The 288,358-nt window shown below is 38.0% G+C and overlaps 1 protein-coding gene across 2 annotated transcripts; it reads left to right on the plus strand.

Moving 5' to 3' along the window:
* The first annotated feature begins 14,819 nt into the window (after nucleotides 1-14,819).
* Nucleotides 14,820-226,301, plus strand: CDH18 (cadherin 18). 2 transcript variants are annotated; one of them, XM_088525032.1, is made up of 12 exons: nucleotides 14,820-15,015; nucleotides 86,458-86,938; nucleotides 118,346-118,640; nucleotides 126,284-126,403; nucleotides 166,120-166,287; nucleotides 179,521-179,708; nucleotides 185,743-185,996; nucleotides 197,756-197,892; nucleotides 208,088-208,209; nucleotides 213,527-213,644; nucleotides 223,742-223,993; nucleotides 225,511-226,301. In XM_088525032.1, the coding sequence occupies exons 2-12, from the start codon at nucleotides 86,711-86,713 to the stop codon at nucleotides 226,011-226,013; spliced, it is 2,385 nt and encodes a 794-aa protein (XP_088381158.1). In that variant the 5' UTR covers nucleotides 14,820-15,015; nucleotides 86,458-86,710; the 3' UTR covers nucleotides 226,014-226,301. The 2 variants fall into 2 exon arrangements, with proteins under 2 accessions (XP_088381158.1, XP_088381159.1); XM_088525033.1 differs by lacking the exon at nucleotides 14,820-15,015 and having other exon boundaries at nucleotides 86,365-86,938; nucleotides 225,523-226,301.
* The last annotated feature ends 62,057 nt before the right edge of the window (nucleotides 226,302-288,358 follow it).

Below are 288,358 nucleotides of genomic sequence, written 5' to 3' on the forward strand. Positions count from 1 at the left end.
TTTCTGTGATGTTTTATTACTTCTAGGTCTTTTCCTTGGTAGAAAGACCACTGATATGGTGAGTCACTTACATCAGATTGTGCTGCAGTGTCAAAATACATAGATTCTTGTACTCTCCTTGTCATATTTTACCTTTAAATTCTTTAGGACCAATTGGTAATTGCACTCACTGAAGCGTTTCTTATATGATAGTTTCTAGAGACCTATCATAGTAGCTCATATACATGCTTTTGCAAAAAATCACTTTGCACATGTTAATATTTGTGAAATATTTGTTAGTATCTCTATGTGGATAAAAGAATGTTTATGAAATAAAAAATGAAATAGTAATGGGAAGAAGCATTATTGTTCTCAGACATATTGCTGTGGCTGGCTCTTAGGCACTGCAGATGAGAACAAAAATAATGACTAAATGTAATTAAGCCTTTATCTTAAAAAAAAAGAAAAAAAAAGAAAAAAACACAGTTACTTGTTTTTAGGGACGGCAGTATTATTTCTCTTTATGCATTAGGAAATTGATGGCATGCAATGGAAGCATCTTATTGTTATTTTCTCACTTTAGGAAGGAAATACTAATTTGCAACCAGATTTGCGAGACTGGAAAGTTTCTGCTGGAGGAGAGAGGTACCTGATGCTGTTAGCAAGAACATGAGTAATGTTGGTAGCAACTGGTGAGATTCTTCTTGGGGTGTGAACAGAAATTCCTGGCAGCAACTGTGCTAACTTTTGACTGCACCTGTTTAGGTACATAGGCTTAAGAAAAAGGAAGAGTCAGGCTGAACTGACATCGTCCTTGGGCATCATTTTTATCCCAATAGAGTCTTAACCTTTTCTAATGTCTAAGGGTACAGAGAATTTGTAATCTATAAATGACCTGGATTTTCTCATTACTTTAGGACTAGTTGAATATTAGCTGAATGATCAGCTCTCTAGCAGTTATCTGCAAGATGATCAATATATGTTTAGCATATTAAGAATCAACAGAGAGAGAGACCACTTTTGTAGGCATATTCTATGAATGATCAACTGTAGCTTTTAGATAACAAGGAGAAATTCAACAGCAGCAAAAGATCACCATTTTTCAAAATCTGTAGATACTCAGTTGGCTTTATGGTAAAGCTGTATGTTCTACTTCATAACTAGTCCATCCAGTATTGTTGTTAAATGTGTAGGAAAACCATAAGTTAGAAGACAAAGGAAAAAAAAAACTGTAATCATTGTCATGATCTCTTAAGTCCAGGGAAGGAATTTTTTGAATGTAAACTGGGAAATGTTGTGCTTTGAGATAGTGTTAAAATCCGCAGAGTCTACGGGCCTCCTGCGGTAAACCCTGCTTGCAGAAGCACTTCATGCGCTATGCCCAAATTTCTCTGGTGTTCCCTTGACAATGCTGCTACTGTCCCAGAAAATAATTTTATTTTGCGATTCTTTTCACTGAGGTTTTTTGGGGTTTTTTTTTTTGGTTTTTTGTTTTGTTCCTGTGACAAGTTTAAATTCTTTAGACAGTCAAAGTACTGAAAGGATCAGCCTAACATCAATAACTCCAAATCTCAGTGTTTAGTCTTAAGATACAGACTTAAAAGAAAAGACAGGGTGCATCGAGGCTATTCTTTTCAAGCTGTCACCTTCTTCCTTGAAATGGTCTAATATTTTGAAATGTTCAGAATATCTTTAAGCATTTTATTCCAGTTCAGCCCACAGTACTGCTCATGAACTCTCTACATGCTTTTTGCATTAGAGAAATCTCTGTAGTATACACGTATGCATATACGTATGTGTGTGCTTATAACTATATAGATAATGTAAGATGCTTTTCTGGGACATTAAGACTTCCCTCTGCTTGTTGTTGCACTGTACTACTTATTGCAGAAGCAAAAGAGTGATGACTTTGGCTCTGAATATCTGGTGAATATGCATTGTTCTGCCTTCTACAGTGAAAATCACTGAAGAAGACCTAAAATTAAGTGGTTTCTTGTTTGGGTATGCCTCTGGGTTGGTCTGTAGTGCTTCTTTAGAGGATGGTTGAGAGTGAATTTTTTATTCCACGTGGAATTGTATGGACCTTTCCACAGTGAAAGCGGATGCTGCTTTCCTTCCTTTCCTCTTTCACATTCCTCCGTACTACTAACATCACTGCCTCGCCAATGAGAGTTGAAAGTTACTTGTGCGGTAGCAAAGCAGAACAGGTAAAAGCACCTGGATAAGAGCAGCCCATTCCCCAGGCCTGGAGCTCTGCGAAGGCAGCAGAGGCTGCGGGAGCGAGACGGCGCCGAGGGCCCTTTCCTGGAGCACCGATTCCTGCGGGCGGCACTTGCCAGCCAGGGGACGTACAAGCAGCAAGGGAAACCGCTCTTTGCGGCTTGGTTCGAAAAGTTCCCAGGAAATTATCCTATTCATGATTTAAGTGAGCTCAGGGAAGAGTTTTGTTCCCGCTGCCTAATCCTCCGTAACAGCTTCCCTTCCCATTATTTTAAATGGCGGGATGTCCCTGCTCCTCTCCCCCTCCCCAGGCTGCGCCGCCGCTCGCAGCCCGCCCCGTCCCGCCGCGTCCCGCGCAGGCAGCGCCCGTCCCGCCGCTCCGCCCCGCCGACTGCCCGCGCAGGCGGCGGCCGCTCCGGACACGCTGCGCCCGCGGGCGGCGCAACGCGGAGCGCGGCCGGGAGCGCGGCGGCCCGCGCGGCTCCAGGTAGGGGCCGGGGCCGGGGCCGGGGCCGGGGCGGCGCCACGCGCGGTGGCGGCTCCCGCAGCGCGGGGCGGTCCCGGCGCCGCGGGGGGGACGGGCGGGAGCGGCGGCGCTGCCGGCGCACGGTGCCCCCCGCGCCGCCCGCTACCCGGTGCCGCGGCGGCGGGGCGGCCACGGGCCAGGTAAGGGCGGGGGGCGGCCCGGGGGGCAGAGGGGGCGGCCCGGGGGGCAGAGCGGGGCGGCCTGCGCTGCTGCTGCCGCCGGTGCGCGGGGGCGCCGCGGCAGGTGCGCGGCTGCGGGCAGCCGGCCCCGGCCTATGGCGGGTTTCGTGTTGGCGCGTTCTGGGTTCAGTATTCAGACAACATTGTGTGGTGACGGAGGGCTGAAATTGCAGAAAATGAAGAAAAAAAGGGGGGGGGGAGAGGGAGGGGAACCGCCGCGCGCGGACGTGCCCCCCTCTGCTTCAGCAGTGACCTAACTTTGCTTGGGGTGCTGTAGATGCCGCGCGTCCAGAAACGCGTCCCCGCCGCGGTTCCTCGCAGCCCCCGCGGCGCCGCGTCCCCCCTGAGGAGCAGCTGCCCGGGCGCGACGGGTCTGCCCTGCGCTGCCCTGCGCTGCTCTGCGCTGCGCGCCCCGCTCCCGCGGCAGGCGCCGGCCCTGTGTGCGCGGCGGTCCGCGGTCCGCGCTCCGCGCTCCGCGGGGGCGGCGGGCGGGCGGGGAGGCCGCCGACACGCGCACGCGGAGCGCGCGCTCCTCCGGGCGCGCTGTGCACGGCGCGCTGAGCGCTCCTTGCGCCTTCCTGTGCTTCGCAGCTCGAGTTAGCTTGGGGATAAATGCCGCTTCCCGAGCATCCGTGCCCCGTTAGGTTTTTTCATGCTCAGGAGAAATACTGAAATAAAATTATGCCCTCGGTTAGCTCAGGTGATAAAAATCACTGCCTCCACTCCAGGGACGGATTTGTGTGCTCATTCCGAGGCACTGAGCAGCTCTCGGTGCCTTCCGAGCTTTGCTTCCACCCTGGCAGCGGAGAAAACAGGGAGCCTTCCTTCTCCAACAGCGCTCCCTCCCCAGGGCGAGAGTAAACCTGTGTCTTCAGGGGGAATAGGAAGTTAATGTAGAAGTTCGGCGTGTGCTTGGCATTTTGCCCAGCTATGAAAGGTGAAGGACTGATCTGAAAACATAACCCAAAGGCTTCCCTATCCTACCCAGCCGCCTTGGACAGAATACTTCTGGAAAAGATACAGTACATGGTAGTTACTTAAGGCAAGGTGAGGTGTGCTTCTTTTTCCTTGCAGTTGATGTACCTATGGAAACAGCATAGTAGTTTTCCCTTACAGCTATTTAAAATCACCAGTTGCCCTACTGAGGGGTTCTGAGGGATAACTTTGTTTCATTTCCTACCCCCCAAAAAAAAAATAAATAGAAAGAAAAGAGAAAAAAAAGAAAAGAAAAAGAAAAATCACATTGTCTGCCCCCAGTGAAAGAAAAACGAAGAGTCAGACAGCTCGTTTTCCTTGAAGCAGCAGCAGATCCAGTACATAAGCATGGCTTAGGGGGGCACTGTGTTGCTGACTGAACGTTTATAGATGAGATTCAAACTTCACTCCTTGACCGCTTACAGATGCTGAGGATCCTATAAGGCTTCATCCAGACAGGAGTGCTGTCCCTCGATTTAGGATAAAATGCCAATCCGGGCACTGAATGCAGGTTCGCACCTTACCCTGCTTAAACCCCCCAAGCAGTTTGATTTGAAAATAGAGCTTTTTATTTGCTGAGCTCACGGTGCTGTTGTAGAGAGCTTCTGTCCTGCAATGCAGAGCCTCTGGCTCAGCCCCTTTAGTGCTGCAGGCTGTACTGGCTGGTAGTAGTTAGTTTTGGTGAACATGTGCAGTGTTATAAAACATCTGGGGCTAAATATCTCCAGCTTTTGCAACTGCGTATGTGTGCACGACCGTACACGTGTTTGTGCATGTTGGGGAGATGCGATGGGTAAACCTTACTAACATCTCTGTGATGTGTAGGATGTAATTTCCTTCAGGGAACACCGATAGCATTCACTCAGAGTGATTATTAAAAAAAAAAAAAAAAAGAAAATAATTATTTTCTCTCTGATCTGCTCTTAACTGTAAACACTGTTTTTAATGGGACTGGGAGTTTACTAAATAAATGTATTTGCAAATTCAAGTAGTTGAGTTAACAGACATGGTTGCGTGGAGGACTTCAGCCTACATCTCAATGTGATAAATTAAATTTGAAGGGTGTGATAGGTCCTACTGCCTGTCTGGAAGCTCCCGCTCTGGTGCGGGACTGTAGTTCTGCTGATACAAGCTGTGCTGAGAACCAGCAGTGTTGGGAGCTCGAACCAGAGCAGCTAACGACCAGTGAGTCATGTTCTCCCTGCAGATGAGCGTGAGCCCGCGCGGCGCAGACCGTTAGCAGCAAGCTCGCGTTGGCAGGCCTGCCCGATGAAGAGGCCTACGCTGAATTAGCTACCGTGACACGCCGTGGCACGGTTTGCTTGCAGTCACGGTGGCAACTGATGGGTAAAGGTGGCAACTGATGTGACAGGAAGAGGAGGAGATAACGAATCAGAAGAAGTCAGTATAAATAGGTTCTCTTCATAGTGTTGGACACCCACTTTGGAGAAGGGAAATGAATGTGCAAAGGTCATAAGCAAAAATAACCAGAAAAAAGAAACAGAATTGCCTACAGAGGTTTATATAATCCAACATCACTCACTCACATATATCTCACTGGTGAATGAGATTGATGTAGAAAATGTATTTTCTTTGGTCAACAGTGACATAGCTTGAAGAGAGTGCAGTCCCTGGTAAAGCAGGACATGCACGCTGCTTTAATTTCACCACTTATTTGAAATGTGTCCTTAGACAAGCCATTAAAACACTGCGTGACTTCATGTATGAAATGAATATTGCACAGTAACTACAGAATGATTACTCCACCATATTGTTTTAAAGGAATATCCCAAAGCCTAATACTGAAATGCTAGTGTCCCTGTTACTCTGCAAATGAATTTCTATGATAAATATTATTTTGCAGTCCATTTCCAACGAAAAAAAGTTACATGGAATTTGAAAATTCAATCCAAGGTTTGTAGCAGAACTCTTAAGAAGTCCCTGAACAGGTGGCCATAAAATCATGGCTCCCAGAGGGGCGAATGAAGATTGTCGCTGTCAGGATGAGGTTTTTGAGCCTCCGAAGGTGGTCTTTGGCCCTTTGATATTGCAGTGCTTTAAACAGCGCACTGCATTCCTGGCCTAATCTTAAGGCATGAACAGAGGGTGGTCTGTTTCGACATAAAAGGTAATGTGTTGTTTAAAAAATAGAAATTCCCCAGCCTGTTAGTAAGCAGTTTGCTTCTTTTAAGCAAATATTCTTGCAAGGTGTCATTCACTTAGATCACAGACATTTGCTTCTGTCTTGCCTAAGGTTTAACGTAACTCACTGAGGGCTGGCATGGCCACATCTGAAAGCACGTTTGTGCACATTGTGTGGAAATGCCAGAGCTAGACGGGCTTCTGGGGACGCGGTTCCTGCCTCCAGACCGCGGCAGTCCAGGGGCAAGGCTCTAGCAGCTTGCAATTTTGGAGCTTAAAAGCACTTTATTACTTGGTAGCAGGAGCCCATCATTTTGACTCCCTTTTTTGGTACTCCCAGGTTCATCCTACACTGTATTATTTCATAAATATTAGTCTTTAGTGTGCAATATGTGGATATGTACGCAGATACACACTCACAGATGTTCTTTGGATGGAAAGCAGCTTCAGAAAAGAATAACATTAAAAGCTCATTAAGAATGATGTTGTTATAAAGAGCATGTAAAAGTTACTGAGCCCTCTGGGTAACTGTAGAGTGAATTTTGTTTCACTGGACCCAAGCACATTTAAACAATATTTTTTTCAGTAAGCTCAGTCTGTTTATTTTCTCAGATACATGCACTTTCATGATTATATCAAAGGATTCATTTTAAGTAAGATTTTTTTTTATTAGACCAAATGATCCAAAAATTAGAAAATTGAGTTCTGTTTAAGTTACATATTACTGCTATCGGATGCAAGAAAGAAAATTTTGCGGTCCAAAAGACTATGAAATGTCCCTCATTAGCAGCAAGTATGCCATGCCCAGATGAAGTAATTTTGTGTTTTTTTTTTTTTTAGTAAATATGGTATCTGTGTAGGGCTCTTTTGAAAATGAGACTAAGCTGGCATTTGGAGCTGGGGTGGGCATGTGAGATTTCTCAGTTGTGGGCTTCTGGATCGCATTTGGTCAAACTTTCTTTCTTATTCTGCTGGTAGTGATAGAATAAATAGCACGATAAATTTTAAAGCACAGACAGACCATCCCTGTAGTGTGGCCTGCATCTGGGATATCAGGGCCAGCTTTGGGACCCATCCCGGTGAATCCTTGCACTGTTTAAGAAGAGCTGGTGCTCCTTTAGGAGACTCCGTGCAGAGCTTTCCTGTAGTTAGGAACAATTTTGGCAGTTCAGTAACGGTGGACGCGCGAGAAGAGCAATGCTATTGATTTTGAGGGTGGAGGAGCCTTTGTGTGTGTTTGTGGAAAAACAGGTACTTGCTAGAAGGGAGGTGGGATACTCCTTTAGTTTGTCCACTACTGTGAAAGATTTCTTTGACCATAAGAAGGTATTTTTAACACTGATATATAGCATTAGCACCAGGGAACTGCTGACTCTTCTAAGTGTAAAATCTTGGCTTTCAGGAGAGGTGAAATAAAACTAGGGCATATGAGCAGTACTGCAGCATGGCAGCTATTAGTGGCCTATGGGAACTACCAACATTTAAAAGTAAAGAGGAAACTCATTTACAGCTAGATGAGGGTCCTCAATTACTATTTCTTATACATTTTACATTTTGTTCTTTCTAATAAATATAATAAATAGTAAACTGTCTTACTGGAGTTCTTAAAAAAAGCTACATATTTATTATAAGCAATTTATACACAGTTTGATGATGAATATTGTGTATTTGCTGTTCATTAAAGCACAATTTCTTGAATTCATATTTGGGAATTGCATCTCAGAGTTTTAGTTTTCCTGTTCAGCCTAGAGAGATCTTAAATATATTTGTATATTTGCGTGGCAGAAGGTGTAAAATAATCAGTTCATTAGTCTTGTGCATTCAGCATTGAAATCAGTTAAGCTTTCCTGTGTTTGCTTTTAATTTCAAACCAGCTGAAACTTCTTTCAGAAAGGTGCCAAGGAAATGTAGGGTTCATCCTCATTCTCATCCTAATGCCGTGGAACTGAGGGGCCAGAAGGCTAGAATGGAAGGGGAAGAAAAACAGGGCGCCTTTTTCTAGATGATCTCTGTCTAGCCATAGGGCATGTGAGTGGAGAAGATGACCGCCCCCTTAGATGCCTGCAGAAAGTAGCCGTCCCCATGGAAGGAGCATTGTAATTCCCTCCTGAGCAGTCAGAGCCGCAAGAGCTTTGCAGATTCGTAAGCCTTGCTGTGGCTTGAAGGCTAGTGACTGAACCCTGGCTGTTTCAGACTGTGTAAAATACACGAGAACTGGTTTCCAAAACCTGTTAATACCACTGGCTGTTGCTACTGGTGTCTGTTTGGCTTGTACTGTTGGTTACACTGGTGTGGTTGGTCATGATCATAGTCACGATCAGTACGCCATGTCATATGAACACACGTATATGTTTCCCAGTTCTGAATCGAGGCAGGGGAGGCACTTATTTATGTTTAAGAAAAAACCCTATATGAATATAATATTCTTGGAATGCAATGACTTTTGCTCCGCAGGGCTGTTGGGTGATAATTATTACTCATTACATTATAATGAGCACTTGCTCTATTCATTGTGGAGCTTATTATATTTTAATGAGTGTTGTGACTCCCCTGCAGAGCAAAACTGAAGAATGTCCCTGTGCGTGTGGCTCATTTAAATAGATAGTGCTAAATGCTGTGTGTTTGGTGTGTACAGGCTTATTTGCAACGTATAGCTGCGATTTTACTTTTAAAAACAAGGTGCTGCTTTTCTTTGCTTTGCAAAAATCCATTCACATGGATGATTCCAACAGTTAGGCAGCACTTGTGTTTCCTACAGGTGAAAGATGAGTGGCATTATTAAGGGACTCCACCTGCAGATACTTTGTTCTGTTTTTCAGTATGTTCATTGAAATTAATGCTCAGGAATTAATGTGGCATAAGATGGAATTCACATCTACAACTTTTAAATTGGGATTTATGCCCTTTGGAAATATTAATATACATTGAAGTTATTTTATGACACCTGTGGAGTAAACAGACTCTTAACTAGAACTGCTCTTGTCGGCTGAGGGTCATCGACATTCTGGCATTGCTGCAGAGGGGAAAAGAAGGATTGGAAACTGAATGCTGTACAAATTGATCTGCAGACAGGGTCTTAAGCCTGTCAGTCTGTCTAGTCAATCTTTGTTGATTGTTGGTGATCCCACTGTGACACCAGAGCTTTTGATAATGACGTTCCTGCAATGTCCACAGGCGGTATGAGCTGAACCTTGATTAGCGTGCTCTTCTCTATCCTCCCTTAGTATTGCCACCCAAGCAGCTTCAAAACAAGGTAGGCTATTGGAAAAATAATGTTTGTTAATACCAAAACTTAAAATTAAGAAGTGATTTTTCTGTGTTGCAAAGTTGACTGGTTTTAATTAAACCTGAAGACCAGGTTCATTTTCCTGTTTTAGCACCTACAGTATTTGTACATCCAAACTGATAAAGAGCTCTTTAATCAAGTTATATTTTTACTTGCGGTAACCCTTCCTCCCCTGTGTCACTTTTATTTGAACATCTTTTACCATCCAAATAGACTTGCAAGAAGGATTTTACAGCATTTATTAGCATATAGCAGTTATTTATTGGCCAATAATAAGACAGGCAAGACAACCATGCTGCTAAGGTAAACGTTAATACAGAGCTCACCAGCTTCAGTGTGGGTATCTGCTGCAGCTCTGCATGCTGGACCCTCACGGCTCCACTGCTCCCTAGGATGAGCTCATCCTTGACCTTGCTGAGTTTTCCTCTTCCCTCCTCCTTCAGCTCTTCGCTTCTCTTCTCAGGTTCTTACACATTTTTGTAACCAGGCATTAAGTCCTTTCCCCCCAGCATTTTCATTTCTGTCTCTGTTTTAATTCTGGCTGCACAAGAGGTCCAAGTTCTTGCTCTGTTTTAGTGTTTTGAGGCCTTCAACATACGTGGCATTAGAAAATAATGTATTTGGAGGCAAGATGGGTAGGATGCTTAATTATTTGTGGAACAAAGCCTTTTCAATGGGTGGTGTAAATCCAAATTTTGTCATCTCTGCTGTAACTAAGATAACATACTTTGTTAGGAGAAAAAGCTAGCTTAAGGATTGCATATATTGATGGGTCTTTTAGCTCATATCTCCTAGGCAATTTTGTATACCTGATGTGCAGTTTTGCTACGCAGTTTTAGGAGTGGGTTTTAAAAAAAAGGCAGAAAAGGAAGGAATCAAGATGCAAAATAAAAAATTCAATAGGGTAATAAAAGGGAGTCTTTTAGGAAGGGGATCGATTTTTTTTTTTATATAGAACACAAGGATACTTTTTCTGTTCATTTTGTGATATTATAAAAGGATGTTATAGTAAAGGTGACCATTAGAATCAGCTTTTTATGTATCCTTCTCTTCTTTTTGCAATAGCATGCATTTCTACATGCTCACCATATATGAGGTTGATTCCAGTTTTTTTTGTTTGTTTGTTTATTTTATTATTTTTTATTTTTTTTAAGTTAACTGAACTTAATTCAGAGCTTAAAGGGTATGTAGTCTTATATTGGCTTTCTGTGCATGTTTAATCAGTGAATAATATTGTAAGCCTTTTTTTTTTCTTTTTTTTTCTTGGATTCAAGAAGCTATTTATGAAGTGGCATCTTACTCCCAAAGAGGATTATAGGCTTAGACCCAACAATAACCCGTGCTTACAAATTATTTTTGGGGTATTATATGTAATATACTAAATCTTGAAAATTATATGTACCGTATGCTTACCAAGCCAAAATATAGTCACACACCAACTCAGATCTCAGCTTTGAGATCTGTTGGGATTAGATCAGTTGTCTCAGTTTTTTATTGGCTTAACACCATGGCAGGAACTTTTGCAATGGAGATGGAGTCTGTTGGCATTAACTTGCCCTTCATACTGACCGAGGGGCTACTCCACAAGCAGAGCCTGCTCTGCCTCTCTGCTTCAGCTTGCCCTGAATAAAATGCACAGAAAAACAGTATTTAGGAAGTGTGGGTCTTTGCAGGTCCTTACAGAAAAGGTCTTTGTCAGATGTATAAATGTCACTTTTGGATGTTGGGTACGACCCTCATCCATTCTGCAGCAGCCATGATGATAGCGCTGGAATTGTCTTTGCAGATTTAGGAAACCATTCTTCCACATAGTTACTTGCCTCTGCCTTTACATGATAAGGAGACTTCTTCCTGCTGTGAGGACTAAATGAATCTTGCATTTCAAGTCTTTGCATAAATTGAGAGAAGGAGCCCTGGTAACTATTTTTTGAACATTTGAAAGATGCTAAGTAGAAAACATTGATCTTTGTTGTTGTACGATCCACTTGAAAGAATTATCTGAACTTTCATTTTTTTATTTTCAGGTATCATTAAAGTGACCGAACTGTTCAACCCTGTTTTGTGTTCTCCTGCAAATGCTTCCTTTGTGTCCATCCCTGTTCCTTAATGCATAAACACCACCTTTTGTTTTTATTAGCTTCCTCTGTGAGGTGTAAATAACTATAACAAATGAACAGTCCTGCATGAGCCATCTCAGAAATATGGTTACTGAGTGGATTGTGTACCAACGGCCTTGTGAGACTGGCATCTTAACATTTATTCAGTCTGATCCTCTACAGTTTGCACTTCTTCAGTTTGAAAGACCACATAATTCTTGACTGCCTAAAGGCATGAGAGATTCATTTTTCTCACAAGCAAAATGAACAGGTATTTTCAACTGCCTCCATTTTGTTTAAAGTTTGCCTTTGAAAGTCTGGCATGATGAATTTGAGATTACCTTTCAGGCACATCCCTATTTCTTTCCATTACCTGTATTTTAAGGTTATACATCTCACTTGTCGCTGCTTGAGTGCAGTGGAATATTACTGAACTCTTCTTTGGCAGGTAGCTCAGACAGTGCAGGACGACTTTTCATTCGAAGACCTTTTTTAGACTTAAAAAGGCTTGTCGCATCTTAGACGTTGCCTAATTGAAATCTCAGAAGTGAAAAAAATGAGTGAAGAGGTGAGCTGCATGCCTAAAATTGTACATAATCTTATTTTGTTCCAATCTGTCTTCAGTTCTTACTCCTTGTAGCCAGGCAATCCTCTCTTGCAGCATTTGTCACTCGTCTCTGGATTTGTGCTGTTCAATTACCTGCCTCCCAAGCTCGACCAGGAGTTCCTGAATTCCTATTTATCTCATGCTCCTTTCAAATCCTGCCCCAAACTAACTTCCTACTGCCCTCTCTTCAGTCATTTTTTTTTTCTTTTAATAGCTTACTTTTTTTGAACAGTTATTTTTCATCTTACCTCTGCCTGTCTCATCTATTCAAGGCTGACGTTTCTTAGAGCAGGACTGTCTGTCTTCACACGTTCCTTAGATGCCCTGTAGACGCACAGCTCAGCAAGGCCCTGCACCCGGCCTGGCCTTACTCGGTTGCGCGGGGACGAACCTCCCTCCTTGGAGGTTTTCACAACTCCAGCAGAGGGTGAGCGGCCCAGTGTAACCTGGCAGCTCGCTCTGCTCGCGGGGAGGAGGAGTTTGGGCTAGGTGATCTCCACACCTACAGCAAGGTGGCTGCAGGGCGGTAGTGGTATCACGGGTAGCAAATCTGGTTATTCCAAATCTTGGGCAATACACCCCTCTGATGGTCTTGGCGCGAGAAAGAACTATAGTTGTTGACTGTTCCTTTTTGTCATATTTGAAGGCTGCATGTATACAGTAAGGCCATTTTTGTAAGAATATTTCTGTAATTGTATGAGGAAGTTATAAAGTGAAATTCCACTCCTCCAAAAAAAAATAAAATAAAATAAAATAAAATAAAGAAAAAACCCTAAATTCTACTCTGAAGTAGGTAAGGTGTAAAGAGAAGCAGGTCAGGAATAATCCTGAATGAAACGTGAGTAAATTGGACAGGGAGACTTCGAGGCGATTAGTTGGGGGAAAATAATCACAGTAGTTTTAGGCTGTTCAATTATTTGTCACATAATAATAATAAAGCACAAAATACCTGGTGTACCCATGTAGTATGGGTTTTACTCATTTCCAATTACCTGGTACGCTAACGTCCTCCACTGACTTCTGTAATCCGAGGTCCAGGTTAGAGAGTTGCATTAAGAAGAGCATCTCTAGCAGGTCGAGGGAGGTGATCCTGCCCCTCTACTCAGCCCTGGTGAGGCCGCATCTGGAGTACTGTGTCCAGTTCTGGGCTCCACAGTACAAGAGGGGTGTGGAGCTGCTGGAGAGAGTCCAGCGCAGGGCTACAAGGATGATCAGGGGCCTGGAACATCTGCCCTATGAGGAGAGGCTGAGGGAGCTGGGCCTGTTCAGCCTGGAGAAGAGAAGGCTGAGAGGGGATCTAATCAGTGTATATAAATACCTCAAGGGAGGGAGTGCAGAGGACGGTGATGGTCTCTTTTCAGTGGTGGCCACTGATAGGACTAGAGGAAATGGCCGGAAACTGAAACATCAAAAATTCCATAGGAACTTAAGGAAAAATTTCTTAACAGTGAGGGTGACAGAGCACTGGAACAGGCTGCCCAGAGAGGTTGTAGAGTCTCCTTCTCTGGAGATCTTCAAAACCCGCTTGGATGCAGCCCTGTGCCACGTGCTTTAGGTGTCCCTGCATATGCAGGGGGGTTGGACTAGATGATCTCTAGAGGTCCCTTCCAAGCCTAAGCATTCTATGATTCTATGATTCTATGATATTAAATGTTAGCTGTTAATGTAGAGGGAGAGCTTGGTTGAGTTTAGGATTTTTCCCCTTCCACCTATGTGCTAGTACTGTTGAGAATAATAATTTGCAGACTCGTCTGCCAGAAAACCCTCCTTGGTTGTATTTTCCTTGATGTGTTGGGCTATCTGGCCCCAGCCACCCTTAAGGCCTGAGCCTGCTACTTGCCTTCTCCCTGTGTTGGACATTTTCCTAACTTCTGAGACAGCTGCGTTAGATCATGCCAAGCAAATGCTACACTTGTGGAGCATTGCACAGCCTTTGGAGAAAACTCCAACAACTTTATTATTATCTCCCCTTGGCATATGCTAAATACTGTGAAAAAAGATAGGTCTCTTACATACAGATACTGAAAACAATGTGGACGTTGCCTTAACCGAGATGATACCATCTTTTTCATTACTTGTGATCCTTTTCAGGCAGGATAATGCCATGTTATAAGGTTGTCTACTTCAAGCTATAGCACAGTATGTTTGTAATAGAAAAATATTTTTCAATGACTTCTCTAAGATGATTCCATCATTGAAATTTAATGTTTTAAATTTTCTTTATCTGGAGTGTGGGATGTGCTCTCACCCAAGGAGAGACTCTGCATCACCTTAGTGAGATTATTTCCTTTTCATATGGAATATTTTATTTCATCTTCTCCCAAGCACTTCTGAAGATACCAGATGGCACTTGGTGGAATCGTAATTGCGTTCAACAACCAGCTCTGGTGGCTGCTTCAAAATAAGGAAATGTTTCTATTTCTTAGAGGACTGGGTCATTTTTTGCTGATGCAGTATCTTCTAGAAGGCCACAATTTATTTCTGCATTTCTGAATGAGAAAAAAAGAATCCTGTTTTTTTTGCAGCCTAGAAATCAAACTAGAGTGTGTTCCACTCAGAAATTTTGAAAGTAAATACTTCAGTCGTTCGTTTTCTTTCTTTTCTATGGAAGATGCGTGCCGTGTGTTTGAACTATTTACAGTGGAGAAAGAAAAGATGGGATAGCTGTGGTGTTTATTGGTGATTACCTGCCTTGTTTGTTTGTTTGAAGGATTAAAGATGCAGAATTAGCACTGCAGTGACATTATTCTGCATATGTTTTGATATTCCCTTCTGGAATTTATGATCTTCCTATGCAGAAACAGGCTTATAAACACCTCCTTATCAAGTTTCTTAAACGGGACCAAATTGATTTTTTTTTTTTATTTCCTATACCATCCCAGTAAAATCCTGTTTTTCATTTCCAGGTGTTGTGAAATGAGCAGAGATGAATTTTATTTGAAGTAACCTGAAAGGAGAAGGAAAGTCATCCGACTAGAACCCAGGTCTGGAGCTCAAGAAACAAGGTGAATTCAGTATTTCCTTACTCTCTGCAGCAGCACCAACTCTAGCTATCATTTGATTGAACTGAATCATCAGCCTTGGTTAGATAAGCATTCAAAGGGCTAAACTTATGTTCATTTTTCCACACGGGGTCTGTGAGACATGGCAACAGCTGCACTCTTGGATTTTAGATGCACCCAACTGTGGTTGCCTAAAGTGTCATGGAAGGGAAGGAATTAGCAGTTCCAAGGGAAACCCTCCAGGCTGTCTCCTTAAGGGACTGTTCTTGTAATTGTTAAATGCTGCTACATTAATTAAGAGCTTGAGATCAGCTACTCCATGGCAGAAATGGGGGAGATCCCAGAATCAATCTATCTTCTCACATACATGTACAAGCTTTGTTAAATGTACCCATTTTCTGTGTGTAAGAATTTTGGCTTAGTATTTTATTTAGCTATTTTATTAATATAACATAGTATAGGAAAACACAGTGTCATTATTTCTTTATTTACTCACAACAGATCTTTTTTAGAGCCATAACTAATCTCTAAAAGTGTTTACTATTGTATCTGTGATGTTTTTCCATTCATCTATCTTGCAAAACTTTAAGGCAGTGATCCGAAACCCAGTGTTGGTTGCAGCTGAGCTTTGTGAAAAAACTTCAACTCCAAACCTGCCTCAGCTGCTCTTCACGTCCTGCTAGAGGTTATTGCATGTCAGCCTGACAGCAGAATGGCATTTGTAGCTTCTCCTTTGGTTGGCTCCATCAAACAGCCTGCATTTTAAAAAAGATTAAGCTGATTCTGAACATTTTGGTTGGCACCAGGAGCTGCTGCATGCAGCTCTGAGGAAGCAGCATCCTGCAGAGAAAGAAGACGGTAGCAAGCAGTTGGGGCAAGTTGTGAACGGCAACCGTTTCACTTAACTTGCTGTCAGCAAGAACAGTATCTAGTAACAGCTGGGCGGTTTTTGAAATAGTGTGAAAAGATGAGTGGAGGACCAGCAAAATATACCATAGATCTGACTAAAGAAGTATTTTTTAGATTTTTTTTTTCTCTTGGACCCAAATGCAAGTTTTTCCTACTAGTAAGCATTTATGTTTATCTTGTGAGCAAGTGGGCAGCGGTCCCTCAGTGTGGGATGAGATTTTATTTTAATCATTCAGTTTCAACTTTGGGAATGAGGGAAGGAACAGAGCTTGCTAAAATTAACTTTGAAGATAATGAACCAGAAATTGTGCTGATTAATATCTGATGCTGCATCAGTGAAGTCAAGACTAATGCACAGTGTGCAACTCAGAAATAGCTTGGGCACACGAGCAGAAATCTCTCTTCTGGAAATTTCTGGAATTCTTTCAAGTATTTTCTAGTACCTGGAGGCCTGTGTCATTGCCATCAAAGGTCATGATTAGATTTGCAGCTCACACACTGTAGTGGCCGTGTGGCCACTACATATTCTTTACCATACCTCTCAGCAACGTTAGCTTATACAGGACAGGAAAGGAGGGGTGTAAATCTAGCTGCATGTAAGTTTGTATGAGTTTGTGCAGTTACATGTGGTTCTATGAAGTCTTAATATCTGGTAAATACCTGTATATAACACATGTGTGGAAAGACAGTAGCAGTTACTGAATTCTTGATCTCTCACTAGATATTTCTTTTTATGACTCCTAAGAGCCCTTTTTATTTACATTCTGCATTTATCTAACAGTCTTCTGCAAATCTATAGAGGCGTGCTAAGTTCTAATAGGTAGCTTTAATATTTTAATATGTAGGCTTAGAGTCAACCTGTTAAGCAATCTTATATGAGATAGAGCCTTTATTATTTAGCTTCAAAAAGCTAAATGAACCAGTCTAGAATTAAAGAAAGGCTATGGTCTCCGTATTGGACTGCTTTGCAAAGCTGCTTCACTTTCATGTGTGTTTTCAGCTGTTGGGAACAGCTTGATGCGAGCTGATGCAATCCTAGGAGAGGTCTTCCCTGGATTAAACTGGTTTTGTTCCTTAGCTACAGCATTAGCTTGGCTTTTGCTTCGCAGCTGTTCCTAATACCAGTATGTGGCACTCATTGTAATCACAGGAAGTGTAATATATGCGTCAAATTAAGTTTCCTAGCAGGCATATTTTAATGACAAAAATCTCGAAGTAGATACTGTGCATGCCTCTCTTGTGTTAATAGCCCCCCTGAAAATACAGCAGGGAGGAAGATGTAGAATTTGAGCAGTGCTTTCACAGGCACTTAACTTGCGATACTGAGAATCCCTCATTTCAGTGGAGGCATCACTCGTCCTGCAACGCTGGGTAGCCAAAGGAGCTTGCAGAGGAACAGGACTGAACCCGAGGAATCCGCCAGCAAGTGGGGGACAGCGACTGGAGCAGAATTCAGGAGTCCCTGTTTTAGCTTCTTTCTTTACAGTGTGTGTGACACGCTTGGCGTGATATAGGAAGGTTCCATTGTTAAATCTGTAAATTGTCCACAAGGCATGACCAAGATAAAAGGCTTACTAAATACTTGCTTTTCAGAAGCATGATTCTGGGGCAGTAGGTGGTTTAGCTAAATTAAAAAAAAAATGTGCAAAATATTTCTGGGGAAAATCTTCATTTCTTTTTTCTTTTGTTCTTTTTTTTTTATCTTTTCCCAGAGAGTTATTTTGATCATTAAATCTTTAGAAGACTTTTTTCCCCATTCTATCATCCCAAGCCCTGAAGTATCTGTTTACTACACAACTCTAACCTGTTTTAAGAAAATAATATCTGAGGAAGTGAAACAATGCAGAAGGCAATGCCAAAAGAGTGAAGAATGTCAAGTTGTCAAAAATGTCTTCTGGGTAGGTTGGAAGTTATTTGCAAGAGTGCAGAAGTGAGAGGAAGAGAAATGAGGTCTGTCAGAGCCTACTCCGAGATACATCTTGGCTGTGAAAACTAGAGGTGCTCCCCAACGATGGGGTCTTGTCTGGAGAATGCTGCCGAATACGTAGCGAGAGCTTAAACAGCACTGCAGCCTATAGAGCGTTCTGCAGATTTAGCCTCGGGTTAAACAGGCTGAACATTTCTTGCTTCTACAAGTGTAGCATTAATAATATTTGGGAATTGTGTACTGTATTTCTTTTTTTAATATATGCCAAAAAAAAAGACAAGCTCGATTCGCAGAGGATGTTGACTTGTGTTAGGAGTTACCACAAGTTGGGATCTCCAGTAGGTTCTCCAGAGTTTCCAAGGGAAAAGGCTTTACGTTGACTGCTTGAAAACCTGTATGAAAGCTTTAGCAGAGGAAAAGATGTCTTGCAAACATGTCATTAAGTTGGCAGCAGCGTGCTGGGCAGATGCCTGAGTGTTGCGAGGCCCTAGAGAATGTTTCGCTTTTCAGTGGATGTTCTGAATATTCGAGAAAATATTCAATTCCTCAGTCCTTATTTTTTGGGCCATAAGGAGGACTGTAACTCATTCTACTAGCACAGAAACTGGGACTAAATTTGTTCTTGGTGTATTCTGATGTTCTTGGGATGCAGGGTTTTTCAAAGAAAAACGAAAGTACGTTGATTAAGGGTGTCATTGTGGGAAATTAAAATTCCCCACTCCCCAGTACTGATGCTGTGTGAGGAGCAAAAACAAGAAGTGCCTTTGTCTCAAGAGATGAAACTAACTAATGATATGGCAAATATTTGCTGACTATTTGTGCCACTAATTTAATATATATTGCAGTGTATGAGTACCAAAAACTAGGCAAATGAGATGGGAAAGAGAAAAAACTGAAGCATTTTCTGTGTATACTGTCACCGCTGCAGAGCAGCAGTTTAATAGAGACCCAGGAGGATTTTTGTGGTAGCACTTTAAACCGAGTAATTATCTCAGGAATTAGCTGCAATGTGTATCTTTTGTGTTGTTTTAATCATAACTGCAATTTCAGTTTGTTTATGCCCCTCTCCCAAGGGATTCTCCCTGGCGCAGCTTTCTAGCGTTTCAGTTGGAATGAGAGGAGGCCTGAGGAAGCCGCGCGGAGCTTTCCCAGAGGGAAGATCAATGCGCAGCGAATTCCCTGGTGACTCTGTGGAAAATGTAACTAAACTGAAGAAGAACTTGGGGGCTTCAGAGGAATGAAAAGGAATTAGTATATTTTAATTAACAATAAATCATCGGTTGTCTATAATTACTATAATGATAACTTTTGCATTAAAATCTTTCTCCTTTATTTCACGAGTTAGTCAAAGATCAGCAAGTGCTGGCAAGTGTAAGGAGGCAAATGTAAAACTGGGAGGTTTAGCCCAGCAACGTGTGCATATATATATATACACACATATATAATTTTTTTTCCGAATTTTTGGAAGTTCTCATGTGGATACCAAGAAAGGGAGAGCTTTCCAGGATCCGTGCTTGTATCAGTTTTCCCTGTCTCAGTATGGTCATACTTTCAAATATCTTAATATGCTAGTGGCTTAGGTATAATGAAGATCTTTACAACTTTTTGATGCTATATGGGAGTTTTTCGACGTGCAGCTCTTCTGAATTTTCTTGCTAAATTATCAACCTCTGGTTGTGTTTGCTTAGAATACGAAAATTAAAAGGGGTTTCAAACCAAGAAACATTTCTAATCCTAATGGAAATAGTTAATTGTTGAAGCGTTATGACTAAGCACAAGTCTTCTTAAGGAAATGTACTTACAAAATTGAAAATCTGTACTCTTTGTTAGTTAATAACAAATAGAGGGCATATAATTTCAGGAGGCAAGTTGTTTTATCACGGTCTCATTAGATGCTGCAAGTTGCATATGTTTAGTGAAATAGAAAGAGATGTTGTCCAAGACTTTTCTCAGTCAGGAATTTGTTGGTATCTTTATTTGGACCACTAAATAGTACTTCACTTCAAAGTTAATGACCTGCTTAACTAAATTAGGATTCCCAAACTCTTAAATGTGAGACTCTAAGTTGATTGAAGAAAAGAGGCACTAAACATAATGTCAGGTGTGTTTACTCTTGTGTCTGCCTACAAGTTTTTGTCACAGTGACTGTGTCTCTTTTTGTGATATCTTTATATCGTCGGTGTAAAGTGCAACATTTAGAAAATCAAGTCTTATTAACAAGCAAAGCAAAAAGATCATTTCTATTCTAAATCGGTTAGATATTTCTAAATAAGAATTTTTTCCCCAGCACGTAACACCTTGATTTGCAAGTTAGGGGCATATTTCTATTTCGTAATCATGATGTTGAGGAGAAAAATATTCATTGCGCAGTGCCATTAAAACAAGATTTTACATTGCTTGATTATGTATCACTTCAGTTTGCATGGCTGGCACTATTCAAAATGTCTTCTGATGTAGGAGAAAAAGTGGGTATAGTGCCTGTCTGGCCAGTCGCTGCTCTGAAATGTTGCTGTTTTGAATGGAGATTGGCAGCGGCTTCACATCTGAACTGGAAATACAAGATCCATGGACAGAAAACCCTTGCATGGCTTCAACCACCTTTAGGTATAAAAAATCTAAAGCCAGGCTGCTGTAGGTGAAAATGTATTTGACCAAATGTGATTATGTATAGATTATTTTCAAATTGCTATAGTGAAACAATCCTCTTTGAGCAGATCCTTATTTCCTTGTACTTTTATCTTGTAAGTGGTAGCTCTTGGCTTGTGCTTTAATAAGATTTGCTTACGAAAGATTGTTGGCTGTGGATGTATTGGTTGTTTTCATCCTGCAAAAGGAAGGAAAGAGCTGATGGGACTGGAGGGGACTGTGCGGTTGAGGCGAGCCCTCGTGATTGGCAGCAGGCACCTCGCTCAGCACGTCGGCTCTGCGTTTGGTAGCGCCGAAGGGGCATTTGGGTGCGCGTGCCACCACGTCTGCCGTCTCGTGCCCGTTGTACTGATTTACTCTGTCAGGTAAATGAACCTAAATAGGCAAAGAAAAACAATCAACGTTTATATAATGAAGTCATTCGGGTGTTTGATGTGTGTTACTGTAAATTGCCGGAGTTTATGATGTTTCCTACCTTTCTGCCTGACTACAAGTCATAAATATAGTTCATATGGATTATAGCAATCTAGCTTATATTGTACAGCCAAAGAGAGACATTTCAAATTACAGCTTTTGCTCGGTTTTGAAGAGTAGGAAGCATTTTGGATTATTAGATGATTTACTAGGTGAAGTTTGAATTTAAGTAGGTCTCTTTTTTTTTTCTGTGTTGCCTTTAAACCAGTTACGATTCCTCTATCTTAGATAAATCGCAGTTGTGGGCCTGTTCAGCCTAGAGAAGAGAAGATTGAGAGGGGAACTTATCAACACATACAAATATCTGAGGGGAGAAGGTAAAGATGCAGGGGCCAAACTCTTCTCGGTGGTGATCAGTGACAGGACATGGGGTAGTGGGAACAAATTGAAACACAGGAAGTTCCGTCTCCATGTGAGGAAGAACTTCTTTCTTGTGAGGGTGACAGAGCCCTGGAACAGGCTGCCCAGAGAGACTGTGGAGTCTCCTTCTCTGGAGATCTTCCAAACCCGCCTGGATGCCACCCTGTGCCACGTGCTCTGGGTGTCCCTGCTGGAGCAGGGGGGTTGGACTGGATGATCTCTGGGGGTCCCTTCCAACCCCAACCGTTCTGTGATTCTGTTGCTAGTGTGTTGCTTTTTTTGTATGTGTGCTGCTTTTTAACCCAACCTGTAGAGCTCATACTCTATGTATGTCAATTTTGGTGTCACAATTGACTACATTTTCTCAAAAGAGCAACTCTGTCTTCATATCTTCAAAGCATGCACTTTTTGCAAGGTTGCAAAGAATATATTGTTTTCTATTTAGTGTGCATCTAAGCTGCTAGATATTGTACACTGTTGTTCATCTTAGAATAAAAATAGCATATACTGTAGCATATAGCATATCCTGTAGCTTCTCAATCTCATAGGTATCATGCCTAAAAATCTGCCTTGCATCTTTCCTTTAGTGATGCATAGTTTTACTTCATTCTCTAGTCATTTTAGAGTTCATCAGCAAGGTCTCCTAGTGATGATGTTGGCAGACTTTTGTAAACTATGTCGTTTTCTGCAGCCCCACTGATTGCTAGTGCTGAAGAGCAGTGTTTTCCATGTATACGTCATACATTTTTCCATATATATAAAGTACAGCTTTTTCAGGCAAACAGCATATGGAAAGGTGTTGACATCCTATATCATCTTCTATCTGTTCTTACTGCAAAATGATGTCTGTGTACATGGAAGGACAGAAAATAAGTGCTTAACTTGTGCCACGCTGATACTTAGATTTTCACTTATGAGCGTACTTGCACAGATTGACAACTGCTGAAGCAAGTTGTCTGTTTTGCTTAATTATTTTTCCCTAAGAGGGAAAACTAGTCTGCTTTGAAGTGACTTTATAATAAAAATATAACAACACAAGCTTTTCTTTTTGATATACATGCTTAAAAATGTTCATCATGGGAATGATGTGGAATTTTCTTGTCCCTCCTAACTAGTAAAACTGTAATTAAGAAAAAGTATGTTCTTGATCAGAACTGTTTTAGATGTGTGGATTTATCTGGTTCAACGCCATTAAATTTGCATGGAGTCTTAAATCAACTCCTGGCAACTCCTGTTTTCACTTGGTCTAGTATAAGAGGTAGTGTTAGGTTATGTCAAAAACTGCATAGAATTTCATAAATGCAAATGTTGATTTATACAGACCTATTTATACCAGGAAGAATGTTTGTTTAATTCTGGAAAATCTCTGTCAAGTCCCTGCACAGTTCTAACTATCTTCATTGCTGACCCACTTTATTTGTCGTAACGTCGTCGTCTATTTTTTCACTTGCCCTTGCTGCCCAAACAACAGATCAGCCTTGGCGTTCGTTCGATGAAAACGTGGTGTGGGCGATGCTATGGAGAACTAGGAGTGCAGCTACAAGTGTTCATCCACTGACATCCATTGCAAGGACTTGCAATAAGGGAGGTGTAAGGTATGAGGAGACTTCGTAAACCAGCTTACTGAATGCGCGGTTTCCTTGAGGCTCTGGCTTTTGGTTTTCCTCACAGCTGGTGTCCCTTTAGTAGCCAGGCTGATCAGAGCGAGCAGTTCTTTCCTGTTAGGCTGAGAAGGCATTTCTCAGTGTGGGGGCTCTGTAATATCCAGCTGGCTCCTCGCAGTGAAGCCACGAGCTAATGGCAGAGCTCCCTGCGCGGGGCTGCTGCTCACGTTTGCTTTAGCCGAGAGGTGAGCGCTGGAGAAGTGCGCGTCTAAAAGCTCCGGTGTGAAACTGGAGATTGTTTTGCCACACTGGCAAAGCTCAGAGCAGGCTCACCTGGATTCACATAGCCCTGGAGAAGCTTTTAGGATTTGCTTTGCTCTTTGTCTATATTGCCTATCTTGCATTTTCCTAAACATCATCTCATTCCCTGGAACCACGTAGAGGTGTAGTAGGGACAGAAGAAATCTCAAATACAGTATAAAAGCATAAAAATCTGCACACTGTTTTGTCTGTATCCTTGAATGGGACAGGGGATTAAAAATAGAAGGATATTTTAAGAAATATTTTGCTTTATAGCCCTTATAATTATTATCCCTTAAATATTATTTGCATTATGATACCACCTAGAGGCCATAGATAGGATAATTCATGGTGGATTGCACTGGTAGAATTAAAGAATCTTTTTTGGGGGGCAGATTTGCTGTGACTCGTTATTCATTGTGGTCTAATATTAAGAGAGTTTGGTAGTTAAATATAATCATGTGTGTGCTATTGCGTATCTGCCTGCCTGGAAGTACCTTGATTTACATGTTGCAGAAGACGGATGCAAAAATTCAGTTAATGAAGAATATGAAAGTACTTACACAGGCAGAATGGGTCAAAATATTTTCCTTATTTGGATATTGGATGAATTGATTACAGCTGTTGAGGCTCACTGGCATGTGCCTGTGACGCCTCTGTGGTGCTCTTGGGGTCCCTTGTGTCAGGTGAGTGCGTGTGGCGAGCTGGGGCAAGCACAGTGTCATCAGGGAGGCTGCCAGGAGCGAGCCAGGCAGCTCGGAGGGGAGAAAACGCTGGGGTGTGTTAGCAGGTGCCATACGTACCTTTTGGCGTCTTTTAACCTGAACTGCGTTCTGATAATTGGAATAAAGATCAAACTGCTGACTTCGCCCAGTACTTGAAGTCCTTAAGGAAAAAAGAAAAAAAAGAAAACACCAACACAGTTTAGTCCTTTGGCTCGGTAGAAACAAATTAGACGTGTCTTCCAAGGACCCTGTTAGTACCTTTGTGCTGTGCTTTCATATAGCAGCAATAGGGATATGGCACTAGAGATTTTTATTTTTCCTTGAACGGTAGACAAAAGTTACAAATCCTGGAAATTTCAGCATACACATGTTACTGTGTTTCCAAAGCTCAACAGAAATCAATATTTAGCAATTTGAACTCTATGAAACAGTTAAGATTTTTGGTGCTGTGGAGCATACTGTGCAGTGAATGTGCTTTGAGTGAGTTAAGAAAGAAGATACTTGATTTTATGAAGATACTTGATTTTATGTGAAAGGCACAGCTTAGAATAAATAGTTAGAAAATCACTAGCAGATTTTTCTGGTCTGCAAAAATTTTATGACAGCTTTGGTCTCACACCTTTTTACCAATGCAGCTAATGAATGGCTTATGGACTTGCTCTTCATAAACAGTCATGTTACTACTACTAAGGTATCTGAAAACTTGCAGCAGGTCCTTTGTGAAACACTAATGGAAAGCTGTGCAGCAGCACCTTGATGATTTCAGTTCCTTGTGCTACACTGTCTCATTCAGAAGCCTTTGTTAGCAACGACAATAACGCGCAGTCTGAAACTGAAAATCTCGGGCACTTTCATTTTGATTGTCACGTGCAAGGACACGTGTCAAAAAAGCCCAAACCCATATTGTGCTGGATTTGAAAGCAAGCTTGTGACTGAGACCAAATCATCAACAAAGCAGATGTGGACAAGGGATTGCTGACAGAATCACGAATAATAGAAAGTAAATCGTACTATGTATCACGTTGACAAAGTATTCCACGTTTACGTTATTTTTAATATAGCAGTAAAGGAGAGATTAAGATTGGAGAATAAAGTAATTTTGTACAAGCTTATAAAAAGCTTTGGAGTGTGTGTGATATGTGTGTATGACAAGTGTGACATGAAAGAAAGTTCAGAGATACTTATTTGGGAAACAACAAGTAGGTGGTGGAGGTTACTTGAAGTCAATACCAAGGTGAAAATTGGATATAATGCTGCTCAGTGGAAGAGAAGGAATAGGAGGGAAGGAAATTGTAAGTGAAAAGAGAGGAAGAGGAAAATCCAAGTATGTTTCTCTGATCTAACAAGGGTAGGTACCATGAAAGAAACATCCTGTAAAAGGTAGCATCTTCAGACAGAAGAACGCAGATCTTTGTAATACTCAGGAGAGAGAATCAGTTGAGAAGATAATGGAGTGTTGTTTTTTAATTGATTGAAAGGAAAAGGAGCAGAATGGAGTACATTTTAATTAAATCACTTTGCTTAATTTACTTTCAAAGTTGCTTTTCTCCATTTTCTTTGGGAAAAGAGAACAGCTTTGCACTGTGTCTGATGAGTCATCAAATCTAGGAAGGAGAGATTTTCAAACATCAATTTTCTTTTTTTTCACATTAAATATCCTGTTATTTTTCACATAAACTGTGGAGATTTCATCTGAAAAACTTATGGCCATGACAAATGCTGTTGTACGAGAAGATTCAGCCAGTTTCTCTGACAGATGGGGTTTGCAAGTCATGTCAGTTTTCAGAGGTGGAAAATGAGAGCATAAACTTGAAATCATTTACAGTGTGAGAATTATTCTGTTTATTAAGTGGCCTTGGCAGTACTGGCTATTTCTGCATGTTTTTAAGATATGCCCCGGTACAGAGTTTATTCCAAATGACATAATCTCACTGACAGCAGATGGAAAATACGGCTGGCTTGATAGGGAAGAGCTGAATCTCCTTTCAAAAAACTAATTGTAGCTGGGAGTGCTAACAGTAGTGCTACCTAAATTTCTAAAAAATCTGGGCATCCAACATGTCTTTAGATTGAGAAATTTTAAAGGCTGGCATGTGCCAGCACTCTTAAAATATATATATATATATATATATATATATATCTCGTCTATGGTACTGTTTTCCTTTTTCCATACCTCATAGAAATGCTATTAGGCTAAAGCAGTTTGGGAAAAGGCGATTTGTAGTGATATACTGGAACTGTTGATCTCTGACTTGTGAACCTATGTGGTATTAGTTAATACTTCTACTCTTTTTCTTTCCCTCTGAATGCTTCTCTGTATTAGGGGTGTGAAGTTACTCAATGCACCTCTTGACATGTATTTGAATTATCATGAATATCTTCAATATGTAAGTCGTAACATTTATAATGATTCCATTCCTCTTATGTTTGCTCTGTCAGTGTGAAGACAAGTGTTGTCGATAATATGGTGTCACGTACATACGATATGTGTCTTTATTCTCAAGGAACAGGAAAGCAGTAGTCCCTTTTTCACTAAGATCTTAAAACATTTGTGCTGGCAGTTAAAGAACAGCAGAGTTGGTTTTAACGTATTGTGATGAATTTTGGGTGGTTCCTCACTATGAAAAGAGATGGCACTGTTCAACAGATTGAAGTGCATGGAATGGAGAAGCTTCTAATATTTAGTGGATAATTATAACCTGAATTAGTATGAACTATTTGCTCACATAGCTGCATCGAATTGTGGGGTCTGTTATGGCTAATGAACAAAGTGATGGAGATAATACAGTATATGTTGTTTAACTCTTCTGCAGTATTTGAAGTATTGAAAAACAATTTTGGATAGCAGTTCTTCCAAACACTATAATATGTATTAATGGAAAGCACTTGAATATGTATTTTTTAAATGTCCCAGTTCCAAATGTTGCTTATTTAGAAGCAGCTTTTGCGTAATGAAGATGATGATGAGACCTTTCACTGGCTCAGTTACAGACTGTTTGATGCCAGTCATCCCTGCTTCGTAGTGAGCATTGCCATGGTTAGGGGTATTCACATTGCTTTGTTTGCACATACAGTAATGCTCATCAGGTAGTGTTTATTAGGCTGCAGACAGCAAGGCTGTTCTATCGATAAAGGGAATGAATCCAAAAGACACGATCCCAGTTCTGATTCAGCCGGTGTGATAATGAGCATCTTATTTGTGGTAAAATTCATTGTGATTTCTTATATCTATTTTGTTGATACCTGAGATAAGTATGGATTCATATCATTAAATTCCCTTTTTGCCCTTTTTTGAGCTGCCTCTATGAGGAAAGGACAGCACATGTGAGTTAGCATGTTTTAGGCAGTAATTTTGTTTCTTGAAACTTTTGCATTTTGTCTGTTAACCTTTTTTAATGACATAGAGGTAATCACGTTTTAACTGCAGTATAGGCAGTAACTTTTGCATTTTTCCCATTGCCATTGCATGTGTGTTTCTAGCCTTGTTTTAGAAAGAGTAGATGAATCTTCACATGAATTTGGATATTTTCCCATTTTAAATAAGCAGATTTTAAATTTCTGAAGTACTTTAATTATGCCTGAAATATTTCTGAGTACAGACTGACTTTACTTAGGTCTTCAGAAGTCTGTGTGTGTAAGTCTAAAATCTATTTTTATGTTTGCTATTCATGCATGATAGATGTAATGTAATATTACTATTACCCATCCTAATTAACCGTAAAATTGCAGATTTTAGAGTCACACAGAACCAAAGAATGGTTGAGGTTGAAAGGGACCTCTAGAGATCATCTAGTCCAGCCCCTCTGCTCCAGCAGGGACACCCAGAGCACCTGGCACGGAGTCGCATCCTGGTGGGTTTTGAAGATCTCCAGATCACACATTAAAACAAGAAGAATCAAACAGCATTACATTGGAGTGGGCCTACCCTCTTTGTTGCCTTTCTGAGATAAACTGATGGAAATTTATAAACTGATGGAATTTTATAAACTGATGGAATGAGAGAGTTGGATTGAGAAAAATTCACTAAAAAGCAGTGGGAGGAGAACAAGAGGGAATAAAGAGGGAGGTGAAGGCACCAGGGTGGGGCCCTGCTCACAGGGAAAACCATGTTTAGACAGACCCTGAGGACACACATCGGGATGGTAGCGACAGAAATGACCTTGCAACCAAGCAGGGACAGCAACAGCTCTCCGATACTGCAGGAGATGTCCTAAATGAGGACCATGGTTACCTTCTGATTGCATAACTCACAATAATTCTACCTCCTTTCAATAATATTTCCCAGAAGTATTGAAAACGTATTGGGGAAATGTAAAGCAAATGACGGGCATTTCTTTGTAACCTCTAAGACTTTCAATAAGCTATAAGATTCTGATAATCTTATCACTCCTAACCTGCCTTTTAAACCTCCCTTTGCCCTCATTCCTACTCCCCTTCTTTATCCTCGGTCCTACTCCCCCTCTTTACCCTCAGTCCTACTCTCTCTCTTTAACCTCAGTTCTGTTCCCTCTACCCTCGGTCCTACTGCCCCTGTTAACCCTCGGCCCTTCTCCCTTACCCTTGGTCATATTCCCTCTGTTTATCCTCAGGTCTACTCCTCCTGTTTAATCCCACTTCTACTCCCCCTCTTAACTCTTTACTTTGTCTAAAGACAGAAGTAAAGATACTCTAGTATGTCTGCTTAAATACTCTGACATTAATACACTGCTGCAGCATATATAGAAAAAGGATAATATATACGCAATAATATATACGGTCTGTGCATGTATGTGTATCTACTTTCCTGCCCTCCTCCCTTGTAAATAACTTTTTAAAGTCTTAGACAGTTCTTGCCAAGGTCTACAGATGGTTAGAAATCTCAGAGATATAAAATTTCTATTTACTTTTGCAAAATTTATATGTTTTCTGGAGGGAAAGCCTGCCATGCAGTAATACTTCTTACTAAATATTTCACAGTAACTACCTGAGGTGTTTTGATTTTTGTTTTCACTTGTGGACTCTATGCTATTCAGTGTTACACCAGTGTACAAAGGGTGGTGCTTCAGCAACTGTTGTTGTTCAGAACGGTCAGCTACAAGACTTTTATACAGGCAAGAGTCACTTCATGGTGTTTTGGTAGCAAGCACAGCAGAGAGAGCAGAGCTTGCTATAACTAGAAGGCATTAACAAAAGATCTCCCATAGTCACTTATTTCAGACCAAATGTGAGTGACCCAAAGCTTAAACATAGTTTAGTTTAAAGAGATTTTTTGTCCTCATTTGCTCAACACTGAAGCAAGGGATTGTGTTAGAGCAAAGGCTGGAGGACTGTGAGCTGGAGGGAGCTGCAGCGTGAAAGACTATGCGAAGATCTATGAACAAACCAGTTCCCTTTATAGGGTGAAATGTAAACTAATGCAAAACATTTTGTGTGTGTGTTCATGTGTGTGTGGAATAGATTAATATATTTTTTAACATCCCTTTGCAAGTATTGGTGAAAATGAGGAAAAGCACGTCTCAAAGAGCTGAAACTTTCTAACAGACACTAATTCAAGGATTCTGTCGGTGAATATACTTTTATTTGCTCTTGATGTTTTGCAAGGTGATCATGTGATGTGGCTTTTTTATAGTTAGAAGCTATTAGGCTTTGTAAGTTAAAACTCTTTGGAGTGTCAAGTAATGATTTTCAAGAGATTGAGATCTTGCTCAGTCTCACTCTTGCCTATTGAACACAGGGCTTCATGTTCCAGATCACACAGACACTGTTAAAAAATGCTGTATTGCTCATGCCACGTCATTTCATTTGCATGGCCTGCCCAACACTAACTGTTTTTTTCTCTCTTCCTCACTAGTAGATGAGTTTGGAAGTTTGCCATTCAATATAAACTTCATGATTGTTGGTTCATTTTGTATATAAAATGATAGTAAAATTGCGTAACCAGGAAGTTTTCTATGATTTAAAGGGTTTTTGTGTGTGTTTGAGTGGGTTTTTAATTAATAGTTCATTGGAGGTAATACTACTGTAACTACTTTCAGAATAAGCTAGTACTTGGTATAAGCAAGAAGGTGAGCAAGAAGGGGCCTTTTCCTCAAATAGATGTCTTTAGATGACCTATTTTGGATTTTACTGTACTTTGCAACAGTTAGTTATTTGGTCATAAATGATCTATGCTCTCATGGGATGAGATACATGGGCACGAGGATATTCTCTATTCAAGGTATTTTGTTTCTTCATTTTGTGGATTATTTTCCATGTGGATGTTAATGGAATAGACCCAACCGTAGCTCAGCAGACGTTTTTGTATCGCTTCAGTCTCAATGCAAATGGAACAGCTCTCTCTCTGCCCTCTCTTCTATCCCTGAACTGTGTGTGCTGAATAATACACAGTTCAAATCTTTGGGCCATCACAGCTGCGTGGTAAAACATTTAAGCATTTGAGAATGCTGCTTCAATACCTCTTGTTGACCGATCAGCGATCTATTATAACAAAGCTTAAATAAAAAAAGAAAATATTATCTCTACAGCCAACAGCTTAAAAGGTGCCTTTGACTGATCAGCTGCACCCTATCACCGATGTAAACCGGCAAAGGAATAAAGGGATAATGAACTGTGTATTTATCAAGGAGCCACCGTAATAGTGTTGATTTCAATACCTTGTTTAGCTGATGAACTGATTTTTCTCCGTTGCCTCTGGAGTGCAATTTATATAAACCAATAAGCTGCTTTGCAGGCGCCCTGCTAAAGGCACTGCTGGGATGTGTTTCAGCATCCTTGTGTTACTTAATACTCAAAATGTCCATGAGTTATTCAGCTCAGCGCTAGAATACTTTGTTCTGACAGACTCCTGATAACAAAGCTAATGCGTTGTAAATGGATGGGTGTACCTCGAACAAGTGTAGATAAAGCATAATATATCTTGCAAATTTAATTTGACCTCTCATGTGCCATTATTTTGTTATTGTCTAAAACTGAGCACCTTAAAAAAGGAACAATTGCAAACTTTTATTTTCAGTCCTGAGTTGGGAGGTGGGGCTCGGGTGTATTAAAGGTTAAAGGCCTTTTTTCAGCATAGGTTTGGGTGTGCTGCTTGTCAGCGTTTAGAAAAATACATGTTTCTTAATAACCACTTTTAATGTTCAGAGGTGCGTGCTATGCCTGCTCTTTGCACCACTGGTCGCTACAAAAACGAAACAAAAAAAAGTCCACTTCTATTTATGAAATATAATTGTATTTTATTTCTTTATAATGGAAGGATATTGCCACATAAAAATACCTTGCTTCCCTCTCAGGTGGAGTTATGGTCTTTTAAAAAGTATTTAGTGAAAAATGGTATTTGGAAAAAATGCTAAGGTCTTGATGATATGCATGTGCGTCAACAACAGTCGGTATGCATTTTGTAGCAGGGAGTATTGAGGTTTTAGAGCCATTATAGTTAGTTAGGATAGTCTTAGTTTCATTTCTATTAAATGTATTAGGACATCTCCATAAGAGTTTCAAAAAAGGCTTGGCAGGTGGCTGGCTACCACGCTGTGTTTTCTCTTTCATCTCTGGCAGCACTTTGTGGTTTGCAGGGCACCGAGAACATCTAGTAGCATCAAAACTATGTTTTATAGTGGCTTCAGTATGTGACTGAAATAAATACGGATCGAATTTAATGGTGAGAGGTTCTTCAAGCAGTCCTTGTTTCCTCCTGCCGAGGAAACGGTGCGTTGTTGGGAGGTGCCAGGCTCCTGCTGTAAACCTCAGGGAACAGGTGAAACGAGGGTTAATGTTGCTGTCGGAGACTACTTTAAATCGTGTTATGTTAAGCTCATACTGTTCACAGTGTAAATACTTCACTCTTTGTAACTCCAGCCAGGTTTTAAAAGACAAAATGATTCAGGGTAGCTTTTGAACATCTTTGTTCTTCTTAAGGTAGAAAAAGGAAAGTATTTGCTTTAACCTACTGCTGCAAAGATCTTTAAAAAAATATGCAGTATATTGGTAAGCAGGAGAAGCAGCTAGTAAACTGTTTCATAGTTGAGCATGTTTGCAGTGCAAACTTTAATTCATTTCTTAAGATGCAGTTATCACAAACATATCCTGCATGGGAGCTGGCTTAATTTCATCCATATTTTGAATACCTGTGTACTTACAAAGGAGACATTATTTTTATATAACTATCTTGGAAAAAGCACTCTTTATTTTTTGGGGAATTGAGAGGAGGCAATTTAATTTAAAATTCATGTAATAAGCATATTAAATCGGTCTGTGCAAGTTCTGTTTGATGAGACTATTACTATCACTAAAACCTCAAAGTTGAGAGGACTCCTTGCCAAGATAAGCAGTATTTATAGCAGTGAGGATTTGTAGTCATGGTCTTCTAGGCCATCAACAGTGGAAGCTGGAGCCACATGCACAGTCAAGTAAAATAAACTTTGTGCAGGAGTGCAGTTAGCAACTTCTCACGTGGTTTTAGGAAGTAAAAGGAAAAATGATAGATTAGTGGCAAGTATGTTAATGCAAAAGATCAAAACTTGTTTGTTGTGCAAGCAGAGGGTTATATGGGCATATAAACAGGATGACACTTTCCAGCTCTTTATGAAATAAATGATGGGGTAAAGCCTTTTTAGTTCATAATTTGTCAGTATAATTGCCCATTGTTGATGTTACTTGTTTTGCACAGGGTGTTTACTGCACTGTACGAGAAGGAATAGCCTCTGCAATTGGGATCCTCTGCTCTGTGTGGAATAAGAAGTTTTCTGTAGCAGGTATCGGGCAGAATTTACTCCTTTTCAGTTAGGTTTGCCTTAATAACTTGGTTTTCCACATGCTTGTTTGTTATACAAATATCTGTAGCACTTTACATTTTCCTCCTTGACAAAAAAAAGTAGCAGTAATGAGATTTTGAAATCCCATTTTTAAGCTTCTTATTATGACTTGCTATAAAAATAGTGAGCTGGTAGCTGTGTAACTGTTGTTGTCCATATAGATTTATATTGGTTGTGGATCTGGCTCCTGAGGAGCTGATTTAAATTAAGTAGCCTTGACAAACATGATACAAGCATTTAGAGAATGTAACGTAAATGGAGTTCTTGGTAATAGGTACATTACAACTGAAACCTTCAAGGTGGCCTGGGAGAGCCCAGTGCACACAGCTCTGCTCTGAAAGGAGTGCCTGCCCTTCTTTTGATACACACAGCAAGCAATTTATTCTAGCTCAGATAATAACAATTCCGCTTATTTTCGCTGCTCTTCTCTGTATGTTTTCTTGCTGATACACCAAGCAGAGCAGGAACCACGTGGTTATTCACCCCGCAGTCACGCAGCCGCCTTGAGGATGCTCTACCAAGTGGAGGCCCCAAGTAAACTAATGGAGCTAGAGAGTCCCTGGCCCAACAGCTACTCCAGGGTTGTGATAATGGATCCCCCCAAAATAACCAAGATAAAATGTTTTCTGCAGCGGAGGGGAAAGGGCAGTGCAGGGACGAGCTTCTCAGTGTGGGGCCTCTGCAGGGATGGGCCCCTGCTCAAGTGCAGAAACTTGCCCCAAATCTCAGCTCAACTGACGCCTTCCCTTACATTCCTACAGTCCAGGTTTTGTTAGGATTTCCCCATAGGAACGGGGACTCCATTCTCACAAGTCTAGGCTTGTGCCCAAAGGTGCAACATGAGCATAAATGCTGTATTAATACTCAACTGATGCACATAGTGTATTCATTTCAGAATGGGTGAAATATAGCTGACACATTTTCAATCTTATTCTGTGATTTAGTTAGGAAAGAACACCAGTTCATGTAACTCGTGTTTTCAGATTTGCTTTGTAAAAGGCTCTGAAGCACAAATTTGTATGACTCTGAATTTCAAGTGTATACCTTTTACAGCATTTTAGGTTGTTTTTTGTTGGTTTTGTTTTCATGATTACCAGTATTTCTAAGAAATATCTAGCTTTCATTAGTCAAAATATTCTTTCTTTTTAATCTGTATGTATACATATATATATATATATATATATATATAAAAACTATCAGTGCAGAATTTACCACCTCAAGGTCTTACCTCCTTTTATTTGAAATATTGTCTTGTGTGTCCTGCATATTTGCAATAGACTACCAGGAATAATATTTTAAGCAAGCTCTTCTCAGTTCAAGAAGTCATTTTTGTGGGGTCACTCATCAAGCCTGCTATGAGAAAGAAAGACTGTTCCTTTGTCTTCAGAAAACATACCTGCTTCTGCAATTCTTGGTTTTTATTTTTTTTTCCCAGTATTCTGGAAAAAATTATGAACGCCCCATTTTTTTCTCTTTGCCTTTCTTAAGGGATCTATAGATATAGTTGGCCAGGTTGACTAGTAGCTGTTGCTTCCCAGGTACCGTGCAGGGTGAGTGTAAGAATGGCAAGCAGACTGATGCTTCTGTCCCAGTTAAATTTTCAGGATATAAGAAATGAGGAAAGAATTAGTACTGTTTTGCACTTGTAGACTTTCTTAAAGGCAGATGGTTGCGAACTGCTGATAAGTTTCAGTGTCGAGGAAAGAGGAGATGAACTTCTGAACAAGGAAATTTAGTAGGAGGACTTGTGTGATTGTTAGTCTGGTTTACATTTTTATAACTGGGACATGAGAATAATATTCTGAATATTCTTAAATTACATTTAAGAGTCATCCTAGGAATGTCATATGTGTTGTCCAAGTCAAGATAAGTAGATGAGACATCAAAAGGGAAAGTCCCTCACTGCCAGTCCCTCACTCTAACCATCTCTAAGAAAAATACCTCACCGAATGGTTGTGATAACCTTTTTTTATTATTATTTTTCTATTAAAGTAGGAAGGACAGAACAAACAGAAAGGACTGTGGAAGGAATCTGCCACTTAATTCCCATAGCAACCAGTGCAAACAAACGTTTGACTGCAGTATGTCCTGTTCCAGGCAGGGAAATGCAGCTCCTGGGGTTTAATTTGAAGGAAAGGTCAAACTCGGCCCTTTTGCTTTAGGGAAAGAAGATAATATTGAGAGAAGTACTGAGATTCTAATTACTAGTTGTGCCCACCTCTTGATAGGCAATGTGTGAAATGTTGTGTAGATAAAATATAAAAGCTATTTTATTTGTGTTCCAAAGTAGTTATATTTGTTTTCAGAATGCTTCCCATGTTATTGTGGATTGCAGAAACAGAAAATGTCTGCTAGCGTGAGGAATTCTCATTCTTAATTCTGAAGGTGAGAGTCAAGATGATTCAAGTGAGCATTTGAGGGACTGGGTCTGCCTTGCATGAAATTTGGCTGCAAACCTGCAACAAGGAGAATGAAAAACAGTGCCAGAGTTTTTGTTGTTTTTTGTAAGATCATCAGAGGCTCTGCTTGAGGATGTAAGATTTAACCAGGTTTTGAAGAGACCGTCATCGACTTCCTCTTGTCCTGTGGAAAGAAAGAGTAACCAAGCTAGCACAAAGGCAAAATATGAAATGATCCGCAAGTAGTATCCTGTCCCGTCCTGGACACTTGCAGGTTAAGGACAGGGTTTTTTGCTTGTTTCAACGTCCCTCATCACACTCTGTGTGGAGCATCAAGCAAATCCTGCATCGTGTGATATAAAGCCTTTTTGGTCTGTAGCCGATTTGATGATAAAATCGAGTGAGTGGGACAGTATCATAGGAAGGGCCAGCTTTGGTATGAACATGTCTCTTTACATCGGAGTGGATGACTCTTCTGTCATGATTTTAGAAAACACAATATGCTCTGCAGTAGTAAAATGAACCGGCCCCCCTCAATGAGTGCCCTGCAGGAGCTGTTCTATTCTGGGGAGTGGTGTGGGGTGGTTGTTTTGTTTTGTATTTTCTCTCCTCCAATTAACTGAGTACCTTGATCCAAGTGCCTTGTTAGGTAGGCTGAGCTGGAGCTCGTGCCAGGTCACAAACTCTACTCTGCCAGCCAGGAAGATATTTCTGGAGGATAATGTTTGCCTACTAAGAACCCAGTCAAAGAGCATGTTTACTCCTTCAGGTGTTCAGTTCATGCCTTGCCACTAATTACGAAGATGGGAAGCAGATACCATGAGCACCTGATGTTTTTCCATCTTAGCCGTGTGGGTGCTGGTACGGCACTCTAAAGGCTTTTCTTAGGAATATGAGCTGTACAACAGATGTCTCATGTCTTGCATTTTAATACTGAGCATTTCTGTGCACCAATAACATTTTGCTAAAAATAAGTATCTTTGCCACTTTGTATTGCTAGACACATTTTGCCTTTGTTCATTTATCTGACATTCATGGATCTAATAGAATGTTTATTTTGCAAAAATACTGCAGCTTTTCATGCATTACTGAATGTTGTTTTTATAAATTCAGATAGTCAAAACTGGGGGGAAAATGAGGAAACTTCTAGAAAATGTCGTTGTGAAGTTAGGAATCTTTGGAATTTTTTTTCTTGAAAAATACCTGTAATATATTTTCAAGAATGTTGAAAAAACTGTAATTTGTAAATAAGATAATAGCTTTTCTATTAGAAGAGTAGCCCAGTTGTTTCCAGAATGCTTCTGGAAGAAGCATTTCCTATCAGAAAAATCATCTATTAGATCATCTCCAGAGGTCCCTTCTAACCTCTGTGACTCTGATTCTGTGAAAAGCGAGTTCTGTGCAACCTGAGCGTTATGCAATGAAAATGTACTAAGCTGTTTCAACTATAGCAATATGTATATTGTATATGTCTGTGCTGAGAAGAAAATAGAAAGAATTTTGAGATGAGTTCTGTATTTTTCTTCTGCTGATAGTAGAAATTACTCTTTTCCTTGGCAAAGAGCACAGGAACCTCCTTACTAATTTCTTCTGTGGCCGTGACTCACTTTGTGGTTATTTTAGCAGTTTGTACTCAGTAGTCTCAATTACAAAAGGGGACCAAGCTTTTTGAAGCCCAGAAATTCATCGGCTCATCTGAAACAGAATTCATCTGTTATATTAACAATCTCTGGGTTATTTAAATGGAAAACTCTTCAGGTTGGTGGAATTCCTTGTGAACATTTAATAATTAAATTAAAAAAAAAAAGTTAAGATCATATAATTAGGAACCAAGGCCTAAGTTAGAGGAAATTAAAATCTCTCATGGAAGGTGAATTATCTTAAACTCTGCTTTCATAGAGAAATTACCCTAAAAATGTATTTCAATCATTAGTAGTAAACCAGATATTTGCACTATGGCATCTTTTTTTCTGTCATGGTTTTAAGTGTACATTTGTCCGATGAAATTGTGCTCTTCTTTCATGTTTTGGAAATTGAAGGTTTATATATTTAAAAAAAAAAAAAATTAGTGCTGTGTTCCACTCTTCACAGTGTTCTAGAATGGACCAAGTCCTTTTGGTGTGATTCTGTTTTTAAGCCAAGAATGGTACTTACCAGGAAAACAACAAACAAAAAATTCCTTAGCATTTGTTTTCATAATGTGTTTTTTGCTCTGCGGAGTGTGATAAGAATCTACAGTCATGAAATAATTAAAGAGTTCCAGGACTGTGTGTTTTTGTTGTGGTTGTTTGATTTTGTTTTTTTAATAATAGAAACTTTATTGTAGATACATAATGAAGAATGAATATGTGATTCATAAAGTATTACTTCAAGGTCAGAATTATTGCTTTTTGTAATACCTTAATATTTGCTTGCAACTTTTGGTTGGGTTTACAAGGAACAGCATACAGGGAAGATAATACAAATTCCATGAATGTGCCAGTTTCTAATTATCTTTCCTTTTCACTTCTAGAACATATTTATGTTTTAATTTCAGAGAAGTCTTTAAGTGCAACTAGGGAGTGTTTTGAAGGGGTAGTTAAGAAAATTGAAACATTTGATTATCTTGTTGAGTCTGTATGTATGTTTTCTGTTTTAAAGTTGAAACAGAAGTAATTTGGGCTTTTTTTCTGCAAGTTCTGTGACCTTATAGTGCAAATTGAATTAGAAATATTTGTAGGGCAAGTAAAAACAAGAAAAATTATTTGAAAAAAAGTAGCTATAAAGCAAACAAATAAAAAACTTAGGAAATCCTGGTAGAGTATGTGTGTATAAATGCACAACAAAATTGCAGCTGTACTAGGGAGGTGTCTTTTAAAGTTGCATCCTTTGCAGTTCAGGGGATAAAATCAGTCAATGGTAGGGACTGGTAAGGCAGGCAGTCACAGGGGGGTTGGATTCCAGTGTCATCTTCAGCTAGGAACTGAAATTCTGTCTCTTCAGTTCCATTTCATTCAAACACACAGACTTCATTTGGATTGGCTTGATTGGATTTTCTTTTTTCAGGTCAGGCATAATGTAGTAAAGCACTTGTAGGGCCTCTTTTAGAATAGAAATATCTAGGCAGGAGATCTGCTTAGTCAGTAGTCAGAAATGTTTGATTATAGTATTTATTGAGCTTTACCTGTAGAGTTTCTCCCTTTTCTTTCATAGAGAGTAATTTGCAAATTTACTGGGCAGTTGGCTGAGTCTTGCTTCACAAGCACAGCTGCATTTAATCTAGAATCTCGTGGAGACATTTATATGATAACTTTTTTTTTTCCTTTTTTTAAAAATAATTTTCCCCCTTTGCTTTCCTCGTTCACATGCCTACACCCTCAGTCCCTTGGGCTGAACTGACAAAATGGAGTGACTGATAAAGCACATGGGGATTTTGTCTGTGTTGATGCTCAGAAATTATCACTGTCATAGGCAAGAAATTTGTAGAAATTCAATTGCTGCCTGCAGTCATAGTATATTTTCCTAGTTTCATTGAAATATCTTATTTCACAGTATATGGAAAGTAGGCTGTGATTCTCACTGTATGCCTCTCTCTGAAAAATCAAGTAGTTCATGAACTGAATCATATAACCTAAAAGCTAAATTGATGAAGACTGATATAGACAAAGAGTGTGTGCATATGGATAGATAGCATATTTAGATATAAATATATAGCTTATTAAAACACATAAGGCCTTCATTTTCTTGTGAGATATTCACAGTACCTCGTCTTTTGCAATGGATGCAGTTGTTCGCAAAGTTTCCAATTTTAGTTTGACCTAATTTTCCAGTTAAATTTTTATTCTACATAGGCAAATCTGAAGAATACTTTTGGCCTTTTCAGATAACATCAAGCAAATGCAGTTGTGTATATGTATGTGTTGTAACTTTGGTGAAAGCTTGCAGGACAAGATACCTTGCTTTGTCTAAATAAAAGAGCCCAAAAACCCCCTCCTCTCTCATGAGTTGCATCACTTTCGAAGGTTTTTCTGTAATAAACTTAGTTCACAGCAACTACAAAACGAACTACAGGCGTACATACAGAATGCATGCAAGAAAAGCCATAGAGATTTTCTGATAGAGAGTGGATTTTCTCTTGAGTTAAATTTTGTGAGCCAAGCTTAGTAGGAGAGCAGAATTCATGTGTGCAATCATGTTTTTAGGAATTGCTTTGGAGCACGATTGTTTGTCTTGCCATTGTTTAGACTTAGATAAACGATAAGGGGGTATCCAGGTGTTGGAACTGCGTGGTCTGTCCGTACTGCGGGGCAAGGCAAAATTGTCACCCGAGGCAAAATATAAACACATAGCAAAGGCAGGAGCGATATGTTGCGGCCTGCACAGATGGATGAACAGCAAATGACGTGTGGTGCCACTGTGAGAAGCAAGTGGGGGAAATGATGTGATACCTTCACATAAGCTTTTTCCCCTGTTTAACAGCCTTTACCATACTGTCACTCAGTTTCTTTTACTATTTTTTCCAAAACCTTTTTTTGAAGAAGCATTTGGCCTGTAGGCTAGTCATGTCCTCCTAAGAGTACGTGCAAGAACAGCTTTCCATCAATGCCTTTTTCTCCTTTTATACGTGCTTTCTTAAGCAGCAGTTTCCAGACGCAGTCAGTTTATTTTAGAATTCCAGTTTTAATTTGAAGAGTATATTGTCAGGATTCTGCTGCTTTTGACATTTAAGAAAGATGTAAAGCATTAGCGAACTGTATGCCCCAGGCTCAGAAAGTAAAATAAATCAAAATTCATTATATTAAAAGGTTATTATTTTTGGAAACTGTGGTAATTTAATATTTGGGATTGCTGGTATCAAGCTTCTTCATAAGAATTTCTAAAATTTTAGAAGCCAAAACAAAAGTTACTGTTTCAATAAGCCTTGCTTCTTTTGTAAGGCAGCAATAATTTTTAGTTAATGTACGAAGTCAAATAAAAGTGTAGCTAGAAAGAATTTTATGTAGGAGAGTACAAATCTAAACATGAATTGTACGAGGCAGTATAAAAAAAGTGGTGCATTTATTTATTATAACTGATTTTCATTTATTTCTTCCTTTATCAAAACTCAGACCTGCTTTCCTGATTGTATACTGATTGTATTATATATATATATATATATATAATGCTTTCTGAAATAAAGCTAGTCTTTTCCATTTCTATAGCTGACCCTCTGTATGCCACTTAAAGGGAGAAAGTGGATGGATTTAACTTGAAATGCAGGCAATGGTGTTGCCCTACAGGTAAAACAAAGTGTTACAAAACCTTTAAAAAACAGTTCACTGAGATGAATGATGTACCTGCTAGGATCTAGTAAACCAGTTCAGATGAAATGAGTTGGTTCTTCTAAATACAGATCTTTTAGCGATACATGGAAGGAAACATAAATGTTGTCAGTTGTGTGCAACTCTCTATTACAGCTGAGAATAAAATCCTAGCTGTTGCATCCTGTGTGGAGTGCACTTAAATGTTTTTTTTTTCTTTTAGGTCTACTGAAAAGAGAAAGTAATAGTGGGTGGTTACAAGGTGTACGTATTTTGTGGATCTCAAAAAACTGACGTTACTGTGCGGCCAAAAGGGCCAGGACAGCTGGTTGACCTTCAAGAACTACCTCTTCAAAGGCTTCTCTAAGTGAAGACATTGGACCCCCTGCTCAAGGGGGCAGAGGATCTTGTGACAAAGGATGAAGTCTTCAGTGTCCAGTGTTATTACCAGGGTCCGTTCTTAGATTTCCCTGGTCCCTTGGTGTCAGGCGTTACCCCACCATAGGAAAAGACAGAGTTATGTAATACTTAACTCAGCTGAGTGTACACAAGTCCATGCGACCAGGTGGGATCTGTGTGAGCACGCAGGTGGAGCTGGCTCCTGTTGTCAGGAGACTCTGTGTGCTCATCTGCAGGAGTTTGGGGTGTTCAGAGGAGATTCCTGATGGCTGGAGGAGGGCAAATGTCACCCCCAGCTTCAAGAAGGAAAAGAGGATCCAGATAATTTCAGGCTGGTCAGCCTAACCTCAGGTCCTGGGAAGGTTATGGAGCAAATCCTCTTAGAAACCATTTCTAGCCATATGAAGGAGAAGACGGAGATTAGGATCAATCAGCATGGATTTACAAAGAGCAAATCAGGGTTTGCCTAACCTGACTGCCTTCTGTGATAAGAGGACAGGCTCTGTGGACAGTGGGGATGACTATCATTTGCTTTGATCTTTAACAAGGCATTCAGTGCTCTCTCCCATATGATGTGTGTTGTTACAGATACATATTGTGATCAGTGTTGCAAAATCCAGTTGACAGCCAGGGACTAGTCATGTCCCTCAAGGATTTCAGCTAGAGCAAATACTGTTTTGATGTCTTTGTTAATGATCACCTGGAAAAAGAGGTGAACTGCACTCTCAGGGAGTTTGCTGTTGATTGGGGTTAGCAGTCAATCTGGTGGCAAACAGGGCTGCTATTTAGAGGAATTGTGACTAATGAGCTGATGAAAACTTCATGAAGCTCAATGAGGGCAGATGCAAAGTCTTGCTTCTGGGATAAATAACCCCATGGAGTGTTGCAGTTCAAACGGCTGCAGCGACCTGGTTCAGGGACGGCACTGCGACCACCCCCAAGCCACTCGGGCCATCAGCTAGTTGACACCAATGTGGTGGACGGCAAATGGCGTTTATTGATGGGTAACAAGGTGTTATATAGCCAGGTTTACAACGTCACATCCGTCTGCTTACACCATAGACTAAACACTATTGGCTATTAGGGGCCCTATCTTTCCGTACAGCACGATATCTTCCGGCCGCCGTTCCCTAACTATCTGCAACAACTTCCCCCCTCCCTATGCATAACAAAACTAGCTAAAATACAACTATCTTTTCTTATTACTATCTTATTCTATTCTTATAGTTATACCAATCTTAAAATTACATATCATAAACTTGACATAAAACATAAGGCACAAAGAAGGCGGCGCGTAGAAGGTAGGGGATGACAGGTAATACCAGGGTGTAGGAATAGGGTGTACCTTGGGATAACTTGGGGGTAATACTGAGTGGATATATTCTTAAAGCAGTTGTCGGTGTTCTACTAACATGATGTTAACCTTCTCTAGCCGATTCTTGACAAATGGCATGAGCTTATTCAATATACAGGGTCCAAAGATTAGCGTCATCATGATCATTGTGATCGGCCCTATCAAGGTGGATATCAGGGTGGTTAACCACAGCGAACCGGTGAACAAATTTTTGTACCGGCTGCGTTTGGAACAGGGTTCAATGGGTGCTAGTTGGCAAGGCATGGCACTGAAAACTGGTGGCCCTGTAGTTATTTTTGTACTAATTGCTCGAGATTGTTCGATCTGTTCAAGTACCCCATTTAAAGGGCTGGTGTGACTCTACCTGTCCTATAGTGACAAGCTGCAAAATTAAGATAACGCAAAGGCATCGCGGCCCCCTCTTGCGGAGGCTGTTTTGTTGTTTTCTGGATTCGGTCAGCGTGGAACTCGCAGGCTCGGGCGGGACGCTTGTCACCGGGGTGTACGGGTTACGGGGGTGTCCGATGATCCGGTCCTGTGAACAGAAACTCACAATTTTCATTAGTTTTATTTTGAAGGTAACAGCCACCTGAATTGGGGTCAGATGCTCTTCCTTTGCAACATGCTTAATCATGAATGCTCCCGCCGGTTTTTCTTTAATTCGGATGTTTACCTTCTTTTTCTCCTTCCTTAAGTGTGAATCAGTTGTGAGCCACTCGTCCTGACTAGTGTCTGATCCAGAGTCGGAACTCGACTGACTGGTCACTTCCGGGCTCCGGTACTTTTTTGTTGGGCTTCGGCGTTTTTTGAAATGTCCGCTCTGATCGGTTCTCGGCCCCTCACTCGGACTTCTTCTCGACCCCTCCCTCGGGTCTTCTCTCCGCCCCTCACTCGGACTTGCTCTCGACCCCTCCCTCGGGTCTTCTCTTCGCCCCTCCCTCGGGCTCGCTCCCGGCCCCTCCCTCGGGCCGCCCTCAGCTGTCCGGTCACTCCCATTGGTTCTCGGCGCCTCACTCGCGCCGGGGGCACCCTCGCCCCACCCTACCCCCTGTGGCTCGGCGCCATTTTGAGGGGCATAGGGTGGTGGCCTGGCCCAGACGTCACCATGCTCTGACTTCTTTTCAATGTTCCTAGCTTCCTCGGCTAGCTCGCTCCAAACAGATTTCGGCTGTTTCTGCTCCTCTGTAAGCGGGGCGGGGCTCGGGGATGGAGGGGATGTTTCACCCTCTTGCTGACCTTTAGGCTCAGCAGAATTGCCATCATCTGGGGGGTCCAAAGTCTGCGCAGTTGTCCCGATTCCCACTTTGGACGTGGCCAATAAACAGTCTTTTACTGCTACCCAAGTCTCCTGCTCTTTCATAGCTTTCTGTAAGGCTTGTACAACTTTTCCCCAAGCCTTAAGGTTTTTCCCACAACCTGAGAACATTGTCTCCTCAGCTAATGCCTTAGTACATTTGTCCCACAGTTCAGGGTGGAGAATATCCACCGGCTGGTCTATAGCCTTAATTTTCAAAAGCCTTGTAACTGCAAGAGTAAAATCTTTTGGCTTACAATCAATCCCCCAGTACTTATGCAATTGTGATACGACCTTTATGAGGGCTTCCATCCTCCTTGTTGATTCGGTAGTGTCCCCTTCGCCGGGGTGGTCCACTTGCTCTGGCTGCTGCTCACGCTGCTCGCTCATCCAGGCGATGACGTTCCCGGGTTTCGGCACCACTTGTTGCAGTACAAACGGCTGCAGCGACCTGGTTCAGGGACGGCACGGCGACCACCCCCAAACCACTCGGGCCATCAGCTAGTTGACACCAATGTGGTGGACGGCAAATGGCCTTTATTGATGGGTAACAAGGTGTTATATAGCCAGGTTTACAACGTCACATCCGTCTGCTTATACCATAGACTAAACACTATTGGCTATTAGGGGCCCTATCTTTCCGTACAGCACGATATCTTCCGGCCGCCGTTCCCTAACTATCTGCAACAATGGAGTAGCAGAGGCTTTGGTACCAACAGGAGGGAGAGCAAAAGACAGTGGAGAATGAGCCAGAGCTCCTGGTAGGCAGCAAACTGCATGTAAAGTCAGTGCATGCAAAGCAAGTCAACTGTCCTCTGGACGGTATTGGCAGGAAAGCAGCTAGCAGGGTGAAGGGAGTAATTTTTCCCCTCTCTTCAGCCCTATGAGTACTGTGCCAAGTTTGAGCATCCGGGTAAGGACGATGCCCTGGAGCGAGTTCGGTGCAAGAGCTCCTGCGATGGTGAGAGGGTCGCAGTGCATGATGTACGACGTGGAGCTGGGTCTGTTCGGCTCTAGGAAGAGAAGGCTAAGGGGAGACCTTCCCGTTATCTTCATCTATGTAATGGGAGAGTATGAGAAGGGGGAGCTGCGTTCTTGCCACAGGTGCATAGCAGGAGCACCGAAAGCAACGGACACCTGAGTAATTTTGGTCAGGCAGAAGAAAAAAATTATTTTTAGCCAAGCAAACCCTAGAATAGATTTCTCGAAGTGGTGTGGAATATCTACCCTTCAGGATGGACTGAACTTGACAGGACTCCCTGAGCAATGTGATATAGTTTTCCCTGCTTGCAGCAGAGATCTCACCCAGCACAAGTATTCAAGTATTTCCTAACTCTATAATCAGTGCTTAAAATAAGTTTTTTTTTTTTTTTTTTAAAAAGAAGTGTGAGTATTAACTACTTAAAGTACCTAAATTTTAACTTTAAAATGGCTTGAATGTTTACATTCATTGTCTTCCCGGGCAAGTAGGAACTCTGAAACACAGTTTTGCCAGTCTGCTTGTGGCAGCGAGCAAAACAGCCCTGGAAAGCTCTTGTTAGCAACTCCCAAGATTCCCCTTCTGGCATCCTGAAATCAGCTGCATTCAAGTATGCCATGGATCAGCACTAAAGGTGTTTTCCAAATTGAACTCCATTGTCAAAAATGTTGAGATTTATTTCTTGCTTGTGGTGAGGCTGCAAATGAACAGAAGCCAGACAAGTAAACCAAGCATTTCTGGACTGGGGACAGCGTTTTTTGTCTTGTTGTTAACATAGTTGCTAGAAAATGAGCAGAGCTTTTCATACAGAAGATTTTTTTTTTAACATAAAGGGCTTTGTTCAGTGAAAATGATGTTCTGCATTTTGCTCTTATTGGGAACAGAGCCAGGAACTTAACATTGCCTTGGTATTTCACTGCACTTCTGAGAAAAAAACAAACAAACCAAAAAACAGGTTAACCTGAAAATAAGCCCGCACTAAACATGTTCAGTCGTAAATATTTCTAGCAGTAGGAACATATTAATCCGTGCCAATTAAAACTGACTTGAATCTTAAAGGAGGCTTTTTTCCCCTCTCCCCTTTTTTACCCCCTACAAAATCCATTCAGCTTACACGCTCTTGTCTGTATAGAGCGCTGTTAATTTGCCATGAATTCTGAGCTCCAAGGAAGTTACAGAAATTCAAAACAGAGGTTTATAGCTTTATGTAGAGCAAAATGCTTAAAGTTATTCAAGGCTTGTGAATTTAAAGTTGTTTATTTACTGCAGTGATTAAATGTCTCTGTTTTTCACACAACTACTCAGATCAGAACAAAAAATTTTGTTGTTCTAATAAATACAATCTTGTTCAGGAAAAAAATATTCTCAAGTTAAACAGTATGAGCATCGATACATTTTTACATTGTGTCAGTAAATAAATATAAATATTATTCATGCCATCTCAGCAAAGAAAGTTTATTTATAGAACTTTATTGCTATATCTTGATGCTAAGATGATAAGGACTTGATTTTTTATGAAGTTGTTAACTGCAGCATCAGCAACATCCAGATATACCTTTTGGAGCTTGACTGTCAAAATTATGGTCAGGGACATTTGGATAGTTGTGGTGGTGGTGGTGGTGGTTGTCTTGAGATGGACTGAAGGAGATGACCCTTCTGTGGGATTTATTGTAAGACTGTGCTGCAGGACAGAGGATCAAACTGCAGCTATAATTTTACTTCCCATTAGCTGTCCGTTGGAAATCTGTTGGGAGGATGTGCTATTCACAGATTTCTTTATAAAAGGACCTGAAATTACATATTTGAGCATATTCACTTGACAGCCTATGCTTTATTTCACGTGGAAGTAATGACATGTTGGTGAGGAAATAAATACTTTGGAGCCCATGGAACTTACTTACAATATGAGTGAATTGATTTTTCATAGAAGGTGTTCTCTGTGGGGAGAATATGATTTAAACATAGATGAAATGAGAAATACTCTGATAATTACATATGTTAAAGGGCTATGCATTTTTATTTTTCAGTCTTCTGTATTTTTTAGTTCTGAGAATTTCATTTAAAGCATTTTCAATTGACAGACTTTTAAGCGTGACAGTCAGTGGTGTAGGGGTAAATCCGCCAATAACTTCTTACACAGTGGTCATCTTGCAAATGCTAAAAGCAAGCGTTTGACCTACTGCTTTTCAGTAATTGTCTGGGGATGTTGGTCGGTTGTCACAGTTTTTTTGCACTTGATGGGCAATACTTTTACCACGCTAAATCCGTAAGTTTGTGTAGTGGTACCTCTCAGGCCTTTGCAAAAAGTGAACTGCTTTTGCTGGGCAGTTCTAGCTGCAGATGCCAAAATTCTGCTCTCTAGGTTCATGGCTGTTACCTTTCAGTGGGAGCGAGACGGGGGCACAGCTGGCTCTGCCATGGGTGTAATATGAGGGAATGAAATGTCTTTCTAGATCAGAGGGAATTACAGTTCAGATGGAAAAGAAGGAAGCCGTTAGAATCTGCCAAGTGTGGGAAATTTAGATTTAGAAGTTTATTTCATTGAGCTATAAAGTGAAACCCTTAGACTTGACAGGGAGTATGTGTTGATTTTCGGTGATCTTAGTGGAAGGACTTGCTTGGACTTCAGAAGAAATTGGATTAAGCTCTATGTGTTTCATTTGCTTCAGACTTAGGAGTAAAAGATTCACAGAGTTTAAAGACTCTGAAGATAAGTGCCACTTGCTACTGTAAATTACAAATCATCAAACCAGTTTTACAGTGCTGCATACTATAAAGATTTAAATCAGTGGATTCTGTATTTTCTCTAATTCTTTTTTTTCCCCCACGATGTACGTTCACTGTTGGGGTACCTACATAATTATCACTCTTCTAAGCACTGGAAAAGTTACACTGAGAAAAATAACTTTTGTTTTGTTCTGTTTTTCCCCGGAACATCTCCTTACGACCTGTTGAGGTCTGTCTTTTTCATCATTTTGCCCTTCTTGGTCATAAATGATACATGTTACTATTTAAGATCCCTATGCAGGAAGTGGTCTCAGGAAAAAGTGTGCTCATGCACCCTTTCTGGACTGCGAGATGGAGTTCGAATTAAAACATAAGAGTGAGGAGGGATAAGGTAATTTTGAAGGTGTAGGTCTGACTGAGGAGCCGTTTGTATCCCAGTTGCAACTGTGTGTTCAAGTAGAAAGAAAACACCTTGAGAGGTGTGAGGAGACCTGTCATGGTTCCTTCTAGACGTGCACACTGCCCAAATGGGGACAGGATCTGACATGTCCAACACACACGCAAAAAAAGAAAACAATAATGTGAATAGAAGTGGGGTGTCCTCTGTGTCTTCAAATAGTAGATCAGTAATTCTAAAATGACAGCTTCTACATTTTCAAATCAGAGGGATTAGCATGTTAACAGTCTTTGAAGAATGCCATGTGAAGTCACTGAAGCAGCTTGTCTTGCTTATCCCTATTTTTCATATAAATGACTTCAGCACAAAAAAACCCATGGAATTAAGGATGGAAATCCCAGTTTTCTGAAAAAATAGACAAAAGTCTAAAATAAGAAAACAAAAGAAAACAGCACACAGAGGACTTGATCTTTTTAATGGCAAATTTGGCTGATTTGCCAGCTAAAAGGTTCCAGCAGAAGTTCTTTTCTGGGAAAACATTTGAGCACAATTAGCTTTAGCATATGAAAATATATTCAGTGATTGGTTAAGTCATGTTTGTTAATATAGGCTGAAATTACTCCAGATCTGGTCCCATTATTTATAGCATTATTATGGCATAGCGAGAGGAACTTCTTTGAAAGCTACCAAAAACAGAGGAATCTTTCTAAAAGTTTTTTTTTCTTCCTACATAAACAAAAGTGAGAATATTTCATTTTTGTTTATCATATCGTTTTCCTGCAAAATATTTCTTTCAATGGAATGTATGTGAATTTGAGATCAGAGGAAATCTAAAAATATATCTGAGTTCTTTTAAGTAAGGTAGAGCTTGTTTTAAGGAAAGTAGAAATCCAAGTAAAATAATAACCTAGAGAGCTTAGTCAAATCTCTGCTTCTACTCACACAAGTGGCGATTATGATTAATTTATTAGGCCAGTGCTGCTCAGAATGCCACCTTGCACCCTTCCATAGGCCAAGCTTGCTCGTGTTATGTCAGTGGCTTCGTGTTTGCGCTTGGAAAGGCATTGAATACAACTGCTCCAGCTTGATTTTCCTCTCTGCTCAAAAGCTGCCAAAACAAAACGTTGTGTTGCAGCTATGGTTTTCCAGTTGGGGAGTGATTCGGAAAAAAAAATGGCCAAATGGGACAAGTATATTTAACACATCGCTGAAAGAAGTTTAGTTTATGAGTAGTTTTCTTGCATCTAAATTGTTACCTTCAACCTCAGTGTTCGAATAATCTAACCTCATGTTCTTTGTTGCACCTTTGTGTTATATTCTAGTCATTGGTCTTCTCTTCACCCTCCGCTCTTCCAGTCGTTCACTCTACTTATTTCGTATGGTTCTTGGTGTGCAGAAGGATCTTTCAGAAGTATTAGCAAGTCCTAACTGATTGATCGTGCAGAGCATCCCAGTATCTTTCATGCCTCAGCAAGAATCTCTGTACAGTGAATAAACTGATTTTAGGATAAGAGAGCTATTTAGTCACTTAGCTCTGTTCTTTGCTATTTTTTTCTTGTGAGTTCAGTGGGGACTTGAATTTATGCAAAGATTATATTTGCAAAGTAGCATTTGGCACCTTCTCCGTGAAACTGTAAGTGGAGGGATTCCTTTGTCAGAATAGCATTTGAAGGCACAGTACATCTCTAAACTTTATTTTTGGTAGCATCCTTTTGGGAATGTTTGTTTAGAAAAGTCTTGCTGACATGGTGATTCTTTTCTATTTCAGTAGGGTTTGTAATTATTGATCAAAGAGGCTTTCTGGACAACATAAAAGGGAAAATATGCTTATCCATTTAATAATATGTAGCATTAGATGTTAGTCAAAGTATTATACCAGAATAAATTAGTTTAATTTGTAAAGAATAAGCATAGGAATCAGCATCATAAAAATCCTCTTACCATGGAAATAGATTAGTGGAGATACTTAAATGTAGATTTTTTTTTGAAGTAGTTGTTAGTAATACTGCCATAAGTCACATCATTCAAAAATATATATACGTAAGGGCAAACATCATAGCTTAGAAAAACAAATCCCAAAGAGTATGTATTTACTTACTTCTTACATTGTCTGATACAAAGTGTTATATTTCCTCTTGGCAAGGAAATACCGTAAAGGATTTGTGAGAGTTTCGTTGCTCACACTTTCAGCCTTCACTTGCAAAAGCTAAGCGTGTTAGGTAGCCCACTCGTGAACAATCTGCTGAGCCTGCTGTTAACACCTAAGCTGTACAACATCAAAGTTAACACGCTTTCAAGTGAAGATCTACGTTTTCACTTGAGATTTTCACTTGAGATTTTGACTTAGATGTGCTCAGAACCAATCAAAATATTCATATGTACATATGAGAAGCAAAACTTCTGCGCTTCTAAGCACAACCTTTCCTTAGGTTCTGGGAGGTGTTCGAACGGATCTGAATGACAGGACATCTTGCTGAAAGAACGTTGAATATTTCTTACAGAAACATGTAGATGTTACCTCACTGAGAAACAGAAAATACACCACAAATAGAAGGTAAACACCATTGAGAATTGTTCACACATTGTATACATTCAAGGAAACATAAATTGTGTTCTGTCAAAATATTGCTGAGATGTGTTGATTCTTACTGCTATATACTATAAAATATCTGAATGCCAAACCTGTATATTGAATGAAAAATCATTCATGTTTACATTGTTATGCCCTAATAGGTGTGTATAAGTGCATAGCCAAAAATCTTGCTGTGTCCCAGAGATTCTTGGCGGGCACCAACAGTACCTGGAAGATGATTCTCTTTCCATTAACCCTGTGGAACAGTTTTCTGTGCCCTTTATCCACTGTTGCTGATTCTGCTACATTTTGATAGCTTGGAGGATGAGTGGATTTAGGATTCTTGATAGGCTGTTCTAGAATTTAATTTACAGATTTTAGGCGCCTTTAAAGAAGGCATCTTCATTACCTAGTTGGCAGTATTGAAACTCAAGCAAAGCTTTTTTTTTTTTTTTTTTTTTTTTTTTTTTACATTCAAAACAGCCAAATTACAAATATTTATAACCTAAATAACTGAATAAGTGAAAAAGTTGTTAATTTTCATGCAAAAAAAGGTTGTTTCAGAAATACCTCTTCTTTATCAATTGGACTTTATGTCCTTGCTATCAAGGTGGCAGTCAGGTTTTTGATCTTTTTGCTTGCCTTATACCTTAGATTGCAGCTGCTCAGGAGAACTTGTGAAGTGCCTTTGGTGGCGTTTTGCATTCCATGGTAGAATGTCTTTCATTATTCTAAAACTATGTATGATTCGAATACCTTTATAGGATAACTTTACATGACTTAATGATACAACTTCTGATTGAGACCAGACATACATCACACCGACATGACTAATTTTTAGATTTTCCTACAGGATGAGAAAATACGTTAATTGGAACACACAGGCACGCACACGTAAAACAGTAGCGAGTGCTCATGATATGTTTTTCTTGCGGAAAAAAATACCAGTATGTGTATCGTTGTTGACACGCTGGGGCTTGTTTAGCTTTTTTAATTATTATTAATTCTTTTTTTTTTTTTTTTTTGAAGAACTTTCCCTGAATTCAGGTTGGGATGTTGTAGACCAGAGATTTTTCAGATCTTAAGGACTCTGTAGCCATAGAGTAGGGAGTCTGAATGCATCAGTGCTGTAGCAGCAAGCACTAAAGTAGCAGTAAGTTCCAGGATTTTTGAACTGAGAAATACTGATGTTGCCAAACAGGAGCTGGGTCATGTTATTGAGATTATTTAGGTTTCTCTGTTTTAGTGAGGAATAGAAGCAGCTGCAAAGAGAGTTAAACATGTTTATTTTCTCTACTTCTTGAACTTTCCAGATTGTATGATGTGGTATAAGTATTTAGCTAACATTGATTACATGTTAAAGCATTATGCTTTTTTAAAAACTATTATATATTTGCTCTGTAAATAGATTCCCTGGAATGATTTATTTTAGTTCTTTTATGCTTTAAATGTGCTTTCTTTCTGCCCAGATTGTGTGGCTACTTGAAAAGTTGAAACACTAAAAGCCCAATTTCTTTCTGCTCTTGCACATGGCAATCCATTTGCACAGTGGGATTCCAGCTAAGTATAGAAACAAGAGCAGCACCCCGGGGAATGCGTGCACCTAGCAGAGACCTGAAAGCTTCCATCCTTGAGCTTTGATAATGGTATAATGATCATAGTGGTCATACTGTGCTGCATCTCAGGCAAGATAAATTAGGGAAAAGCAAAAAAGTTCCTTGCTTGCTTTATTAATAATGCCTGCATTTCATTTTAAAATGCTACTTGTATATGATCTGCTTGAAGACACAGAGAACGTTGCTGAACTTAACTGCTTTTCTTAATTTGCCATGAGCTTTTCTGTTGTCACACTTGACAGATGAGTTAAAATGTAACTGCTGGCTCTGGTCAGGAATGTGTTGCACTTTATAAGTTCCGCTGGCTTTGCTGAGCTTTAGGTCATTTCAGCTGTAAGCCCACTGAAGAAGTTACTAGAGCCACGCAAGAGGTGAAGCCTTGCCCAATTCAAGCAAAGACTTTGATTCTACGCTCTCCATTTAGGCTAGTGCTTCGTCAAAAGATGTACGAGATTGTTAGAATTTTTTAGAAAAAAACGAATAATGACAAATGGTTGTTGTTCAACCCTAGTAATATTGGTTACTGAGCAAAGACAGGAATGATTTTAAAAATAAATTAAATAGTCATTTCAGAATCAGCATTTTCAGGACTTCAATTTGGTTTCCAGAAGTGTTCTCCTCTGTTGGTTACTGTCAGGACTGATGAATATAAAAGTGGCACTTCCTAAGCAATTATAGAAAATACTACTGTTAATGAAAACCTCTTCTATTTTACTGTGCTTACATCTGTAAATGTTTCAGATTTCCAGAGGATCATCTAGGGTCATTCTGTTACCAGAGATGATGATAGTGTGTAGTATAATTGAATGTGTGATGCTATGCCATGATTTTCTACAGAACAATTGAGAAAATTATTAATGCTATACAAAGAAGATGGTTAGCTTATACTATATTATTCATTAAGAATTACCCAAAGTTCAAGCATTAGGAAGGACATCTGCAGGAAATTTGGAGCATTCAGCCGCTTCTGAGAGATAATATACATCAATGGTTTGAAATAAGGAAAGTAATTGATTTTCCAAATTACTTAACAGGTCTTTTATTTCTCAATGAGAATAAAATTGACACTTGTAAAGCTAAACCACCTTCTGTAGCTGAATTTTCTGCTATTAATTATAATAATATCAATAAAGCACTTTATTGAACAAAGAAAGCATGCAGGGTGAGGAAGGGAGGCTGGAGAACGGGCAGAAATAAGCACTCTTTACTGGGTTAGCATGATAAATAGATACACTGCCACCACAGTGTCTTCTAGAAACTGTGGAAAATATTTTTCTCCTAGAGAGAATAGATATATCCTAGGCCTCAACCAAAACCAAAACATTGCAAGACTTATACTAGCTTCAATAAGCATAAGTTATGATCCTTTATTTCTTCCTAATGCTGTTAGTAGTTGAACAATCTTGTATTTGATTTAAGCGGGGGTAGTTTCAGTAACTGATGAAACTTGTCATACGTCATTTTAATAAAGCTGAAGAGCATAAGTACATTTTCTCTTTTTTCAGTGATTCCAGATCAGCTGCTGAAAAAGAATTTTCCATGGCCACCTATGCTGTGTTGAAATGTTGTACTGAACTGCAGAAGGAAGAGCAGGTTACTTAGTTGGAAAAAGTTTAGAAAGTATTCATTCAGGCTCTTTTAAATACAAAAAATACACAACACTGTTTACAATATAGTCAGGACAACTGAAGCTGACCCATTACAGAGCAATCTTAAGAGCCCAGTGCTTTCTAGCACTCTGTTTTCATTGTTCAGGGATAAAAAGAAAGCAGGAAATACCAAAATGCCTAGGAGAGCCTTTCCAGGTTATCCTACCACATTTCAGCTAATACATCTTGGGTTCCTAAACTCATTGAGCTCCTTGATAAGTCATTTCTTTGGTTCCCTGACCAGTTCCCCATTTCCTGAGGCTAAGCAGTTGCTCCAACAGTGATTGTCCCAGTGAGTCACCAACACTCATTTCTTCTCTAGAAAGATTTTATTCAGTATTGTTCAAGCCCAGTTTGTTAAATACATATGTATGAGGTTTTATGTGCTATAACTGCATTGCTTCGAGCTATAGGTATTTTGGAGATTTCAAAACCTTTACTGTGGTTTGCATAGGTCTGCTATTGTTGCTCTAAAACCTCCGTAGGATGTCACTAAGAAAATAGACCTTTATGGCATTTATCCCATCTGTAGTTCAGGGAGAAATCATATAAAAACAATATTAATACCCTGTCTTGTTTTTCTTTAAAAAAATTGTCTGATACATTGTTATAGATAGATATATCATTATATCTAAAATAGAAGCTGGTGATAGAAGTATTAAATCTAGAGAGGAGGGAAATCATGTATTTTATTAAGCATTTTCAAATGTACTCACATCCCCTCTTTATTGCATCTTTAGAAAAAATTAATTGGTATAATGGACTTGTCAGATTCAAAGAAAAAAAATAAGGCACAGCCACTTTTTCGTCTTCAAATAAGTGTCTCATAACTCTTTCCAAAGGCATAGGAGGAATCAACAGGATTTCTCCTGAAAGCAACAGGAGAAATGCTTATTTTCGATACAGAAAGAAAGCTCTTGTTAACTTTATATACTGTAGTAAGTAAAATAAGTTTTGACATGCTTTCTGTCAGGAAAAACACGAGGATGGCGAGGGGTCTTTGTGGTTTCTAATTAATGCACTTATTGATGGGAACTCTGCTTTGGCGGTTCCCTGTGATCAAGTGGAAAATGGGTAGGTTGCCCCAAGGCCTCACTGAGCCTTTTCTGCTTTGCTCTTGGTGGTTTTGTGATCTTTCCCCTCTATCTATCCCCCACGAGCTCTAAAAAAGATGGTGGGAAAGTGCGCTGCCCTTCCTGTTTCCGAGCCCTTTTTCCCCAGCGCCTCCTGTGAAGCTTGTCGTGGTGGCGGCTGCTTTCTCATGGGTTAGTGAAGGCCTCACTGGTCACAGCGCCTGGCCCTGTGACCTTCTCTCCATCCAAAGCATATTAATGGCTGTTACAGGGGTCAGCGTCTCCTTCAAGTGTCCTGCCCCACACGTGCTGCGAGGATGTGAAGTGGGGGGCAGCTTGTCTGAACCTTCAGGGTGGTCAGAGCTGGTTCCAGCATGTGGACCACACAGATCAGAGCTGGTTCTTGTGTGTGCTGGAACCTTCCATGTGATCGGAGCTCGACAGCCCCAGTCCCAGCTTCCTCACTCTGCCCGAACTGAGCTTCCCAGTGGGTTTTCCCCACAGCATGTGGTGTGCCTCGCTTTGCCTCGCTTTTGGTGGCGGTAACAGCCATTTCCTCACAGAGAATACTTCCCTGTGCAAATATTTCCTTAATGCCTTTTCACCGCCATGGGGCCAGCTCTCAGCTGTGCCTAAGTACTGGGCATAGGTAGCACAACGGGGCTCTTAATGCTGTGTCTCCATGTTACCCACTGTGTGCTGCTATGAACGGAAAGAAATGCTGTGGCCAGGACGGTCACGGAAAAGCAGCTTCTTGCTGCCTGTGGCGTTGGAGAGAAGCGCAAGATGCCGCAGGCTTCTTGACAAAGCAAACTCCTGCTTCGCTTTTCAGTCACTGTGAGATTTATGTACTTAGTGAAAAACTCAGGACAGTTGGTGTAAAACATGAGGAACTGTGTCGCTGGTACCTTCAGGGAAGGTTATGTCATCAGCAGCTGTGGTGTATACCAGAAAATTTAGGTTTCTTCCTTCTTCTGTTAGGTTTTTTACTACTTTTTTTTTCAGTTGCATTTTCTCCAAAGGAGGTTTGCAGCTTCTGTGTTTGAAAGAAAATAAGGTCAGGTTTGAAGCAGTTTAATTTCATATTGAGGTGGCATCCTATTTGGATGTGCAAATCAGTAAAAGGAATATGATAGTGATGGGCACAAAATCAGATGAGCACAAGCCCTGTCTGATCCTTTAGTGCAGTAGCCCAATAAGAAAGGCATTAGAAAAAAAAGTCTGCTTTGAAATTTTCATAGTTCATAGTGTAAAGGGGCAAAAAATTGAGGTGATACGAAGGTGATGGATTTGCTTTTCATGTATCTGTATAAATGCATGTGTATGTATATTTGTAATCTGATGATTTCTTCTTGTTTCTTGTTACCTAAAAGTCTTAATTGCTTGTCCTACTACAACGCTTGTGGAGGAGTTGTAGGCTCACTGATTCTTCTTGTAAGAGGAAAAGGTTCAAGTGAATCAAAAATCCAAAGTACCTTAGCTGTACTGCTTTTTACCTCTGCTGAAAAGTCTTTTTTTGTTCTCTCTCTTTTTTTTTCTTAAATAAAATACCCTCTCCCTCTGCTCCTTGAATTCTGACACATGTGGGAGGTTTTTTGTTTTTCCCCGCAGCTAAAGAGGCAGTAGGTTTGCTTTGGCAAGTTCTTTGGAAAAAAGAGACGTGCAGAAGTGCCCTTTTACCACTGAGCACTAAGTGCCCGGTTTGCCTGCTATTTTAGCTGCAGAAATAAGTAGGATATGCAAATGAATCGATGTGAACATTTTATAAGTGTGAGGAGCATATAAAAATGATGCTGCCTTTTCATGCTGTGCAACTTGCGCACATTTAAGTCAGTTTTGAAAATAAAACGCTTTAAAACAAAGGCAAAGAGATCTGTTTGGAAGTAATTAAGGATCAAGTCATAAGCATGGTTGAGATATACGGAGTAAATTGTTGCAAGCTGAAGTTGAGAAGTACAATAAGTGACATTCAGAGAAGAAGTAGTTTTAAATATGCAATCTAGACAGTCTCTAAAATTACAGGGAGCTGAGTGGATGTGTATGCAGAACTCTGCCCTTAGAAATAGGAACTAATTAAATAAAGACTTGCCTGTCAGTTGTATTTGCATGTTACTAAAAATACCACCCTGCTTTATATTACAAATGGCTCTCTGCTTTATCTGCAATATGTTTCCTTGTTAATTTTAAATTTTTTTTGAATCTTGTTAGATTAAAACTATCTCTGCAGAATATTACATAAAAGTAGCAATATATATAAATAATATATAATATCTAATAATATAAGTATAGTATATGATAATGAATCTTACAGGGTAGATTTGGTAACATGATGTGAGAGACTAAACTGGAACATGATTGTATGCAGCTTGGATTCAGAAATGTTTAGAAATATTTGCAAATGTATTAAGCACTTAAGCTACTGAGAATACAAGAAAAATGTTTAAACATTGCATGCACCTAATTTACCTTATCTTAAAACCTCCAGTACTTCAGATTATTAGCTTAAGAATAAAGTTTTTAGTTTTCTTAGAGCTGAAAGCATGAAAGCAGCTGAGGCAGAAGTTTAACATACTAGCCTGTAGGAGTTACCTTAACTTAGGAACTATGGATGTTGCTTTAATGTATTTAATGTATTGTCTTTCATTTCTACATACACACAGGGAAAAATAATGCAGCAAGATCTCCCTCACTCTGGGCCAAGCTGCTCTCTGCCGTTGTACCCCCAGATTTGTGAATACATAGACTCTTTATCCCAATCTCCTTCCCTTAGAGCAACAAACACCAGGCTTGGGAAGCAAAGGGGCAGTGTTGTGTGTTAGTGGTGTTGGGCTAACTCGAAGGAGCTTGGAGTTTATTTTGTGAGAGTGCAACCAGGAAGCAGACCAGAATGGGGCAAACCAATCTGCTAGCTCTTTGCTACCAGATGCACAGCTCTTAGCTGTGTCCCTCTCCTTTCCTGTACCGTGACTGATGCTCATGCAGATTGGGAAGCCAGTTCAGTTCAATAACCAGAGGCAAAATAACTCAGCCAAAAAGCTGAAGGGTTTTCTATCCACCCAGTGAGCTAATTTGAAGTGAGATGGCAACGAATGATAATTAAATCTGAGGAAGTAGATTCTGTATTTTGATAGTTCCAGGCTGTTGAATCTAATCATCTCTCTTGTCTAGGCACGAGCTTCATCTATGCAGCTTAAAATCATTATCTCCATCTCTGAGGGTCTGTGCACCTCGTGGCCATCTTCTCCTTGGACTTTGGGTGGAAGCTATCTTTCACTGAACATGACATGAACATTGTCTTCAAAACAAAACAAAATGTTGGGAAGAATAGATTATGATGTGTCTTGCCTGGATTTTGGGGGCAACGAGATGACTTAGAAGCTCACTGCCAGAGACTGTGATTACTGATACTAATCCTGTTAGGCTAGTGGGATCCAAACTCTTGCTGCCTATTGATTTTTCTACATGCTTGGCACTAATTATTCTCTTGTTAGGGGTTTTAACAAAAGAAATAGAGGGAGTCCCCACATTATGTGTCTGTAGCTTGCCTTCTCCTGAATTCCCAGAAGTGTGTTCCAGATAGAGTCCCAGCGTGTTTGAATGAACATGTGTCAGGGATAAAGGGAGATTATTCTGAAGCTGGCTGATCAGTGCCTTGTCCATGCAATTGTTAAAATTTGTGGGTCTTAATACAATGGAATACGTGCAGTCCTAATACACAGCAAGGAGCTACAGTTGTTGTGTGTAGTTGGTGTTTGCTGTTGTTCTGGCATGTGCATTTTTGTCAAATTAGATTTTATGGTTGAGTGTAGGATTAGATAGGAGTATATCTGTGTCATGGACTGTTTGCTTTCAGTCATTTATATTGGTAGGTATCAAAAAGTTTGATACCTTGTGGGCTGCTTCATGCTGCTAGGGTATCTAGTCAGCTCTGGAGTCCCATTCCTTCACTCCCTGCAATGGGAAATGCAGTAGGAAAAAAACAAAACAAAGTGTCGCAGCTGGTGCATGTTCCTCTCGAAATGCTGTTGGTAAAGCAGCTCTGGTAGATGAGAGGGACTCTGCCTGTCTTGGACTTTTGTATTTTAAGTTACTAGATCTGACCCCATTTACAAAGAACTGATTTTTACCTATGCTATCACTAGAAAATAAACAGCAAGTAGAAAGTGGATTTTAGAAATAAAGAAATTCCTTGTATTTAGAAGAATTATTCTATTTAAAATAAGCTAGAATATTTACCCTAATTCTATAAAAGAGTAAGCTTTTAATTAATTACAGTTTACATAAGAAATAACAGTGAAAGGTAAAGAATGAAATAAGATTTCCATAAGATTTTACTGCCTAGCTGTGTAATCAGTTTTGGCCAAACAGAACCTTAATGGCAGATGTGGATTAGTTTTCTCTTACCTGTGTGTGGCAAAAGACCTAAAAGGCGTAAATAAAGTGAATAGAATAGGATGGTATGCTAAAAAAAATAAAAAGGTGTATTTAGACAATGTTATGGATGTTATGGATTTAGTACTGTTGAGATGGATCAGTGCTTTGCAAGTGTTTTTATCTAATATCTTAAGTGAATGAGTTGCTCCTTGTAGGATACCCAGAATGGTATTTGAATGATTTACTGTCCAGAGGTATGTGGAATTGGTGTCACAGTTTAAATTACTGTTTAACAACCAAGGAATTTTAAATTGGAAGATAACATAGTAAATGCCCTTGTTCATGCCTTAAAAATCCTGTATCCTCCTGTCAGACTGTATTTCTCAGGAATTTGTTCAAATGTGTTGTGAAATAGAGGGTTGATCTCTGTGTCATTCAATAATATACATATATATACTACATATATATTCCCAATTTATAGACAGAAGAACTTAAGCAAATGCACACATTAAAGAAGCTGCTAGCTTAGAAAAATTTGGGGTTCCTCTTTATTTTTTCACTTTTCACCTTTAAAAAAAATTATACTTACCCTATTCCATTAAACTGATTCCATTAAACTGATCATTTTCACAGTAAATGTGACACATTTTAGTATTTGAAAGTTTGGATTCCAAAGTAGTCAGCATAGGTACCGGATGAAAGCAGTTGTATAAATTAACATTACAATACAGTGAGTAATTCTCCCTTATGTCATCTCCCCAGTGCTTTCCTAGGTTAAAGGTAACAGCTACGCTATTGTTTGTAATGTAATCTAATACTGAACTCTTCTTTCTTTTCATATTATTTTCTCTCTGCTGATTTAATTAATTGAGTTGCAGAATACCTGAATGCATAAAATGCTATCAAAATGATACATTGATAGTTACTAATGTTAGTGTAATGATATAAAACTTAAAATACGTTATCTTTTTTAAATTTCATGCCTAATGTTCGAAGGCTCTTGGTGGTGAGAAAATTTAAGACTTTTTGGAAAATTGGAACAGGTGTTTGTCACTGTTTACTCACATTTATTTAAGGAAAATAAGATATTACTATTTGATTAAGCCGTCAGGTTTGATTTAGAACTGTGTTAGCTCTACAAGAGTCTTGTTCATTAGTTTTAGATTAGGCACTGAATGAGAGACTCTTTACTGGTTATTTACATCTGTATGTGAACATATATTTGTTTATGTGGATATGCTCTTCCCATATATAAAATCTTTGCATTACACTAATCATGTAATCACCCTCATGCAAAGGGCATGCACAAGACTTTAATGCCAGTCAGACTTGTTCCAGTCCAACATTAGTATCCTTTACATAGCTTGTTCAATCTCAAGACATTTGTAATTCCAGAAATGTCAGCACTTCACCCTTCCGAGGTTTAGAGACGAAGCCAATATTCAAGTTTAAACATAAAGGCCTGCATAATGATGTTTAGAAAATGACTTTATCATCATGAAAAAAAAAATTGTTCTGTAGCTTTAACAGGGAGCCCGTTAGGCCTAACCTAATGACTCTCATAACCATTTTGCGGTGGAGCATTTGGAGTCCCACATCCGGAGTAGTGTGTCCAGTTCTGGGCCCCACAGTACAAGAGGGATGTGGAGCTGCTGGAGAGAGTCCAGCGCAGGGCTACAAGGATGATCAGGGGCCTGGAACATCTGCCCTATGAGGAGAGGCTGAGGGAGCTGGGCCTGTTCAGCCTGGAGAAGAGAAGGCTGAGAGGGGATCTAATCAGTGTTTATAAGTACCTCAAGGGAGGCAGTGAGGAGGATGGTGCTGGCCTCTTTTCACTGGTAGCCACCGACAGAACTAGAGGTAATGGCCACAAACTGAAACACCAAAAGTTCCACAGGAACTTAAGGAAAAATTTCTTAACAGTGAGGGTGACAGAGCACTGGAACAGACTGTCCGGAGAGGTTGTGGAGTCTCCTTCTCTGGAGATCTTCCAAACCCACTTGGATGCAGTCCTGTGCCACGTGCTTTAGGTGACCCGGCGTGTGCGGGGGGGTTGGACTAGATGACCTCTAGAAGTCCCTTCCAACCTTAAGCATTCTATGATTCTTTGACTCCTGTCCTCCTCAATCCCCAGATCCTTTTGGACAGAGAAGCCTCCTAGCAGCCTGTAGGGTATCCCACCTCAAATACAAGACTCAGCCATTCCCTTGGTTGAGCTTCATGAGGTCCCTCTCAGCCCGTTTCTCCAGCCTGCACAGCTCCCTCTGAACATCAGCCACTGTCCTCCACACTGTTCCCTCTCAGCTTGCTGACATCTGCAAACCTGCCCACTCAGCCCTCCACCCTACCTTCCAGGCCTTTAAAGACAACCTTCAACTGGGAACTGCTCCCTGCCTTGATCCCCAAGAGACACTCCCACTTACTGGCTGCCACGGGGACTTTGCAGCACTCCTCACAACTCCAAGCACAGCAGTGCAGCTAGGTTTCCACCTCTCTTAGAGTCTACTCAGGCAGCTGAAATCTCACTAATTTGGCAATAAGGAGCATCAGCTGCAAGGCCTTGCTAAAGGCAAGATATACTAACTGCATCCACTGTCTTCCCCGGTCCACAGGGCCTGTCACTTCATCAGAGAAAGTAAGGAAGTAGCTCAAACATGACTTGCCCTTGCTAAATCCATGCTTGCTCCTCCAAACCACCATCTTATCCTCCACGTGTTCAGAAATGGCTTCCGAGAATCTTTGCTTCTGTGATTCTGCGCTTCCGATTCTGTGATTTGCTCGTTTATTTTGGAGCTGCACAACGCTGGGTGCACCGTCCCAACGCACCCTCCCAACCTTCCAATTTCCTCTTTTCATATTCGATATCTTTCCAAGTACATCCCTCTTGCACTGCTTGGTTAGTAGTTTACATGCAGTTCTCACACTTCTTACTCAACATAGCCACTGTTACACACGCTCAGGGGAAGAGTCTTTACCTGGGTGAGGGTCTTTTTGACCTAGAGATGCGATTTTTAGTATTAAAACAGAGTTCACTTAAGGATTCATGGGCTTTGGTTTTCCTGCCAAGTTTGCAACATGTAAAAAATGTATCCAATAATGTCTCCTTATGGCCTTGCAGTTCCAGGGTATCCTTGGTTAAGGAATGACAACCTTCCATCATACCAAAATACGCAGGACCCCAGTTCAGACAAAGTAAGTCATCCTTCAACATTACGACAGGTTGAGAGAATATCTTATCCAAATGCAGGTGTTTAAAATCTTCTTAACATTATTATTTTTTTTAATCGTCTACTAATCTGAAGAGATAGGAATAAATGAAAAGCTGTTTCAAATACTGCTTTTACAAGCTGCTTTAACATAAATATCCTTTCTATAGCTCTTGAACACAAACTAAACAAAATAATACAGTTTCTAGGTTGCTTGGTCCAAAAGATCTGACATCAAAAAAACTGGGTGCAAGTTTGGGCTCCCCAGTACGGGAAAGACAGGGTGCTCCTGGAGCAAGGCCAGAGAAAGGCCACCACGATGAGTAAGGGACTGGAGCATCTCTCATACAAGGAGAGAAAGAGAGAGCGGGGCCCATTCAGCCTGCACAAGAGAAGGCTCAGGGGCAATCTTACCCCTGTGTTTAAATACCTGCTGATGGGAGGCAGCAAAGACAACAGAGCCAGACACTTCTCAGTGGTGCTCAGTGACAGGGCAGAAAGGCCCTGGGCACAAACTGAAACACAGGAAGGTCCGCCTGAATGTGGGAAAACTTCTTCACGAAGAGGGGGACTGAGGGCCGGACCAGCTTGCCCAGACAGCTTGTGGATTCTCCCTCCTGGCAGCTATTCCAAACTGGACTGGTCACAGGCATGGACTGCCTGCTCTAGCAGACCCTGCTTTATCTTGGGAGTTGGGTGAGATGAACTCCAAAGAGGCCTTCCAACACGTTGTTTAGGCAGGAAGGTCCAAGAGACTCTCTGCAAAACTGGTCACCACTAGCCCTTTGCCACTAGACGCAGTGGCTGCCAACCTGACTTGCTAAGAAGAGAAGGGAGAAGGGCAGCAGAGGTGAATTATACAATACCATGGAACCGCACTGTCGTGGCTTACTACAACAACAAGCATCCCTTTCTGAATACCAAATTGCCTTTGTTCTAAGCTGAATACTAAACGCACCCAATAAAAGTAAAGAACTGCTTCAGGAATGACTGGGTATATTATAGACAACCAACTGCTCATGCTTGCAGCCCCTAGCACAAGCTAAATATTAGAGGTATAGAAACTGGATAAATAGCAATGAGTTCTGCTCATGCTTCTCTAATTATTTTACCAGCCCAAGCAGTAGATTTTGCTGACTTTCCAAACCAGTTTAAGACCTACAAGGTGTCAGGTTTCTGGGAAGCTTATATGGGACAGGATTGACATTTGGACTGCTGCGCCTTCTTGCTAAATGGTGCTCTCAGTGCCCCAATTCCTCTGCTCTGCATGCCTCCACAAAGCTGAGGGCAATCGTTCAGCATTTGCGCAATGTGCGGCTCTCTTGACCACTCTTCCACGGACTTACCCTGACAGGTGCTCGTGTACAGAAGAGAGCTGCTTCAATCCACATTGCCCATGTGTGGGCATACACAACCAGGCCTCAGAAGGAGACCAGGGAAGTGTGCTTTATGAAACTATCCAGCTCAGATAGGAGACTTATGCCACACTGTCCGTCTGATTGGTATCAACCACTGCAAATAAGACACTAAGGAGGTGGCAGATTAGGTTCTTGGAGATTTACAGCTGTGGTCTGGTCTGACAAAAACAAACATTGAAACAGAAGGGTGGGCTGCATGAAAAAGACACTATTTCCCACACAAAAATGTTTACCGCAAAGAGCAAAGAACGCAAAGAGGTCCTTCCAGAAGAGGCAATCATTCAGAAAAGAATTAAATAGCAATCACGCACATTTTAAGCTTTCCTTTTCCAAGGCTATAAACTAGACTATTGTGTACAAGAAAGTGAACACACACAAGTCTCAGTGAAGCCTTATAACTTCTCAGATCTCACCGCCAGCCGCAGTAATAGAGGTAATAGTGCCAGAGACGAGGCAAAGATAAAGTTCATGACTTGATGGATCTGCGCGCGCACCCAGCTGTGCACTCATGCGCGTGTCTCTCCATATACATGCAACTTTCTATGTGTGCAAGGACATCTGGTAACTGCAAGCAACGCAACGCTGGTGTTGCTCTCAGTGACAAATGAAAAGGGACAGTAAAGAAAAGAATTATTTTGCTCTTCTGCGGTCTTATTAACCAGAAATCTTTAAAGCATTTTAATTTTAATTTGAAAGCAATTTTCCATGTGTCAGAGAGAAAAGGATTGCTTACATTGTTGGTAGGTCTAATGACAGCCAATAGCTTTAAGGTAGCTGTGACAAAGGTAGAGGTCACAACTTGATGGATTTGCGCGCACACCCTAGTAGCTCTAATCTTTAGATCAGTATCTTTGTGAGACTGCCATTTCCCCCGGTTGATATTCCACTTTTTTAAAAAAATTACTGCTTCCCCTGATCTCTCCTAGTCTATCTTCAAGCAAAGCAGTGACCAGACAGGCAGTACTCGCAGCACTGGCAACACCATCAAGGCACTTGATGTCATCCATCCTTCTCTGTAGCTGTGACACTGTAAAATGCAACACAAAGGGGTAAAAGAGAAGGCTCTGTGGATCATCTGAAAGCAAGCCGCCTCTTGGGAATGCTGAATGAGCCCAGGTCCCTCCACATCCCCTCCTGTGCCACAAAGGTGCTGCAGCACCTGAGCACCTCTGTGGCCCTGTGCTGGACTCCGCCAGTCTGTCAGGCATCTTGGTGGCGGGGAAAGCCCAAAGCCGACACTGCAATCCAGAGAAACTCTGCCAGGTGCCAAAGAGGGAGGCAAATAAAAATCTTAGCCGTTTGAGCAAGCTAGCCCTAAGGAAGCCGTTAGGCAGGAAGGCACTCCCTGCCGGAGGCCAGCACATCTTCCTGCTGGAATGGAAGCCCTTTGCTTCTCCAGGGGAGCACAGCTCCTTCGATCGATACGGTGCTCTTATCTGTGCACCTCCAAGGAGGGCCTTGCACCATGTTCAGCCCGGCGTTAGGTAGCTGAAGAGCGAAGGAGCTGGAGACAGCTACTGCCATCCACCTTCTTGACCACCGACCGAAAACGCCCCCTCCGGGCGCTCAGAGACCTCGGCACCCCCCGCCACACTGCCCCGTCCCCGCGGCGCAGCAGCCCCAAGGGAGCCAGGGCCTCTCATCGCCTCTCCCTCGGGGCTCAGGGCTGAAGACAGGCCACGTCTTCAGGTCCCAGGAGTGTGGGGCAGGAAAGAAGGGCTCGCACAACACTCGATACTCAGGAGTTCTTTTATTTAATGTTATTTATTGGTCCATGGTGGTTGGCTGGTCTTGGTGAACAGTCTGCAGATGGCTCCTTCTGCAGCCCCTTCATCATGACGATCTGAGAAAGGGGTAGGAGAGGAGGAAAGGGGAGGGGAGGGAAGGGGGGAACCGGCTGCTGCATGCTGCGCCCATAGGTGTTCTTTGGCCACGCAGTCCCTCAGGTTGATCTTCTGCCGAGGGACTGGTGGCCGGGCGCAGCTGGGTGGCCGTAGGGGGCCCAGGCTCTCCTGGGATGCCTCTGCCGAGGTGTTTTGCGGCAGGGCATCCCAGGCGCCAGGGCCTTCATGCAGGATCCACCTCCATCGGCTCCTCGTCAGACAGAGGTGGATCCACCTCCATCTCCTCGGGGTATTCTTCGGGAGCGTCAACTTCCATGGGTTCTTCTACCATCCTCCTTGGCCACCTGCTGTTACCATGTACTACTCTCAAGATCTTATCCAAGAATTCTTTTCTTCTCGGTCGCCTCCTGTGAACACCCCTGAGGGCAGCCACCGGTTTCATTTTTCAGAAAAAGGGTATCAACCACCACGCGCTAAACCACCACCACCACCAGAGCCAGAGCCTCAGCGAGCTCGGGGCCAGCGCCAGCGCTCCCGCTTTTATAGGGGCAATGGCAGTGTTCTGGAACTGCGTCACAATGATACGTGACGTGACATCAACAGTGGTGGTCTGGAGGTGGGTTCCTGTGATGTCACGTCACGTATCATTGTGACGCAGTTCCAGAACACTGCCATTGCCCCTATAAAAGCGGGAGCGCTGGCGCTGGCCCCGAGCTCGCTGAGGCTCTGGCTCTGGTGGTGGTGGTGGTTTAGCGCGTGGTGGTTGATACCCTTTTTCTGAAAAATGAAACCGGTGGCTGCCCTCAGGGGTGTTCACAGGAGGCGACCGAGAAGAAAAGAATTCTTGGATAAGATCTTGAGAGTAGTACATGGTAACAGCAGGTGGCCAAGGAGGATGGTAGAAGAACCCATGGAAGTTGACGCTCCCGAAGAATACCCCGAGGAGATGGAGGTGGATCCACCTCTGTCTGACGAGGAGCCGATGGAGGTGGATCCTGCATGAAGGCCCTGGCGCCTGGGATGCCCTGCCGCAAAACACCTCGGCAGAGGCATCCCAGGAGAGCCTGGGCCCCCTACGGCCACCCAGCTGCGCCCGGCCACCAGTCCCTCGGCAGAAGATCAACCTGAGGGACTGCGTGGCCAAAGAACACCTATGGGCGCAGCATGCAGCAGCCGGTTCCCCCCTTCCCTCCCCTCCCCTTTCCTCCTCTCCTACCCCTTTCTCAGATCGTCATGATGAAGGGGCTGCAGAAGGAGCCATCTGCAGACTGTTCACCAAGACCAGCCAACCACCATGGACCAATAAATAACATTAAATAAAAGAACTCCTGAGTATCGAGTGTTGTGCGAGCCCTTCTTTCCTGCCCCACACTCCTGGGACCTGAAGACGTGGCCTGTCTTCAGCCCTGAGCCCCGAGGGAGAGGCGATGAGAGGCCCTGGCTCCCTTGGGGCTGCTGCGCCGCGGGGACGGGGCAGTGTGGCGGGGGGTGCCGAGGTCTCTGAGCGCCCGGAGGGGGCGTTTTCGGTCGGTGGTCAAGAAGGTGGATGGCAGTAGCTGTCTCCAGCTCCTTCGCTCTTCAGCTACCTAACGCCGGGCTGAACATGGTGCAAGGCCCTCCTTGGAGGTGCACAGATAAGAGCACCGTATCGATCGAAGGAGCTGTGCTCCCCTGGAGAAGCAAAGGGCTTCCATTCCAGCAGGAAGATGTGCTGGCCTCCGGCAGGGAGTGCCTTCCTGCCTAACGGCTTCCTTAGGGCTAGCTTGCTCAAACGGCTAAGATTTTTATTTGCCTCCCTCTTTGGCACCTGGCAGAGTTTCTCTGGATTGCAGTGTCGGCTTTGGGCTTTCCCCGCCACCAAGATGCCTGACAGACTGGCGGAGTCCAGCACAGGGCCACAGAGGTGCTCAGGTGCTGCAGCACCTTTGTGGCACAGGAGGGGATGTGGAGGGACCTGGGCTCATTCAGCATTCCCAAGAGGCGGCTTCCTTTCAGATGATCCACAGACTTCCCTTTTACCTCTGTGTATTTTGGGCTCCTTTGAAGAACGTCATGGGTTAGGCCCCTAGAAGGAAGGAGGGGTCCAAGAGAAATAGTTAAGATTCAAATGTTACTTCTTCCAAGCTCAAAATTGGTGCATATCTGTGAGTAAGAACTCAGGCAAAGGGGCTGGAGACCTGCATGGATGAGAAAAGAACTGGCTAAACTCAAACAGAAGAAAGAAGTATACAAAAAAAAGCGAGAGGCTGCTTGGGAGGACTAGAGGAATGTTGTCAGAGGGCACAGGGATGCAACGAGGAATGCCAAGGCCTGTTGGGAAATGAATCTTGCAATGGATGTGAAGGACAACAAGAAGGGCTTCTCCCAGTACACGAATAGCAAAAGGAAAACTAGGAATGATGTGGGTCTGCTGAATGCTCAGTGGGCTGTGTGGGCCCTGATGACAAAGGATGCAGAGAAATCAGAGTGACTGACTGGCTTCTTTGCCTCAGGTTTTACTTCTGAGGTCAGCCCTCAGGAATTTTGGACCCTGGAGAGGAAGCGTGGAGAAAGGCAGACTTTCCCTTAGCTAAGGAGGATCGGGTTGGAGATCATTTAGGCAGACTTGAAACACACAAGAGCTGAGGGAGCTGGTGGATATTATTGCTGGGCCACTCTCCATCAACTCTGAAAGCTCATGGAGAACAGGAGAGATGTTCTGAGAACTGGAAGAAGGCCAATGTCACTCCAGTCTTCAAAGAGGGCAAGCAGGAGGACCAGGGGAACTAGAGATCAGTCAGCCTTGCCTCCATGCCCGGGGAAGTGATGCAGCAGCTAGCTCATCCTGGATGTCGCTTGTAAGCATGTGGAGGACTAGAAGGTCATCATGTGGAGTGGTCTGCCTTTTTTTTTTTTTTTTTTGCCAAGCAGAAATCCTGCCTAATGAAGCTGAGAGCCTTCTGTGATGGAATGAGAGGCTAGGGAGATGAGGGCAGAGCAGTGCATGTTGTCTACCTTGACTTCAGGAAGCCTTTTGACACTCTCTGCCATAATGTCCACATTGGAAAGCTGAGGAGGTGTAAGTTAGGTGAGTGGACAGTGAAGCAGCCTGAGGACTGGCTGAACTGGCAAAGCTCAGAGACCAGTCTTTAGTGGTACAATGTCTAGTTGGAGACCTGTGGCTAATAGGTATCCTCCAGGTCTCAGTACTGCATCCAGTCTTGTTTGACTCATTCATCAGTGACCCGAATGAAGGCACAGAGCTCACCTTCTGTGAGTTTGCTGATGACCTAAACCTGGAAGCAGTGGCTTATGCACCAGCATGCTGTGCTGCCATTCAGAGAGACCCGGGCAGGCTGGAGAGTGTTTGGAGAAGAAACTCATGATGTTCAGCAAAGGTAAGTGCAGGGACCTATACCTTAGGCAGGTATCATCCCATGTACCAGAACAGGTTGGGGGTTGAGCTGCTGGAAGGCAGCTCTGCAGAGAAGGACCTGGGAGTCCTGGTGGATAACAAGTTAACCATGGGCCAGCAAGGTGCCCTTGTGGCCAAGAAGACCAATGGTATGCAGGGTCGCATTAGGCAGAGCATTTTCAGCAGGTTGAGTGACAGTGATCCTTCCATCTACTCAGCCCTGGTGATGGGCTGAGGGACATGGAGCTACTGGAGAGAGTCCAGCATAGGGCTACGAAGATGATTAGGGGACTGGAGCACCTCTCCTCTGAGGAAAGTCTGAGAGAGCTGCACCTGTTCAGTCTGGCTGTTCAGCCTAGAGATGAGAAGGCTGAGAGGGGATCATATCAGTACATACAAATACCTTAAGGGAAGGTGTCAAGAGGCTGGGGCCCGACTATTTTCGGTGGTGCGCAACGACAGCAGAAGAGGCAATGGGCACAAATTCAAACACAGGAAGTTCCACCTGAAAATGAGGAAAAACTTCTTTACTCTGAGGATGACAGAGCACTGGAAGAGGCTGGTCATAGAGGTTGTACAGTCCCCTTTCCTGGAGATATTCAAAACCTGCCCAGACACCATTCTGTGCAACGTGCTCTAACCGACCCTGTTTGTGAGGGGAAGGGTGGGAGGTGGGCTAGGTAATCTCCAGAGGCCACTCAATCGTTCTGTGATTCTGTGACCTCTGGAGATCACTGAGTCCAACCCTCCCTGCACAAGCAGGGTCATCTAGCTGGGTCACCACATTGCACAGGACTGCATCCTCTCAGGTTTTGAACCCTTCCAACTTTAATCATTCTGCTGGTCATTCTGCTGGCCAAGACAGAGGGCTGTATAAGGATCCGTTTTCTCAACATCCTCCCTGTGCAGGCTTAGGCATCACACCCTGCAAGGGCATTCAGCAGGGTTGGGGCTGCATCTTTTGTCCTGCTCTTCACTATTCCTGGGAAGGTGGGAACTTTTCTCCCTAGCAGCATCCGGTCTCGAGCTGCCAGCCTGGCTCACAACAGGGACCTCTGGATGGCTACAGGTCCCAGAGGTGCTCACGGTCTCCACTTCCAGGACCAGCTGGGGAGTTGTCTTGGCCCACATCTGCACAGGACATGCAGCTGTCATCCCTGGAACAGCCAAGCATGGCACTTGCAAAGCCACAGCCACCTTCTGTCCATATGTATCTTCACCAGGAAGGCAAAGGCCACAACACAGCCACTCACCCTCCCATCACCAGCATCACCCAGGCTTTGGGACACATTTCTCTTTCTCTTTTAGGCAGGGAATACTTTGCTCCCCTTGCCCTGAAGCACAAGGCCTGGCCAAAAGAAAGAGGGAGCTCCCAAGGAAGGTCCCAAAAACCAGAGGAGAAGAGCCTCCCCTAGAAAGTCAGCCCAGTGCTAGTGCTCAGAGCAGAGCAGAGAGCAGCTTGGCTCCTCACCTCCTCCAAAGTGCCTCCGGGCGTCCAGCGTGCAGGGCCATGCTGAAGCTTGTCTCCCCAGCTTGGCTTCCTCCACCCTCCTTGTCCAGGGTAGAGCAGGATGGAAGCGGCTCTTACAGGCCCTTCCTGTACTCAGGGGACTGGTGCCACAGACACAGCTCCTGCTCAGCCCCCAGCAGGGACCTCCAGTCCCCCACCATGGGCCCCCAGCCCATGAGGCCCTCACAGCAGCAGCGCTCCTCCTGGCCCTGAGGGGTTGCTGTGATGCTAGCTCAGCCAAGAGCTCCTGTCGGAGAGGCAGCACATGCCCTTGGCCCACTTGTGCCTCCACGGTGCTCCCAGACAGGCTCAGAGACCAGCAGGGTCCCGCAGCTGAGAGACCCCTTCCCCTACACACACACCTGCCCCTGTGGGACCACCCCTATGCAGAGGGTGTCTGGGGGTTCTTGAGAGGTGCAAATCAAGTCATCTACTTCTGCCCTTTATATGTTCAGTCTCTGTGTCATATCATTTATAAAGACTAAATCTCAGGATTCAACGAGGAGGAGGCAAGGCTGTAAGTAGCCTTGCGACGATGGACTTCAGGAGGGCCAACTTTAGCCTCTTCAGAGACCTCCTCGGTAGAATCCCACGGGCTAGTGCTCTAGAAGGCAGGGGGGCCCAAGAGAGCTGGTTAGTTTTCAAGCAGCACTTCCTCCACGCCCAGCAACAGTGCATCCCTGTGTGTAGGAAGGGAGGCAGAGGGGGCAGGCGACCTGCGTGGATGAGCCGGGAGCTTGTGGCAATGCTCAAGCAGAAGGCAGCGGTATACAAAAGGTGGAAAAAAGGACAGGTCCCCTGGGAGAAATACAGGAACGTAGTCAGGGAGTGCAGAGATGGGACAAGGAAAGCTAAGGCACGTCTGGAAGGCAAGCTGGCAAGGGACGTTAAAAATAACAAAAAAAATTTCTTCAAATACATTAACAGCAAAAGGAAGATCAGGGAAAACGTGGGTCCGCTGGAGGACGGGATGGGCACCTTGGTTACAAATAACACAGAAAAAGCAGAGTTGCTCAATGCCTTCTTTGCTTCGGTGTTTACCAAGGGCAGCCCTTTAGAGCCCCAGGCCCTAGAGACAAGAGAAGAAGCTGGTGGAGAGGAAGACTTGCCCTGGGTAGAGGAAGATTGGGTCAGAGAGCACCTAAGGAACCTCGATACCCACAAATCCATGGGCCCTGATGGGATGCACCCCAGAGTGCTGCGGGAGCTGGCAGATGCCATAGCTAAGCCGCTCTCCATCATCTTTGAAAGATCTTGGAGAACGGGGGAGGTGCCGGAAGACTGGAAGAAGGCCAATGTCACGCCAGTCTTCAAAAAAGGCAAGAAGGAGGACCCAGGCAACTACAGGCCAGTCAGCCTCACCTCCGTCCCTGGAAAAGTAATGGAACGGCTCATACTGGCCGTTGTCTCCAGGCACATGGAGGATAAGAAGGTGCTCAAGAGTAGTCAGCATGGATTCACCAAGGGGAAATCTTGCCTGACTAACCTGATAGCCTTCTATGATGAAATGACCGGCTGGATAGACGAGGGGAGAGCGGTGGATGTCGTCTATCTCGACTTCACCAAGGCTTTTGACACCGTCCCTCACAACATCCTCCTGGGCAAGCTCCGGAAGTGTGGGATAGATGAGTGCACAGTGAGATGGATTAGGAACTGGCTGGATGGCAGGGCCCAGAGAGTGGTGATCAGCGGTGCAGAGTCTAGTTGGAGGCCTGTGGCTAGTGGGGTCCCCCAGGGGTCAGTCCTTGGTCCAGTCCTGTTCAATTTATTCATCAGTGACCTGGATGAAGGCACGGAGTGCTCCCTCAGCAAGTTTGCTGATGACATGAAACTGGGAGGAGTAGCCGATACCCCAGAGGGCTGTGCTGCCATCCAGAGGGACCTGGACAGACTGGGCAACTGGGCGGTGAAAAACCTCATGCAATTCAACAAGGCCAAGTGCAAGGTCCTGCACCTGGGGAGGAATAACCCCAGACACCAGTACAGGCTGGGGACCGACCTTGTGGAGAGCAGCTCTGCGGAGAAAGACCTGGGTGTCATGGTGGATGATAAGTTGACCATGAGGCAGCAGTGTGCCCTCGTGGCCAAGAAGGCCAATGGAATCCTGGGCTGCATTAAGAAGAGCATCTCCAGCAGGTCGAGGGAGGTGATCCTGCCCCTCTACTCCGCCCTGGTGAGGCCACATCTGGAGTATTGTGTCCAGTTCTGGGCTCCACAGTACAAGAGGGATGTGGAGCTGCTGGAGAGAGTCCAGCGCAGGGCTACAAGGATGATCAGGGGCCTGGAACATCTGCCCTATGAGGAGAGGCTGAGGGAGCTGGGCCTGTTCAGCCTGGAGAAGAGAAGGCTGAGAGGGGATCTAATCAGTGTATATAAATACCTCAAGGGAGGGAGTGCAGAGGACGGGGATGGTCTCTTTTCAGTGGTGGCCACTGATAGGACTAGAGGAAATGGCCGGAAACTGAAACATCAAAAATTCCATAGGAACTTAAGAAAAAATTTCTTAACAGTGAGGGTGACAGAGCACTGGAACAGGCTGCCCAGAGAGGTTGTGGAGTCTCCTCTGGAGATCTTCAAAACCCGCTTGGATGCCACCCTGTGCCACGTGCTCTGGGTGACCCTGCATGGTCCCTTCCAACCTTAAGCATTCTGTGATTCTATGATCTTTGCCATAATCCATTAACTGCAGAGTAAAAATAGCCAGGACTGACCCATGTGTAAGTAAGTAAGTCCCTTATTCTACTCTTTGCTCAAACACATTGAAGTACTGTATAAAGAGTCTGTCTATGAGGAAGGAAGGGGCCTGAAGTCGCCTTAGTAGTACCTCTGCAGCAGGTCAGCATCATCGGCCTTCAGGCTTTCCTAAGCTTCAACACAGTTCTGAATCACTCTATTGTCTTGACTCTGCTGTTCTGTTGGATGTGAAGCTTGTGGCTGTTTTGCTAACTTCAAACTTCCTTTAATTCTGGAAGGGTGATTGATGAGGGTTTCCTACTATTCCCATCAACAGCCTGAACCTCTTTTAAGTAATAACAGAGCTGTCCCAGAGTGTGTAAAAAAAATATGTATTTTTATGAGTGTAATCTTGTATATATTCTTATTGGTATGATCTTACATTATACCAATTTATTTTTACCAAGAGCAGAAGATAGGAAGTGAGGAAATTCCGATACGGAAGAGGGCAAAACCACCAGGGAAGGGTGTGAATCTCACTTTGATTTGGCTGGTTAGAGGTTGTATCATATGGTATACAATTTTGATTAATTATTTCTCTTGACTTTTAAGGAGTTATTTCTGGCTTCATAAAGAACTTCTAGACATCGTTATATTTCTGATATTTTTATGTTGTGTTATTCATTAAATTATGCTCTCTTTGAAGAAGAGTACTTCTTCAAATAGGGTAATAGAGCAGAGTTTAAAACTTGTCTTCTTCCCCTAGCAAATAGCCTACATGCTACATTTAGGAATCTCAGTCTATCACTTTTCAGCACTTGCTTAAGCAGAATAGTGTGGGAACACTGTAATTGTGAGCAAGTAAGGCTGTAAATGGGATTGGGATGTAAGGCTGAGTTCAGAAGTTCACACAGCAGCATTAAGATGATCTGTTTCATCTTCCCTGTCAGATTCCTTCCCTTCTGGACATTTGAAAGCATTAGAAACTCACTGCCAGGTAGAACATCTTTGATGTGTCATGTGAAATGCATTCCCTGTTAAAGCAGGAGTGTGATTTTTCTGAGTGTTCAGCCCTGGCTGGGGTGCTCTCCTCATGATGCTAGATGATTATCAACCACATCCTACTAACATATAGAAACAAAGCTGAGCTCCGGAAACCATGTGGGTTACAGTTTGAGTTGTCCTATAAGTGTAAAGAATCCAATATTAAACTTTTTAGATTAGACATATTGCAAGTGGTTTCATGAGGATTTTCTGTGCACATTAGAAAGCCTAATATCATGCCTATTATTTATGAACAATATAAAAACGGCCTCATACTGTTTTGCTTGCTCTTAGGCTATTCTTAATGTGTTAATGGCAGAAAAACACATTTTGGACCTGAATGCTACATTCCTAAGTTTTCTTAATGTTTTTCAGTAAGTAATGCATTTCTCTAAAGTAGTTATTAATTTAGGTTCCTCATTAAAACACTAATGACCTGATCTTTAAAAAGCTGAGTTTTAAGCTTAGTTTTAAGCAAACCGTTAATCCCATTAACATCAATGAGCTTTTCATTAATAGGCTTAAAGTTAAGTAAGTCTTTTTTGGTGCATGTTTGGAATCTAAGATGTGATTCTACTGATTATCTGTTTGTCCTATCCCATCTGTCTCTCAGGATTTGCCTGTGTTACAGCTGCAGCATTACATACCAAGGTAGATCCTCTATGGTATCTACCTTGGGATATTCAAGGTAGATAAATTCGGTGACAATTTAGTTGGATTTGGATATTTAAACCACGTTACAAACTATGTACATGAATATTGCCTCCTTTATCAGAGCTAAGTTAGTGATTTTTTTCTGATATATTTAAGTTTTGTTAAAAATAATATACACCCACGCTAATTTCTAGTTAAGTGAAGAATTGCTTAAGAAAGAATGGTGAAATTATTTATATCTGAACAAAAAATCCAGAGTAAGACAGGAGTTAAAAAAGATTATGTTGGTCAAGCCGAAGAACTATAGAACTAAAGTAGCTGTCTTTTACTGATCCAGTCCTTGCTGACCAGTTGTCTATTTCAGTTGAGCTTTTGCATTTTTTTACTTCTGGTCTATTTGGCCCTGAATTAGAGTTAGACATAAATTTCTGAAAAACACAGGTTGACTTAACTTCTATGGCTTAGAAGCCATATTGCATGGCTTCTAAGATGCTGAAGATAATTTGCTATTACTATAGCAAAAAAGATAATTCTGCCAAAATCTACTAGTTGGAAGACTTTTGTACCTTTTGTATAGCCACGCATTGCCCTTTAAATGCACTCTCCCTAAGAAGTCTTAGGAAATCACTTAAAATATCCCTGTGGTTTCTATGTATCTTCTAAAAGCCACTTTGAGACATTTTACCATAAACTCTTCTGTTTGGATTTCACCTGAATTTGTTATATCATTCCTTTCTAAAGGAATTGCTTTACAATACAGCAAGGTAGAAAACTTAGGAAAATGTTTTCTTGGCATATTCTATAGCTTCAGTATTCGGAGGAACTACGCTGATGGTAAAAATAATGAAGTTGTTTCTTACCAAATACGTGATCACTAAACTTCCTATGTTGATGTCTCACAATAGAAAACTTCACCAAGTTGGGAATCTTCCGAAGTTCATTTCTGCTTCACAGTGACAATAAAAATACTTATTACTACAAACAGAGCTACAATTTCTTTCAAAATAAAAGGATATTTAATATCTAACAGGGGGGCTAGCATTTACTCATTTTATTCAGGCAGCCTTCTGGAAGACATTGGGTATTTTTCTAATTTCTTGCTAAAAAACAGTAGATAATTTAGACACTTCTGCATTTGCTTTAGTAATTATCCATGGAAATGCCCAGTAATGAATTACACATTTATTATTATTATTATTATTTACAGGCAGACATTTCCTGTCTTCCCATCCATCTGCCCACAAACACTTGCACTCTCATCTGTATCTGTAGGTATCTATGAGGAAGTTGTGACTTGTCAGTTGAAGAACTTGTTAGTTATGGGTAAGTCGGTCAGTCTGAAATGGAACTGGATACATTTATTGATGGATATGATAAAATAAGAACCATGGTGGTGTGATGCTAGCTGAGCTGAAAGAGAGATGAAATAAGACAGGAAGAAAAGAGTCAGGAGAAAAAAAAAAAAAAAAAGAAGTTATGCACATTTCAAGAGAACAGAGAAGCATAAATGTAATGAAGAGTACAGCCAGAGAAGAATCCATGTGGTATTGGGTAGAAGGACATTTTAGAATTATGGTAAGAAATCAATATACTAGCAACAATGCTTGTGTGGTCGACAGCGATTATAGGTGGCAGAAGTAATGTCACAGGAGCTAATGTCATAGGCTAAGGAGATTTCATTTGAAGTATAATGTGAAAAGACATGTTTTTAAACACAGGCTTCAAATTTAGACTTGACATACATGGGTATCTTCTTTTCATTTCTTTCTCTTTACTTGCTGTGTATCTTACTCTAGCAGCCTAAGAGTTATCCTGATATTGTCAACAGCTGTGAACAGAGCCTGTTACTCAGCTATATGTCCTTTAAAATCATGCCCTTCAGTTTTCTTTTTTTTTCGGGTGGTAGTTTTACTTCTAAACGGAATTTTCTTTTATTAGGGTTTTTGTGACTACCATAATCACTTTTTTTATTTGAATAGAGGGAACTCAGGGAATAACATGATCCAACATAGTAAGGAAGTTCAGAAGCCTAAAACAAAATTTGTTGAAGTCTGGAGATGTGTAAATTGACTTAGAAGTTTCCCACAGTTTTTCTTCTGAGCCTACATAGGATTGACCACAATGTCCGAAGGTCCCTGCCAACCTCACTTGTATGATTAGATGGCTTTAGAAAGACGGTGTCAGGGTGTTGTTAGTTCTGTAGAGAAAGATCTTTGTGACATTTTGTTGAAGCCAGTAGCAATTTGCTTCTGGTTTCATCTGGCACTCAGAATAAGACTAGTAAGGAGCTAGAATGATTTCATCATTAAAGCAAATAAGTGAATGGTGATTTGGCCCAACTTTATTACTGGGGTTGAGAGGAGTGATTCTGAGTCTCTAGCAACCGTTTTTCTTAAGCGTGAAAAGCAGATGAACAGCTTTGCAGTCCTTCTAGTGTATAAGCCAGTCTCTTTTTCGCATAAGCATGAAGTTCCTCTGTTATTTTACTACAGTTACCAGTGTTTAAGATAGATTCTCTGGTTATTGCTCATTTCATTTTGCCTCCAGAAAGCTTTGCTGTTTATTGTAGGACCCCTGGAGTGAAATTGTAAATTCAGAGGTTTGGATTGATGATTGTTATAAACCTCTCAGAATTTTAGGGAAAATAAAAACCTCATTCAGACATTAAAAATACTTGAAATTTTCAGGCTTGCCAAATACATTTTAAAAGCTTGAGAGAATAGTGTTTATTGCAAATAGTATAGTACAGAATAGTATACAAATGCAAATAGTATAATTCTAACAATTTTCATGATTGCCAGAAAGGCAAAAGAGCATGAAGAAAAAGAAAGATCAGAGAGAAAGTTAGGCAAGTATTTTTCATAACTAAAAAAAATGTTTCACATCTCATTTGATTCTTGGGAGGAATTCAGTGTGCTGTTTTTTTTTTTTTTTCTCCTCTCTCTCCCTTTCTATTGAAACATCACATTTTAGGCATCCAGTCTCACAGGAAAGTCTGGCATACCGGTAAAGAAGAGAGAAGAGTTTTCAAACATCAAGCATATGCAAATAAATTGTTTAACAGGGTGTAGGATATGCAGGGTCTATCATTTTCTCTATTTTTTCCTCTGAAATGGTAAGATAGAATTTTATTTTTAACAACAGCTTGTTTATCACCCTTTTACCCTGAGCAGCATATGTATACCTGTTGCCCACATTTTGACATATATATACAAAAAGGGAATATTTGTATGTTTTAAGGGATTTCAAATACAAAGTATTTAATTGGTAGCCAAGTACGGATGATAAATGTCTTATGCTTTCTTAAGCTTTAAAGAATACACTGGACCTTTACTTTTTTAAATTTTCAAGCAGTCTTTTGAAGTGTGCTCACACTACACAGCGGTGCTCTGGTTCCTCATTTCTGAGAAATATTTTGTTAGTAAGTACCTGTGCATTATACACAAGTGGCTGCTGCCTGGTCTTCCTATTTAAGCCGAGTAATTGCTCGTCACACGCTCATGTGTTTGCTTTGCTCCCCCGTTGAGTGACTTGACCTTTATAAATGGGAGGAATTACTCAAATCAGAGAATTCTCTGTGAGAATGAAATCCTTATTCTGCCAGCAAGTTCTCTGGGAAGAGGAAATAGAAGGGAAGAAAAAACTCTACTGCTTTGGGAAACTTAAAGGATTTTTGTGCCCTGCCTTGGTATTATCCTTGACTAAGTAGATGTACTCCAGATATACATGTAGGTGGGTTGGTGTCTTGTTGAGGAAAAGAGAAGGATGTGACTCAGGTTTATGAATCACCTCTCTCTATTTCCCAGTTGTTCCTCTCCCAGCAGGTGATGGCCAGTGTGATTGCGTGTGCAATTATAGCTGTAAAAAAAGTGGCTGGATTTTATCTGACTAATTGTGTTGTTACAGCTTCATTTTCTGACAGTCACCCTCAGTGCCAGCAATATGTCTAGCTACAAAAAATGTTTCTTCAGTAGCTGATTGCAACAGAGCCGTTCTGCTATCTCAAAGTTGCTCTGCGTCTGCTTTTCATATATAAAATAGTTTGTGAGCCTAATGAGAACAGACGTTGAATCCCTCAATCTCATTTTAATGTCATTTCTCTAACTAACCATTCATCATAGTTGTTAACTGCCTATCTATATACAATATTGTTTGTAAATTAAATTCTTTTTTCTCCCCTGTCTTGTTTGCAATCTTTTGAAATCTTATTTAAAGGAGATCATTTGTTTCTCTGCTTAGCTACTCAGTTCCTAGAACATATTTGCCAAATGGCGTACAAAACCTGCCAATTTACAGTGTTTAATAATTTTATGTACACACTCATATAAAACATCCTTTTATATGAAATGTCCTTTTATAAGTATCTACAGCAATCAGCGAGTCTCTTAAAATACGAGACTCGCTCGCTAGCTGTAGCCATTATTATTAAAGGCAGCATAGCAAATAACAGCGTATCTTGCCCGTAGTTTAAGCAAAGTGACAAGTAAATGCACTTTTTAAAGATCCTTTTATGGCAAGAAGCTTGAAGAAGCTCCGTGGTGGTTCTGATCTGCTGCCAGTGTTGTGCTTGGGGTCATAGCGGGGCTCTGGTGCCAGCTGCCTGTTTCCACCCTGGCCGTGAAGGAGAGCCGCAGTTCTGGTGAGACCTTCCAGGTCTGGTGGGTTTGCTTTGGGGGAGTGAGTGGTTAATATGTAAAAATCACTCTTTTTTATTGAAAGGATTAAGACTTGATTTTTTTTTCTGTATTTGGAGAAAAGGAAAAAATACAAGTTCCTCTCCAAAAAAGGACTTTTTTTTTTTTTTAAATAGCAAGAGAGATTGTTCTTTCTTATATGTCATGTTGGGCCTCAGTCTTCTCACTACCTCAGTATTTTTCTTCTCTCTCATTTGCAGATGTTGCTATGTTTTTTTCTTTTTCTTCTTCGTTATTTCTCATAACAAAATCTGAATTGACATAAGCCTTTATATGGACTGTGGGGTCAATTCTATGAATAATCTCAAAAAATATTATTCATACCAGAACTACTCCTTTTTATGACCCTAGCTAGCTCAAATGTTACAACTTGTCCTAGCTACTGATGTGGCTTTGTGCTGAGGTCCGTTCAGCTAACGGGGAATATGGATTCTGAAAAATGTTGATACTGGCACTAAAACAGTCAAGGGCAAATGAATACACACTCTTACCTAAAACTTGAATCAAGCTAGTGCTGGATAATTGTTTTGGCAGTGGCCAGGGCTTTAAATGAAATCTCTGAAATTATTTCATCTTCATGAAGTAGTCAGAACTAAAATAAAAACAAAAAATGTAAGTGTGTTAATGATGGATAAAGTTGTCTGGCCCATACTTTTTTCACTTCCAGTCTCAAGATGTTATTAATATTTACAAAAGGAAATACAAGACCAGTCCATTGTGCAAGGCTGTGGAGTCTCCATCCGTGCGGATGCTCCAAACCCAACTGGACACGGACCTGGGCAACCCGCTCTAGGTGACCCTGCTTTGAGCGGGGAGGGTTGGACCCACATGGTCTCCAGAGGTCCCCCAACCCCAACAATTCTGTGATTCTGTGGCTGCTTCAGTTACACTTCTGAAATGCAAATTACTGAAAGTCTTTTCAGCAGCTAACCCAGTACGCTGGCTTAGCTTTATTTTTTTTTTTAATTGGTAATAATATATTACTTACTATAATTCAGAAGTAACTGAAGCCTTAGTAATTACAGAGTACAGCCAGAGAGAAAAATGAGAAATTTTAATTGGTAGAAAACAAGCAATAAAGCTAATAGAGTTTAGCACTGAGGGCAAAAATGGATTTCGTTTAATGTATTAATTTTTAACTGTGCCCTTTGTGGTCTTCCTCATATTTAAAATGTATTGGAGGTAAAACTGGAGCGAGAAAAAAACAGACTTTCTTACACTGAAAAATTCGTGGAATATGAGCAGCTGGAAAACATCCTTTGTGATACAGACTGTAGATTTAATTCAGGCCTCCAGCGTGGGCTCGGTGAAAGTCTGAGCCAGCAGGAGCAATGGATTCTCGGCAGCTGGGATTGTCTGACGTCCTCGTGTCTGTCAGCATAGTCCTGAAAAACTCATTACACTTCACGATCTGAAATAATTTGTGCACTGTCACACTGTCTTTCTGTTGTGTAGTGTTACAATTTACTCCCCAGAGGACCAGCTTGTTCTCCAAATGCAGGATCTGCGTGTAAGGAGTTTTTTCTTTCACTATTTTAGAATGCCCCAAAATGTGCGATTTCCCTTTTCTGAGGTAATTTCCCAGCATCAAATAGGATTCAGGTGCTGTTTTTTGTTTCTTCCTGGGCTTTTGGTATGACCATTACTTTCTTTGAGGTGGTAGGAGATACGGGGTAGGAACAAAAAAGAGCAGTTCTTTTCCCTTCTTCCTTTTTTTTTTTTTTTTTTTTCCTGGGCAGTGTTTACTCAGTACTCTCGGCAAGAGTTCTTTACTGAGCTAAATAACTAATTTAACATAACTTCTTTCTCTGTAAATTGAAGTTATGAATATCGTAACTGATTATTCACATTGTGCAAGAACCTGTATTCATTAAGCCTCTGCAGTTGTCCTTATATTCCTGTGTTATTTCATGTTGGTAGTTCCTTTTCTGATCCCAAATGTGTCTACAGGTGATTTTAAGTTATGCATAAAAATGTAGAACTTTAAGCAAGAGCTTTTTAGAGAAATAAATATTGCCCTTTTTTCACTTCTCTTGGAAATTTCAGAAAACTGATTCACAGATTCATATATTTGGAGAGGAACTTTGTGTCATGATTTTATTTTCAGTAAAGGTTTTCCATATGCCAATGTTTTTCTGTTGAACTACGTTAACTGTTCTTCCTGCATTGCACAGAAATTGTACTGCTTTTTTCTCAGACATGTGCTTGCAGGTCTGAGAGAAAAGTCATTCCTTCACATAGTATCTTTCAGAGCTGCAGCTGTTTTCCACTTGAACTTTCCAGTTTGCTTCTCTATCTTGATTCATTCTTTTCAGTTATTATTTACTGACAGTGTCTTTAATAGTGTCTTTCAGTGTCTTATTCTAAATTTTATTCTGTTACTTATCAGCATATAATATCTGAGTGCCTGTCTTTTTGGATCCCTTTTTATTTTCCTGCTTATTTTTTTTCATTCTTTTCTCCCCACAACAGAATTTCTGTTACTTGATAGGAAAGAACAGTATTTATTTTGCAAAGAGGTCTTCTTTTGTGGTTATTTTTATTTATTTTTCTAAGAAGGAATATATGCTAGATCATTTATCTTTTGAAGTCTCCGACATTTGCATAGTCTCTCTCTTTTTTTTTCTTTTTCTTTTTTACTTAGTAGAGGTGATAATTATCAAAACACTCTATGCAAGTGTGAAACATTAGAAATAACTTTTGCCATCGTACAGCCACGAACAGGGTTTGTTATCATTCAAAAAGGTGAGGAAGGAGATGACAAATGCTCTCTATTTTGTCTCTTCAAGAAATAGATTGTATTCCAGGATGATAAAGGTTAGCTTTTAGAATAGTAATACATATATATATGCATCCATACATATATTTAGCCAAAATTTTATTGGCATGATACCTCATGCAGTCATCTTGCAAGTTAACCAAAGTTTTTTAATGCTGTGGCCAAAATAAGTTCAATTTTCCACCATTTCTAAAAGTTCTGACAATATAAAATTATAGTGACAAAGCATCTGTAGTTCCTGAAATTGCTGTTTAACTACTTTAAAGACTTCTGGATTAACTACATACTTGTTTTCAGTTTTTAATTTTTTAGTTTTTAGATATAACTAGTGTACTGCATTTTACACACAAAGGGGCAAGATGACCTTTAAACCTGTTTTTAAATGCTTTTAAAACAGTTTGGAGGCTTCTTAGGAAGTGCTGACGGTTATATATTGCGTTTGCACCACACAAGCTGAGAAAAACTTCATGTTTCATCTTTTCATGTATAGTCCCATCATGCAGCACTACTAGCCTTAGGAAAAGACACTAGAGAGCAACTCTGGATGAAGCCTTTTCCTCCACCCACTTAGAAATTTTCTCATGGCAATTTATCAACCTGTTCTTCAGAAGGATAAAACAAAAAATAATATCCCATTTCTCATTCTGATGTTAGCCCAATATTCTGTCCTTGCTCTTCAGGTCAATACGCCATTATCTCTGCAGTGCAGAAACACGTAACATTGGCAACAGAATAAGCACTGGGAATATAGAAAAAAAAGAAATATTTTCCTGGCTGATTATACATATGAATAATGATGTTGATTTGAAGCTGGTTGAATTTTTATGATGGAAGAATTTGTTCTGACAGAGAGAAGTCTGGAGGGCAGAAGGCAGAGGAGGAAGTCAAAAAGTGTATGAGAAATGCAATTTATCACAAGTTCCATAACTAATTGTCGCTCTGTCACCATGGGACTAAAAAGGGTCCCTGCAGGCTGTGACAACGATGTGCAGAGCTGAACTGAACGTGCATCTGCAAAACTGAATCATTCAAATGAATTAACATGTGTGGTCAATTTGATTATGGAGACGGATGAGATGGAGATACAGGCCAAGACTCAGGCCAAGACTCGCTTTCTGTACAGCCCTAATTGCTCCTTGGCAAAGGACGTGCCTCCTCATGATGGTGGAGTGTCCCCTTTTACATCACCATGCTTATACTGGTTTCCTGGGAATTCATTATAGAGACTTGTTTCCACACTAAGCAGCAACTGTTCTGCTCTAATGATTTTCAGCAGTGCTGGTGGAACTTTGCCACCTCATCTTATTTAATTATTTATTTTAATTTTAACTCACTCTGACAGTCTCTTGCGGCACACAGCTCATTTTCATGAGGGCGCCCAGGAGACAGCAGTAATACAAGTCTATACTGCTGCTGCTGCATACAGCATTATAACAAAAAAGCGTAGAGCAGGACACTTGATTTGAAAGCACAGGCAAAAGCATTGAGCAGACAACATTGCAGTTTGTTAGCTTTTCAGGAATTCAGTAAAAAGGGATTTCAGTAAGTTCAGTCCTTTTGTGGAGTTCTTCACAGCTCAAGTGCATCTCTACTTTGGTTTGTGATCTTTGCTTCATTAACTAGTCCAGATCTTTCCACCTGGACTTTCCCTCTGTAGACAGATTCACACCAGAGTGTTGGGTTTGAGGAATGGAGGAGAGAGGGATTATTGCAGATTTTTTGTTGTTTGGGGTTTTTTTTGTCTTTTAAATGAATTTTTGCTCTAGATTGTTAATGGAAGGGTGTTGGACAACCAACAATAAGGAGTTTTCTACTGAATGTTATTTGGGCTTTGATTTTAACGGGTCTTAACAAAAGCCAAAACCCTCCAAAGACTGTACACTAAAAATCCTTCTACTTCTAAATGTTAAACTTCTAATCAATTTTACTATTGCAGTGGAAAAGTTTCTCCAGGCATCACACACAATTCTGTAACTGTTGGTGTGAAAAATTCTAATCATAACAGCAAATAGACCCCATTGTCTTTTTTTGTTGTTGTTTTTTAAATATTTGTCCAGAATGCAGATTTTTTTTAATTGATTTTGTTCTTTGTGGAACACATTTATCACATGATCTAGGAATTGATAGTTTTGGCCCAAACTAGAGTTAATGTCTCCTGTGCTAATGCTAGGAAGAACAGGTATTTTTGAGGTGAAGAAGCTCTTGGCATTTCTTACATGTTCTAAGTCACATAAGAGCCAAGTTAATAATGCAGTTTACAGGATCCATGTTGCTATTAATGAAGTTATTCTGTGTATGACTCAGGGGAAGGAACAAGAACGACCAAGTTCTGGATAGTAAATCTTGATTTTTGGTATCTGCTACACCCATTTGCATTTATTCTTTGATGAGGTAAAAATTTTCCAAAACAAACAAAAAGTTCCCCAAATTCCTGTAAAGGAAAGTTCAGTGATGATGGCTTCAAATATGTTTTAAATGTGCAATTCTTAAAAAAAAAAAAAAACCTAAATGTGCTTTTAACATAGTATTTTTAAACTTATTATGCACTGCTTATAGCTTAATAGACTACACCAAAGCATTTCCCAAGATGGGAACAAAGGAAAAAAAAATGCTTGAGAGCATAGACTTTTTCATTTTGTAAGGTACTAGTTAATTTTAACGTACATGTGAAGTATAACAATTTGTACCTATTTAAATAGCTCCTCTGAAAATATAGAAGTCTTTAGGAGGAAATCACATACCTCAGGACACAAACTGACTTCCAGCAAGAATCAGGAATGAATGCAGAAAGGCGGGGGAACAGAGGAAGGCAAACACAAGGTCAGAAACATAACTGCTGGATTCTGTCCCTGCCACAACTACATTTCATACAGTGTTTAGCTGTGGAAAATTCTTGTCAGATCCCATATATATTTCAGGTAGTTAATTCTATGAATTTGTTCCAACATGGGACATGAGGCTTTTGAGAGTCCAGTGGCTTGTTCTTTATGGGAATTTCGGGGGAGATTACATTGCACTGGAAGTGGGAAGCAAGTTAAAATTGAATGTCTGCGAATTTCCTATATGGAATTTCTGTTTGAATTTCCCACTTACCATTATCAGGAGCCTGGTGTTCTTCCTCTGCTTCAGAATGCTGTAATTTTCATGACAAATGTACTATTCTGTGTCCTGAACTTGGTAATAGCAATGGGGAATATTTCCTTTTTAGGTATTCCTAATTATAATACAATCCTGAAGTATTGTTTCATTATTGTGATGAGAAACAATTTTTAGATGAATATGTAAGAAAGTATGGTCAGGCTTCCAGTATTATTGTGGCTTTGGAACGAGGATGAGGAAAAAGACCTTGCAAACAAAAAAAAAGTTGGTGAAGCTGTTGAGCTTCCCACCGCAGTTTTTTTCCGTTTGACTTCTTATTTCTTTCTTGGTTTTTCTTTGAAGATTTTGTTCTGTTGTGTTCCCATGGAACTTGCAAGCAAAATTAGTTTCATAATGTTTCTGTTCACAAACTTTTTAGTGTCTTTCTGTTACTTAAACAAAGCCAGTACTGGAAGGTAGTTCTTGACTGATTGATCCTTGATATGTTCAAATAATGGAACAAACTGTTTTCCCAGAGTAATTATTTTGTTTGAGATTCAAGAATTATTTTTAGAAGTACTTCTGCTTAAGCACTACATCAACTTATGTGTACCTTTTTATATTTTAAATGTTGTTGTAGTATAAAACTTTTCAAGTTGAAAAAATGCTGTATTTCTGGGAATTTAGGAGGTTTTGAAAATAGAATACTGGTTATCTAAACATCAGTATCTGAAATTTCTGTTAGTATGAAATAATTTTGTAAAGATCCAGTGCAATATTGTTTGTAAATTACTTAATTTACACAGTGGGTGAAAATGCATGTTTTGACCAAAGTTCCTCCACAATATTGATTCTAAACCCATTTCAGAGATTTTCTTTCAAAACCAATCGTAGCCTTTTTGGTTTTGTTTTTCCACAATCCTGGGTGTCTGTACAGTATATGATAAGACCAAGACCTCATCTGATATATCAATTGCTTTTGATCTATTAACAGTAGTAGTAATTGTATTTTCCTTCCAGAATAGGTCACTGATTTGCAGGCAAAAGGCCAAATGGACTGTTCTTGAACAATCAGTTTGTAATAATGCATTGCATGTGTTTTCCATAGCTTGGAAGAGATGGCAATTTTTAAGGCACTTAAATAAGAACAATCAGAAAACACTATTATTGAAAGGAAATTTTAGTTACTATGAGAGTCTTTAAGGTATTGGTTAATACAGCTGTGACTATATCATCTCAGGTCAAAAAGCTGAAAATTGCTGGTTTTAGTGATGAGTAAGTGGCTTTTTTTTCTTTCCCTATTAGATAGAAAATGGTCGGCTGTGGAACTCTATTGTGAAGACCTCCGAAGAAGTATCATTTTTTCCAGTCAGCTTTTCATAATGTAAATACAGCTTGAGTTTTCCCCAATGGGCAGTTAAACCATGAACAAGCAGAAAAAAACATTTTGGACTGTATTTCTGAACCAGGCTTCACCTTCCATCCTGGGAACTTACTAAAGGATTACAGCTGAAGGAGACCTGAGAAAGGAAACCTTAACCAGGAAGTTTCTCCTACAATGAGAATTACAAGTACGTCTTGTATCTGCCCAGTCCTGGTTTGTCTCTGTTTTGTGCAGAGGTGTTACGGAGCTGCTCACCATGGCTCCATCAAGGTGACTAGAAACCAAACCAAGCACGTAGAAGGTGAAACAGAAGTGCATCATCGTCCCAAGCGCGGATGGGTGTGGAATCAGTTCTTTGTTTTAGAAGAACACATGGGACCAGATCCTCAGTACGTAGGAAAGGTAAGGTCATCGTCTTCCTTTTTTCCCCTCACCCTCTGAAATGTGACATAGAGGAAAATCAAGTGTCTCCTCAGGGGGTACCACCCTTTCCTAAAGGTGGTGACCTCTTTAGAGACAGGAATATGTTACTATATCCATGCTCAGCGAACTTGCCGATGGCTGCGTATACTTTCTATGTCAATTATAAAGACAGTAATATGAATTAAGTAAATATGATGAAAGTGTTCTGAGCTCACCTAAAAATGGCAGAAGTGAGTGCAGCTGATAATTTTTCATCAGTTTCTGTACACCCTGCGGCTTAAATATGTCAGCGTTGCAGACATTTCTGTCCCGCTTCAGAAGAAGGTTCAGAGCTACTTCAGGGAATATTATCAGTGCAGTCTAGGCTCAATAGGCCATTCATTCTGCTCTCTGGAAAGGGTGGAGAAGGATTCCTCCGGAGGGAAATTCCTCTGTGGCTTGCTTCATTAAGAGAGACAGGGGACTTGCTACAACTCCTCAAGAGTTTGTGAAGGGTTTTTAAACCGTAGTTTGTCAGGATGCCAGCAAGTAACAGCAAGGTCTGCAGCCATCCTTAACTCACATAGTGAGCTGAGCTTCAGGCCTAAGGTTTATTCTGTTATGCTGATGCAGTTGTCAGGGGGCCAGCTGAAGTCTGGTATAGCATGTGAAATGTTGTCTAGATAAGTGTTTGAAATTTGCATTGAAATAATACAAAAATGAATATATTGCTTCATAAAGGGATGTTTGGTATAGAGCTTTTCTGATATTGTCTTTAAGCATTATGATAGATTTCTTTTTTTATTACTTGAGCTAGATGAATCTTTATTTCGTTAATGAAAATGGATGAAGAGATGAGGGGAGAAGCAAGAGAAGTCTAATGGCACTGGGGGCATGGAAAAGAAAATATTTCATTTTAGTTTGTCTTCAAGTTGAAGAAATTGAAAATTACATGTTGGAACATACAAAGTATCCAAGGAAAGCAGTAGCTCCTGAAATCATAGATGTCTGGTCGCAAGGTCTTTCAAATTGGGCAGTATTATGTGAACTGCAAATAGCAAGTGGAGCATTGATTTTTAAGATAATGTTACCACAAAGACTGAAAAAGAACCCTGTGATTTTGTTAATACAACCTAAGTAATATATAAAGTATACGGCGTTTCTCCAGGTGGTAAAAATGCAGGTTTTACTGAGGGATGTTGAGATTTGTGCAGGAATTGTCATCTGGGGAAGGAAATTTCTAGATGGAGCTAATGAGTTGTACTTGTGTGCTCAGGTGTTGATGAGCTTTCACAATAGGGAGATAAGGAGGGGATATGTCTTCAGACCCATCTCAAGCTGCTAAATATCTTGTGAATGGTTTGGAACTAGTGGAAATATTCTATAAACATGTGCTGCTGTTGCAAAGGCGTGCAGTGTACACCTACAAACACTGCCTGGAAAGAGCCAGATAGCATTCAGAAGATATGGATATGGAGTAAACTTCAGGACCCCACTGTGCTAAGGCTCTTACAGAACAAGATCATGAAAGTTTAGCTGACAAAGGAAGGGAAAGGTCTGGACAACAGATCTACTATTGCCTCCTTTGCCGCACATTAGAAAAGGATATGCACAATTCTAAGCTGCAAATGTTGTGTAAGTCCACAGAGAGATAAGACAGTATTAATACTATTGTGCCAAGTAATGTTAGCCTGTGTGCAGCTTCTAATTAGTTTTGACTAAAAAGCAATGCAGAGAATTGCTATTATGGATGGGGTAGTAGCATGGGATAAAATATGTTTAGCTGTTTCAATAGCTAATAGCAGAGAGCATTTATATTCTCTGTAAACACAACTTGGAAGAAACCACAAGGGAGAGAGGAGAGTCATGAGTTAAATTATAATGGAAATAGGATAGGTGAGGTTCTGCAGCAGTCTCCTAAAAGGAAGAATGGGAACAGAAGCATGAAAGAGCAGGGACCTAAATTCAGTGAGTAACGTGTGGTCCCCTTCAGTTTTATATTCATGTAATATATGTTTTTTCCATTCTTTGAGCTCTTTATCATAAATGCCAGATTTATGGAGTTAAGAATTAGGATTTTTTTCATGCTCGGAATGTGACTAGGTGCCTTGTTTGAGGACATCTGTTGCTGTGAATTTCTTCCCCCACCCACCCTGTTTTTTTTCTCTCTGTCTTTTCCTCAAGGATTTCCCTTATGAAGGTCCATACTCTGAGTGTCCTCCTGGCAGTAACCTTGTCTTTGTAGAGGTTTTGCAGAAGTCTTGTGGGACTTAGGAGCATCTATATTCTATTTTGCATTCAGTCATAGTTCTGATGATTTAATGATGACCAGAGACCAATCGTACTAACTCAGGTGTTTGTTTTTAATTCAGAAATAAGAGGCTGAGGCAGACCAAACCCTAGTAATGAACAGAATTTGATTAGTGATGACTGTGCAAGAGTTTCTTTTCACTTTGAAACACCGATGCTTTAGCGATGTTGCATTTAATTAAAAACACCTCATCAGGGTCTCATTCTTTACACTTTAATTTGGGAAGAAGTTTCCATGTGGAGCCTCTCAGTCTATAAAGAAAGGCAATGCGAGTGTTGCCCTTGAATTCCTTCTGTTCAGTAGTGCTACTCCATCAATTCTGGACGTTATTAACTCTGTGGACTGCTCTGCTTCGCCAGCGAGAGACCTGCTGTTTGCTATCCGTCCTTTTATGTTTTTTCACACCCAGTTTGGGAGCAACATCACAAAAAGCCGAGCCCTTAGGTACAACACGCTGGTATAACGACTGCAGTCATTGTCATGGAAATGTGCGCTGAGGGCAGGAACAGGGTAGGTGTGCAGTGAAAATGCTACAGCTTCCTTCCTGTGCTTATCATAAATGACTGTCAAGGGGACGGATTAATTTACTGCCAGCATCTCTTATACAGTAAGTGTTAGGACAACAAGTTAGCATTATATTTTAATATCAAATGTATCCTCACTGCTTGCTCATTATTTCTTTTCTCTTAAAAATGGTCATTTAGAGACTGGAGAACTGTATAAAATGAATCCATACTAGTAATACCTGTGAGGTTTTTATAGGAAAAAGGAGCATGACAAAGCACAGATCCTGCAGGGATGAAGTGATAAAAATGAGAAATGATCCTTTGGCAGATGCTAATTTTTTTCTCTCATATCTAGATTATTGAACTGAAGCTCTCTTGTTGCACTTCAGATCAATATTCAATGTTTCAGGTGATGTTTTCCTGAGCAGACATTTCCAAAAATAGTTTTATATAAAAAAGGACGTCTTTAAAGTTTTTAAAACCACAGTGATTTCTTTTTTTTTCAGAAATTATGAGATTTTTGAAAAATTTCAAAAGGGCAAGAGTATCTACTGGAGCAGATACAAAGATTTGTCTGAGATACATAGACCGCTCATCTGAAGATACCTACCTTGATATGCTCTGGAGAAACTGGCAAAATCTGATCAAACAAGAACAATATTCTCTTCTCAAATAAGCAAGTGAATTCACAGAATTGAGCCCTCAGCTAGATGAGAAATCATGAGGAGCTTTCTTGTGTGTTGTGTCCCTCTGACAAAAAAAAAATGTCCTAATGAAAACATAGCTTTGAGCACTGAAAGAGACAGGGCTACTAAGTACACGGTGAATTGGCAAGGAGTTGGGAACCACCATTTCATTCAGTGCAGCAGCTCAGAAGAGCAGATTCTCCCGAGAAAATCTAGAAGAACAGGCAGAGTACTGCTGCAAGCTTTAACATGGCTTAGTTCCTATGGTGGTGAAATATCCCATGTTTCCAACACGCTTCCAAGTTAGGTAATTCAAGATTTGGAAAAAAAAAAAGAATTTTAGGGGGAAGAGAGAAAAAGAGGATATATTTCAGCCCATAACATTCTTGAAGTGAGTCCTGGAAACAACTGACAGCTTCACATTCATCATACTTTTTACTTAAGGGAGAGAAGTACATGGGCAATTGGAAGAGGAAAGGGAAGATCCCTAGTGTTGGTCTTTGGAGTGAGCCATGCCTTTAAAGGGAATAGCAGAGGAACGTAATGAACAGGATTGATGTGTATGGAGCACTTTGGATCTGCAACACATTGAATGCAGGCTGCTCTCAGTCCACGCAGGAATGGCTCTTCAGGCATTCAACTCAATGTAGTTTTTCAAATGCATTTTTTCTCCATAATTTGGGGTGTAGGGAGAGTGACATTTTCTTCTACTCTCATATTTGTACTATTACTCTCATATTGGTACTATTACTAGTACAAATATGTAATAGTAATGAAACGCTTTTTATTATGTTGATCGGTGAAACAGGAAAGTATGAGAAATTGGAAATGCGTGTGAATGCAGGAAAGCGAAGAGGGAAATAACTGCTTGGAAAATGACCTGAAATGGTAATACTGAATATTACATACAAAAGGAAAGAAACCTCAGTCCCCAGTTGCTACCTTTGATTTTCAAAGTAGTAATTCTTTAATTCTTGTTTGTTTGTTTGTTTTTGGTTTGCGTTTTTTACTCTCCTTGAAAACAGAAATAAAACCTCGCAAACAGGTCATTCAGCCTTCCTTTCCAAGATGATATGATGGCATAAAACTGCAAGAAGCTAGGTCTAGAACAGGAGAGGGATATAATGCTTCCTTGATCATATAAAGACAATTTCAGCATCTTGGATTTAATGACAGTAGGAAAAAAAAAAAAAAAGAGGATACTTTGGAACAACTGTTAGGAAAGAAACACGTGTTACATTTTCTACCTAAAATGCATTTATTCATATTTAGAGGCTTATTTAAAAATATATATCATATGTTTCAGCATTTCCAACATTAGTTAGCTGTTCCAAAATTTATTCTAATTGCTTGGCAAAGTGTTTTTCTTTCATGAAAATGACAATCAAGGTGGTGCAGTCTCAAGAATTGTGCTCAGTGCTTGTTAGTTGTCTTCATGCCTTTGCAGAAAAGAGTGTATGTGGCATAACTGGTGCCTGGAACAATGTGTCCCATCTGATAACTTTGAGTTCCTAGTTTCACAAATGATAAATATAGATAATAGAAATAGAGAAATTTATATTTCTAATAGATCTTTTATAATTAAAAAATCATGATCTCCCTTGTTGGAGCATTTCCACTTGTAAGGTCACTAAACCCAGATTTTATAGTACTTAGTATTTATTGAGATCGTTTTCTGGTCTTCGATTGCTCCAGTCCTGATTCTTGTCACCCTTATTGTTACTAAGTGACATTTTGATTCGGTGCCTGTGTCCTTGTTCACGAGTGAGCCCCCTTTGCTCAGGGAGCAGGGCTACTGAAAAGCAAGGAAACCTCCCCACCATTTTACTGCTATCAGCAAGCGTGAGGTGGGTATTGTGCAAAATTATACAGTCCTATCTCATCTTTGTCATCTTTATTTTTTGCTTTATTTTTACAAAGAGCTAGTTCGAGACTGTTACCACCTCAAAAGCTTTTTACAACAGAAATGCACACACACATGCTCTTGCTGTTTGAGTTCTGTGAGTACAGAGTGTGTCACGCTGCCTCCGTGCTGCTGCTCACCCTGTCTTTACTACCAGCCATTACTTGGTTTCTTTCTGAGAGGGATGAGAGCACATTGCTCAAATCCCACCAGGCCAAGAAGGCTGCGGCCTTTTTAGCTTTAGCTGTTATTTCTGCATTGGAGACTCTAAGCATCCAAAAGTTATTTGAGGGAAGCTGAAACTGAAGAGGAGAGAGAGCTTTCAGCAGTCTGATCAGCCTGCCTTTCTCCCAGTGAGTTCAGCCATATTGGAGATTTCCTGACGCTCAGGGCTTGCATTGGAGTCTTTTGACAGAAAATAGCTACATACAGATTGACAAGGACGTTTTGACTTGAAGGACCAGACACAGAAGCAGGAATGCACTGAAGTACAGCATGGAATAAACCCTTCACCTGGTTTAACTTCAATTAGGTAAATGTGTACTTACACCTTGAATAAACTTGCACATTTGTGTTAAAACAGCAACACTGAATGTAATATATAGGAGGAATATTGGTTCTGTGAGGAAGCTGTATACCATCTGTCAACTTTATGTTGCAAAAATTGCAATCTGCTTTGTGGAGACTGTTCTTTCAAGTAGTAGGTCAAAATAAGGTGTCAAGGTCAGCTCTCAATATTCTTACTGACTTACGTCTCTATGCAACTTGATTCTCTTTTATTCTTTACTTCTTATCCTTTCGCCATATGGGTGCTTGCAAGCTTCACATCAGCAGATGTAGTTTTGTGACTTGTGAATTGAAAATACTGATGAAACCAGCATCTTTTAGATTAAACTGCTATATTCTCCCTTAAACTAGTCACAGTCAAGCTAAAAAAGCCAAATCTTGTAGCACACTGACTTCTTACTGAGTGAAAGAAATGGATTCTTCAAAAACTGAAGTTGTTTTGTAACTTCAAAATTGACTTGTAATACTGGACCACACTTTAGAGGATGTAAGCTGTTTCAGTCTGTATTTATTTTCTTTTATGTGCTTTCCGAATAAGGGATTCTGGCAGCCTTGTTCATTTTTCGCACTTGTATTTACCTTTGTTTTGAGAACTGCGTTTTGTAGTCAAACTTGGATCCACTTTCTCTGATCACCTAACTGTGTGATTGCCGTGCAGTTTTCACAAGGCAGACATTGTACTGGTTTAAAACTGCTTTTCTTGGCTGTCACAGTGACATTTATACAACACACAGAGTTGTGGCATCTCCATCAAGCTGTTATGAAGTGAGTACAACTTTGTCCATTGGTTCTTTCCTGTTCCTGAAAAATAAGCGATGAAGGGCTTACTCATTATCTTGTCTTAGGTGGAATTGATTAAGTCTTATCATGTGTCCTCATCTCCCTAATAGAAGACATGCTGTGTGTGGCACAAAGATAATGATTCACAAATTTGGTGTAGTACATCTTCCTTTCCCTCTTACTACGTTTTTACTGTATGCAGTACTCAGTATGCAAGGCTTCTGTCAGTCATTATATCAAGAATATGTAAAATCTCCACAAGATTTAGTGTATATATATTTATAAAAATAGAACCACAGAAAAGATGATATGTTATATATGTGATATATTATCCTTAATATGTGGTGGAAACACAGGTAACTACATCCTTCTATACTCAGTTCTTCAACATGGTAACTTTTTTTTAAGTCTTATTTACCATCTAATCTTAAATCAATAGACAATGAAGCTGATAGGCTGACAACCTCAAGCTTAAATGAACATCCCAATTATTTCTCAGGCACCTTCTCAATCTTATTTTGAAGAGGTGTTTGTTTATGCTCAGCCACTTGTGTAACTTTCCTTGCCTGCATCATTTTTTTTCCTTTCCTAATACCCATCATTTGACTATTCAGTGTATGTTATCAACTGTTTCACAATGTCTTCATAAAAAAGGAGTGTTAGTTGAACTTTTACTTAACTTTTATATATATATAAAATATATATATATGTGATGACAGAAACACTTCCGTTGCCAGGTTGGAACCTTACATTTAATCATGTTATGTATTTTCTACTAATTTACACAGATTTAGAAAGAAAAAAAGAAACCAGGAAGTGTTTCAACTTCATTTGGCAAACAAGTACAATGTGCATTAACAACTCTGTTAAGTATTTTCTCTTTCTCTTTCATTTGTTTTAGTCTAGAAGGATGTGACAAGTGAAACCGTAGAGAACATGATTTATCAGGAAAGCTTTCTAGAGTGTTTTTGTAGAGTGAAGGTTGTTGTAAAAGAATTGGGATTTGGGATACGGAAGCTTATTTAAATTTCATCACAAAATGGCTAAGAAGAAACAGAAGTACAAGCCTGCAGTTTTCTTGTACTCATAGTGTGGTTTATAAACTAGTGCTGTGTATGCCACTACAGACAGTGGTTCACAAGGCTAGTTGGGATGCATTCTCATCTCAGCAATTGCTTCTTCATCTTAATGGATACTTAGCCTTCAGGTCTTCTTTAAGTTGCTCTCTCAGAATTATGTAAGAAGCCAAAGTTATATCTATTTGTGTTCCTGAACCCATGCACAATTTTTAGTGATGATAAAAATTTGTTGGGCAGTAAGAAATGAAGCAGATCTAATGTGTAATTTTAAAACTTCACTGTTGTATTTAAATGTTTCTAGTCATATAATATTTATGTAGTTTGTGAAACTAAAAATCACAGTGATTTTCCAGGTGAATCACATTTATAATCCTTTCATTTATAAATTACATAGAATGTTTCCTAATTATAGTGAAAATCACAAGCCTGTGAAACATGAAAGAACTATTTCAGATTTTATTTTCTTATCAGGATTAGTTTTGGTTGATTCTTGACAAGCAATTAGTTTTCATTTTAATAGTTTTTCCTACAAGTTTGTCAGCTACACCTTGAACAATATTTGAAAATGACAGTGAAAACACAAACACCTTTGTCTGGAAAGAAGGAAGAGATCTGTTAGCTGCAATTCAGATTGTGAATAATCAGTTGCAATTGGAAAGCTGAACAGTGAAACTGCATATTTGCAGCTAGAACACAATATCTTAAAAAGTTATCTCTGTATTCCTGTGATCTTGGGCCAATTTGTTAAGAAGTTCATTTCCTCCAAAAATTAGATGAGTTTTTTTTTTTTTGAATTGAGGCTTTCTAGATGGAGCTGTTCAGGACAGGTAACCAGAGTAAAGAACTAGAGCTGAAAAGAATAGTTGCAAAGAAGTCTCTGTGCAGAGAGAGATTACTAAAAGATATGGGGAATAAATTGGCCAGAATAGCCAGCATTGTGGTTGATAGTTCTTATTACACTTGAAACTTGTGTGGTTTTATATTGTAATTAATTTGTGTGGCATAGGAAATTGTTATACACTTGTTTGGTTTTCAGATACTAGTAACTTGCTGTTGGAAATTTGTTTGTTTAGTTTTATTATCTCCCAGTGAAATAGTATATTTTTATTTAGGTTATTACTCTAAATAATAAGAGTTTTTCAAAGAAGTCTCAGAAAAATACTGATAATTACGATTTTACTGAAGAGACTCTTCATTTTAGTCAAAAGACCAGCTTGAACCATCCTTGTGCTACTATGTTGATAATTAAAACAGGTGCTGTCCACAAACTCCTATTTTAAATTAGAAAAGTCTATTTAGGAAGACATTTGTATGTTTAGTTACAAGACAAGTAGAAATAGTTGTAAGTAAGTAATATGCATAGAGTCTCTTGGAAAGCATGCTGCATTTATGGCTGGGTATTTATTTATAAATATTTCTTTAGTATGTTGGTATTCCTATTTTTCTTTTACCATTTAATATTCCATGGCATTGCTTTTCCTCTGTGATGCCTAACTGAATTATACAATTCAATAATGTCCTAAAAATCTGTAATTGGGCACTTCATAAAATTTGACAAAAGCAATGTTTGCAGAGCCTTGATATAGGAATATTTGCTCTCTGAAAGCTTAGGGTCAAATCATGACAAAGTAACTTGTTTCAGCAGATTCGTACTGCTTTGCTGACAATAAGAAGTTGCTGATGATAGGAAATGGCCTGCAAAGGCAGGAGAAATGCAGTAGTACTGGGAGACATCCCTTACTTTCCAGAAGACATGCTAAATTTTACATTGAAGTTGAATTGAGTATCAAAAGGTTTTAGTCTTCCATGGCTGCTTCATGAAAGAGCTAGTCAAGAAATCTCTAAGGGAAGAAGGAAAGCTGGATTTTGTCTCCCTTAAGTCATGCTTTAAGCACATGCAAAACACCCATCAGGGGCTTGAAGGACTAAAGGAGGATGGAATGACCAAGTGGCGCAATACGGAAGGCAAATGAAGGCAAAGAGTCTTTTAAAGAGTGAGGTTGTTTGAAGAGAAGAGAAATAAGAAAAACTGTGAAAATCTTAGAACAGAATAGTGGGAAAGCCAACCATAAAGAAGTATCTCAGAAGGACCTTCTAAGACTAAGTGAAATTCAGTGGGGGTAAATATAAAATGATATGCAACAACATCAACAATTTTAATGGAGTTGACAGTTACCACTCACCAGCAAGATCTTAAGGTTATACTATTATAATAAAAAAAACCCCATTATCTCAGTGCTCAGAAAGTGTGCAAATGGCAAACCAAGTATTAGAAATAACACTGCCAAATCCTGTTATCAGGTAACGCCAGATATCATTACTGTGCATCCATAGTGCATCTGTGTCTTAAACACAGGCATGCTTGTGATTAACCTTCTCCTTTTTCCCCATCTTGCAGCAGAAACATTTCTGAAAAGGGCTGATCAAAAGTACAGAACAATTTCTGAATCAGGAATGCCTAGGTAGACCAGCAGATTGCCAAGTTACAGTCTTTGCTTGAGAAACCATCTTTTCAGTTAGGAAGCTCATCAATGTTCTGGAATTAAAATGCCTATTTACAGCTCTTGTCCTTCTGAGTACCGCATTTTTTATTAGAAGAGATTGCTTTACTTTCTTGGAAGCAGTACAAGGAAGTGGCCTATATTGTCTCATGTAATGTGAGCAAGGTGAAACAGGAGTGATTTTTACTGTCTTTCTGTTCCCTTGTACAAGCAGTAGTAGTCATCCAAAAAAACAGTACGTGACAAGCTAGAAACAAAGGGAACGAGGTAGTGCTGCTTCACATATGAAATCAGTAAAATCTCTTGCCCTAGGATTCTTTGGTGGTTAGTGGTATATCTCGTGAGTGAAATGGTGAAATTATATTTTAGTGTTCATAATTATTTCTTCAATATCTAACTGAGATGTTTCACTGGGTGAAAACTATGGCACATTAAGATTAAGAGCAAACAATGGTTTGACAGAAAATCCATTCAATCACAAAGTAAGACCTGTACATCAGTAAATATGAATAGCTGAGGTTCAGCTCTAATGAATGTTAACAAAAATCATATTGCCAGTCACATACCTCTATCACAAGCATTTGTTGTCATATTAAATATTATTCTAAGCTCAATTGTGTCAAAGGCTCTTACTGATGAACTCGGCATTTCTAGTCCATGATTTCCTCTATGATGACTATTCATCTACGTATCTGAAATTGCATGAGCAAATCTTGCTTCCTGTTTTATTTGGAAGAACTAGCTTCTCCATTTTTCCTGTATATTGTCTGAAATCATTGTAACATTTTTCTTCTGGAGCATAATGAATCCGTTTTTCATAGATAGTTTTTGTACTTGAAATGACTAGTTGATCATTTACATGACTCATTCCAACTTTGTTTTTGTTTAAGATATTTTTCATCAGGATTGTGTAAAATTAGGATATGGATTCTAGGTTAAAAAATGGTGAGTGTATATGTATATATAATATATACACACACACAGACACACAGCTATTTTTTATAATGTTAACTACAGTTTCGAAGAAAAGTAGATCTTGCTTCTTAAATTCTCTGGTAATCTTTGATAGCTCCATTTTAGTGCTCTGCTTAGCTTAGGAATTTAGTTTTGTTGTTGGCTTTCTTGGTTTTGTTTCTTCTTAGTTGTTTTCAGACGGTGGCTATTTGGTACTTCCTGAAAACCAGACCCTGTTGTGCAGTCTCCATGTAGGATCCCCAAACCTACATACCCATAATTCTCTCCTTATCCGTTTTCTCTTCATTTAAACTTCTGTGAGATGTAAAAATTCTGTAATTGCTCATAATTTTGGCCACTTCCTTACTCATTGAATCTAGTTTAGAGACTAATACTTTCCTATTAAAGAGGAGTTCCTCTGTTCCTCAAATAAATGGCTTCTGACTCACCATTAATGTTGATTTTTATTACAGTGGTTAAAAGTAGCAGAAAGCATATATTAATACATACGAGACTGGAAATCAAAATGTCAAGGTAATATTCCTCATTTTTTTGCTGAAGACATGTAATACTAAGGTACAATATGTAGTAAAACACAGTAGCCTTGCTATGGCTGCTTGTTCATTTGACTTATTAAGATTCTGCATTCGGAGAAGAAACCCTATCTTACTATGCATTTTGTATGTTGTCTGAAACAGTGGGGGCCTTGAGGGCCTAAAGTAATAAAAATATTAATCTTTATTGCCAATGTGGTGTGTTTTAGCTGAACATAAGTAGTTATGAGGCTTGTACTGACCACTTACACAACAGATAATCTGAATATTTCAGAAGTGTTCTAGCTTACATGGTATTATTATTAATCTGTTCTTCATTTTAGTTTCTGTGAGAGAACAATATGTTTTTCTCTGACAGTATCTTGGATGAAAACATAATGAAAAAAAATCCCCAAGTGGAAAAGAGATACAGGCATGTCAGAACACACAGCAACCCTGGGGAGAACGTGAAAGTTTTCTGTCTTTCTCAGTTGACACTTTCTTAACTTACGGTTTCTTCAGAATTGCTGGAACACTTTCTGATTTCCAAAATCAATGCTCTTTCTAGAAGGTATTGCTGAAGTAGAAAAGATATTACTGTTATTCAGCATAATGTCCTAGTACCTCTCTAAGTGCACATGGCTTACAGTTTGTTTAATGGTTTATTAAACTAGAAACATTCTAAAACACAATGCTTTTCCTCTAGGAAGAGTTATTTGCAACATTTCAACATTTCACTCTAATGACAATCAAATAAATGTGGAAAAGAGATCTTTTTAAAGAGTCAGTTTACAGAGGGAGAAAACAAGAGCGCTCCTATTGCCTGTGAGACGTTCTGTTTGTCCTCAGAATATTGAATATTCTTGAATAATCCTCATTCAAAATGCTCCTGATTTCTCTTGGTATTCGCTTCTGCTGCGTTATTGTTTGCAATCAGTTGTTGCTGTGTTTTCCAACATCTGCCTCCCTCCCCCAGTAGCAGTGCTGTTAAAAAAGTGGAGCTAAACTCCTTTCTAGGCCTGTTGAGATTCTGCAGGAAGTCTTTCTCCTTACTCTTAATTATTGAAATGGATTCCCTTCACTTGTTGATTTTTTTTTTTTCTGGGATTTCAGTTCTTGACATTCCACCCCCATATCGCCGTATTTCTAAACTCTCTTTGTGTCGTTGTCCCTCAGATTCTAGAAGATTGCCTTGTTCTGAACTCAAGCACATCCTTTGGATGTTATAAGAAGGTTTAATCTTTCTCTGATGTTAACCTGTGAGCAGAATAGTTCATATAATGCACTATGCACTGGTATAATAGCCTACGAGAATGGGGAGAGACTGTGTGAAAGCTCTACAAGACACTTTTCTTTAAGCTTTTCGTTGTTTTTCCTTCTTTCCTTCTTTCCTTCTAACTCTGAGGTGTAGTAAATAGGAAGATAAGGTTTATTTCAAATCTACTTACTTCATGTAGTAACTGCATGAACTGCTAATGGAAAGCAAAAAAGCAGAATAGAAAAATGGAAATGATCTTGGTTTATGTTGCCTCCAGGCTAGAGACCTAAGATTTTTGAGAGCTACTACTTAATTCGCATTCACAGCCTCTTTCTGAAGCTTATTTTTATCTTAGAGAGAAGGGTGGAACTGGGACATTGGGAAGTAAACTGAGTTCTCATAGGTAGCATGCCAAGCATGTTCTTCCCATTCCGACAAAGATACATGAAGATGGTTTTATCATAAAATAGTAGTCCTTTAATTTTGAAGCTTATTCCTCTGAATGTATTACCTCAACTTCAGTTCAGTTGAGTTGCATCTTTCTAGATCCTCAACTGGAACATATAGCCCCAAGTACACAGGCACTGGTAGTCAGTCTTCTCAGGCTCCTGGCACCACAGCACCCAAACGGTCTTTAAGTCAGACAGATGCAAATTTGTTACCATTATCTCTTCAAAAGCAGTTGGTCATTGTAGTGACAGCAGTGGTGTATTCTCTGAAATGTTCATCACTCCACTGAAGCCCTTTAATTAGTGGATAAGTGGATTAGTGAGAAAGGAGGACTCTGCCATTTCTTTGCTTTTCTTCAACTCTGTGAATACACGGCACAGAGGGAAATTTATACATTAAAAAGGTAAAAGTTAAAGTGTTGGAGATCTGCTGCCTGCAAACAGTAGATTTAACCTCTCATGTGATAACTAACACTATATCCTAACATACTAATGTATTAATGAGCCTGATGTGGTTATGTTGAGTTGCAGCATCCCATCCTGCTGTCATGGCAGTCTGAATTTCACAGACCAGTCTTTCAGCTGAGTTACATTTGGAAGATCTCACCACATCTGTGGAGAATGAAGGAGAATTTTCTGAACTGTCAGAAACTCTTCCCATAGTGAAGTACTCTTAAAAAAAATTATATCGTTTTTAAAAGAGATGATGTTAAGTCGAGGTACTCATCAAGGTACCGATGCCTAAGAGCATTGACGTCCTTTAGTCCTCAATAGGTAGAAGTGGGAAAGAAACAGCTTTTGGTCTGCTGAGCTTAAAAGTGAGCAAAGAGGGAACCCATCTGAGAAGGGAGAATTTCCAAGCACTTAGGGAAGTCTTACTACTCTTTTGAAATGGAGGGGGAAGAGATAAAATGCCACTTGTAACAAATCTGTACGTATCCCTGTAAATCTAAAAGTTGTTCCTTGCCTTCCTTTCCTCTTCCTTTCTCTCTCCTTTATTGTTAGGCCTCACATCAATAAAAGCTGTTATTTTTACTTTCAAAATTAAAGAAATTCTTAATTATCTTGTAATGAACTTGTGTGGTGCATGTGTGCAGGATGTTTCAACAAAATAGTGCATTGTTATATCTGTATATTATTAAGATGAAAAATTAACACATGATAAATGCTCTGAATAACAAAGCATTAATGGTGTGATCACACACAGATTCTTATGGGGGTTAATCCTAAACATAGTTCTAAATAGGCATTTTAAGAAACATAAATAAATGGCAGAACCTGGTTATTTGTTCAACCTTACATGTTCTTGACAGATCTGAGCTAGAAAAGCCTGGAATTGCAGACATTGCAAAATTCTTGGGTTTTTGGTTGATTTCCTTTGGCTCAAGAAAGAAATGTTTTAATATTTCAGTACTGCCCATGAGATAAATCAAGTGATGTTGGCATACAGTGAGAATAATGAATCCCTAAAAAGACCTTTTCAAGGTTTGCAAGTACCTAGTTTGAATGTTAGTAGGGTGTGATTTACTAATACTGTTGAAGTAATTTACCTATCCTTAATCAAAGAAAGATCACAGATTAGACGGAAGTGATTTATAGATGAAATAGCTGAAATGTGTTTTTAAAAGGTCAAGGAACCATAGATCAAGAATAAACTTCAGCAGAGGTAGTGTAGTATGGGACCAACTCTTACTAATTTCCCCTGAGAAATAATTGTCTCATCTGTCCCTTTTAAGCTATGCTTAGGTGGTGCAGCAAAATCTAGAACTGGACATGTGTGCTGTGGACGCTTTGTCATGTTTATGGGTCAGCTGGTGCTTCATTAATTGGTACAGAGACAATTTGTAGGATTCCTCAAAGCTCAGTTGTCCTTCAAGGCTTTGAGAAGCTTCATGAACTGATTATACCAACCTGGCTTATTAGATAAATTGTTCCTGTGCTTGATTGCTTTTGTAATGAGAAAAAATTGGGGCTTTCCCTCTATTGTTTAATTTAACTCTTCAGCTCTTCTAACCCAGTGTCATACACTCAGTAAAGAATGGGAAACACATGACTATCTTCTTTGAATCTAACTTCTAAGCCTGGAGGACTAGCCCTCCATAGTTTATTAAACAGCTTCAATTCATTTATTCTTTTCACATGTCTCATAGCATCTGGAAATCTTTTTCTTCTTCTTGTCCCAGAGGAACTTGGAAGGGACTCAGAGTTTTTTCAGAGCTATAGAATAATGTAGATTGCAAGGGACCTTTGGAGGACACCTCGTCCGACTGAAGACAAGACCAGTTAGACAGGTTGCTCAGGGCCTAGCTGATAGGTACACTTTTCCTTATTTTTTTCGAGCATTAATTCATATCTTCTTTGACACTGTGGTTCAGACTGAATGAAACCTGAATATCACGCAGCAGTTTAAAGGAAGAATTTTGCTGTCTTACATGTTGCAATCCTGTGTATACATTACAATATCTTACATATTTTTATTGTAATCTCTTAAACCCGCTTGGATGCAGTCCTGTGCCACGTGCTCTAGGTGACCCTGTGTGTGCAGGGGGGTTGGACTAGATGATCTCTGGTTTTGGTTTGTTTTTCTTATCCAGGTAGAAGTCACCATAGTTAAATGAGTATTTGTTTCAGTGAATTTTAGGAAAGATAACAAAATGTTGATGTTGTTTTTCTTTTTAACTTACGCATGTATTAAGTGGTGGTGTACAAATGCACTTAAAGTTACGTAGCTGTAATGACTTCCTCATGAAGTCATGAAATGCAGCCTCAAAATGGAGACAGATCAGTAACACATACATAATCCAAAGTTAGAGTTTGATGGAAACCACCAAACAGCAGCAGCACCTCATGTGCAGGCATTTTCATCCTTCACTTCCAGATAATAGGTGGGGCATATTTGGGTGATGTGCAGTGGATATGTGGATAATAAATGTTTTATTTGCAAAAATTTCAAATGGTAAGTAATAAGAGATAAAAAATTACCGCTATAGAACAACGTTTCTTCAGTTCTTGAGGTAAGCAGCATCTTCTACACCATCTCTTTTCTTCATTCATTCATTTGTTCATTCATTCATTCATTTTTTTCTCTTCTGTGTTTTTTTGGTTGGTTGGTTGGTTTTTTGGTCTCTGTAAGTCTACATTTTTAGCAGTGAAGCAGTTTTTTTTTTTTTTTTCCATTGCCTGCTACTGAGAGTTGGACAGTATTGACAAAGATGTTAAGAGGGTTATACAGAGTAGGGATAAGAAAAATATTTATTTGTGATCAGGCTACTTTGGTAAAAATCTTATCTTGGCTAGTGAATATGTACTAGAGCTGAGCTTTCACTTCTGATATATGTTAAAAGCTAGCTGAAAATCTTTTCTGGATGCATTTGGATATACTGCTTGTGAAGGTAGGTGTGGAAAATCCATATTCGCTAGAAGACATTTGCTGTATTATCAAGGGGTATTTCTATTTCATAGGTTTTCCTTTTGTCTAAGGACATCTTTTAACACCAAATAAGACTTTTAAAATAATCTTTTTAAATGAGATGAGAAAACAAAAACTGAGCTCACAAAACATTCCATATATGTATATTGTAAAGGCAGTGAAATTCCATGAGCAGAAGTAATGCCGGAACATGGCTACAGTGAGAAAAAAACAGAATTAATCTGTAATGAGATGTACTAATCACAGTGGACTGTGGCTATGAAACAATTTTCTGGATTTTTATCGTAAATTCTGCTTTCACAAGGCTTTGCATATCCTTGAGCCTTTTGAGAATTTCATAAGCAATTATTTCCTTCAAATGCTCATTTCCCCAATATCAACATGATATTGAAAACACTGCTTCTCGGGAATAAATAAATAGCATGCAAACAAATGCTTTACTGAATGTCCTTGTCCTCCTTTCATAAAGCTGTTTGTTATATCGTGTTTTAAACTGGCTGAAGGAAGCTTTCAGCTTTATATGTGGAATCCTACAATTTGTGCCGCTTCCTAGTACAAAAGAAAAAAATGGGAGTTCTATGATCTAAAATATTTATTTCTAAGCAGTTTTTATCAGTTTGATCAAGACTGTGTTTTTGGTACATTGTGTAGACAGAGTATATCTGTCTTCAATAAGTTAAATATGGACCCTGTGATTTTTGTTTGTTTTAAACTGAAAAACGAGTGTGCTGCCTTTCCATGGAGCCTTTGGATATGTTTAGGGAATGCTGAAACACGGAGTGATGGCTGTGATTTAGTTTGAGACTTTCACATCAGCCTAAATACAGAGTGAAAAAGAGTTTTGTTTTATGTTTGTTTTTTGTTTTGCCTTTTTTTTTCTTTTTCTGAGAAAATTTCCAGAATATACTGGAAGATCAGAAAATACTGTAAGATCAGAATCAGGTCTTCGTTTTTTCTATTAGGCCATATGGAAACTTCCTCCTGGGTTCCTTTAATCTAAAGGAGAAATTACTATGGAACTGTCCTAGTGAAGTACATTGAAAATAGCCTATAGGTATTCCATATTGGTACATGCTTGTATCTAGAAATTATCTTAATGGTCATTTTAACTGCTTTCTGAAATTAAGCATTTTTATATTAATATCCCTATTATTTTGCACTTTCTGTTTAAAACTGAATTTGTGCCTTGCACAAATTCTTGGCAGCTAGTGTCATTAGGGATTACAATTTTATTCTGCCTGAACACTTTTTGAGAGAGGAGAATGTGCCAGAGAGTCTCTGGGAAGAAAAATCACCGAAATGTTGATGATAAATGGCACTTGTATTGATATGTCAGCAGATATGTAACCCACACCAAGGAGAAAAGATACTGCCTTAAAGCGTGAATGTTACTGGTCTTTCATGTACTTGGCAATTTATTCCTGGAGAAAGGTCAAATTTTAACAGATAATTAATAAGTGATGGAAGTGAACGGAACAGCACATCTGGGATTCCTTAAATATACAGAAAGAGAACATTAGAGTGTCCTACTGGAATGATGATAATGAATATACAGAGCAGTGCATAGTGAGGAAGGTAAATTCTGTGTTAAATATGACATGCCAAGTTATTCTGGCAGGTTGACGAGGATCTAACTTGGTTTGCTGAAATACTTGTTGCTGTTACATACTGCCAAAGTGTAACTATGGAAGAAAGTTGCTCTCAATTGGAATTATATTGAATTTTAGCCAAGAAAAAGCTGTGATCAGGATACAGGGAACTAACAGGCAGGTGTTAACATGTTCAAATATCAAGTCACTGGACATGTGGCTTTACATTGGAAAACTAATGTAGAACTTTGAGGAAAAGATTTTAGATTTCCCCTTTTTTTTTTTTTTTTTTTTAAATCCATATATGTAAAGCTACATGAGATAAATACTTCCGTATTTTTGAATGTGTGGTAAATTTTTAATCTACAAAAATTACTCAGCAGAAATATAGGAATATCAAATGTTAGATGCATATATTTTACATGACAATTTCAGCTATGGTTACCTGATTCGTATATATATGTAGACTCTTCTTATATGTCCCGTTACATACAAACAAAACACAACTACTTTTTTGATTTACTTGTCCAGAACAAATTTAGAACAAATTATTTAGATTTGATACTGAAACAAATTTAAATGCCAAGAGTTGTATTCTGTTTTGAAATCGAAGCCTGTAGTGGTGGCAGTTCAGATGGAAGGTGGAGTCATGATGGCTCTAGGAAGAACACAAGAGCAAGAGCACGCTACCTCTTTGCAAAAGCCATGCCCTTGGGTAAGAAACAGCTGATTAACAAGAACTTGCCGTGATCTCAGAAACCTTGTATGTTATGTGTTAAATTATGCATAATAATAACAATACCTTGAAATCATCCAATTTACATTCATTCGAGGTCCAGAAAGCATTATGACAGTTCATAAGAAGTATGCTAATAGTTTAAGGATACTTGTTTACATTCCTGTGCATGGCTATGTTTCCCCCTCTTTTCTTTTTTTTATACACACTTGTGAAAGTTTGGTCATCGCTATTGCAATCATCACCACTTTGTCACCTTTTTATTACAGTCATTATGTGACTTAAATTTGTGGAAAGAACTGGCGATTATCTTCCATTGTGAACACTGATGTTCCTCTGGCTTATCCAACAGAGATGTCAAAAGTAATGTGTCTGGCATTTTCTGTTCCCATCAGATTTTCAAGCACTGGTGACCTTTCAAACAAATTTGTTGAAACGCTGGCTTGCTATGATAATATAGCTTTGTTCCTGTGTCATGTAGTATATTTAGATTCTAGCAAACGAGAGTATTGCATTATAGAAAGAAGTGGTTAAAGGAAGCAAAAAATGTAAAAGAGATAATTGAGAGTGATTGCTTGTGAGGATGGAAACTTCGTATAGAAGCAATTTTTTTTTACAAATTTAATTTTTACAGAATGAGAACACAGGCTATGAGGCACATAAAAGGGAAAAATGTCATGACAGATTCAAACCAAGACGTACCTTTGAGTATTAAATACTATAGCGATAGTGAATCAGTGCCTCCACAAATCAGTATTCTGATCTTTTTGTCATACCAAACTCCAATGTATACAAAAATATATAGCAGAGGAGTGTTTTGAAAATTTAAAAGTAAAACAATAGTGAAAATATATATTTGTTACACCTGGAAGAGTACATTAGCGTGCATTGTTACGAAGCTCACAGAAATATGAAGGTGAAAATCTTTTGAGAAAATACTTTCTGCAGTTCTTGGTAATGTGTGGCAGTGTATTCCTTTCAATTTCTTCAGAATGAAGCAACCTCTTTCACCTGAAATAGGAGTCACTGGACAGTCACTAATCTGTTTTCTTCGTATAAATTGTTCAGCAAATTGGTGCCTTGAGGACATCAAAACCAGAAACAAGTAAGAGATTTTTCAGAAGATGGGATAGGAGAAGGCTGGTAAATTAAGTAACTCTCCTTGAACTTCTCCACATAATATTTTTTCCTAATCGAACTCTGTAATTGAGATCCTGAAATAAGTCTTTCCCTTGTTAATTTTGCGCAGCTCAAAAATATTACATTAGAAAATCACATATTTATTTTTATCTTGATAAAAGTATTTAGAAAAAGCAAAGAATAAAAAGTAATTTAGAGTATCACATGGGTACTCTACAGCACTGGTTTTCCAAGGCTTAGAAGTGAATGTGCTGTCTTAAGATCTTTCATGGTATAAACATTATTCAAGGGAACATTGTCAAACAAACAAGCGAGAGGTATTTTCCGTAAGAGTGTGAGTCCTGTCCCGTTCACAGCCTTCTGCTCCAGTGAGATATTTCAGTTATGGCTATGAATATTACCCAGAGTTACACGCATGGCTATAGAACATAATATGAAATTCAGTGGGCAGAGCTTTGGAGAACTATCAGTTCTTTTACATTTTGAAAATCCTGTCATAATTTTAATTTTGTCATTCCTGTTCAGTAAGGGAGTATGTATTTTTTCCTTTGGAAAACTCGATGGCACTAGATGTCTTTTTTTTTTTTTTTTTTTTTTTGACCTACTGCTGTGCAGGTGGGAGGGTAAAAGCTGAGTTTTACTCTAAAGAAGGCCTGCTGCAAGCAGTGGTAGCTTGAGCATTGCGTTATAGTGGCTTGACTGAAAAAGCCCCAGGAATGAATGTCATGAGCATCTGTAGAAAGAGAAACACCGTTTTTATTCCATAGTTGTCACAAATGTGGAATATTTTTCAGTAAAGGTTTTTATTTAAAGTTCCAACCTCTAAACTATAGCATCTGTTTGCGTTCTCAGAGTATATGCACTAGTCGTTTTTCTGACTGTGACGTTTCCAGTGCCTCCAGCAAACTGTGTTATACGAAAGTTAGTTTTACTTCTCCACGTAATGGAAGTTATGCTACTGTCACCACTTCTGAGAAGACTGCTTTTTTATCTTTGAGGTTTGGTGCTTTTGTGACCCACTCCTGTCCCCCCAGTTTTTAAGGGTCTGTTTGCTTGATGTGCTGCTGAAGAGCAAGGCACTTACTTACAAACATAGCAGTGCTTCAGTTACTCAAGTAAACTAGAAGCTCTCGAGGCCTGTGCCAGAGACTAGTACCATAAACTAACCCCTTCTTACTGTGTGCTTCTGCCCCTATGTGCACGAGGCCTCATTTCAAAAGTATGTGATTCTTACTGAAGTGCAGAAATAGTACATTCGTTTCAGTGAGAGCAGAGGATGCACTTTGTGCGACCAATTATAATTCCCAGAGACTATCCATAAAATGCCAGAACTTGGTGCACTAAGATTGAAACCCAGCAATATGTTTCTCTCTGTATCGATGTTGTGTAGCCAGGGCTTCTTTTAGTAACTGGGAATCATCGGGGCACTTGGATCCCTGCTCAAATTAATAAGCCGTCTGCAGGGATCCATGAATCTAAATTAATTTCCTCATTGTTGATTTGCTTATTTTAAATAAAGTTTTTGAAGACAGTGATTTTGAGGAGATACTGAAGACTGGACATCAGTCAATTTTACACGTCTAGAGTTCACTCAAATAGTTTTATGCACTGCTTAATGACATATGAGATCAGAAGGGAAAAAAAAGTCGTGTCCTCCAAGAACAGAATGGACCCAGGCATTGGCATTATTTGTTCGTACCCACTAAAGCCAGGCTTTTGGCTAGCGAAAAGAAAAAAAAAAAAAGTAGGAACGTCGTCTATACCCTGGGGAGTTGAGAGATTTACGTGGATGAATACAACAGAGTATTCATTTAAAATCTTTTTTTTTCTTCTTATAAATTTGGTAATTAATTCCTGTAGACCTCAGATTAGTTATCTCTGAAACAGAATAAAAATGCTCTTACACACAATGAGACTTTGAGATCTAAAATTTAAAAGCTCCATTCTAAGATCATCATATAATTTTCCTTGCACAGTTAAGAATAAAGACAATATAGTATAACAGAGATAACCACTTATCTTACATGTATGTCTAGTGGACGTTCTACATTAGTAGATATAATTGCAATTGGCCACTCCATGCTCTAAAACACAGAGTGTTCACACTCTAAAACAATCATCTTTGCTATACAGCAACACTAGACAAAGAAGACTCTTGGTTTGTTTTCTGTTTAATTCTTTTTTTTTCCAAAAATGTACCAACCTAAAAGGTCAAATTAATTTCAGATCTGTTTGAAAGTAATAGTATAATAAAGTGTAGATATTTAACCCTCGGACCCACAAAAAAAGTATAGTTATCACACACTTGCAGAAGATTTGGATCTCAGCGAGTTCTGCCAGAAACAGGATGCCTGTCTAGCTCTGTGCAGCTTCTAAAACTGCTTTCTTGAAAAATGAATAGTTTGTGTGCCTGTCATATCATTCGCCCAAGTAAACAGTGTCTGAAATGAAAGTCTACTGCTGTGAAGAGAGTTCAGATGAAAATTTAAGCATCACTAGAGTGTTTTCTTATATATTGCTTTAGACGCATACCACACCAAAAATACAATTTCGGAATCAATTTTTCCTAAATTATATACTGTTCCTCAAAAACAGCAAAAACAGTTTTGTACTTAAGCATTTATTGTGTTGTTTCAGGATTCTGTTTTCTGTTTTTCTTCTCACCCACCTGAGTCCTCCTTTTGTGAGCCCTGGTATACCTGAGGTTATTTCAGATGTGGTAGCTGGCACACCTGCATGCTCTTGCCATCATCCAGTCTCCCCAGAAGCAGCAGCCAAGGTCTGGACTTCAAAATGAGCACATCCTGCAAGAGCAGATGTTTGTGAGCTGGAGCGTTATACTGTGAAGCTAATACTGTTTCAGTTCTTCCTGGCTGATCGTGATCCAATTATTTTTTTCCATCTGAGAAAAGCCATTCACTGGACTGGGGCGATTGCAATTCCGTGTTTTCTTCCAGTGTTTGACATGGGTGTGCAACAGGCTCTTCTCAATTTGTGGACACTGCTATGGATAATATAGCTATCTCCAGGGCTAATGATTCCCTCTGAGAATTCCATCAAAAGGTGTGACATTGCCCAGAGCAGTATATTTCATTAAAACATATTTTATAGCTCAGACTAAAGTCTGCAGCATATCCGAGGCTGCTTTTACTGCATGGGCACAGTGAACATTTCAGTGGCATCAGCTAGACTGATTTTACAGCATGTTTCACTCATAATTGTGTATTATATGTTGTTTTTACTACTGCCAAAGTATTGTAGCATTTTTTCGAACTTACATACTGCTTCTGCCTAAACATCAAAGGAAGTCAGCATGATTGCTGTTCTTGTTAGAGAGAAGACACAATTCTTTCTGTTTATTGTTTCAGTATCGTGACATCGATTCTTTATACATATCTGCACTTACAGTGTTTGTCACAAAGCACCACGTACATCATCTTGAGTAACAACAGTTAAGTAGATGTTACAGATACATTATTTTTTAATGAGTTTTCCGCTCCTTTGTTACCAGCCCATGGCTTGTGCTGTTTGGGTTGGCATTGGCCACGGTCGGATGTGTGGGGGACGCTGCGCTGCTCGCGTTGCGTGGGGCCCTGGCTAAGCCCATGGGGAAGGAGCCCTGGGTGCGAGGGAAAAGGCGTAGTACTTGAAACAGGAGAAAACGGACAGTAACACAATCAACCATTTAATGGATTGAATTAACTGATTCTTACACTACTCTTCTTGCTGTTTGTGTTTTCCTACAAGTGCTGTAACTGCTATAGAATGTTCTGAAAGGTTTTAAGGTTTCCTTTTTCTTTCCTTTTTTCTTTATTGGCTATTTGACCTTAGTTCTTCTTCTCTTATTAGTCTCCACTGCAGATTTCAATCTCATAGTATTACTTTCTAGCATTTTCTATAGAGACAGAAAAATGGATGTTAGCTAAAATACAATTTAGTTACTGCTTATGCTATTTCATTGCAAAACTAATCTGACACTAGCAAGATTAACCTGTTTACAATAATATTAAAACCCCGAGGAACTGAATAGGGGTTTTATTTCTTGCTCTTTACTGTGTCACCTTGTTCCAGGTAGAAACTGAAGAAAATAGAAATTAGCCTCAGTACATTGCAAGTAAAACCTAGCAATTGGTATTATGAAATATTTTATTTTTCTGTCACAATTCTTAGTTTATTCAAAGAAGAGATGGCGTTACCATTTTAAATGCTATTTCATGTTAAATTGAATACCTGCCTGGATTATGCAGTAAAGGGTATTTTAAGCATATGATAATATGAAAATACATTTTTTTTCAAAATGGCTGCATAGAATTTAGTTGATGAGTAAATCAGTTTATATTGACTGACTCATTCTATGTTTTGTTATGATGAAATGTGTCTTGATAAAGGAAGGACACACATCATCTGTATTACCAAAAAATTGGGGAGCTAGGTGAGGCAGGAATTCTCCAAATCAGTTTGCTCGATGGAAAGAGAGGACAGAAAAAGTAAAAATAGTAGCTTTGTTTGAGAATAAATTGGAGACAAAGACCTCTGAACATCCAAGGTGAAGTGTATGTAGAGAAAAAGGAAAAAAAGAGAAAGGATTCAGGCTGAGCACCATGTCTGACAGTGGCAGCCAGGAGTTGCAAGGATGTATGCCCTGTTATGCTAAAATTTCTGATGTGTGCTGAAATAAAACTGCAACAAAATATAAAATATTTTTTCTGCTTTGAAATGAAAGCACTTTTCCTAGCAGAGGTTAATTACTCGCATAGGTAATATTCTATGACATATTTGTTACTATGTAGTGGTCACAGAGTAGTTAAACTCATCCTGCAACCCTTCGCTTAGTTCACAGCAGCATCTTCATCTGTGAGCTGTTTCCAGCCAGCTGGGCTCCTTTCCCCCACGGCACCCCCAGCTGTACGTGCAGGAGCTTTTATGGGCATCACAACTCATCACAACGTCTTTGCTTCTGCAGTGAGCTGTGTCAGCTCCGACAGGAGGGCAGGGGAGCTCTGCAGCAGTGCTTCTGTCAATGCAGGAAAGCCGGGAGGAGAAAAACACCCGCGTCCCTCTGCATCCAGATTTACTGCAGGAATCTGCATTCCCTTAGTAAGGAAGGGACCTGTAATGGAAGATTGCATTAGCAAACAGGAGCTGCAAGTGTGCTTCTTTGTTATTCTACGTGGGTTCTTCCATACCTGTATTAAGCTGTTTGGGGCACTGATCCACAGCAAGGAGTCATTCCAGAAAGTTGCCAGAGGTTGATCTTTTTTCTCCTGAGTGATGCCTGCTCCTCTGTGTGTCTTCTCAGGGATGGAGCGTACTCATACTTAGTATCTTACTAAGTCCTAGCTATCTTTTAGCCAAAGAATAGCTATTTTGATAATTCTAAGTTGAATGTATCAATCTTGCAGAGTATCTTTGCAAAGGCCTAAGGTGCCCCCAGAAGAGATGAGCCAGAGGGTGAAGGTGACAGTCTACTTCAACAAAAAATAGAATTGAAAGCTAGTTTAGATAGAGGATAGATTGACAGGAAAAGAAATCAAAACTTGGAGGTGAAGTGATGGAGAGGGACTAAGAAGAGAATTAAAAAACAGTAGGTGGTGAATGAAAGCATAGGAGAAATACCAGCAGATGCTCTATGCAGAAAGTCTGTCCACCTGCAAACCTGAAAAACACAGTATTGCAGGAAGGTTTTAAATGAGGATGGCAGAAGACAGAGATTGGGTTCTGAGCAGTGTGAGGAGTGAGGCTGTGTACTGAAGAACATGCGTGTGCCCAAGTTAAGTATATGGTTGGAAACAAAGTAGTGATTCAACAATTTAAACCTAGTGTCCCCAGGTTTCACCATTACTTTCTTGTCTGCAACTATCTGTGAATCTCTCTGGCAGACCAGTCTTCTAGTTAAGGTACACGTACGTGGTCAGAAGGTACCACTCCTTTAGGCTTGTGCTTTCCTGGATGCTGCCTGTTTTCAGTAGGCAAACACAAGGGAGCGATGGTCACCGCAAGATGCGAGCACCCCAAACTGTCACCAGGTTTATTCCTCTTCGGGTCTTCCTCAGTTTTGGGGTTGTTGGTATGCTTCTATCCCACTGATCCCCAGTTCTGTATATCCAACAGTTTCTGCCTAACTGTAGGAATTTGCTGGGCTTTGGTCATATGTGTATTTTCAAGCTTTGCAATGTGTGGTACAGGTAAGCATTAAATAACAACAACAAAGTAAAAAAAAGTCTGAGGACTAAGAGCTGGACACGATCTGTATTTAAAGCAGCAGCCACCTGACCATTCTGTTTTGCTGTTACACTTTTGCTGATGATTGCTTTGCTGTCACTAACAGGAGCAATACCACATTGACTGGGTGGTAAGCTGACAATTACGGATTTGTTCATTCTACAGTAATTAATATGCTGATGTTTCGAATTACATGTATTTAAGGACCAGTAAGTATTAAAATTAATATAAATATGCAGTAAAAAACTCATTAACTGAAAAGTTTAAATTATACCTCTTGAAATCATGCCCTTGGAAAGTTTAGCTCTTCTGTACTCTCTGCAGGGATATTAAAAGAAAATTAAGCACATAATTGGACTAATGGATGAAAAATATGTAAGTCTTAGCAAAACAAGGACACCTTGCTTGTTATTCTGCTAAATCAGTCATATACTGCTGATAACAGCTAGTTAAAGACTGAAGAACCATCATAAATCATCCTGAAGCCAAACTGTTACTAAATATGTCAAGAAATGGAACCTGCTGGGTTGATAAAGGTGACATTCCAGATATGCTGTTCAGATAATATTTTCAATTTCTTCCTTCCCTAAAGAGTTACAAATTCAGAGAAATATAGACAGGAATAATGCCCAGGGGATGAAAATTAAGTCCTCCCTGGCTTCTTCTAGTGGAGGGCAACTTCAGAATATTTAGCATATGTTTTATGTTATAAGTATAACCGATAGTAAATAACATTTTCAAAAGTCAGTCCATCACATAGAATAGAAAATACATTTTCACAATAAATTCAGGAGTCTATACTTACTGAAAGCGCAGAGGAGAAGTTGAGAGACTGAAGATGTAAGTAAGTGGTGACTTTATACTGTGTTAGACTTTGGTTAAGTAGACAAATGTTGTTGCAGGTCTGCCATCAGTCTGGACTATCCTGGCAACTAAAACCAGTTGAAGGAGTTCAGTTCAGAAACCAGTTGTCAGTCACATTTTCACATTCGTAGTTAAACCTCTAATACAGAAATCAGAGAGCTATGTTCTGATATTTGGCAAATTTTCAACATTTTCCCCGTATTTTCTTATATTTCAACACTCATTACTCATTTCAGTGTTATGAGTAATTAGCGATGTGTTTATATTTCTTTCTAAATTAAGAGATTACTGCAGCATTCCAATTTTCAGAATTAAATTGGCATAACAGCAGAAGAAATAGCATGATTTTTTAATTTACCAAAGTTATTTATTTGCTTTGCTACAGCACATGAATATCTCGTTTCTCTAATATGTACATATTCTTGCAGAAGACGTTGGTGGAGGAGTGGCATCTCATTGAATCGAAAAGCTCATATATTTTATAAAGATCTGGGTTAAAATGACTTCTCCAAGGTCCTACAGGTTATGTCGGAAAGAGTGAATAAAAGAGTATAAAAGAGTGTAAAGGGCTTGAGCCTGCATTGCAGGGTGGTAACCTGCTCTCTGTCCGGTCCACCTACAGTTTGCTCCGTGGCTGTCTTTTGTTAAGCAGTTCAGATGTACCTGCAGAAGCCTCCTCAACCATGTGTTTGTACCCCAACTAATGAACCACATTTACTCCAGTTGTGGAGTAATTTGTGGAATAAGCCACCCGTGGTGGAGGTAATTTCATAGTGTGCAGGGAACAGAAATTGTGCCATGCCCAGGGATATCAACCTCTCATTAATCTGGTTGGCACCGCTCTGTTTTAACCAGGAACTAAGAGCTCTCTCTCAGTACAGCACATGCTGCAAACAGCTTTTGAGAGAAGACTTGATATTGTTCTGCTTGAGCCATTTTGTACTGAGATGGAAGTATTAAAGAAGAAAAGATTTGTTTGTTTGTTTTTTGTTTTTGCTTTACAGAATAAAAATGAAATATATACCTACTCACAAAGGAAAGGACCTTAGTTATACAATAGAAATATTATATGAAGTCCTCCCATATGATTTTAAAGTTCAACATTAGAAATTAAAAGGCATAAATGAAAGAATTTTACTTACAGTTGTGCCTTACAAAACTAATATGAAAGGCATTTGCAAATCAAAAAAAAACTTTCATTAGTACCTACATAATTATATTTTAATAATATTCTTGCAGTCATTTTTTTTGTGGATCAGTTTGTTAACATAACATTGTTAGCATAACACTTAAAAGGAGTAGAGTCTAATTTGTTGATTATGCAATCAGTTGAGCATTGTATTGTATTTATTATTTTTTATTAGCTATTAGACATAAAAGCTGTCTGATTCAAGATCTGCTGTTTTTTCACTGATTAAAAGTATAAATACTTGTTTCTGCATAACAACAATAATTAATGTTGGTAATTTTCCATATATATATCAAGCGTTTCAAGCAGTTGCAGTGAATTTCTCAACAAGGCCTTCTGCAGTATGATAGCAATATCTAAGCTGACGTGTTAGAAGAATCCACACTCCTTAAATTCTACAGCAGGTCTTCACACTGTTGATGTCTCACTTGCTAACATAATGTAGACCTTACCCATGTATTTCTATTATAAATAGAATGTTTTGTGCTGTGGTCTATATATCGTATACCTAAATGAGCACCCACATATATGCAGGCAGAATTAAAAGAGGAATATGACACTGGATTTTCTTCTGTTTCTTTTTCTGTTTTTCTTTTTTTTTTTTCCTCAGTTGTGGAAAGTCTTACCTGAGTTCGCTAATGCTTCACTAACTGAGCTAACTGTTTTTTTTTTCATGAATTGTAGTTAGCCTTTCTGAAGCAAATATTACCATTTGAACACTGAAACTTACTAATATTTTGAAATCCTTTTGTCAAAAAGACACTAGCAACAAGGGAAAAATAATTTTGATTGCCAGACAAATTAGAATACCAGCATGTTAGAATATTAGAGGGCATTCATGTTTTTAGGAGTAAACCCACTCCAGAGAACATTTTGGCTTTATGAGCATAGGAGGTTTGGGTGTCTAGCATTTCACAGTGAATGCATTATTTGTTTGTTAGTGGTATCCACTAATCTTGTGCACATGATCAGACATGAATATGTAACCAGAATTTGGCCCAGGGAAGGTGTATGACTGTCATGCTGCCTTCTAAAGACAGAGCCAAGCAAATAGACCTATTCTTTGCTTCTTTCATTTGTTTTTATTTTTCAGAAATAGAACAGATTGGTCCACAATAACAGCCCAGTTCAGTTATTCATTCAGACATTTCTATAGCCCAGATGGGTATATTTGCATGGAATTTAGGATGGTTTATAGCAGCTGAAAATCTTTATTAGATTTTTTTTATGAGAAAAACGTACAGAGCACAATCTAGATTTTGTACAACATGTTAATTGCGTACATTTAACAGAGACAAAATGAAAGCTATCCCCAAGCCCTATATGCCTCTTTCTTTTATGAGTAGCGAGGCAGTTCATCTTAAATGCAAGACAAAGAACTTTCCCAAAAAGGTGGGAGGAGGAGATTGGGGAAATGACAGGAGCTCTCTGTTCTGATTTACGTCAGAAAAAGAGGAGTGAAGTTTGTATTTCCTTCAGAAGTATTGTTTTATTCTGTAGTGCCTAATTTCTAAACTGAGAATTGAAACGTTTTGCGTTAATGAAAAATAGTAATTGTCATTCTGTTCGTGCTTTATTAATATTATGCTTGGAAATTTAGGAGTGCTGCATAACAGATACTGAGAGGAATTCAGGGCAGTGTGATAAGAATAAGAAAAAGTATGTACTTAAAATCAGAATGTTTTCTTCTGATTTAACATCAGAATATGGTTGCCCAATAGCTGAGGCTGTTCATTTCAATATTATTACTTTTTTTTTTCTCATTGTTTAACTCAGTAAACACATTCTGTGCTTCTCAAAGTTCTAAATTAAAAAGTAAAGCCTCTTAATCTAGGAAAATAAAAGTCATTCTTCCCTCCCAGAGGAACACATGTTCATTTTTAATCTAAATAGGCAATTCTTAGATGCAACAAACACAGTGACTGGGACGATAGTTGTTTAGTATTAGCTGTCAATACACAAGGGTACTTAGTGTCTTTTCCAAATCTCTATTTTCAATAAACGAAAAGAATTCTTCTCCTCAAGAAATTATATGATTTTCTTACAAATATTTCATAGCACAAGGTGCGTATTAGAAAGCTGTCAGAAGTGTCAGTCAAATGTCATTATTTCCGCGTACATAATTAAAATGCAAACAAATTAGGTGAATTTCTGATAACAAAAAGTAGAGAAAATGGCTGTTTTAATGGAATCGTAGAGTAATCCTGGACAGGCACTCCCACATTACCCACAGTTTCCTCTTGCCATAAATGACACTGGCTTTGAGACTATAGAAGACAGGGTAAGTGATGGGACAGAAATACAATCAGAGCAAACTTCATCTTCAGCTCTTTGGCCCTTTCAGATTTAGGACTCAAGGCAGAGTTTCAGTCAATCAGCACTCTAAAATCTAAGATTAGCACTCTATCTAAGGATTAATACCAAACAAAAATAAAATGAAGTTATTAAAATATTATTGATTTAGAAAAGTTTCCTACGCTGGACATAGAACCCCCGAAATCTCAGTTAAAAAATGAGCTACATTTGGGTGGAAATGACCCAAAGCAAAATGATTGCTTTGTCAGTGCACAAGCATGGCAGAAGGTGTAAAGGTTAACAACTAAGTAGAAAGTGCTAATAGTAATATTATGGTTTGTATTATCTTATGCGCAGTAACCTTTTATGGAACATAATGTGTCATTTTATGTACTTTTATGTGTATATTCTGCAGCTACACTCCAATTCCGACAAAGGTGATGGATCAGTGAAATATATTCTTACTGGAGAAGGTGCGGGGACTATATTTATTATTGATGACACGACGGGAGACATCCATTCAACTAAAAGCCTAGATCGAGAGCAGAAGACGCACTATGTGCTTCATGCCCAGGCTATTGATAGGAGGACAAACAAGCCCCTCGAGCCTGAATCTGAGTTCATTATCAAAGTGCAGGATATCAACGACAATGCACCAAAATTTACAGATGGACCATACATTGTTACTGTGCCAGAGATGTCTGAAATGGGTAAGGAAAACAAATTATTCTCTTCAGTAATCTTTGTGCAAGTGAAATTGCCTCTGTTTGACAAAGCTATGACATATTATTGTACCACTGATTAGATATAAAAGATAATGAAGCTGAAGAGATGATAAGAAGACATCAACTGCAAATTTTTATGTTACTAGGGACATTTATATTAGTAAAACAGCACATACACAGTCTAAATCTTGGTGGTTTGCTATCATTCGATCATTTTGATGGTAATGTTGATTCATATGAATAGACCAGAAAATAGCAGAAGTGTTGTGAAAATTTGAAATTGAAATTTGAAAGAGAGATATGTTGCTAGCATTATTTTGGATTAGAGTTTACCTTGCACAAATTTTTGGAGTGTACATAGCTCATTTTAAACTAGAAATCTGCATTTAATATGTCTTCTCTGGTACCAAGATGTTGAATTGAGGTTGTCATCACCTGGCATTAATATGCTGAGCTGATATACAAAGTTGTGTAATAAAAGAAGTTTCACTCTAAATTGTTTATGGACGCATAACAACAGTGTGCAAAGAAGTAGTTCTGAAGGGACAAAACAGAAGAAAACAATAATCTTTGTTAGAGATCTACATGGTAAAGCCAGAACATTCTGAACTTACCATCTTTTATCTCACATATACGCAAGAATATGACGTATGAAATATATGCATACATGTTGTTATTATTCCAATCTTGGGAAGATCAAAACATATTAAATCTTATTCTTCGGTCATGGTTTTAGAGATGTGGCACTTTGGAAATAGACTCTAGATTAGTGGCTTTTTCATTGATCTAGGTGGACTTACTCTTGTATAGAGATAGAATGAACTAGAGATTAAATATTCTTTGCTATCTACCATGAAGAATCAGATTATATTAAATAGACTCTCAGACTTAACAATTATCATATTTTAACAAGATATTAAATAAATCCTCCTCTTCATTCTTTCTCTCACTGCCAGTTCCTTAACAAATAGGTCCTTGACTTTCATCTCGAAATGTCTCCTGTGTATGACATTTGGGAAAATCTCTGTATGTCTGCATCCTGGCTTGCACTCATATCCCATTCTGCTTATTTTCATAGATAATTCTTGGGCCTTACTCCTCAGAGGAGTCAGTTCTCTCCTGTCTTTTTAAATCCTTTTTTTTTTTATCTGTACTCTTGAAGCAAGAATGCACAAAGGGAAAAGTATCTTTCTTTGATCTCCTTTCATTTCTGCCTCTCCGCTTTGTTCATAGGTCATTGTTCCTGTATTAACCTTCAGCTTTGTTTATATGATTTTTCCTGTTGAAAGAGATTTTTTTTTTCTAACTTGGAATCTCTATCTCATCTTCCCTTGTAATCTTTATTTTCCCCTCCTCCCACATTATTACAATTTCCCCTTGTGGGTCTCTACCAGAAGAATGATCTTTATTAATCATTCTTATTTGGTCAGTATCTAGAAGATTTTCAGATTATTGACTAAACGCACTTTGATTCCTTAAAATCATTTGTAAATTATGTTAGCTAGTTGGTTTTTGCTCTCCAAATTGGTGAGTTCTTCACCAATCTCATCTTTCACTTCCTAAATTTATAAACATGAAGGTTTCCATGGCATCCACACGGTGATGCCCTACATATCACTGTTTTTTACTGTAGAAACTAATTTTAAATATCTAAGCATAGTACAATGAATATAATTTCTAAGAGAGATTTCTGGAGGTTGCAAGGACAGTATTTCTGTGAAAGTCATGATACTAGAACTGTTCAAGCAGTGTACCTTTGTGTGAAGCACTTCTGTGAGGGTATAGTACTGCCAATAAGATTATTGTGGGCCTGCAGGAAACTACTTAAATTGCCTTTGATTCCTCACTATAGCACTAAGATTTATTGTTACAGAGTTATGGTTCATTTCAATAGCATCTAAGTTGGCTCTTATCTCAGTTGTCTCTTGTCACATCACAGACTGTCTTGATGTAAAATTCATTTCCTTTATCGACTGTCTCCAAAAAATGCACAACTCGGTCATCCTTCCTCTTTCTTCGGTTTCCTTTGTCTTTACAGAAGAAATGTTAATTAATTGATTATTTTCTGCCCTCTTTCTGGAAGTCTTTTATTATCTCCATTGGAGGAAAGACAGCAGAAAGGAAATCAATGTTATCCTCAATGTCAAGAGCAACTAATATAATTATTTTTTCTTGTTCATTTTGTTTGTAGAAATTATCTTATTTTTTTGTCCTCTCATAATGTAACATAATTTTATAGACATTAGTCACCATTTTATAATAGTATTGTATGTAACTATTGTAAAACTACATTATAGAAATTACCGTTTTCCCAAATATTAAATTATTCTGGAGTGGCACTTTGACTTGTGAATCAGAGAGGTTTATGTTAAAACAAGCAAGTTTTAATAAGATAAAGCATTAATGCATATGTTTTATAAATGAAATCTTTCATTGTCTATACCTCAGGAAGACCATTATTCCACGAAGGTTGGTGTGAATAAAACTTAATCTTGATATCCTGCCATCCATTCAATCTTCTGTATGCATGCATTATGTTTTCATTGCAAACTTTGAATCTTTATAATTTGTTGATATTGTGTTTGATGCATGGTAAAAGCAGTTTAGTGTTAATATTCTCAGGAAGACTAAATCTATTAGCCCTTTCATAGGCTACATTCTTTCTGTCAAATGACAGTGATCCTAATGTCATTTTTATTAGCTCTGTAAGAAATATGGTTTTTGACATTTGGTTGTGTAGTCTATCCATGATTGATCTTCTTGCCTTTAGTTCATGAATGTCTAAAGATGCTTCACTACTATAATTTTCTTTTCTTTCACTGTTTTACATAGGAATTTAAAGAACATTCAGTGTTCCTGGCTCTCTATAGCCAGGATTCATCCTGAATGGCAGGTGTTATTTTTGATCTCAGTTAGGCTGTTTATTTTCAGCAGCAGTTTCCTGTCTGTCTCGTCAGGAAAATAACTGCATTTTTTCCCCCAAGTTGAACCTTTCTTGGTTTTTTTCTTCATCTGTTTCTGAGTAACTTCAGGACCAGTCAGGCTTATTTCTCTATAGTCACTGACAAGAAAGTAACCGTTCAGTTTTATTAAAATATTTGTCAAATATTAGATCACTGTTCACTGTGGCATGAAATGAACAGGTTATTTATGCTTTATATATTGCACTGAAATCCCTGAAAGAAAGCAGCCATCCCTTGACTTTGTTGTGCTTTTTGCCTACAAGTTGGCTCCAGACCCAAGGTTTATATCTGAAATGTTTTCTTCTGCCATGTAAAAACCACTCAGTCTTATTGAGAGCTACAACGTGTTCTGTTTTAAGCCTTATGAAAGAGTCATCATTCTCTAAATATAAAAGGAGAGAGAAATATATTCAATCAAAAAAACCTTCCATATTCACTCATTTCTAGATAGCTTCAAAATTGGCATGGCACTGAATGAAGTATTGCATATTTCTAGCACTAAGATCAGGCATAAGAGATATGTTCCACAAAAAATCCTATTTTGGAAGTTTATAGGCAGATTAGACTTCTTGACAGGATACTAGAAGTAACCATTTTTTCACATCATCTAGAGCACATTATTCTTAATGTTCGTGTGTGTGATGTGCATGGCAGGTGCTTACTTACCCTCCTGTTTTGTTTGTTTTTTGTCTTTTATTAGGATGAGATAACAAAAATACTAAGATTTTTTGTGGTGCATCAGTTGCATCAGTTAAACAGCCTTTCCACTCCAATATTATTTACTGGTGAAATAATTATTTTTTAACATAGAATGAAATTAAAACTTGCTTTCTTGACTATTACTGTTTTAAAACTATTTAAAGAATCAGTTCAGTTAGGCAGGAACTCCCCGAGTTCGTTAATCTTCACCATACTTTTACATCTGACACTTTTTGTTCAACATTGATCCATTTGAGATTTTAACAGTGCAGCAAATGATGGCAAGTCATGCATACAGATGTGCATTCTCAGAAGACACATTTTATTAAACCGCCTTGTTAAACATTAAAAATTCGTCTTCAGAGAGACAGATTGAAATCTTCCCCTTTTGCTTTTCATTGATACTTAGTTTTACAAACTTTTTGTTGCAAACATGTTTGAAAAAATATATATATTATGAAATAGAACTATCGTTTGATTTCCCAAATGAATTGATTCTTATTTTTTGTTAAAAAGGGAAAACTTCAGTGATGTTCTGATCGTACAAACATATTTTACAGTTTCGTATAAAGTATTAGCTAAGAAAACAGAATTCCCAATATGTAATCTCTAAACTGTAGAGGGAAATCATATGGAATGATAGTTGCACTCTGAAGAAGCAGAGCCTCCTCTTGGGGAAAAAGTATTTTTTTATTGCCGAAGTGGAGTGTCCAGAGTCTTTCGTGGCAAAATTTTGACTTTTCTTTGACGGACACTTTTACAGTAGGTTAGTGAAGAAAGTATGGAAGTTATGCCTCTGGGTCTGATGTTCATATCTATTTTGAGGTCTCCAGGAAACTAAATGCTTATTTTTTTCTCTCAGATTCTTTTCTTTAGAGTCATTAAAATTGCAAATAATGTGGTAGCTGTACTGTGTTCTTTGTCACCTAAACTCTTCATTAGGCATAGCTTCTACAGGTAACTCCACAGCTAAAATAGTGATGGCCTGCCTGAATGAATGAACATCTTTCACCACCTGCCTTTCCTCTGTGCAAAGGTAGAGCTAGGCAGAAGGCCACTGTGGACTCGTCCTGTAAGATGCTGCACGTGCTTCTCTCGTGGTGAGGAGGAGTTAAGCATGTGATGGGCTTCATTGCACTGAATGAGGGCTGGGGGGGAGGTGTTGGGTTTAAATTAATGTCTCTAAGTGTTCTTTCCCATGGAAAGAGAACACTTTTCTACTCTTCAATACCGAATTACAATTATCAGGTATTTCCTAGGATAGAGAGATATGGATGTTTTAGAAAATCACCGTGATGGGATTTAAGGCACGATAGGGTTCTATTCATGATAAAAGGACTTGTCAGCTGCTTAGCCGGATACCTCCTCTCTGTAACCCTCTCTCTTTGTCCCACACCAATGTGCAACACAATCACTAAGAACCTATCCCTGTCTTTTAAAATAAGGAGAGAAGAAAGTTCCTGGGGAAGGTTTACCATGAAATCTCAGCGTTTCAGGTATTTTCTTCTTCAGAAGTAGTCCAAATCTGTGCCAAAGCTTACCTTATTTTCTCGAAATACAGGGTAAAATGCAATCGCGATTACAGCTTGTTGAAAGAGTAAGCAACTGTTGGCAGCTGTTTTTTCCAGAGGCAGGAATGTATATATTTTATTATATACATACATACATATACATACATATATCTAAATATAGGGAGAGGTACAGAAGCTGCTCAATGCCCTGAGTAGCAAACTCTGGGAAGTGGCGCTCTGTATCTATTGAATAGGTATGGTTATGTTGTATGTAATTAAAAAGAACAAAATCATTATGTTTCAGCATCCTACTAGTCCATTATGATAACATACATAAGATCCCAACATAAAACAGTAAAACCCTGAATCGCACTACAAGCAACCAGTTAATGTGGAGAAGTCTTCAGCAGTGAATGGAACAAGCTTAACCAGAAAACAGAAGTTACAGCTTTTCCACCTGAAGTTTGAAATTATTGCTGAACTGAGCTGCAGAATTACATCCCCAGGGTATTTAGATAAGCTCTAGAATAGGGTAAAAAATGCATTTTTCTGTTATTTGAAGTTAATTGTTATGGTTTGCAGGAACTTTTATGCAAAGTGTAGATAGCAAAATAAAATGGCTCAATAGGTTCCTAGAGCATTTTAATGAAATTACACTTATTTTTAACTCATTTCTGTTTCCCTCAGTAATTTAATCAGTTTTAAATTAAGTCCTGAATAACTAGGAATGGAAATAACTAGGAGATAACTAGTCATGAATAAACAGGCCTTTAGCTGTGGCATGTTTTTATTACTGTATTCAACTTTTCACTTCAAATTTAATTTTCAAATTCATCAAGGTATCTTTATATCTGCTGTGAGCATACAATATTTGTCTCTGAGACAAATGTGGAGCCGTTTCACAGATCACAAGACATTATTTTTAAAGTTGTTTGCTGTACATTTTACTGTATCTCCAGATACCGTAAAGATGCAGTAAAGAAAATGAACTTTCCATACCCAGGTTCCAGTATGGTACAAAGGAACAAATACTTTCTTGCAGAGTGAGAAATCCAGTTATTGAAGATGTGGTTGCTTGCTTTGGCTGTTGAGACCCACTGATTTTAAGTATTTGCATTCCCAGCACACACTGGTGATGTCTACATTAATAGAGCGCTCTGTGCAATGGAAATCGATATGAAAAGTGAAACTTCAGGATCTGGGTTCTGTATGTTTTGGGGAAGTTTTACTTCAGACTAGCTCTAATGTCATATCTGGGCCTGAGTGGCCATTTAGCAGTCAGAATAAATGAGATGTGCAGCTGGAGTAAATCTTCTGGACTAGTTTCATACCAAGGACCCCAGTCAGCATGCTCTGAAGGCATTCCATGAGGCAAATCAAAGTACAGTAAGTGGGAGAGATCAAGGGATTCCATTCAAAAGCACACTTCTGATCAGAACTAAAATGCAACATTGAACACTTCAGAGTGGAGGTGATGCCTCAGCAGTTAATTTAACTGAGAAACCACTTTTAGAGGCAGAATAGCATGAAAGGAGCCAGCCTCAGTATTATCATTATTCTATTATTAATATTGTACCAAAGGAATCTGTAGAAAGCAGTGCCTGTAGAAAGATAAACAATGGGATGAAGACTGAATGTTAACTTGACAGTCTTTCATTTGCTGATTTCCTGTGTGAAATGTCCACCAAAAAAGTCATCATTAAGAGTCTCAAAAAATACATTAAAATATAAAATCTCTTTATCTTCTATCTGCTCTGTATTTCTGCACTTTATTCTCTCCAAAATATTCTTTTTAACTTGTCATACTCAGTGATACATGAGAAATTACAATTTTATTTCACTAAAGGAATCTGTTAACAACGCTAAGATGTTTGTCATTTGAAATCCCTATCTTTCTAGATTTTTAAGAGAATCTGTCATTGGAATTCCAGCAATTTCATGTAGTTATTTGATTACCATTTATGCGATTGCATATCATAGCTAGATATTCTGATTCTTTTGTTATCCTTCATTGATCTGGGGGCATTTATGGAAGTATTTTCAATACGTGCTTCAGGATCCGTTTATACTGTGGAAGATAAAAAAAAATTCCAGAAAACTGTGATCTTGAGATCTTCAGGAGTCTGAGCTAAATCCAGTTTAGGGTTCTATATGTGTGTACAAACACAAATATATATTCTGCATAGTTATTACATATGTTTATATGTGTCTAATTGTTACACTTAAAGATATTTTTTTCCATCAGCGTGAATCAATGTAAGTATATTTCCTTAAACATATGATAGGATGATACTTTCTAAAGAACAAGTTACTAATCTCTCAGTTTTAGAAGGAGGGGAGTGTAGAGGTTTCAGAAGTGCATTTGAAAATATTCATATTTGACAAGGAAGTCAGCAATTTGTTATAATAATTACCAATTAACTGCTGTTTAACTTTTATTTTCCTGTGTACACAGGTACCTCTGTTCTACAGGTGACAGCCACAGATGCAGATGACCCTACATATGGAAACAGCGCTCGAGTGGTATATAGTATTCTTCAGGGACAGCCATATTTCTCCGTTGACCCTAAAACAGGTGGGCATCTTATGTTTCTCTCAATGTGGTATAGTTAATAGACTGCAGTTAACTAATTCTGGTAGATTGAATCCCATGTAAAACACGTAGGTGTGTTTGTGGGTGTGTTTTTTCTTTTTTTTTTAATTCCTATTATATCCTACTTTTGGCTCTGAAACTGCAATTTAGGAGCTGCTGTTTTTAACTTCATACCGAAATTAACCTACACTGTATAGAATTAATTCTGTATTGTGTTGTGAAGGGAACCATTCACACAAATGGAATACCACTTTTCCATCCTTTCAAGCCTCAGTTTAGGAAATGACTCAAATATAATAATTATGTATTTAAATGAATTATTACCTGTAGGATAAACTGAGGAGTATTATTGAATGAGTGTTTCAACACATATAATAAATTAATATCATGCTTATATGTATAAAACTGCATTTTTAAAATATACTGAAATTGTATTCTATGGCTCAAGGAGTAGAATCAGCTAAACCACATATGCTTAAATTAAGTATATCACACTCACCTTTTCAAAAAAGCGTAGATTATATATAATTAATCCAAATTGGTTTCTTTAAAGAGAGAATAAATCTGGTTTGGGAATGAAGGGTGTTACTTTTCTGAGATTTTTCTGAAGAATATTATCTTACTTATTGATATGATACATTTTTAGCAGATATTTGTGCTCCCTGATATAAGGAAGTATAACTTAAGTAATAAGTCATGTGAGATTTATAACTACTTTTCCATGTCCATATCAAACCTCTAATAACAAAGGAAAAATGAAATAGAATAAGATCACTGCATTATTCCTGCAAAGAGAGTTTTGAATCTGGAGTTTTTCATCATATCTTTCTAATGAGCTACCTTTTTTTTTTTTCATGTGTACATATCTTAAGAATCATGATTGATGTTTAGAGTATCAAGTCTGTATCACACACAAATAAAATAATACTGTTAAAAAAAAAGGCAGAAATGTATTTTCCATTCCAAAGCCTTAGACTTTGACAGGGATTTAATGACACTTGATAGTCTTAAATTGTTTGTAGTATGTGTATAGATTACTGTATTAGAATATTATGTGGTCAAAAAATAAATGTCTTAAATGATAAGTAGACAGTGATAGAGTGAAAAAATGGAGGAAGCTTTCTAATTTCATTTGGTGTGATATAATAGAAAAAAAAGTAGAAATACTGGAAATGATGAGGTCTCTAAAAATGTAATACTTCTCTAAGAAATCCCCCTTTGAATTTGGTGTTTTAAAACACTCATTTTCCAGAAAAATCACTTTCTGAATTTGCAAGCATTTCTGTGCCTGTTTTTCCCACGATTTTTTTTTTCTGAGATCTTTACTTGTTCAATTCCATCTTGACTGTATTTTATCTGGGAGTTTTCCAAATTTATAATGACAGGCACAAACTTCCTTTGCAAGAAAAAGGTAAAAGCTGTCCAGCAAGGAAACTAAAGAGAAAGGGCCTGGCATTCAGGGTTGCATGCAACGTGTAGCATGAGAGATGCACTGTAACATGGATCTCTTAGGGCTTTCCTTTCAGCCTGCTGGAGCTATTGCTAGAGTTCAAAGAGACTTTGAACTGTTTGTAGGTCTGGTGTGAACGGTAACCTCAGGAAGGCCTCTGCTTCTAACTGAGTGCTAAACACCTTACTGTCTGAAGAGTTTAGCGGTAGGAATTTTGGGGAGCATAGTTTAAACCAGCTTAAATAAGGCTGCCATCAATGGACTTCAGAGCAAACAGTTTCTTAATATACATGCTAATTTTAATGTCAGGGGTTTTTTGAGTTTTTTTTTGTTTGGTTGGTTTTTTGGTAGAACTCTAAAACAAACTCTTGAAATTTCCAAATGTGCTTGAAAATTTGTCCAGGGAGTTTGAGCTTCAAATTTAATATCTCATCAGGCCAAACCATGAGCTGTTTTGATCCATGAACTAGATGTAGGCTCCATCCCTGCTTGGAAGTGGAACTTGTTCATGGTTTAAGTCTGGTGTGGCCCATCAGACTGCACTGAACAACACGGGACTGGCAGCCCTGTAGAGCTCCTTTCTTGCTTGGGGAAACCTCAATCTGGAGTCTGCACTTTTTTGGCAGCTGCAGCAGCCTACTTTGTATTGTCACATGCTTTGTGCACAAAAGTGAAACTCCTACTTCAATTCTGCTGCTTTAGATAGTAAGGCTGTTTCTGGAGCATGTTAGCTATACACAGCTCTTCCCAGATGCATTGGTCTTTCTGAGTAGGCCAACATACACAAATAGACAGATTTCAATTTGTCTGTGGGACATTTTTCCCTTCGAATCAGCAAGCACTCCTTGTTGTAACTGTGAAAAAATAAGAGACAGAATCTCACACATGGCAACTTTGAGTTGGAATGTAGATATTGTTCGGCTAGCAGAAAAAAACTTACCCTTGAACTGAGCAACTGTGGAAAAAAAGTTTGGAGATTTTTATTTATTTGTGTTTATAATGAGTTATAGCAGAAGTATTAAGTTCTTAATCACAATTTAACTTTTTTATTATTATTTTGAGATATGAAACAGTAAAGATGTATGTATGCCTATTTTTAGAAGAATATTTCTGCAAATTAGCTTAATGTGTGAGAAGAGAATTATCCTTGGTTTCAATTCTGCCTTCTGTCTTTACAATATTATGAACAATGGCTTTAAACATCCCTGTCAGAAATGGCCCATTTATCACTTTTTCTAGTTTAGTTCATAACTGAGCACAATACAAGGAATAAACATTATCAAAAGATGGATAACACTTCCAAACATAGAGGTGTTCCTTATGAGCACCAAGTGAGAAAGCCCTGCAGCTCAGGAGTTTTTGTCTTCGTATGTACCTCTTCTAAAATTACTTGGCCTGTAAAGTAATACGTAAGTATGTAAAATACAAAGGCATTTCCAGACCCAAAGTCTCTGCTGTACAGAGGAGTTCATATTTGTTAGTAAAAACAGTTCAGAAATCAAGTTGTGCAATTTACCCATATAAATATCATCATGTTTTATATAAATATCTTTTTCTAGTTGAAATAGCTTTCTTAGTAACATCTGTTTAAAGTAAGCTTGTTTATTGAGGTTAATGGTCCATTGCTGGTATGCAGGTTTGTTCGTGTTAGAGTGCTTCATGCTGAGGCTCCAATATCATTTCCATGAAGTTACAGAGCTGCGTAAGCATCTCACATAAACTGCCTGCCTGCACCCTGGTGCTAGGAATGCTCCACAATGTCCTCCTAACGCCACAGCCAAGACACCACAGCTGATACTCAGCTTCGTAGAGTGTTTGAAAGTAAACTTAACCTCCACTATCACGTTTTTTACATAAGGGCTCTGAAATGGCTCTTAGTAACTAAATCTTGTAAAATCAGTGAGGGTAGTTGGATGGTTCATAAAATTTTGCTAATGACAAATTCTGTTTAAGTTGAACAGCAGGAATCTATAGAGAATCTTCAGATCTCAATTGCACTTGAATTGCAGAGCATTTATTTACAGCTACTTGTAAAGATTCCAAATTAATTATATTTTACTGGTTTCTACTTGGCATCAAGCAAAACTCTCATGGGAGGATCATTCTAGAAGTTGAATTCTTTTTTTATGAATGGTACATGTTAGCACATGTTAGCAGCCTTGTGTGCGATTCCATTAAATCTAAAATAAATTTATTTCCCTTGTGCATGGATGTTTACTTTTTATCTTTAAATTGTAAGAACTGTATGTCATGTTCAGGTTTTCATATGTTTACTTTCCTTTGAGAATTTCTGAAGTATTGTAATGGAAATTCTCCCTCTAGCATCTATCTTTGTCAGAGACTAGACACTTTACTGTCTAGAGAATCCATCAGGAAATTTGAGCTCAAAATTTGAGAGTCTTGTTTCTTTCTTCTACTGTTAAGTACGCTCCTCCATTCCTGAAGGAGGAGAAACCTATACCTATCCTTCTCCTGAAAATACTGTCATAAACGCTCTCTTTAAGAGTGTCATCTGCCAGCTTGCAGCCGTTGGCAGTATAAATATGTTAATGTTCTTTAAATGTTCTTTGAGCATCTTTTGTGTTCAAATTATTTAGGAACTGTTACTGTGCTGATCACGGTTATTCAAAGAAGGGGAGAGTCCATCAGATTACCTGCCCATATCACTCTCACAATCTATCACCTGTTTCCTTCAGTTTTTATGGTTTTTTTTGGGGGGGTAAAACTAGAAGGTATTATCATAGAATCATAGAATCATAGAATGCTTAGGGTTGGAAGGGACCTCTAGAGATCATCTAGTCCAACCCCCCTGCACACGCAGGGACACCTAAAGCACGTGGCACAGGACTGCATCCAAGCGGGTTTTGAAGATCTCCAGAGAAGGAGACTCCACAACCTCTCTGGGCAGCCTGTTCCAGTGCTCTGTCACCCTCACTGTTAAGAAATTTTTCCTTAAGTTCCTATGGAATTTTTGATGTTTCAGTTTCCGGCCATTTCCTCTAGTCCTATCAGTGGCCACCACTGAAAAGATACCATGACCGTCCTCTGCACTCCCTCCCTTGAGGTATTTATATACACTGATTAGATCCCCTCTCAGCCTTCTCTTCTCCAGGCTGAACAGGCCCAGCTCCCTCAGCCTCTCCTCATAGGGCAGATGTTCCAGGCCCCTGATCATCCTTGTGGCCCTGCGCTGGACTCTCTCCAGCAGCTCCACATCCCTCTTGTACTGTGGAGCCCAGAACTGGACACAGTACTCCAGATGCGGCCTCACCAGGGCTGAGTAGAGGGGCAGGATCACCTCCCTCGACCTGCTGGAGACGCTCTTCTTAATGCAGCCCAGGATCCCATTGGCCTTTTTGGCCACGAGGGCACACTGCTGCCTCATGGTCAACTTGTCGTCCACCATGACACCCAGGTCTTTCTCCGCAGAGCTGCTCTCCACAAGCTCGGTCCCCAGCCTGTACTGGTGTCTGGGGTTATTCCTCCCCAGGTGCAGGACCTTGCACTTGGCCTTGTTGAACTGCATGAGGTTTTTCACCGCCCAGTTGTCCAGTCTGTCCAGGTCCCTCTGGATGGCAGCACAGCCCTCTGGGGTATCGGCTACTCCTCCCAGTTTGGTATCATCAGCAAACTTGCTGAGGCCATTGGTACAACGCACACCTTGTTGTTTGGGCCTTGTTATCCACTAGTATGTGAACTGCATAGAAGGGTGCAGGCTAAGTAGAAGCATGCAAACAGGTGGCAAAATAGTGCAAATGCATAAGAAGGTTAACATCAGAATAGCAGTATTGCTGCTGAGTAAAGGCCTGTGCAAACTATCACGGTGACTGGTAGGTGATGTGCCACCCTCTCACTTCTTCTATATCCCAGTGCAAGTTTTGCTGTCATCTCCTGGGAGATTTTGTGGTCTGTTTGCAGAAACAGGGGTTTGAAGAGCAGACGGAAGTTCACAGGGCTGCTCATATTTCTAATATTCAAGCTTATTAAATTTGCCTTACAATACTTCTAGATATTTACATCTTTTCAGAGGTACTGGGGATGATAATGAGTCTTTTGTTTTCTATTTCCTGGAGGTCTGAAATACTATACCTATTACAAAAGGTAATGATTTAGGTGTGAAAGTAAAGTTCCATTTTAAGTAGCTGTAAAAAGTCTCTCTAAAATAGGATTACTTCCATGGAGAGATATTTTTCTCTGTTTCTTCTGACTTCTCACAGGTGATACATGAAGCTTTAATTATAGGCTCCTCCTTTATAAATGGGGAGAGCTAATAACCTATACAAACAAAATATGGAGAATTGCATTCATGATAAAATGTTTTTAACTTTAGGGAGAGGGAATGAGTATGATTTCACCCTTAAGCTACTAATACATTACTGTAATTTTTAGCTCAGCTGGGATGAGTGCCAGAGCACTGACTCAGAAGATTAATGCGCTAGCCTCTTTTTAAAGACCCTACCCCTGAGGAATACTCCACATGTTAGCAATGCTTAACAGATCAGTCTTTAATGTTGTGGATTTAAGCAGTAATGTCATTGCCTTTAATTGTGTTAATGGCCAGCCTTTCTCTAGACAATGGTTTACTATTGCTGCCTGTGGTTCTACAAGGAAGGCTTATTGGGACGGACTGAATGGAGATGTAGAATAAAACATCAAAGTGATCTCGGTAGAGATGCCCTCTTCTTACTCAGCTCTGCTCTATCTGTACTTCAATTTCCAGTTTGATCTTCCATATCACATGCCGCTGTGGATACTGGTGTTACTGAGCATGGTAATTTCATAAGTGCAGCTAAGGGGCAGCAGTAAAACACTGTAATGGCAGTGAAGCCAACGGGGAGCAATGTTGAGGTACTTTTCCAGGAGCTGTGCTGCCGCCTTGTTTGGTAATGCTAAGATGCCCGCTTATGGATGGAGAACAGTAGTTATATATTTATCAAATGGCACATTTTTTGACCCTTCTTATGCTTAGGAATTGCATTTAGTTTGGACCGGAGGAAGGGAAAACAGCGGTGGTAGTAGACATCTGAAAAGGAAGGTAGACATAAAGAATCGACTGGGGATATTGCATCCTTCAGCAGGTGCATCTGAACACTCATTTTTATAATGCATAATCACAAGTCCTGTAATTTAAAAATGTAGCTACTCTCAAAATATAATTTGTGCGTAGTCCACATGAAATCAATAAATATGCATGCATCTTGCTTCTCATCAGTCTTGTTATTTTTGAATAATGCATACGTTTTCTGTTCCAGTCTGAATAAAAGAGGCTGAAAACATTTTGTTTTATTGTAAGCTATACTGAGCAGCTGATCTAGTCCAGAGCTGATACTTTTCCAAAGTTAGTATGTAAAGACATTATTTTTCAGGAAACATCACCTGGTGCAAATGAGTAGACCACAGTTGAGATACTTTCTATAAATACGAACAGAAACTTTCATGAACAAGCACCGTATCAGTTGATGATCTACATTAAAAAAAAGAAAGAATTTTGAGCTCTTTTGAAAATAAGGTAGAAATAAACCTAGCGCTGCTAGTGGCCTCTGTAATTCAATTCTTATCTGAGTAGGAAGGGAAAGAGAAACTACCATCACAAACCCAGGAATGTGATCTGGGAAATTTGACATTTATCAGCTGCGTGTCAGACTTTCTCCTTGTCTTCGATATTCCGGTTTGCGGAATAAGGCTGACGCTTGTGTGAACGGGGAGCACAGAGCCTGGCAGTGAGAGTTCCTGGTGTCCCCTACATGATGTCGGTATTGCCCGGTACGGTAAGCTTTTTCGGATCTGTAAGATTAGAGATGGTCTCTAATTAGAGATCATCAGCAAGGTAAGCTCATGTCTTTATAACTGTATTCATAAAATGGACTCCAGCAGAAACCCAGCCTGGACATTTTTATGGCTGAGGAAGATAATGTGCCGTGACTGAGACTAGGGGATTGTTCTTAATCATTTCTTTATTTTAAAAAGTTTCAACCTGTGTAGCACCCTCTAAAATCTACATGAATCTGCCTCACTGAAAGGATTAGAGAGCTGCTTTATAAATGCTGCAAAGATGCTGCAGTTTGCCATTGTATTTATGAATTTTAAATTTAGGAGAGGTTGTAATTGGAGGCTGCCCTGGAGCTAGTCTCCACCCAACCAGTAGCATCTTCAAGGAAGGATTTTACTTTCTTTTTATATAGTTTTGTTTTCTTTTTCTCATGGTACACACATTTCAGGATTAAAGATTTAAAGATTGTTGCAATGTTTGTGATTCTGTGCCTATTACTTTTTTCATAGATGGTCAACAAAATTCTCAGTATTTCTATAACACAGGATTTTGAGATCATTCTTGAGATCATTAGGATGTTTGCTGGGAAAATTTCAATTCTCTCTGTAACATTAAGGAAAGTTTAAAAGTAGAAGCCTTCCCAGAATTTAGTGAACTACTTGCAATCCTAGAGGCAGATACAGCCATCAAGCAAGTAGTCCTAAGGGATGAGGGTAGATGAAATGAGATTTCGCACTCTCCCACATGGTGCTTTCAAGAAATACGTTTTAGATCGATAGATTGCATCTGAAAGTATTCAGGCAGAAAATGCAACAATTCCCTATATATATATAACTACCATGCGAGCTAGGCCACAGGCTTCGCTTTACTTGAATGGAAGACAAAAGTAAAATGTGAGCCTTAGCTGATAAGACTGTATCTTCTTGAGGAATATCTCTTTATTATGAGATCTCTTATATCTTCCCACTGTCAATATAAAATGGCAAGGACTGGTAGTGTGGGAGGGTGTAGGGGAATAGCTGCTTTTTTATTTATTTACTTATTTTGTATACAGTAAAAATCCTTCCTTGCTTCTCACTTCTCTACCAGGCAAGAGTCCTTGATTTACACTGAACTATCTAAAAAAATTGTGAAAAAGAGACCGAATAGTAATCCTTGCAAATGACAGGCCTGATGTCAAATCAGAGGTGCATCGTTTCATTATTTACTAGTTAGAATTTTATGCTCACTAGAAGCATCACTGATGCTTTTATCTTGAATTAGACCAAAAAAAAACTAAAGGCTCACTTCATTTCTTGCAAGACAGCTGTTCTGAGCACTAATCAATTATTTTTTTTTAAATAAAATTCATAAGGACCATAAAAATCAGTCCATGATGATATTTTAATAAGGTAAGGATGTGAGATTTTTAAGAGATTGTGAAAATTGTCTAATTTCTTTCTATTTAATTCCTTCCTACCCCAAGTAGATTTTTTTTCTACCTCATTTTTTTCTGAGGAATAAAAAGCCACCCAAAACAAAAAAAATCAAGCCATGATATTATTATATCATGGTTTATATATCATATATATCGTATAAAGGTAGAGCAATTGCTAGACCCTGCACTTTAACCTTTCTTTGAAATAAGTGTCTTTGTTTTTGTTTCCTTTTCTTTTTTTTTCATTTTCTGCTAAGTGCTTTTACAGTACAAAAGAAAAAAATAATTGGAATCAAAAATATTCCTAATTGTCCCTGTTTTTTTCTCTGGGTCTCTTTGCTTAGGAAGGAGCATGAAGTGGGCTATGAGTCAGCCGCTCCAGTAGCTTATTTTCTTGCATGTTCTTAATCTCTGATTAAGAATGTGACATATGTGACATTCTAGTACATATGTCACATAGCCAAAATGCAGGCACTCTCTTTTTATATGTATGTGTGCCTATTGCGTGTGTGGACCTGTGTTATGTGACATGGGTTGGTCCATGCAGCCTTTTAAGTTCCAATTCTATTTTGAACAGTTCACGGTGAACTTCACCCATAGTTAGTTTTAATGCTGTTTCTCACCCTATTGTTAACAATTTCAGTACATTTCTGTTGAATAAGTGAAATAAATTCTCCTGTTTCCTGTTATCCAAATCTTAGGGCACAAGAATTGGTTATCACTTGAACATTACATTCTGTTTTCTATAATGTCTCTGATGATGAACACTCTTGTTTTTCACATTTCAAAAGTTTATGAAATGTTTCATCATAGTTAGATCACATAGAAGTTTACATAAATGACATATTATCCCGATAGAGATAAATCTTTGTGTCAGCTATTGCCTTTTATCATTCATGTTTCACCTCAACAGTAGTTTATTTGATCTTGAGACTCTTTAACTTTTTCCTAATGAGGTTGATGGATCTAATGAACCCTCGTACAGTGCAAAACAATTAGCAACGTAGATTTTCGGTAGTTTAATATAGACAACTATGTCCCTTTGCCTTGCCACTTCATCAGTTCTTTTCTCAATAATGTAAATATATAGCTGTTGTCGTATTTGAACTTTTGCCAAATTATATTTACATAATACGTTTTTTCACCATAATATATGTTTGGGATTGGTATCTGGTAACATGATGAAAACAAATTTATCTTTAGCTTTGGAGTACTGAGCTTTTAATTTTGGCATAGAATATTTGCATTTTCAATTCTTAAGCTTAATTTTGCCTTAAGATAGTAAATAACATTACTATCAAGAAAACTTATGCAGTGGTACAAAGTTGTTTAAATTTCTCTGCTCTTAATTACAGCAGAAATCTCAAATAATCTGAAAATGAGTTATTGTAGTTTAAATAAAATGTGTTGCGGAAAAGAAGCTGACAGTATCTGCTGTTTCACTTGCTGAACTAGCTACTTTATTAATAGCAATCCCATTTTACGTTTTCTGTTTTTGATTTAGCTACCTTTTTGCTTAATGTTGAAAAATATCACTTGTAATTAATTCTAATGGAAGAAAATTAAGCACTGTATTTTTGTCCGATTAACTTACATGGCTACATTTAGCTGAGAGTATAACCATCAGTGAAATCACCAGACAAAGCAGCTGATCTTGAAAAACATTATCCTTCCAGTGACGGTAGTTTAGAGCTATGAGAATAACTTTGTATTTTGCTTGATTATCAGACTAGGGGTGGATGGGTGAAAGAAAATTATGTCAAACTGATTTTTTTTTCAATAACAACTTTTAGTGGAAACAAGGTAGAAATAACGTCTCAAATAGTTGTTGTTCGGTCACTTGCCCAAAGCCAGTGGAAATAAAATGTGTAATTCTGATGCATTCACAATAAAAAAAAAAAAAAAAAGAAAAATTGAAGGCTAGATTTACAAAGCTGCTGGTGGCAAGATGATTTCATCATCCATTTTATTTAAGGGGAAATATGTAGGAGGAGTTTGATATTTTCCATTAGGCAGGATTTCTGAGCCTATACCTCCTACATGAGAGTGCCACAGATATGGCTTCATTATTATTTTTAACTGTGTTTCTCTATTGAACTGTGTTTCTTCGTATTTTGCTCCATTTTGAAATGGAAGTATTCAGATAAAAGTTTACTTACAGTTTAATTTTAAAATAGATACTTTTTCATCTAAAGCATGAATGAAGAAATACGTCATATATCTTTTGCAAATTCTTAGTTTGTAAAACATTTTTTAATCTAAATTTTCTCCCTTACATTGTTATATGTGTTGATACTGTTTTCCTTCCGTTAAATAACCAGATGCCCAATGAAACAGGGATTAAATGTGGTGCTCTTTTTTTCTTGGTGTTTTAATTTCCTGCTCTAGAGCTTTTCCCATATCCACATTGACTTGTACACTGTTCCATGCAAAGTAGAACATTTTCAACAGGAAATATCCTGGTATCTAGAGTATAGTCACAAGATGTGGAAGCCACAGCTCAGATTCCTTTTCTGCCTTGTTTGACCCCTGGTTTTGAGGCCAGCTATTTCTCAGGCATTACTGTAAGCTCTACCTGATTCCTCATCTATTCTCATCCTTATATAAATGAAATTAATGTAAGCAAATATGTTGAAAGAAAAAAAAAATGTGAATAAGGTCTGCTTTGAAAAAGAAAGACGCTGAAATAATTTGTGGCATTTATACCGTCCTTTCATATGTATATGGTATTGCACTTGCCTTCTGCTTTTTCAGAGAGTCTCTATTTGGAATTAAATGATGCAAGCTCAGTCACTTGCATAATTTGGTGATTCATACGTAACAGCCTTTTCTTATTAGAAAAGGTTGAGACTTTCTGTAACCACAGAGAATATTTCAAAATCTGTCAGAATTCTTGTTTTCTTATACAGTTTGTACATAGAAATGTACCTAAAAATGAATGTACATAGCACCTGCAATTTTTCTTGAGCAAAATGTTTTCATCAGTGTTCCTTCCTTACACCTTTTTTGCTAATGACTATCTACCTTCCCTTGCTCACTTGCTCAAACTGAGAAGAACAAGACCACTTTTTCTAGCCAGTCTGATCAAATAGGGAAATGACAGATTTCTAGACTTTAAATTGTTTAAACATAACTATTTAAAACCAAAAATATGAGAATATTTATAAAATGTAAAAAGATCAGTTAATTTATTGTGATTTTTACTGAAATCATTTGGGGAAATTATTTATTTAAATCACTTGTGATGAGTCTCATCAATAATTCTTACCAATGGTATTTATACTTGGTTCAGATGCTTATACTTATTAAAAAAAACACTGTCACATTGAGGAAAAAAAAAAAAACAAGGGAAAAGTAGACTTGAACAGTCATTCCTAGAAGTTGATTTAAAAAAAAAAAAAAAGAACTAGAAGAAACAAAGGACTAGGAATTGATATATTAACCTCAACTTGTCAAATTCATTACAGAAGAAAAATAGGCTCTATTGAGGTTAACCCAAATTCACAAGAATACGTCTTGGAGTAGAATTCGGTACATTCATATCAGCCTGTTTCTTCACTATCTTCTTTCCCCAAGCAAGTGTTTCTTACAGGGATCAATATTCTTTCGAACACTTGGTGAACGCTTACTGTTTGCTGGTGATTATTGTGAGACTTCTGGTATATTTCCATGAGAAAAACTGAGTAATTGTTGCTTTTGATAGTTAAAAAAAGTCTAAAAATATGAAAACAACCTCTACACCTGTTAAACAGGAAAAACAGGAAAAAAAATCTGAAAAGAAATCCCGAAAAACAGAATTTATAACAGAGGCTACAAATTCAAAATATGTATGTAAATTGAGAATATGATTAACTATCAAAACTGTACCCTCATGAAGAGTCACTTGTCAGAAAAGGAAGCTGAAAAGCAGAATAGTTCAATACTATTGAAACCAGGAAACTTTGTTGTTTAATGTTAGCTGTCATCATTCTGGCACTAGGTTCATTAAATAATGATCTGAGCTGATAAGCCCTTTTTATTACTTTTACAGTTTACAGACCCACACTTCTTAATATTCAGGGAGAGTAGACAAATAGCTATTATAGAATAAATTGGTAATATTTACGTTTAAAAAGAACAGTTTGATGTATAAATTACTAAATTAAATTACTGAAAAAAGGTTTGCAACATTTTAAGATAGATAGTAAGGTATTAATAATTTATTTGGCATTTGCTATATCGATACAGCAAATTTGAAAACTATTATTTTTACACAAGCAAAAATAAAATATTTGATGACATTTAACTTTAAATGTACTTATTTTTAAAGCTCTCCTTTTAAAGCTACCTTCTCTTTAGTTGGGAACCACATTTACTTTGTATTCTTAATGACAAACCATATTTTCTGGTGAATAACACTCACCACTTTAAAGTATTGTTCATTGAAAATTTATCCTCAGATAAAACCTTCCCTTAAAAAGTTGCTCACCTATTCAGAAAAGTTTTAGTGGAAGATCTACTGAAGGAAAATGGGTAAACTGTAGACAGTCCAGTAAAGAATTCAGAGTGCAGTCTATAAAGAAGGGTATTTCTGAAGGAAAAGGAACTCTTCATAATACTTACATATCACTTCAGAATTGCAATTTGCTCGCTTGTCTGGTTATATAAAAACTCAAAGGTAAGATACAACTGAACAGTAATTCACATCATGAAAACCTGTTGGAATGCTTTGTCTTCAGTTTTTCAATAGGTTGGGAGAAGCATAAATGGAGGAGAGGGAAGAAACAGGCTAATGGGGCAAGGTGATGTCATTTGGTTTGTGAAATCAAGTATTTTCTGAGTCTGTGAAAAAAATAAGCTCCTGTGTGTAGGTGAAAGTTTGGGTGAATAAAAAAACATGGAGCTTTGCAGTTAATGTAATTTAGTCCCTGCAGTATAGAGTCAAGTTTAAGACAATTTTATTGCTGGAAATATTGGTTTTCAGGAATACAATGTGTGTCATGGCTGTGTCATAAGCTAAAACAGAGGCATCATATTCTCAGGCTGTTGAACAAATTCTTAGTAGTACAAAGAAACAAACAACAATAAATAACGTCCTGAGAGAACAGTTTGAGTCTTTTCTTTGGGAAACGAAAAATCTTATTAAAGGTAATGGCCAGATCTTGAGCTGATGTGAATCAGGATAGCTGCACTGGGGTCAGAATAACAGACTCAAAGCATCTGATTCCCAATCTGCCCAGGCTGACAGTGAAAAGCATGGAGGTAAAAGATGAGAAAGAGAGTAGATGTGAACTTGCAAGTTTGTAGTAAAACTGCCCTTTTATAATGCATTGAAGAAGCTCTGACAATATATTTAAAGCATAATAAAGATTGCCATCTTATACCCTGATGAGCTGCAACACTTGAAATCATCATAAACTAGTGTTTATTCTGTATAACACAGTCATAAACTGACATATGCAATTTGCAGTGTTTCTTAACATCTGTCATTACCCTATCTTCTGAATTACAAGATGAGAGGAATCCTAAGACTTTGCTGCATGAAAAGCTGAAGTACTGCTTCTTGTGCTGCTAGTTGTGCCTGGTATCAAAGAAAAAGCATTTTAGGAAGACAGAATTTTGAAAATCTGCTCCTTACAATGTACTAATTCATGTCAACAGAAAAATGTGAATAGAAGAAGGAGGAATATGCTAAATGTTTTTTTCTCCAATTTGATATCCTTTCACACCCTGACTTCCACCTCTGACAAATTCATTTATTTCTGACTAAACTATTCACTGTCTTTTGAAAGTATTATTAACAGAATGAGGATTTATATTCAAATGAACAAACTGAACTAATCCATTTAACTAAATTCATACCTCTTTGCAGTGATTAAGTCCTGTATAATAACCCTGCTGTGTTTACTGTAATTCTGAGCTGTGTTTTTATTCTCAACTACTCCTGCACCAGCTGCTGCTGCTTCTGGAAAGCACTGTTGCTGGCGTATCAATTCATGAGTAGCAGCAGCCCAAGGGAAATTGTTAAAGCAAATCAGTTCAACAGATTTTGTCCTCAGTTTCAAGAATTCTGTCCTTTGTTTCCCCTTGTGTGACACGTAAATCTTCAGTTCTTGTCTTCTTTACATGTGTTTCTTAAACTCATAACCTGATAGTATTATTTACATTACTGACAAGCATCATGGTGATTTGGTTTCCTGAGAGAATGCAACACAAATTCTGTGCAGCTCTTTTGCCTTCAGCATAGGTTGTCATCTTCTCTTAGAAGTGAACATGCCTTCCAGAACTAAGCCTGACTTGTATTAGTCATGTTTTATTTGATTTTACTTATAATTCAGTCATATGTAACTGTTTGATATATGCTGGAAAAAGATATTAAACTTATTGAAATAATTTATTTAGTCTTTTGTGAAACTTTTCTAATGTTTTGTGAAAAGGACATTCAGGAAAAAAAAACTATATTCAATAAGAACAAGTAAACTTAAAAATAAAAGCATGCAAAGAGATTACATGTTTAAATGAGAATAAGTAGGCTATTACAGAAATTTTACTAGATGCTGAGAAAGTTTTGATCAAAGAAGATGTGCAATTGGTTATTAAATATTGCTAAAGTAAAAGGCATTAGTAAAAATGTGGGATTCCCACAGAAAGAATTACAGTTGCAAACAGTAGAAAAGTAGTAGCAAAGAAAACAAAATAAAGCATGGCACAGAGTTTGGGATAGCAAAAGGGATATAATTTCTTTCCTCTGTACACTGCATTTTAAATATAAGGGCAACAATAAGAATCCCAACAATACCTCTGAGATTTTTTTGTTACCGATATTAATATTCCGTACTTATGTTTTGTAAACTTTGTTGTTGTTGTTTAAAAACAGAGGAATTATTAGTTTCCATTCCAGAGGAAGCTGAGGTGGAGACTAAACAAACATACTGAAGTAGTTTTTAAAACGTAAATTAAGACAAGCTCACTGCCTGCTGATGAGTTAATAGTGTTTTTTAAAAAAAAGTTTGCAGAGACTGGAAATGATCCAGAAGACCAAAAGAAATCCTCTGTGCCAGTGTTTCAAAGAACAAACAGGATGTCATAGCTACTTAGAGACTTGTCATTCTGATATTGAACCTGTTCAGAATAATGGACTTTCTTAAAAAAAAAACTCAATTAAGAATCAGAAATAGAGCGATATAATTTCAGGCAGTCAGCATGAGTTTATGGACAAATATGTCATGTTAAATGACATCTCAGGTGTAATCTCTTACACCTCTGATAAGATTACCATTAAGTGATAGAGGCAGTAATGTTGGCATTATATAATTAAACCTAGTTTAAAAATTGTATTCTGGCTTCTATAATATATTTTGCCTTGATTGATAAGCTGAAAAAAAATCACATGACTTTTAATAAACACTATTAAACAAAGAAGTTTTAAGGAATAAAATGACAGAAAAACTCTTTTGGGTGGTGCATCTAGCCCCGCGCTCTGCCTCTGACCGTGTTGGTGGGGAAATGCTGTTTCAGCAGAACACATTAGCCTGGGCACTTTCTGTAGGCTGATACCTTAATTCTCTCCCACTCATGCTTTTCAGGGAGCAGAATCCTCTACCTTCCCAATTCTGCAAATCTTGATCATTTCTTCCCTCAATTTTTCATCAATGAGATCCAGCTTTTCTAGTCCCTACTTATAAAGTGATAGGGCATTCAGTTTACTTGTTCTTCTGCGTATCTACCTTAACTGTATTTAGAGCATTTGACATACATTGTTACACTAAGTTTTTAAAAATGGCAAGATAGCACCATCTTTTCTCAATGATTTTTCACACGTGCCCGACAGTTTTTTGGATTTTGTACGTAAGTGCTATGCCTAGGAGAACTTTTAACAGTGACTTCAGATTTTGGTTTCCTCAGTCGTAAATGCCGACACGTATGGGCACGGTCGCATTACCTTAAGTTCATGTACCTTGAAGCTCATCTTTCATCTATTGCCTACTTAGTTTTGTGAAGTTCTTTTGAAGTTTCTTTGCTGGTCTCAGTGTTGTAGGTAGTCCAAGATGTCTCCTGGATATTTATTGCCATTGAGCTGTTTATTTCCATCCTGGCCTTTTCAAAGGCACAGTGAATGATAGATATTTTTCCCCTGTGGCTTGAGTCAGGCTGGAAACATCTCCATATCTGTCAGCTTTCTTCCTGTTCCTAGTTTAAATACTCTGCTCTGACCTTTCGAGTTTCCCGTGCCAACAGCCTGGCTCCATTATGATTTAGGGGTGGCCTGGCAGGTTCCTGTTGTCCCAAAATGTTCCTCAGTTCCTGAATTCCTCCTCTCAAAACGGTGCACAAAGTGAGAATCCAAATCCCTGCCCACATCTCTCTATCTTTGAAGATTGCCTTTGTTGCAGGAACGTTTTGGAGCATCCTGCAAGCAAGGAAGGCAGTGACAGCTGCAGGATGACTCTCATCCAGCATTAGGTTCCTTTTTCTCAGCTAGCTGCCCTCCTTTACTGCTGCATCTCTTTTCCTCAGCAGCAGGAACTTCTGTTCTCCAACTGGGGTGGAAGTAGGTTTTTTCTGTGACATGACTGTAGACCTCCTATGTGAACCTCTTAATTTGTTTTTTAGCTGTTCCAAGGAACAGGCTTCCATACAGATCATGCCTCCGGGGTAGGTGATTGTATGTACTGTATTCTGTGTATAAACTGAGGAAAAATCACAGTAAATACAAAGGCGACTTTTATTTTGTCATTTGGGTAACAGGTATATTTTTGATGAATAACAGATGTAAAATGTAAACAGATGTAAAATATCAGAATTTCCTGAAGAAATTCAAATCCCTGTTGTAAAGAAAATATTTTTTTCCATATTTTATTCTCCTGGGGATAGCTATGAGGAAACAATCTTGTTTCTGTTTTGTTTGGTTTTCCTTTAGTAGGAAAAATAAGTGTTATTTCCTCACAGATTATCTTTTCCAGGGATTTTTTTTTTCAATGATTGAATAAGTAACACTGATTTCCAGTCTGCTGATGTTAAAAAAAAAAAACAATGTTTCAGAAATTTAAGCTTATAGTCCGTTCTTTTCTGGGGTCTTTATAGAAGCTCCAGAATTTAACTTTCTTCAGTTTTATGAATTTTGATATGGCCCAATGACAACAATTTATTTAATTTAATAATTTAACTGTGACAGCTCCTTGCTTCTTCTGTTTGCTTGTTTTACTTGGGAGAGTATTATCTTTTGAACAGCTTTGGAAAAGGCCCATTAGCAATGCCAGGGGAAAAAAAACTTGAAAACCTAAAATCTGTTCTGCTTCATGCCTTGGTGGATTCCTTAGTGGAACATCCGAATGCTTAAAAAAATGTCATCTTCTAGCAGAGTTCACAATTTTTACACTAAATCACTTTTTTTTTTCTACCTTTCTAGAATGTTTTTTCCTTCCTACTTGTATATGTTAATCTTTTCAAATAGACCTTCTATGTCTGTTGCTAGTCAATCTCATGTCCTTCTTTGTTTTATAAAAGGAAATGGGTTCCTGTCTAAATGTCTACAGTATCCTAGAAGTACCTAGCTCTTTTCATTGACTAGAAGCATGTTACGTTGGTTAAAAGGTACTTCTTATATATATATATATATATATATATATATATAAAGGTTTTGTAGGAAAAAATAAATAATGAAATATATTATCCAAACGGATTTGTAACCTTTTATCACTGGACGTTCAAAAATGAGGTTAAAAACACCTGGTTAGAATGCTTTATGTTATGTTCTTGTATTTGCACTTGTGGGCATGGGACTGCACACGAATGCAGAGCCATGTGGTGAGAGGGAAGCAGAGGGAGAGGGAGAGAGATCTGCTTTCAGCATGGAGCACAAACCTCTCTTCTATTGTGGGTCTTCCCAAGCTCTAAAAGAGGCTGCAGATCAAGCCAGGTGGTACCTGTGCAGTAACAGAATAGAAAAAAGAATCTGTACAATTGTGTGAAATACAGCACAATGCAATGTGTTGCAATGCTGCAGTGAGAAACTGAGGAGAGAGCCATAGATATGCATATCTTCTGCTAAAAGGAGCATCATCACTTAAAGTAGTAACTGAACCTTCAACTGAGATTTGCTTAAATTTATCTCTTAGTATGACAGTAATGGTGATGTGAATAAAAACTTAAGACCAACAGCAGATTTCATGAACAAGTTACAGAATAGTGTATTTTAAAATTTTTGAAGAAGTTGCAGAAACTGGAGTATCATGTTGATTCAACATGTGTATTATTTGTTACACAGTAGATCAACACTAGTTGATAATAATAATGTGCTTTTCCGTAAGAATGAAGCAGTGCAGAAAATGGTAGCATTGCAACTGAGAATCAGGCTGCTCGTGTGAAACACCGTGTGGTGTAGCACAGCTCATCCAGGTTTATCAGAGCCATCAGAAGGGACACAGGGAATATTCGCTGAGAATAAGCAAGCGTTTTGGTATAGTGTGGGCAATGTCACTGTGCAGCGTGTATCCTTTTTTGTTTGTTGGGAGTTTTCTGTTTGTTTGTTTTTGCTGAAAATCTGCAGAAGCTCAAGTCTGCTAGTGCACAGACTCTGAAGCCTGCCAGGTTACGGTGTTACACATCTTTGTTTATTGACATGGCGAAGGCAGGATATGAGGGGAATGCTAAGATGGTCTGTATACTGCATTTTTGCTTCAGTTTTACAAGATGGTTGCATAAATATTTGAATAGCTTGCATCTAAGAAAAAACAGTTAATTCTATTAATAGGTGTTTTAAAAGTAGTTTATAAACCTATGCTTGTTCTACGTCACACGGTAGTGCCTCCTGTGTTCACTCTAATAAAGCAATATTCTATCAGCATAGCAGAAAAACGGAGTACCCTTTCACCATGAGGTTGTCCAGTTGCTGAATATCCATTAGAGATAGGCCTGCATTAGCAAAAGCAAAGAACCATAAGCTGTGCTGTCCTCAGCTTGTACTTTCGAGAATTTTGTGTTTACTAGTGATAACAAGAGCCTGGCATTTTATATCTATCTGAGTTATTCCTCCTTTACATCCAGGCAGAGCATTTAGACTCAGATTTATTGTGAGATTTTTCCAGTGGACATCCCTGTGTGTAAAGAATTCATTTCTGGCTATGAATGTGTCAAGTAGTCAGTCCTAAAAAAGATTGAGGCTCAACTAACTTGGGTGAATATTTTCTTAAGATAAGGTTTCTCACTGTTTCAGTCCATATCCTATTGCAGTTTAGAAGAAAAAAAAAAGTGAGGGGCAGTTGTTCTTTGTAAACAAGGAGAAGTTCAGGACATTACTGCCCTTGTCTATTCACAAAATAACCTGACATAAGTGTGACTTGCATGCTGTTAGTACTAAGAATAGAGCTACACACACTGTTGATGTGGGTCGCATCTACTTTAGAGATAAGCAATCAACTGGCTTTTTTTGTATCTCTGTCTTTTCCATACTTGCATATGTTCACAAACAAAGCACAAAACAATTAAGGATTTAAGTTCTACTATAATTTTTACATGAAATTCAGTTACCACTTCACCATTCTATGCTTAAGTAAACCTTTAGGGAGAATATTTCTTAAAAACATTACAAGGTAAAACAAAAATATGTTGCAGATTGTGTATGCAACAGCTTGTGCAGCTATTTGTATATAAAAAACAGGTATGATGGCTCTAAATAGAATGGAATGTAATTAGAAGAGCTGCATGCAGGAGTGATTGGTGCTAAAGAGAATGAACAGAGCTTGTGTATAAATTGATCCGCATTATTTGTTTTACTGCTTCTTTCAGAATAATGAATAGCATTTTTGACAGAATGTAAAAATCCAGCAAAAAAAGTCATAGCAGTATTTCCCTCCTCCCTATTCTCCTGCAGCAAAAGCCTTTAAATAAATATTCATTGCTGCAGGGAAATCAAATGTAGCCTTGGAGCTTGGGAATACTGTATGTCATTCAGAAGAATCCTTTTTTGGCAGACACCTGAACTGGAATCCAAGCTCCTTTAGCTAGAAGGATGGTCACAGTGGCATGGGGCCTTTGAGATAGAAGGAGAGAGAATGAATGAGGAATTAAAGACTCCCACAAGCCATTACTTATTTATGAAGTGAGCTAAAAATGGCACCGTTACATTTCCTTTGGATACTGCACATTTTTTCCCTTTAACTTTTTTTTAAAGACTATCTAATATTGCCAGAATTTTTAATTTGTGTTTTGGCTCTGAAAATGTTCCATTACTGTGGGATAGTAATATGCCATCTGCACAGGAGGAGCCTGCACCAAAGGCACAAATGACATGTTCAAAATGAAAATTATGCAAAGAGTCCTTTCTATGTTTTCGTGTCTGCTGAATTTGTTCTTGTTTGTCGCTGTTTGGATGTTATGTATTTTTGACCCATATGTTTACATGTTAAATACTGTTTCATAGTTTCAAGAAACATAGCTGAGGTTGGTGTCCTTTTAAAATCAGCCAAAAGCGTTCTGAATTACTTCCTTGTGCGATAATGGAGTTATATTATGTTTTGAGTTTAAACACACGGAACATATATGGGTTACGCCTTAAAGATGACCCCAAGTGGCATAGTTGGCAAGGCGTAGAAGGAGGAAATGATCTTCATTGTAGCTCTTGCCCTGACTACCAAAATCAGGAGCCAGGCAGTGGTATTTCAATCTTTGTATCTAAGATAGGGGAAAGGTTGAAGAGTATTGCTGTGAAATTTGCAGGTTTCAGGATCTTGGAATTCTGAGTTTCCAAAAAACTGTTTCTGGCAGGAAGGAAAAGCATAGGTCCTCCTAGGAAGAAAGGAAGGTGAAAGAAGAAGCAGTGCTCAAATTCTTTATTTCTCCTTCCTCACAAAATTATTCTGGTCAGCAGTATAAATGAGAAATCAGTGTTATAGATTTGTTACTGCATAGAGAACATCTGTGTAAAAGACTTGGCAGCATTTTATATGCATCAGCAAAACTGTATTTGATTCATGCAGTTTTGGGTCAAGGTTCTTCTATTGAAAATTGCCGGCTTTAAACTTCAGTATTCATACAAGTTAGTGAATATTATCTTAGGTAATTCTGACACTGGGCCACTGTGAGAGACCAGTTCTTGCTTTCTAGGCAGCTTTTTACCCATTATACAAATCCTCTTGCACTTACTCTGAAAAATACTCTTTCCAGACTGACAGAGGAAAGAGAGTTTATTGCTACAGTGTTGTCTGCACTGTGACTCTTGAAGACATAGACAGGTGAATATTGGCAAAATGCTATGAAAAAGATACTGGGCATCTCCTTGACTCTAGCATGATTACTGGCATTTGGGAAACCAAAATGAAGATACCAAATATAGTAATGAAATAGCAGTGCAGGTTTGTTTACTTGAAAAGACACTATGTGGGTTGAACTTTTTTTTTCATCCACTGAGAGACAAGGTCAGTTCCCCTGTTTAAATAGTATGAAACACTAATGCATCAAGGGAAAGTTATTTTGCATAGAAATTACACCTCTGCTAAATATCCCTTTGTAAATTGCACAACCCGAATTTCAATTACACCTTGGTTTGTACCGGCATGTTGCTCAGAATCTTTCTGAAAGGCTCGCAGAAGAGAAGTGACCTGTTCCTTTATACTGCGAGCATGTAGAAAAAGGGTCAATTTACCTAAATCCTAATGCTAAATGGAAGAAGAAATTGCTTTTTGGAATATTCAGTGTAATTTGTTGCAGGCTACACATTAGATAGCACTTTCTGAAGATGATAGAAGACATTAATTGATTTTGTAGTTCAGTGACACAAGGATAAGTGATTCTCTCAATCATGCAGCTCGGCTCTGAGGCTAGTTTTCATTTTTCTTCTTTTTGATTTGAAAGGTTTATATCAAATATGTAGGAGGCACTTGATGGGAGAAATATACCATGCGGCACATAATTAGTATGATGAATGCATCAGCTAGTGTCTGCCTTTGGTTAACTTACTGGATTTTCATGTAAGTGCATTAGTGCCCTAGCAGGAAAAGCAGCATGTAGATGAGAAAGGAGAGGAAAAGTAAACAAAAGTATTCTTCAGTGTAAAGAGTTGTTTGAAAACTAACACTTAAGTATTATAAAATGAAAAATGGTTTATTTTCTGGGTAATGCTAGTGTCGGTGTGTTTCTCAGTCAATAACTGGTTTTGCCTATTTGCCAACAGATCAATTTAAGAATCCATATAGGATGCAATAATTGTTTAAGATGCAAGTGTTATGGAAACAGATATCAAATTCTTCTTGCCTGGAAATTCAGTCCTAGCAACTTGTGGTCCAGTGGAGAGTGAATAACCACCCTCCACAAACTCTTACTTCCCTCCTTTAGTCTCACAAAGACGCACACAGAACAACTAAACCGCAGTATGCTGAGGACAGGGCTCTGACCCGGTCCTTGGAGAAGCAACGATGGCCAATTTCTAGCTGGTTTTAAAGAACATCTTCTCTTACCGAGCGCTCTGATGCTTAACCAGTATGTATAGTTCTTTCATCCCTGCCTAAATACAGAAAAGAAAAATAATATATTTTATGTATGTTCTTCTCCTTCTAAAAGAAATGGAAGCAAGGGTTAATTTCCTTCATAATCTGTCTCCAGGTTCTAGTCAATAACATAAGGCAATCACTGTTAAAAATAAGTAAATTTTTTCAGTTCCTTCACGCTGCATGCATGGTAGCAAGAAAAGTTAAAATATAACTAAGTGTTGCTCAAACTAGTCATTATATAATTGAATCAACTGGTGAAGATGGTTTTGCAAGTGTGTTGCCTCCCATTTCAAACCTGCGCCTGGGTTCATTTCCACAGGCTGTCATTAAAGTGTGATTGGAGATGTCTTTTTTACACCTCATGGCTGCACTGAGCTTATGCAGTCTTTGCATTTTTATTTTGAGCCGTTCATCTCAGGTTTATGTGGATGTAGCTCTGTGCAGTTTAACTGGACTTATTCCTGACAGGGTGACAGAGAAGGGTATTGCACACACTTTGGTTTTTAACCATGTCTTAGACTTCTGGCCGTGAAATATGATCACTGTTGGAGGCATGTATACGATACAGCTGCAATACTGATGCCTGACCTTATATTTTGATACTTCCCCTATGTTACATGTTCCAAATCAGCTTCTGTTTAAGCTCATCTCTAGGAAGAAAAATGTTTATTAATAGCCCATCTTTTCTCTTTCCCCACATGCGTAAAAGCTAAGCACAGCTAGTAATCAGGACACTGAATCAGGCCTGGCAGTCAGAGAAAGCTTTAGAGATGCTGTGGTGGGTAAGAGAGCTGATCGTAATAATGAGATGAGGAAAGGTAAGTGGAAAAGAAGTGATAGGAAGGTGAATTTCTTAACTCTAAGTAATTGTTACAGGCAGGGACAAAATCACCTGTTGTTTTAAAGTAAGAGGTTTAGCTGTGATCCGTTCGATGTGTTGAAAGCAAGTTTGTACAAGCCTCGTCACCCTGCAAGACAAGATTAGAGAATGAAGTCTGACAGATTGGCAGGACTGAACTATCAAAGACTGAGAAAAAATAACTTTAACAATATAGAGCTAATCTACCACTTTCTAGGCAGCCAGCCTAGAAAAACATAAGACAGGCATGATGATATAACATTTTTTTCAAGACAACATGCTGTATTCTGTACTAGCTGTAAGAACTACTGTAAAGCTGCCAATAGCCTCTGCGGGCAGGAAACTGCAGTATTCAAGCATTATAGTTATATGCATGCAGGTTGTTCTTGTGGAGTCATCAAGATATAAAAATAGGAGTTTCGTGACTGAAAAACTCCCTTTCATGCCTTTGAGTATACACGGTTTTCCATGACATCTGATCATGATTTTGCTAGAAAATATTTTCTTTTCAGAAAATGATAGATAGTTGAAGTTAAAGCACTTTATTCAAAGGCATCTGTTTTATTTAAAAATTGTTTTTGCAATTCATTTTTTAACATTTAGTTTCTTTTTTTTCATTTAATTTTAATTGAACTCAAAGTTAAATAGCATTGCTAAAATAAAATTCTTCAATGCAATGTTAGTGTTAGGATCTTCTTTTTCTTTCCATAAAATTTCTTCAGATTGTTTTACCTTTTTCCTGACTTTGGATTGAAAAATGTTTTGCTATCTCAAATATTTCAAAGCAAGGAAAAAAATTTCAAGACATGCTTGAGATATGTCAGAAATTTAAAGACTCTTAATCAAAATCTCATTTTAGCATATTCTTTCAGTTTCCATGAAGGAATGCTTTTAGTAACTGAGTTCTAATAATGAGAAACTAACAGTAAATGCTCCAAAATTTGCGGTTTGATATTGTGCTTTAGCAATACATCTGCTTTCACAACTTTAAATGTATCTAGTGATAACATCATGCAAACATATGTCGATGTCAAAAACAAATTTGAAGCTTCTTAGAAAAAGGGAGACTAAATCTCTTCCATGTCTGATAGAAAACCTTGTCATAGTTTTTCCTGCTGAACAGAAAAAAACAGGATTGGACAGAAGAGAACACAATTCAATTTCTCTTTTCCAATTACAGTGTAAGGAACAGGAATTAATTTCTGATATCCTAAGGGACAGTTAAGGACATCGCTAAGAAAAGTTATTGAGAAATGTAGCATTTCACATGGCTAGCTGTTGAAATAGGAGATGAGATCTGAAACTATGAACACTTTCCATCACAAAAATAAAATCCAGAACTTCCAGAACCATGTGGTACTGAGTGTTATATCTTCACCAAAAAATGACCTGTATGACTTCAGAAATGTATATTTAAGTTACATATGGTAACGTCATTTCTCATCAGATACGTTTTCATCACCTGATCCACAACTCATATACGTTAAGATCCAAGATGAACATAAAACCTAGTTGCAAAATGTAAGAAAACACTAAAGTTAAGGCTGTCCTTTCCCTTTCATGTCTTTTTTGCACCAAATACTATATAATGCATGAGGCTTGGCATTTTAAAATACCCTGGGTGTTTTAACAGAGAGATAAAATATTGGCTTTTCTTTTTTTCCTTTTTTTCTTTTTTTCTTTTTTCTTTTTTTTTTACATTAAGCTTTACACTATTCTTTTGAAATAGTTTTTTTTTTTTTTTTTTTTTTTTTTTTTGACAAATATAATGAAATGTTAGAGCAGCGAAGTTCTGGAACCTGTATAATGCCAGTTCAGTGTAGAATGTCCATGCTTATCCAACCTGATTTCCTCTTTTGGTCCTCCTTGATTCAGTTAGAGATTTTGAATAGATTTCTTCAGATTTATTCATCAGGCATTTAATCTGTTCTGATTTCATATATGATTTTACGTATCATCAGAAAGATTAAATGCCTGATGAATGGTATGTAAACCCACAAATTAAAAACTTCTCAGAAAATGCTGAGCAAGAAGACCAACTTCACTACTTATTTTAATTTACAGAGATTAGTATTATGTTTTACATTTTTTCAGTTTTCTCTTTGAATCTTTTCCCAAAATAAATAGATCATCTTTTTTTTGGAAAGTATGGAATACTTGCAGACTGGGCAGGAAGTTAGTTACTGCCTGTGGGATGTGGCGAGGTGTTCTGCAATTGCAGCCAGGTTCTGTCATGGTTCAAGAACATGTGTGTAGTCTGAATATGGGGCTTGGAAAGGGGGGTTGAATGATGTGATGCATATGAAGCAAGGTTAGGAACTGGAATACTGAACTGGTACCCAAGTCTGTTCTCGTATAGGACTGTTTAGCTGAGTCCATTCTCAAAAGCATAGAATATAATAAAAAGGCAATATACAGAGTACTGAGCAAAGATTCAGCTACAGTCATTTAAAACAATGTAGTTTTAAAAATTCCTACATTGAAGGGGTTGTTTTAGAAATCTTAATTTTTCGTAAATATACATGTCAAGACATTCCCTTCTCGTATTTTGATTCAGTGCAAAGATAAGTAGAGGTAATGGTATAAAGCTGTACTTGTACATGAAACAAATTATTGTTATTTGTAGTTGAGAGTTCTTTATTCATTTCTGTATGTAGACATCGTTGTTTGGTTTATGCCAGGGACACCATAGCATTTACCTTTGAAAATATCCTGTGTCCTTCCATTCCCTTCAGAATTCTTCCCTAAAGTCAATTAATTTAACCAGAATTTTCTTTCATCCTTTTGGCTCTGCAAATACTCTTGTTATTGTCAGGCAATAATGTGCCAGCTGCACAGGAGAAATATATACCAAACACAAACATTGCATTCAAGGAGAGGATTATAAGTGATGCCTGAAAACCCTATTATCCTTGCAGTGTTTTGCCATTTGACAGGTTTGCACCTGCATGCACTTGTCTGAATTTTCTCTGCTTTATTATCAACATCTCAGTCTTTTAGGTGAGGAATGCACGTAATGATCTGGAAAATGATTTCAGTGTTGTTTAACAGCTGTATGTGAGAATACAGTGTGTGGTACAGTTAACTCTTGTCAGTGAACACCATTGTGAAAACAGGGAAAGCAGAACTGGCTGCAAAATATGGTGTCAAATTAGCCATCCTTTGCATTAGAAACATTAAAACCAGAAAAAGGCAGGTAGGACTGTTACATGTGTTTGTATTTCATTTGTTTGTAAATAAGTTTGTACTTCCTGTTATGTTGCTGGTCTTAAATTTGTGTATGTCTATAAATCAACCGGCTGAAATCCTGCTTTTTGTTAAAAGGAAGTATATATGTATAGGTATATATAGGTTGAGTGATATATTCATAGTCAGTGATGAATAATTCCTTGCTGTATCTCACTGTGTTTGAGATTTAAGGAAAACAGGGAAAACAGCAATGAATTTGCACTGTAACTAGACAGATTCAGGGTAGACATTAGGAAAAGATATGCAAGGCTTGGAATAGGTTGTCTGGTCCAGAAATGACAACATTATCATTGAATGTCTTTTAAAATATGTTATGCAAAGATGTGTCAAGAAAGTTGGAAATAAGGTTTATCCTTCCATGGGCCAGAAAGACATAGATGTTCCTGTGCTTCTTTTCTCTGTGATTCTTTAACTTCGACAGAACAATTTTCAGCAGTGAGATTTAGCATTTGAAACTGATATCCTTATAGATTGGGTCCATCTAGATATGAAAGCATAATTCAGGTTGGTAAAGATGGCTTTTGGTCTTGATAGACACTGTATCATTTTTATTGTTGCGATAGTAATTTTTATGGTGAAAAGCTCACTCCTTGGTTCATAGGAAAAGTGAAACTGAATATTTGTCAGGATATTTACTACATTTATCTTAAAAATGTGAGATTCAAACTTCTCCTTTTTTAAAAATCTGTTACGTGGCAGACAAAAAGTAATGACGATGTTGAGCTGGCTGAGTATTTGCTCTCCTGAGATTTAGGATTTAGCCTAGCCTAGAAAGGACGTGCTGCTCCTGAGCTCTTTTTGAATGAATGGACTGAATGGAGTTCTGACTGTTATATTGTATGTCATGCCCAGTATTTCAGTTTGTCAAAAAGAAGCTTGTTGTATTTTGCCTGTTCAGATACTGGGAAGAGGTGGGAGAGTAACCGGCACTGCAAACTGATTATGAAAGGTTAGAAACCAGAAGAAAGCAAACGAGAATAAAGAGTGTTCCTTTTAACATGGCAGAAATGATCATAGCTGTTGGTAATCTAAATGTGTGTGGGGAAAAATCTGTAATAGTTTCAGTGTATTTCAGTGATTTCTTGAGATGTACAGTGTTCCTGAATAAGCTATGCACAGATGACCTTCTATTACTTTGAACTGCCGAGAACATTAAAAGTTGGTGGGAATTCTTCAGTATTTGTGTAAACATTTCTAGCACATCACAGAACATGATTTGGTTGATATTGCCCATTAAAATATATGCATGCTGAAGTATAATGAGGTTTTCTTTTATTTTCCATTTTGCACTTTTAAAAATAGATCTTATTTCCTATTTAGAAAGTGTAGCCTTAGTAATGAGGCAGAAGTCAGAAGATTGGCATAGCTTTCAGTCTCAAGATGGTAATTGCAGGACTGGAAGCTAAAAAAATCTATTACTAAAAGAAAAATAATATGGAAATCACCGACACACAGTAAATACTCAGTTCTGTAATACAGGATTTGTGAAGTCCCTTTCTCCAGGAACTATACATATCCCAATAGATATATTGTGTCTATATACAGGACTTGGCAATCGGGTCTCAGTTTGCTTTTACTTTACAAATGGGCAGTGTTTGCATTTGTATCTATTTAACAAATGTTTAACAAAATTAACGAACGGATGAGTTCCTCTACCGAGTCTGGTGAGGCAACATGACCACGGTAACTGTTCGTGTCTGTCAGCTTTCCTAAATATTTCAAGCAATTGGTTCTGAGGAGCTTCTAAAATAAAATTACATAAAATGCATGTTTACATTGTAATCCTTGTTAAGTGAACTGGATTTTTTGTTATATTTCATGTTTCATATTTCTCTTTCTCTTTAGATGTCCAGCTGCTGGGAATCATACTAGACATTTTAGTAGACACTCTGGGAAATCATAAAATAGGAATGCTCTGTGCTAGTGCTTAAGGTCAGAGACGGCAGGAGAGTAGTCTACATCCATGGAGGTTTCTTCTGAGTTAGATAAGTAAAGCTCCAATGAATAGTGAGAACTTGTAAAATGCATAGAGTTGGCACCACACATTTTGCAAGGGAAGACATCACGTCATGCTGGCCTTTAGATCATGGCACCTTTCCAAAAAACAAAATGTACTGGAAAATGCTGGTATTCCATGTATGAATTGCAGCAGCCAAACTCTGAACAGAACCTTTCTATGGCTTGAGTATGCATAGCAGAATGGCTACGAACTAACAGGGTTGCTCTGGAGTCAGCTGGCTAGACCATTCCCCTGGTCATTGCTACGTAGTTACTGAGCATTATGACTGTATTTGCACTTACAAATTGAAGGCAGCTCTGGGCCAGAAGCAAGTAGAGTGCAATCATAAATTATAGATGGGGATAGTAGAGATTTAAATGATGGTAACTGGTAATATTGTCCAAGATCTGAAATAATGAATGGTCAAGTCCCCACTTCTACTTTCTACCCTATGCTTTATCAGAGCTAATATTTTTTTCTGTTTTCCACAGAAAGATGCAGTACTTACTTAAGCATGTCTTTTGTATTTTTCTAAAAATCATTCTTACAGATAAAAGTAATGGTAAAGTCAATATTTTGAAATATTATTGCCCAGCGTCAGATTTTTCTGCAATAAGTGGGCACACTTATTTTCAGGACATGCTTCTAAATGACTGTGTTCTAGCATTTGTATTTGAAAATTACAGCTTTTATCTATATTGTCTTGGTATCCTATAAAGGAAACTGTTTCGCAAGGGCTTTTTTTTTTTTTTCCAAAACGATGAGACCAAAATCAAAAGATACAGTGATTTGAGACAGCTTTCAGAAACTTCTAATCTTTTTTTTGAAAAAAAAAATATTAATTTGTTCAGAGCAAAGCAATATATCTGTGTCCTTTGCAAAGTATATATGTGCATCCCATTAAATGACAAGATTCTGAGGATAGATATGTCATTGTCCATGTGATAAATGGCATCTTATATAAAGGGTAACAAAAGTCTGTTCTCCAGTCTTTTGTAAATGGCTTCTGGAACACAATTCATTAAAAAAAAACCCTAAGTGATATTCTATTTATGTAATGGATCGTCTCATAAAGGTTTTATACATGTCAGAATATGTTTTTTTAAGTTTACAGTTCGCCCTTTAGCATTCACGGTATTACTTGTTGTGAAGTCTTGCAAAGAATTTAAAGAGATTATTTAGGATATTACAATCTCTGAGGTCAATTGTCATATGTACAGGAAAATGTTTCCTATAAGATTAAGAAGTTGTTGACATAAATGGACAAGCTCCACTAATGCTGTATCAGCTACTTTGCACCTGTGATGCTTTCTAAACAGCTATCAAGTGCACCAAAAAAAATGCCTGTTGTTTGTTCAGATATGAAATGTCTTTTTATATGCTCCATTTTAGTTTTCACTTGTCTGAGAGTTAGAGCCACCAGGTTTTGCAAATAACTATCCTAGCTTCAGGAAGTATGTTGCTCTTTGTAGGTTTGTGCTGACTTAAACCTATTTCATTTTCGATGTTTCAGTTAATTTGTACTAGATGTGCTTTAGGGAGTTAACATTTTCTTTCACTTACACTGCCATAGTTTGTTTTCTTAAAGCTTTTCTCAGAAGATGCCATTCTAAGTGTCTTCACAACAGACTTCTCTCTCTAGAACTACTTTGTTTAGATATTTATTTGGATGGCTAGCAATGTATTAGAGCAGTGCTGTATGCCCGTGACAGATACCAGGCTTCACTGTGCTGAACTTTCTGCAAAAAGACAAGATGATGGAAGACATTGGACAAAAGACAAAATTTAAAAAAAAGGAGTGAAATTAGAGGTAGATTTTAAGTGAATTGCCAATCCTTAAGAGGAATTAAAGTCTTGAGTTGGCACACAATCTGTTTCCTATCCCTAGCATGTACCTTAGCATGCACATTCACAAATGTCTGGTTAAATCTTTAGGTGTGGTTTGAAGAGGATGTGGAATAAATAACTATAATTATTGGTTAGATTCTCAAGTGCTATAACTACAGTTTTGCTCATATAATGCAGTCTTTCCTGATACAAGCTCCCTTCCCCATTAACTCCTGCAGAATTAACTCCTCATCATCAAATCTAGTACTAGTTTGACAGCTTATCCCTAATCAAGCTAAGAAGCTTTTTGCCTAAAAATAAAGGATAAGATTCTTTACTGATGGAAATCAAAATAGCGTCATTATCCACATATGAAATATGTGGGTATATTCTGGATCAAGATCAACGAAGCGAGCTCCTGCTCACCTTCTTCACATGTGTACCTATATGTACTTATGTCTGATCTTAAGAAGAGCAGACATGAAATACACTTTTGGCAAGCCGTAATTGCTGCATTTTTGGCACAAGAGAATCTCCTGTCCAATCTAATTAGGATTCTTTGTGCCTCGTCCAATTCCATGGATTTTTTAGATTCTCTCCTGATGGGATGAAACTTTTTTTTTTTCTTTTAACCTATAAGTTGTCATACATGTAGGTACACTGTACCCACACTGTACTTTAGGCACAATGTTTGTTACCTTGGGGCATTCTGGAGATGTAGAAAAACAAGCTACAGATACAGGGAAATGCAGATCATAATCAAAGGAAGGTCTTCCTCTGCAAGCATGTGTGAAGGGAACACTAGGAGAATAATCTGTTTCTCTGTTTGCTTTGGTAAAAGAAAAATGGTCAAAGAAATTTACAATGAAGTCTGGTATACTGCTTTGACTCTGTTTTACTTTGCTGAAGCAATTAGAGAGTGGACTTTCATAGCCCATGTTACAGAGCTCAAGAACAATTAGATTTATGAAAATAATTTAGCTTTCATATTAGCTAAGTAACATGAAGGATTGGATTTAAACTATGGCAACCTATTTCCTCTTAGTTGTTAACAAAAGAGTTAACCGTATTCTTTTTTATTTGCCATTCATATTCAAAAGCCACAGTAATAGTCTTATTTAAGGCCGGTCATGTAAAGGAACTTACTGCTGCTGTTGTTGAAAATATGATTTTCTGCTAATCATTTAACTGCTTGCTTTGAATGAGTTGAGATAAACTTTCACATCACCAGTTAAGAGTATGCATTTGGTAAACAGTCATTGATTTTTTTGTACCAAATCTCAAATAAATGCAGTCTTTTTATCTTTTATTTATTTTGTCCTACTGTGAGTGTTTTCTATGAAATGAAGAAAATGCAACAATTACAGAAAAATAGATGTCCTCTTGAAAGGATCTCAGATATGTAGTATTATATGTCCACATTTTTTATTTATTCCAGGTTTACATGAGACAAATATTCACACGAGATAGATACAATTCAGTAGAGTCACTTTGGTTCTACCTTTGGTCTGTTTTCTTGCCCTGTGCAGGTCACTGATTAATTATCCATGGAATTAGATTTATTGAAAATACCATTTTTAGTGTTTCCAGGAAATTCTTTTTTTATATATATTTTTTTACATAATCCAATATGTTTATATTTGTAAAAGTTTTGTATTTCAAATCTTCACCTTTAGTCAAGATGGAAAGCAAATAGTAATATCATGAATTCTGCTAGGATCAGAACTGAAACTTTTCTTCATACTCCTATTGATTACTGTAAGCAATCTTTCAGTAATATCCTGCAGTATTTTGGCATGTCATTCAAGACAGTAAAAATTGCCTTGGGTAAATTTGGAAGAAGATGTAAACAGCTAATTCAGTGCAAATTTGAAGTATTGCAGTATGTTATATTGCCAATGCATAACCAAGCTATGTTGAAGACAGTCAAAATATCCCAGTTATGCAGACTCACTTTATCTTTAATTAACTGCATGCTTTTTTTAAAAAAAATATTATTTATCTACCTTTACAGAGCTTGAGAAGGTACATTTGTAATTGTGCATTCAACTGTATAAATTTTACCCCCATTAGAAGGGGTCATGTAAATAAGTGTGGCTTGGGGTGCTGGTTGCTGATTGATCAAAAAAATTAAGTTGTTAGTTAATAGTTTCAATACTTGTTCATAGAAGGAACTGAAACCTGAAAACTGTTATTGTACTTTTTAAAGACTGTAGCTAAGAAAGGTAGGTAGGAGGAGGAGAAAGGAAAAGAATATTTTATTTGTGCAGCATAGAGATTTGTAATATGCGGTATATAAAATTTTGATGCTTGCGATTTGCTTGATAAAGCAGCATGTCTTTCCTCACTGTGGGATCTAAGACAAAGTCCTGTCTTCCCCAAAGTTGATGGCAAAACTTATGTGAAATTATTCATAAACGAGGCTGTCTCCATGCAGAACTTTTCAGGGAAAACACTTCTATTTTCAAATTTATGCTTGGTCTAATGCACAATAATTTCAAATATAGACAAGGTTCTGTTTCAAAAATGTTTCGATATTAATGCTTCCAGGCTGACTGCCTTGCAGCATAATATAGTCAGTCAAAGCAAAAAAAGAAACAACTCTATAAAATAGTCTCCTCTCGTGAAGTGATCATGTTTTATGTTGTGTCTGACCTTATTACGATTTTGAATTTATCATGGTATGAGGGGTCTCTTAAACAAGCTCCAACACTTCCCTGATTCCGGAGTTGTTTTCTTTGTAGCGGTGCACCTGTGGCAACGGAACAACACAGACCTCTGTTTTCAGCCACGCGTAAGATTTATTGTACCTTCTGGTACAGATTTATCTTTTCTCTGACTAGATCAATATCTAACTCTCAGGTCAATAAATCCTGATTGAATCTCAACAGGAGTCAATAGCTATCTATCAAGTCACCTAACGGGCAAAGATTTTATGGGTGTTGAGCCTAAGAGAGAAAATAACATCTATGAACACACTTAGAAGAAGGTTTATTCTATGATTTCTTAATATTTTATCTAGATACCGTCAATATGTGTATTTTTCTTTTTTTAAGTATTTCAGAAAGTTAAGAGCACAGATGATTTGAAAAATACCAGCATGGGATATGGGTCCTTAGTGTTCTCTTTACCAAGAGTGGTTGCATCATTGCAGGATCAGACTGATACTTTGTTAGAAGTGATAACCATTCAATGAATATATAGATCTTTGTTGCTTACAGTGCTGTTGAAAAAAATATTACAATAGTGTATTATTTTGATTTTTTTTTATTGAAAGACCTGTTAGAAAACCAATTAATCAGTTTTGTAAGGTAGTTTTACCAGTTATTTATGTGTATTTATGTTATATATGTGTATATATAAATATTTCCTCTGATGTACTAAATCTGGTACTGATGCAACTTTCAAAATGAAGAAATTATGCTGATTGGGTTCTGTCGGGTATACAATTTGATGCTTGTGCTTTGAACAGACATGGTTTGAGTGTGATTCAGCTATCTAGGATATTCAGGCAAAAAGTGTTTCACCTCTCCAAATTGAAATACCAGTACTGGTATTTCGTTTGCACTTAAAATTTACGAAGAAGCATTCTTAAGGGTTGAGTAAAGTTGTCCTCTAAATGCCTTACATTATAACAATTACTTAGCAAATCATTCAATATTACTAGAATCTCATTAACATGTTATGCGCGGGTCAAAGAGGCATTGAAGTTAATTGGCGTGCCCATGGGCGAGTAAGGAATAAGTATCATGAGGAGGAAAGAACACATCCTTGGTCTGTTGGCCAAGCAAGCTGAATTATCAATATACTTGAATTACCTGAAATATCTAGACACAATCTGTAATTAATCAGCACATGAAATTTTGTTCAAATGTAGGCTCTTTCCAAGACTGTATGTTACATTCAGTTTTCAGTTATCAGGATGCAATTTTGACCCTATTTGAGAGCTTTCTTTTCATGTCTGTAAACTTTGTCTCTCGTTTTGTCCCTAATATCAAAGAAGTGACCTGCTTTAAATAGAAACCACAATATTATTCAGCATTATGGGCAATTGTGTTAATTACCTCCAAATATTTAGATACATTACTGTATGTTTATTAAAGGCAAAAAGTTAAAATTAATTTAGTCTAATTTAATAAGTAATTGGTGAGAAATGTGAAGTTCAGTCTATGACTCCATCTTTGTTTTTATTTCCATTACTAAGGAAGTACTGAAGAGCTGTGGATTCTGGGTAAAATATATTATAATTAATATGAAATAGATATTGCTATGAATATTAATATTGATATGAAATATAAGCACTTTAACCGTCAGCTCTTATATTACCTTTTTAATTCAAATGACAGATTAAATAAATTTAATGTGAATAGGTAGGTGGCATTATTACATGTAGTGTTTGCTACTGATAGCAATGACTGATATTTTGAGAGAGGGGCATTGTCAAATTTGTGAATATAAGCAGGCTGTTTTCAGTTAGTTCTAAGCTCTGTCTTTTTTGCCAAATGGGATTTCCTTCCTACTTAATGCATCCACTTTTTACTTAATTGTTTTGTTCATCTCTTGTCATATGGCTATTCCTTTTTACCAAGGATTAAATATACCCCTGAGAAGTTTATACTCTTAAGAAATCACCCTTAATGAGTAATTTCCTCCCCTCCACCCTTCTGTGCCCTTGCCTTATCTTCGTAGATATCATTTGCTTGTCTGCCTATTTGGAAAATAATCTGTTACGGAGAAATCTTCCATATCCAGGCAACAGTAAGGTTATTTGTTAGTCCAATATATCTGGATATATGTTGTAGCTACTTTAAGCATACTACTGTAAATACTTATTTATACAGCCAGCATTCACTATCAGTTTTGAGTAAACAGATCACCAACTTGTTTTTATGTTGTTTTTGTGTGGTTTGTTTTGTTTTCTGATTAGAACACGGAATCTTTGTTTCTTTTAAACACTTTTTTAAATGAATTGTCAAAAAAAAAAGAAAAATTAAATTTCAACACAATAGGAGCATTACACTCCTTCAGGCTTACCTCATGCTGCTTTACCTGCAGGGCACACCTCCTGCAATGGTAGTAACACATCCCATTTTGATATCAAGAATTTGATTGTTTAAGATGAAGAGTTTGACCATGCAACCCTGTTTGCACCTAACCATATGTATCTTCAGAACTGTAGAAATGTCACTGTTTCAGGTTTTGATTCAATGGAAATGACCACTGAGTGCAAGACCATTTTAGTAATCTCTGTTCTAAATTGAATAAAGACTTTATCATGCACACGTATGCAGAGAGCTAGTATATAGTGGCATGTTTCTACCAGATACATGACTATTTTTTATTTAAGCCAATCTTATTAAGGCTTTCTTTTAGTCCTCCACTTTTCATCTCCAATGGTTTTCAGTGGAGAAAAATAAAATCCTTAATAACAAAGAAGCAATTTTAGGAGTGGTCAAAACTTTCAGATAGAGGATTTCCATGAAAGAAAGTTTAACTCTTATTTTGTTTTCTGAAAATTCTTAGGAATTTATCACATACAATTAATATTTCAAAAGAACCAACTTACATGTATTCAGAAGGGCATAGCAATTTGATAAATGTATTCTGGAAAAATATAAATCAGGCCTTTAATGACAACTTTTCAGAATCTGCACCTCAAAAAAAAAGGTGGAATTTTCATATTTTTTCTGAAGTTATAACCTAGATAATGTTAGTTTGAGTCTTCTGGAAAGAGGATTAGATTAATGAAGGATAATAATCATGGCTCAGTCTCAGGACCATGAAGGTTGTTAGACTATCTGTGAATAATGAAGTGGCTAAGGAAATATAGCATTTAGAAATTGTGGAGTACATTGATAAAGAAATCTGAAGGCACTGGAAGCTAATAGTAATTTAATGGAGATTAGAAGGCTGCTTTTTTTCGGAAGGCTGTTACAAGGCAGAGGGGAAAAAAAAGGAAATATAACAATGATAGGATCATGACTAGGTGAAGACGATAACATTATTAGTAGAGATATAGAAAAGAGCTACATCCTTTCTGTATTTGGAAAGAAGCAGATTTATATGTATTTAATGCATTAACACCATACACTTTTAGCAGTAGCTGGGAAAGATGCTGTCTCGCATCTCCCCTGGAAACAGACTTCCCAGCTTGAGTTTGTTAAACTGGAAAGTTAAAAGACCATTGGTTATTGAATATAAAATAGTTTTTTGATGAATTTCTTCAAATTCACCAGATAAGTGCTGTGTAAGTATAGTCAAATACTTCGCTGTGAGCTATGGTGGACCTTTTCTTAATAACTGAATTTTAAAAATCCTGATCTTTACAGTCCCAGTTACGGCTGAGCCTTTAGATGTACCTACATGCTAATAAAATGTTTCTACACAGAACCCTAAAAATGATAATGAAGTGCATCATTAGATGCCACAGAATACAGAAGTACCTTACAAGAACAAAACCTGGGGAAAAAAAATAATAATTGATTGAGATTCAGTAACAGGAATGGGTTTGTGGAGAATGAAGTAGAACATGCCAAAAAATATTTATTTTTAGGGTTTTCTCAAATCCAAAGGTGATGGGAAAGGGGAAAGAAAATAAGATATCCAAAGTCGTAGAAATATCAATCTTTTTTCAGAGCCTGACACTTCAATTTTCTTCTCAGTAAATTTTGTGTGATGTTTTGAGGATAAACGCAGGCCTGGGCTGTTGAAATTTCCTGATGGCTAAACATTGTGAGTCAATACAGAGGAAGAGTTTATGACTGTGAGGTTAAGAGCAGTAAGAATGGAATGAAATGTAATAATATTAAGTTAAAGGCCGTGTTATAGGACTAATTACAAGACGATATGTAGTAACTTCGGTCTCATTAATTTGGAAGTGTTGTTGGAGGAGAAATTCCTTGATATATGAGTCACAGATGAATAAACTATGTCATGTAACATAGTGAGGATCCTCATTATCTATATGTGGGGAAGTTAAATTCAGATTGGAAAATATGCAGTCTAAGACTAAAGAAATTATCAGAGATTCTAAATTACCAGAATCAGAATTATCAGAGATGATTCTAAATCACAACAGAGGTCCAAAAGAACTTAATTTTTTTAGCCTTCTGCAGCAAAAACTGAAAAGAGGTGAGGGTGTAGTTTAGTGATGTATTGGGGTAAAGAAGAGCCATTGAAATTGATGGGAGTTTTGGGAAAACCTTCCATGTAGAAAGGTACAGAAGAGATGTAGGAAGGTGTGGAAAAATACCTCTAACACAATTTTAAGAGGGATCTTGGTATGACTGGACTCAGCAGTCCGGAGATCCATTCAGCTGAGTGCCCTTCACATCTCTTATGCTAGATACTGGGTCAAGTATTTAGAATTTAAAACTTGCTCATTTTCATTTGAAGTAAAGAACATGATGCAAGCAAGAGAGAACAGGAGATTAGTGATTACTTTGTTCCACACATCCTCATAAACATTCCAGAAGAGTGTACCCTCTTGGAGCAAAGAGCAAGCAGGAAGGAACTGTAATTCAGAGAGATTGTTGTTTATATGAAACAATTTCAAAACTTCAATAACTAATATAATTATGAAAGTTCTGTAGAAGACAGATGTTCCATTTTGTGAAATTCATAAGGAACTAGAGTACAAATAGAAATAAAATAGAGAATACACAGTTTAAATATTATTCTTTGTGTATAATCTGCTTGTTTATAAATGTAATCAATTTTAGAGTAGAATGGAAAGAATAATATAAACTGGATGAAAATCTCCATTTCTCTTGTAATAATTTCTCGTCAGTTTTGCTGAAGACATGCAAATCATTTAAAATACAACAAAAGTAATATTTTGGAAATTGTTTTTGGATAATCTGATATTATGTGAATCACAGACTTTTACAGTACAAAAGATTGCCTGGAAGATCAGGACTCCTCCTCCTCAGTTGATGTTTTTTAATGCCTACTACATAGTTAAAATTTTCCCAGAAACAGAAGTTGATCATGCTATGCTATATTTTGTTATCAGTTATAACAACCACCCAAGTTAAAAACTAAGTTATACCTAAACGTTTAGGGTTTTGAGAGTTTGCTATTAATAAATGTAACGTTTCATATAATTTTATTTTTTCTGTTAAACAATGTTTAACTGAGTTAATTAGGAGTTTTAGGAGGAATGCCACATTGTGTTCAGAAAATAACTTTTGTTAAATAAAGGAATTTGATGCTTCTTCAGTGAGACATGATTTCCCATTCATTAATAATTCTGTAAAGCAGTTACTTAAACAATTATTATGTATCAAAAAACACTAGACTTTTGTCAATGTAGCTTTTGGCTAACAATGTTATGTAAGTCGGATTAAATATTAATATACCATTTTATACACTGTAATATATATTAAATTCTTCATATTCTCAAGCAAGCTGACTGTCCTGCAGCATCTGGCGGTGTTACATTAAAAAAAAGCAGTGGAGCACTCTCAAGCATCTCTGTGTATTGCAGTATGTAGTCCACTATTTGCTAGTTGTTTGTACACAGGGAGCTAGAAACAGCCTATTTTGTGTGTAGAAAAGATTTGCATTTCCAGAAAATCTCTCATGCCCAGCCTTTTCCTTTGTTATAAGAAACTAACTCTGATTTTTCTCTTTTTTTTGTTTGTTTTTCCTCCCACCACAGGAGTCATCAGGACTGCGTTGCACAACATGGACAGGGAAGCCAGAGAGCACTATTCCGTTGTCATTCAAGCCAAAGATATGGCTGGGCAGGTCGGAGGGCTGTCAGGATCAACAACTGTGAATATCACACTCACTGATGTCAACGACAACCCACCCAGGTTTCCTCAGAGTATGTGCAATTTCACCATATCATTGATTTGAAATCGTGTTGATTTTCATTGAAGTAAGCAGTTATTAATGAAGTGCAATTAGTATTCAGATTCACTGGCACAAGGCTACTGGGGAAGAGTTTGTGTTCACCAATAGTTTCTTGATTGCCCAGTGTTTTCAGATGGAGCTCAGAATGCATTTAATTAAAAACTGAGGAACAATGCGATGCATGACAAAGAAATACTTCTGTCATACGTGGGTAATTCTGCATTCCTTTCGGAATTTCCAAAACTGCATGACAATGTGTTTTTGATCCAGTAAGTGAATTGTATTGTTCCCTTAGTACAAAACAACAAAAGATAACTCATTAGAAAACTGAATCTATCATTCATTTGGCTGCTTCCATTCACACCTGTCAAAATCACTTTCTGTTTCTCTTACACCATTTAAACTTTTAAGTTTACTTTTTCTCTTAGTGGCAGTCAGAACTTTTGCTGTTGTTCACTCTTGCAGGCCTACAGTGAAGTCTGCCTTTATCCTAATTAAATGAACTGTAGATGCTGATGTCAAACTGAATGTTCTCACATATGTGTATGAAAAGTATATGCTAGAATACTCTTATTAGAATATCCTAATATGAGCACTAATAGGAATAACTCATTTGTACCCAACTCACTGTGTGCACATTGATCTGACATGAGCTGGAGTCTTCTAGGAATTCTGAATTCAGTTAACAATTTATTTAAAACTCTTTGCAGAAGGAAATTGCATAGCTCAACCTTCATTCCTTTGCAGATTGGCTCAAGGCCAGTAAGAATATTGTAATCTGAACTCAGACATTGTTTGAGCCCTTGTAGAACATAATGGACTAGTAACTATAGGTACATCCACAGGGAAATACATAAAGCTACTTGAATTAGAAGATTTAGAAACAATAGGAGAGATCACAAAGCTCCAGGGAAAAACAAAGCTCTCTGGCAGTACACATTATGTAAAATCTGGTCAAGCAGTAAGAAGGCTCATTAAAAATGTTGTAGAAGTAGGTATTTTTTCTGTGCCTAATAAACACATAAAAGATACAAAACCTTTGGAACATTGCCCTAAATAAAGGATATTTGATTTTATATTCCTTACCATGGTTATTGCATCCATCACAATATCTAATACCTGCTAGCTGTTGGAAAGGCAAGAGATAGGGTGTATATTTGAGCAAATATGCCATTTAACTATATGGCATATAGGAGAAATATCCTGATTTTCCTGGAAGTTCAGGGACAAAATAAAGTAAGGCCAGATCCATATATATCAGCTTACCCCCATTTATTTTGAGTAAAAGTGTTTGGATATTAAGCTGATTTGCGAGCAGAAGTGTTACTGGCACATGTATTCCTTTATTTCCATTAGTATTTATTCAGAAATGGAAAAAACACACAATTTTCAGGTTATTTCTGTACATTTTAAGGGAGTCTAATAATTGTGACTATAATATTGGAAACCAAAGAATTTCATTTCACTTTTAATGAAAATTCACTGTTTAACAAAGCGAAATTTAAAAAAGGTAGTACTTGGAAACGATCATTTTTTTTCTTCCATAAAGTACTATTTCAGAAAATATTATACTTAGAACAAGCATGGTAGAGTACAAACGCTTACTATATTTTTTCCTAATACAGGAATCACACAACCATGGTAGGAATTACATAGCCATCACTCTGACACTACTTCTTTACTCCTTTTCAACAAGCGTTAACACTTTGAGGCAGTTATATCATTATCTATAATCTGACAATGTCAGCATCATTAACTATTTAAATAACACATGAACATTACACTAATAAAAATAATTTCAGTGTTTATTTTTCCTCTCCTTTCTTTGTATGTCATAGTTTTGAGTTAAATTTCTCCTCTATTTCCTCATTAGATAGGATGCTAAATGAGACTTGCTGGGGTTTGTGGCTTTCAGAAATGAGTTTAAGGGAAGTGTTAGCCAAGCTGTGTATATCCAGTGCAGAGCTTTCACTGAGCCTCTGCTAGACCTCAGATTCCCTTCTGGTTAGTTTTCTTTTATGCATGGCAATACTTGTGAATTACTTACTTGTGAATGCATCTGAATGTAGCTGTAGGTGTACTTCACTTCAGAAAATGTTGGGAAGCACATCTGGTTAGCACTTCTTTTATTTGAAAGTATAATTTGCTGTGTATACATAAAGGATTGAATCTTTTTGGTCTTTGTGATGGATGGTCATTAAAGACAAATATGGACTAAGAGTCGTGGGATTTATTTCCTTTCTTCATCCCACAAGTTTTCTTTCCTTTGTGTCTAAATATAAATTATATATGAATATGTAAGCTGTCAGACAGTGCTTTGCATAGAAAGATCTTTGCTTCTCAGTAATCCCATCTCCCTGCTCTTGTTAGTTTTATCGCTGGTAGATGTACTTGTCTGTTGGTTGTGGGCCCTACATTTCTTGCAGTAGTCTGATAGAAAATGAGTTACTGAGTTATATAAGATTTGCCTGTTTGCTGTTCTTTTATTAATTATCTAAAGTCGTGCTTAGAATGAATAGATTCTTCATGTTTCACTTGCTTTGAGATGAACAGGTTCTGGTTGCATCAAGATCATCACAGTAGACAGATGTTTTCACTGATATGTTTTGTGCTTGGAGTGCTAGTGATTACCTTCTGGACAGTGGGTAGGAGATCTTTAATTAGTGCTGTGTTTAGAGCTTAATTTTACAATGAATGATTTCTCTGATAGCCTATTTGCAGATTTTGTTGTTTGAAATATCTATCTACCTTAGTTCTTTAACATAAAGCAGAATTTAAAACCAACCTATGCCTTAAAACAACTCTTTTTTTTTTTTTTTAATAAAGCTTGATTGTGGTGGCTAGTTTGTTTTATGGCATTGTATAGAGGTATCGTGGTGTTTATGTATATTCATGATTTGTTTGACTTTATTTTTTTGCCTTCTTAAGAGAAGTGTGCAGCCATGTTTAAAAGACAGTGTTATACTCGAGTTAGTTCTGTAAAAGAAACATTGCATCCCAGTAGACATGTTAATTCTGCTCTGTGCTCGTAAGATTTCTACACTGTATCTACTACTCAGCCTTAATATAACTCATTAGCTAATTAAGCATATCTGCTATTGGCACACTTTTAAAACATAGATCTTACAAAGTGGATAGGAAGGTTCTGTAGAAGTTGCCTCTCTACATACACACAGCGTACAACCGAGGCATGGCATTTGCTGCAAATGATATTGCCAGTAAGAACACAGAGTGCATATGCACTCTGCATCTATCGTGGCCCAAGGACCATAGCAGCAGCAAATAAAACGCCATGTCATTTTTCTATGTCACTCCAGTAGATAAGGTAGCTACTTCCTCTAGGAACTATGCCACCATGTGTGACCCGCACACTTCCCCATCAGCATCCTCCCCACTCCCCACTAGTCCAGAACCATCTGCTTCTGATTAACCTCTTGGCTGCTGCCAGACAAAATGAGCAACAGCTCCATTTTCTCTGATTTTCTCTTAGAGGAACATATAGAAAGTTGATTTCAAGCCTGAGTTCCAAGGAAACCTAATATTTCTGTTCTTCAGAAGATTTATTCCTTCATGTCCTAAATACAGTATTTTCTGTCGTCAAAATCAAGGTTGCAAAGGCTGGAAATGTTATTTTATTACAATTTTTATCATTTCTGTTACAGCTGGGTTTTTTTTTTGTACTACCACACTCAGTGCTTACTTCTGTGGCTCACAATCTAGGATATTTTTTCTAGAATTTTAGCTTGAATGTTGCTTGCAAGAATGCTTCAAGTCTTTGACATTACCAAAAAACTCCTTCATATATGCATTCCAAAATCTCCAAAGACATACAGATGGAAATGATTCTTTCGGATTTTTCTTTTTTTTGTACAGCTCTAGGATTATGGGACAATGTTTTTTCTTGATTAGTGGATGTACAAAGCCAAGTGCAGAACCATCTCTTTGCATAAGCAGTAAATTCAGACAGGATAAGTCTGGAGTGCTTCTCAGTCTGCTGAAATACAATTACTAATATCTCATTAATAGATGAAATAAGTAAGCTATATGCTCATGCCAGAGGATATGAGATATTCATGAGTGACAGGGATATACGACAGCCTCCATTCTTTTGTTTTAGTTCTGAAGCAGATATTACTTAAAAATCTTATGTAGCTTAGTTTTTGTTCTATTATGAAAATTGAACCTACATAATAAGAATGAAAGGATAGAGTCTCATGTGTAAATATGAGCTTTTTTGAATAGACTGTTATATTTGCTGTGTTCTTAAAACATCTGTGGTTAAAATTGAGTATTTTCTGAAAAACTGTGTGTGCTTGCCCAACATACTAATCTTAGCTAACTTTGGACATCAAGATTAATCTAGAGCATTGCAGCGTATTTTTATGAGGTCTTAAATGAGACAAACTTTAATATAAAATAAAGATATAGAACTAATTACTTGTAATTTAGACACTGTAGCTGGTGATGTTGAACAGATGTAAGTAGGATTTCAGTATAGACTTTAAAAATGATAAAAGAATCTATATAAAACTGCGGAAAATCTCGCTGTCAAGAACTGAATGTCCAAAAAAGAGACAGAGGAGTCCTAAAACTTTATTCGAATAAAGGGAGAGTCCACCGGGCATATCCCTGGGGGGTCTCTCAAATTGCTGGGGGACGCAGCCCCCCTTTTATCCTAATTTCCCGACCGAGGGACGCCCTCTCCTTTTCCCCATTGTACTCAGAAGTTGCAGCCTTCCCGGCCCGCCTACACCCAACTCCGGCCTCCCGCCATCTGTTCTCACCTGAGCTCACCAACTCCTTTGTCCCCCTTGCTGAAGAATGTGGGGGAATTGCCCTATTTCCCTCCTTTGTAAAGGCCCCATCTCCTTGCAGATGGCTCTTTTTGTCCCGCTCGACTCATGGCTCCACTCAGTCTCCCCTCCCTTTGTCCTGCTCTTCAGCCAGACTGTGGGGAAACCCCCTTATTGATGAATACAGAAACTTGAGCATTCCGCTCAAAACAGTTTTTTAATTAAATACATAGGGAAAGAAGAGTAGATCTTTTTTGTAGGTGTATTTGGTTTAAGATTACTGTAAAAATGACAGTGCAGATCATGAGAACCATTAGAGCTTTTATAAAAAAATAGGATCTGTGTTCTTTGCTATTAAAATTCGAATATAGTATGTATTTATATTATAGTCACATTGCATAATTCGTGCTAATGCGTGTTTTGCTACTCCTTTGTTCTGAATACTAAAGAATTATTTCAGTTAATCGTGTTTATAAAATATATGCTCAAGTTTCAAAGTGAATGAGCAGTGAGTGACATTTCCTTTGTGAATGTGGTTAGTGTTCAGTGAAGTGATTTTCTAGCTTTACAGGGAATCATCACAACAAAATATCCAAGCCCCTGACCTTAATTTTTATTTATTAGGTAAACATGAACTAACAAGCTTCCATTTGTGTCAGAGCGTGTTTTTTTTTTTTCTAACTCTCAACCACAAGCCCATCTAAAGGGGGAAAAAAAGCATATTACATTTTTGTGTTAGGGAGTAAGAGTGTGTTGAATGTGTCACCAAGAGGCAACAACTGATAGTCTTAAACATATGGGATGCATGATGGGTTTTGATTCCTCAGAAGTGTTTTGGAGTTCCCTGCCTGGCAAGGTTGCTGAAACAAACACAATAGGCTGTTCAAAAAGCAGTTTACATCAGTAATGTCCTGAGGAAATGGTCTGTTGAAAGGAACAATGATCTGAATGTTTTCTAAAATCTCTCCTATGTTGTGCTTTTCCAACCTGCTACAAACAATCAGTAATCTGTTACATGCCCTAAGAGATGGACATGTGAAATGAGGAGTCCAGGACGTAAAAAGATGCTCATTAAATACCTAAGAGATTTAAGAGATAAGAAATGAAGTATATGTATCTTTGCGTGCATGTTTCTGTGACCAGAGCAAATATTATGTAAAGTGATTTGTTTGAATGTCTTTTTTTTCATACTTTTGTCTGTGAACAGACAAATATTTCCACAGCATTTGAAGTTAAAATACACCTAATATTGTTTCATTCACTTACACTGTAGTTTAGTTTTCAGTGATTGAAATCTGCTGTAAGTTGTTTAATGTGATTTGATCTCATAATAGGTGTCATGATAATCTGTTTAATGGATGGGAAAAGAGTAATTCCCACAATCAGATATTTTAAAAAATGAAAGTAAATTATTTAAATTATTTATTATTTTAGTAGTAAAAGTGAAAAATCAAGTATATGTAATAAGAGAGTATTTAAGTATGTGGTTAAAAACTCTTCTGTAACAAGAGTTATCTATGTGCTCTTTAGGAAGGACAGGCTGGGAAGGCGAGGTGGTGGAGTTGCTCTTTATGTGAGAGAGCAACTGGAATGCATGGAGCTCAACCTGGGGGTGGGTGATGAGCGAGTTGAGAGCTTGTGGGCTTGTGGGTAAGGGTTAAAGGGCAGGCTAAAGTGGGAGACACTGTGGTAGGTGTCTGCTACAGGCTACCTGACCAGGACGAGGAGGTTGATGAGGCCTTCTATGGTCAGCTGGATGTTGCCTCATGGTCACAGGCCCTGATTCTCATGGGGGACTTGAACTACCCCGGCATCAACTGGAAGGACAACACGGCCAGGCACAAACAGTCCTGGAGGTTCCTGCAGAGCATTGACGATGATAACTTTTTGATGTAGGTTGTGGAGGAGCCAGCGAGGAGAGGTGGGCTACTGGACCTCATGCTAACAAAGAGAGAGGGACTTGTTGGAGATGTGAAGGTGGGGGGTACCCTCGGCTGCAGTGACCATGAGTTGGTGGAGTTCAGGATCCAACAAGGAGGAGGCAGGGCTATAAGTAGCCTTGCAACAATGGGCTTCATTGGCCAACTTTAGCCTCTTCAGAGACCTCCTTGGAAGAATCCCATGGGCTAGAGCTCTAGAAGGAAGGGTGGCCCAAGAGAGCTGGTTAGTTTTCAAGCAGCACTTCCTCCACACCCAGCAACAGGGCATCCCTGTGTGTAAGAAGACAGGCAGAGGGGGCAGGAGACTTGCGTGGATGAGCAAGGAGCTTGTGGCAATGCTCAAGCAGAAGAAGGCGGTATACAGAATGTGGAAAAAAGGCCCCCCGGGAGAAATACAGGAAAGTAGTCAGGGAATGCAGAGATGCGACAAGGAAAGCTAAGGCACATTTGGATGGGGACGTTAACAAGAAAAACTTCTTCAAATATATGAACAGCAAAAGGAAAATCAGGGAAAACATCGGTCTGCTGGTGAATGGGATGGGCACCCTGGTTACGAATAACACAGAAAAAGCAGAGTTGCTCAATGCCTTCTTTGCTTCAGTGTTTACCAAGGGCAGCCCATTAGAGCCCCAGGCCCTAGGGACAAGAGAAGAAGCCTGGAGAGGGGAAGACTTGCCCTGGGTAGAGGAAGATTGGGTCAGAAAGCACCTAAGGTAACTCGATACCCACAAATCCATGGGCCCTGATGGGATGCACCCCAGAGTTCTGCGTGAGATGGCGGATGTCGTAGCTAAGCCTCTCTCCATCATCTTTGAAAGATCCTGGAGAACGGGGGAGGAGCCGAACCCGGAAGAAAGCCAGTATCACGGCAGTCTTCAAAAAAGGCAAGAAGGACCCAAGCAGCTGCAAGCCGATGAGCCTCACCTCCGTCCCCAGAAAAGTGATGGAATGGCTCGTACTGGCCCTTGTCTCCAGGCACATGGAGGACAAGAAGGTGCTCAAGAGTAGTCAACATGGATTCACCAAGGGGAAATCTTGCTTGACTAACCTTGGCCGCCTTCTGTGATGGAACAACCAGCTGGATAGATGAGGGGACAGCGGTGGATGTTGTCTATCTTGACTTCACCAAGACTTATGACACTGTCCCTCACAACATCCTCCTGGGCAAGCTCCGGAAGTGTGGGATAGATGGGTGGACGGTGAGGTGGATTAGGAATTGGCTGGATGGCAGAGCTCAGAGGGTGGTGATCGGCGGTGCAGAGTCTAGTTGGAGGCCTGTAGCTAGTGGTGTCTCCCAGGGGTCAGCCCTCGGCCCAGTCCTGTTCAGTTTATTCACCAGTGACCTGGATGAAGGCACAGAGTGCTCCCTCAGCAAGTCTGCTGATGATACGAAACTGGGAGGAGTAGTTGATACCCCAGAGAGCTGCGCTGCCATCCAGAGGGGCCTGGACAGACTGGACAACTGGGCGGTGAAAAACCTCATGAAATTCAACAAGGCCAAGTGCAAGGTCCTGCACCTGGGGAGGAAAAACCCCAGGCCCCAGTACACGCTGGGGACTGACCAGAGAGCAGCTCTGCAGAGAGGGACCTGGGTGTCATGCTGGATGATAAGTTGACCATGAGGCAGCAGTGTGCCCTTGTGGCCAAGAAGGCCAATGGGATCCTGGGGTGCATTAAGAAGAGCGTCTCCAGCAGGTCGAGGGAGGTGATCCTGCCCCTCAACTCAGTCCTGGTGAGGCCACATCTGAAGTCTTGTGTCCAGTTCTGGGCTCCCCAGTACAAGAGGGATGTGGAGCTGCTGGAGAGAGTCCAGCGCAGGGCTATGGGGATGATCAGGGGCCTGGAACATCTGCCCTGTGAGGAGAGACTGAGGGAGCTGGGCCTGTTCAGCCTGGAGAAAATAAGGCTGAGAGGGGATCTAATAATCAGTGTCTATAAATACCTCAAGGGAGGGAGTGAGGAGGATGGTGCTGGCCTCTTTTCAGTGGTGGTCACCGACAGAACTAGAGGTAATGGCCACAAACTGAAGCATCAAAAGTTCCACAGGAACTTAAGGAAAAATTTTTTAACAGTGAGGGTGACAGAGCACTGGAACAGACTGCCCAGAGAGGTTGTGGAGTCTCCTTCTCTGGAGATCTTCAAAACCCGCTTGGACGCAGTCCTGTGCCACGTGCTCTAGGTGACCCTATGTGTGCAGGGGGGTTGGACTAGATGACCTCTAGAGGTCTCTTCCAACCTTAAGCATTCTATTATTCTGTGATTCTAAGCATTCATGATGCTAAAAGTTGATCACACAATCGCTCATGGAATTCAAGTATAAAGGGAAGTTGGGAGGGCCAAAAATACATTTATATTCAAGTCTGACTACGTATTTTTAGAAAGGTTTTGTTTTACGTATTGAGCTTTAGTGTCAGCTACATACTTCAACTTTACTCTGAAGAGCAGGATAGAATCTAGTGGTGCTTTATATTTCACCTAATCAAGTACTGTCTATGAGAATTTCTATATACAGGATAGATTGCATATATTACAAATATGAAGATTGGAGCATTTTGAAAGTTTCTGTGGTAGAAGTAAATATGTGTTTGTTTGTCTATTTGTTTTTACATAAGACAGTATGAATGAGGTGATAATGGCTTTTTGTTTGTTTGTTTGTTTTGTTTTCTGAATGGAGGAATAGAACTAGGACCTATCCATTATGGCTTTCATTTTTATATCCCTTATAAAACTGATCGCCAATGGAAATACAGTCCAAGTTGTGCTAACCCCAGGGTAAAAAAAAAAAAAAAAAGGGAGTCCAAATGGAGCAGATTCTCTTTACAAATGTTACTAGTGCCTTTTGCTGACCCAAGCTGCTTGATGTTGCCTTGGTTCTCAAGTAAATGGCATAGAATATGCTCAACACAGCACAGCTCTGGAAATGGCTGTGGATCAAGCCCAACCATTAAATTGCTCATTAGTGATGATTGTGGAGTGCATATGTTGTTTTTCTCACATCATTTGCCCAGGAAATGCATAGTTGGGTATTCAATACCTACAGAAAAGTACTGAATATGAAGACATGGGAAAAACACTTTTTTTTCTGTTTGCATTTTTTACCCATAAAAGTGGCATGAAGTTCACACTTTCTACAAGTCAGAATATTTTTAAATTCTGAAAATTATCTGGAGTTTCTCAGGTACTTTTAGTTACTCTCTGTAAAAACAAAGTGGTATGGAACATAAATGAAACTTGTCACTGATTATAATCTTAATCATAAGCATAACTCATAAAGTTTGCACTGTGATGTTAAAAACAGGGGCATGCTTAAAGTAATTTCAGTTAGATGAGGTTGCTGAATCTTCTTCCAGCTAAATAAGTTAGTGGCATCTAAAAAGGAAATTTGTCCTGTAATTGGCCAAAGGGTATTATGTTCTCCAAAGGTTCAAGGCAAGCAGATTGTCTAAGTCTTGAAGTTCACTTTAATGTCAATTATATTAATATTTGCAAATATGCAAAGACTTCACTTAGAATTCAAATATTTTTCTAGAAAATGCAAAGGAGATTTTTGGCAGTGAAAAAAAATCCCAAATTTATACATTTATTATGTTACATATATTATGCATATTATATTCCAAGTGATCATAGCTGAAGAAAAATGGTACTGTAACAACTATCCAAGAAAGACTGTGAGAACTTCTAAAAAGCTGCAGTTTCAAAGGAAAATCCAAAATCATGTATTATATGTAAAGCATCTGTGTTAATGAAGAATAATCTTAGAGTAGAAGGCTGCCTCCTGAGACTGAGCACAGTCTACAGTTGAAGCTGAAGAATGATTTTGTCAGAGGTAACTTGTGATAAAACTTGAGGCATAAATTCAGAAGTCAGAAGCGTGGAATCATGTAGGGTCTCCAGAAGGTCATATAACCCAAGGATGGAGATTCTACAGCTCTCTGGACAGCCTGCTCCAGCAGGTATTTGTTTCTCTTGTGGCGAGATTCAGACAGAGAAGTTTCTTCTCCTATCTTTATAGGTAAAACACCCTTCTAGGTTACCTGTAGGCTAATTAGAAGTAAATTGTTCTAGAAATCAATAATTTTTTTTTTATGATGACAGAAAAGTAATATAATATTATTGGAAGATGAAGGTTGCTTATATGTCTTTGAACTGTATTTCAACTAAGATGGTAAGTAAAAGCTTTGCAAAGTGATAATACTTTTCTGTAAAGTCCCTGAAATGGAAAAGTATATCAATTTGCTCATTTCCTGAGTCAAATGAATGCATCTCAAGGAGCATTTACATTAAATTTGGGAGCCAAATCAACCTCTACAGAGTCTTGATCTGTGATCCACTGAACACAACCTCTAGAGAAATGTAGAGAAGCTTTAAGATGGTGTGAAATTCCTGCTGTGAAAACACCTTCAGGAAGGTTTGGAGTATAGGAACCTATTCAACACAGGCAGATTTGGTAAATTCTTGCTGGGAATGATGCCTGAACTGAGCATCCCTGAGTCCCTAACAAACTTTTAGGTAGTTTGAGAGAGGTAGATAGGTTAAAATAAGAATCATAAATTTATAGTATTCCCATTCCAAAGTACATCCCTTTTATTATTAATCTTATTGACATTTATTTAATGCCCAAGGAAGTTTTCAGTTGATCCAATTCATCTAATTTGCAGGAATGGAATTTACATTTGCTCAGTGTTTAACAGGACATTTCCAGTTTTCATATCTAGTCTAAATAAATGCCAATGCATTTTCTCACACCTTCATGTTGCTGAATTTTATCCTGTTATGCATTTGTAGATTTCAGATAGTACCGCTTGTAATTATTAATTGGTTCGTGTCTGTACAAGATATCTTCAGGCTCTTTCTGTGAAGCAGTGGTAAAATTCTCATTGAGAATCATTTCATGATTTAGCAATTTTTTAGATCTTAACTCTACACGTTTCATCACATCATTTTCTGAAGCACGTCAGTTCTACAGAAAATAATTAAATCATGATTTCCAATGTGTGTTTTGCTTGAGATTTTAACATTTTAGAAAGTTTAAAGTTGGTATTAGCAAAATGTTTCTAAAACAAATGGCTAACATTTAGCATGTGATTATAAAGGACAGTGCAGTGTCGTGGGGATATTTTCGAACTAGCCTGAGTATTTGGAAGTCTTCATCTAGTTCACCTTGTCTTGCAGCTTTAACACTTCCAGTTCCTGGCTATATACATTTCTTTATGACCTCACTTTTCCTTTATGGGATGTATTAGAGCAAAACATTTTCCACATTTATTTTAACAAGAAATAAGTACCAAAATGCATTTCATCCCGTCGCTATGATTTTATGTATGAAATAAAACAACCAGCGATATGAAGGTGTCAGCTGACATCATCTGAAAGCATTAAAAGTTTCAAAAGAATACACTTATTTTTGAAATTTACAAAGATGACTTTTATATGCATATCAAAGAAGTAACTGTGCCTTTTGGTTGAATCAAATTCTAATCAGTTACCCTGTTTTGTCATGCTGGTAATTTCTTTTTTGCATGTTTAACTCTACTTTTTGTGGTGTTCTGCTGGGAAGTTCTTGATTCCCTTGAGAATCTTGTAATGTGTAGTAACTTATTTTCTGGTTTAGATATGATCATAATTCCCTTAGTGTTATACACAGTGTTTAATAGTGGATATTCTTACAACTACTGGACATATGGATTTGGAAGAAGAAAAAAATCCTGAATGTCCTTGTTCTTTTCCATTAAGCCATGAAACATTTCCAACATTAGGAAGTGAGCCTAGAGCTCTGCAAAGAGTGTCTTAAGATTTAAAAATATTTATGCTACAGTGACTCAGAGCTATTCTATCTCATGTTAAACTATATTAAAAAATATATATATTTAAAAGTATAAGAATTGGAAGATTCTAGAGTTACTGTAGTTTCCCCCGCACACTCTTGTATTACCTGATGCTTACCTGCAAAGTAGTGTCTTGCATACGGTATGCAGCTTGTTGATACATGTTGTATACATAACAATAACAAATAGCACACAGAGATTTTTCCAGTTTGGAAGAAATATTACTCATTTGACTGCTTGTGAGAGTAGGTTGATGAAGATGTATGTTTTTTGGTAATGTGTAAGGTATGCTTTTTAACATGATGGTGTGAAGTAAACTTCAGAGAGAATTTCCACGTTACATGGTGAACAGAAAAAAATGACTGAAAACTGAAGCTTTGCATTAGTTAATTTGATTTTGAATAAGATATACTTGTAAGCTGCGATTTTAATTTGAATTAATTCAGCAATCTACATATGTTCATAGTATGTATTTGTTAGCTTTATTTATGAAGTACTTACACAGAAGTGCGTCAGACACATAATGATTCCATAATTTAGGCATGCCTACATTTTTTTTAGCAGCAGCATTTCCTTTTTACTTCAAAATTCAGTTCTTTAGCTTGATCAGAAAATATCATCCGGACTGTTCTGTTTTATTTCCCAGAACATTACCAGCTGTATGTACCTGAATCAGCTCAAGTTGGATCGGCAGTAGGTAAAATCAAGGCAAATGATGCAGACACTGGCTCAAATGCAGACATGAAGTACACAATCATAAACGGTGATGGCTCTGGTGTGTTCTCCATATCCACTGACAAAGAAACACGGGAAGGAATTCTTTCCCTTAAAAAGGTAAGCAAAAGGCTTTGGAAGTGTCTCTAAATAAAATGTCAAAGAAGAAGAATTCCAAAGGAGAATGCTGAATAGGCAGATGCCACGGTGAAAATACTGTTTTAATATGTAAACCTAACAGACCATGAACTTAAGCAGTGTAATGTTCTGCACATTTCTTCCCTGAGACACTTTAAAACTTAGCAGGAAATGGACTGAGAAAAGAAATTCAGGGAAGAAACAATTATTTAAAACTAATGCGCTTTACAAATGGCCATATTTAATATTTAACTAACATTCAAATGCAGCGAATGAAACTGAAGATTATTGAATTGTTTACTGAAAGGTTTTCTTCTCTTTCTGAATTATGGTTTTGCTTATAAAACTTCTTGGAAATAAATGAAGTTCATCTGGAAGTAGCACTGTTGCCTCCAAATTGTGCGAATCGACCTAGAAAGAAGTTCCTCTATGACAATGAATATATAATTCAATTTTGGAAGATTATGTTTCTTGCTTTACCTAGCAGCTGGCAGCTAAGGGGTCAAGTGTTGTACACTGTGCATAGTGCATACCCACTTGCTTATACCGGCATAAAAAAAAAATTGTGTATAAGCACCAAATTGTTATCATTTACATGAGATTTCTATCTTTATCCCAGCCTATTTAAGCTGTTAATTGTAAAGCTATCTTGCCAGTTAGTTGTTCTTAACTGAATTCTTATACAAATTAATTCTACAGATAATTCCATCTCCATATTAAGTTCTCTGAACTGAGTTCATAGCGAATGTTTCTTGAAGTATCTGTCAGCTTATGCTAATGTTCTGTGGTGAGATTTAAATTTAGTTTTATATCAAGAGGACTGTCTTATCATGTTTAAGCAATTATTTTTTCAAAACCTTTCCAACAAGGGAAAATCCTTTCTTGAGTTTTCACTTGGACTAACAGACATCAATTAGCAATTCTCATGTGGGTTTGTTGTTATTGAATCTTGTAGGCGTGAATTATATCTTGCAGCCTAAAAAAATTAAAATTAATGTACATTTATATTTTGGTAATGTGTGCTGGGCCTGGCTGAAGGTAAGAGAAGTGAAAACAGAAGCTCTGAAAGAGAAATATGAGAAAAGAGAATCCCAAGAAAAACATTATTAAAAAGGTGCATTTTATGTCTGAATAATGTAGCATGTATGTAACTTTATTTTACATTTAATATAATAATTTGTCACTGAATTTATGTCACTTTTCATAATAATTTTAAAATGCTTTCTGTCTGTCCCTGTACTATAGTAAGCTTTAATTCAGGGGATATTTTATAACACTTATGATTTCCTGGGTCTTTTATTTTCTTTTGATCTGATCTGGAACAGAGTTTAACATGTATTATACATACTCTGTGCTGTAAATGTTTCAATTTAGGTTGGCTTTGAAGTTTAATGACTTCAGTAGACCAGCTGTAATATGTAATACATACTATTAACATAATCAGTTTTGTTTCATAAATTGTGTGCAGTAGTTTCTGTAACAGTAGGACAGAATGCTTTCTCCCCTGTAGTACTTCTTCTGAAATATATTCTGTAGGCACGTAATAAGTGCTAGGTCTAAATGTATTAGCTGTGTCTGAAGCCCGGAAGTGCTTCTCAGACTTTCATAAAACTTTCTTGGAGTTCTGATGCAGAAAAATAATTTCTTAGAACTTCCATGCTGAGTTGGTCAATATAATTGCAAAGTCTGCAAATGGCAGAAGGAATCTTTTCCATCTTTATTTTGGGCTGTACTTTCATCATCTCTCTTCATTCACAAGCCCCATGGAGCCACCTTTCAGTCTCAAAAATTGTTTTATACAGTATATGTTGCCAAATCTCATGGAAGGTTTCCCCTTTGCCTTACTTATTCGTGTGGGAAATCAGAGGAAAACAAAATAAAAGCAAAACAATATAGTACAGTAAAAGCCATTACTTCTCTGCATCCTTTAGAGTATGAGTAGTCAGCATGTTCCCCCTTTTAAAGAAATATACGATATAATGTTATAACTTCAAACCAACGAGCATCAACCAGACTTCCCAGAAAAACAGTCTGAACAGCTCATGTCTTCCTTTATATATATATAAATATAATAATATTTATATATATATATTTATATATATATTATATATATATATAATAAGCCTGGAATTCCTTGATATCTGCTATTCCTTTTTGGAGCCTGATGTAAGGAATGTAAACTGCAGTATGTTGACTAACACTTCTGTCTGTCAGTTCTGGGACTGATTGCTTGAGGTACCAGTATTTAGTATTTTCAGGCTTGCGTAAAAATCAGAATCACTGATCCATGTGGACAGGAAATGTGCTCATGTCCTTAGAAGACTTAGAATTACATTCTTACATTTTTTGTGTTTTCTTCTTTTCAGTTACTGTAGACGTATATGAGTCATCCTGTGCTGAATCTGATGGAACTGTGAAACAGTTCCTTTGGAAATATAAATTATTTGAAATGATTTTTTTGGCAAAGCTTTTGCTAAATTATAGCAGATTTTTCAGGTGGCTTAGGTATTTTAAACTGAGTTTTATGCTTAATACATTAAATTCAAAAAGAATTATAGAATCACACAATGGTTGAGGTTGGAAGGGAAATCACCTAGTTCAATCCCCATGCTCAAGCATATTGCCCAAGACCATGTCCAGACAGTGTTTGAATATCTCCAGGAATGGAGATTTAACAGTCTCTCTGGGCAACAGGTTCCAGTGCTCTGTCACCCTTGCAGTAATGATTTGCCTCATGTTTAGGCAGACCTTCCTGTGCTTCAGTTTGTGACTATTGCCTCCCATCCTCTTTACACCCTCCCTTCAGATACTTATATACCTTGATAAGATACTCCCTCAGTCTTCTCTTCTCCATGCTGAACAGTCCCAGTTCTCTCAGCCTTTCCTCATTCTTTAGTCCCTGCCTTTCTCAGTATCCTTTCTCTGGACTCGCTCCAGTAGTTCCATGTGTCTCATCTACTGGGGAGCCCAGAACTGGTGGGCACTGCTTCAGGTGGGGCCTCACTAAGGGAAGTCCAAGTCAAAGGGAAGGATCGTCTCCCTTAACCTGCTGGCAACATTCTTCCTAATGAAGACAGGGATGTCACTGGCCTGCTTTGCTTTGCTGCAAGGACACACTGCTGCTCACGGTCAACTTGTCAACTAGGATCTCCAGGTCCTTCCCCTCAGAGCTACTTTCCAGCAGGGCAGCTGCTACCCTGTACTGGCACATGGAGTTATTCCTCTCCAGGTGCAGGTACTCTAAGCACTACTTTCAGTAAACAGCTCAGATAGATAGATTGTGTCTAGAATCAAACTTCTTTGCACAGTATTTGTAAGATATAGAATGAGTTTCAGTTTTAACACATACACAGTGTTTTAAGCAGAAACCGACAAAATACTTAGATGTGTTTTTCATCATAATAGATTTTATCAGGTTGTGATAAATTCCCATTCCTTTAGATATTTTATTTATCTATTCAAAAAAGTAAAACAGAAAAATAGTGAAAAAAAAAGTTTCATGCAATTAGAGTTGAGTGAATTAATTGTCCTTACAGAGACAATTCTGACCATTCTGTACACAGAAGAGAAAAACAACAAAATATTTATCTATACCAAGTACATTTCTATACCTTATCAGTCAAAGTTACTGTAGATTTTAACTACAAACTGCACCCTGGCATTGATAAATCACACATTGTGTTTCTCATATTTCTTGCCTTAGGTGCTACTTTTCTACTGTTCAGTACTTGTTTAGCCTTGGTCTAAGGCTTGAATCCTTATATTGCGTTCTGTTCAGTCAGGCTGTTAAGCCCAAGCCCACACAGAACAATATTGATTCTAATGGTGTTCACTCATGCCATTATGTCTGTCTTAAGGGATTTCAGTGGCAGATGATGACCTAAATCTTTCATGGCATGGATGAGTGCATGATGTAGTAGAGGAAAGAGAGGGGTGTTCATTCAGGAAGTAGTTTATTTCATAAGTATTTTTATAGCATCTTGAGATTATGTCATAAAAGTTTTTATTGTAACACAGCTTTTCCATGCATATGCAATTTTTGGTTCTGAGACTGTAGAAACTTAGTGGTAGTATATGTCTCTCTAAATTAACTGTTCTATTCTCCTCAGTATAATAATAAATATTAATCTACCTATCCTTCTTTATAAATTGACTAAAGTCTGAAATCTGAAACCTGGTAAGAGTTGAAGTTTCTATCAGGTATCTATCAAAGAAGTATCTTTGCTCAACACAGAAGCACTTTTGAAATCTAACAGTGGAAAACCTTGAAATCTGCTTTATAATTTTATGTACCTGCGTATTTTCATGAAACATTTAAATGACCACTCAGCATGTTTGAACTTGCCTAACTTTATGCAAGTGTAGAAAGAGATAGAAGTTCAACAAATTACAAAAGGAATATTGTTTAACACTTCTGTCTTTAACTAGCTTTGATCCTAAGTGCTTTGTTTTATGGTAGATCTGAGATTCTTCTGCCCTAGCTCAGCCTTGTGCTCATCACTGCAATCAGTCCTAGCAATCACTGCTGTGCTCTTCCATGCTGAGAGATTGACTTTGACACTACATGGAAAATGCAACATTCTGAGACTGGACAAGAGGTCTGAGTTCTGAAGAAACTGCTTTTATTATTCTCTGCACAACCCCAAAAGAACTATATCCTCAGACCATGAGTTATGGTAAACAGAGTCTGTGCAGCTCAGTAAATAACAGAATTTATGCCACTGGTAGTAGGTTTCAAGGTTTGTAAAGTTGGAAACTGCAATGAACCCAAGCTCCCTAAACATTTCTCAGGATGGCTATTGCACCTGATCTGAACTAGGATTTGTTCAAGCTATTTCAGTAATTGCAAACCTAACAGACAATATATAGAAAAAAATAACTTCCCTCACAACAAAGTCATGATTCTCTCTCTATGGAAAGTAGTCTAATGTTTTAGTGAGGCCACAGAAAAGGACCCTCAAGATTATGACTCCGTAAACACAACTTTCAGTAAAAATGTTAGTTCTGTTTCTGTTAATTGAACTTCATTACCTGCATATTTTTAAGTTAAGCATCTCTATAGTCTCCCCTACTATATTGCTCTCTGCAGTAGAAGAGTTGAGAGTTGTGTGTGTCTTGTCACATGGTGCCTGTTTATGTTATATCTTGTATAACATGATGTAATCTCGTGATCATGTAGGGTTGAAATGTATATATCAAGTCAAAAAAATGCTACACAATCTGATGTAGTCAGGTTAGTCTGTAGTCTTACGTTCTGTAATGTCATGCTGGTTTGTAACAACAATAAGAGCTTACTGCATTGTAGAATTTAAGATCATCATCCAACTTTTGCTCTTGGTTTTAACAGGAGTTTTAATTTCTGTATCAGAAGTTTCACTGAAAGAGAATAGTGACCCTCTGCCATGATGCTTGTGGAGTTGGATGAGAAAGGTGGTAACAATTTTTGTACATGTAAATAGCAGGTAGCAAAGGGACTCCTAAGAAAGGAAGCTTTTATGCACAGGGATATGAGTCAGACTTCAGCTTCTTTCTTCTTTGTAGAAAGGTAGACTTCCTAATAGGAATCTATTGGGTCGCACAAGGCAAGGCTAAAGTGGCACTGACAGTAGATCTGAGTCTGGGTGTTGTACTGTACGTTCAATATTAGAGTATTATTTGTTCAGTTCATTGAACAATAAAATGTGAAAGGGAATGAAATTCTGAAATATTAAGTTATCTCAGGAAAAAAGAAACTGCTGCTCAATCTCAATTCTGAGGGTTTTTTTTTAAAAGCTAATACTTTGCCTGAATTCTGCTGGAGAGATATCCTGAGTCACCTTGCTTCATGTCCTTCATATCTTCCTATTTATAACTGAACAGCAGTGGCTGTTGGGATATCACAGAATGCTGTATTTCTGCAGTAACCATGAAGAAATTTAGTTATCTATTAAGAAAAAAATGAGAAGGTGTATATAGCTACACCTCAGGTTAAACTGAAGCACAGAATGGTAATAATACATCTCTCTTCTGCCAACAGCCACTCAACTATGAAAAAAAGAAATCCTATACACTTAATATAGAAGGAGCAAACACTCATCTTGATTTCCGCTTTTCACATTTGGGACCATTTAAAGATGTAACAATGCTGAAGATCATTGTTGGCGATGTGGATGAACCTCCGCTCTTCACTATGCCTTCTTATGTCATGGAAGTTCATGAAAATGCAAAGATTGGGACTGCTGTTGGCACCGTAACAGCACAAGATCCTGACACAGCCAACAGTTTAGTGAGGTATGGTAAATCCGGATTTTTGGATTGAAATCCACTTACTAAAGGGTTAATGAGATCTGGAGTGTTTGAAATGACATTTTTAATGTTAGTGTATACAAGGAAAACATAGGGTGGAATGGTTACATAGGTTGGTTACTATTAGTCTGTATGCATCAGTCAGATTTAATAATGCAATCTGTTTTTGGTGTTGGTTGTTTGCGCTGCATTTGTGATTTAGCTATTGGTCTGAGCAAAGGGCTGCATGCTTTTCATGCTATGACAGCACCTCTCCAAGCAGCTCACAAGAACAGTGTATGTTCTCACATCATGTTAAATGGTGTGCTTCACGGCCCTGCCAGTCTGTGTCCTACCTCTGCCGGTGAATCCGTTTAGGACTGTAATGCTGTCTCCTCTCTGTCACCTGTGCACGTATTGGCCTGGCCTCCTGCGACCTTCTCAGCACAGGCACTGCAGTTGTGCCAGGGGCTTGTTCAAGGCAGGAACCGTTTTAGGCACTGTTTTCCTCTTAGACATGCTTGAGAAATTGTATTTGTGGAGGAAATCATTAATTTGTGATACGCTTCAATTTTAACCGGGTAGGGAAAGAATATACTGGATATATTACTACCTTCTCCATTACTATATTGATGGTGTTAGGGGCATGTCATAGCATCTACAACTGCCAGGTCTAGGGATAAAAACAAGTGCTGTTTGTCTGAGAAAGAAGCATTTGCAGCATCACATACAACATTTGAAAACTAAACAAATATGTAACATATTAGATAGAAAAGATTTTATATAGCCTATATAATTCAGATCAATTCTAATAAAAAAAAAAAAAAAAAAAACAAGATTCATGTGTTGCTGTCTTGGCCAGAGTACTTGTTATCATGACAGAACTAGCTTGGAAATAAGTCATGATCTGAACTAAACAACTTATATCAAACTGTAAATACCCCCACAGCAATTCTGAAAAAGCATTGATGCCAACAAGTATACATATGGATATTAATCAGAATTCTAAATTTCAGAGTGTGTGGATTTAACCCTGAATGTTCTGAAATTGGGATTTGAATTCATTCCTGATTTAGAAGAAAGTTCCATCTTTTTTCAGTCATCATGTGTCCAATGACATTTTTTCTTCAATGCCTTAATTTGTAGAAAGAGTTGCTTTTTAAGCTGACATTCAGTGTCAAAAATTTGTGGAACAATAAACAAGTATTTGTCTCAAAGGTGATATTAAGTTTAAAATCTTTTAGGAAAAAAAAAATCATGAATATATATTCCTTTCCCATTCGTTTTTATAGTGGTAAAGCCTTTGTGCAAATCCTGTAAGAACATACCTGGAAGACAGTTTTTCTTAAGACAATGGAGCAATTTTTTTAGCCTCCCGACTGAGTCAAAATCCACTGGGCATGTGTGACAGACATGGTAAAATGGAACAATTTCTGCAGAACAACAGAAACATCCATTTTTTATGGTTCTCTTGTGCGAATAGTCTAAGATTCAAAATGTCTTCTGTCAGACAATCAATATACACAATTTCTTAATGGCAAGTTATTGCCCCTTGAAAGTGGCTGCCTTTATTTATGTCTAAACCACGACTTAAATTATGAATGTTGGTTAATATAACTGTCAGGTGCCTGTAGTTGTAGTACTGTGGTTCTGAAGTAGCAGCTAACATCATCAGAAAGATTTCATGATAGCTTGCGAACAGGAAGGGCAAATGCGGTTGGACTATGACCCATAACTCAATCATCTGTGACCGTTGAGGGTTTTGTCTAGAGAAGGTTAAGAGAGTAATGGTGGAGGGAAAGCAGTAGTGGTTTGTAAAATGTCTGGGAAGGCCAATAATAGATTTTCTGAATAAAACAAGCAATAATTTGGAGATACTGGAAAAGGAAAGAAAAATAATTCCAGAACATTTTCTCTAGGTGTTCTTTTTTTTTTAATGGGAATTTTTAACAAATGATTGAGAACATAGCATTAAATTATACATATTTTCTAAAGAACAGAGGACAAAAATTGCCCTTATCTTTCTCTATCCTTTTTTGTTTTGTCCCAGTAAGTTTTACTTTTTTGTCCCATCTCTCTATTTCTTCAGCGAGGAAAAAATGAAGTTCTAGTAAAACGTAATTCAAAAGGAGCCAGCTCTTCGAGGGCTCTGGCAAGGGCGGTAGCAGCTCAAATATCTTTAACATACCATTATATTGTCACCATGTCTGCTCTGGAGGCAGGCGTTATCCTGCTCTGTGGGACTGGCAGTGAGTGCTACCTGTGAGCAGGTGCGATTTTTATGGACATACTCATCCTCTAAGGTCTTGTCTGACACATTTTTTGAGTGTCCCGTGTGCAAGCTGAAGAACCTGTAGGACTGTCCTCAGAAGCTGCCTGGGAGCAAGCTGGGCCTGGCGAGCTGCCCAGAGCTGCTGGGCCATGAGCAGTGTCTCTGCCCATGCTCTGCTCATGGTAATGAGCATAGGAAGAGCTCAGTGGAAGTTGTTGTACTCAGAAGCAAGCATACAGCACACATTTATGGTCATAAATGTGCTGCTTTGCAAGGATGCTCTTAGTTGATTAAAACCCTGATGAATCTGAAAGATAGTCTGAACATAATAATATCACTTCTTTCCTTCATTCCACAGTTCTAATTTAATTCAAAAAAATAACACTAATTATAAGAACAATAACAGAAAAATGCAGTATGTCTGCACTAGGAAATACAGATAACATAATCTCCATCGAAGACAGGTACAGATATGACTTGCACACCTGATCTGTGTGGAATTATATTTAGTCAACCAAATGGCTTAGACACAGTTTCGAATGCCATGAGTGTACAGAACTGGCAGCAATTTGCTTAGCAGTTTTTCCTAATCCAGTTGTGTGTCCTTTCCACTTTCTAAGGACACTCATTGCTATGTGTGAGATTGATAAAGCATTAGACACACACAGAGTTTCAACCATATCACTTTTTTATTGTCCAGCTGGTTAAGAGACACAGTGTGTGTCTCAGCTGTGATTTATTCAGTGCCCAATTAAATAGCACTTTATTCTGGTAGAAGGAACTATTCTTATAACCAGAATAATGGTCAGAGGAGTAGTTACAGTAATTAACAACACTGAAGGGAAATCTATTCTAAAGTTAAATCTTGGAGCTAAAACAATAAAAAAAGAAAAAAGTAGAAAGAAAAAAAACAACCCCCCCACCTCTCTTGTCATCAATTGTGGGGACACTGAGGGTTTTTTTCTCCTTACTGTCTGGCTGCAGTTCTAGCACTATAATTTCAGATCTTGCCTGAATTGAAAATCCTTCAGAGTTCACTGGCTTGGTGCCCATATTTGTACCACCGTTTTACTTGCTCAGCACCAGCAAAAAAAAAGAACATTTGTAGTAATAAATGTAGCAATTATTCGTTTCTTTTCTTCAGACAGGGTATGATTGGTTGGTTTAGAGGTTTTTAAATTTGCATCTTTTTCACGTAGGCTGAAATGAATTTTTAGGAAAACTTAAAAATTCCATTTGATACACCTATTAATTAGGTTTGAATTAGACTGTACTTCTGGGCACAGATTGTCTCTTTCCAGTTATTTTAACAGAATGCTTCTGATGAAAAGGGTGTTGATGCTGATTAGAATCCTGTAGTAAAAGCAATAAGAAATATAAGCATAATCCATTTTCAGAATGATATCTATCATGGTTTGTTTAAAAATTATCTCTCTTTTTCAGGATCTTTGAAACTTTCATTAGGTTGGTGATATTAATACATCAAAATTCAAATCATTTTCATGTTGCATCCGTGCCACTCTATGTTCTACTTCGAATTTTGCAAGGCAGGACTGAAATTCATTAGCTAAGGAACACCAGTGTAGTGACTTCCTGAAAGACTTCCTGAAAATAGGCTTCTTTCTGCTCTGCAGTCTTGACCCTGCTACTAAAAACCAAAATCAAATAAAGAATATAAAACATAAAGGTGCAGCGGGTTCTCTCTTATGTAAAGCAATTGTTTTGCTTCCAAGAGATATAGAAAGCATTAATCATGTTAGAGAAAAGCACCAAAAACAAACAAAAAAACCTGCAAACAGAAGTAGTGCTTGCAAAATCAGTAAAGCTTTTCTGTGAATATCGGACTCCCCCTTTTTTGACAAGTTAATGAAGCTTGCAAGTACAGTCTCAGCACTGATTATGGCTTCCTACTTTACTGATGATCTTAGAGTATTGCCTTGTGATGGATGATATATTATAGCAGTTTTGGTACTTTATTGAAGAGTGCTAAAATTGCTCTCCAATCACCTTACTGGTATCAAGAAGCTATAATGAACTGAAAGTTGCTTTTCCCCATTTGGTTTAAATTGACAGTCTTGTGTTCCTTTCTTTCAGATAAAGTAGTGTGAAGTTAAACAATGAATGACAAGTACAGATGATTATAACCATTAATGTGGTGTAGGAAATTGTTTTTCAAATCCTGCATGAGACCGAGCAGCCTACATTCACTTTGCAGATGTAGTAGTAAAATAGAGATATATCCTGAATGCTGTTTAGTGATAAAGTCATGTTAACACTAAATGGGATTTTAAAAGGAATGCTTGTATGTTGTCAAAAGAACACACCCACAGAGTTTTAGATATTTAAATAATTATTTCTGAGAGCCCTAAAGACAAAAAGATCTTGCAGAGGATTCTGTTTGTATACTATTTTCCCCGTGCAAAGTGTATATTTATTAGAGACAGAATAAAAGAAACCTGAAATTCTGATTCACACCCAGTCACTGAAATTTGGCTGTGCAATATCAGCTCATTAGGTGGAGGTGCAGGAGACTGCTGGGGGCGAGGCAGGGTTGAAACTGAAAATAGTATTTTAAATTTTTTTTTTCCTGAGGCTGAAGCATCTTTCTCCACTGTACCTCTTTTTTCATTCACTTTCCTTATTCCTCCGAGATCCTTTTCCTCCAAGATTGTCTGTACATCAAAATAGATGGCTAGAAATGGGCGTATTTTGAGTGGTTAGAGATGGGGATTTTTTTTTTCCAATTTCTCTTCTGATTCTCTGTCTGTCTTCACAGGAAACAGCCATTCTGAGTTTTTTTTTTATTCAATGTTGAGGAGATATGCCGCTGATTTTTTCCCCCGAGGCCTCCAATTATTTTTGGTTCTAGTCCAACTATGTGTTCCAGACCTCCCACTCTCCCACACAATGGTGCTGCTGCTACCCTCGAAACACATTAGCTTAACAAAATGTCAATCTCTATGTGCAGGAATTAATAAGCTGTTCTGACAGATGTTCTAGCTAATAACCATGCAGTTGAGGATGGTCAAGATCCCACAGCAACCAGAACCACCTCCATCCCTCACTTTAGTACTCTGAGAGAAAAACTGACAGATCATCTTTACATAGTGACTTAGAGCCTGATTTTTTGTTCCAAGTCATCATCTTTATGTTTCTGTAATTTCCTCTGACTTGGAAGTGCCTCCAGTAGTTAAAATTCTTTTATGGTTTTAAGAATCAGCCTTCATATTTCAACAAATCTCTATAAGATAATCTTTTGATAGGGCCATCCAACACCAATAAATCTATAGAAACCTATGAACCTTAGTTTTTGTTGAGTCTTTCCTTTGTGAATATGTCAAAAAGCATGAATAATATATAAGTTAATACCATTATTGAGCTGGTAAACCTTGTGGGAACAAAAAATGGTTCTCATATAACACTGGCTGCACTTTATTTCTTCACAGCATTGGAATCGAAGTGTTAATTTATCTGAATAAAAAGCAGCTTTGGTATAACAGTTCTGCCATGAACACATCTGTTTAAAATGCCTTTGGACAGTTGTAATCCTCTGAAGAGATTCATGAAATCAGAAAAAGAAGAAAAATCTCTATGTTCCTTCAACTTCTAATTTGTGCCTCTAAGGGTCTTGGATGTTCTTAGCCTGTGTTCCTGGCAGAACTAGCTAAGAAAGATGAACATGACTAACAGAAGTTGACAGAAATCATCAGCTAGAAAAGATGGGGGTACAGGAGTGGCTCATTACCTTCAAGTTAAGTGTGCTCCCGTTTTCCAGTGTCAAAGGTGTGCAGCATGCCAGCAGTGATCAGGGATGGTGATGGGAGCAGGGATGTGATGCCAGCTTGTGCATGAGCTGCAAAGCAGTTTGCTGGGAAAAGGAGAGAGGACGCCCTGCCACCTGTGCTGGGCTTGGATGGCAGCACCACGGGTGACCCAGGTCCTGTGGGACAGATGACACTATGGATGCCAATGCCAGAGCTAGCTCAGTGGCAACTGTATTTCCAAATGAATTCCTGATTGCACCCTGAGAAGAGTAATAGTCTCTTCAAAGTCAGGTTATACTCATCTAGGGAAAAAAAACATGGAATGGTAGCCTGAGATATACTATGTTCTCCAAGCTCTCTTCAAACATTTTTCTTCGTTTTCATGTTTGGAAAGCACATCTGACAGCTACAGTTATCAGTTGTAGTCTTCAGTTGAAGACTTCTGGAGCATTTAAGATCTCTTTAATCTACCACGCACGCTGCAGGAAGAAGATTGGTTACCTGCTGTTTCGGCAGCCAACCTTCAGAGTCGCACTTGACGATTGCTTTTCTCTTGCAAGCGTTTCTTTGAACTGCAGGGAAACAGAGTGGCCGTGGGAAGGAGGCAGTGCGATGCAAAGCCATCAGGGCAGCAAAATGTATCCACACTGTCTTGTTTGGCTTCCGACAATGTGTCTGGTTCACAGGCCCAGGAGCAGCGTTGCTCAGGAAAGGAGAAGATGAAAGTGTGAGCTGGAGTTAGAGCCCAGCACGGGACATTTGTCATGGAGCTCTGAGGAATTCTATCACTTCTCTGCCCGCTCTACCTCCCTCATCCTGTGCCGCTGCTGCTGCTTACACATCTTTTTCTGGGGCACTTTTGAAGAAAAAATCTCCATCCTTTGAATCTGAGTATCTCTTTCTGAGAAAAGATCCTCTGCTAATTTTTTTTTAACTAAACAGACTTCCTTAAAAAAGCATGTAATTTCTAATAGATGGCCCTTAGATAGTCTGACCAATTGGTTTGGCAGCAAAGATTCTTCCCATGGCAGACACATCGTCTTTTTATGTAATTCTTTGTAATCAACTTCTGTTGTTGTTAGAGGGATGGCTATTTACCTGTATGTTGATTTGGCAACACAAAGAAGTACTGTCACCTGCATATCCAGGTCTGGCTGAGATGTGCTTTTGGACGGTCATTAAGACTGGTGGTTTGCATGCAAGGTGGAAATTTTCAAAGGAATTCTTGCTTGTAGATTTCAAATAAGAATAGGATAGTAAAAGAATAAGTTAGAGGTTGTTCCAAGGAACATAAAAAAAAAAAAAAAGACAAAACATCTGAATACTAGGGAAAAATTCAAAATCAAGACTTACCTTTAAAATGCAATGTTTGGGGAGAGACACACTGGAATGAGCAGGCTGTATCACTTGGTAGAGGGAGAAATGGATGCTGATATTATCTCAAGACTCTCGGTAAGTTAGGGACAGAGATTCCGCAAGTGCTTATGGGGTTTTAGCTTCAGAAGCCCCCCTAAAAGATGTGGAAGTCATTAATGTTCCTAAACTCCCTCAGGATGTGCTAAAATCTTCATGTCCAACATTCTCTGTATTGTATGCTTAGAGCCTGACTGGTTTATTGATGTACACTACTGTATACATCCAGGGTGTTCTTTTTAAGATGTCTACGCCCTGGCTGACACATAGATTTCTCTTAACTTCCTAACTCACATAAATGTTTGTAGTGTTCAGTATGAATTGTGGGAATATCTGTCCTACTAAGCTGCTGCTCTGTGAAAAGGCTCCTGTCTTTTCACAGGAGGTGAGAAGGGCTGTCATAGCAATATGTGGCATTTCTCAGCACTAGCATGACTGTGTTTTGTTATTTAATTTCCTTCAGACTCATTAGATGATGTGGCAGATACATTTTCTATGTTCGTAATTCTTTCTGTGCATTTTTTAAAGATTGGTTTCTCTGACTGGCTTTGAGGTAAACAGTTATAGAAGGCTGTTTACCTAAGCATCTCTCATTAAGTCTCTTTAATAACCTGTGCCTTGCTATTCAAATGTGCTTATTTAATGGCTAATTCACCTAGCATCGTCATAAGTAAATGTCTGTAAATAAATATTTGCGATTAATATCATAAATTCATTTTTAAATGAATGTATTCTGAGTAAGTGAGAAGAAGCCCTCAATGGAACTAACGTGGAGACTCGCTTCTAGAGTAATTCTTTGAAATTCAATATGCATACTATGGCTTTTTGCAGTCTAGAGAAACCATGAGGAGCAGTTCAGGAGAGGACAGGGGAAAAGAAGGGAAGAAGGATAAGACTACCTTTATTGCTGCTGTTATTCTTTAGAAATAAATAATTTTAAAACTAGAACAGATACATTCAGAAGCCTAAGTAAAGCATAGTCAGCTCTGAAGTATATCATATTCAGGAATAGGCCTGGCTTCTACTGTCATCCTATAGATGAATCAGTGGCCAATATTTATTAAGAGTAGAATGTTATCTGCTTTGTAAATACAGTGAATTTTTTTCTTGCTGTGATGTGTTATAAAAAGGAGTAGTTCTACTAAGGGAGTTTCTTAATACAATTTCTACAGAGTTGTACAGAATATTTTCAGTGCACTTGGGAGCAATATTTCAGACTAGTATTTTTTATAGTTCTATCAGTATGCAGTTCTATCTTCCGTAGCTATTTACTCAGATAGATGTACGCAAAAGTTGGGAATCTCAGCAGTGAGTGCAAGTGGCTGCTTTAGATGTTAATATAAAAGGTGTTCCTAAAGAAGAATCTGGAGTAATAGAGGAAAACTCAAAATGATAATAATAGCAGAGCATAAGAAATGGATACATTTTTTTTTTCATGGCCAAGGATAGTTCTTTTTGGCTCTGGATGTTTTAATATGTCTGTAACTATATTCAAAAGTCAGTACAAAAATGCTACTATGGATAAATTAGAGACATTTTTCATTTTTCTAATATCACTAAAAGCAAATGTGATAGTAAAATAAATTACCTCAGGACCACTTTTTTTCATGAACGACATGAAAAGTGCATTTGAAATTATTCATCCAACACAGAGTCCTAAACTGAGAGCGCTAAGCTTCTATAAGCTTCATTTAAATTAGTCGTATAGAAAAAGCTGGTCAGTTCCAAAAACTAAGACACTCCTTTATTATAGGTAAATGAAGTGTGAGATAGCCACAATTCAGGACATAATCAAACTTCAGTCTGTTTTTCTACACAGGCTTCATATATAGGGGTAGATATTTTTAATTTTTGTTTCTGTAGTTTACTCAGGGACAGAGGGGTGATAATTTGTCACGATTATGAATCAGAGAGAGAGTACACAAAGCAGTGTGGTGATCTTAGTGTTTTAAAGCCACTTTGAAATTTTGCTTAATTTTAAACTCCTGTATGCAAATGCTAAATGGCCCTCTTTTCTTATGGTTCTGTGGTTAACACAACAGTGACTCACAAGGTAGCCACTGTGCCTGCTTTGGTAGTAAGTAGTCAATGACCACAGTAATAAATGTTTGCAGGGACAAGACTCTTGTCTTATAAATTGCTTTGGCTTGGGACTGTATATTCCATAAGGGCAGGTCAGGTCAATGTGGCATATTTTTAAAGCAAATAATTCTTGTCATTATCAAGAGACCTCTGGAGTCAAGAATAGCAAGGCAGTAAGAGAGAAATAATTAATTTTCATCATTGCAGGTCTGTGGGTAAGCTGTACCAGTAAAGGTTCCTTTTAAGATCTCCAGGAAAATTATTTGAGGGATCATTATGCTTCCAGCCTTTCTCTGTCATCATTCTCATTCATCATATGGAAGACATTTGTATATGTGTGCCCTCTCCAGCTCACCCAACACTGTCAGATGTTCACTGTTTCTCCTCTTAATATTTATGCAGGCAACATGCTCCAACAATTTATCATAGTTCATCTTTCCTATACCTCTAGGCATAAGGCATGGAAGGGTTTTTCCACTGAGGCATGCACTTTCTGTACATAGTTCGGATCTCAAAACAGCTCTTTGGCAAGCACAACAGCTTTATGGAATATCAGGGGTTGGTCCTCCTCTGTTTTCCAAAATGCGTTGCATCTAGTGAGAAATAATGCTGGCTCTGTGTATAGGAGATGCAACTCTTCATAGATAACTGGAACAGAGGACAGAGAGTTAAATCCTTGCTGCAAAGAAATATGAAACTAATAGGCACTTTGGTGTGTCACCTCTCCATCTTGGAGTATGAAGTCTGTATTCCTTGGTCTCTCTCTTATGGGAGCTGTTTCACTCTTCAAGATGTGGAGGGGAAGGAAGGAAAGAAAGGAAGAAGGCAGGAAGAATAGATTTTATAGCATAGTTTTGACTGTTGTCAATTTATAATATATAATTCTCTGATTCTTGAAAATACTAAGCATGTTAAAAGAACTTGAGTGCTACAACCAAAAGCAGCATGTTATAAGGCAAATGTACAATGGTTCTTGCAGGTGGGAGAGCTGAGTTCAGATTCTCTTAAGTAAAGAAAATTCAACCTAAGTTATCATATCCTAGCTGTCTTATTCACTGTCTCTCATCATCTGAGCAGTTAAGGCAACTCACTCAAATTGCTGCCTTCTCCTTTAGTGCTCCATTTCCTTTGCTGTTTCACAAGCCCCATTTTACTTTAATGCATCATTCAACCAAATGTTCACTTGCTTGTTTGTTTTTCCTTTCCGCAAATAGTCTAAATAAGTACATTGTGAGAGAAATAGAACTGAAGTTATTTTAATTGTTTTGAGCTTTGCAGACTTTTTGAGCACCACTCTATTTATTAGCTGGCAATTACATTTTTGATGATGTAGAAATAGTAGCAATTGGATATGACAAATAAATCATTCTGGCCTATATATAGCTTCCATATATTAAAGACTTCAGAGAATGAAAGCATGGCTGACAAATTATCAGGCAAAACAATTATGGTATATAAAAGACTTGGCATCTTTTTCCTTATTTTTCCATCAAGTCTGAAGTTAGTAAAGTAGGCTTGATAGAAGTCTGTAATTGCTTTATTTGTTAAAAGCTATCGTAAATGATTTAGGCTTTGAGGAAAGAAAAAGTCTTGTCAACCTCTCCATTTGTGTTCCCTCAGTCTGCTTCCATTATCCACTTCAAGGTTTTTGCTTTCTCTACCAGGCAATGTGCCAAGAGGCGAGGGGGTTAAGTAGGGCTTAGTTCTGCTGCTAGTCTAATGCCAATTACAGCTCTTTGAATCAGCTCTTCCTTCAACCAATCTTGGTAATGTTCATCTTCAGAGTGGCTCATTTCATCATATTGCTAATGGTATGTCAGGAAGCCCTGCTTCAGTAGAGGTAAAGCATAGAGCACACTGTTTTGCAGTAAATAATTAGCAGAAGAATTACAACTTTCACCTTTCTGTTTCTCTTTTTTTTTCTTTTTTTTTTTTAATGCAAATAGTATGTCAGTTTTAACATAATGCTGCTGTGTAAAATGTCATCTGCTGGCAATTTTTGTCTTTGTGACTCCCAATCACAAAAGCCTTGTTATGCATCAGGAAATCAAGTGACATCATGACAGGAACAAAAGGGTTGTTCTAAATGCCCTCATAGTGCAGAATTTTTCTTAAGGTTCTATTTTAATTTGTAGGATTTTAGAGTATACAAGCAATATTCTTATGTAGATTTCTGTTATTTTGGATGAGATACAGCTCAACTGATATGTATTTGCTGTTTTATTTCTTCATAGATATTTCGTTGATCATAACACAGAAGAAGATAGGTATTTCACCATTGATGCTAGCACTGGGACCATCAAGACTGCCAAGATCTTTGACAGAGAGGAAACACCTTGGTACAACATCACAGTGGCTGCTTCTGAAATAGGTAAATAATATATTTGGCGCATAATTTTATGGAAAATCTTAAAAAGGAAAGGATTAATGTTTGATACCAAGAAATGCTGTCTTGGGACAGTAGGATCTTTTCAACACCAGCTTTTTTTTAACCAGCTTGAATAAAGGCAAGCTTTCTATGTGTATGTAATTTCTGTAATTCCACAAAACAAACAAACCCCTATATGCTTGTGTGATTCCATCTCTATAAATTTGCCACATTTTTCTTTACATGGTAGAAGGATGTCAGTTCACCCAGGAACATTTTCAGGCCATTCTGTGTCCAGTCTGTCCCATTTGTGTATCCTATTTCGTATATCTCAGAAGATAACACTGTATATTTGTATATCTATCTGAGAAACTCGTCCTTGCCTCTTGTATGTGCTATTAACATAGTATTAATGATTTGCATGTTAAATATAATTATATTAACTTACATCTGCTGCTGCTTAATGGTTGTTGGTTATCAGGGTGTTCTTATGGCCTTTTAGTAGTTAAATTACCAAGTAAAGCTTGAACAGGGAGGTTGGACTAGATGATCTCTAGATCTTCCAAACCCTCAAACGCAGTCCAGAAATGTCTTGATTAAGGAGGCCCAGGTGAATATTTTTATACCAAGCAGGCACAATTAAGAAAATAGTTTTAACAAATATGCATTTCAGGTTTTTTTTATTGAAGGGTCTTATTTTTGGCACAAAGGTTAAAAAAATCTCTATCTCAAGCAAACAAAAAAAAATCCCAAGTTGCATCAGTATATCCAGTTATGCCAAGTTCTGCTAGTGATACAGTCTTTCAAGGGCAATGATTTTGATCCAGAAACTGAATTACTTAATGTGTGTTTTCCTTTTTTTATTGTTTATTTTTTATTTTGCTTTTTGAGTATTCTGTCATTGCTGGATGATGCAATATAGTTTTTACCTGAAAAGTGCCACTGATGTTAGTGGCTTCCTTCTGCTTTCAGCTATTTCATTTCCTGATTAAAAGGGAATCTGGTTTTGCCACTATACTACTAGCATACACTGTAAGATTAGTAACACATACATATTTATAAGAGCAGCAGATTGGTTTTGATTAATATACTGGCTTTTGCAATTGAAATAAGATTTGGAGCTAAATAAATATCTGTTGTAAATAGTAGAATCTAGAGTCTTATAGTTGGTTCATAAAAAAAGGTAACCTGGTGAAATAGACAGAGAGTGCCCTCAGCAAGTGAGGTTTAATTATGAGCTACATTGGGACATACTGGAAAGGAGTAGTCACTAGACTTTTGGGGAAAACATCCAAACATAATTATTTTGCAGAAATAAAAAGCATTAAACTTCAATGTTGTTTTATCTACATTAATAGTCAAGTGAGTGAACACAATCCATGCTAAAAAAATATGCTTATGACTAAAATAAAACTGAATGAATAATCAGAATGAAATACCATATTTTTAAAGCATGGAAAGCACGGATCTTGCTTTTTCCCTTTGCATGTCTCCTTACTATTAAATTTGAGATTGGAGAGATAAGTAAATCTATAAAGTCAGTTTGATACAAGTTCTCATATAAAAAAGGAAGCGATAACAGTAAAGAAGAGACAGATGGATGACAGACTGACAGGCAGCATAAATGTTGAATAGCCTTCCCTTATGTCCACTTCTTCAATCATTTTCTTATATAGAACAATTAAAAAAATACAAGAATATGCAAGGCTCAGAAAGACTATGCTGCTTCAACAGTAAGAGGTGCTCTGATGAAATAACATTACGTTTGTGACTAGTTTCTTGGCATGTTTTCTTCTCTTTACTTAATGTTGCACTACATTGACACTTTTCCTTCTACTGCTTATCCTTTATGCAGCTATTTATAGCTATCCATACTTTATGTGAAGGAAATTTAGAATCTGTGTCATATTCTTATGCTCATACTTAAGATATGCTCATGTTTCAGACCTTTTATTTCCAAACCCTTCATAAGAAGTTTACATTCTCTGTGAGTGTCAGTGTGTGAAGTACTCTCTGCATTGATCAGCTGTCTCTGCCAAAATCGCTGAAAGTTCCACAACTTGCCTTTCTGGGAGTAATGCTAATGTAGTGATCAGTGATTTTTCAATTTATAGAAATGCAAGAGTTCTTTGCTAGGAGAATTGTATGATCCATTTTTTTCTTTAACATGCTGTGTTCTTCAACTGTAGGATACAGTGGGGATGAATATATCCTGGAGGAAATACCAGGGGACACCACTGCTGCTGTTGTTTTGCTCTGTTAGTACTAGTACTTACTGCAAAGTCCTTGTAATACTAGGAAGGGAGAAAGTTGGTAATAGTACTATATTTTTCATTAAAGGTTCTATAGATTGCTTTTGGGGTGGAGGAATGGACTGAAATTGCTGGATTAAAACTATGATATGAACAGGATTTAAAACTATGATTAACTTAGAATTATTTGCATTTCATTAACTTACTAGAATTCTTTGGAAAAGTTTATCAAATAATAATCAAAAGAGGAAAGGAGATAGATACAGTTCGCTTGTCTTTAGTGATGGTGTTTGATCAAGTCTTTGATAAGAGTAAGGGAAATAAAAAACAGAGGAAAAGGACAGAGTTTCATAAACGATGAAATAATGTATCAGAGAAAAGAAATACAGCCTTTGTGAATGGGAGTGGAAAAAGTTAAGGTGGAGCTGCTTTAAGGATTGATGTAGGATGGATATCAATTGAAATTCTTTATAATGAATCTTTATAATGAAAGAAATGGGCAGCAAGTGATTGATTGAGATTTCCAAACAACCCTTTTAGATGCTGAGAGTAAAGAAAATTGAGTGAAATTCATGCTTAGACTAAGGCATATTGAAGTACAGTCTACATAAATGAGCTATGAGAACAGTTAGTTCTAACCCTCTGAAAACTGCCTGAACAGCCTGGCCCAAAGTGTTGTGATGACTTTCCGAAATCCAACAGGGGACCAGTCACTAGTGGTGCCCGTCAGCGATTGCTTCTTGGAGCAGTATTGCTTAACTTCTTCATCAATGACCTGGGTGATGGGACGGAGCACACCCTCTGCAAGTTTGCTGGTGATAGGAAACTGGAAGGAGTGCCTGATGTACCAAATGGTTGCTCTGCATCCATATGAGAGCGTGTCTCATATGAGAAAGGGCGCAGAGAGCTGGCACTGTTCAGCTTAAAGAAAAGACTGGTGGAGAATCTTATCCATTGTATAAGTATCCGATGAGAGAAAGTTAGAAAGGGACAATTTCTTCTTAGTGGTACCCGAAGAAAGGACAAGAGCCAAGGAGCACAAACTGAGATGGAAGAAATTTTATTTAGACACAAGGAAGGATATTTTTACTGTGGCTGTCGTCAACCACTGCAAATTTTACCCAGAGAGGTTTTTCAGTCTGCTTCCTTAGAGATACTCAACTCCTGATGGGACAGAGCCATGAGCAGCGTGCTGTAGCTAACCCCACTTTGAGCAGAGGAGTTGGACCAGGCAGTTTCCAGAGATCCCTTCCACCTGCAACTATTCTCTGCGTGAGTGATTCTGTGATACAAAAAACAGTTGAAATAAATACACTGGAGAGGGGAAAGGATAACCGTTTTTCACAAGTGCTCATGTGTTCCAAAGAAAAATAAATGATTTTATAAATAACTGCGGGATGTTCTGTTAAGATTTCTCTCTAGTATATAGTAATACTGGTAAAAACATCAGCAAGAGAAATAACATCAAAACCCAAAGTCATAGCCAGTGCAAGAGAAAGAGAGTACTAAAATATAAATGAGTGGACCTCTGCAAGTTCCAAAGCCAGTTAGAAAAATATATTTCAAATTAGAAAAATAAGTATATACTCTGAAGCTTTCAAAACAGTGATGCAAGTTATGTATAAATGGATATGGATAATTTTTTTGTGGTCAATAAGAGGGAATAAAAGCTGAGGCACAGAATTAACAGTAATGAATGAAGGAATTCAGAGAATGTGTTGAGAATTAGACTGAGACTATCTTCCCACAGAAATTACAACTTAGAAGTAAAGCAAGAAAGGCTTTTTTTTTCAGAAAACTCATTTTGGGAAATAATTCTAACAACTGAACCAACTGTTTCTGAGATAGACAGAGCACAAATAGCTTCTATATATTTTGTCCAAATGATGTTAAGGCAGGAGATTACTGCAGTTCATAAAGTACTGGACATTTATAAGGATAATAATATCTCTGGTTGTAACATGAAACATGGTTTATCAGAGAGATATAAATGCTTATATCTCATGGCAGATTTAACCATTTCCATTTCAGGGATTTAGAAGATAATTTTGGAGGGGAGTTTTCCATATCTTTCTTTTGTGCAGCTAGTAATTACCACCATGGAAAATCTTTCTTCTTTCCTTCTGCACATACCTGTCTAAAACCAGTTTCACAGGAAAAGATATCAGAGTGCTGATGTAGAGCAACAGCTCCCTGGCAAAATATGCAGTGCCTTGTGATGTGGTATTGAAAGGATCCCAGGGAAACATAGTCATTACAACACCTACACAAGGAAAGACATTTTGATATATTTTGTTGAGGACCAGTCAAGTCTTATGAGAATTTAAAAATGTGAAAAAGTGAAAAATTAGAGTATATGGCAGGTATCTTATTTAACCAATCTGGTTAAAATCGTTGAAGTGGGTGCTCTACTTATAAGTAGTATATCATATTATATTGCCGTATTATATACAACCTATATATTGTGTATGCAACACATATCTAATATATAAATAGTAAATATATTTTTATCATTTGTAAGTCTTCGTGGAAACAGAAACTATGACACAGAAAGATAGAGTTACACAATTTGGAGAAAACAGAGTGCACAGAGAGAAATAATAATTCCTATCAAAATAAATAAACAGATGAAGTTCATTTCATGTTTTACAGTTGAATTTCAGCAGAACAGAGATGCTGTTATTATGTTCCTAAAATTTTGTGAAGAGATTACAATTTACGTTGCTTGTAGGCGTGCTAGATGAGACAGTCACATGGATAAGGAGAAGCAGAGATGGGGTGACAGTGTGAAGAGAATAAACCTGTTAATGCTATTGAGAGGCACATTGTTTTACTTTACTTTCACACTTTTACACAAGTGTGAAAACCAAAGCAAAAGCTACATACTTCATGTGTTTTTATTCTGAGACAGATTAAACAATACATGTACTGCCCGAAGGAAGTCTGTGGAGTAATATCTTCTTGACATGTATCATAAAACAATGAGAAAATAGCAAGAATTTTTATCATTTTGTTTTCTCACTTCAGACATTTCCCTATCAAAAATAGCTTTAATGACTTGTGTCAATTAGTTAAAAGTGAATTCAAATCCAACCATTTCAGAGATCTATCAGAAAGTACTACACATCAGAACAAAGTTTTGTGAAAGTGTTTTAATGTCTTAACTCTCTGTATAAGTGGACAGCAAGATAACTGTTCAATATTAGTGAGCTTTTTGCTTACTTTGTGCCTTAGTGATTTTTTCCATACATTTTTTCCATACATTTTTTCTTTATTAGTGAGCTTTTTGCTGGCTTTGTGCCTTAGTGATTTTTTTCCATACATTCTTCCATACATGTTTTCTTTATGGTGATATTTGGTTTGTAAGTTTTTTCTCAAAACTATTCTTTTTTAACAAACTCTGAAATACTGAAATTCACCCTATTGATTTAACATCAGTACAAGGAAATGTGATCTTATGACTTGTTTTGCTGCATTTGTGGTTATCTCTACAGAGAGATACTTTATAGAAACAGAGATTAAATTATCTTCCCCCTGCCCAGGCCAAGATCATATTCATGATTCATATTTGACCTCACCTGCATTGTACCTGCTAGCTCAGTTTCAGTACTTTTAGTACTGGTGCATTAATATTGTAGCATTTAGTATTGGTATATATTGTGGTATTTAATATTGGTACATTTTCAGATGTTGGTCAAGGTGCTCAATTTCCAGGAAATAATCTGTCACAAAGATATTTCCTACTTTCTCCCTAATGTGGACCAGATTAAAATAGATTTTTAAAACAAGGAGGTCTGAGTTCCAAGACTATTTCACTCGTGGTGCAGTGTCAAGAGTGAGAAACAATCCATGTATCCTGTCCAAGCCTTCCAATGATACAGAGTTTATTTCCAGCTCTGGCAAGTTGAATACCATAAAATCACAACATAAAATCACCATAAAATTGCAATAATCTGATTTCTAGCAAAATCTGTCATTCCTTTAAATGTACTTACGAACTAAATGTAGCAAGACTGCAAAAAAAATATTAAAAAAAAAAGTTTTCTAAGGGCAGCTCATTCTTCATCCTGCTCAAGAAGTAGTGCTGAGCTCCTAATTCCAAGTTCAAAGCTTATTTCCCTGTTGGTCTTGGTTTAGTCATTGGCTTCTAGGCATGATGGATTTTCTTCTCCTCTGTTCCTTTGGGGAAGGGTCTGAGAAGGTATTCCTACGTCGTCATCTGAAGGTGGTATAGGGTATGGCTCTTCCTGACCTCTCCTGGTGTTCCAGTTGGGCCTGCATTTGACCAAGTTCATTCGCCTGCTCCTCTGGGCTCTGATAAATGCAATGTTCCTGGTGATGGTAGCTACCAAGGAGGACCATTTCTTCTTTGGGATCCTGTGACATTTCCCTGTTCAGGGCTCTGTAAATCAGTGCCAGAATCTGAAATGGACACATTACTGGCCACAGAACCAATAAGAGTTTGTAGTGCCCTGCTTTATTCAGGAGATGAGCACCAGTGTTGTCTATGGGCTGTAAAGTTTTGCTTCCATTAGGGCAGAGCGAGTTGCCAGCTTGAAAGTGCTGAATGTTTTAACTCTGCTGCAATGCTATTATTGCTAGTCTTGCTCCTGTTGCTGATGATCCAAGACAAGTGCAAATGCCTCCAGGTTTGTGTTCATCAATAAAAAGTAAATTTTTTACTGTAGGAAAAAATAAAAATCTTTCCTAGCCAGCTTTAGATAACAACATTTTAGAAGAACTCACTGTCTTAAAAAGGCAAAGCAGAGTGTTAACTTATTATTAGATTCTGGATATTTTTTACATTATTAGCAAAGTTGGTTATCACATACAAATCATTCTGAATGAGTTCTGAATTTCTGAATATTGGCATTCACACTTTTATACAAAGCATTCTTCTGTTATTTTAGTTATGAGTATATAGTATATTTTATCCTCACTATATCTGTATTTAGTCTTCTAATATATCAGAACTAATCACGTAAGCTTATTAGGTAAAAAAAGTGCTTTCTACTTCTTTGGTGAAAAATTCTGGAATAGATAGTTGGTTGCACATCCTAAACATTGGCGTGCCTTCAAAAGCTGTCACAAGCAAACAGATTATAACTGTTGCAGTGATTATGATCAATAGTTAATAGTAGTGAAGAAAATCATAGGACACATTAGTTATGTGTCCTAAACTGTGTAAAGATTTTTGTTTTAGATTGAACCTGGATTCATGTCTAAAATGATTCCATTTCAAAATCCTTCACTCTGTTTAAAATGACCTGCTTATTCAGACTTACCGTTTAATAAAATATTCGCTCAGTTTAACTATACAGTCTCATGTAAAAAAAAAATAGTTAATGTCAGGACAGTTATTCTGGATGTCACTCAAGTTAGGTCCTATTTTTGTTAAAGTGCATGAGAATTCTGTTAGTATAAAAAGGAGTTTCTGACTTCAGAAGTTGTATTAAAAGAAAGCTTTTGTCCTAAATAGCGGTTTTGAAGTTTGCACACACAAATTAATTGAAGAGGGAATTCAAGATTCCAAATTGGCTCTTGATAAGGGCGTGTATAAGTTCACAGAGGACTTGCTGGTTAAGAGACTGATACTCAGTGAAATTGATTTGCTTTACAAATATTTGGTATTCATGCTGAAGAACTATTTATTCTGAGAAAAGTCTTCAAGCGTAAGAAAGCAAGCCCCTAACGTAGGTGAATCAGAACAATTTCTGCTTCAGTTATCGTTTAAAACAGTGAGCATTCACTTCAAAAAATCTGCTCTGGAGGCGTAATGCTAATAGGATACAGAATGAATCTGGTTGTTTTATAATGCACAGGCCTGAGATATATGTCAACACTGATTATCCCAAAACTGGAAATCTGCCAACTACTGCAAGAAATGTGTCTAATTAACAAAAATAGGCTATTAGCAGGAAAAGTTATTAAAGGAGTTTGTAAGATGCAGGTGAGTTGTGCACCTTCAGAAGGTTGGTGTTTAGATTTGTTTTATAAAAATAAACGAAAAAACCTAAAATCAAATATGGTTTTAAGAGGTCTCATAATTTGTTCTTACTCTCTTCCGCTCTTGTAAACTGTGCTGTCACCTTGCATACACATTGATTTAGTGTACACAGTCTGACAAACTTCAAGACTGGTATGGTAAATGGTGTTAATACTTTCCTTATTAGCATTTTGTAATGAGTGGGCTGTCATGGTGAAAATTTGCCTGCAAAGGTCAAAGATCCCATGAGGTAACTGCTTCAAAAAAGATGCCAAAAATACCCTTGTGTTAAGAACTTTTTTCAGACTGGTAAGGAATTCTTTGTACTGTAAAACAGCTATGGGAAAAAACAAAGATAAATTCTCTGAATCAGACAATGAAAATAATGCAAGTTTAGCATGGGTTAAGTAGATGCCACTGTGTAGCACTGTCGGGCCAAGAGGTCACTGTTTAAGGTGGGACAAAGGAGCGTGACACAGTATACTGAAAGAAAGGAAGCCAGCTGTTTTGTCATCTGTTGGAGTGAAGTGTTTGATTTGGTTTTTCTAGTAACTACTCCAGATATGCCATACCTGGGGAACAGCTAATTCTCTCTGGTAACCTCTACCCTATGCTCTTCCTGCCTTCTCACGCCTTTCCTCTTAGACGTAGCATCCCCTTCCAGCCTTGAAGCTGACTCTGCTCTGAGGCAAGGACTCCAGAGGTCAATTCCAGACAAAATTTTTCAGAGATCTTACGACTCTATAATAATTGCTTTTTTTTTTTTTTTGGAAGCAACTTCTTCTGGCTTTCTCTAGTCCTAGAATCTTCATTTTCCCCACTAAAGTTAATGAATTGCTCCCAAATTGATTTATTCCTCCTGTTATCTCTACGTTCTGTCTCCTTGGAGTCCTTTCCTATGTTTCCCCTTGGTCTGCTTTGTCTCCCTGCTTTAATTTATAGCACTTTCTTGTTTGCATACTTCACAGGTTGTGTGCAGGAGACTCCTGAGTGCCAAAAGAGCTCCAGAATAAGGCTACTTTGAGCTGTAGATTGTGTTCAAATAAACTATCAGATATTTCTTGAGGTCAGGTCCTGTAATTGTTATTATAAGATTATCGTATCGTCTGATTGCAGTGACAGAGGAAGTTAAGGTAAATAAGATGACATCTAAGGATGTCAAGCCTTGGCCTTTCATGAGCCTGCTTTAGCTCCTTGGTCGATATGTTGTGATAATATTCATAGTCTTGAGTCAAGCTAAAAATACTAACATTCAAGGAAAATTTCAGCAAGAAAATGTAATTCACAAGTCCATAGTGTCTTCCAAATGTGTTTGTATAACTTGACTTTGAATTAATAGTAATGTTAATTGGGAACAGAGATTTCCTATCTAATATAAATCACATTTTTCTGATTGCTATTTTGATTTCTGTTCCTGGATCCTGGATTTTTGCAGCCAAAACTAGTCTCTCATTAACTATTCTGTGTACAACTTGTGAGGAATCTGGAGTGAAGCTTGGGAAAATGGGTTATATGTGGCCGTGCATTAATATTTTCTTATTATTTTATTTTGTTTCCTAAAATCTTTGAGGGGACTGAGGAAAACAAGATGTTTACTGTTATTTAATACTGTGGTGATACTTTCACATTAATTACAAAGCATTTGATCTTATCTTACCATAGAGTGTGGCAGTATGTGAAAAACTCCAACAACTTCCACTTCAGTTCCAGAGTAACTTGTATTTTGTTGATATAACTGTGACTTAAGATGCATGTTATGATTTCCTATTCTGTTTTTTTTTCCAAAACACTTAACAAAGCTCTACAAACAGCATTTTTATGAACTCCTTGCTACCTGAAGTTCTACAGTTGTATTCAGTTCTCATCCAATTGTTGTCTTAAGAAAAACATGCTTAGATTGAGAATGTCCTTGATTATGGAATATTTCAAAAGGCTTAATACCCCCTTGTGTATTTTACAGACAACCCTGGGCTAGTGAGCCATGTTCCAGTTGGCATTAGAATCCTGGATGTCAATGACAACCCTCCAGAGCTCGCCAGAGAGTATGAGATAGTGGTCTGTGAGAATGCAAAGCCTGGTCAGGTAACTGTCACAGTTATCTTTATCCCAGTGAGAGAGATGAATGATTTTATTTCTGTTAATGCCACATCTGTAACATTTGATCAGGTAATATGTAAGAATGATAATTCTTCTTAATTACATTTTTATATGTCACATTATTTTTTTTAGTAGTATTATACTGAAGGAAGTAAACCTGGAATTTGTTCCAGATATCTATCTTGTTGTGAAAAAAAAAATCTTTCTTCAGTGAAAATGGTTAAATATTAATCTTGTCACATAATAGAGATCTTGTAAAGCCACTATCCTGAACAAAACGGATGAAGATGTAACATCTCTCACTGAAGTTGCCATGTCATGGCAAGGTTTCATATATACCTTAGGGCAATGGCAGATTAACATGGCTAGAGTCCATGCCTGTTGATAGCTCATAAGAGCTTGTATGAAAAGTCATGGTAAAGGTGAACCTGTTTGTGCAGGCTCACTGTACAAAAGATGCTGAACAAATTTTCACAGCTATGAGGATTCTGAGGATCAAAGTTGAGACTGGATAACAAGATAACATCATCTTTTGTCATCGCTGCACTTCATTGCTGTCAATGGTTGGACAGTTTAACTTAGCTCCTTTGCTGTTTTGCCAAGGTTAAGCTTTTAGTTCGCATTTGATGCTATCTGAACATTATTACATAGTTCATAGGTTGTAGTTGTGAGCTCATATCTTTCTTAAGGAAGACATTATTAATAATTGTTTCCTCATGAAATGTTTAAAATAACTGTACATAAATGCCAGGTGGAAATGTTGCATTTTATGTGAGGATATAAAAATGCTGTCCTGTATCAGACAAAGGCTTTCCAAATTATCTTGCTTCTAACAGTGGCCAAGAGTTTTCAAGCTTAGAGAACAGTGTAAGAACAGGGCAAGCATATGTGCTAGTTCCTTCATGTATTACAATGGTTTCAGATCGTTTGCAGATTACTTCCCAATTCTGATCTACGTGTGATTTCTGTATTTTTAATAATCCTCTCACATGAATCTACCTAGCTTCACTTTGGACAGATAAAAGCTTCAGATACCTGCTGCGTCTTACAGCAAGGAATTTACAGATTACTTGTTGGCTTCAGAAAGAGCACTTTCTTGTGTTTATTCTAAAACTTCCCATACTGCCTTCATATGGTATTTACTAGTTCCTGTGTTGGAAGAGACAGAAAGCAGTTGATCACTATTTATCAATCACCATGCTATTCATGAATCTCTAGCATATCTCACCTTACCTGTCTATTGTTCAGATTGAAGAGTTCTACTTAGATGGAGAGGCCATGATAGAGACATTGTAGAACTTTAATGATGCTGCTTGTCCTTGTCTAAACTTTCTCCAGCTCCTCTCTGTTTGCCTTGAGGAGCAGAAATCAAGATTCAGATAGGTAGTTTTTGTCATTTCTTACCATAGTTTATACTTTATTGTATATGATGGTCTCTACTTTGTTCTCTAGTTAGTACTTTCATCATAATCCCTAACAGTGGATTTGCTTTTTATGCCCTAATAAGCACTGAATGAACAAAAACACTTGTCAGAATGGCACTATTAGTGGTGACAGTCAGCTCAGAAATCATCATCACATATGTGAAGTTAAGGCTTGCCATTATGTATACTAAATTTCACCTCCCTCAGTCTGGCTACTGAGTATTAGGTCTTGACTGTCAGCCCTGCTTTTTCTCTGCATTGAATAACTCTGACCAGCAAATGGTCCAGCTTAAATCTCTGTGGAATGCCTTTCAATGTGGGAACACACCATTTAGAAAGGAGACCCCTATTTACTATTTTGTAAGCAATTACTTGAGAAAGGATCTTCTCTCTTATCTTATAACTATATAGTTTTCTAAGGAGCTCTTACTCAGAGGTCTTGCTGAAAATCTTTCTGAATACCTCAAGTATAAGAAAACTTGTAAAAGACCAATTATTTAAAAATGCGTGGTTCTCTTTGAACAATAATTGCAGTTGGTATCAACATATTATTATCTTTTAAAATTTATGTACTTTAAAGACAATACATATCTTGAATAGACACGCAACAAAGCTGATGCAGAAATGCTGTGTTTCCCTTGGGTTTTTTGAGTCACTAATGCTTCCTACCAGCAAAGTTTTAACTGTCCAAAAGTAGTTTGTATATGAAACTTGAAGGGGGGGACATTTAAAGGTTCAGCCATGTTTTCTTGTAACAGTATTTACTGCTGATTTGTATCTGCGTTGTGTTTCTGGAGCTGTTCTTACTGCGAATGATTCTGTGACCTCTGCAGCATTGCAATTTAACACTCAAGATTAATACTGCTGTGAAAGGCTCTATAAGCAGGGGAGCTTGATAGGAATGCTTGGATCAGCATCTTGGTGTATATCTAAACTAGCAGGACTGCATTATGTATGTCATCATATAGCACAGTAAAGCTTCAGAGAGGAGTGTAATATCATTGTGCTGTACAAAAAAAAAAGGCAAATCACAAGAGTATATGGCCCTTGCTTGAAAGATCTTACTGTCTAGCTTAGGAAAGGAAATGAGAGTGTTCAACAAGCGTTAAGGAGGAAGAGATAAACAAGAATAACAGAATATGACAACTGTTGCATATGCTAAGAAGTGTGCCCAACTGAATGGTTCTGAATCACTGAAAAGACAGTATTTACTCTGATTTATCCATCATGGTGTGAGAATGATTCAGAAGATAGATAGATCACTAAAAACAAATTCCATCAGGTACGGTGGGTTCTTAGAGCATTTCTACTTGACTAGTGCTTGTTATTAAGTTATTAGGCATCCAGCCTGCCCTGAACTGACCTCTAAAAGTTCTTATTTCTTTCCCCAGGAGGTCTAGGGAGACTAGCTGCCTCCCTGCAGCACTTAGGGGTCTTTTTTCCCAGAGCTCAGTTTCAAAATTATTGTGTGCAGAATAAAGTGATTGTTTGCTTTTGAAAGACTTTCTGCATTTTATTGCTTATTTATTTTTGTAAAGAACATCTATGGAGAGGATTTAATTTCACAGCCTTTCTTTACTGCTTCCTTTTCTCTCCAATTTATTTGCTTAAAAAAAAGGCCAATAAAACTTAAGGAAGTGTACTTAAATGAAACCCCTAGGGCATCTAAACTGGAAAATGCTAGTGAGAAGACAATCATTTCAACGTTTAAGTCATACTTTTTTCCTTTAGCAGTCACCTTGTTGAGAAAATACATTCTGTATCCAGATGAAGCATAATAGATATTACATCCTCATGTAAATTTACTTAATTACTGATTCAGGTCTGACATGGATCTGAGTAGAAATTAGTGCCTCTCCTGTTTCCTATTCAGTTAGTCCTTCTACCTTATTGAGATTCTTTCATGTATTTAAAAACAAACCATAAGTCTTCATTTTCATCCCTTTGCTGTCAGTGAGCTTTACCACAGTTGAGGATCTGTGTCTATATTCTTGTTTTAATCAGCTTTGGTAAAGTTAATGCCTGTTAATAAGCAAATAGTTAGTTGGTTTATTATTAAAGTGTTAACAGTACATTTTGATGTTAAGAGAATGCACACACTTGTTTCAGATGTCTGAAAAGCTGAAAAGACTTCATTGAAATCTTCTCCCTAGAAACCATGAACCTTTATTGAGAAGTTTCAAGTACATTTTAAAGCTAGTAGACTGCATAGGGGCCTTGATCAAAGGTGTTTTTCTTTTTTTTTTCTTCAAAATGGCATGTTTTGATGCAAGATGCTGTAAAATGTCACTGAACGCTTTATATAACATAGGGCAACAGGACAAAAGTTTATCTACAAGCTTGTCAAAGAAAAACTGAAAGTGCATGGCAAAATGACATTTTTTCACTGATAAACAATGCTGAAGATTTCTAAACTATTTAATAAAATGCTTTTTTTCCTAAGATCGCTTATCTGAATTTTAGACAAATTCTGATAATACTTATCAGTATTTTTAGTAGTTGTGTTTCAAGAAGGCTCACTTAAAAATATTCTTTTTTCAGCTACCCTTTTTATCTTGCTTTGACTCATATCATCTCAATATTAACTGAATATGTGTATTTAAGATGTTCTTGTATTTCTGGTTTTATATGTTGTTTTTTTTTCTTCCATCTTTTCAAAATTTGAAAGAGAGTGATTAGCTTATACCAAAAATTCTCACCAAAGCTGCCGTGCCTTTGACAAACTTCAAGATTTTATTTCAGATATGCAAAGGCTTGGCAAAAAAAAATATCATGGCAAACCTTAAAAATACTCTTAGCAGCATAATTATGAGCAATATTGCTAACTTGTTCAACAGTTTCAGGTATATATGGTCTATAATCTAGTCATTCGAGTTTGCTTGCTTCAAAATGTTTTTTTTTTTTCTTTTTTTCTTCACTTGTCTGAGTATAGACTGAGAACTGTGTGTTGTTTTCTAATCTGAAAATAGTCAGGACCACATAAGCCCTCACTGTTTACATTTTAGGTTTGGTCCAGGTAGGATGTTCAGTCGAACACTGAACAGAAAAAAAATCTCATGATCTCTCTCTCTCCCCCTTCTAATTTTCCTTGTCAGGTTTGCGCAATGGTCTGCTTCATATTCACTGGATATATCACAAAAACATCCTTTATTAAACTCTACTTTGGCACTTCCAACTTCCATGCTCAGCATCAGTGTATAGTCAGAGCTGTTGCTTTGTCAAACGTTCCAAAAACTTAGCTCATTTTTAGTTGAATTTAAAATTTAAAAATCATCAGAGCTTTTGAAAGGTTTTACCTTTCAAAATGCCTCTGCAGTACACAGTTTCTACATTTGGTTCCTTCTGGGCAAACGAAGAGTGGCTGCTGTTCTTAATGTTCTGTTCTCTGACAATTTAAAGCTGATTCCTAAATTTTAAATGGTGAGCTGGTATTACATGTTGATGATTTCAGTTATTATTTTTTCTTTAACAATATTAATCTACATCTAATTATTTTGGAAGCCAGAAAATGATACTCTGTGTAGACTTAAGGTGTTCACGCTCAATTTTGGCTCTATAAAAGTGCATGTTTAGACATAACTGTAATTCTGAAAGTCACCAGGAAGCAATGTAGATGATGAAAAAAAATGTACCAGCTGACCATATTAGAATGTCAGAAAGTATAGATGTTTTAAATTATTTTATCTACCTCTACAGCAAGGTTCCTAAAATATTTCATGCTAGAGAAACCAGGCTAATGGGCCAGTCATTTCACAGGTTGAATGTGGCAGCAGTCAAGGAGAAAATTAAAATAAACTGAGTTTGAAAATCCTGCCGAGGTTAGGAAATACTTGGTCAAGTTCAAATTTCAACACATTCACTTTCAATTTTTATTTCAGGTAATTCAGACTATTAGTGCAACCGACAAGGATAACTCGGCAAATGGTGCAAGATTCCATTTTTCTCTTGATGAAGGGCTTTCTATGAATCCCAACTTTAGTCTAAGGAACAATGAAGGTAAATCAAAGCTATGAATCTGCAAGAAAAGAGTCTCTGCTTTGTCTGGGATGTTTCGTTGAGCAGATCAATTTCCATCCTTGTATTTCTACACAGAAGGGGAAAACTGTAATCTCTCGTCACTGAACTGGCTGATAGGAGGCACATGGTGATGTATACAAAATTTTGCAAACTGTGAATAATCACGTATTCTCTTCCTTTTGTAGGTATATATATCTTTAGCATTTATACATCATGTTTTGAGTCTTTTTGGATACATTCAGGAATGTCTTTAAAAGTAGGTTAATGAAAGTATGCTGGCATTTTGGTGGGTACAGGCAAGTTAATTGCCCCTTGAAAACGACAAATTAAGATTTTAAGAGGCATAAAAGCTTGAATTCATGCTTGCCCTTACTGGTTGAATACCAAGAGTATATTTGCCAGTCCTTCCTGGGAGATAATGTCTCTTTGTATCCTTCCTAATAAAATATACCTAAAAATCAGAAAATCATAGCAAATAGGCCCGGAGGGAAGAGTGCCTTCAGAGTCACCTAGCCAAGTCTTTTTGAACATTTCTTAAATGAAAGAACCATCTAGCCTTTCTAAATCACCAGATTGTACCTCACAGTCTTGTTGAAGATTGCTCCATGTTTTCCACTTCACAACTTGATGAAGATGAGCGTGAACTTTAAATGTTCATGTACTGCTTTCATTTATTTTCATTTTTTCATTGAATAGGTGGCAGAGGGAGGAGGAGCTGTATGCATGTAGGTAGAGAAAATCAGGTTTATTTTGCAGTTATATTTTTGCATTTGGTCCATGGTATACCTTCTGACAGCTTATAGCCGGTGTGCAATGATTGAGAAGCATTAAATTCATCATTGTATCTGTGACACATATAGTGATTTTTAGATTATTCTTGATAGATATTTTCTGCACTATTTTTAAAAATCTTACAGGGAACCTTTCAGGACATTGCATAATCTTCCTGGAGAACCTGTTCCAAGGTTAAGTTATACATTCATTTAGAAAGAAAAATTTTAGCCAACAAATGTTATTTGTTCGGATATTTTCTTTGCTGTTCCTTTTTACTTCCCTAAGCACAGTGAGTGCTGGGTTTACTACCAACAGCTGAAGTCAGCATGTAGAGTATCCTAATTTATATTTTGTAGGGGAGGGTAAAAGAGGGGCCCAGACTCTGATAGTTATCCTTTAAAATTAAGACCTACTGCGAATTTTGTTTATCTAAAGAAATTTCAAAGAATGCACTTTCTCTAGCTGCTTGCATAGAATTACTGTATTTACCAAAACCCTAGAAATGTGATTTTCATTTTTTTCCTTATAGTTGATATAAAGACATTTTAACACAAATCATAGAAAGTAGTTTAACTGAGCAAACAACTAGAAAACTTAAAATTGCCACTGTTTTACTCAATACATGACTTTTGGATTGTGTTGTTTAAACATTGCCTTTTATTGAGATGTTTTCTTTACGGTACAATCTATATGTAAAATATGAGTGAAGCACTTGTAAAGTGTGTTGCCAATTCCAATTTTCTGGCATTTACTACTTTCATGTTTATCATCTATTCCTATTCATAAATAGAATTTCTCTTGCTTTCTAGTCTTTGAAATAGATGAGAGATGATGGGGAAAAAAAGTCATTTATGTCCATTACAAATTTGCACTTCAGAAAAATCAAGTTTTTGAGGATCAGCTGCTAAAAAAGAAAAACAAAAAAAAAATCCTTGAATGCTCTTAGCATGTGCTAGCCACTATTTTTTTTCCTTCCTGTTCTTCTTTACAATTTTAAAGAGAAAAATAAAAGAGACAGATTATGATACCTTTTTTCCCTACTGGCTAGTTGTTATCCCACAGTATGTACTATGATTCTGGGTGAGGTTTTTCGTCTACTGACAAAGCACTGTTTAGAGAAAGCAAGTATGTAAGAGCATGAACAAAATATTGTGGTATCCATACACATGTAAACAGAAAAGAACAAGAGTGGTAATAAAATTTCTTTGCTATACAAGGAAAATACACTAAGTTGCAATCATTCCCTGAGCTCTGCTGTTCTAGAAAGCAAACCCAGGTAAGATGCTTCTTTGTTTGCCTGGGATTTGTACTTATGATGGCTTTTTAATGAAAAACAACACTTTTGACAATTTATTTTGTTCAGCAAAATGTTGCAATTTTAATTAAAACCTGAGCTGCCAAACACTCGTGTAATTTGGAGGTGCTTTAATACTGCAGCTCAGATGCTGCATATCCCAGTTCTTCTTGGTTGACTGTCTTCCTTTAACTTTGTTTTTAAAGATGTTATTATAGATAATTTGGAAACCCTTTTCACTGTGTAAGTGTATAGATATGTAAGTGTTGGGAGGAGCTCTATGTGTGGGTATGTGAAAGATGTCTTAAATACACCGCTTTAGCATAATCTAATATATGTTTCGAATGTCCCACTTAAAACTTGTGAGGGCAGTATAGACTAAAAGAATCTTCCATCAGGAGAAAGATGAAAGGACCTATTCATAACAGAGCTGTTTGTTTGAAAGTATTCAGTTATGGAATCATACCTTTTTATGCTGAAAGAAACATGTATTTTTCCAGATGTTTAAGGAATAACTAATATATTTGTCAAACTGTGTTAGCTTGATAGCTAACAAAAGCTAGCCCCAAATACTAACTTACAGATGCACACATCTGCATCATCTCTCTTTCTCTCTTTCTGTCTCTGAGTTTAAGAAATCCCCTCTTTCTCCCTGTTTTCTAACTTAACTAGCGATCTCCTGCAAAAGTTACAGCATACTCTTCAGGCAGTTGGGAAAAGATTGAACCTCCAGGGGAGAGTTAGCTTAGATTTGAGAGAGCATTTATGCTTTTTAAATACTGCAACACAGGGTTTTGCTGGGGATTTTTTTCCCACAAGGCATGCGGTTTGTACTGCATGCTCCAATGACTCTTGCAGATTTGCTGGAATAAAAGTTTTGTTGCAGAGGCTGTATAGGGTCACCCAGCTGTGCCAATGTGATTTTTGCAGATGCAAAGGACAGAAACTAACTTAAAAGCCATATACAGTAACAAGTGGAAAGCTTGGTTTTCTAGGGTAATGTTAGACAGCTATTGCAGAGGGAGACAGTTATCTTTCTCCAAACCGTGACCATCTTTGTTTGCATCTTTTTTGAATAAAAATGTTGAATCCAAGGTTCACCAGAAGGATTAGTTAGTGCATAACATATGGGTTCTATATTTTCAGTGGTGCTACTTGTTGACGTTTCACAAACCAACCCATAAGCAAATAACTATGTTTCAGGACTCAAGAGTCTGCTATAGTGCTTTCCATTTTTGCTGCCCATGGAACTAGAAAGAAAGCCAATTGGCAATAGCTTTGGAATAGCAGCAAAGAAAAAGTATTTCCTGGAGTTATGAGTAAAAAGATGAAAAAAATGCATTTCAGTGCTGTCCTATATAAACAAATCAAAACTATTCTCATTCAGAAATACAAGACATGAAAATCATTTCAATTTTTTTAAGGTTTTAATTAATTATGACTTTTCAAAAATATATGAAAGTTGAATTGCTGATTTAAGCAGAGCTGAGAAGCAAATTAAAACATGCCTAAAGCTATAAAGAGATATTTTTTTTTGCTTCCATTTCTCTTTTTGCCTGCCTGTAATGTATAATGTGTCAAAAGAATTCTCGAATTGTGAATAATAAATAAATTAGTATCCTCTAAAGTGCTCTGGTAATCACCTTCTGTGGTGTTATCATTGTATCTCTTCTTTGATTTTTCTTCATTAGTTCAGGATCTCAATATAAAAAGGCAGGGATGATGGGAAAGAGGAATGTGATAACAGCCTTGTGTATAGTTTGCAGTCTGGTTTCGTAGTTCATTTTTAGATGAACTAGTCTGCTTCATTGGACATATGCAGAATTTCCTATATGTAAGCTCAAACCCAGCTGAGATGAATCTTAAGTTCTGATTTGTCATGTTTACAAAGGGCAGCCCAAATGTGAAAAAGTTTAACAATCATGAACTGGGGCAATGTGCACCACAGGGAATGTGATAAATTTTGTTAACCTACATTGGAGCTGTTAATTTTCCCGTAGAAAGCAAGGCCTTCATCTCCATCAAGTCCTCATTCTTATCTTACTTCTCAGAGACAAAATTCACAGTTGAAATCCGTAGAGGAATAAAAAGAGTTCTTCTTCTGGGCCTAGCAGGATCATGTCCATAGTTGTTATCTAATTCTATTGTTGCCCTTCTGTACACCTGCCTCTCCTGCGTATCTGCCGTATCAGTTTGTAGGTGTCATACACTACCCTCCTCTCAACTAGCTTAGTTCTTTAAAACCCTTTCCTAGGTTGTCAGTATCTGCCTTTGTATTCAGGTGTCTTTAACTTGGATAGTTTGTGATATTTTCTTATTTAATACTAGGTTTCTTGTCATAAAAATAGCTCTCTCACTTCCCCTCTCAGCGGGTCTTCCAACAGTTTTTGATGAGGAAAGTGAACCATTTAATTAAAGCATAGAAAGTTAAAAGACATCAGAATAACTGTCAGGATGCAGATGAAACTGCAATTTGGCTGAACTTTTATTATTTCTCCATTTTGCTAGTATACTCTTCTGTTGCCCTCAAGAGTAGAACTCTGGCAATGTCATAAGAGACGTGATTTCTATTTGATGCCAATGTCCTTACCTTAGGTCATTGGCCACTATCCTTGTTTCTCAGTGACTCAAAAAAATCTTAGTCTCTTCCCCTCTCTGTACATCTCATTTGTAAAGTATCTTAAAAGATTTAATGAGGAAGAACACCATGTAAGAGCTAGGATTCTTTTCCTACCCTCTGTGTAACTTATTATTGCAGTAGTGAGAAATAGAATTGTTGATGATAATGGGAACAGGGAATTTCTGAACTAGTACCTAACAGCTTATGACCCTACTTTTTACTTGTGTGCAAATTTGTGAAATTGTATTGAGGGAGAAGTTTTACTTGTTTTCTTTGAGAAAGTTTCTGGTTGTGTTTGTTACAAAATCTCCTCCATGTGTGTAAAGAAAAGTCTATTTCTACCAAACTCTAGCTGTTACTCAGAGAATACAAACACCACAAATTAACCATGATCCCATTTATTTCGATGCCATTATATAAGTGGAAAATTTGATTCCAGCTGTATTTTGGCTGAAGATTGTCTCATATTAATATTTACTTTTACAATGTCAAAATACTGCTAGAAACCAAGTCTTATTTTGTCCAGTTTTTCTTTGTAACATGCAGCATAAAAATGCAGGTTTCATGGGTGAAATTGTCCCATACACACACTATGCATGTTTTAAATGCAGCTCTTTCAAGATTTCTTCACCGTAACCTCAGAATTGTCCACTTAGTCTGTATTGTCAAGCAGATTTTTGTTTCATTTTTCTTTTTGATTTTTTTCTTCATAATATTTTCCCCATCTGTCCACCGTTATGCTTATAGCATATCAATGCTCACCTCTCCATGTTCATTCCTTAGCAGCTTTGCCACTAATGTTTTGTGCCTGAATCCTTCATTACTGCTCAGTTGCTACAAAAGTCATCTGTGACTTCAACCTTGCTTGCTCAGTTTTTCTTCAGTATAATAGGTGTATGATGCTGTTCTTTTCAGCCCGCATTTTCATCCCTGCTTCCGGAGCTGTACAGTAGTACTGGACCACTCACTCCATGTTACATTTATGTTAGGGAGGAATGTAGGAGGTTATGCGTCTCTGCTCAGATTTGAATATTGGGTCTTCCTTGGATATAGGCCAAGGAACATTCATGTGAACCGAATTTTATGAGGTTTTCTTACTTATATAGACAAGGTAGCTGAACAGAAATCTTTGGAGTTTATTGAAAATAGAACAACAGAAATAACAGAACATATTAAGCAGAAATAAAGGACTATTCTTATGATTGGTAATAACACTTAGCTATTGGAGTTAGCTGTGTTAAGATCTGAGGATTTATTCTTTTTGGTATGAGAGCCGTGGCAGATGTTAATATTAATGCTTAGGTTATGGTTATGGATATGGTATCGCTTGTTACCAATAAGGAATTTATAGGAAATTACCTCTCAAGCTGAGTCCTTGAACATAGCTTTAGTTTTTAATGCATTATTTGTAGATAACTTTGTTGTGTGGTTGTCATCTTTTCATGTATTTGTAACATGAAATATCATTCTCCTTAGGACTGTGCACCTTTGAAATTGTTTTCTCTTTGTGTTGATAAGTGCACCGCCTAGAAAGGGCATATGGGAGCGTTACACTTCTCTAAGGACCTCTCTGGGATTTCTGGGTGACTGGTAATAGTTAGACTTTATTTTTTTCTGTGGCAATGTAAGTGCTGAGGAAATAAAAATAAAAACAGAACAACAACCCACAAAGAAGGACAGCACTGGGCCTATTCTCAGCACTGAGGCCTGAGAACACAGACTGACTCCATGTACGCAGTGTAGCACTTGACCTTTTAATCTCCTCAGGGCCCCACATGGTACCCAGTGGATCTCAGATGTCATTATTATGTTTTTTTTAGTTTTCTGTGCCAAGTTTATGAACTAATGCAGCAGGGTTGTCATGGCATGAAACAGGCTGCATGCTGCAAGGAGTGCGACTCAGGGGCATTTAAGGGTGCGTAAGGTCCACAGGCTGCTGGAACAGTGTCGGAGCACTGTTCAAAGGGGACGGACCTGCTGCTCTCCTGCCCGTGCTGCTTTTGGAAAGGGTCCCTGGTGTATGCTCTTCCCCAGACTGCGGTCACATAGTATCTGAGAGAGTTCCAGCTGGCCCATCCCAGGCTTGGTGCTGACATTTAGCAGTGGTCCCATGCTTACACTCAACTCTCCAGTCTTGTCTTGTTTAACAGTCTGCTAGTGCAAGAGATAAAATGATAGAGATGAGCTCTGTTAATTATGAATTGGATGCTAAACAACAAGAAAATCAGCAGAGCTGATCATGCCTAATGCTGAGGTGATGATGAAGATTTTTTCTGAAAACAGAAAGGAAGGAGCAGCAGTCATCATCTTGTATATATACTGAGAGCATTAACTTAGTTTTATGTAAAATAATGTATTCATTTGAAATTAGATGCTAATAACAGAGGTATTGGTTCATCTCTGATCTTTGGCTGTGCCTAAAGCACAGTCTGCCAGTTCTTTGGCAGCTGACAGACAGATCAGCTCACACTCATTTTGTAATGTCTACTGGCTTGCCTTTATGAACCACTGAAGATGTTATTCATGTCCTCCAGCAATACTAGGGAAGCTAGGACCTGATAGTCTGGCATAAAAAAAATAGAGAGAGTGGCAAATAGGTAGGGTTTTAGAGAAAAAAGGGGCAAAGCATTTTTTGCAACATACAGTAGCAGAAAGATGAAATAGCTGCTCATTTAACTTCTGATTAAATGAACATATGGCTGAAAAATTAAAAAAAAACATGCAGGCAATCTACCTGCTTGTAATCTGTGTTTTTTAAGACTATCTCCCTGTCTTATGAGTAATTTAAAATAAACCACTGAGAGTGTTCATGTATTGCATTTAATTAGAAGATCATGAATGTCTCAAAGAATAAACTGGTCCAAATCTTGTCAAATCAGACTTGTGAATTTTCCATATATTTTAGAATTAAACTGGCAGAGTCTAGGTAGTGCTATTTTGACAATTACGACACAAAACTATTTGCTATATAAATTGATTGCAGAAAAATGTGGCACTCATTTATTTGTTAACAATAAGATAATGAAAAATCTCGGCATTAATGACAACACCACAGGTGTTTGTATGAGGTTTCACAAGCCCATATTTAGCAATATGCAAAAGAGCTAAAGCTTAGCTGAATTTGTATAAGAATGAAAGTACTATTTCTTGCATTCAATATAGTTTAGACTGTGCGATCCCCTTGTGTCAAATGCAAGTACAGATTTACCATGTTTATTATTATCACATCTCTTCTGGGCCTATTTTGTGGATCACTGAAAACACCCTTGTATTTTTATGGGGAGAAGAAGGGTGGAAGCATGTGTGCATGCAGCATCTGTCAACTTGGCAAAGAGAGGAGTGTGTTCCATGAAAATATTTTATAACCTCTGTGCAAGTATCATTTCCACGATGTAACAATGTTAGGTTTTTGTCAGGTCATTTCAGATAGAATTATCTATTCCTGTCATTTTGGTTTTAGTAAGGGTCTGTAAATGGAATGAGTTAATACAGATGTCATTTTAAGTGGCTGTTGTCATGCCTCTAAAGAAGAAGCTATCATGAAGTTCAGGTTGAGTCCTCAAAAATATACAATGACAGCATATTCAGCTAGAAAGGGGCTTAAGGGGCCAGCTGCAGAACAAAATCATATATTGCACCCACTGGAAATGAAAACAAAACTTATTGCGTTCCCAGCCAACTCACCATACTGGAGTTTTCCAAGTAGGGGAGGGTACAGAATAAAGTCTAACAAAATATAAATGAACTTCACCCGCATTTCTTGGCTCAGCTCATGGTTCCTTTCTGATCTTGGTCAAGGGTAATGCTTCCCACCTCATATGAATCTCTCATGTGAAACCTGTTACCAAATGTATTGTGTTATGGTATGATGCTGATGGAGCTATAATACCAGCTTTTCCCAGTACCATGCTCAGGTCACAGGCAAAAGCAAAATGTAGAGTGAAATGAGTTAAAATAAATCCTTTAAAATCTGCCACAGATCTTGACAGAAGATAAGATGTAAAGAATTGTCCTCCGGTAAACAGTTTGCATCTAGTTTAACAAAAGCTAGCCCCTCTTCCTTTGCAAGTTCATGTATACACATGCGCAGTAGTCAGTCCAATGGCCTAGAAGATGCCACACTCCCTGCTGTATTGCACAGGATTTTCATGTAGCTCTGTGGACTTCATTTTGTCCTAGGTTATGAGAAATGCATTTATAGCTATAGTTGTAAGTAAAAAGGAAAAGTTTTCTATTCCATATATAATGGCAATAAGAACCCAGTAGACATACTGTTTTTATGCACCTATCACCCCTGTGTTGTTTGCTAAAAAATTCAAAACCAGCAACTCTGCAGTTTGGAATCTATGTGATCGTTGTGCCTGTGGGAGTAGTAGGAGAGGAAAGCTCTTTTTTCCAATAACTCTCCTCCCATTTCCCAGTGCCCGTTGCCTTCTCTGAACAACGTCTCCTCTCATTCTCACTCTCTCTAGTTTTGTTTATCTGAGGACTCTTGTACAACTGCCAGTACTTTCACAGTGGTAGAAAGAAACTGAAGTGTTATGCATATGACAATACAATATATCTCTATATTATTGTAGCATTTCTTCCCCTGCACTCTTTTTATGCCCCTTAGCTTCTTGCAGGAGCAATGAGTGGCAGCTTATTTTTTATAGTTATGCAGCCTTGGTCTTAAATTAATGCCACTGGATGCCTTGGCACTGTGCATGAATTAAACATTAGTATTCTCATTGTCTGTAATATATGCCAGGGGGACCTGTAGGTGACATAAAGGTGACAAAACTTTACATCACTTTCTCTCCCCTGACCCTGCTTTTCTATAACCTTCACCAGTTTAGAACCTCTATTCTTTTTCCCTCCTATGCCTTTTTCATCCTGATCTTCCCAAAGAGCGAGATTTTGTCCACTGTCCTTTCAGATATTCTCTGAAAGATCACTTGAGTTAGGAAACCTATCACAAGGAGTGAAACAAAAGTCTTACTCTGGCTTTTAGTAAAGACATTTTAACATTATTCTAAGAATGGAAAAGAGTTATTGCTGTGAAGGAATTCCACATATTCCCATTTACAGGTGTCCATACACTGCCATCTGGGGATTAAAATATTTGCAAAGTTGGCCCAGAATGCTTATTAAAGTTCGCTTGAACTCTAAAGACATTTATATGACTTAAGTGATCTTATTTACATGATGTTATCTACTCTCCCCTGCACTCCTGTTTTTGTCCATTGGCCAAAGCCTCCATTGGCTTTCCACTAGGTTTTAATTCTAGATTGTACATTTTCACAGATGAGAACTGCACTGTTTGAAGATGCTTGATGGTTCTGTTGCATGAGAAAAAAACTGTCAATAATACCTTTTGACGATGTTATTCTGGTTTTGATATTGTAGATAACACAGCCAGTATCCTGACAAGACGAAGGAGATACAGTCGAACCACTCAAGATGTCTATTACCTCCCAGTTTTGATTTCTGATGGTGGGACACCCCCTCTGAGCAGCAGCAGCACTCTCACCATTAGGGTCTGTGCCTGTGAGAGGGATGGGCGCGTGAGGACTTGCCATGCTGAAGCTTTCCTCTCCTCTGCTGGCCTGAGCACAGGAGCTCTAATTGCAATCCTGCTCTGTGTTGTCATTCTTCTGGGTAAGCCATTTTCAGTCTTAAGAACCGCTGTCCTTCCTCTAGCTCTCTGCATGTGGCAGGGCAGAAATGTTTAATATGATGTGTTTTTCACCAGAGGACTGCCTGGTAGTAGGAGGTAATTAGAAACACACAGCTGACATCAGGAAGGAAAAGGTTGTGCTAAAATTAATAGGAAAAAATGCCTTAAAATTAGATTTATAGATATCTGGAATCCACCTGAAATAATTTTTCAGACGTTATCAAGTAATTAGCACTGCAGATCTTTCTTGGGTAATTTGGAAAGATTTCAGAAAAACAGTGAACCAAGTTCTATGTCTAGAACAGTTTGCAAAAAAATTGAAAGGAGATGAGGAAAGCTTTTTGAAACACATTATGCCGTAAGAAGTACCATTAGCACTGTACAAAAGCCATTTCTTAATTACCTTTGTGGGTGAGCTGATAGCAATGCACACCAGAATCCCCAGGGGCAAGGGATATATGAGCTAATAAGATGACTCCATTAGATAAATTTCATTGGGATTGCATTTCTCTTGATTTTTTTTAATTTCGCCCAGGTCAATTTGAATGTTGTCTATTAATATTCTTTTTAGTAGGGCCACAACTTGCTGCAACATATTCCTGTACTATTTGTGTGCCTTTCTGCATTCTAATAAAGGTGGCAAGAAATAATGGATTTGCACTGTGACCCACATACCAGGACATTCAGAGGTTTTTTTTTTTCTGAAGTCTTTATGTTTTCTAAAGACTACTTTCATCACAGGTTACTTCAGAACTGTGTTTTTTACAAGGTGCTTTAAAATGAACAGCAATACATTTAGTTTATAATTTATCTTTTATCATACAATATTTCACATTTACAAGAGAAAAAATGGACATTGCAGATACACAGTGAATAATGATTTTAGTGAACCTTTGAAAGCGTGTAACAATGTTTCTGAAAAATCTCAGCCTTCTCATTTAACTTATCATTTAACTGAATGTATGTTACCCCTTTTATATTCTCTATGAGGTTATTTTGTGGATTTCATTATTGGCTCAAGAAACCTCAGCGGTTCCTACAAAGCAAGCACAAACAAGAAATAGTATTTTTATGGACCCCTGGGAAAACCAGTCTGTACTGGAAGTTTCCAGCTTCACTATAACATTCTTAATTTTTGCCATAGTTGTGTGGCCCCTACTTGTTGCGTTTTGGCAGGATGCTGTCTCAAAACGTGCTTAGATTTTGGGGGTGCTTTCCAGACATACAGTAATCTGTCCTCATAGAATGAATTATATAACAAAGTCATTGCTCACTTAAAGCTGTAACTAGGCTTTTGCAAAGTTTGGAAACTCTAGGGATCTGGTATTACAGACATATCCTAACCAAATGGTACTACAATCCAAGGGCAGCCTAATAATGCCAGAATAGCAAATTAGCCTAAAAGTATTACACCTCTAAATTCATGATTTTTTATCTGTTGTTTTTGTAACATATATCTGTTTACTTCAAATGTAAACTTTAAACCTAATATCTGCAGTTTTCTCTTTAGCAATTGTGGTCCTTTTCATCACCCTAAGACGTAGCAAGAAGGAGCCCTTGATCATTTCAGAAGAAGACGTCCGGGAAAACGTCGTCACATACGATGATGAGGGTGGTGGAGAAGAAGACACTGAAGCATTTGACATCACAGCACTGCGAAACCCATCAGCTGCTGAGGAGCTAAAATATCGCAGGGATATTCGTCCTGAAGTGAAGCATGTACCCAGGCATCACCCCTCTTCAAGCCTTGACAGTATAGATGTTCAGGAGTTCATTAAACAAAGACTGGCAGAGGCAGATATGGACCCCAGCGTGCCTCCATATGACTCCCTACAGACTTACGCCTATGAGGGTCATAGATCAGAAGCTGGCTCAATCAGCTCCCTGGATTCAGCCACAACACACTCTGACCAGGATTATAATTACCTTGGAGACTGGGGGCCTGAATTTAAGAAGCTAGCTGAACTCTACGGGGAAATAGAATCAGAAAGAACAACTTAGTTGTAATTCCAAGAACGGAGAAGTTCCTCAGCAGCTGGAGATACAAGAACAGCACCAGTAACAATAAATGAATTCAGTACTTGGAACTGAGCAAGTTGTACACAGTTACTGTAGAAACAAGTGCCCTTTTCATATTTGAAACTGGGTTCTTCAATTGGAAGAAAGTCAAATTTTGAAAAATACAGAAAAAATAAGCTATTGTCCCTTGTGTATATTTTTTAATTGCTCAATAAAGTCCGTGGTGCCGTAACCGTAACAATACCTAAATTAAGCCAAGCAATGACGTCTTTATTGCAATATGAGCTACTGCAGTAAGTCTGTGGCCATGCTGGTTTAGGAAGGTAGCTCATGGAAGGGCAAACCTGTTGCAGATGGTTGTGACATTGCATTTCTAACTGTTCCCTAGGCCTTGTTTGATTCCAATATGCGGTAGCCATGCTACCAGTGTGAGAAGTCCTAGCAGTCTCTTCCTTTACAGAAGGGATATATTACAAATGCCCTCTCAAATAAACAGTCCGTTGATATAGACCCTTATTTGCATTAGTTTGATCTTAGTGAATTTGCAGGTTGCACTGAGAATATGTCATTTCATTATATTCTTCATCATCTTTTCTTCCCTACCCAGCTATCAGAGCGAGGGTGTAATTAACTGTCTACAGAGCAAACATGGTTCCATCACATGGCCCCGAAGCTGCTCTGTTCCTGGAGGAACTATTGTGTCCGTGTGTGTGCTTTTTCATTTTGTCCTTTCACAGCAATATCATTCATCTAAATGGCATGGGTCTGAAAGAGTCTTTATGCAGCGAGGCACATGAAGCACTGGCTCTTTCAGCAATGGCAGCACCGTTTAACTATGCAGTTGCTTGCTTCACTGTGCTTCACTTAGGTCAATAGATGATGCTTTTGAAGTCTTTTGCTGCTTTGAATCGAGAAGCTACCACAGTTAATTGATGATCAAGAGTTCATAATCCTAATGTCTCTATTTCCATGTGTGACTAAAAGCAAAATAGAGCTGCTGGTGAGTTACTGGAATAGAGATGATTGGAACAACTAGGAATTTAAGATGTTGCTTTTTAATTTTAAGTTAATTTGATTTAGTTCTATTAATTTCTCCTAATATGTTTTCTCTCTAAGCAAGCTTTTATTATGGGAACAGGAATGTATTTTAAATCAGTTGAGGAGGAAAAATTGAACGTAGAAGTGCCATTATTGAGGTGTCTATTGATCTGTTCTGTTTAGTAATTTCTTAGCATTTGCATTCATTTAGGGTGTTGCTTTCCTTCAGCTTAGAAGAGAAGGGAGTGCTGTTTTCTCGAGGCAGGATCTGACCTATAGCGGGCCTCACAAGTGAAGCAAAATTTTATTTAGCCTTTCTTTCTTTACTATAGAGGGTAAGGACCAGAGGGAGGTACAAGACACGTCTAGAGTGTTTCATCAACCCATATGGAATGAATCTTGCTTTGAGAATTTTTATTTTTAAGGACTCTTTGTGATTTTGTTGATTCCTTTTGGTTTACAGAGCTTGCTGAAAAGAAGCAGGTAGCTTTGAAATAAACTTCTTAAATTCTAAAAAAAGTATTTGTTGCACTGTACTTGCAGTATTTTTTTAACTACACTGTTTTTCTTTTTTTTTTTTCAAATGAAACAAATTTGTGCAAAACATTTATGTAGCATAAAATAATAACAAAAGAATTACATGCTTTGGGAACTTTGACATTTGCAAATGTTAATGTTTCCTTTTCTGTCATCATTCACACTTTTAATTAAGACAATTTAGACAATTTAGTGGGATAAAGCCCCAAACCCTCATCTTTGGCTACCCCCAAACAATCATCTTCTGCTTAATAATCTGTGCTGTTCTGTCTTTTTTTGAATTACCAAAAAGACAAATCTTCCTACGAATGCATTTAAGGAGATATTCTCATTATAGAGAAAGGTTTAACAGAGAAGCATCGGTTAATACAGTGAGAGTTTCGCACAAACTGATGGTGAATGTATGCGAATGGGTTTTGGGGTAGAATTAGTGTGTTCTGTCCCAAGTAAAGCAACTAATAGTGCAGAATTTTGTGAAGAGAAATTTCCTTCTCCTTTAGGAGAAGCCTCTGCTTTACGCTAACATCTCAATTTTTATGCATTATGAACATAGCGATGGTATGAAAATGTTGACAATTGCAACATTTGTATTATCATGGGCCCTCATACTTTGTACTGCATACAATGAAACTGCATCTGTGTTGTTGTTTGGAGACCCAGACACTAGTTATATTTTTGTCTCTCACCCCACTCCTACACCCAAATAAGTAAAGTCAGCCGCATTTAGTGCTTCAAGCAGTATTTCAGACATTATCTCCTTTTTGTTTGCATCATAGAGCAATTCATATTTCAGACATTATCTACTTTTTGTTTGCATCATAGAGCATTCGTTTGTTTGCATCATAGAGCATCATAGAGCATACAGAACTCTGGTTTAGAGCCAGAAGCGAAGTGCAGTGACAAAGCAAATGCTCACTTCTTAAGTTCATGTTCTGATTAAGTTAATGAGGAAAGGGGAGGTCGTGTTTCCTAGAAATAAGGATCTCCCTTTCCTCACTTGTCACATCCCTCTCCCTTAGCTGCTGCCCAGCACAAGTAGCAGGCTCACGGCCCAAGGAAGTCTGCGTCATTGCCGAGAGCCCACGTCGCTCATGCTGTGGTCTGTCCTGTTTGATGCGTCCTACCCACGTGATCGCCAGAGGTGCTTTTCTATCACGATAGATATCTGCATGCTTGCTATGCTTGCTGTCTCTTACTCAACTACGATCACAGTGCTGTGTTGTTTGCATGACAAATACCAGAATATTGAATCTTTGGGGCCACAGCAAAAGGCCTCACATTGCAGAGCAACAGGTTTGCAGATTTCTTTCCCCGATCCCACAAAGTTTTGTTCCTTCTTATCCTAGAAACAAATCTGAACTATTCTTAAGAATTTCTATGTCAACATTGATTAAACATAACTAGCACTGTGTTTCATGGAAGCCACGATCATTTTGTTGCATTGTCGGTTTAAACAAAGTGTACATTCAGTGGAAGTATTGTGAGAAAATCGTTTCTAGTTTATGGTTAAGTCTGACTGTATGGACTTTGCTAAAAGTTTTCATGGATCTTTTGTATACTCACATTCTCTAATATTTTTCTCTTAACCTCTATGGTAATTCTGTTGCCACTTATCAACTAAATGCTGAAAACTGCCAGTTTTACTTAAACCAGATGATGAATAAAGTTAAATGTCACATAGAAGGGATGCTTAAGGGCTTTCTAATTTACGGTATTATTTCTACAACAGCCAATTAAATAATAATACATTTACACCTAGTTAATTACTCACAATACCTCAAACAAGCCTTCTCTCTTGCGATGGCAGGGGCACACAGTATGTTATAATCTTCACAAGTCCTCTGAGAAAATGATCTGTGTAAAAATGAGAAGTAAAGGTATATTGGACATCTAAAAAAAATCAAAAAACGTGATACCCCTAAAAGTCAATGAAGAGCTTGATTTCCAGTGCTATTAGATTAAGATCCATACATTGAAAACAAACCAAGTTGTTTATCAGCGTTGCTATGTATTACATACATACAGAAAACTGTGTAAATGTTGAACGTAATTTCACTGTTATGCACTTTATTTTTTGCATTTCTTCTTGGAAAATGAAAATAACTGTGAACATTCTTATTTTCACAATCTATTTTATGCAGTTGTTTTAAGTGGCAAATCCTATAAGAAAATTTCTATGTGAAAATATTCTCATTGACATTTAACAGGAATTATGACATTTCTGTGGTCTTAAGCTTTGTAAAATTTACAAAAATCTAAATATTGGACCAGTCTGCAGTTAATCAAACTCCTAGTGTCATTCAAAGGATAATAAATGGTATGTTATGAATACAGAGCAGAATATGAAATTGTAATGCCTAGAGTAACTTTATGGATTATAAAGTGCTAAGATCTTGTACTTGCAGTGCACAGTGCATTCTAAGGAACGTTAGGAGCAGTGTTGCAAGTATTGGGCCATCCTTATTTTTCCAAAGTCTCCAAAAATATATATTTTTTAATGAGAGAGTAATGTAAAGTATGTAATATTCTATTAAATTAGGTTACAAATACCTCCTTATGCAAGTGTTACTATTAGAAATTGTTACATTTCCTTTTAATAAACAAAAGGGACAAAATCTTCTATTCGTATTTTTCAAATAAAATATGCTGTTTGCTATGGTGATGGGTTGTTGTATTCCTCATCACAACTAGAACAACGGGTTATTTTCTCCTCGTGACTGTATTTTATACTCACCAAAGGAATCCATATAACCAACAACCATGTAAAGGCACGGTAAGAATGAGATGTGCTGTAGCAGCATTAATGAGGTCAATGCCAGAAACGGTAACTTAAAGTAGATTTTACTGCCTGACATTATCCCTCAGATGCGTCACTGTTTCCAAGATTCTTCCATGATTATAACTACAGATGGGCAGGGAGAGAGACAAGAAGAGATGCTCTGCAACAGACTGCTGAATGGTTCATTACTTGCTCTGGTGACAACTCTTGAATCTGAAATACAGCAGTTTAGGGTGAATGCATTACCCACATGAGTGAGTCCCTAACTTGCATGTCAGTGAATCCAGATTGGTGGTAGCAGCCTGGGTTGTTATCCAAACTTCACCCAGAGCAGAAGAGGAAAACCAGGCCAGGGCATTCACTGGCAGTATGCTATTCACTGGACATGACCCACTCCCCTTCCTCACGTGAATGAACAGGGTTTACCGACATCTTAGAAAATCCCAGTACTGTGGCTATCAAGCCGCATGTTGCCTGCTGCTCTTTCTCAGTCTAACAGAATCCAAAAAATAGAGCTAAAGCTCTCAGGAAAAGAAAATATGATTTTGTTATAATATGCTGCTTGCTCGGCTTTATTGCCTACAGGCCGACACAGATTGGGTATGGCTGTTCTCTGCAGTTCTCACATGTGCCTCTGCATAGCCCAAGAAAAGCTGCTCATGACAAGACATCACTCAGCCGCAAGACAAATCCTGACAGCCTGAATCTGAATGCAGGTTCAAGGGAGAAACCAGTGACTTGTTCTGAGCCTAATTTGGGGAGTTTTAGCTTTCTAAAGAATGCTTATAAAGATGTTTGATTATTTTCCATGTCTTGAGAAAGCTAAGCAATTTTCTTATCCTTTTATATATAGATTTTATCATCTTCTATAATTGTTAAATGTTGCTGCAATCCATTCTAATCCTTTTTTTCCATAGCTAGTGTGGAATATAAATAAATGTATTATTCATATTTAGGTATGGAAAGTATTCAAAAGCTAGAAAACTTTGTTTATGAGTTTTTCTGGACTTTTTCTGTGGCCTTCATGACTCTCTGTAACACCTTAGTGTAACTTTGCAAATCTCTCATACATCTCAACCTTTAATGAACCAACAGAAAGCCCTGAAGAGCCAGCAAACAGTCTTTCTACACTAGCTGCCTCTAAATTTGCATTTTTAGCTTTGGAAATACGTGCACTAGAGCATATTATAGTCTGGGCAGTCGATAACAGCAGAAACATAAACCCGCAAAGCAACTTTCAAAATAAAAAGGCGCGTTGGGATTAGGACTCCCGGAGGATTGTAGGGCATGCACCCCTTGAAGCCAATTAGGTGCCTAGCCTACTCTTCACCTGACAAATCACTAGTTTTGAAACAAAATAGATTGCTCTTGACTTTATTAGAAAGGCTGTTTGTATGTTGTTCATTATTTGAATTAATGGCCATACTCCATATTCAAAAGTAATTCTTTCTCGAACTGTCTGGAATGGGTTGAGGAAAAAAGTGACTGGGGTATATTTCAGCCCTTTGGAAGTCTAAGGCACAATGAACAGCCTGTTTTCAGAAAAGGATTCAGGTGGGGCAAAAAACAAATACTATTTGTGGCTGAAAAGTAAAATTTACTAAGCAGTCGTTTTTTTTTCTTTCAGGCCTGTTGATTAAAAACAATGTTTGAAATGCAAAGGTTTGTGAAAATAGTATGTCTTTATGTCTTGATTATGACATGAAGACTCCATTTGGATTTCTCAAAGAGAAGTATAAAGCAGCTCGGGATTTAGGCTATTTGCAGCTCTTTTGAATTTACTCTTTCTGATGAGACTCATGATTTCTAGTTTCAATGGTTTGTGCTAGATAAATCTTCAGATGGGAAATGGTAACTTGAAGGAGAATGACCCAGAGATTAAAACCTCTAGCAGCTATAATTATCGAAAGAGAAAAAGACTAATAAAGACAAGAAAAAGCAAAAGCCCTTCTCCATGAAAAGAATGGATTATCAGCTCTGAAAAGCAAATTCCTTATGTATGATGGTAGTAATAACTAATATTACTTTTTTAAAAAAAAAAATCTTACCATATAGAATTAAATCAGAAATTGTCATGCTGTTTCTTCTACTGAAAGTCTCTATAACCTTTCAAAACTGACACTTAAAGAGACTATGAATAAGGAATCTCTTCAGTCCTATTTTGCTTGTCCCAAGACGAGACTTCTATGAAACAGGTTTATACAGAGACCATTTTTGTTTGGTTGGGTTTTTTTGTTGTTATTTTTTACCTGGGAGGCTAAATGGTCAAATGGCTTTAAATGTTAACTAATGGAGTCTTATAATATCTGGATGTGTAAGGCCCACTTTTCAGAAAGGAAGAAAGAAACCTAAGGCAAAGTAAGCCTAGTAGTCCTTCAAATCTTGCACATGGAATACAAGCTCTGATTCTTTAAGCAGTTCTGAAACCATTACCTCATATTTCTCTCTGTAGCATGCTAAAAGACTCTAGCACTCAGTTTATGTTTGCCCTTATTTTCCAAATGAGTGTTTCATGGTATGTGGTGTGGAGTGATTTTGCAAACAGGATTTATGCTTCCATTTTGCTTCCTCCCTTTTGTTTTATGTTGCTTTGTTTTTTTACTGTCCCTACCAACCCTCTTTTTTTGTGTTCGATGCTTGAAGCAGTGTATTAAGATAATCTATCCTAAAAATATCAAGGGACTCTAGGAATAATATTTCATCTTTCTGACAAATAGAAATACTTATCAGTTATCTGCTGCCAAGTGTACTAATCTTTGTTTTTTACTCTGGACTAATGTTGTTAATAGAAATTTATCACAGCTGAATTCTTTACCTTTTTACCATGGATGATAATATGAAATTCAAATTGGCTTCTATGATAGCTTCAAAAGTATGTTGTTATTTATCATTTATATTTGCCAGTACTCTACTGTCCCAGGCTTTGTACAATCACATGGAAAATGGCATTACTAGTCTGGTTAAAAGGCAAGATTTATGAACATGATATTACAAAGTGAAGGCCTATAAGGGAGGGAAGGAGGTTGTAAGAAGGATGAAGTGCTGCAGAAGGGTAGTAGAGGAGAGAGCAAATGCCATAGGGCAGATGCCATTATTGGTGAAATGATTAGAGACAAGCTCTATGATGACCCATAAAATACATTTAAATGCAGGACAATTTTCAGTAATAGATTGTGATTATTATTGCAAAGTTCTCTGATTGAATACTACACTATTTTATGACCATTCCCATTAAAGATAATAAAATATGCAAAATATATAGTGGGAATGGAATATGAAATTCATAAAATTTATAGTGGAAAAAGAACATATTTTTAAACTATACATTTGTCTGTATGTTTCTCTGACAATTCACCTAATGCTAATTTCTGAAATTTGTAAATACGCCTCATTGCTAGCTCTCTCAGGTACGTGCAGATTCCCATTTGTACGCTTAGGCTTTTGGCTTGCTGGTTATGCATATGGATTCTGAAAATGCTTGGTTCATTCCCCTGAAGTTTTGGATTGTATTTGGTAATGAAAAACAGCTATATTTTACTCAACTGTGTAGCAGAATTTTAGTCCCTCTAATAAAGACTGCAGGTAAATAGGCACATTGCAGGAAATATGAGAATATCTACATATAGACCATAGAATCCCCAAGGTTGGAAGGGACCTCCAGAGGTCATCCAGCCCAACACCACACGCAGGGCCACCTAGAGCACACGGCACAGGACTGCATCCAAGCGGACCCGAAGATCTCCAGAGGAGACTCCACAACCTCCCTGGGCAGCCCATTCCAGCGCTCTGCCACCCTCATCGCCAAAAAATCCCTCCTCAAGTTCCCATGGAACCCCTGGTGCCCCAGTCTGTGGCCGCTAACTCCAGTCCTGTTGGTGGCCACCACTGGAAAAAGGCCGGCCCCGTGCTCCCCCTCCGTTCCCTGCGGTAGCTATATACACTAGATATAGGCTGCGGGTGAAAATGTGTCTACTCATGGAAATCTGGTTCTTTTCACTTGATTTGTGTCACCACAAAATATGGTCTGAACTTGCAAGGCAGTGGAAAAAGCTTCTATTAGATGATGTATGTACCAAGCCCTCTGCTGACTCTTTTACGAGTCCTTCTTTATTCATCAAATTTCAAACTAGATGAGTTTCATATGATTGCATTGCTCATACTTTGTTTATCTTGTGAGAAAAAGTTAAAAGAATACATACCACATATGAAACACAAATGCACAGGTTGTGCATCTTGTTCTATATTTGTTTTATTTTCATAAGCTATGAATGAGGAAGCCGATTTGGCTACCTTGAACCTGCATTTTCTGCATTGCATTGCATTCCTCAACAGTCATGTTAACAAAATGATAATTTTAATGTGGGCCATACATCAGTGCAAGTTTTCAGTTACCATGTAGGTGACACTCAACAACAATTTGCAGTTGTATTCAGGCAGTGTCCTGCCAAATCATATTTTAGAGAAATCTGGGGTCAGATGGAAACTAAGGTGTGGAAGATGGAAATTAAGGTGTGGGTGAAATGCTTGCTGTCTTGCCGAGTTTTTCATGCTTCCGAAAGCAGCAAAGAGGCTGTAATGATGCCTTGCTATGGAAAGGAAAACTTTTGCCCCCTGAAAGTGAAAAGCGTTTCCTTGTTTGCAAGGTGTTTTATGCCAAACTTTAGCAGGTTTCGTCCTGAATGTGAGAGGTTATGCTGGTCAATCTGTCTCTTTGCATCTTGTATGTTTTGCTGCTGATGGTGCAGTCTGCCCCTGTGAGCTCCTAGGAGAGAGAGATGTTTGCTGAAGAGGATCACACTCTTCATAAACTCTTTAATAAAAGTATGATGGTAAATTATTTGGCTAAAAAAATTAATAGGAAATATTGAGCATTTCAATTCAAGGTCCCTAGCTCACATCTGAAATGGAAATGAGCACTGCAAACATGATTAACATCAAATGACTGATTTTTAATGTGAAATTGTAATTTCACTTCAGTGGTAGCACAGGAAACCTGCAAAATGGCAGTGTTGAAGAGAGCGCCACTCATTTTAATCACAATATTCATATGTGCTCCTAATTATATTTTTGAGTTTTTGTTTGACCTTGAGAATCTGATAAGTACCCCTGTAAACAGATAAATCTGATTGCTGCTGTGCCTGTCTGTATTCAGCACTGCAAACCTTTTCCAGCTTCCATCTTTACATCCCTGATGATATTTCCAGGTTGGAATGAGTCATCATCACACTGTGCTAGCCATCACAATCTGAATAAATCTTTCTATAGAATTGATCAAAGTAAACTTGCTGTGCTTGGCTATTGAATGTAGCTCCATTTTATTGTCTGTTTCATATTCTGTAAAATACTTCCAAAAATATCACCTACCATCACCATGCAATTATAGTTTAGGAATGTTGCTTCCATTTTTTCTGAAGCAGAATCTGAGCCAAGATATTTCACATTTAAAAATCCCAGAAAAAAAATGGCAAGAATATTAGCCATGTAAGAAACATGACTTTTAGGTACTCTAGAGAGTATCAAATGGGAGTGGTTTTGTCAATGAGGGAACAGGTTAAAATTATTTATCAGGCAATATGCCCTATAAAAAATCTCTGGAATCTCGGGATCCCGGTTTGTTGGTGCTCAATAAACAGCTGAGATTTGCTGTCCCAGAAAGCTTAGTGTCGACATGAGGTGTCATCACCCTGCTGCTGTGACAGACACAGCATGAATGAAAATAAGGATTATGGGGAACATGTTTCAAAGTCCTAGATACAGCCTAACCAAGAGTAAGATAAGGTTAAAACATTTCAGACAAAAATGGGACAAATGGCTGGAGCAAGTAACGTGATGCCTCTGGTTGATTTAATCTTACTAGATATTTGTAATGGAAAATGTGTAGGTGAGCAAAAGTCCCTGATGCAGTTTCTGAAACATGATAAAGGGCAAGTTCCAAATTCAAATAGGGAAGACGACTGTCCATAACGGAATCAGTAATAACAAAAACGAAACTGAAGTTGACTTACTGATAAGAGAGTGCTTTGTATCACCAGTGAGATAATACAGGGCCAAATATTCTGCTAATCAAAAAAGTTATTGTAGAAGAAATCTTTTTCCTTGAGCTCAATATCATAAAGCGAAATTGTACGCAATGAACACAAAGTTGATTCAGCCATAAACAAGTAATCCTTTCCCATCCATGCCATAGATTCAGTCTGTCTTTGAGCAAATATCCAAATATATGCCAATTAGCAAGTAGCTTCAAGTGTATAACTAATTAGACCAACATGCTCAGCTCGATTTGCCTAAAATAATCTCTCCACGTTTCAGTGCACACTCTAAAGAAGGCACTAAGCAGAAAAGTGCTAAACTTGAAGATGAGTTCTACTAATTACCACTAATTTTAAAAGTAGGTGATTTAGGAGCTTCCCTCTAGTTTCCAGTATTGAAAGGCCATGTATATTGAGTGCTTTCAGCACCTAGGATGAAAGCTGTTAGCAAAATTCACAAAGTCAAAGAAGTGTCTGCTCTGTTCTTAAAGTAAGAAAAAAGTGTCCTGAAACCATAAAAACTAAGAAATCCAGCAGGGACAGGAAACCTTGGTAGGTCAGATGAAATGCATGTTTCCAGAGTGTTACTTAGAAGAAAGATTTTTTTTTTCCCCCATCATACAAATGTCCATCTTGGGGGAAAAAGTCATCTTCAGATAAAGCAACAAAGAAAAAGGTTTATTGTTGTGATTTCAAATATTTCTTTTTGCTTTTCAATCTCTTTATACTTTTGTAGCTTTTTAATATAGGTGAACATTTCAAAATCCAAAGCTGTCATATTTACATAATAATAATTACATTTAAAACAAATCAAAGTAATGAACGGTGTTGGTTTTGAAGGCTTTTCTGATGGAAGCTAATTCATCACAAAATCAATGACTTTCAACTTGTAGATTAATAGCACGAACTCTCTCTTAGTAGAGGTTGAAAGTAACTAAAATACAATTGCAGTTATTTTTATATATACTGTAATTTAACAATACAATAAAATAACAAATGATTTTATTATCAAATAAAGTTATTTTACAGAACATGTGCTTAATGATATTCATTAAGATAACACAAAGTTTCATTTTTAAATTTAATTTTTTGATTTAATTTAAGGAAAATATGTTTTTTAGGCTTCATGTAAATAGAAAAACACTTGGCAGCAAAATAGGGGCTCTGGATCACTGACTGTGTTAGTCATTCTGTAATTTTAAAAAATTTTAATGTTAATACAGGCCTATGTAAACCTATTATTGGCCTAAGTCTTCAATGCAGGCTATGAGTTTCAGTGGCTAGAAACTTTGTAGGAATTTCAGATACTTAAAAGAACCATTTTACAGAAGGTGGATGGCCAGAATCTTCCAGTTGATGCTGGAAATGAGTATTCTTTCAGGAATGTGGGCTTAAGTTTCCAGGTTTGGTCTCCAAATGTATGTGCAATTCTCAGAGGCCCTGAGCATAAAACCACTTTCTGACTTTCTGAATAAAGTTTTCTCAGTTTTTCTCAGTCTTGCAGGATAGCCTTCTATACAGGCTAAATTTACTTTTTACATTGTATATTCTATGTAACCATATATCTACTTGTTTTCAGGATTTTTTGGTGATAATTCCTACCAATTTGTTGGGTATGGACATCAGACTCGCTGGACTGCACCCTCCTGCTCAGGCTCTTTATAAAAACTGTTGAAGTATTTACTCTAGTAGCAGTACTATTTGAAGTTCTCAATTAGATACTTTATGTGATTTTTAAGGGAAATACATTCAATACATGCTGCAATGCAAAGAAGTTTTGCGATCTAAATGATAGTGGAAAAACGTGGCTTATGGCAAAGAGATACCAAAAATGTGATCTAATGTGGATAGGGCTGGAAGCGGATCCAGTGTTTCATGCCTAATGGCTTGGAACATGTAGGAACCTCCAGGTCATTTCCAGCCCCATAACATTTATCTCCTTCCCTGCCTGTGTCCTTCAAGTCTGACATTTACAGATGTCGGTCATGAACTTGCCTCAGCTGACATGGTTCATCTGTAGGTAATGCCAGTCAGGGAAATGAATCCACGAGTCCATTTAACTTCCAATGAATTATGGAATGGATGTCAATGAATTGCTGGCCTCTGCTCAGTCTCTACTGTCCGAAGACATTTGAAAAGCTCTCATGTGAATCATTACTTAACTAGATTACTGAGAGGGGAGAATTACAGAGCAACCACATAAAAGATTCAGAGAATCAGTTCTAAAAAGAAATAAAATGTGAACCATTATATTTCTCAGCTATTAATCATGTCATCTCTGACATTCATGGGGTTCAGTTGCATTATGCTTGAGATTGTAGCTGACAAAACACTGTGTAAGAAGCTTAGTTATGTGTTTTATTTATTATCTGGGTAGCTCAAAGAAAACTTTGACATTAACGATGCTAACTATTTATGTTAAAACTTAAAGTACTGTAAAGCAAAGCCCAACCGACAGTTTAATTCCTGTTATTGTTGGAAGTGGTAACAGAGAACAGTACATTGAACTATCACGTCTTTTGCAAATATGACAATTCGAAAGCATGGAAATTAATATTTTAAGCATATGAGCACATAAATTTTACATTACCCAAGTAATAAGCAAATACATTATTCATATTGTGCATAAGGAAAGGCATACATTGTCAAAATACGTTTACTTCTTACCTGTTGAATTAGTGAGGAGTTTCCTTAGTGTTACTTTTGTATTCTTGTTTCCAATATCCAAACTTTTTAAAGGGACCACTTTTTAAACATATTACCTGGTACTGTTTCATATTGTCATATTCTTTTGTTAAAGAAAATGGTGCTTACTGAGAAAAAAAAATCATACATGTAATTTAATACAACATACTTGGATTATAAATGATCAAAGAAGGTCTTTTTGTATGTATGCATTCTTTCTTAACTTGATAAGAGGAGTATTTGTTTTTCACATTTAAAATTCATCAACTTCTGGTATTTTATTAGTTCTGCAGATGTCATTGCATAACAGCTATAACCTTTGGTTAACAAACTGATTATCTTGAACTCACGCCTATGTACTAGCCAGTATAGTCACACAATCCAGGTAGGTATGAGCATTTAATCTGCTTCTGCACAAAAAGCAAGAGAAAGACTCATTTAAAAGAATAACTCTGATGGTTTTATTTAAAATATTGTAGGAGTGGCATGAAACTAAAAGCTTCTATTAAAAAATTCTGCTTAGAAACCCAATTTTATTCATAGTAAAATCAGTAGAAAGACTGCTTCTAGGCTACTGCTTACAGAGCCACCTCCACCTTCTGATATATTGTCCCGTTTTAAATATATGATAAAATTAACAGCTTAGAACAAAGAGGTGAAACTATTGAGAAACAGTACTTAAAAGTGAGAAATGGAAGGTCACAGCACAACAACAATGCCATAGACTTTTGTTGAAACCAGATAGTTTTTATTCTGTACTGAAATGCTTCAGTGCATCATTTTTACCATTGTGTTTGTTTGATAGAACCAAGGATTTTTGTTGCACTGCACTGAAAAGAAGAAGTAGCTCTCTGCTTGATGATACATTGTCTGTTATAGAGAAATTATTAAGGCAGAAAAATTATTGAGAGATTAGTAGAATGGGCAAGACCTCAGGAAATTCAACTTACAGACTGGGATATTCATTTTCAATCAGTTAGGCTGGCACTGGAGCTTGATTTCTGCCAGAAGTATTTATATTTATGTGTCTGTCTGTCTCTTTTTTGTTTTTTTTTCCTAACCACCGCTGCAAGATCTGTAAGGCTGAAGGGATGGTTTAATTCGAGGCTGGCTCACCTGTGCTCCCCCTGCCACTGTTGGACACGGGCGCCACTTGCTGCTTGTGACTAAGATGCCACCCTGATGCTCCTTGACTTCATGCAGGAATCGACACCCTATCCCAGGGCACTGGGGGCATGCCGGGAGAGAACTGACAGAGGGTGGTATCTGCTAGAAGTATTTATTTATTTATTTATTTTCAAAAAGCCTGGGGCAGGCACAGTCCTGATGTCTGTTTCACCTGTGACGGATGCATCTGCATTGCCTATGAGCCTTACGGAGGACTCTGGAATATTTTATACAGGCAAAATACGACTGATATATGAGATATGTGACTCTCCGTCCTTCATAAATTTCCCATTCCAACCAGTCCTTATGAGCCAAATTGCAGATAACCGCCTATAAATCAAGGTTGCAATATGAGAGGAAGTAACAATGAGTTTTATCTCTCTGCCCTGTAAAGCCATAGCATGGGGCTGACCAACACCAGGATATTGCTGACCCCCAAGTCTAAATTTTGTGTGGCTGGGGGTGATGAGTGATGTCTTTTCTTATATGTATATATACATATACACATACACATATTGTCTGGAATACAGCTGCTTCCCAGAGGGCTTTTTAAATAAATCTTTTCTGTAGTCACCTGTCCAACCACGGTGGATTCACACTGTTGCCAGACATGCAACGACAAGAAAGGGTTTTTTTTTTTGGTTTTTGTGTGATGAGTGCAGTGAAGTCCCCAGTGCAACACTCAGGAGTCACGGCCATTAACTGCTCATCATGTTGCGTGGCAGGAGCCCAGGCATGAGGGAATCACAGGCTCTGCTTGTGTCTGCCTTCGCCTCACGATTCCTCCTAGGAACGGGAGCATTTGCTTAGGTTGTCTGACTCTTAGATATCTGTTGAGTAGGAGACATCATTGTTTTATTTGTTGGCCAAAAGACTGAGGGGAAAAGCCCAGGCTCCTCCCTCCCCATGTGATTCCACTGGTTAGTTTTATTATTTGACTTTTATTTGGAAGAAAATTGTATTTCATCTTACTGCATTTTCTGAGCGGAGTCTCCTAGAACAGAAAAACATTTCCAAAAACCTCTCAGTTTTTTCCCATTCTTCAGTCAGTGAAAAAGAGATCACTAAGGGTTTGAATGCTTTAAAAAAAATCTTATGTTTAATTCTCAGGTTTACAAATTAGAAACAAATAGATAATGATTTATATTACATGCATTCCTGTGCATTTCTTGCGCCAGCAGCTTCCTTGCCAGCAGCGCTCCTCCGTTCACCACAGACGGACATTAGTGGAGAATCCCAGGTGTCCTCCAACCCTGCCGGATCCTGCCCAGCTCCTGGCCGCTCCATCCTTAGCTCCAGGTAAGCTACCTGGAATCCTCCTGCAGTGCCTCAGCCAGTGAGCTCTGATGATGTCATGTTTGCTTAGACTTTTTTTTTGCTTTGCATAGAGCTTGAGGGCAGCTGATGCAACTTAATAGATCTTGCTCAGAGACTCTGTTGGTTTCCTGCTTGTTAGCAAAGCTTAGGTGGTTATCAAGCTCAGGATGGCAAACTTGAAAAAAGCTTTGAATCTCTTCCACAACACAGTATTTTGCCAGTCAGGAAACTAATGTACAACTTATTCAGTCTGTCCATGCCACACTGATTGGGTGTGGGTCAGAGAGAGAAAAGTATTACTCTGGAATTTCAGCAGACCAATAGGTTCTGATAAAATGGGTATTTAATAGATGAAACGCTGAACAAGATAAAATATTGACTGCAAAGGAAAAGAAAAAGCAGCTTTGCAAAAATAATGCTGAATAATACATAATGTGCCTGATTTACTTCCTGATTGGCTTCTGAATAAGTAACTGAGTGCTGGACATCACAATTCATACTGTTGTTTGTTGTAAGACACTATATGTTTAATTCAGACATGGTAAATGATATAATCTTCTAGTTCCTTTAAATCTATTTGTGTAGAAAGTCCTATAAAACTGCAGGTAGTTTTGTGCAAAGGACAAGACATCGAATAGGAGTTTTTCCAGCTAACTAGAAATTCTTTTTCAACTGTATTTTAAACTTTGCCTCCTGTACCTCTCATTTTCCACAGCAGTGATCAAGCCTTTCAGAAAAGCTCTTGTAACACTTTTCAGATAGTTTCAGTCATTTTTGCTTCAGTTGATGGAGATTACAATTCCCATGCGTTGTGTTAGCTAAGTAGTCATGCAGCACATTCGAAGCCTGAATTAAAAGTCCATTTTTTCCCCCTGAACCAGATTCATAAATAAAAAATATCATCTTTGAATAAAACTCAGGTATTGCACTGAAGGGAAAAGGCTTTATATGTTAACACTGTCAAGGCTCAACGATGCATAGTAAAATGGTTCCACAAGTGATGAAATTCAGATTTCAAGCTAAATTCTCTAGCTTCCATTAAAAAAAAAATGCACCAGTTTTTATTTAGTTTTGTAAGGATTTCAGACAGTTCAATTCTGGTATACTGGAGAAAAACAAACAAACACATAGACTATTATTTATCCTGTCCTTTAGACTAACACTCATAGTGTTGCTCCACTACCCTTGAGAAGACCACTTTGAGAAAATCACATGTGAGATGCACAGCAGTGTAACATCGCTCAGCTGTATCCATTTGTCATACTGGCAATTTTCCTCCCCAAAACTCTAAAGTTAGGCAGCAGCATCTTCGCCTGCTCCATCCTTACACTGACAGGTCATTGTCCGGGGTGGAGAAATGGACACTGAGACCGAAGATTGGGATGTCATGGGGATGAACTGTTGGATAACAGCAGCTCATGCCTATTCTCACAGCCATCAAAGGAATGAAATCATTCAATTATGGATGGTCCAAAGTGGATTCCTTGAAAAACACTGGCCGTTGTAGGAGGTCAGATCTCATCAGTTTGGCAGGTCAAAGAGGGTCCCCATTTTCAACTCCTTCTCACCTGTTGAGTGCCTGCCAGAGCAGCCTCTGGACGAATAGGTATCTAGCTCTGATCAACAGCATGACATTAGGATGGCTAAGTGCATCCAGCAAGAAAATCTGAAGTTCTTTTCTGCTTAGCGTTCCTAATCTCAGTGTGTTGACAGTACGCCCACTCTACACCTTACTGTGACAATAATTTGCTTTTAAACTGGTGCTCTGGAAGTGTAATTATTTTTGTGTGTTTTTTGGGTTTTTTTTGGCTTTTGTCTATTTTGTCCAACTTTATGTATATAAAATGTGTCTAAAGACAAAAGTAGACAAGAAAGAAATATCCTAATTACCCATCTAGACCTGTATAAAAATTGAATTAACATGCTTCAGAAGTTTAAAACTCCCTTGAATCCTTAAACAATTCTTTTAACAAAAGTCACATATCATAGATCCTGGAAAATATAGCCATAAACCATAAATCCACTAGTTTAAAGAGTAAAAAAGCAGTCAATTTCTGCTGATAAAATAATTAATTTTACGGATTCGTACAGCCCAGTCTGAAAAGAAAATTAGCTGTTCTACTATATTAATTTTTGGTTCTGTGAACTGATTTTATATCAGCTAGACATATACTTGCTAAAAGTTGCGGCTGCCTAAATCATGTTTCTAGGCTGAAACAGCACTTAATTTCCTTATTTTGCACTAATGGGTTTACTAAAGATGGAAGTGTTTTAGCTCATTATACCAGCAGAGATGAAAATCTGTGTTTCTGTGCACTTGCTGGCCTCTTGTACCTTTGAAATTATCTGGAAGCTTTAAAATCCTTTAGCCGGCTTGATTAGACAGTGGACCTTTGCTTGCATTGATTTTGAGATTTAGAGTTTATTAGGTGGTCACGAGGGTATTTTTGGTTATGCGATGTTGGCAATTACCCAACTCCTTGAATAACTAAATACTAAAAACAATCATCAGAGCTAATGCTGGTTTCTTTTTAAAAGGTTTCAATATTTCTCCTTCCTTTGTATGATTCCAGATTTCTCATTTATGTTCTTGTACTTACATATTTTATAAACTTATATACTAGCACTAGAAGGTTTATTGATTTCAGGAAGTCATCCCTTCCTGAAGACAATGCAGGTCAGCTATATGGTATCTACAATGAAAAAAATGGTCAATGAATAAAGTATGGGGGGGGGAGAAGGTCTGCAGATGGCTGTTTATAAAGCTGTGATAGTCAAGACTAGAGGCAGAATATGCTCTATGATTTTATGATGATATAAATGATATATCATATATGATTATGATACATGATTTTATTTGTATTTTGTCTATATTTCCTCCTCTTCCTGTTGTTTTGCCCAGGTGAAGTTCCCTTCAGACACTTCCCCTACAAGAATGACATGGGTAAAGCGCTAGACTGGCTCAGGGACAGAAATATGTGGTAAGATCCATGAGAATAGCCAAGTCATGCTAGAACCAGAAGCAGAATAATTAGGTCTTCTCAGAAGAACCATACTGGAGCTACACAAACTCATCTGCAACCGAATGCATGCCTCCATACACTGCTGTGCCATGCAGTCTGCTAAGATCAGAAATGTATCCACTACACCTCATCTGTACAGGAAAATAAACCTTTGCAGCTCCAGGGACTCCATATCTGACTGTGGGAGTCTGCAAGAATCTGACTGGTTTCATGCATGTCAATAATATGAGTAGACAGCATCTGCTTTTCCATTTGGAGGAGCTGGAAGGAACCCCTGATTCTGAATATATAGCCTTATGGTTATTCAAATGTGAGGCGTATCTATACATGTTCTACATAAGGAGAGTAGATTTTTGAGTAAGAAACTATGAAACAAAAGTATATGTCTGGAATCCTGATCCTGGTAAGTACCTTGCTATGCCTACGGCCCCATTAAAATCCGTGTGAATGATAGTATCTTATCATCTCCCCTTAAATTGAGTCAGTTACTATGTGGCTTTTTTCACATGGCATTATTCTCTTTGAAATGCTTACAATGCTGTATCTGAACAGATATAGATTTAGGTGCTGGCCTTGTGAGCAGCTATGCTTGAAATTCTGGGTGACAAATAACATCTGCTATTTAACCATTTCATTTCTACCATGTCTGATCCATGAGGGACAGTCTTTCTAATCTGCAGGCATGCCTTCAGCATTTTCAGCTGCATTTGTCTTTAATTAAATATATGTGATGTTCACTGAACAGTTCCTATGCTAAGTATGAATCGAATCCATGCTAATTTATTTGCAAAGAGCAGAAGGTCTTTGTTAGAAACTTGTAAATGTTTAAGCTAGTTGCCATGGGATAGGAGTAGAGTCAGTATCTACTACCTCTGACTTTTCTCTGTTATTTTTGATGAATGAACTAACAGCAATGGAGTTTGTGATTTGCTGGCTATTTTTTAAGTATGGGAAAAAGTCTTACCAGGTTGTTATGAAAATTAATGTAGTATTTGCAATATGTTTTAAATATTTGCTTTTACTTAGTGCATCATTCATTCAGTAAAGTGCTATATCTTTTCTATATTGTTATTCTGTTTTCTTCTTCTAGCACGGGGAAATATATTTTCCTTCACTTATTTCTATAACTTTATTCAAAACAAAAAATCTTTTTCAAATATTGGGTTTACTGCATAATAAATGCAGTAACCATTCTGACACACCCTTCACACTACAAGATAAGATCTGTCATTCTGAAAAATATTACTTCTTACCACCAGGTAAGTAAGTGTTAAATTACCTGAGACAGGGAAAAGAAGTAAATCCTTTATGAATAAAGTTTGTGTTTGTTTATAATTCCCTTGGCAAAAGAGGGGAAATTCCCTCCCTTCCCCGTCTTTTCATCTCATCCCTTATGCCTAATCCCATCCCTTGCTGGACTGTCTCCCTTGAACATTTGGTTTAGTCATGCAGTGTAAAAAGAAATAAGGTAGCGCCCCTGTGCAGATGGAGTCTGGTTGCTAATACTGTTCACTGCTGGCTTCTCTGTCTTTCATTTGTCATAATAAGGCAGCTAGCCACATTAATAGGCCTAATCAGGTCATGTCACTTAATGGACTCTTCTGCCCATAGACTGAATCTTCTCTTTAGCAGCACAGAAGAATCACATCAATGCACCTCTGGACATTATCTATCAATTGACTTATTTATTTATTTTTCAGCTTTCCTCCTTTTGAACCTTCAGTAGTTTTAATTAATAGCCTTTCTTTCCCTTTTTCTGAGTCAGTGAACAGCTAATAACCTATGATGTGTCATTATCTGCATTGTTATGCCACTCGTACACTAATACCTTGACCACATGGCATTATATTGCACTGTACAGCTACAGATCTGCTCTTTATTTCTACAGATTATTGTAATAGAGGACAGCATTTTAATGCTTTTTCCTCTTACATTTGGCATGCTATGTTATTTATGCAGAACACAGTAATTAAACAACTAGATATGTAAGCCTATAGCACTTACATCAATGCTGAAGTCACAGCATCAAATTGCGGTATGGTTAGGCCAGACTAACAGGAGCTGATCATGATCCAGTATTGCGCACTCTGTTTGCACAATTTCACCAGTGAATGTGTTATTTGTTGTTTTCCTTCTGTATTTCTTCAGTACTCAGTGATACTTTCTGCCCTTAATTCCACTACCCAGAAGAAACAAATATCTGAAGTACTGGCTTGAGTGCCATGGAGTAAATGATTTTTCAGAGGCTAAATTTAGACAATCTTATAGAAAATCTTAATCACCTATTTTTGTAAGAAAAAAAAAAAGGGAAAAAATATATTTGCTATATAAGCTCCAAATAGTTAGCTGCATTCCATAAGTCAATGTTATTTTTGAGTGATTAATTCTGTAATTCTGTGAGTTATAAAATCAGGAATTATTTCTGTAGCCTTTGCTGATTATTCCAGGTATATGACTGGTTTTGTACAGCAAGTTCATTCATTAATCTCTCTTTGTTATTAAAAAAGCATAAGGTAATCTATGCTATTATAGTGGTCTTCCCATACAAGATTAAGCTTTTGCAATGTGTAAAATTCATTCTTACTAGTATAAATATCCAAAATGAGAGTGCTCTCCTATATCTCAGCATGAGGAATGTGGTATAATTTCAGAAAGCTGTGAACTTCTTTTCTGTACTTAGGCGACTTTTGAATAATCTAGTCCCAGCATCGCTCTGTAGTTGGCACTTCTGTACTTAAAAAAAGCCAAAAATCAGCTATTTAGAAGTATGTTTCAGAAACGGATGGCATAGATATGTTTCATAAAAGCAGTCACACTTCTGATAAAACAAATAATTACCTGAAGACTGAATTCTGCATGTAGATAGGCAGATAATTCTTCTTTCACCTTTCATGTTGAAAAAAATTAATAGGTTGCTTTTTGTTGTAGATAGAAATGACATGTTTGTGTAGTTAAGCATGGAAGAATGCATAGTGATACATTTTTTAAAAGAGCTTTAGATGTTTTACAGCAACTTAGTTTTTATATTTAGGAAATTGTAACACATGAATAAGGACATGTCTCTCATGATCAGTGTGTACTGAATTTGCCTCTTGAAATACTTTATGTAGTAGAGCCCAGTTAATTTGAAACTTCTATAATTGTAGCTCAGCTGATGTGGTTCTGGTGACTGACATCATTTGACAAGCTCATTCATCTTGCATTTTTTTTGAATAATCAGACTTATTGCCAATGTCTTACTGGTGGTGGTGATGGTTGCCTATTTGTTCTCAATTGCAGAAAAATTCAGAACTCATGCAGTTCTTTTCAGCTACAGTGATTTCATGTCTCTGCTGCTTAGTGGTACTCTTCAGGCAAAACCCGCTGACACAGCTGGACTCCACCAATTCTGTACTAATACTGCAAAAGTTCTATGAATCCCATTAATCTTTCTTATAAGCGTTAGCTAAGGAGAAGCTCAAATTTTAATGATGTGCAAATGATATTTTGTATAATGATATGCAAAGCTCTGGAGGCAGAGCAAAAACCCAACAGAGACCTTGGCTTTTCCATTGAGCAGACTAAAATCTAGCTGTGTTTTTTTTTTTTGCCTGTTGTGCTTTCTTGTTTTCCTGTGTTTATTTGCAGCATGCCTAGGTGGGGAATTACCACATGCTGTGGGAAAGTGTATGAAAGTTGTGTGAGGACCCCTTGTCGCCACATGCCGGTGGAGACCCTGGAAGAACAGGCACAGGTACCTGCTGGGCTCAGCTACGACTGACAGTGAGATCTCATGGGTCTGAAGTCTGGATCCTCACCATTCAATCCTGTGCAAGGCAACTCTTCATCAGCCTCAGCTTCCCCTCCTTGGGAACGTATGAAGGCTTTCCACGTGTCTGGTGCCTTATTGCAGCACTTCAGCTGCATCATTAGCTGCTCTCACGGTGAGGCTGTTCCTTCTCTCAACCTCCCGCGTGGCTGGCTGATCTGAAAGGGCTCCTTTCATAATGAACATTTGCACTGTGCTGTGAATAATAATAGCAGTAATAATAATAATAATGATAATAATATCCCTTATCTTTCTCTTACTTTACAACAGTGCATCTTCTGTATTTTTTTAAATATGATTCTGCTTTTCCTTCTGAGGTTTGTGATTAGATATGAGAGGCTCACAGGTCACAAGAGCAACTGCAATCCTGATGAAAATCCTTTCAGAGTAATATAAGAATAATATTAGAAAACAGCTGTTTGTGAGATTGGTAAAAGGGGTTGATACCTACCTGATGCCAATTCTTCAATGGACTGAAGGAGGAATACCAAATTCAGTGAAATTTACAGAACAAAAGATAAACCTGACTGTTCAGGGATCCAAAGATTTTTTTAGAACCTTACTGGAAATCATGATGTCAGCGATAGGGTGGAGAATACTTAATTATAAAATTTCCTATAGCAACCAATTTGACATATTGCTTCATTTTAATAAGAAAAAATCAGCCAATCCAATTTCATAAAAAAATCAGGACGAATGTTCATGGAGTGCTGAACAAAGTAGTGGATAATGGATGGAGAGAGATTTGTACCTATTTCAGACATTGTCCAGGGCATCTATAGCTACCATTAAAATGATGAGGGCTTCACCCTATTCCTTCACACTTCAAATCTTTATTAGCTTATGTTCACAGGCTCTTTTATTCTGTACCCTCTTGGGTTATAAAAGGTTGGTAATACCACTGATAACAAAGCTAAGCATCTCCAGAACATCTTCCAAAGAATGGTCTGAATAAGGTGAATACGAGGTTTGCCATCTGTGTTAAATTACATAAGCTAGTAGAGCCACTGATCATGACAAAATGTTTTTTTCGGAAGTGAGGCATTATGTAACAAGTACATCAAAAGCATATACTTTGCAGATAAATGCACTATCAAAATCTGTAACCCTGTAATCAAATATTTATAATTCAAAGGTAATGCATAAAACAACCACTGCATCTGTGTTCAATTATATTTCATTTTAAAAAGGAATAAAGCTGAGAAGGAGGGAAGGAAGTTAATTAGTACTTAATTATGTCTTCTGGCCTTATATTTAGATGAGTAAACAAGACATTGGTACAGCATCATCCATAACTGTGACTGTATAAATCCAGAAAAAAAAAATAGTTTTCTTAACCCTTTTTGTGATGACTGACTTAGCCACACCTACAGGAACCAAAGTTTTGCTTGTTTTCCATGTATGTCTGTGTTTCCTGGATGTCCTGAGGGTTGTAACCAAGAAATAGGTGTTCAGCCATGGTGGGCACTAGGTAAGGATTGATTTATTTTGGATTAACTGTGATGAATTCCTTTGATTCCTCCTCGTACAGCTTTTTGATCTCTGCTCTGGAAGCTGCCTATTAAGAGCATGCACTAGACACTACTTTTACTTTGGTTACTGTGTTTAACTTCATAGAACTCACAGCCTTCTTTGTTTTATTCATGTTAGACAGTAGTTTATGGAAATACCCTCTCATACTTTAAGAGATCAGGAAAAGGTTCTTTTTGAAAGCAACCTGTTTGTGAGAAAGTCTCTGTGCAAGTGATCCCCCTGTTAAATGAAAAAAAAAATCAAAAAACAAAAAAGGTAACAAATTGTGGAGTACACATTGCCAGATAATTTGCAGGGAATATATTTTTCAGAGGCTTTGTGACTGAAGTAAAAAGCTACCTGGAAAAAGTAGTAAGGAATGCAGAGGAAGGTCTCAAGTGCTTTTCCTTGGGAATAAGCTACTGGCACACTGCAGAGCTGGTGCTTCCACAGTGATGAGAATATGATTGTTTACTAACAGATTTTTCATAACCTCTCTTGACATGTTATATTTTATTACCAGTGTGACATAGATTTTCAAATTATTTGGAGTGGTGCAAAATAGGCTGTTGTTATCAAGTGTACCAGATGTTTTGGTCCTGGAAGTTCTTCATAAACTTCTAAAACATCATCAGGCAAATTTGCTTTTTTATATACTTTGACTTTTCAAAATATGTAAAGCACCATAAGGACTATCTATAATAATTCGACCTAATATCCAAAACCAAGTAGTTTCCCAAGGTGCTTTGTAAAGCCCATTGTTTATCAGTAACATCTACAAGAACAGATTATATTTGTAGCATAATAGGATCAAATACTTGCAAACAAATGATGGTATAAAGTCGGTTTTTATTGCTATTACAACTGAATTGCCTTCACTCAGCTGTTTAGATGAAAGCAATAATACTTCAGTCATTTCAACAGAAATTATACAAGGGATTTGCTGAGTCTCTGTGAAAAACAGGACCCAGCCTTTGCAAACTCTTTGTGTGTTAAGCTGATCTTCTCCTATTGTAAACCTCTACCAGAAAGCAGTAATAACAGCAAAGCACACATGTAATGTATGCAATAGTAATAATACTTTTAAAATAAATGTATTTACTGTTAATTGACTGTAAGCCAAACTCTGGATGGTTTAGGATTTGGTCAAAGCCCTTCATCATGAGATGAAAAAAAAATCTCCTTCCTAAAAATTTCTTCAATACCTTTTTTTTCAGCTTTCATATAATACTGTATGGAGTTATGGGAAAAATACAGAGAGCATTCCCATGCAGTGATAATGTTATGTGCCATGCCGTAGTTATCTAAACTTCTTCGTTTTCTTCACTGTGACCCTATTGGAGATCTTTGTCCTTTAGCTCCTGAGAAACTCCAGCAATAGTAGTCTATTTCTTTACAGAAACTTTACATATTTAAAACTCAAATCAAATCCAAGCTCCTTAAGAGTTCAACAGATTGTCTACATAAGGAGGATATAAGAAGGAAGTCTTGATACGTGAGAAGCTCTAGCAGCTGCTGTTGGTTGCCCTGGATCAGAGGATGGTGGGGCCTTTGTTCCAGCTGTGACCTCATTCTCCAGTTAAGCACCTTTAGCTAGTGCTAGACAGGGGTCTGTGTAAGAGCTAGAGGAGAGGCTGATAAGGGCAAGCAACAGTTGCAGCAGGTCACGCAGTTTGAGCAGCCTTTTGCAAAGAGCCCAGCAACACCGCTTGAAGCAGCATATGGTTAGAATGCAGCTATGGTAGGTACATGCTGCAGGGACATAGCCCCTGACAGGTATTAAAGCAGCTGTTCCTGCAGTGCTGGAGACTGACTGAGATGGAGCTTTGGCAGGTGGATGTAGCCCTGCATGCCTTGGGATGCAGGGATTTCTTGAGACCGCTTACTGAAGCTGGTGGTCTCTCCACCTGAAGGAGAAGTGCAGTGGTTGAGGTGGTAAGCTGTGAAAGGAGGCTAGAGAACCCCTCATAATCAGAGAGGATGAGAAAGAGATCAACTAGGTCTTCTCTGGGACTTGGCAGCTCCAAGAGCCTTAACCTCCAACTGTAGTGGAGATCGGCAGATTGAGTGCCTGTCATGTCAAAAGTAGAAACATCCATGGTTGTGAAGTCCAGAAACTATTGACTTCTGCTGCTGAGGAAGGCTCTTGCTCTACCAAGTGACTTGCGTTTTTGGGATAGCTGATGACAAATTCGGAATGCTGTCAAATGAGAGCATCTGTGCTGGCTGAGCCAGGCAGGAGCACCAGGGGAAACAGTGACTGGTAGTAGAGGAAGACTTCTTTTCATGAAAATGAAGGACCCAGTCTGCTCATTTGAACCCTCAACTATAGAGGTTTCCTACATGCTGGGAGCTTGTCTTCAGGATGTTGTGAAGAGGCTGCTGAAGTTTGCTTGACCCTTGGACTGTTTCCTGCTCTGTTCTTCCCTATGGACACCAATAATACTGCCAGGGGAAGATTAGAAACCTGGATTAGAGCCTTGTAAGGAGGGTTTTAAACTATGAATCTGCAAATTTAGATTTCTCATTTTGTTCCTCAGAGGGCCAGGTAGGAGCACCATCACCTATGGGTCTGTAGGATTTGCTTGCTCAAACTGGAAGCCTAAATCTGTAAGCTGGGAATTGAGTAGTTGCACTTGGTCACAGTTCAGTTTTATAACCTACCTTTCATCGCAAACTCAAAATACTTTGAAGTTATTCTGCAGTATGCAGCCCATGTAGTAACTCTGTAATATGCTTAGGGCATATATTTAAATATCATTGACTCAAGTGGGGCAATAATGTGGCTGATATACTGTATTGCTTAGAGATATTTTCCTAAATCATGGTCAAATCGATGGATATATAAAGCATGCTTCAGGTAATGTATGCAGAATAGTTGCTAGAAAACAAGGAGGTGTGGGGGTCTGCAGTAGTTTCCAAAAGAGTATACTAAGGGGAGATATTTTTTCTTGGAAATTCAAGATGTTTATTTGTCTATCTAAACTAAGCCTGAAATACACTGCTTGTTTCAAGAGTGAGAAGATTGTGTAAGTGAAGAATAGGAAAAATCCCCACCAGCTTCTGAACAAGTGAATTAAGCATGATGCTTTCAGCGGAATCCTGTTATCCTGGGAGCTTATTTGAGAGTTCATATCTGTGAATGTCTTGCTCTCTGATCTGGTTGATAATAGCTAAGAGCTCTGTAGATGGCTATCTAAAGCTACACATATTGCATGTAAAATACTTGCATATACATGCAGGCTATAGCGGGAAGGTAATTTTTCACTTTCAAGAACTGTCTGTGAGCATGAACACTAGTTTCGTACCCATTGAAGTTGATTTCTGAGGTTTTTGAAGTTCTAAAGCTACTGGTATCTCTTTTCTTCCCTGAAACTATGCTGATGAGTGAAACACAACATCAGCTTAAACACTGTACTGAATCTTGATAATCATAATAAATCAATATAAATAACTCTAATTTACATTTTCACTAGTTTTCTAATCTATGAGTATGCACCTGTGTTAATACTATTAACACCAGTATGAGATGGACCTGTAGGTTAAAAGACATCCCTAGATGCTTATTGTTCATTCATTAGGGGTTCATTTCAATGTAAAAATGAGTGAAAATTCTTCTTGAGGCTCATTTAGCGAGCTATCCATCAGAAAAGTATTTTTATGCTTTTGTACTTCTCACTTGCTTCTAAACTTCCTTTCCGTGTAAACAGTGTGCTAGTTCAGCCACTGTCCCCCTGCAAGTGTAAACACTTCTTATCACAAATTCTCCGCTTCCAGTGTCGCTTTTCCACTTATGCGATCAGCCCCCGATGCCTGGCACCTCATGGTTTATCAGTGGTCTGTCACTTCGTATTTGATGAAACTCTTCTCCAAACCCCCAGATGCATCATGTCACACGTACAGCTGTTCTCAACCTTGTTTGTGTTATAACCTCCACAACAAAGCTCAGCATAGTTAGGCAGCCACTTAAGGTGGGGTGTGTGTGTGTTTTATTATTTTATTATTTTAATTTTTATTTATTTGGAGATTCTCAGGTACTATACTATGCCTATGTCAGAGTGTAAGGGATTTCTGAGTGTGTATGGGCAAAAGAGATGAACAAATGGTTTGGATGCTTTGACTGTAACTATTAATTTTGCTGGTACTGCTTGCTTACTGTTAATTATGCATGCTCTACCTTGGATGATAAGAATGTCACTGCAGACTTGCTGAAATGGTAAGTAAAGCTTCAACAAACGTAAGAGAGTGAGAACACTGAATTAGTAAAAGGCTGTTTTTTATAATAGATGGGTCTTCCAAAGTGATATTGATTTAGAAATGTTTCACTTGAAAAGAAATATCTGTGTTAACCGATCCTGCTTACTAGACAGTGGTGACTTTTTAAAAATCTGAGTAACTTTATTCATCTAATATTGTTACTGAACTCCAAGTCAGCATAGAAAGCACTATATCTAAGTGAAATTTCCTGCACAATCCTTCCACAATGTTAATGGACCTCCTACAAGTCTGTCTCTCCTACCAGAGACACTAGGGATGTCTTTCAGTCAGTGATTTTAATTTTGAGACCAGAATGTTGTGTATTACTAGTGAAACATGAGGCTATGCTATAGAATAGCAGACCAGCGGTAAAGAAAAACACTGCAAATATCAGTATAAAAAGAGCCCCAAGCAAACTTCAAAACCAGCTTGCCATTACTAGCCTTCCCCTGCTGTTGTCGAAGGCAGACAGGCACAACCCCAAAACAGCACACAGCCAGAAGAGTGATGCTGGATAAAAGGAGCAGCTATAAAGCAGCACATCCTTTCTATTAGTGACTTAATCGCATGATTGCTCAATTAAAATAAATAAGGGGGAGGCATTGCGTAGGAGGTGGTGTCACTTTAACTGGCGGAGTAATGTTTTTTTTTTTTTTTCTTATTTTAATTGGACTACCAGCAGATTCTTGGCTCTTGTTTATGAGATGTTCCTTTTTGCTCATAAGGAAATTTCTAAATGTAATACCAGGGAGCATAGGGTTACTCTTTTAGTGATTTAAGGATCCAGAACACTCTAAGCATGGGGATAAGGAGGAGGTGAGATGATTTCTTCAGGCTGACTAGCAACACTAACCCTTTTCACCCTTAGCTGTCTGAACTTTCAAGAAGCAGATGTGAATATCTCTCATTTCCCCCTCCCCGCCCCACACACACAAGTTAATATGTAGGAATTGCAGTAGAAGTACTTGCAGTAGAAGGATTGTTTTTTGCACAAAGAGGTATACAGTCTCTGGGAATGTTCTCTTCCTTAGACACAAAAAATTATGCTAGGGTTATCACCTACTTGAGGATCTTTTTAAACTTATTTTAAAAACCATCTGTTCCAAGATTTGTGCTTTGGTCCCAAGTGCATCTAAAATGTGCAGAGAGACATGTACTGATGGTCTTCTCTCACCCTTTTATTTGCATTGTCTTTAGTTTAACTTGCTTCAAGGGCTTATCCTGTATCTTAGTAAGGTTCCACTGAACAAAAGAAACACCTGTCTCCCATCCATTTTCCAGTTTACTTAAGGAAAGTTGCTTTGTTTCCTACACTATTTCCAGTATTTTTACTGTGTCTTTACAGGTAATCTTAGCACTTGTATTTACTGTACTGTATATGTTCTCTATACCATTGGGCATATATCAGTTGTTAAGGATCCTAAATCTTGAAGGCTTCACTGAAGTCAAAACCACGGACCTCTTGCTTTGTAAATCACATTATTTTTCAAGCTGTAATAACCCAGTGCTTTTGGGAGCATGAGCACGTATAGTATCATTTACTACACAGATTTCAAAGATGCCTGCATGATGTAGTCACAAATAGAATAGATGTAAGAGTATACAATGCCCAGACTTTTACTGCAAGAGAAATGAAATTATCTGCATAAAAGATATCTGTTAGATACAACATAGATCCACCCCAACATTTCAGGAATCTGGATAACTTATTTGTGTCTTCTCTGTGGGCAATATCTAATGTTGGATGCAGAATTCTAGAGAGAGAGCACCCAAAAATATAAAAGCTTATATGCTGTTGTCAGTAATGGAGGAAAAGGCAGATCCTCTAAGGTGAACACCAGTGCAGCTCAGAATGTAGCCTCATTTGTCATAGTTTTGGAGTATTTGTATGCTCTTAATGGGTGCCCCTCATAGCTTAGCAAGTCCTGGATCCATGTGAAAAGGTGAAATGATAGAAGGAATTAACTTGCCTCAATTTCATGCAGTTCCATCCATGAGTCCAAAACTAGAACGCACATGCAATTCTGATTGTGCAGATACATCACAGATATATCTGCATCAAATGATGAGCTATAGATTAATACACTAGTGTTTCGGTTTGATGGGGGTGGGGAGGGAAGGAGGCAAATTTGGTAAGAGATGAGTCCCCTTGTATTCCAGCTGATCCTCAAAGGCTAGAGAGACTGGAGGCGGCTGGACTCATCTCTTCAGAGGAATTCCAAATACTGTGGCAACTATAGGCCCCGCTCTGGCAGTGCCAGATTCACAAACAGTCTGTCAACTGTTGGGTCCGATTGCCTTCAAAACAAGTAGTTGAGTTCAGGAATAATACAATTTATTCAAATGCAACACTTACAAAGCAGGTTTCAGGTGTCAGTACAGGAAACAATCATCATTCACCCAGAAGGTGAGAGAGGGTTCTCAATCTTGAGCAGTCTCCTCAGGCAGTGTGCTGACCAGAGGGAAGGAAAGGGGTTCAGCCTGTCGACTGATCCAGAAGTTACGATAGAATCTCCCTCCTTCCCTATCCCTCCTTCATTCACCTTTTTTACATTTTCTTTTACATTTAGGTAGAGCTTGAGTGACTCTAGTCATACATACTTGCGTTATTGAGTAGTTTAAAAAGTCTCTAGAGAGCATGCTCAGCGTGGAGTGGTTGCTCCAAAAGCAGGTAGCTTTTGGGATGGGGGTGCATATTGCTATTATAATGAGATGAAAATGAAGATGAGGAAAGTCCATCGGAAGGGACTGATCAGCTGCCATTGTTGGCCCCGCACCAGACAACATAACACACTATGGAGCTTATCAGCTGCATGGTATGCCCAGGTGGCCACCTCGGCAGGGAGTACAACAGAGTTTGGCCACGGTGTCTTCACTCCAGTCTACCCTGCATTCACTCATCAGCTGTATGACCCCATCAGGTTACCACACCCGCAGGGAAGCCAACAAAGTTTGGCCATGGTGTCTCCATTATGCTCTGCTCTTCATTTTCTCTTATTAGTGTGTGCAGGCTGTTGCCAAGGGAATCGTTGAGAAGTAGGTTCCACACATACCAACCACCCTGGAAGTGGTAACTGTTTCTCACCTCAAGCAAGCCTCCATTAGACCTTAGTTTTTCTCTAATTACCCCTTTCTCAAGCAATTCTCCCACAACTAGTAGGAGCAGATCAAATAGTATCTATTTTTTTTTTAAGTCTGTAAGGAAAAGCCTCACCCTGAAAGTCTTTAGTGCTTCAATTTTGTTATACTGCTGTCCCTGGGCACTGATCCTTTCTTTTCTTTATAAAGAGATCAGGCTCTCTGTCAATGTGCTGGATTTGGCAAATTAAATTTTGGTGTTGTGTTACATCTAAATGCATGTAAGATGTTGTGTTTCAATACTGTGGTGTAGTGAAGTAGCTCAACAAAAATCAATATCACCGTATAAACCTCTTTCTTTACAAAAATCTGTAGTTCTTTTTGTTTGTTTGTATAAATACCTGTATTTATGTCTCGAAATCTAGTCATATCTCTTTTATCAAGCAGCTTGGTTACATCTTTAATTCAGTGCATTTTATCAATTCTTGAAGATTTCCAAAAGTGAAGCACCATTGTATTTTTTTGCCTTTTTTACCTCTCTGGCAGTTTCACTGGCAAATACCAAAATAAACAGAGTCATTTTCCTGGAAACAATTAGTCATTTGCCATAAGCAAAATACTAATCATACTTCTTATATTGCCAATTAAAGTTCAAAGATTATTATTATTTATATATATATATATTCCTTCACATTAATTTGTATTTTTCTGTTAAATAAATCAAAACAAAAGCATATTGTTTCAAGGGTTACTAAATATTAATCTATTTAACATTAATAATTGATTGCTAACAAACCTTTCTTGAGAAGCTGAAGAGTTTAGGAGGATACAAAGAAAAACCACTTGTTTTCTATCATGAGTGAAAAATCAGGGTTCTACTTTGTGACATTGAAATACTGGAGTATTGTGCGCAGTTCTGGGCTTCCCAGTGTAAGAGGGATGTGGAACTTCTCGAGAGAGTCCAGCACAGAGCAACAAATTTGATTAAGGGACTGGAGCATCTATTTTATGAGGAAAGACTAAGCGAGCTGGGCCTGTTTAGCTTAGAGAAGAGAGAAGTAGTGGAGTCTTCTTCTCTGGAGATCTTCAAAACCCGCCTGCAACCCTGTGCCACGTGCTCTAGCTATCGCTGCTGGAGCAGGGGGTTTGGACTGGAGGTCCCTTCCAACCGCAACCATTTTGTGATTCTGTGAAATGTCCATTTGCTACATATTCTAATTAGTCTTTTGTCACTACGCATGTTTCAAAATCAGCAGTAAGGTGTTGCATGATCCTTCCTGATAATCCATAGTAGCTATTTATATTTAGATAAATTCATGCAACTCTCATTTATTTATTTCCATCTGTAACATTATGGGATACTACAAATAGTATAAAACCTAACCTGTGTCATGCCAGTGCATTCAAGCACATCTACCAAAGCAGGAAAAATCTGGCCTGTTGACTTGAAAGTGCTCATTTTTAATGCTGCTGCAAGTGTTTCCCTTTGAGCCTCTAAAATATGAGTATGCAGATTAAAGAAATGATGAAGGGCAATAGTGAAAATTTATTAATTTTGCAGTAAATGTCATTCATGCTCATCTTGTACTTCTTAACTAAGAGGCAAGGTTTAAAACCAAACCAAACAAAAAAACTCTCTTAGCACAGTGCCAGATGTGAATTACAGAAAATGTCAGTAATTACCAGTGAAGCTACTTATTCATATCTATGTGTAAAGTAATGAATACGTAGCATTTTTAAGCTATTTACATTTCAAAAAAACACCATCTTTCCAAAATGACTCTGTAAACATATTCAAATATTATCTGATGTTACATTTAACAACATTCCACAATATTTTTATGCAAAGGATTTAAAAATATTTACTGTAAATTATGCAAAGGGATGTAGTTGACACACAAATCCGAGTCTAATTTTTCTACACTTTTCTGTCTAAGGGCCACTTTTCAATGTGTATTTGGGTGCCTAAATGGGGTCTATCTGGAATTGCAAATAGTGGCCTGCGACACGTTTACTTACTAATTATCTGGACTATTCTTTATTAGTTATTCAGATCATAAGTCACTTGACATGCATGACACTTTTATTCCTGGAGACTTAACATCTCACTTTACAAACAAGAATAATAATGCAGGATCTTTTTAATGAACTTCCCAATTTAGGGCAGCATTAGAAGACTATTGATCATTTTTGAGTACGCATGTAGCACAGATGCACATGTGACAAAATAGTCTTCAGAGAAAAGTGAAGCACACTATAAAGCCCCATTTCTTTCTTCTACACTGAACAACACAAGTTTGAAATTCTCTAAAGGGACTTTTATTATGTTGTTATTTCTATATGCACACTTTAGATAAACTGTCTTTAGCCAGGCCTGAAATTATCAACCCTCTGGGATGAAAAATGTGTTTGACTAACATAATGGACTTCTCCAAGGAAAAATAAGTATGTGGCAGAGGAAAAAAAAAAAAAAGAAAATCCAGCATCCTCTATAGAAATCAAAGCTCTACTTTCTCCCTTTATACGGTGTTTCTGACCAGACTCCTTAACTCCTTGTGCTGAGAGGACAAGCAAGTGACAGACCTTTTCTGTTTGTAAATGCACTGCCAGAGGCAGTCAGGCAGTTCAGTGATTATGGAACTATAAGGAAGGAACTATATGGAAATAACTGATAGGAGCCAGAACTGCAAGCACTTCCTTCCTTTTCTTTGCTTGTTGTTGATAAATACATGCAGCAAAACACTTGTGTCTAAAACAAACAAGTCCAAAATCATTCAGCAGGGATGGAGTAGCACATTTCCAATTCTCTGCAGGGTGTGTACAAGAAGCAATTAGATTGAGAAGAGCCTTAATTTGTGAAAGTGCTGTTTACGTATTGGTTCAAAAGGGCCAGACACAAGAGAGTGATTGACAGAAACTTCAGTGAATGTGGGGACACTCGTGGAGATCCCGGCAATAAAACACATTTTTCTGTGGAGCGTGAAATGTGAGTAGCAGAAACAAAACCTTACAGAAGCCAGAGGATTAAAATGTTTTTTTTTTTTCCCCCATCCCCCTTCCTCCTCACCTTCCTTTCCTCTCCCTCCCATTCCCAGCATTTCTGAACAGGACATCTGATGCTCTTTAATTAGTACAAAAGGCAGCAGGAAAAAAAGAGAGCAAACAAAAGGCTTGTAGCATTTTAGAAGGAAAACAAGAAAAAGAAGAATTTGCATTAACAGAAGCAGGAAATGGATACACACTTGAAAGGATGTGGTACCATAAAATCAATTATTCAGGAGAATCAGGAGATGAGGCTATCAGCCTAGATAGAAAACAACAGTAATAGCAGCAGCAGCAGCAAGAAGAGGAGATGGATAAAAGAAATGATCAGCACCGTGCCTGCATAATGACTTCCCCTGGCTTATGTAAATACTTCTGTGGACCTTGTTTTCAGGACGAGGCCACAGCATGACTGTACTACATCAAGGAAGAAGGCAGCATTTCTGCCGTTGCCTAAAATAGTTGTTCAATAATTAAATAGCCATGGCCTGAAGCACATCCAGCATTTAGAGCATTAGAAGCAGTTTTGGTAATGGTAGGTTAAATGGCTGTGGGTGAGGAGTCCTCACTGTCACAGGTTAAGTGCAGTTCTGGTTCAAAATTGATCCATTTAGTAATTTCCCAACAGAAATGCAGGGTTAGACATGTCGTGCAAAATTTATCATAGTGCTGGTACTGATAGTGCTTGGTTACAACAATATCACTGTATTATTCTTATAGCTATGGCCTAGCAGCATTACTTAGCCACCAGGACATAGTATAGCCTGGGCCGTGCAAATATCTTCCCCGCCTTTTCTTAAACCTAGAAAGTCGGTAATCAAAAATCTGAAAATAAAATTTGGAGGTTGAAATGCAGGTTAAGATTGCAAAATATTGTCCCTTTGTGTATTAATTTCAAGTACAGAGATTTTTCATTCGCCTGGCTTTGGTGCTTTGGCTTCGGAGGCTACTGTGCCTCCTGTATCAAAGGCAGAGAGGCTGTTCCAGGGAGTAATGCAGGGTAGGAGCCAAACTTCTATCCCATGAATCATTCACTAGATAATTCTTTCTCTGTTGTTTATACGTAAGACATAGACAGACTACTCACTAGGCACATTAATTGAATGGGTTGCAACACTTCACTAATGCCTTGATTGTTGCAGTATGATTAATTGCTATTACAAAGCAAGCACCAAATCTGTTCATACAATGAACAGGCAAACAGGTATATCACAGCACAGAGAATGAACTCAGAAAAACACAAACAAAATATGGGTAGGTCTTCTTTATGCTGTTATTGTTTTCAATGGGACTACAAAGAATGTATGCAGTGTCATGCAGGTATTTATCTTTGATCAATTTGTATTGATGTCTTCTGTACAAAGGAGCCCATGTGTTCTTAAATAAGGCTTCTGAAAAATAGCTAGCCCTTAAACTAGCCCGTATGAAACTATACATAACTTGAGTTTCCTGAACTTCATCTTTTGCATGAATGACCACATATGACTGAATTCTTCTCAACTGTTAGCTTGCTTTCGTTCATCCAAGCAGTTTCGGATGACTGAGCAAAACCAGCATAGGTTGCAATTGCTACTGCAGGAAGCATGGGCAGGCAAGAGGGAGCAAGATGTGCCTTTGAACAGAAGCCAAGTAGAACTGCTATCTGTAGATTTACATCAGAAAACTGTATCTATGGCTACCTTGCTGCCTTGGGACGTATGATACCTCAAATGAGAAGGCAGCAAAAGCAGACCACTTATCCTCCTTTTTCTTTATTTTCTTTCTTTTTTTTTAAGCTCTAGAATGATTTTAACTAGTATAGCTGCCTCAGTGGGAGACCTCCATTATCATGCTGCAGCTGCATTATGTGAGGGAAGCAAGTTAAAGCAGATAATACTAATTTAAACAACCTTACTGCTACTATTAAACTTTTGCTACAGTCAAAATTCAGATTTCTTCCTTTTCTTCTCAGTCATCCCTTGAGGCTGACCAACACAGTCTGAAGGAAAGGCTGGCAAAATCTAGAATCTAAGAAAGGGAAGACCGTTATTTTCAAATTAACCAGATTTAAAAAGAAAGTTAATGAAATATGCTCTTTTTTATGTTAAATATTACTCTTTATAGATAGATATTCCATCACCATACATTTTGCTATGTATGCCCTGGATCTGAAAGTTCTGCCCTTCGAGTAGTAGATTGCTTAGTCTGCACAGGAAGTGGACATGTAACTCCAATATAAAAGGAGTTTGCTTTCTGCCAGAAAGGTGATCTGTTATATATTTAGAAGATATTTAAAGATGGCAACAGTGGCAACAGCTCAGATGACAGAGAAAATATCTCAATTTAATGTGAATGTGACTCTCTGCTCTTCTGGGAATTTGGTTTATTGATCTTCCAATGTGTTTCTGTCAAATACGGTTTTGCACATGCTGTAAGAAGGACTAGTAGCCCTTCAGCAAATGTGTTGTAGATTATTTCTGTTCCGTTAACCGAGGTTGTCTACTGGTTACAGCCTGTTGCTGACAAAGTCTCCAATTTGAGGTCTCTTATATGATCAAGACTGCAATACTTGAAACAATTAAATAAAAAGCAGGCATGAGATATAAATTTACAAAAAATGGAAAGCAAAATTACCAAGATGAGATATATATATATATATATATTTCTTCAGTGAGTAAGGAGTAATATAGAGTTACCCACTTATTCAGATTTGAGCTGGGTCTGAATCTTCAATTCCCAGCTTGACCAGCACTGACTGCTGGTCCCACAGCTGGATGGTTCCCACAGGAAATGGGAAGGCCTAAGTAGACTCTCTACAGTGATTCTGATCTACAGTAGCAATGTATCAATGAGTAGGTGCTGGAATATCTTGCTAGGTAAATAAAGCTACAACTACATAACATAGGGAGCTACTAAGGGGAGGAAAAAAAAAAAAAGAAAAAGGATGCTTGATTAGAAGGTCCTTTCTCATCCTAGACTCTCAACTGTTATTTATGCAAATCTAAATTAACATCCTGGGACCGTGACTTTATCTGACAAATCGCTTCTCTATCTGTAATTCTTACATTAGCTTTGTTTAGCTACACAAACATGCTTATAAAACATTTCCTCAGAAAAGCCATTAGGGGAAATGTCAGCTAGCTCTATTCATCTTTTAAAATTAAACCATACAGTCAAGAACTGGCCTTCTATTACAAACAATTCTGAAACGCTGGATACTCGGTTTTGTAGCTCTGTTTTATATCAGCATTATTCCACTGAATTTAAGATAGATAGGCTAGTGATAAAATATAAAAGACCTTCTTAGATATGGTGCAACCCAACTGTAAGTTCTGAAAAGAGATGACTTCACTAAATAGACTTGTGTCATGCAAAACAATATATACGGATTTGGCAGGTGATTAGTGGAGTGAAAAAAAAATGTAAGGATGTCTGCTGTAGTTATGGTTGACTCTCAGAATTTCCAGCGGTGACTGCTTGAACACATTAAAGCTGCCTTATGTCTGTTCAATAAATACAGTGAGAACAGAGAAAATATGGCAGCTTTGATCCTCTCCGTTTGTCCTGTAGGGAAGAAAATCTATAGAGCTAGCTGGAGGATTAGCTATTCTTAATTTAACACATGGGAAGAAACACTTAGAGTTTATATTGGCAGTGGTGACTTTGATAGAAAACTTGTGTTAAAATGCTTAGTTCCTGAGGAGACCCTTGCGGCCAGATGTAAAGTATGAGCACATTTTTCTGCTGCGTTCTTGTTGGTGATGTACAGACCTCATGCAAGTCAAGAACAACAGAAAAGTCATTTGTAAACCTGCCTTTTCTTTGGCCCAGTAAGTCATTAGTTCTGAGGTCAGGAATGTAGGCCAAACAGCTTAAAGGGAAACTTATTTGCCTTTCATATTATTAAAGTTAAGCAGTCATTCCATTAATAACACATTCTCTTTTTTTTTTTTTTTTTCCTCTTTTCCTTGTATTTTCCACTTGATTGCAGCACTCACTTCTTCCCCTGAAACAATAAAAACTCTTCTTTCTCCAAATGAGAGATCCTCCCTGCTTCTCTCTATCCACTAGTGTGTCTAGTATCATGTCCTGGGTGCAGACTTTCAGCAGGTGTAACCAAATTTTTAATAAAATTCCAAAAAGGGCTTGTTGCAGGCTTTGTAATATTGCTTTTTACCACTAACAAATAAGAGAGTGCTCTTTGTGAGGAAGTTGTCCTCTAGCTGCATCCCTACAATGCCTACCTGTTTATTTCGTCCACAACATCTGCTGCTGTCCACTACTGTAAGCAGAATCCAGGTATGATGCCATTAACACTTTTCTTGTGTTATGACTGGTATTTCATTGTTAATTATCTTGAATGTTACATTCCTTAGTATTTTCTTGCCTTTTGATTATATACCATTGATCTCCACTTGCTAATGCTACCTAATCGATTGTGTTGCTTTTGTTGCTTCTCACTCTGGTAAAGGGTGTTAAGATATGACAGTGTTATGTTGCACAAGGATCTGAACAAGCTTGGTGTAAGTTTCCAAAGCCATAAATAACAGTATTATGTCTGTGGCATTCTTGCAGAGAAGCCAATCTTTTTAGTCTGAATGCATACTCAAGAACCTGAATGGGTTTGTGTCCCATCATTTTGAATGTGAGCAGAAAGACTTTGAGCTGCCTGCAATATGTTACATTGATGTATTTTTACTATAGAACCCTAAAAGATGTAGCCTTTGTTGATAACATCATATTTGTCAACACTTCTGCTCCAAATCTGCATAGGCAGTTTTTCTCATTTTTTTAGCATAGTTTTGTGTTATCTGAGCATGCCCCTAGCAACTTCTGTCCTTTTCAATAGTTATTGTCACCATGTCATGCTGTATTTCTGTATATAAACTTTTACAGTCTTCATTTTGTGGGGTTTTACATATAATGTTGACCTGCTAATATCTTATATGTCCCTGATGTACAGGTTTTGTTACAAGTTCCATCAGCAGCTAGAATGTGCTGAACGGTTTTAAGGGTGGGTGGCAGTTTAACCTTTTCTGGAAAAGCCTAAAATTAAGTTTTAAAATGATATGAGAGGGGAAAAAAAAGAACATGATTTAATCTGCTTTTATGATGATCAGATCTAGAAGATATTCTTCCCTGTGTTTATTTGACTTGTGAAGATGTCCACAGCAGTACTGTACCCTAACTTTGTCAGGTTCAAAAGGATAGAGCTTTTTCCAAAAAGCATACTAGGTTTCACAGCAACTATTTTGGTGGGGAAAGATTAATGTATCAGAATACTCTTATGTCACTTATGACTCAATGCAGCTATAGTCTCCCAAATCTAAGTACTCCAACTAATTCAGGGAAGAGTTCTGACAAAGTATTAATTAATCTAACAAGTGTCTGAATTCTTTGTGAAATGCTGGCAGATGTAGTTGAGGCAGAGTAGCATCTGTCTTCTTCTGTAGCACCAGAGAACAATTTAAGCTGGAAGGTACCTCTCTGTTGCAAACCCCTATTCAAAACGGGGCCAATTTGGAAGTGGGGGCCACCATTTTGCAACCATTTAACAATTCCCTGGTGAAGAAAGGATGCATCTCTTGATGCAAGTCTCATGAAGCGTTTCTGGTCACTGAACTTGTACCGTAGTATACCATTCTATACAGTAACAAACATACTCCATTCAAGCAGTTAAATAAGATCAATGTGCCTTATTTGACCCTTGGTACCAGAGGATAACCTACTACTTGCGATTAACAATCTCTATACAGAGACTATAACATTTTAACATGTATTTTCTTCTGCAGTACTGGTGTGCTTAAAGCAGCATGGTGAAGTAGGGCAGTGGGGGAAACTACCTTGAATCCATTATAAATGTTGCCAGGTTCAGACTAGAGTCAGCTGTAGCAACTTGATTATATTGCTTTATCGAGGTGCTGCAGACAACATGCCTGTGAAGTCCCTGCTCCTATGCATTCACTGTAATTCTCTGTGGGGAAAAAATCAGAAAGTTAAAAATACCTAACACTTTCTCTGTGAGGAAAGCCTACGCTGGTTAGGACTTTTCAGTGTGGTAGAAGGTGGATAAGAGGATTTAGGTATTCCTAAAAATCTGCAACATCATGGTGAGTAAGGAATGATTTGTTATCACAGCAGTTCTCAGGGTCATTTGGTGCATCAGGCTTGCAGTAACCCTGAGGAGGTGGTTGCTTACACACACAAACTTGTGAATTTTCTAAGGCGCTCATACTCTAAATAGGTTTGAAAAGGTGCCAGATACTAACATGGAGGAGAGCTTTAGTGGTGAGTAAGTCTCATGGCTAAACATGAAAATCCAAGTGCCTTTTAAAGCTTAGGAAGAACTAACCCAGAAGACAGGAATATAAAGCCGGAGAAGCCTCTTCCCCTGCTGACTATGATCGTTCCCTCTCAGAGGTGGAAAACCAGGCTAGATGGGTCTGATCTCAGAGCCCTCTGCCACATTCCCATTCCCAGCTGAGACCATCTGCCTTTTCTTACATAATACATGTTCAGTAAGCATAAAGTTAAAAAAATGCTGCTGAAAGTCAGAAAATATATGTTTTCTTCTCTTTATATTTTAGCACTTTCCTTCACATTTACCGTGTCACTGACAGCAGAAGGTGCAGCTAAGCAAGCAGAGAGGTTATTTCAGACACAACTAACAAGCTATTTCCACAAATCAGAAAGTTTCAGTAAAATGCCTACAACAGTAAAATGTCTAAAAAATGTCTGCTGGAATGAAAGTGGAGCATTTTAGTTTTTGGAAAGAGTACATTTTCTAAGGTGAGTTACTACACAGTGGAGAGGTGTGTTTACTCAATAGTTCGCTGTCATTAGCTGAAATAACATAAGCTGAGCTCTTGTTGAATTTGGTTGTAGAAGTTTTCTTGAGAAAATATAGTTTAGAACAGGCATAGTATATCAAAAATGGAATAGCTCTTAGGTTAGTATTTCAGCTGTTTCTGGAAAGTGATGTGTAGCTTTCATAATAGTCTATAAGCAAACTATTAAAAACAAACCTGAGGGAAATAATTCTGCACTGGTATGTAAAAGAATAATGATGTAGGTATCAATTAGGTCAGTAGCTCTGAAGCAGTAAGTCAGCCTTATTAAGAGATCCTGTAGGAAGGGAAATAGAAACGGTAGAAAAAATCACCCAACTTTAATCTATTTTTTATTTTTCTAGAACCTTTCCACTGCACCTTTTTCTATTGCACCCTCTTCCTGCACCCTGGAACCTTCATCTCCCTTGAAAGCTGATAATGAACACTTTTTCCTCATGAGTGTGTCTTGTCTGTTTTGTGATAGATTTATATTCCTCTGCTTCACACCAATTTGTGTCATGAGTTGGTTAAGAGATGCTGGGATAAACTACTTGCATTTTAAATTTAAATGTGATCTATATTGTTGCTCTGGTCTACTTGTTGGATGGAGGAGGAATCAGAGATTGACAGAGAGCAAAAAAGTGCTGTCGAGAATGTTCATTGACCAAAATAGCTTAGAATTTCAGGAAACAAATCTGTTGTTTTTTTTTTTTTTTTATCTTCTGCCTCTAGGGGAGACATAGCAGTGAGCAGTGGGAATCTCTTATTCTCCAATCTAATGTTTTAGTCATTCTCTGCTACACTTACATTTATTATTGTGTTTCAAAACATTTCTTGTGGGATAGAGTGCATTTCAGAAAATGTTCAGTTTCATTTTTTTAGAAAAGTTGACTGTATGCTCTTTTTCCAAGAAGCTTCTGAAAAGAAACTCACCTGAGAGTGTTAAATTATCTTATATGCCTTCTTGTGAAATAAATAATTGAAGGAACTCAAATAATTACTGACTTTGATCCAAAGCCTTACTAAGCCAGAAGCTGGAAATGCTTTCTCAATACAGATTTTCTATTGAATTGTTAGCTCTAGAGCCACAGACCTGAATGATAATAATAATGTAGTATATGATACTGTCCTTTAAACCTGTGATTCTAAGCACACTCCCACAGATTTGTATGCCATGAAGTTTGTTTGCAGTAGAGGATAGCTAACTTGGAATTCAGGGAAAATTTGGATCATCTGGATCATCTGCTCTGGAGAAATACAATTTGCAGATAATCCTGTTGACTGGTCAACCTCAAATAAAAAGTTGTTTTATCCAAAAAAATGCTACTCTGTTTCAGAATGAAAATGGGCATTTTCTATTTTCTGATACAAAAAACATTTCACACACTTACATAATTTTGCAGAGTGCAAATTCAGAGAAGAGCTCCTACTTCTGAAAAGTTTCTGCTATTGCATGTGTTAGTTTTCTTCAGCTTCTTTTTCATACATCCATTTATTTTGAATGTATTTGTCGAGTCTTTTTTTTTTTTTTTCCTACACTGACTTTCATTACTCAGTCCACTTACAGTGGAAGAATAGCATTAGACTTTGTAAAATTGCACCTCTCCACGGGCTGAGTAGATGTTACTGGGAGGTCACATCAACAGTTTTAACGTGGAAATTATAGAGATCCCCACAAAAAGAAAAGGTTGAAAAATGCAGTTTTATCAAGCCACCCTCTCCTTTTTTTTTTTTTTCTGGCAATTCTTCCTCTAAAGAAACAAAGCTTAGTTTTATCACTGCCTTGCATGCTACAGATGGTAATTCTCTGTGTATCAGCTGAGACAATAATTTGATCTGTTATAGCGTACACTGACATTGTAGGTATAATGAATGGCAAGTAGTGCAGCATACTGGAGACTCAATTTTAACATACTGTTCGAATCACGCAGACCCTAAACACAGCATATAAGGAAAAAATTGGTATTTGAACTGGATTGTTTCTTCTGCAGAAAAATCTTGACAATCTGCAATGTTCAAAGCAAGTTAGAAGAGGGCAATTGGAATTTCCAACTCTAAATTAGAAACTTCTTTATTTTTAAATAGTGTATACGTTTGTTTAATAATTTTAGTAATTTAGGATCAGAAGCTGCTAGAATAATGCATACTGCCTAATCAGACATAGAATTCTTAGAAAAGTTGACAAAAATATTTGTTTGCATTTTTTTTTTCTTAGCGAAAATGAGAGGTTGAAGATACAGGACCTCAGTCTGATCCATTAATATCAAATAGTACTTCCCACAAAAATTCTTCTGGTAAAATGAAGGGGATTAAGTACAAAGTTAAGACAGTGTACTATGGAAAGGCACCAGAGCCTGAATTTTGCGTAGCGAAATACCTGGCTAGTTCAGGCAAATAAATAAAAAGACAGCTGAGATGTGGCATACTAACAACTAAAGACAGTCAAAACAACTAACAGCTCTGCATGTTTACTTGAGAAATGAAAGAGTGTTTCTTTCATCATTTTTAAGAACACCTTACAGATGAAGTGCTATTAGGTGGGTATACATAGCAAGAATGTTAGTTAAAATTGTAATCAAGTTAGAGAGGCTTGACAAAAGTGCCTGTGTGTCCAGATGAAAGCTGGTATTTATATCTAATTCCAGGTATATAAATGAGCTTTAGGAGAATCAGTGCAGTTGTTCTTTCTTCTGAATGGCATAATAAGGAAGTTAGACTGTGAGATCTGACATTTAACCTTAATTTGGCTTAATGAGTCATTGCAGTATTGCTAGATCATTTTAGCAATGCAAATAATTTTTGACTCAAAGATTTGGAAGATTTATTAGTCCTCTCTTGAGCTCAGTCAGCTTTGAATAAGGCCTTAAAAGAAAATATTCAAGATGAAGTGGTATATATTTTTTAAAGATTGAATTTACTTATAGGGAAAAGGTCCAAATATTATTCTAAGAAGGTAATATTTATCCCCTTAGTCACTGTTAGGCAGCAAAGGACCAAACCCCATTCTACTCAGGCATGTGAAAACTGTCCAAACCTTTAGGCTTGGTGAGAATGTTACAGAGAAAAAGAGGAAAGAAAGACAAGCAGTACGGATCAGGTTTTTTTCATCTTTTTGATTAGAAAACAGTATAACAGATGGTAGTCAATCCAGAGAGAAAGGATTTGACCAACCTTTCCTACTTCTGAGACATCAAAACAGATTGAATGATGTAATAGTGAAAAAAGAAGTTTTTGTTACGTATGCTTGTAGGACTGGATTCAGAGGGCAGTAATCATCAACACATATGCTGAAACATACCTACTTGGGTTCTTGCTCACATTTTTTTCTAATATCTGACTAAAGGGGCTTTTAAAAGCAAATACGTTAATTGACAAAGTATACAGTTTAAAAAAAAAAAAAAGCGTCCAAGTGTCCAGACCAGGATCATTTGTCTTTTGCCGTATATACTGTTTTGATTTATTGTCTAGTTGGTTAATTGAACCAAGCCTGCCTCTCCATTTCATCTGGTGAGAAAAAAAAGATTAATTTGATAAAACCAGCCCCATAGCACTTCCAGAGTTTTCTGAAAAGAGTTTTAAAAAGCCTTCTAGTATTGAAGAATTCTACCGTTTATCTGGTGCCTCTAGGTAACCTTTATACCTTTTTACCCTTATAGTTATATATTCATTTCTTCCCCAAATAGGTTTGGAAATGAGGATCTCCCAAGCGGCAGCACAGCTGACACCACCAACACAGCTGAAAATAGTATCAAAGCAAACTACATTTGGGTGTCCTGCCTATGAGTAACTGGGTATCACTAAGTCTTTTAAATTTCTGGACCAATGAAACCAAGCCTCTAAACTGAGATTGATACCAACGGTGAAAGGTAACAGCTCTGGATGGTTCACTGGTTTAGCTACACTGCGGTTCACACTGTTTGCAAAGGAAGGAGGGGATTGGAGATAATCCCTAAAGGTGATCCTATAATATCTTTTGTGGGTCAGAAACAACCTTCTTTTGGGTGGTTGGTTTTGGTTTGTGTTTATCTGGGCCTGGAATGTGTACAAGAATTCAGAACTATTAGAGGAGGGTGCAACTGAGAATTCATACTTTGTGAATGTAAAAATGTGAAGAAGTGTGTGGTTATGGAAAGGCAAATGTGGAAAGGAATAGGTGGTCTTGAATGATATTCCTAAAGAGACACAAAGAAGGATGTAGTCAAAAAACTCATCCTATAAAACACTTGACTTCTTCAAAGACATTGATTAAAGTTTGCCGATAGGTCAAGTGTTGTGATGATGATTTTACTCATTCCTGCCTGCTGTAACAATTCTGTGCATAAATCAGCTCAGCCAGGATATCTGTGTTTCCTCACAATACTTTCTCTTATATTTCTCATACTTGAAATCCCCCAAATTGCCTGCTCCTACTAATTATTTTAAAGTTATGCAGATTTAAAAAAAAAAAATAGGGAAGCAAAGAGAAAAAGATTTATGCTAGTCCCCAGTAGTAAAGGCCAGAGAAGCTTGAAAGTTTGATAAGATTTGGCATAATTCTACCAGATTTCAAATGCCACTCTTTTTTTTCCATGTTTAATGCAAATTGTGATCCTGTGTATGTCATTATGAGTCCAGGGCCTCACTGCTGATACTTTGGATTCTGTGGATATAACTGAGTTGGAAGAGATGGAAAAAAGTTCAATTTCAGCATAACTGCTGATTCTTAAAGTCATTAATACCTGCTGTGTTTTCCATTTACCTCACGCATTTGACAAGGTTTCATGAATTTACACTGAAAAAATATTCTTTCATGCTTTAAAATAATGAACCTATTTTCAGTACTACTGGGTTATATTAAATGTACTTAATTCTTATTTTTTTCCTTAAATATTGATTTTTTCCAACTATGGACAATGGTTATAAAATAATTTTCAAAATTGTTTGTTTCTAGCTAGTTTTCAATCTTTGTTCATGAAAGTATTCCACAGTTCAATGTAAGTCAGCTTGTAAAGTTCTCCTGGAAATCACATATAGTCTTAATCTTAAAATGGAAGACAATACCTATGCCATTTTTTCCCCATAAAGGCTCTGGTGATGCGCTGATTTTACTTTGCCACAGTTTAAAAAAGACCAGATGAAGTTTTACCTGACTGAAAAGAATGTAATGCTACATCTAATGTGAAACAACCTATGTCAGGTTGAATTTAGAATCTGTGATTCCAAGACTGAAAGTCTAAAGTTCATATAAGGTATCCAGACGTGTAGACTAACAAGTTCGTTCATTAAATATTTAAAATATGTCTTGGGTAGGTGACACTGCAAATCAAGAAATACAATTAACTTTGTACTGCGGTACTTCACATTGATTCTCATGCAGACACAGCAGAGTGCCCAGCTGGAGGACATCCCTGGAATATCGTGTTATTCACCTTCCACCAGTGTAGAGGGCAATCATAAAGGGAGTCTGGCACGTGGACGTCCCACACTCCATGTGATCTGAATAAGAAATGCAATGAAAAAATGAAATAGAAACTTAACCCCCCATCTTTTTAACTAGGCCCTTATTTTATCCACTGAATTTTCTGTGATAGCAATATTATATAATTTGTAAATAACACATTTCACTAAAAAAAATATTTACAGGTAAGATGGGAAAATGAATATATTTTCTGTATCACAGATACTTTTGATAAAATTGAAAGTAATCATTTTTAAAGAAAACATTTATTGTGCAGAGGATTGGCAAATGCTGGATCATTAAGTAACTTCTGCTTCAATGAAATTGAGACAAAACCAATATACACCATCCCACCAGGATGCAGACAGAATTATGGATACCAAGTAATTGCTGTGAATAGTTACAAGAAAAACAAATCTCTTGCAGTATTGATTGCTTTCAAATTTGTCAGTAGATGTTAAATTTAATTAAGGAGTGATCTTTTGTCAGTGACCCTGTTTCTCAGATTTGTATCAGAGACTGTATCATCATTTTCAATTAGGCTTACCTTGTTCACTGGAAGATGTATCTTGGAAGGAATCTTGGTTCCACTTATAATTTTTTCATGAAATTGGAAGCTTCTCAGTGTAAACAAGAGTAAGACAGAGTCCTTGTAGCCAAGCAAAGTTTGATGATGTTTATCCATCTTCTGGTATTTCATCAAAAGGTTTGTCTTAAACTACTGAATTGGGCAAATGCTCAGTACTGCTGTGACCACCTTAGACTGTCCTGGGCTGCCATCAGCAAAACATTATTAACAACTTAATCTATGGATATGCTCTTTCATATAAGGTAGGATAATATTGGGAAGAAGTAGAAGTCTGCACAGTACATTTTAAGACTTGCCTTACATGACTTCATCCAAGTATTTCTTTATCTCTGTCATTCAATATATTCATGCTTTCTTTTATCAGATATTAGAATCTTTTAGAACTTATATTTTGCCAAATATCATGTGACACACACTTTTCACTCACTTTTTAACTATTTTTTTGCACTTTTTTAGTGTAGCATGCTAAAAAGAGAAAGTTCATTCAGATCTAGTACAAAAGGACAAATAAACAGATCAAGTCTTCAAGAAAAGCAAAAAGAGTTAGAAATGTCAATACATTACAATACACTAAATGACTATATTAATTGCTGTGTACTTTCACATATAAACTGGTCTATTAGGGCTTTAATTTTTTTGTACATTTAGAACATATTGCAAAAACAGTAAAATATTAAGAACTGCCCTAACTGTGTATCTGGGAAAAAACAACAACATCAAAAAAGTAAATTTACTGAAAACTGTATCAGCTGGAGTTTTTGAAAGATTTACAGGCTGACCTTTTGATCAAGCTCTTCCAACAGCTTTGTTTAAGATGTAGGAGTCTGCAGTGCTTGAATTGTTCTAATTTTTCAAACATTTTGAAGTCTATTCATCACTTCCATACAGACAGGGAAGTAAAATTATCTTCTGTCTCAGAGCACTGTGCAGGAGAGCAATGAGATACAGGGATTATATTTCTGATTTTAGACGCTTAGCTGGCATATGTAACCTAAAACTCTACTCCCTCTAAGTTATTTCCCTGAGTAGTTCAGGAAATCAGAAATATACAGTGTATGAGTGTTTAAATGGACAGAACAAGCAGTGCTCCTTCCTGAGTTCAAAGGAAGTCCATGTTATCTAAGAACCTAGTATAAGCATTCAGAGCTATTCATGGAGTGGTCTTGGTGTCACCTCCATGGTCAGGCATTATCATGCTAGCCATATTCCTGCTGCTAGTCAGAGATCTACTGTGTCCCAGTTCTGAAGTAGTATGGTTACACAGAAGGGTAATAAATGTGAGGTAATGTGTATCCTACAGTACAAAGCTGCCAAAAAAAAAAAAAGTCCTTTGCAGCTCGAGAATCTGAACTGAGATTTGAGACTCCCAGCAGAAACAGATTAAACATAAAATGATGGAGCATCTTGCTCCCTTTTGAAGAAGACTTGGTTGGGGCTAGTGAGGATTCCTTCTGCAAAAGGGTGACTTGACCAAGCATACATATACATATGAATAAATGAGTTCCAGTCAAACATTTATTTGGAAAGTGTATCAAGTGCAAAATGAAATTGATAGATGTGAGAGGAAGCTACAAATAGCTGTTAGCCATAAAGATACGTTAGTCAGTATGGATACTTAAGATAACAGTTCTGCTCCAGAATTTCTTGAAGTGTAGAGGTTGGTATTTTAATAGGAGATATTGATTGACTATTGATTGACCAGTAGTTTAAGGGACTGACCTGAAATATGGAAGAATTTCATAATATGAGCTTCATCATGGCTTTCCTACATGCTGTCTGTGAGTTCTTTCTCGGAGGGACATGGACTTTCTTCCTTGAGATTTGTGTTATCTGCTTTGTGCTATCTATCGATCTTTTATCATGATTGGGAAAAAAACACTGCTACAGCACAAGAAAGTGATCTACAGCCAACCACCAGCCCAATGTCTGCTGTAACCTCCTATAGCTGCTGCCAAAGCCTGCAGATGAGAAACCTTGATGGTCCAGTGCAGAGTCTGAAATGTGTTTCTCTGGCTGTACTGCAATCCATTAGCACAGACCTAGGGCCTGTGTGTGGCTTTGTGCAGGGCTGGCTTTTGTTCTAGAATATCTGCAGGAATGGCTTGCTTAAGCCCTTGATGAAGTCCTGTGAAACCAGTGAGAAGACCCCACTGACTGCAGCATACACTGAAGTTTTTGCAAGATCTTTGGACAGTGAGTGCCCTTGCAAAGGAAGAATGGTTATTTTGTTGACTACAGAAATCATGTTGTGCTATATGAGATCTTAAACGGTGATTAAAATATTTATGATAACCAAAAGGTCTTAAAAATCAAGTTTTGAAACGTTTCTAAAAGACTACTAAGGTCTTCAACCCTCTAGGCACAACAAGGCATAAATTCTTGCAATACAGCTTTTTCTTTTTTAATCTCTATGTACTGACATTTCAAGAGCCTGAGCTATGGGAAATTTTATTGAAGAGCTTATTGTTTTTTACCAGGGTACAGAGCGAAAAGAACAAAGCCAAGGACGTAATTTACATTCTGCATTTAAACAACATCTGATTAGGTGATAACAGTATTAATTACTCACTGGCAGGCAAACAGACTAGGTAATCAAAACTGTCTTTGCTGCAGTGAGATTTGTACTATCATGAGAAAATAGATGGCAGGCGCAGCACTTTGGAGAGGGAAGCTGCAGAAAGGAGGATGCAGCTGAGCCTCATCTCACAAAGCACAGCAGCAGCAGTATTGCTGGTGGGTTGATGGGTCTCATTTTCCCCTTATCTCCGCATGCCTGCCTTATACTGCATCCAGGTAGCACCCGTAGCCTACGAGAGGAAATGGTGAAAAGCTAGCATATATAGAGAGAGCTAGTATATACAATAATAAAGTCTTTGGACAGAAAACTGTTGAAATAGTAGAGCTTTCATTCAAGGTAATTAGTGATAAAATACTACTTCGAAGATACTGTTGAGCTTACACTCATATGAAGATTCACACCATTTTCGTTTCCTTTGACTCTTTACCTGTGGATTGTAAATGAGCAGCTATATATATATATAGAATTTACTCAACGGCACATTTTTGGGTTTTTTTAAAGCATACGAGCTTTGGTCTGTGACACTGATACTGTTTTAAAATAAAGAGAAATCTTATAATGAAGCAAATCATGTGCTGAAGTAAGAATTACACCTGAGCATAACAAACATTTTTGATGAAATGCATGACAAACAATACTTAGCATGTTTATAAATAAGGTGCAATTAATTTGTAATCTGTGAAAGGAAGCTGCAACAAATCCACTGACTCTGTATTTGAATTTCATTGAACTCTTCTCTTTTGTGTTAAACTGTCCCAATTAGGGTGAGGTGGTAGAAGTTTATTCAGTTAGAAGTACAATCTGTAAGTCAAATAATATATATTGATTAATAGTGTGTGCAGTTATTTTTTCTTATAATTCAATTATGACTTTGTGAATTTTTATTCAAAATAAAATCTCATTCTGCCAATGCTGTGGAAGTAACTAAGTGGTGAAATACAGCATTCTGAAAGTGTGCTACAAAGCATAGCAAGGTGTTGTTGATCTCTCCTCTGCTTAGGTGGATAAGGTTAGGTGAATCCCTGTAGCGCTTGACTCCATCCTTAAGAGATCAGTCGCAGAAGCTAGAGGTTTTCCATTTATGATTTTCACTTTTGTCTAAAATGTAACATTGGGCTTTTATCTTCTCAGTTGAGAAGATAGGAAGGAGCAGATGGGAAAGGAGAAAAGTCTTTGCTTTTAGAATGTGGCCTGCATAAAATTGTTCTTGTGTGGTGCCATGGTTTTGGTACTTACGGTACTTTTCTTCTGTTCAATATGTTATTTAATTGCAGTTTTTGTTTCATTTTATCCTGCCAGAGGGCACTTCTTTCTCATTAATTTTTCATTTCTGTGTCCAGTTATTAGGATCATTACATTGATGCTAGGGTCTTGTCACAGTTTCAATTACAACAGCTGTTGCATACAAGCAATTAAATATCTATGCAGCAGCTTTCTTACTGCTGATTGCCGTTTTCCATTCTGTTGCTCCAATTAGACTAGTAATTTATACATGTAACAGTGCCTTGCGTTCATGGAATCTTGAACATTAACTGTTCACAACTTCCTCCAAAGCAGGTGAAATACCTTTTTACTTATCCTCCTTCATGGAGCAGCTGGCAGAGTTCGCAGGGGGCTGGATCTGCCGGCACCAAGTACTGGCGAATGGCCAAGAGCGGTAACGTTAAACCCCATTTTAATGGAAAAAACTGAGGAGTGAACAAAAGCACTTTGAAACAGGTATCTGATAATTAAGAGGGCAGAAAAAAAAAACAATTGGTATGAAGATGAAGAAATTTTACTAGAGGTATTGTGGGATCCTGAGTGCTATGGGTTTGTTGTTTGCAAGTTGAACATTTCTAACTGTTGTGATACATATAAGCAATACAGCATTTCATACCCTTATGTGCAAATAGTTGCAATTGTATATGAACACTTTATAACAGTATTTTAATTCTGCACAGAGCAGAAGAAAGCAGTCTCTCTATAATTCTTCCCATGGTTATGGAGCATTAGGGCAGATATATGAGATTTCATTAGTACAGCTATTTGTTTGGAAAGAATTCATAGACCAGGCTAAAATAGCTGTTCTTAAAACTATCCAGCTGCTTAGCTGAGGGTTTTTTAAGATGAAATGAGGGAAATGAGGAATCCCCTCCTCCCATAAAATCGAAGTTACCTAAAAGTCTGAGTCCCCTCTTCTCTGTCTTATGTAGCCCACCACCTCACCTCAAGTGCAGGTTGAGCAGGGCTGTTACTTGAGTCTGAAGGGCAATGATACTGCCTTGCCCCAGTGATGTTCCAGAGCTCACAGCTTTGCAAAGCATGGAGCAGGAGTCCTACAGCAAGTGCCTCCAGTGGTGGTTCAATGGGGCCTTCACTTCAGTGGTAAATCTGATGACAGATTCTCACTGCTTCTCATTGCTGCCTCTGCGCTGCAGTTTGTCTCCCCTCAATCCTCTCCCCGGCAGTGACCAAACAGATGCCGAGGGAACATTAAGACTACGGTGAGTGTGCAATAGCAGTATTAACCCTCCCGGCCCCTTATTCTTTGGGAGCTTTTGTTTGTTTGTTTGTTTTTGTCAAGATCAGTCAGTGGTCTGGACTGCAGATGAGCCCTCAAATAGTTGTTTTGAAAAATAAGGGACAGAGAATTGTACCTTAGAGGTGGGAATAAGTAGACAGAAAAAAGGAAAAAGCCCTGAAGCTGTATGTGCTGTCCAATGCAGAGTCTTACTGAACTGTATCTTCAAGTACAGTGATACAGAAAGAATCAAGATCAGAGCTGTCATTCTGATGTGTTGTGATCTGCACTACCTCTTTGGTGCTATTTGTAAATTGTTGTGCAAGGTAAAAAAGTAGCAGAGTCAAAATGTTGATTCACTTTGGATGTGTGTATGTCACTACTTATACCAGGTGTCTGACCTTATTTATAAACCCATCTATTTGTACATAAGATCTACCTTTCCTTATTCGGTTATATTTCATTATATTTACAAATTTTTGAACTTCATCAGCTTGATGACAGCTGGGAAGACAGTCTTTACTTCTTATTGATCAAAAGCATGAAGTCTTTTGTACTGTCATTAACTGAAAAATTAACTCTGTTTTAAGATCCATTGACACCGACCTGACGGCAAGTCACTTTTACAGAAATTTTTGAGTGTTTTAGAGGCTTGTCTTTAAAATGCTTCTGTTATGGTGAAGCCACAGGTGAAGTACGTGAATGCCTTGACCTATTGCTTCCTGATCATTTTAAATAGGCATAGTGTATGCCTAGTTTTGAAATGATATTTCCAAAGTGGAATATACCAACATAACATCTGGAGTTAAAAATACACAGATTATCATTCAGATTTATGATTTCCAGTTGTTTTTTGAATATTTATTTTTACATTTTTTTTCTGTATGCTAGAAATATCTGAAGACTCTTAAGTATCTGCAGAGCCAAATTACATCAAAATATATTTTTTAAGCTGCTAGGAAACAGACAATGCTTCTTGGCTACTCTCTGCTAAAGGTTATTGCAGGGGGAACTGCATAGTCTGTTCTCGTGAACAAGACATGAAAACGAAAAACGGAGATTAGTGTTTCAGCCACTTGTGCCACCAATCTCAATTCTGGCATCTGTCATTCACCTTTCGACTGTCTCCTTCAAGTGCTTTCTCAATTTATATTTGCACAACAACAATGCACAGGGGATGGAACCACAGGCCTTCAGTAAGAAATGAAGTTTCTTTTAGGGCTTTGTCTGAATTATAGTCAACACAGATCAAACAGTGAGGGGGAGCTATAACAGTACCGATAGAACAGAAAGAGATGGAACCTCTAGGTACATGCTATAGTATAGATAAAAATAACAATTGAAACATTCAAATATAGTCCATAAGATTCCACATGTGTGTATTTCTTCAAGTGCCAAGATTAAGTTTTCCCTACACTCTGCTAGGATAACATAAAAATTAGAAGATGATCATTCAAGAAGGATTTTGCACTTGAGCGAGTAGTAGAAAAAGAATGTAAAGAACTTGATTTTGTAATTTTGATTTACTTTGCCAAAGTATCCTTCTCTTTCCACACTGACATTTGTTCTAATCATTCTGTGAACCACACAGTAGCATCAAAATATTGAACATAATTACAAATAAAAGAACACAGATTTTTATTTTCCAATCCTGAGTGAATCTTCTGCATTTTACACTCTGAACAGTTAATAATCTGGAAGAAATTATACAGAAGTACATTTCTATTTGTTATTTGCTATACATAAATCCCCCAAAGCAATCTGTTCTTGCTAGTAGGGAAATGCTGGCACACAATACCATAAAACAGATTTCTATCAATTTCTACTATTCATATCCTCATTCTGAATTGGAAATTGGTGAAGGTGACTTTGGTGCATTGAATGATTCTGGATCTTCACAGCTAAGGATTTATTAAAACAAGCCAGAACAACTTCGGTTTTCTAACCAGAGAGATTTTGATCAGTTGGTAGGAAGACTAGGGGTAAAATGATTTGAAAATAAATATGCAGCCTACACCCTATATCCTTGATGGAAGGTCATTTTTATTAGCTTTAGTGTTTTATTACAGGTATTCAGTTATTCAGTTCAGCAATTTCTGGTTTATTTCTGAGTTTCAGCAAGTTCCAAAGAGTTTTTTTGTTTGTTTTTGTTGTTGTTGTTATTTAATAGATTTTTAATTCCATCACCTCTGACATCTATTTATCTGTATTGCTGTCCTCAGAAATCTCTCCTATGTTCCCCACACCTTGCCTGCTCTTTCTCCATCACTGTTCCACAGCACTGCTGGATATTATCCCACCTGAGCACATTCAGGTGTGCTCTGCAGAGTTTTTTCTATAGGTCTCTGGACACTTTGTGCCTCCTGCAGAGGTTAGCAAGCAGAGGAATGAAAGCAGGTTGTCTCCTTCTCATCTCCCCAGCCATGCTCTTTTAATGGAAAAGATTAACTGTGAGAAAAACAGATACCATCTGCCACAGAAAAAAACATTTACAATTGGTCTTTATCTGCCTTTTGAAAGGAAGTGTTTTGTTTCTAAAATCTTATTTGCCCCCTGCCTTTAGCATTATGGTGATTCACTGAGGTGATAGCTTTTTTTTTTTTTTTCTCTTTTTGTGGTGAATTTAGTATTTGAGGAGTAGGAGGAACATACATCTTTTTCTGTCTGATCATTTAAAACCAGTAAAATCTGATTGCAGTAATTTTGCGTCCAAATTGGTGACAGCAGCAGGTGGAAGTTTTAATATAAGAATAGGAAAAACATGTTTAACACAGATGCTTGTGCTGCTTTGCAAGCAATGTTTCAAAGTAAAGAAAGTTTAGAAGACAAAAGAAAGATACAGGAAAGAAAAGCTCTTAAAGGACTTCTCTACTTCGTGCAGAAATGATGGAAAGAAGCAGCTTCATCACATCCTATGATTGGTTCATTACTTGCTAAATGTGTTAAAACTGCACCCACTCCGACACAGAGCTAACACTGCTCTCAAAATCACAGCAAGAGTTTCTCTGTGTTACGTGATGAGCCGCATGGGCAGTTATCTCATCCTCCTTGCCTTAACACCCCTTCTATGCGCTGGAGGATTTTTTTTTTTTTTTTTTCAGTACAATTTGTGATAAAAAGATGAGAGCCTGCTGGAAGCAGTAGTAGCTCTGGGGTTGAACACCAAGATTTTCTTTTCCTAATGCCCCATTGTTCCTCTCAATGCGGCCAAGATGCTCCACTGTTCTGTGCTGTAGAGTTGATAATTGCTGCTATGCAGTGGTTTACACATATATAAATAACTAAATATAAAATCACAATGTCCTCATGCTTTGTGTGCTGGTCCTCCAGGTCCTCAGTAGCTTTTGTAACACTTTGTATATCAACACATGCGGCTACCATATCTGTTATGTCAGGAGTATAATGTATTCCAGTATTCCAGCTGCTTTAGTACAGAGTCTTCTGGTATGCAGCAACATTTCTAGCTGATGGAGGCTATTTTATAATATTTGCTCTTTTTTTTTCTCCAATAACTGTGAAAAAAAAAACCTCATCAGCCTTTATGAGACTCATCTTCAGAGATTTGAAGAATGCTGTGAACAGGACAAGAACATCCTCTGTAAAATGACAATGCCCATGGTGATGAGCAGTGGTTTAGAATGCCTCGTGTTCCATCTTCAAAGATAAGCATGCTAATTACTGTCCTTAACTCACATGCCAAGATATTATATAGTTATTTTCGTATAATTTCTTACAGGAATTGTATGAGAGCTTCATGAAATATATCAAGATTCTTGATGGTAGAGTTTTAAAGTATGTTTTAAAGTAACAAGTGGCCTGCATTCCTGATGTGTATATTTGTGTTAAGGATATTAAAGAATATTAATTGTAATTTTGCCTACTGGCATTTTCTATAATTTATTGGGACAGTACTTTTTGGAGCTATGTTTTAATACAGATGCTTTGTTTAACAGCTCTGTTAATAAGTCTCTGTCTTTGTTTTTCTCCCAAACACAAGTATGAGTGGAAATAAATATTATTTTAACAGACAAATGTGTAAATATTAAACTAAAAATCAAAGCCGGGACAGACAAGTGTGGAACAAGTGAAACATATGAGCTATGTTTCCATAGAGTTCCATGCATGAGCTCCATCTTCTGTGAGAAGCTCTCACCTTGAGGGTGCCTCCCAGGTACCAGGAAGCAAAGAAAGGCATAAATGCACTTTTTCGGTGGAGCTGGACAATCTATTAGAAGAAAAAGTAAAGTTACCCATTGTGGAAAGAGTTGCATGATAATTTTTGTCTGTAACTTTAAAGATGTCCCTGTGCCACATGCTCTAGGTGTTCCTGCTGGAGCAGGAGGGTTGGACTAGATGATCACTAGAGGTCTCTTCCAACCTTGAGCATTCTGTGATGCCTATTTACGTCCATTTCAGTGTACCCATTGACATGAAATGAATAGATAATTTGAATTATTATTTACAACAACAGAGGCTTAGCTGATTTCCATGACTATAAAAGAGATACTTTTACTATTTTGTTTTCTCACATTTCTCTCCCTTTAGCATTGGCTTCATTTTTTTTTTTTTTTTTTTTTTTGGAGGCAGGGAGGAGGTGATCCCTCAATGGCTTCAACTGAAAGTACTGTGTCTAATATAGTGTTACAGTGCAGTAGGCAGATGAATGCAACAGTTGGGCAACAAAACTTTACTGAACACTGGTGCTTAAGTAAGTAAGGGAGTAAAATGTAAGGATAGTAAAATGTAGGCAACATGAATACTTAGGTGCAAGAACCTACTTAAAAAGAGAGTGATGTATAAAAACATGGGATGGCAGCTAGATGACTATTGAAAGAGTGATCTGCTCCTGCTGACAAGAATGCTGATTCTTGTACCACTCTTTGAAGAGGAAGTGCAGGATGTGCATTATCTTGCCAGATAATGTGAATGCAAGTCATTTCAATGTGTAAAACCTGGTGCAAACTGACCCTTACAAGACAAGCACATTTACAGCAAAGGACGGAAGCATGTGGCAGTTAGTCCTTTTAAAATGGTCAGCTTTTTAAAATGGATCAGCTTTTATTCTTAAGTGGGAAAAAAAAAAAACCTTAGCAGCACCTGGCTCCCTACAGCTCTTCTTCCAAATTGTCCACCTGCAGTGGATTTCCTGAGGGATAATGGCACATTTTTCAATTCTAAAACTTGCTAATATAAGCTAGAGAGCTGTTTCTTTCATCTGTCTGTTTACTCCAGCTCCTTGGAAATGCAATGATGTTTTCAGTACTACCACTGTATCATCCTTCTAGCTCTGTCACTGCAGTGCTGAACAGAGAAAGAATTGTTCTCTAGGGCTTGCTCTCTCATGCCTTGCTTAGGAACCTTCCAAAACCATACAAATATGCTAATATATCACAATTCTGTTCAAACACAAATATAATTTGCAGTTTAATGTGTTGGGAGAAAGTTATGCACATCATCTAGAACCATTTGTGTTTCGTTTGTCAGGATAGCTGTAGATACTAATTAATCTTTTTTTCTTCCACTCTTGGCATGCACAGTGCAATTGTTACATTTTTATTCTGATAATTCATTTATCAGTAGAAGCTGGAAGGAAACATTTAGAGCTCAGAAGTGCCACTGAAATTGCCCAAAGGTCATACATCTCATCTGCCAGTGAGGGCTTGCTTTTCTGATGTCCTCTAAAACATCTCTGACTCATAAGATTTCAGTCAGATATTGAGTTTTATTACTTCACTGCAGCTTCTCATTCTGTTGCTATTTTCCAGTTAGCTTCCATCCTTTCATCCTTCAGAATCTGAATTTTAATATATAATATATATATTTATATATTCGATATATAAATGTTTCTATTGACTGGCAATATAGATATGAACTATTTTTATGGATATAACTGTCTTGATGTGAAACACTACTGGAAACACGGTGAAAAGATGGTTAACTGGTTTCTTCAGCCTTATCTTCATCTAGCCATATCAATTTAAAAATGAGTGCTTCATACTTGCAGAATTTTGTTAAAAGAGATGTTTAGTTAGCTATTTCAGTCAGAAAATGCACCTGCCTATCCAGTGAAGACATAAATTATGTATGCACTGGAAAAGATAACCGCTTGAGTGAGTGGTTCCCTTAGTACTTGAATAATATGTATAAGGAGGATGCCTTGTGATATAGCAGATAATATGAGTTGTTCGCACTAATCTACAACTCTTTTCTGGCACCTGACTGTATCCATTTGTAATACAAGAAGTTGCTTCTTCACTTCACAGTTCTGTTACAACTTCATTTGCTGCCCATGTTTCAGTCCAGTCTACCTTCTGTGGTCCAGTTGTGAGTATATCTCACCTCTTGAAGAATGTCAGAGAAGCTGTCTTGCCCTCAAAATATCAGAACAGGCAATTGAGGATTTTAGTAAATCACGTATCAGCTACTAGGCTGATGTTAGAAACATGGAACCCAACTTTTTGTCAGTGTATTGGTCTGGAGGGCTGGACTGGCAATGGCAGGGGCAGTTGTCATGGGCAGCATCCCAAGGATAATGAGAAGACTTGGGGCTTGGAAGATCAGTAATAGCTGGCCTACGCAGGGTTGTCCCAGGATGTGCCTGAAGTGAACATCAGCATAGGCACAGTTTGCCGATTTGCCCAACTGTCTTTAAAACTGTTTTCAGAGAGAGCATATGGGGCAGTAACTATCCAATACTGGTGAGTAAAGAGACAACTTTGAGAGAACTCTCCGGAGCCACATGGGTCTGCACATCTAGTGTGGTGTTTGATTTTGCCTAGCATGGATCCCTCAGCTAAACAGCGTGCATTCACAGACTCATATGTTGTTCTACACAGTGTTTCTGTGACTTCCTCAAGCCCAAAGGATCAAGTGAAAACTGTAAGTCCCTATAAATGAGCTAACTATAAGTGAATTGCAATGGAAATTCATAGATTTGATGATAAGAATCACTAGCTACAACCCTGGCACCCCAGTCTTTTAGAACTCAGTTGCCTACCAATGGACAGAACAAAACCTTCTTGTGATATCACAGGTAAATCTTAGCCTGCAGAGAATCTCAGTTATTTGCTACATTTTGACAGATGCCACATTCTCTGCAACCACGGGGCATGAGCCCCGTGTGTATTTTGACATACACAAGATTATACACAGGCTAATACATACTTCTTATATTCTCAAACTGAACTCTGAATTCTTCCATTGTCCTGATGAACTGTTCCTTCAATCAGCTGCCAGAAAGAAAATGAACAGTGAGGAATAAGCTTGTTTCCTGTCCTTCCTGTCTCTTCTGTACACAGAGTATCTGGGTCTCCAAAAAGCAAAGTTAACACTGAGCTCTCCTCCGCCAGCAAGCCAGATTCTCCATAGGCTGAGTATGGACCGACTGCTTTTATGCTGTCCTAACAGCTAGGTCCATGGACCTCTGTCTTCCCTGCTATAAAGTTAATAATTGCTACCTCATTGAGTTGGGGAGGTTCTTGTTTGGCTTTTTTTTTTCTTTTCTTTTTTTCTTTTTTCATTTTCTGTAAAGAAGGAAGAGGATATGGGAAAATGTCTGTCCATGCTATTATATGGCAACATACAAAACAGTAAGACACCATTGTCTTACTCATCCTCCCACAAACAGGGCTGCAGTATTAAAAGGAGTTTGTGTCTGACTTCTTTTTTTTTCCAGAACAAGTGTCAGAAGTTATAGAATCTCAGTGGTATAATCAGCAGTATAATGTCAGAGCAATCTCAGTAGTATGATTTGCCAAGCAAAAGTGAGTGGACCTGAAAGATATCTTGATAGTACCCTGCAGACAGGCCTAAAAATCTGTGCAGGGCCTTGAGACTGCAGTGAGATGGCGAGTTAGGAAGAAAGAAGTGAGCCATGTTTGCTGTGATGGGTAACAACACATGCTTCCCAGCACTGTCCTTATGGCCTGCTTTGTGTGGGGAATGGCTTGAACACCTTTTGCTGCTTCAGGTCTCCTCCCAGAAGATAGTATGTTTGGGAGGAGTGGAGCAACACTAATGCAGCTGCTGTTCACGCTGATTCATGATGTGGTACTGCCCCAACACAATGAGAATTTTTTTTTGTCTCTTCATGAGCATTCCTGGATGCTCTGTGGTCTTGTTGCTTTGCTGGTCATGTTTGCAGGTATGCGGACTGGAAGGTCTGTGACTTGTCTCATTCATAGCAATGTAGTGTTAAGTCTGAATGATTAAAGCAATTCAAATGTAGGTATTGTCAAATATTTTCAGTTTATAACAGAAAGCAAGAAAACATGACATAGAGAAGCAGATAAAAAATTGTAAATGGTATTTCATTTTGCGACTTAGAAGCATGGATGACATCACTATGAAGAGAGAAGTAATTTCCTGTGCTCTGCAATGGCATAGACCTTTTCAAAGATATGATTCTAGTCTCATTTAAGGAATATATCACTGTTGGCTGCTTATGCTTTCCTATCAGGAGTGGTTCTACATCAACTAAGATGAAGAAAAAGGGCAGAATGAAGAGCATGTGTTAGTGTCTTATTCATTAAGTACCCTCTTTTTCTGATATTTTATTCTCATTAGAATAGCCTTTACTTTTATTATCTTTAAGGAAATCTGTTCTAATATTGTTATGAGGGGAGTTACAAAGACTGAAAGGCTAAGGTAAACATGGTTAAAGTATTTCGGTGTGGGTTCAGTAGGTAGCAATAACAAGTAAACTGCACCACTGTGGATTTCCTAATGCAGACAGGACTTGAATTCAGCACAAAAGTATCCCTCATAGACTCTCTTAAGGAATGTTTGAGAATATAGCAAGAATGTTTCCAAGGTTGCCTCGTATAAGGAAATTTCCCTTGATGTTTCCTAGTCTGATAATCCTGTGCCACTGTAGTTTAGGGACACTTTAAATGAAGTCCTATGGTCTGTTATATCATCTGACTATATCTGCTACCCTTTCACATAGTTTGCCTCAACCACTAGTTGTGAGAACACGTTCAAAACCAATAAAAGATAAGTTTTGAGATGAAACTGGGGACACTTTAATGGAAGAGAGTCAAGAGTTCCTTTGTCACAGATTATCTTTAGTAACCTCACTGCAAGCATTTTATTATCACAAATGGGTGAGGATCTTGTTGGCCAAGATGATATTAAGCATATCGGGATGGGGTAGAGGGGCAAACCCTGCGGCATTTAATTAAGAACAGGGCTTGGCAATTATTTGGGGAAAGAAGTTTGAGGAGGAGAGGATCTGAGTCTTCTGCTTTCTTTCTTTCAACTCCTTAATTCCATCTTACTCTTTTTACTGGTCCCTAGGCCCCGCTGAAAACAGCTGCTACTGCCATCTTTATAACTGCAGTGTTTGTAGTGTGGAATAATAAAACATGCTTCATTAGGAGTGCATGGTAAAGGTAGGCATTTTCTTACCCTAAGCTGCAGATGCAGCTTTAACCCTGCAGCTACCCACTGAACTGGTAATGCAAGATGAAAAATAATGAATGAAACTTCCAATGAACAATTAATTTAGCAGGAATAAGGTTAGCAGAGCTAAGAGACCCTGTGATTTTTGGGGGGTGTTTTTATTTCATCAGAAAAATGTCTGATGTTAATTTTCAGGTCTGAAAGATTGTATCTAGTAGACCATAACCAGGAAAATATGACCGCTTTAGAGTGAAGAATTTGAACATGTAAACAAAGATCAAACATGTAAGCAAAACATCAAAGATAAAAACAACTATTTTGCTGCATGCTGAGAAAACAATAATTAGTAGTAGAACTCCCTGTATTTTGTGTGTGTGTGTTTTTCTTTCTTTCTTTCTTTCTTTCTTTCTTTCTTTCTTTCTTTCTTTCTTTCTTTCTTTCTTTCTTCTTTCTTTCTTTCTCTTCTTTCTCTCTTTCTCTCTCTCTCTTTCTCTCTTTCTCTCTTTCTCTCTTTCTCTCTTTCTCTTTCTCCTCTTTCTCTCTTTCTCTCTTTCTCTCTCTTCTTTCTCTCTTTCCTCTTCTCTCTTTCTTCTTTCTTTCTTTCTTTCTTTCTTTCTTTCTTTCTTTCTCTTTCTTTCTTTCTTTCTTTCTTTCTCTCTTTCTCTCTTTCTCTCTTTCTTTCTCTCTTTCTTTCTCTCTTTCTTTCTCTCTTTCTCTCTTTCCTCTTCTTTCTTTCT

This window comes from Tinamus guttatus, unplaced genomic scaffold (assembly GCF_059628265.1).
Source record: "Tinamus guttatus ecotype Peru unplaced genomic scaffold, ASM5962826v1 Tinamus_guttatus_pri_ptg000222l, whole genome shotgun sequence".
NCBI classification, from domain to species: domain Eukaryota; kingdom Metazoa; phylum Chordata; class Aves; order Tinamiformes; family Tinamidae; genus Tinamus; species Tinamus guttatus.

Bases quoted from the DNA above. Each gene is read 5' to 3' on its own strand.
- CDH18 (XM_088525032.1), top strand. From the start codon at position 86,711: ATGAGAATTACAAGTACGTCTTGTATCTGCCCAGTCCTGGTTTGTCTC. The intron at 118,641-126,283 runs GTAAGGAAAACA...CTGTGTACACAG, and splicing joins GCCAGAGATGTCTGAAATGG to GTACCTCTGTTCTACAGGTG. The intron at 166,288-179,520 runs GTATGTGCAATT...TTTATTTCCCAG, and splicing joins CCCACCCAGGTTTCCTCAGA to AACATTACCAGCTGTATGTA.